At 41.1% G+C, this 253,526-nt stretch overlaps 12 protein-coding genes across 32 annotated transcripts; 7 read left to right on the top strand and 5 right to left on the bottom strand.

Moving 5' to 3' along the window:
• The first annotated feature begins 8,860 nt into the window (after positions 1–8,860).
• slc18a3a (solute carrier family 18 member 3a) lies at positions 8,861–11,692 on the top strand. Its single transcript, XM_026190348.2, has one exon. The coding sequence runs from the start codon at positions 9,373–9,375 to the stop codon at positions 10,921–10,923; it is 1,551 nt and encodes a 516-aa protein (XP_026046133.1). The 5' UTR covers positions 8,861–9,372; the 3' UTR covers positions 10,924–11,692.
• A 482-nt stretch (positions 11,693–12,174) lies between these two features.
• chata (choline O-acetyltransferase a) lies at positions 12,175–23,249 on the top strand. Of its 2 annotated transcripts, none has more exons than XM_026191096.2 (15): positions 12,175–12,352; positions 13,535–13,633; positions 13,966–14,157; positions 14,416–14,534; positions 15,055–15,108; positions 15,210–15,390; positions 17,069–17,246; positions 17,337–17,506; positions 20,036–20,136; positions 20,244–20,372; positions 20,463–20,585; positions 20,667–20,808; positions 21,066–21,128; positions 21,208–21,345; positions 21,864–23,249. In XM_026191096.2, exons 2-15 carry the CDS (start codon positions 13,586–13,588, stop codon positions 22,293–22,295), a joined length of 2,070 nt encoding a protein of 689 aa, XP_026046881.1. In that variant the 5' UTR covers positions 12,175–12,352; positions 13,535–13,585; the 3' UTR covers positions 22,296–23,249. The 2 variants fall into 2 exon arrangements, with proteins under 2 accessions (XP_026046881.1, XP_026046882.1); XM_026191097.2 differs by having other exon boundaries at positions 12,175–13,292.
• Positions 23,250–30,456: 7,207 nt separating this feature from the next.
• LOC113035254 (uncharacterized) lies at positions 30,457–37,426 on the top strand. Of its 2 annotated transcripts, XR_003274330.2 has the most exons (6): positions 30,457–30,629; positions 30,923–31,002; positions 32,794–33,566; positions 34,047–34,177; positions 35,994–36,115; positions 36,258–37,426. XR_003274330.2 is itself a non-coding variant. In XM_080288151.1 (3 exons), the coding sequence occupies exons 1-3, from the start codon at positions 30,542–30,544 to the stop codon at positions 32,956–32,958; spliced, it is 333 nt and encodes a 110-aa protein (XP_080144277.1). In that variant the 5' UTR covers positions 30,457–30,541; the 3' UTR covers positions 32,959–33,758. The 2 variants fall into 2 exon arrangements, 1 of the variants encoding a protein (XP_080144277.1); XM_080288151.1 differs by lacking the exons at positions 34,047–34,177; positions 35,994–36,115; positions 36,258–37,426 and having other exon boundaries at positions 32,794–33,758.
• A 32,407-nt stretch (positions 37,427–69,833) lies between these two features.
• ogdhl (oxoglutarate dehydrogenase L) lies at positions 69,834–93,125 on the bottom strand. Of its 4 annotated transcripts, none has more exons than XM_026190351.2 (27): positions 92,972–93,125; positions 92,158–92,370; positions 91,609–91,779; positions 90,636–90,738; positions 87,750–87,865; positions 87,501–87,655; positions 86,807–86,953; positions 86,631–86,721; positions 86,368–86,547; positions 85,910–86,038; positions 85,577–85,756; positions 85,341–85,493; positions 84,627–84,729; positions 84,364–84,492; positions 83,338–83,488; positions 79,739–79,866; positions 79,484–79,662; positions 79,316–79,387; positions 78,584–78,709; positions 77,696–77,768; positions 77,435–77,598; positions 77,191–77,345; positions 73,735–77,093; positions 72,624–72,708; positions 71,740–71,897; positions 71,256–71,313; positions 69,834–70,315 (listed from the first exon to the last, which is right to left on the bottom strand). In XM_026190351.2, exons 2-23 carry the CDS (start codon positions 92,368–92,370, stop codon positions 76,979–76,981), a joined length of 3,033 nt encoding a protein of 1,010 aa, XP_026046136.2. In that variant the 5' UTR covers positions 92,972–93,125; the 3' UTR covers positions 69,834–70,315; positions 71,256–71,313; positions 71,740–71,897; positions 72,624–72,708; positions 73,735–76,978. The 4 variants fall into 4 exon arrangements, with proteins under 4 accessions (XP_026046136.2, XP_080144273.1, XP_026046137.2 ...); XM_080288147.1 differs by having other exon boundaries at positions 71,256–71,310; XM_026190352.2 differs by lacking the exon at positions 92,972–93,125 and adding an exon at positions 92,743–92,870.
• Positions 74,246–75,135, top strand: c13h10orf53 (chromosome 13 C10orf53 homolog). Its single transcript, XM_026190354.2, has 4 exons — positions 74,246–74,383; positions 74,498–74,652; positions 74,767–74,886; positions 75,017–75,135. Exons 2-4 carry the CDS (start codon positions 74,559–74,561, stop codon positions 75,079–75,081), a joined length of 279 nt encoding a protein of 92 aa, XP_026046139.1. The 5' UTR covers positions 74,246–74,383; positions 74,498–74,558; the 3' UTR covers positions 75,082–75,135.
• A 1,802-nt stretch (positions 93,126–94,927) lies between the features above and the next one.
• On the bottom strand, positions 94,928–123,307 carry parga (poly (ADP-ribose) glycohydrolase a). 2 transcript variants are annotated; one of them, XM_026189990.2, is made up of 18 exons: positions 123,152–123,307; positions 121,915–121,977; positions 121,104–121,775; positions 120,845–120,977; positions 118,442–118,564; positions 118,237–118,317; positions 117,792–117,866; positions 113,414–113,506; positions 112,028–112,182; positions 106,597–106,676; positions 106,443–106,503; positions 105,907–105,982; positions 102,686–102,833; positions 98,859–98,937; positions 98,658–98,766; positions 98,010–98,115; positions 96,783–96,911; positions 94,928–96,185 (listed from the first exon to the last, which is right to left on the bottom strand). In XM_026189990.2, exons 2-18 carry the CDS (start codon positions 121,929–121,931, stop codon positions 96,004–96,006), a joined length of 2,319 nt encoding a protein of 772 aa, XP_026045775.1. In that variant the 5' UTR covers positions 121,932–121,977; positions 123,152–123,307; the 3' UTR covers positions 94,928–96,003. The 2 variants fall into 2 exon arrangements, with proteins under 2 accessions (XP_026045775.1, XP_026045776.1); XM_026189991.2 differs by having other exon boundaries at positions 121,104–121,772.
• Positions 123,308–124,447: 1,140 nt separating this feature from the next.
• myofl (myoferlin like) lies at positions 124,448–146,639 on the bottom strand. The gene is made up of 54 exons (XM_026189790.2): positions 146,404–146,639; positions 145,913–145,968; positions 145,707–145,798; positions 142,751–142,859; positions 142,533–142,629; positions 140,814–140,977; positions 140,368–140,496; positions 139,882–139,944; positions 139,692–139,742; positions 139,566–139,596; positions 139,353–139,468; positions 139,126–139,252; positions 138,933–139,036; positions 138,781–138,849; positions 138,650–138,693; positions 138,489–138,571; positions 138,353–138,388; positions 138,091–138,206; positions 137,885–137,998; positions 137,485–137,662; positions 137,120–137,244; positions 136,925–137,034; positions 136,575–136,767; positions 136,295–136,450; positions 136,072–136,203; positions 135,783–135,946; positions 134,021–134,135; positions 133,436–133,538; positions 132,450–132,589; positions 132,196–132,360; positions 131,926–132,013; positions 131,659–131,736; positions 131,355–131,536; positions 131,060–131,218; positions 130,870–130,971; positions 130,615–130,776; positions 130,351–130,516; positions 130,161–130,231; positions 130,055–130,069; positions 129,861–129,959; positions 129,478–129,606; positions 127,816–127,971; positions 127,601–127,692; positions 127,331–127,501; positions 127,047–127,195; positions 126,758–126,900; positions 126,583–126,671; positions 126,407–126,502; positions 126,163–126,304; positions 125,959–126,058; positions 125,673–125,848; positions 125,465–125,574; positions 125,225–125,372; positions 124,448–125,082 (listed from the first exon to the last, which is right to left on the bottom strand). Exons 1-54 carry the CDS (start codon positions 146,489–146,491, stop codon positions 125,044–125,046), a joined length of 6,132 nt encoding a protein of 2,043 aa, XP_026045575.2. The 5' UTR covers positions 146,492–146,639; the 3' UTR covers positions 124,448–125,043.
• LOC113034782 (centrosomal protein of 55 kDa-like) lies at positions 146,589–152,938 on the top strand. Of its 11 annotated transcripts, none has more exons than XM_026189792.2 (11): positions 146,589–146,727; positions 146,931–146,996; positions 147,712–147,873; positions 147,975–148,202; positions 149,567–149,638; positions 149,857–150,007; positions 150,243–150,369; positions 150,773–150,959; positions 151,040–151,114; positions 151,382–151,504; positions 152,224–152,938. In XM_026189792.2, exons 3-11 carry the CDS (start codon positions 147,721–147,723, stop codon positions 152,413–152,415), a joined length of 1,308 nt encoding a protein of 435 aa, XP_026045577.2. In that variant the 5' UTR covers positions 146,589–146,727; positions 146,931–146,996; positions 147,712–147,720; the 3' UTR covers positions 152,416–152,938. The 11 variants fall into 11 exon arrangements, with proteins under 11 accessions (XP_026045577.2, XP_080144275.1, XP_026045582.2 ...); XM_080288149.1 differs by having other exon boundaries at positions 146,931–147,057; XM_026189797.2 differs by lacking the exon at positions 146,931–146,996 and having other exon boundaries at positions 146,592–146,727.
• Positions 152,939–153,522: 584 nt separating this feature from the next.
• Positions 153,523–157,008, top strand: LOC113035389 (free fatty acid receptor 4). 2 transcript variants are annotated; one of them, XM_026190931.2, is made up of 3 exons: positions 153,523–154,062; positions 154,136–154,267; positions 154,899–157,008. In XM_026190931.2, the coding sequence occupies exons 1-3, from the start codon at positions 153,523–153,525 to the stop codon at positions 155,259–155,261; spliced, it is 1,035 nt and encodes a 344-aa protein (XP_026046716.1). In that variant the 3' UTR covers positions 155,262–157,008. The 2 variants fall into 2 exon arrangements, with proteins under 2 accessions (XP_026046716.1, XP_080144272.1); XM_080288146.1 differs by having other exon boundaries at positions 153,565–154,062; positions 154,136–154,243.
• A 1,246-nt stretch (positions 157,009–158,254) lies between these two features.
• On the top strand, positions 158,255–164,653 carry LOC113034674 (leucine-rich glioma-inactivated protein 1-like). The gene is made up of 8 exons (XM_026189490.2): positions 158,255–159,975; positions 160,187–160,258; positions 160,809–160,880; positions 161,010–161,081; positions 161,852–161,923; positions 162,359–162,528; positions 162,622–162,786; positions 162,918–164,653. The coding sequence occupies exons 1-8, from the start codon at positions 159,779–159,781 to the stop codon at positions 163,733–163,735; spliced, it is 1,638 nt and encodes a 545-aa protein (XP_026045275.1). The 5' UTR covers positions 158,255–159,778; the 3' UTR covers positions 163,736–164,653.
• Positions 164,654–165,456: 803 nt separating this feature from the next.
• Positions 165,457–201,655, bottom strand: mark1 (MAP/microtubule affinity-regulating kinase 1). 4 transcript variants are annotated; one of them, XM_026189485.2, is made up of 19 exons: positions 201,267–201,655; positions 198,546–198,746; positions 190,608–190,661; positions 180,397–180,445; positions 179,360–179,425; positions 179,025–179,095; positions 177,626–177,682; positions 177,283–177,519; positions 176,017–176,136; positions 173,930–174,029; positions 173,728–173,840; positions 173,435–173,642; positions 172,584–172,765; positions 172,346–172,437; positions 171,226–171,366; positions 169,535–169,786; positions 167,990–168,016; positions 167,300–167,344; positions 165,457–167,196 (listed from the first exon to the last, which is right to left on the bottom strand). In XM_026189485.2, exons 1-19 carry the CDS (start codon positions 201,315–201,317, stop codon positions 166,851–166,853), a joined length of 2,412 nt encoding a protein of 803 aa, XP_026045270.1. In that variant the 5' UTR covers positions 201,318–201,655; the 3' UTR covers positions 165,457–166,850. The 4 variants fall into 4 exon arrangements, with proteins under 4 accessions (XP_026045270.1, XP_026045272.1, XP_026045271.1 ...); XM_026189487.2 differs by having other exon boundaries at positions 173,489–173,642; positions 201,267–201,651; XM_026189486.2 differs by lacking the exon at positions 167,990–168,016 and having other exon boundaries at positions 201,267–201,651.
• A 9,928-nt stretch (positions 201,656–211,583) lies between these two features.
• efemp1 (EGF-like fibulin extracellular matrix protein 1) lies at positions 211,584–230,154 on the bottom strand. Its single transcript, XM_026190239.2, has 11 exons — positions 229,958–230,154; positions 229,251–229,354; positions 229,056–229,101; positions 228,597–228,845; positions 216,973–217,095; positions 216,766–216,885; positions 215,456–215,575; positions 215,197–215,316; positions 214,375–214,501; positions 214,093–214,285; positions 211,584–213,473 (listed from the first exon to the last, which is right to left on the bottom strand). Exons 2-11 carry the CDS (start codon positions 229,329–229,331, stop codon positions 213,312–213,314), a joined length of 1,341 nt encoding a protein of 446 aa, XP_026046024.1. The 5' UTR covers positions 229,332–229,354; positions 229,958–230,154; the 3' UTR covers positions 211,584–213,311.
• Between the last annotated feature and the right edge of the window lie 23,372 nt (positions 230,155–253,526).

Here is a 253,526-nt window from a genome sequence, read left to right as displayed (position 1 = left end):
TCAGTAGGGTTGAGGTCAGGGCTTTGGGAAGGCTGTTTCAGAAGTTTATTGTTAGCCTAATTTATTGATTCCAAAATCAGTTTTGATGTGTATTTGTGACTGTGCCAAAATAGCTCAATCTTTGTCTCGTCTGACCATACAATTAAACTTTTCTCCTGAAGTCATTTGACGTATTAATTGGGCAGATCCAAATTTTAGTCAAGATCGAAGGTGTTGAGTTTGGAGCAAGGGCTTTATTCTTGTTGGTACCCTCAGTTTGCTCTCATCTGAGGGTGACAGTTTGGATTTTTTACCAGTACTTGGCAAAGCGGTGACACATTCGAATAACTTATCGTTATGTACAACTAATTGAACTGATTACTGTGGACTGGCAGGTGTTTAGAAATGCCTCCAAGAGACTTTCCTGGGAAAATGCAATGAATGAAATAAATGAAGTCCGTTCAAATCTTAAATATTAGTTGGTGGAATTTGAAAGACAACAATTCTACTCTACAATGTATACAGTAGATTTTGTATAATGACCGGTCCCTATAAAATCCTATAAATACTGGAAAACATTGTTTTTGTGTGGCTGATGTAATGTTTATAATTTGCAGTCATCCTGATTAATCTAAAACAGTGACAACATGCACTCAATATCCATTCAATAATCAAATAATAAAGAATTGCAGATAGATAAACTCTCTTGTCTTTTCTTATCGTTTTATTCATGTTCAAAAAGATTATGATGCTTATCTAACAAATGTAAATTACCATTAATGACTGACAGTCCTTGTGAGGTTTAAATAGCAGCTATGTGTGCAGTGCTGGAAACCTCTTTCTCTTGAATCTTAACTTGAGAATTCAAATGAAAAGATGCACAGAGCAAGTTCAACACTTGGAATCAGCTAAACAAGGAAAAAGGATTTGCCTGGTCATGAAACTGCTTGTCCATGAATTATCCAATTACTTTTGACCCTCTGAAAATATGGAATGATGTGTAAAGGGGGTTGTAATTCCTAAAAAACACTAATTCCAAATTTTTCTGAAAAGCTTGAATTAATATTGAAACACTGCAGGTCAATCACATCTTGATTGTTTGCTTTAAAATCCACTGTAGTTGTGTACAGGAGGTAAACTATCAAATAAAATTCACCATTATCAAAAATAAGCATCAAGATCTAACTGTATAAAGATTTGATGTATACAGTATGTATTGTTGCGTGTATTTCTACTCTTCAGTATCGCTATTTGTACTTGAGTTTAGCTCTGGGTATTTCTTCCTCCACCGGATGTGTGTCAGGGTGATTACACTGTAGTATTCATTCAACCAGCATTGTGGACCTAACACTCAGTGGATGTAACATACAGTAGAAGCCCCCAGTTGGTGTTTTTAAGCAGATTAACTGATGACAGTCTGTCAGTTGAGTGTGTTGTTGCATAATTAAGAACTGCTGACACATGTGTCATCAGCAACTTTCTCATTTATTGCAGGTAAGTCAACCATTTTCCATTAGAAATTGGACATTTATGGTTCCTTGATCTGTACTTGAAAAAAAGGACTATTTCTGCTAGATGCAAGAGTCCTCTAGAGATTATTTTAGTAATTATCAACATAAAATAACCACCAGAGCCTTAATGACATGTACATTGAAGTGCCCGGACACTGGTGGGCATATGGAGCTGTCATCTGGTAGGAAGGGTTATTCTGACCCCACTTCCTGAACCGCTGCAGGCCGTTATTAACTGCCAACATGAAAGGATCTGTTGTTTCAAAGAGCATTATGCAATAAATAATTAGAAAGTCAGTTCACCACCAGAGTAAAATAGTAGTAACCCAGCGCTTATCATTTCAGCTCCTATCTGGTATCGCCATAATTTCTCCAGGAATCAAAATAGTGGAACATCTTCAACTCAGCAATTTTAAGTAAAATGAAAAGTACAGGAAGCTTATATTTTCTAGATAATAAAATATTAAACAAGAAAAAAAATAAGAAAATACTTGTTTCTGTGCAGTATGTTATCCCTGACTATGAAGAATTGCTGTGAAACACTTAAGGATAGAGATAAAATCTCGTTAAAGGGTTTATTAATAGCTAATCATGAAGTGTCGTCATATATTATGTCTGCAGATTAATTATTTAAGCCACACTGGCCAAAGATTTACTTCAAATAGCTGCTGGATTATGTTATACTCTGAATCCAAATGTCTGGCAGCAGAGCACGGGTAGCTTTTTTTTCCATCGGCTTTCCTTCTCTTACAATCAAAAATATTCAGGTACTTAGAGTTCACTGAGGATTATGTCTGGTCAACCAATGAAGTTTTCATATGGGTTTTTTGAGAGGATTACACAGGAAGATGACTACAAGTGCTGGAGAAAAGGTGGGGGGGGGGGGGGGGGGCGCAAGGAGAGTCTGGACTGTTCGAGAAAGAAAGAAGTCATGAATCAGTGTTATAGAAAAATAATGTGGAAGATTGGAAGGAATACGATTGCAAGTGTGTGTGTGTGTGTGTGTGTGTGTGTGTGTGTGTGTGTGTGTGTGTGTGTGTGTGTGTGTGTGTGTGTGTGTGTGTGTGCCTGAGGCCCCCAAAACAAGTCTAGGTAGCATGTGATTTGTATTAACTATATTGTTTGAATGGATCCTGTAGCCTCAAGCACAGACTGTTTTTTAAAAAAGAAGGTGGTTAATGTCTACAGTTTTTGATTAATTATTTTTTGTTGATATTATAAAAACCTCAGCATTTACAAATTAGTCAGTTAATTCCAGTATTTTATTTATATGTGACTTTGCCCTAATTACCAAGTATCCTTCTGTGTGATACACAATCATGCTCACTAGATTTGCAAGGTATATGAAAATACAGCACTCCACCTTCCCGTCTAAATATGTTTACTACTTTATCTCAAAAACCCAAATGCAAAATATCAGATTTCAAAATGGGACTTCACAAACCAAAAGGAGACCTAGCTCTATTTCATACACAGTCTTAGTCAGTCTTAAATCTTACATCAGTACGTCTTTATAAAGCTGGACCTACAAACTGACAAATTGCTAACAAAAAAAAGTAAATTAGCTTGATAATGGGTAATACTTTCTATTAATATAATATTAATATGTTTATGCTAGCCTTTTATCATTGGCTTCTACCTCCTACCTTAATAATAGACAGCTAATGTGGCTACCAGGAAATTGCTAATAGTCAAACAGCTGAGTTACATTGAACCTTAAAGCAGATTCGAGCACAGCTTCTTATTTTTTATAGACAATGCTTTGCTTAACAATGATTTCACAAAGATCAAAGCGCTGTAAAGAGAACTATACAGGAAACCGAGCGAGTGCAACAGAGGCAGAGGTGTGTTATTACATGGCTTTGGATGACGGTGATTACTGTAACATAGCATATTGGAAAAACAAAAATATCTAAAATCATTCATAACGATAATTTATAATGAATTTATAATCAATCTTTTTTAAAAACATACAGGTAGTAATTGCTGCATGTGTGACAATGTCCCACATTCAGATTGGTCTGCCCATTATTGAAAATGTGTATAAAAATAAAAACAAGTGTTTAATAATGTTTGTTATATAAATGAATAAATTATACATTTCAGCAGGTTTAATTCAAAATATTAATAAAGTAAAAACGTGCAACAGGCCCAGTTGGTCTTATTTTAAATCCTTTGGTGAGGAGGAATGAAAAGAGAGACCCAACCTGGGGTGCTAATTCCTCTGCCACCCTTTTTAATAGAACCAGAGAGGGATTTCGGCTCCTCATGACTGACCCCAGGCCAGCCGAGCACAAACACAAGATAAAACATCAGTCGGCTGCCTCAGGTCGACCAAACTCTCTTGACTGTCAGTGATCTTGACTGTCAGATGTGGAGCCGATTATATAACCCTGACAACATGAGACTGCACACGCACACACACAATACACAGCAGCACAAATGTTCTTGTTGAGCAGCCACAGGACAATCAATGGTAATGCTGAACACAGCTGCTCCTCCAATCAGTTCATTGAATTTTAGAAATCCCACTATTTGTACACAGTGTGATTTACAGAAAATGAATGGACATGTGAACACTATATTCACGTTCATCTTACCAATAACAATGTACACATAGCACATTACATATTAGCAAAAACATATTTGTTTTGAAGAAACCACATTTTTACAGGATTAGTGTTTCACTATAATCTGGATTAAAGAGGGGCTGTGCATCACTGCTCTTTAGAAATCACTATTTTAAATCATTAAACCACACACTTTGACCAGAATAGGATGTACCGGTCTGAGGCCACTTCATACTTCACATGATTTACATTTACACGACATATTAAATATTTAAGTTTATCAAACAGATTCAAATATTAGACAAAGAAAAAACAAGTAAAGACAAAAAGCAGCTTCTAAATGAAGGTACTTAAAATTGCTGCTAAGAGTGGCCCAACCAGTTATTAGGTTTAGTGAAATCACTTTTTCACACAAGGCCATGTAGGTTTGAATTTTTTTTTTTTCACCTTAATAACAGACTGCTTCTTTTTTGTATGCTGGAGTTTTAGCCTGTATTTTCGGATGGCACGGTGTTCACAGACAGTGTTTTCTGGAAGTGTTCTTGAACTCACACAGTGATTTCTGTAACAGAAACAGGGCAGTTTTTAATTCAGTGGGACCAGAGAGCCCAGATATCACACAGGCATCCAATTTTGAGTTTCGGCCTAGTCACTTGCACACAGAGATTTCTCCAGATTCTTTAAATCTTCTGATGTTGTGTGCGGTAGATGACAAAAACACATTTTTACATTGAAGAAAATAATTCTGAAAGTGTTACACAGTTTTTTGCAGATTGATGAACTTTCACCCATCTTTACTTCTAAGAAACTGTACCTCTCTAAGATGCTCTTTTTTAAAATCTTTTTGACACATGTTGCTGTAACCAAATTGAAAATCAGTTATTTACTATACATGAAATAATAAAACGTCTTAGTTTAAATATTTTATATGTTTTTTTATGTTCTATTGTGAAGTGTGGTTTATTAGATTTGCATTTTTTATATACATTTTGCACAGTGACCCAACTTATTTTGGAATCACTGTTGTATACTTAATTTCTTTTTTTAAAGTTCTCACTCTTCATTGGTGCACAGTGTCTTCTACAGCAGCCACATAGATGAATCACACTCTACTACATAGACCAACAGCTCTTACTATTAATTTGACCTCAGTTGTATTTTACACATAAACATTAATTTTGGCCTAAAGCAGCAGGCCAGTTTATGCACAACATCCAGTCATCAGTTTTTCTAACCACACAGGGCCTGGACGCCATCGCAGTTGACACTGGGCAAGAAGGTGGACACACTGCACAGGTTCCCAGTCTATCACAGAAACAATCCATTCACACACAGAATCACCAATTAGCCTAGCATGAATCTCTTTGGATATCTGCATGGACTGAAGGAGGTTTTAGCACCCCCAAAGAAAGGCTATTCTATATCACTGAAAGTAGTATACCCTGCTTTAAATACAAATGAAACTTTGCATTTAGCATTTGCTGATTTCAGTTTCAGTCTATTAAAAAGAAACTAATATTATAACCATCAGTGGCGGTCCTAGCCTGTTTTGATCGTGCCTATGCCATTCCCACTATGCGCTGGCATGACGTCGGGGCAGCACGAGTACGAGCATTTTTGTTTGTTTGTTTTTTGTCGATGCCCGTGATGCCGCCCCCCACCACGATGCCGCCCCGCCCATATCAAAAACCGCTATGGATAACCATTTAGCTCCACAGGGGTTATTTTTGACCTTTCATAATGTGTGCATTTGGCCTCAGTAGCTTTGGATTTTGTGTGGCTGCTAGAAATTAATGCTTTGATAACTGCTCGAGATTACATGGTGATCTTGAATCTCCTGAGCAAATCAGATCAGAGCAGAGTCACTGGGAAAACAGCAACAAAAAAAAGGAAAATGTTGATCCCCTAACACAGCCAATCCAGTTATGAGGTCTGTGCTGGCCCTGAGAGGACATTGCACTTAAAACAGATAAAGATGGGGGTGATTGACAAAATAAGTAAACACAGTTAACTAAGTTTGAAATCTGTATAAACGGTTTGTGTTTATTTATCTGCCACTTCTGTGTGTAACTGTGTCTTCATATGTTTCTGTTTATGCGTGAATGCTAACAGACGGAGTGAGCAAGAGGACGTCAAGGTCAAGAGCCCCTTGGGAAAACCAAAAGCCAACTCGCAGTTTGGCCTTCATGACTGTGCATAAGCTTTTCCGCTACAGTATGTTTACCGAGGGAAATAAATGTGATTATCGAGGCTGTTCTCTCATTAATGTGACATAACATGTGGTCTAAAAATAAAACTAATTTTGAGCTGCCTTTTTGTCAGATTTGTAACAATTATTAGTCGGATTTAACATGCCTACGTCAAATCGCTCGGGGAAAACAACGGGATTTAATTCAAAGAGGGATCAAGTAGAGTGTAAATTAAAGCTAAATTTATTCTAACTTCAGCTTAGAATACTTGATCATACTCATTGTTTCCTTTATGTCTGACGGTCTCACAAGTGTTTAGATTTTACACCGTTGCCCTACATTAGTCATAAAAAATTAGGTCTTTGAGGTCTTTTGGGTCTTTTTATAACAACAGAAAATTAGGGAACACGTATCAACTGGCAGCTAAACTTCATCAAGAACAAAAGATTTCTTTCTTCTTACAGATGTTAACATCAAGAATCTTTGAAGGGTTTTTTTACTATCACACACGACGATTCGTTTAATTCTTTCAAGGCTCATGAATCCACCACATTTAGTCAAGTCAAGTCAAGTCAAGTTTATTTATAGAGCACATTTAAAAACAACCAAGGCTGACCAAAGTGCTGTACAGTAAATACAGATAAAAATACAATAGAACACAATTTCGTAAAACACCTCGCTGATCAAATAAAAAATAAATAAACAAATAAATTAAACGTTTCTAAAAGCCAATGAAAAGAGGTGAGTTTTAAGAGCAGTTTTAAAAGTTTCTAGGCTTTTGGAGAATCTGACGTGAGGAGGTAAACTGTTCCACAGTCTGGGTGCAGCCACAGCAAACGCCCTCTCTCCCTTTGTCTTTAATTTATACCTGGGAACATCTAAAAGCATGCTTTCTATTTTGTTTCATTTCAAAGTTGTTTAAAGAGAGGACAAGAGTGTTGGTGGCTTCTACTTTTTTCTGACTTTTTAGGTTTACTGTGTTTTTCCTGTGCGTCTGGCGCTTAATGTCATAAAGACTTTTGAAAATGTAAAAACATAGTGCACATAGTGAAATATGAGTTTATGATGAAAATTATAAAGAGCAGGAATGAGAGAAAACATTGAAGTAATAATAGCAGCGCTGCGGGGATATGAGGACATCTACCGGCTGAACAAATGCACAAAGGGCAAAACACAGTAATCACAGTAAAGATACTAATAAGTAATAACTGATTGATAAACTTATCAAAACACAATCTAGCTAGACGATCCTCATTGATTATATAAATATAACTCACAATCAAACCATAATGTAGCATAATCATTAAAAAAACAAACACAAAAACTGATTTTGCTGTGCAGTTATAGGTTGGTCAAAATTCACATCTCAGGTTTTTGTTTTTCATCAATTCAATCTTCCTCCACTAGATGTCGGCACAACTCTGTCTCATTTCCCAGGTATGTAGCTTACTACAAAAGCTGACAAATCAAGTTGTATTTTACACGCGAACACATGAACACAGTATTTGCCTCTCATTGAGTGAAAAAAACAAAACAAAAACGGAAATGAGTTTGAATCTACTTCTACTTCTTTAAATCCCATTGTACCTGCTTTCAGTTTCTTAGAAAGTATAATAATAAAAGTATTAATAATAATGAAATTGTGTATCATGACAAAACAAAACGACATGTGACTCCGATAACTGATTCATGAAAATTCTCTGAAGGGTAGACATCTGTTGAAATGAATTGTTTTTCTCTCTTTATTAGAAAAAATTGCTGTCACTGAAAAGTCCTGCAGTTACTGTTTATTTCAGCCTCACCACTGGATGGCAGTATCTACTTTTAAAAAGTCAGTTCACTCATTTTATTCAGCTTTTCTGTCGTTTCATGACGTACTGGGGTTTTACTGATGTTTTTTAAAGTTTGCGACTCTCTCTCTCTCTCTCTCCCCACACACCCACACACACACACACACACACACACACACACACACACACATATATATATATATATATATATATATATATATATATATATATATATATATATATATATATATATATATATATATATATATATATATATATATATGCACAGTCATGAAGTTAGCTATATATATATAGTTAACTATATATATATAAACTACTGGGTTATAGCAGTGGTTAACAAAAGCGCATTGTTTAACTGTTAAAACGCATTGTTTTAGTGTCGTGTTCTGTGGAGCTGTCCACTTGATTGTGGTGCTGAATGGAGGGTGGGCGGGGGTCATTTTAAAAACTACAATTCTGCATGTTTCTTTCCTTGTATGGGTACTGCTGCTCGTGATCGCAAATGCATTCCTTGCGTTACTGAATTCAGAATCAACCAGAGAACTGAATATGTGCTCCTCTGTATGTCCGATTAGAAAAGTATTCTACTTTTAGCTTTGAATCAATTATAACCGCTGAAAATCTGGTAAAAACTGTTTAACATTGAGAAGGTTAAACTGAGCCTTTCAAGCAACTCAGTGGACAGCAGTGCGCACTCGGGATTTTATGTTTAATTAGCATAAAAGATCTGCTGGAGAGCAGCAGGACTGTGCGTCACAGCCATTGGCGAAGGTGGGAGGGGGATACCTATGGGAGCCAACAAAGTGCAGTGTGTACTCCTTCCTCCGCCGACAAAAAACATCTTGCCTGATGCGAAATGATGACTTAGCTCACAGCGTTACAGGTGACCGGAGACAGCTGGGAGTGTGTGGGTGCCGGAGGGGCGCAGCAAACGGACCTGAAACAGCCAGAGCACTGATGGAGCCGGCACTGTGAGGAGTGGGTGAATCCCCAATCTGGGAGTGCTGCCCGGGGCAAGCGCGTCACCTGAATGACGGGATATGAGACAATGAAGCAACTAAGGACGGCGGGGATAAAACGAGTGCAAGTCACACAAGTGGAAACGCGTGTGCGATGACGAACAGCGCAAGCGACAGAGAAGAGGTAAAGCAGAGAAAAGTTACTTAGTTAATTGGAGTGCCGGAAAAGAAAACACCATTTTTAAAAGAACATACACACATGTGCCAAGTGTGCGTAATTCTGTGAAAAGCAAACTGAGGAAGCAGCATTTCTTTTTCAAAAGTCAAGACTTGAGTCAGAAAAGGATAAAATCATGGAGCCGGAGGTGACCACAGAGGGCCGGGGCGCTAATATGGCACAGTCTGCCGCCTCCAAATTGTCCCAGATGGGTGAAAGAACTAAACAACTGGGCAATGTAATGCAAGACCCAGAACGACAGAAACGGATTATTCTAGTAATAGTCTGCATAGCACTTTTATTAGACAACATGCTGTACATGGTAATTGTGCCAATTATACCCGATTACCTTGAAGAGCTACAGAATGCAGCGGATCAAAGCCAAGCTGTTGCAACCAACTCCACTAATAGCACCCACAAAATCACCAAGGGGAACTTCGATCTGCAGATAGGCGTTCTTTTTGCCTCTAAGGCCATCCTGCAGCTCCTGGTCAACCCGCTAAGCGGCACGTTTATAGACAGGGTCGGGTATGATATCCCGCTCTTCATCGGACTAAATGTCATGTTTCTCTCCACTGTTATTTTTGCCTTTGCTGAAAACTACGCGACTCTCTTCCTGGCGCGCAGCATGCAAGGCCTAGGCTCTGCTTTCGCCGACACATCCGGGATCGCTCTGATCGCAGACAGGTACACAGAGGAGACAGAAAGGAGCAAAGCGCTGGGCATTGCCTTGGCTTTCATCTCTTTTGGGAGTCTTGTGGCGCCCCCGTTTGGAGGGGTCCTCTATGAATTCGCAGGGAAGTCGGTGCCCTTCGTGATTCTGGCCTGCATCTGTCTCATTGATGGCATATTATGTCTGACTGTGCTGAAGCCCTTCTCTAATCGTGAGAGAGAAAACATGCCAGTTGGTACCCCCATATACAAACTCATGATTGATCCTTACATAGCTGTTGTGGCCGGTGCTCTGATCGTTTGTAACATCCCCCTCGCTTTCCTCGAGCCCACTATAGCCAACTGGATGGAGGACACCATGCATTCCAGCCAGTGGGAGATCGGCATGACATGGTTCCCTGCATTCTTTCCTCATGTCCTAGGTGTGTATCTCACTGTGAAATTATCAGCCAAGTACCCCCATCTGCAGTGGTTTTACGGGGCTATAGGTATGGTATTTATAGGCGCAAGCTCGTGCACAGTGCCAGCCTGTAAAAACTTTGGACAGCTGATGATTCCGCTGTGTGGCATCTGCTTTGGAATCGCCTTCGTGGACACGGCACTTCTACCAACTTTGGGTTTCTTAGTGGATGTGCGCCACGTGTCAGTGTATGGCAGTGTGTACGCGATTGCAGACATCTCCTACTGCGTGGCGTATGCCCTGGGGCCCGTGGTGGCCGGACAGATAGTGCACGACCTGGGCTTCGTTCAGCTCAACTTGGGCATGGGGCTCGCCAACGTACTTTACGCACCGGCGCTGCTCCTGCTGAAGAACGTGACACAAATGAAGCCTTCTTTCTCCGAGCGAAACATGCTCCTAGAAGACGGTCCAACGGGACTGTATGATACGATTAAGATGGAGCAACGAGAGAAAAAGAGAAAGGGTTTGTGTACAACGATCGACGAGAATGGCATTGAGACCTTTGCTCGGCGCTCTTATTCAGAGGAGGAATCCTCTGGGGGAGAGTATGCGTAAAAGACCTTTAGCTGGGTGTTAAACTATCCAAGTGCCAATGTAGAGTTGTCTGTATCATGTCCGATTCAATCAATTCCATAACACTATTATGATTGTGTAACAATATCAATTATTTACCGCTTCTGGTGACAAGTTCTCTGGGTTTTGTCAAATCGAGTAGGTTAAAGCTTTAGCAGAAAGGTACTCGCTTGCGTTTCTTTATTTAAAGGTAAGATTCCTGTGAAAGATTTTGCTGAGATAAATGTATATTCATTAAGAGTGTTTATCATTGTATCGGAAACTGACTCATATCGTGTTCAGGGATTGTGCAAATGTGTTTGAACAAAAGAAGAAATGTAATGCGTCTTTATCTGTAATCTGTATTGTATGTCAAACGGCATTTGAGAAAGGTGGGGAAAAAGGTGAAATCTGCTTTTGCGTTTTATTAATTTTTTTCTGGAATGCATAGGAATGTATAGCCTCACTGTATGATGATCCGCGACTGTACATAAATGTATATTCATGTACATAATTAAATCATCATCATGCGAATGATATTGTTTACTGAAATGGTTTATTTAGGGCACAAATTGTAATTTTTATTCTGAAATGTTATTTTCCTCTATAAATGGAGATAATATATACTTAGAAAGTTATCGCAACTGAAGAATGATATTTAAATGTGTTGTTAAAACACGAAAGTGTCTCATTTAAAGATTCTGACATGTTTTGCCCGTGGAAACAAATTGGTTTGAAAAAGAAAATCTGAAATTAAAGTTTTTAAGGCCAACATATTTGTGGTGCTCTGATCCTTGACCGTGAATTTCAAATAAAGAGAAGCATTTGATTTTACAGTGAAAGTGTAACTGAAAATTTCTGGGAAAATGTCATTGGTTCAAAATATTAATAATTTCAGAGGGTTTTATGGTTTATATGAATAATAGGGTCTATTGAAGCATCTTGTTGGTCACACAAATATCTGCTCATAACGTTAAATGGCGTCATCTGAATCGGTCAGGTGCAGTCAGGTGAAAGGAGTCGTGCACCTAAACTGTTCTGCGTGTAGTGTTTGTAAATTTTGAAAGCCAAAGGGGGAAAAAATGCGTCCTAATTGTTTTCCTGCAAAGTGTTTCAGCATCTGAGGAGCTCAGATGGCGTCTAAATAAGGTGGGGTGAGCATGTGAAGTGCCAAATAAACTTCCCGGCGAATAGCAGGACTTCTGGGAGGAGCCTGGCTGTCAGGAGGCTGAGGTACCCTCTTTTAGCATCTCTCCTGAGCCAGCCAGGGAGTTGTGCTCATGCCATGTAGGGGATTGAAAGATGCTTAAAATGAAGGATCGAAGCAGTGACATTTTAAAGAAATTCTGTTATAAACGGATTCAAGTAAAGATGGACCAACTAAAACTACCTTCTTGAGCTCCAGGAAGAGAGGGTGTTTTTTCCCTCGCTGGTGAGTAAAAAATTCAGTTGCACTCTATTTTTTGTTGTTCTTGTTAGTTTCGCCTTAGTACTGGGAACATGTTTTCATCAAATGTGCAGTTTTGTAAGGCAATTTTCTCAATGTTATAATCTTGAAGAAAGTGCGCATTTGTATATTTCTGGCAGACAGAAACAGTCTGATCTTGTATTTTTCATCAACTTTCTGCGTGCATCATAATATTTTTCATCTGCAGATGAAAACTGATGGTTCTTAAATTGTTCTTCAGATGTCTTCATGGTTCTTTAAAGAGCCATCATACGTCAAAGAACCTTTTTATTTTGTGGATGGTTCTTCAGCTATTACAAATGGTTCTTTAAAGAAAAAAAGGTTCTTCATCCTTAGCTATCTAAGTTTGATGGTGTAAAATGGCATAAATATTTATTCACTATAATGAGGGTGTGAATTATACTGTGTGTTTTGTTTGTGTGCATGTGTGTGCGAAGGTGGAGGGCGGGTTACCTGGTGATTACCCTTTAAGAGCAGATGGTAGGAAACTGAATATTCAAATAAAGCTAGAAATACTTGCTTAAAAATATACTGGTGGCAGGGGTGGGGGCCAAAGCCTAATGAACACACTTATCAACACACTTACTTAGTTTTGGCAAAGCACACTGCTTGGGTAAATGATCTGAGTACTTGTTCATCACTGAGCAATTTATTAAAAATGTTTTTGAGCCGAATGACAGGGAGAGAGAGAGACGTTAGAACACGTTGTACTATGGCAACCTCCCGGGAGCGGATGGAGGGGGTCAGTCGTTGGGATGTGCATGCGCAGGCAGATCGCGCGAGCGGTGTGCCTTGAACTTTCTAAGGGAAAAACACTTTCTCACGACCGGTGACAGCGAAGCGGATAACAGTCTTGAGCACTTGCTGGTCTTTGAAGATCTGGATTCTGGGACTGTTGGAAAAGGTAAAACATTTCCACTTTCCACTGAAAGAAATGGTTCTTTAAAGAACCATTGTTTGAAAGGTTCTTTGTGGCACCAAAAAAGGTTCTTCTATGGCATCAGTCTAAAGAACCACTTTTGGTTCCAGTTGGCACCTTTATTTTTCTGAGTGTGAGTGTGTTGGTTTCCGATTGTCACTGTGACTGACATTTATATTAATAAGTGTCGACTTTAAATAATGACTGTAGATTTTGTTTGTGGACAGAGAGTTCCTCTTGTGACTCCACCTGCTTGATTGCCCGTCTACACCGCCAACATGCCAGTTTTCGACCGAGACGCCTCCGAAGATTCAGGGGGCCGAGATGTAATTACATCTTCCATCTGCCTTATAAGCACACCGTATATGTTTTTCTCAATTCTACAACAGATAAATTTACATTTTACGATTAAAGGTTGCAAAATCAAATAAGGTCTAACAACATTTCAGGACATAAAAGTGGCTTTCAAAGGATTACGCTGGAATTCATGGGCAATTTAATTGGAATTTAATTGGAATCTCATCGATTCCTTAAATATTTGCTTAATAGCATGCGCAATCCTTGCATGGGGAGACTTACGTCATGTTTAGTCAAGAATTTGGAAAAAGGAAAACTGGTGATGAGAAGTGAAAGCTTTTCATCCCGCCATGTTCTCCAGGCTCTGCCAAAGCTGCCGGTGCCCAACCTGAAAGACACACTGGACAGATACCTGAGGTGCATGAAGCACCTGCTCACAGAAGAACAGTTCAACAAGACGCAAAACATAGTGATGCAGTTTGGAGCCCCTGGAGGAGTGGGGGAGCTACTACAGAGCAAACTCACGGAGAGGAGCGAAAACGTGGCAAACTGGGTAAATAAAAAAGACGTTAATTAATAAATGAAATATATGTATTTAAGAAACAAAACTGTGTTTTGGATGCTTATACGTTTAAAAATGTTAAAGTTTTAAACCAAATCTTGAAGACATTACTGATGTCGATAAACCTTTTAGAAAGATTGTGAAGCATGATGCTGTTTTATCTGCTTTTAATGGTCCAGTCCCTTTTTTTTTTTTTTTTTTTTTACCTACAATCCTGTTTGGTTTTTGCTTTTTGTTTTTCCACCATAGGTTTATGACTACTGGCTGAATGATATGTACCTGAACAACAGACTTGCTCTACCTGTCAACTCAAGTCCTGCAATGGTCTTCCCACAGCAGAACTTCATGGCTCCTATTGACTCTTTAAGGTATGCACACCTGAGACGAGTGAACCACAAAAAAAATCTCATCATTTGATACAACGGGACAGACGAAGCCTCTGCAATCCACTAGTAGACAGAATCCTTTCTTCACTGGTGTAGAAACAGTCTCTGAAAGAAAAAAAATATCTAATTGCTCGTGTTACAAGTTGTAGGTGATTTTGGTTATTCCAGCACAAAGACTGACAAATAATAGTGAACTGTGAGAATTGCTTTTCTACCAGATTTCATTGATTATACAAATTTGAACACTTCCCTCTTGGCTAGACACTTTCAGAAAGGGTCATTACTCAGAATGCCTCGAGGTCGGAAAACTGTGGTTTGGTTAACATGGTATTGATCTGTTACCGGTTCCTTAACCACATGATTTACATGAAGCATTTATGTTGTTAGGTGTAATGAAGCTACACAATTAATCAAGAAAAAAAAGTGTGGTGGCAAAAGAGTGACCAAGTACAATGTGTGTGTTTTGTGAAGCATTAAAACTGAGCAAAGATATTCTTTCTAGATTTGCTGCACACTTAATATCTGGAGCTTTGGAGTACAAGACTCACCTTGATGAGTGAGTTAACATTTAATTCAAATTGTCATAAAAGAATATTCTTCACTTTCAGTTCTTGTGTAGAGAAAAAGCCTGAAAATGTTGTGTATGTCTGCGTGTAGCCGTGACCTGCCTGTGGACTATGCCCGGGGCCAGCTGGCAGGAACGCGTCTGTGTATGGAGCAGTATTATCGTCTCTTCACCTCCTACCGTCTGCCAGGACCTGAGAGGGACACTCTCGTAGCACAGGAGAGTAGCGTGATGCCAGAACCTGAACATATCATCGTGGCGTGCAAAAACCAGGTCAGACTTGGAGAAAACAGTCCCAGGGCAAGAGCCATTTCTTAGTTCTCCACCATATTACATGGTCTTCATCCAACGAGAGATTGGTTAGCATGTAACACAGCACATTCCAGATTTCTCATAGATATGCATTACAATTTGATTGATAGATTGAATCTTTATTTTGAACATGTTGAAAAAGTACAACAACATAGAATTAAAAGAGACAAATGAACAAAGCAAAACAAAAGGAAAACGAGCAACCACAACTACAAATAACTTTCATGTTCAAAAAGGAGCAGGAAGAAGCATAAGCTTATTTAATCCCACCCCTTTTCCACTATCTAGTAATCAATAGACTACAGAAATACCTCCTTGCAATTACATTATATGTCATGTGTATTTTTTTTATTATTATTCTTTATATATATATATGTTTCTATCTATCCATACATACGTATATACACATTTTCAATAACCCCAGTAACACCTCAAAGGATACACAACCTACAGATATATATATACACCCATACCAACATACCCGTGCACCCACACACACATGAAAATATTGGACAAGAACACCCTATCCAATCTTTACCTCTTCCCTGTACCCTGTAAAAACCATATCCTTAAACCGCTTTTTAAACTGTGCCATGCTCGGACATTGCTTCATATCTTTATTTAGTCTGTTCCACAGCTTCACTCCACACACAATTTTGTTCTTTATGTTGGAATGCTAATGAAAACAGAACAGATCACTTCACAATAGGGGTGACACAGTGGTGCAGTGGTTAGCATTGTCACCTCACAGTAAGACTGTTACTAGTTTGAACCTACTGTAGTAAGAAGAAATTCCTTTTGATGTAACTAGGTCGGGCTTTTCTGTGTGAAGTCTGCCTGTTCTCCTCATGTCTGTGCAGATTTCCTCCCACAGCCCACAAACAGATTTGTTAGGTTTGGTTGTTCTAAATTGGCTGTCTGTGATGGAAACTTGATGTTTACTTGAATTAAGATCATCACATCCAACTAGATTTAATAAAGAGTGTAAATAAACTAAGACTTTATTATCAGTTGAGCTAATTCAAACAGCAATTAGGAAAGAAAGAAAGAAAGAAAGAATGAAAGAAAAACGATTTTATAATAATAATGGATTGCATTTATATAGCGCTTTTCGGGGCCCTCAAAGCGCTTTACAATTCCACTATTCATTCACTGGTGGAGGCAAGATACAGTTGTAGCCACAGCTGCCCTGGGGCAGACTGACAGAAGCGAGGCTGCCATATCACGCCATCGACCCCTCTGGCCATCACCAGTAGGCGGTAGGTGAAGTGTCTTGCCCAAGGACACAACGACCGAGACTGTCGAACCGGCAACCTTCCGGTTACAAAACAAACACCCAACTCTTTGCGCCACATCGCCCTTATATCATGTGACCCACTATTTGTTACACTTGCACAGTTTTTCTGTGGCTTTAAACTGCTTCTGTGGGAGTCATACCATCTGTGCAGGTACTCCTTGTTCTTCTTGTTCTTTGTGGCTCTGGCTAAGTTTGGGGCTCAATGCTGCTAAAAGAATCACTTAGATGTTATTTCACAATGTCAGGAAATTCTGAAACAATGCATATGTCCACATGATTAGGAAAGTTAGTCAGTACCAAAGATTCCTAAAACTTTGTGGCTAATCTGAACCCTTTGTCCAGTTCTTTGTGCTGGATGTGATGATCAACTTCCGGCAACTGAATCAAAGAGATTTGCTGACTCAGCTGGAGAAGATTGTCAAGATGGCTGACAACGAAGAAGAGCAGCTCCCTCCTATAGGGCTTCTCACTTCAGATGGACGGACAGAGTGGGCTGAGTCTCGTAGTGTACTAATGAGAGGTACATTTCAAAAGGGATTTTATGTGGACTGCCAATAAAAACTCTCTTTTATATGAGGTGCCTCTCAGATGGACTTTTGTTTTCCTGTAGAGTCTACCAACAGGGACTCGCTGGACATGATTGAGCGTTGTCTGTGTCTCGTCTGTCTGGACGACGCAAGTGGACCTGAACTTAGTGACACCAAACGAGCCATGTTGATGCTGCATGGAGGTGGATTGACAAAGAATGGAGGCAACCGCTGGTATGATAAGCCAATGCAGGTAAGTGAACACATTTATCAACAAAAAAGGTTAAATTAATGTTTGTTTTATTAACTTTTTGTACATTCTGTGTGGAGACCAAAATTCTGAGTGATATTTGTTATTAAGGGAAAGAAAACTCTGAAGAAAACGTGGGAACTGTCTAAAATAACAAAACCCATGTAATGATACTGAAAGATAAGATACGATAAGATATCTGGGCCCTATTTCAGGAAGCCGGTTTAGTGCAAACTCTGAGTAAGTATACCCTGAGTTAACGAAAACTCTGGGTTTTCGGTTTCACAAAGCGAGTTTAGATTAATTCTGAGTGAGTTACTATGACGACACACTCCGTGAAGCTAACCTGCCCCCTAGCAGGTTTACTTCAACTAACCCTGACTTTCTCCGCCTCTTTGTCGGAAACCTGACTGTAGGAAGTGTCAGACATGGCGTGCTCCTTCCTTGAAGAGCCAGTAGATGTTGAAGCCCAAATTCTCCACAGAGCTCTCCGCCGGGAGAGAGTGATTAGAGCGCGTTTGGACATTTTATCATTTCCTGATGATTTTCTGTGTGGACGTTACCGTTTTTCAGCACAATCTATAATTTATTTGAATAACATCCTCAGGCCTAATATTGCTCATGTGACACATCGCGGACATCCTCTCAGTTCTGTACATATTATTTGTATTGCACTTCGGTTTTTTGCAAACGGGAGCTTTCTGTATAATATTGGTGACGCTGAGCACGTTTCCAAGGCTACCGTCTGTCGGGCAGTCAGGAATGTTACAGTTGCACTGAAACGTCTCGTGTACTCGTTTGTGGTGTTCCCCGGTCATAGACCCACAAGATTTATCAAAGAGGGATGCCACAAAATTGCAGGTATCAGGATGAATGAAACTTAATTCATGATGTGGTGATACTTGAACTACTACTTAAATTTTACATTTATTCTCACGGTTCCCAGGCATGATTGGCTGTATAGATGGCACTCACATTCCAATCATTGCTCCTTCAGTAAATGAAGGAGACTATGTGAACAGGAAGTCTTTCCACAGCATTAATGTACAGGTACATAGTTCCCTGTAGCATGTCAAACTAACAAATTATTTCATTATAGTAATGGATGCTAATTTGTGTTCTCTGCACTGTGAAGATCATATGTGATGCTGCCAACATTATCACAAATGTGGGAGCCAACTGCTCAGCCTCTGTGAGTGGTGGTGGTGGAGGACACCCACCTGTTTTTCGGGCCTCCGCTTTTTTTCTGTTGGCTATAACGGGTCGCATATGAGCATACAGAGTAAGCAAATATGTACTTGTAATGTGCTCAGATAATTTCAATAAGTGCTTACAGAAAGAAAATTAATGTAGCCTCTAACTGCAATCGATTTACATCGGACAAACAGACCAAGCACTATGGCTCATAATACAATTACACCTCACCTGTTTGGACTATATTTTTATATTTCATTTTTACTTGCTGCCAGGAACGTTTGGGGCCTGTTGGGTTGCACCTGCGCTCACATCACATCACAAAATCAAATGTATAAAATAAAAAATGAAATATAATAAAATAACGTGTTAAATGGGTGGAAATCTCTAGATCAATGTTTAAATTAACACTCACGCATTGACTCTGTCGGCTATGTTTTGCCATGCATGCTCCCTTTCTTTTGCAGCTGAGGCTGTGTTACTTTTTTTCCACAAAATTTGCATGTTATCGGCATATGCTGCCATCAGAATTTCGGCCTCAAGCGCTGTAAGATACATTGACCGCGCCTTCTTTCCCTCCGTCTCCATGGTGACTCGCTTAATCTGTGCTCCACTAATCAGGGCTTTATGTATCCTCGTGCGCGCGTTTAACTTGGGGTTAAAGCAACTCCGCGTTGACTGAACTAATTGTTATCAGCCTTTCTGAAACCGAATATTCCGAGTTGGACAGTTCGGGGTTACTCAACCCTGAGTATCATTTTTCACTCAAGAGTTTTCTAAACCGGCTTCCTGAAATAGGGCCCTGATGTCCAAAGTGAACAATATTTTTGGAGATAATTTATTTGAATTTCAGGAGCAGGACCACACCTCTACGCACGCCCCTTTCAGTTCTCTGTCAGCCCAGCAACCACCACCAGTCCCCACTGAGGCCCCAAACCACGGCCTCAACTCATGATCAAAGCCATCTGCCATTATCTAATAGAAACACTGTCAAATCTTAATGAGGAAGTTTTTTTGCCTTCTTAATGAGGAAAATTAAATGAACAAATTCATGTTGATTTCTCAACGCATTAAAGGATATAACTAACCAGTTCCATGGCCAATTAAGGAAATGCAAACTAAAAGTGGACGTTCCACTGGATTTAAAGCCGTCATCTCACAAAATGGCAAAATAATTTAGTTTACTCAGGATTTTTTCACTTTAGGGGGTAATGTATGGATGTAAGAACATGTATTTGGAGCAAACAGTGCAGAGGTGCAGCAATCAAAAATTTATATTATTAAACATTTCAGTCCAACTCAAGAAAACAACCCCTGAAAACAACCTTTCTGTAACAGTTTATTGTAGGAGCTGATGGCTGCTGTGGAGTCGTGTGTGAACACTCTGCATTTGAAGGAATTGTCCTTGTGCAGTGCACAGAGTATCTCCTCAAATGCATGTGAGAAATGACACACATCTGATTTTGGAAGTGTGCAGTATATATGAGTTACATGTTTTAAAATAAGACTATTATAAATAATTGCTCCATTTATTTCTACTCATAAGGATTGGGAGTCCATCAAAGCTGGTCAGAGCTGCAAGTGTGAGCGAGCTGCCCGCGCCACGCAGACTCCGCTGGAAATGCACTCCTGAAATTCACAAGCTCATCACATCTGCTGCTGATAAACTCCAGAGGTGTGGTTTTCTTTAGTTCCTTGTCATTTGAAGAGATTAATTAATATGAGAAGCACATGATTTCAATAAAATGTATTCTTATTTTGTCAGAATGGTAAAGAATCTGGATATAAATGTCCACAAGTTCCATGATTACGGGAAAGGGTTTATCAAGAAGCAGAAGATGAGTCCAGATGCCTACATCCAGCTTGCTCTTCAGTTAGGCTTCTACAGGTAAAAAAAAAAAAAAAAATAGTCATCTTACAGAACTGATTAAACTTACCTACATTTTGTTCTCCCTGTACATGACTGCAGGTGTCATGGCAGACCGGTGTCCACCTATGAGAGTGCTTCTCTACGTCGTTTTCAGCAAGGCAGAGTAGACAACATTCGCTCAGCAACACCTGAAGCCTTTGCCTTTGTCAAAGCAATGACTGAAAGGAAAAACAGCACAAGTGTAGGTTGTTTTTATGCAGAAACTAAAGTCATACTGTGACTCAAATAAAAGCTGCTACAGGTTTAAATTAATTTTGAGTGGCTTAATCAGTTTGAGGTTTTTTGTTGTTTTTTTTTGGGGGGGGGGGGGGGTGTTCAGTAATGCTATTCTGTTTTCTATTGGATTTTGTCTTGATGTATTCAAGCATGAAAATCTACTTACTGTAAATTAATGACCTTAAAGACTAAGCACTGACTGTCAGTTGTTTACTTCTCCAGGACACAGAAATGATGGAACTGTTGAAAGGAGCAATAACTGCACAGACCAGTTATACACGTCTGGTAACTATTCTCTTCTTCCAGATTTCTATGACAGAGACTCACATTAAATAAATGCAGTAACATACTTTCTATTTTTCAGGCTATTACAGGGATGGCAATAGACAATCACCTACTAGGGCTGCGTGAAATTGCACATGAAATGAAGATGGGGAAGCTCGAAATGTTCAAAGACGAAGCTTATCTTATCAGTAATCAGTTCATTCTCTCTACAAGTCAGGTATGTGCATGTAATTTTGGAATAAAATGATTCATATTTTAAAATTCAGTTCAATTCAATTATATTTATACGGTGCCAATTCACAACAACAGCCACCTCAAGGCACTTCATACTGTAATATAAAAAAATATATATATACCATGACATGATCCTCTGTGAGCATGCACTTGGTGACAGTGGGAAGGAAAAACTCCCTTTCAACAGGAAGAAACTAAAAGAAAGTGGGACAGCCATCTACCCTGACCTTTGATCTGTATTAATACATCGTAACACTGCAGTTACTATAATGGTTATGCCCTTCTTGTTTATTCTTTATAAAATTTCTATATTGTAACACAAAAATGGTAACTGGTTGTTTGAACGAAAACTACAGTTTAGGGTTTCCTTGTAATGAATGAGGAAAAACATAATAACACAAATCAGTCTCACTACCTACCTAAACCTTTCCTAGAGCAGTATTTCATCACACCAGTAAAGCTTCTAGTAGTTTAGGACTGAAGCATTTACTCTTCCCTCAGGTTCCCACTACTGTTGAAATGTTCTGCTGCTATGGACCCGTGGTTCCAAACGGATACGGCGCGTGCTACAACCCTCAGTCAGACCATATTATCTTCTCCGTGTCCAGTTTCCATGAGAGCGAACAGACATGTTCAGCAGAATTTGTAAAGTGCTTGGTGCAGGGACTTCGGGACGTAAGGGATCTGTGCAATAAATGCAACGCTGACTGCGCTGCCACAGAGGAAAGAAAGGGCCAGACACAGAAGGCACACACACAGACCGAAACAAAGTGGGAGGAAAAATCCCCCCAGAGACCATCTGATTTGACTAAAAACAAGCAAACAGTCCCACAGGTTCTGGTGAAGACAACAGACCAGAGTAGCGTGGAGGCCCAAACTCAGACGCTACCACACGGAGAGGCACAGCCGCTGAGCAAAATTAGTAAATCATAGAAAACTGTCAGTGCCTGTGGTAATAGTGGTGATGTGATATTAAATGTGTTTTTCTGTGCTGCAATAATGTATTAGTAAGTCAATTTTAAAATATACACTGTACAAACTGTGATACAAAATGTCATGTAGATATTTATTGTTGTAGAAGATGCTTTTTCCAGGAATTGAAATGTGGCTACTACAGGATACATGTAGCTGAGAGTTCGTGCCAGACGAATGGGTAAACCTGACATGAATCAGCCAAAGAAAGAAGTTTATTTATTGCTGACCAACAGGTCTTAGAGTAAGGTTAGTGGGAAATATTGAAAAAAAGGGAAACGAGAGATGCAAACACTGGAGGTTCATTCGTATTATCACATCTCTGCATCATCTTTGCCGTCAGTCAGTTTGACAAAGCAAAAGCAGGCTGTGAGTTATGCCAAACGGCTGATTGTCTCACAGTGTCAACCTGCAAATTGCATGCTGCTATCTAATGATTTTCGGAAGACCAGAAAACAGCAATCTTCTCCTTGTGTTGTCTTCATAAATTCTTGTGTCTGTTGTACCAGTACCATGTGCCAATACATCTGCTCAAAAAACAAAGTATCCATTTATAAAATCCTCTTCATACTGTTCTGTACTCCTTATACTGGGACTCACACTGTGCTTGTGTACATAATAAATCCAATGTAGCCGTCCAAGATTTTATAAGGATACTTTATAGTTAGCTTAAAGAATGTTAAGTTGAACCAAATGTGTAAAGTTTTGAGCAGAATATTTCAATTAAAAATTAAGTTATTTATTTTTGTATCATATACAAATATATCTATATATATATATAATGTTATAGAGAAGTAATCTGAAAAGTAAATATATAAAGGTTACTAACCAAAGGTGTTCACTGTATTGATGACTGTCAAAGTACTGTAATTAAAAGGCGCTGCTAATGAATAAAAGGAACAATTTAAAATGGTATCTTGCTATTAAGAGTTGAAGCATATTTCATGTTTAGTTATTTTTTTTAACCTCATATGTTTTATTATCACATGCACTACACTGCATGACAAGTTTCTCACATGAAAATGGCAATCATTTTGACCGTAAACAATGATCAACATACAGTCAGGTCCATAATTCACTGAACAAGATACATTTTTGCAGTTTTGCCTCAAACAATCAAGACGTGATTGAAGTGCAGAGTTTCAGCTTTAGTTCAAAGGGGTTTCATAAAGATTTGAAATAACTGTTTAGGAATTACACACATTTTCATACACAGTCACCCATTTCCAGAGACTTCAAATTAATTGGACAATGGTTTGTTTAGCTGATTCCAAGTGTTAAACGTGCATCGAGTAGCTTTACACTGGAATTCACAATTCAAGTTCCAACGGGGTGTCAATATAAGTGAAACAGTCCATCATCAGGCTGAAAAACAAGAAAAAACTATTGGAGATACTTGAAAAGCTTTAGGATTGACCAAATCAACAATCTGATATAGTCTTTAAAAAAAAGGAATGCACTGGCCAACAACACAAAAAGGCCTGAAATACCAGAAGCAATAACAGAATTGCATTTCATTGGTTAAAAAAAACCCCAACAACTTCACAACATCTAACAAAGTTAAGAACATTTTCAAGGAGGTAATCATTATCAAAGTCTGCAATAAAGAGATGCCTTCACAAACATAAATATAAAGGGTTTGCAGCTAGTGGCAAACCACTAATAGTTCAAATGATGACTTCAGATGATCTCCATCCAAGTGCTGAAACAGTCTTGATATTTTGTAATTTTGTCTAATCCCCTTTGAGACCTTGACAATGGGACTGTGCATAAAAGTATCTGTTATTCCAAAGTAGCTAATACAATATTTTTGTCTCTAATTTAAAAGCAAAAAGTCTGCAATTACATTACATATTGATTGTATTGATAGTGTGATGTAAATTTACTGTTGTGGTGTGCACAGGCAGAATTTGAAAAACTGTGTCTTTTTCCAATAAATATTGGACATAACTGTAACCATAAATGTCCGCTGTTAGACCCAAAACTCAATCCTCTGATTTCATCAATTCAATTCAATTCAATTCAATTCAATTTTATTTATATAGCGCCAAATCACAACATAAGTCGCCTCAAGGCGCTTCATAGATACAGAGAAAAACCCAACAATCATATGACCCCCTATGAGCAAGCACTTTGGCAACAGTGGGAAGGAAAAACTCCCTTTTAACAGGAAGAAACCTCCAGCAGAACCAGGCTCAGGGAGGGGCGGCCATCTGCTGCGACCGGTTGGGGTGAGAGAAGGAAGACAGGATAAAAGACATGCTGTGGAAGAGAGACAGAGATTAATAACAGATTTGATTCAATGCAGAGAGGTCTGTTAATACATAGTGAGCGAGAAAGGTGACTGGAAAGGAAAAACTCAATGCATCATGGGAATCCCCGGCAGCCTATGTCTATTGCAGCATAACTAAGGGAGGATTCAGGGTCACCTGGTCCAGCCCTAACTATATGCTTTAGCAAAAAGGAAAGTTTTAAGCCTAATCTTGAAAGTAGAGATAGTGTCTGTCTCCTGAATCCAAACTGGAAGCTGGTTCCACAGAAGAGGGGCCTGAAAACTGAAGGCTCTCCCTCCCATTCTACTTTTAAATACTCTAGGAACAACAAGTAGGCCTGCAGAGCGAGAGCGAAGTGCTCTAATAGGGTGATATGGTACTACAAGGTCATTAAGATAAGATGGGGCCTGATTATTTAAGACCTTGTATGTGACGAGCAGGATTTTGAATTCAATTCTGGATTTAACAGGAAGCCAATGAAGGGAAGCCAATACAGGAGAAATATGCTCTCTCTTTCTAGTCCCTGTCAGGACTCTTGCTGCAGCATTTTGGATTAGCTGAAGGCTTTTCAGTGAGTTTTTTGGACATCCTGATAATAATGAATTACAGTAGTCCAGCCTGGAAGTAATAAATGCATGAACTAGTTTTTCAGCGTCACTCTGAGACAGGATATTTCTAATTTTAGAGATGTTGCGCAAATGGAAGAACGCAGTCTTACATATTTGTTTAATATGTGCATTGAAGGACATGTCCTGGTCAAAAATGACTCCAAGGTTCCTCACAGCGTTACTGGAGGCCAAGGTAATGCCATCCAGAGTAAGAATCTGGTTAGATACCATATTTCTAGGCTTTTCAGGGCCGAGTACAATAACCTCAGTTTTATCTGAATTAAGAAGCAGAAAGTTAGCGGCCATCCAGGTCTTTATGTCTTTAAGACATTCCTGCAGTTTAACTAATTGGTGTGTGTTATCTGGCTTCATGGACAGATAGAGCTGGGTGTCATCTGCATAGCAGTGAAAATGTATGCTATGTCTTCTAATGATGCTGCCTAAGGGAAGCATGTATAATGTAAACAGAATTGGTCCTAGCACTGAACCCTGTGGAACTCCATAATTAACCTCAGTGTGTGAAGAGGACTCTCCATTTACATGAACAAATTGGAGTCTATTAGATAGATATTAGAGCTGGACGATATATCGAGTTTTTAAAAAATATCGATATATTTTTATACGAGATATAAGATGTGACAATATCCTTTATATCGATATAGTCTATGTTACGTTATAATTATACTTGTGGAGCCGCAAGTTTGCCTCTCTTTCGTCCACTTTCGTCTTTACGCAACGTTACTCGGCCTCCCCTCCTCCCCCATCGCTTCACCTGCAGGAAGCGACAAGATGGACACGGCAAATCTCCGTTAACGAGTTACTGCGCATCGCCCCGTGCGTGGGGCTGGACGGCGTCAACGTGTTAGCTAGCTAACCACGCTAACGAGCTAACCACGCTAACGCCATGCAGCCCAGAGGTGCTGCACGGACTAAAATCCTTTCATTTTCTCAAAAGTTGACAGCGCGCCTTATGTATGAATTCTGGTTGTGCTTGATGACTGCGAACCGATTTTATGTGGAACACGGCGCTCAGCAATCTGTCAAAAAATGTTTTAGTACGACTTTGGTAAGCTACGGAGCTGCACCGCTTGATGGATTGTCGGAGCATTACGGCTGAGCCTCGCGGAGTGATACGTACTGTGCTTCAACGTAATATTACCCTACTGTGTATAAGGACCATAAATGGCACCTGTTAAGAGACGTGGTTGCGAAGCGGATTTCAAACTCCAGGCTCTCAGTCACGCAGTACAAGTTGGGAACAGAGCAGCTGTGAAACTGTCTTTGTTATTGTGCTCAGCGTCTTTTAGTTTACATTTTGACTGCACAATTGTGAGCTTTTTGTTATGCACAAAAACAACATTGTTTTCTTTTATTTATGGAGCATTATTATTTAATAAATGCTCATAATTTATTTTTGAGTAAATTTTATGTACATCTGTTCTATGTTAATAAAAGTGCCTGTGTGACATCTGGGACACAGCTTTGACTAAGAACTCTCTTTTTGTTCTTACTTTATGGCTTTAAAAAAAATATATCGAGATATATATCTTATATCGCCATCCAGCTAAAAAATATCGAGATATGAATTTTGGGTCATATCGCCCAGCCCTAATAGATATGATACAAACCACTGCAGTGCAGTACCTGTAATACCTACAGCATGTTCTAATCGCTCTAATAGGATATTATGGTCAACAGTAGGGCTGCTCAATTAATCGAATTTTAATCACGATTACGATCTGGGCTTTCAACGATCATTAAAAATGACTGAGCCGATTATTAGCCCCTCCCTCATTTATCCGCGACACCTTAAAGGCCGGTCCGTGAAAATATTGTCGGGCATAAACCGGTCCGTGGCGCAAAAAAGGTTGGAGACCGCTGATTAAGAGGACCCGAGGGAAGCTCGGAAAGCTAAGCAGAAGTTATTTGGAGAGTGACTGCTGTTGGTTGAAAAGAGAGGTAAAAAAAAAAAAACTTCAGTGGTGTTGCACACTATTTTATATTATTTTTTAAAGTCATTGTTAACCCTTTAAATCCGGTCAGAGCAGCACGCTCCGTTTTGTGTAACTATTTTTAAATCCCTGTAGAATCTGAACCGCGTAAGCTAGCGCAATAATTTGTTTTGCATATGAAACCGGAGGAGTTGTACTTACATCTTATGCCATCAGCTTGTCCTCGGTCACGGTTTCCTTCCACATATAGCTTTGCAAAAATTGCATAAAAAGCGCTTGCAGGAACAAAAACATAATATTCCAGAAACACGCTTTGCCGATCCGATCAGCTGTTCATAACACTTCCCACAGTGAAACAGACGTCAGCGCGAACTGTCGCATGTCCGCCATTTCCTGGCCGAAACCGGAAGTGACGTCATTTTCGCGGAAATGTAGTTTTTTACTTGTAGACCTTAAAAACCTCTACTGGTCATGTTTGGCTTTTCTGAATAGTTTCTGGGATGCTTAGAACTCGAATTGCACTGCTGGAAATAGTTTATTTTGATGCACATGCTGTTTTCTTTGCAAATTTGCATCATAGGATTGGTTTTTTTTTTGTTTTTCCTGCAGTGTATATAAAAATTGGTGTATCTCCAAAATAAAACTATGGAGACACTCAAAATAAATTTCCTGTTGTTGTAAACTATTTTTTGCAACTTTTTTGTATTTAAAGTTTTGAGGGATAAACCTCTTAAATTTCTCCAAGTAGAAATATATGTAAAAAAACAAAACAAAAATGATTTTCAATTTTTTTGTAGTTTATTGCACTTTTTTGCAATTAATGTAGTTACTATGGACTTAATGCATACATATTATTAAAATATGGGCTATAACAGTTATTTAGCAACTTGAAATGCTCCCACAAATGGCACTACAACATGTAAAAAAATAATATAAGCTCTGGCGGACTTGGTTCTATAGTAGGTCTTAAAGGGTTAAATAAATATCGTCAAATAATCGTGATCTCAATTTCAGTGAAAATAATCGTGATTATCATTTTTGCCATAATCGAGCAGCCCTAGTCAACAGTATCGAATGCTGCGCTAAGGTCTAGCAGGACAAGCACAGAGATGAGTCCACTGTCAGAGGCCATAAGAAGATCATTTGTAACCTTCACTAAAGCTGTTTCTGTGCTGTGATGAGCTCTGAAACCTGACTGAAATTCTTCAAATAAACCATTCCTCTGCAGATGATCTGTTAGCTGTTTGACAACTATTCTTTCAAGGATTTTTGATATGAAAGGAAGGTTTGAGATTGGCCTATAATTAGCTAAGACTGCTAGGTCTAGAGATGGCTTTTTGAGTAAAGGTTTAACTACAGCTAGCTTGAAGGCCTGTGGTACATAGCCGATCATTAGAGATAGGTTGATCATATTTAAGATCGAAGAATTAATTAATGGCAGGATTTCTTTGAGCAGTTTTGTAGGAATGGGGTCTAAAAGACACGTTGATGGTTTGGAGGAAGTAATTATTGAAGTTAACTCAGAAAGATCAATTAGAGAAAAAGAGTCTAACATTGCCGGCAATAAGTCGGACTCGTTCCCGGTGGGTGATGGGCTCCGCCAGGGCTGCCCTTTGTCTCCGGTTCTGTTCATAATTTTTATGGACAGGATTTCTAGGCGCAGCCAAGTGGCGGAGGGCTTTCGCTTTGGTGGCCTCAGAATCTCATCTCTGATTTTTGCAGATGATGTGGTTCTGTTGGCTTCATCGGGTGAGGCCCTCCAGCTCGCACTGGAACGGTTCGCAGCCGAGTGTGAAGCAGCGGGAATGAGGATCAGCACCTCCAAATCTGAGGCCATGGTTCTCAGCCGGAAAAGGGTGGAGTGCCCACTCCGGGTCGGGGATGAGTTCCTGCCCCAAGTGGAGGAGTTCAAGTATCTCGGGGTCTTGTTCGCGAGTGATGGGAGAAGGGAGCCGGAGATCGACAGACGGATTGGGGCTGCAGCTGCAGTAATGCGGACGCTGCACCGGTCCGTCGTGGTGAAGAGGGAGCTGAGTGTAAAAGCGAAGCTCTCAATTTACCGGTCGATCTACGTCCCTACCCTCACCTATGGCCACGAGCTGTGGGTAGTGACCGAAAGAACGAGATCGCGGATACAAGCGGGAGAAATGAGCTTCCTCCGAAGGGTGGCTGGCCTCTCCCTTAGAGATAGGGTGAGAAGTTCGGCCATCCGGGAAGGGCTCAGAGTAGAGCAGCTGCTGCTCCACATCGAAAGGAGCCAGCTGAGGTGGTTCGGGCATCTGATAAGGATGCCCCCTGGGCGCCTCCTGGGTGAGGTTTTCCAGGCATGTCCCACCGGGAGGAGGCCCCGGGGCAGACCCAGGACACGCTGGAGAGATTATAGCTCTCGGCTGGCCTGGGAACGCCTTGGTATTCCCCCGGATAAGCTGGAGGAGGTGGCTGGGGAGAGGGAGGTCTGGGCCTCTTTGCTTAGGCTGCTGCCCCCGCGACCCGGCCCCGGATAAAGCGGATGAAGATGGATGGATGGAGTCTAACTTAACATCAATGGTACTAAGAGTAGCTGTAGATAATATTACATCTGTGGGATGATTACTGGTAATTTTTTCTCTAATGATAAAGATTTTATTTGTGAAGAAGTTCATGAAGTCATTACTAGTTAACGTTAAAGGGATTGTCACATTTGTATAGCAGATTTTTCTTTACAGCAAATTTTACAGCAATGTTCCTTTTGGAATCATAACCTCTTTTAGAAAGGTTCCACTTAGCTTCTTAACAAAATCATTTATTGAAATACATACTGACCTTAAGAGGCTCCTGCAGGCAACCAGTTGATTTGAGCCGAGTTTATGTAGTGATCAGTTGCTCCAGACCATTGTATGGTTGGGCCATCCTGGAGGAGCTACCTGTGCAACCTGATTGGGTTATAGGTAATATCTCTTGATATCAGCAGTGAGAAGGACAGCAGCAAAAAGCAAAACTAAAGAAAAATCAGCCCAGATCAATAACGGGATAATTTCTTTGAAAAGTATGTATGTCTTGGTGTGAACATTTGTAATAAACACTGATCAGCAGTGAGTCTGCGGTGGCGCAGAAACCGATGGTTATAGATTGCTTCTCTTTCTTTGATCTGCCCACATAGGCTAACCATGTCAGCAATTGATGCATATTGAATCAGTTACCCAGGTGACACACAACAAACAATGCCAGCAAATGCGCGGGTCACACTTTGCTACGGACCTTATAAATCCAGCGGAGTAATACAACACAGGACCTTCCGCCTCCAGGGTCTCCAGGGTCTGTCTCATATCCCAACACGTTCTCACTCCCAACTCGTCAAACGTGTGACGCATGGTCAGGCTCCCTCTGCTTCACTTATGGACGCGCAGGGTACCCTCCTCGCGTCGGGAATTGACGTGAAGGGTCCTCCGATTGAAGAGATTGCCGCGGAAGTGCCTGTTGTCGGTATATTTAGACATTTTCCAAATAACATTGTAGTGACGTATACAGAACACAATAAATTATATAATGTAAACAACTACCTGAAAAACAGGTAGAACGATACTTTTGTATCGTTTATTGCATTTATGGAGGGAGTGATGTATGCTGGGTAATGGCACAGCTAGCTACTGGGTGACTTTATTCACCCGCTTCGGCTGTTATCAGTCCATACAATGGGCGTTATTAGCACAAATCAGTCCCATAGATATGGGCCATCTCCTGCTGGATTTTTCAGAAGGTTGTTCTCATCCATCCAGATGGAGGATCACTAACAGGAGCGTGGGAAGACTCCAGAATCCACTCTGGCTGGAATCCGGTGGATATGCAGTGTGTACAGGTAAGACCATTTAAACGGACAGCATTTATAGAATGACTGTTAAAAGTCAGCGAGTGTCAGTAATGTTAACGTGGTTATCTTAGTAATACACAGAGTGCTAATATAACAGCTTTAAGATGCATTTGTAGATATTATTACGTGTTTTACCGTCTTTATGGTGCTAGCTTAAACGTTAGCTTATATTGGAGTAAAGCTGTTACTGTTTAAACGATGTTAGCACAGAAATATTAGCTTCTGTCATGACTGATGAAGTTACTAGTTAATAAAGTTTTCAGTAAAGTGTTTAATCGCAGCCACAGATTGACAGCAAATATCTCGATTAGCTTCAGTGCATCTATAATACATATGTGCAAGTTTCAGTGCTTCGTTTAAACTGTATGATACTTATACTGACCCAGGGTCAGTGTAAAATACAATCCTAGCTGTGTGAACAAAGCCACTGTAAATTTAATCCTGCATGACAAACCTCAGAATGCAGGTTATTATTACTCTTTCCTGCTGGCACACCTGAGAGTCAGCTAGAAACTTACAGTGACGTGGACATCATGCAAAGACTGCCAGACTCTGTAATACTGCAAATGATCAGTGACTCAGGTTATCACTAAACTTTAAACGGCACCTCTGTGTCTCTGTGTGCTGAACATTTAGGATTGAGTCAGGCTGCATCAGCTGAAGCTGTTATTTGTATATATCAGTATTTTTTATTCAGGTGTGGGGAAAATACGTAAGACTGCAGTGAAGCGATGCACCAGATTAATCCCTGGCCAAAGGTATCATACTTAAATCAGACTACTGATCCAGCCACATCAGCCTTTTGTGAGGTCTGTTTAAAGTTGACTAAAAGTGAACTGCAGGTTCCAGAGAGGTGGATTGTGAGCACAGAAACACATGTTCATACATACAGCTGCAGCAAACTTACATTAATTTTAAATAGATTTGTTACTCTGATGTCTGTCTCTGTGTTAGTCCTCTGACAGACTGGTGACCTGTCCAGGTGTGCTCTACCTATGACTACTGGGACAGGCTCTAGCCTTTTTAATAGAAATTTTCTGTTATTCTCATTTAAAATATTTAAGTGCTTATGCATATGCTTAGTTGTGTTATAGACTGTTCAGTGAAAGTTTCTAAAACTAGATGAACGTACTTCAGCGTCAGCAGTTTGAGAAAACAACTCCCTTTACAGGTGCTGATAAGGCCAAGGGCACAAAACAGCATAACCACTGATCCGTTGAAGTGTGGTAGGGTCAGTTTGTAACTTCCTCCCTCTTCCTTGGAATGCATAAAGGAGGAGGAGCACCACTTCTGTGGAAGCGCTGACATGACTGAACTGTGATGTTTGATGTGTGTTGGCGCAGTAATAAATAGCTTGATCACAGCTCTTTCTGTGTTGCAGACTTTATTTAAAAAATTCCACGACACCTCCCACCCTCCCACTGTGAACCTGAATTGAATATTCAGAAGACATTTGTTTAAATAGTTCTACAAATCTGAGCTGTTGGTGTGTCCTTGGATTGTGTGGTAATAATATTAGAGCCTGCAATCTTTCTTACTGAATCTCTACTATGAGTCATGTTACCTGAGATTAATTCTATGTTTACCTGTCAGCCTGGACAAATGTGCTGTGTGAAGGAAATTAAATTAAATCAGATCTGAACTGCGTACATTTAAGGAACCTGTTCATATTTAATTGAAATATGAACTAGTGATTTTTTTGATTGCTGATTCCAAGAGAGTCTTTGTGGAAATCCTGTTTGGCTTTTTGTTATTTTAATTCTCTTCTCTGTTTTCCAGAACAGTTCTCCACAGTCACTGTCCACATGGGTCAGTGGGACCAAGAAGCACTCTGCTAATGTGTGGACTCTGACCAGCAACATCCAGCAAGACCCAGACAGCGTTTTCTATCTCCCAGCAGGAGTTTTTTGTTTGTCTGTGACTGGAGAGTCAGATTTTTGTTGAGCTTCACACTTGCAGAGTTAAGTCAGTTTGCAGAGATCCCTCCCACCCTGGCTTTTATGTCCTAGATTTCTTATCTGAAAGAGTAATATTTCAGTGACTGCTGCTTATACCACAGGTTAATACACGCTACTGATCCCTGATAGGAGAATCATCAATTTTGGCAACAAAGAAGCCTGGTGGATGTTTGTTTACAGTCTGATGATGGGACATCATGCTCTGCATCTTCAAAGTTTGCCTCCTCATTATTATTCATACCCAGTAATGTGAAGTATGCTTATATCTACTATAACTGAACCAACCTGGTGCTCTTCATTTATGGAGGCTGTTGAGTCTGAATGTTGGATGTTGTGTATCTCGTGTTCTCTGGGCTTTGTTGTCCTCATTCTTTTCGCAGGATCAGAAAACAAAACCAGGAGGCGCGTAAATGTTTCTTCTCCATGATGTTTCTTCAAATGTTTCTTCTGGATGATGATAAGACTGTGACACGGGATGCCACCTTTGGTCTTGTGATGAAGCAAAGCTCAGGAAGAAGGGGGATTAAATGGTACCCACATGTGTGCTGCTGAGAAGGATGTACAGGGGCACCTGCAGCCAAATCCAAGCTTCAGGTTAGTTGTAGTTGCAGAACGCTATAGACTGAGACATCTAAGGCATCAAATGTTTGATTAAACGGATGAAAAAGAGAAGTTTCTTCCCTATAATTATCACTTCTTAAAATCTGTAGCAACTTCAAGTCTGTCAGCGTGCTGAGCATGCTCAGAATGTGACAATATATTTTTGTTCAATATTTAATTTCTTTCAGTTGCAATTGTTAAATGAAAAAAAAAAATTCTTATAATTTAGCAAACTAATTTATCAAAAATATATATACATATATCTGTATTAGTTTTAATAAATTAATTTGACACCTGTATTAAAAATACCATATTGTATTCATACAGAATCAGTATGGTATCATTGTTTGTCTGCTCACTGATTGCTGAAACTAAGAGCTACTTTGATCTGTTTAGATCTAAAGTATCCAAAGTTGAGCTCTGATGTTTCTTCACCCCTGTGTGTGTGATATGTGATTTCCTACATGCTGGCAGAGCAGAGCGGCAGTTTGTGCTCACAGATGGTGACAGTGTGGAGAGACGGTGGTGTTTCCTCAGAAGAACCAGCAGAGTCACTTGCTGACTGATGTTCATCTGCACTGCACAGAGGAAATCAACTGACCGAGGTTTGTCCAGTGACGTGTTATGAAATGTATATTTTTTTTATGCTTACAGATATGTTTTTCTTGACAGAGGCTCTGCAGAGGTTAGACAAAGCAGAGAAAACATGTGCTTTACATTTTACTGTGATTTATTGAGATATTTGTTGCCTGATGTTCAGCAGGAATGCAGAAATAGAATCAAAGGGAGATGTTTTTGATGTTTTTGTAATGATGTAAGTAAATCTTTAATATTATTTATTTGCTTATTATTACACTCAACAAAAATATAAACACAACACCTTTGTTACTGCTCCCATTCCCCATGGGATGGACGTAGAGACCTAAAATTCATTCCAGATACACAATATAACCATCCCTCCCAAACAGTGGTCACAAATCAGTCCAAATGTGTGGTAGTGGGCACATCTGCTATATTGAGATAATCCATCCCACCTCACAGGTGTGCCACATCAGGATGCTGATCTGACATCATGAGTAGTGCACAGGTGTACCTCAGACTGCCCACAACAAAAGGCCACCCTGGAATGTGCAGTTTTGTCTCACAGCAAAATGCCACAGATACCACAAGCAATGAGGGAGCGTGCAATTGGCATGCTGACAGCAGGAATGTCAACCAGATCTGTCGCCCGTGCATTGAATGTTCATTTCTCAACCATAAGCCGTCTCCACAGGCATTTCAGAGAATATGGCAGCACGTCCAACCGGCCTCACAACCGCAGACCTCGTGTAACCACACCAGCCCAGGACCTCCACATCCAGCAGGTTCACCTCCAAGATCGTCTGAGACCAGCCACCCAGACAGCTGCTGGAACAATTGGTTTGCACAACCAAACAATTTCTGCACAAACTGTCAGAAACCGTCTCAGGGACGCTCAACTGCATGCCCGTCGTCCTCATTGGGGTCTTGACCTGACTCCAGCTCGTCGCCGTAACAGACTTGTGTGGGCAAATGCTCACATTCGATGGCGTCTGGCACGTTGGAGAGGTGTGCGCTTCACGGAGGAATCATGGTTCACATTGTTCAGGGCAGATGGCAGCTGAGAATGTCCCAGTTCTTGCATGGCCAGCATACTCACCGGACATGTCACCCATTGAGCATGTTCGGGATGTGCTTGACCGGCGTATACGACAGCGTGTACCAGTTCCCACGAATATCCAACAACCTCGCACAGCCATTGAAGTGGAGTGGACCAACATTCCACAATTGACAATCTGATAGACTCCATGCGACGATGTGTTGCACTGCATGAGGCAAATGGTGGTCACACCAGATACTGACCGGTTCTGGGTCCCCAGACCCCCAATAGCGCAAAAAACTGCACATTCCAGGGTGGCCTTTTGTTGTGGGCAGTCTGAGGTACACCTGTGCACTACTCATGATGTCAGATCAGCATCCTGATGTGGCACACCTGTGAGGTGGGATGGATTATCTCAATATAGCAGATGTGCCCACTACCACACATTTGGACTGATTTGTGACCACTGTTTGGGAGGGATGGTTATATTGTGTATCTGGAATGAATTTTAGGTCTCTACGTCCATCCCATGGGGAATGGGAGCAGTAACAAAGGTGTTGCGTTTATATTTTTGTTGAGTGTATTTATTGAGTGTTTCTGAGTGAGGGGGAGAGGAGTCATCATCCAGGTAAAGTGACGTAGATCAGTGGATACACTTGTCTCCCCTTTAAAGGAGACAATCCAAGTCATCCTTAAATGTTAGTGCTTTCAAATACACAAACATTTTTAAAGGACAAAAATGAACATCCAACTTTGACTGTAATACAAAATAAATCTTTGCATGTGTGTTTTCAAACTCTCAGATGGGCAGCATATCTGTCTTGGACTGTCTAACCTGCCGGAGCAGCACTGAATGACCACCACACATGAGCAAGTTCCTGCAACATTCAGCATCTGATCCTTCATCTGTGTGCTGCTGCTTTTGGTAAGTAGAGTTACCCAACTCCAGTAACTCTAAACACATGCCATCCATTTCTAACGGCCTGGTTACTTCCTGTCAGTTACTTTAGAAACCATGTGGTCATCTGACCTAACACTGTTTCTTCTTCTTCCCCTTAATGTTCAAGTGTTACATGTCAAACAGCTGGAGAGGAAACTACACCAGTGTACTGAGATGTTTCACCAACACGTGCCAGATGCTGTTCCTTCATGGTGACATCACCAGAGACAGCCCCACCCACCTCAGGACCTCGCCATTGATCATGATGATTATAATGATGACAGCGAGCGGAACTAAGACTGTAAAAATCCACGACCAGAATTTTTCTTTCTAATTATTAATGAATACTGAGAGCCTCTTTCTGTGTTTTGTCTGTTTTGGGGTTGTTTTGTTTTTACCTCATTTGTTACTAACAATGTTGGAAAGGCTGTCAGCTGTGTGGGGGGGCTCCCTTGTGGCGAGAGAGCACAGTTGCACTATTGAGCACATGTTCCAGTGATCAGAGTTGGAGCTAACACATAGCAAGAGTCGCCTGGCAGACTGACTCTGCGGGGGATGTCTACACACGGTGTGAGTTGCGTGCGTCGCTAAAGAACTGTGAGTAGACGTGGAGCCATGCCTGAAAAGGACAGTTTTAGTCTTTTATGCCAATTAGACATTTAGTGGATGTAGAAGGAGACTGAAAAGATTCGGCATGAGCCCCCGCATCCTCAGGACCTTCTATCACTGTGCCATTGACAGCATCCTCACTGGATGCATCACCACCTGGTATGGCAACAGCACCGCCTACAACTGCAAAGCTCTCCAGCGAGTAGTGCGGTGCTCTGAACGGATAATTGGAGGTGAGCTTCCCTCCCTCCAAGACATCTACAGGAAGCGGTGCCTGAGGAAAGCGGGGAGGATCATCAAGGACTCCAGTCACCCCAGCCATAAACTGTTCAGACTGCTTCCATCAGGAAGGAGGTTCTGCAGCATCCGGTCCCGTACCAGCAGACTGAGAGACAGCTTTTTCCATCAGGCCATCAGACTGCTGAACACGTCATAGACACCTCAGCTGGAACTTCAACATTATGCACTCCACACTGTATATAAATGCCACTTGTTTTGCACATATTCAACTCTGTATATTTTATATATTTTATTATTATTATTATTTTTTTTTTTTTTTTTTTTTACTATTTAATTTGTAAAAATGTGTATACACACACACACACACACACACACACACGTAGGAAAATATTTAGTATACACATCCAGAAATGCATACACTATTATATATTGTACATATATTTATTAGTTTCTGTTAAGTCTAATTGTTGAATGTCGCCATTGTGTTTCTTAAATTTGTATAGTCTTAGTTTAAGCAGTAGGATCAAAGCCATTCCTTTGATCCTGACCACCTCTCCAGCCACTCTGTGCTGGGGGAGGTTTTATTGTAGATACATCCTAACTTGAAGATCTGTTTGATGTTTGGTAGAGCTTCCTACCCTTTGTATGGTTTCACTGTGTTATCTTTGGTAAACCATACATTGGGTGTGGGGGAAGACTACCCTCTTTATGACCAAGGATGTTGTTCCTGCTTTTAGGTTTTATGACCCTTTGACCAACACACACACACACACACATTCTCACATAACACACACATTCTCACACACACACACACACTCAGTGTATACATTTACATACAGTGCCTTGTCTTTGTAACCAAAGGGGGGTTGCAAGGGGAGGTGTTTTGTAAACTATTGTTTGAAGTTTGTCAATAAAAGGCAGCGAGAGGAGGCCACCAGTGTGGTCATTTCAACGTGCTGGTCACAGACGAGAGGCCTCCCTTGCGCAAGAAATCGATCGAACACTGTTGCCTTGCTTTTCTTTCATGGGAATAAGTCTTGGATACAGCGGGGTCTGAGTTTAGACCCAACATTTATTTGGTCCTTCGGAGCCGGAGCCTAACACATTGCATCCACCGAGGAGAGGGAGAGGACGCCACCGCAACGTCTGGGATGATTGACGTAAAGCCCTGGTGTTTTTGGCTTGCCACCAGGCCGGGAAGTTTGCGCCTGACCTCCCCTCGGGATGGATGACGATTGACGGGATCCAGAGACTCTTCCCATGAACGTAAACAAACAGTGAGTACAGAAGGCCTTAGAGAGCGTCTCTATAACCGCGTGAATGAATGTGGGATCCTATAAACGCGTCACCGTGATTCTGCGTGAAACGTTTGAGTCCCGGGGAGCGCTGGTCACGAGAGCGCACGTGGACCCAAAACAATAGAGAGCGGCTACGGGCTGTGCGTTAAACGTGAGTCCGGGAGCGCGCTAGCCGCGTGAGAGAGACGCAGGCTTCTCCGCCGTTTGGGGCGTAGAGAGTTCTCCGCCATTTGGGGCGTGGAGAGAACCTAGGTTCAGAGTCCGGAATCTCCGCCATTTGGGGCGTTGGAGAGTGTCCGAAGGTTGAATTCTCCGCCATATGGGGCGTTTGAGAGTTTTCAACAGAGAGCGCTAGCTGTGCGTGCAGACGCAAGCGATAGGCCTATGTTGTGTGTGTGTGCGGGCCAGACGTGGTCTGCGTGAGTGTGGCTGATTGTTGTCTTGTAATGGAGAATAAAATGTGTAAGTCTGCCTTAGAAGGAGATGTAAAATTTATGCAGAAAGTTTTACCAGGCAGCACGCAGTATGTAGGTTGTTGGTATAAGAAATGTGGATTTGAAGGGACATTAGTGGAAGTTAAGTGTAAAATGCTGGTAGAAAGAATAGCTGTAAGTGTAGCAGGTAAAACAGGTAAAGCGAAGCAGAGGAAGGAATTGCAGTTAGCAGTTGGTAAGTTGTGGCTGGAGCAGGCTCAGAAGAGGAGAGAAGCACAGAATGTTAAAAGAGCAATATTGCAAGAAGTAGTTGTGAAACCTGAGGATGAAACTACAGCTCAATCCACTGCAACTACTCTAGAACAACACCGTAGAAAAGCATTAGGAAGAGCAAGAATGTTAGCAGAAAGTAGAGTCAGAGAAGAGCGTGAGAGAGCAGAGGTAGAAGTGGAGGAGAGATTAGAGGCATATTAGGAGCAGCATTGAGTCCAAGACAGACTAGGCAAGAGAGGAGACAGAAAAGATGAAGAAAGTTTTTCTCCTGATCAATTCCGCGAGTGTGAGAGTGTCTGACGTCATGGTGTGTGTGAAAGGTATCCAGCTGGGGCAGACGTGATTCTGCATGTCACCTGCCCAGTGGACAAAAAGAAATAAAATAGTTGTGTGGATGAATGATGGCACGAAGAGTGTTTGGTGTTTCTCAGTCTGAAACAGCTGTAATGCTATTTTCTGTTTTGGAGAAAAGTACAGTTAAAGAAAAAAAACAGAGAGAGATGTGTGTTGTTTTAAGCAGTGATGAGAATAATGGAAGTGTGGTGAGAGATGAACACAAAAACATACTGAAAATGCATTAACTATACTAACCCTACATGCATTTACACATAAATGATACTCATGAAGACCAGACAGCATCTTAAGCATGAGATTCTGTTTGTCATCTTGTCCAAGTCACTAGTAAGATGAAAGTGATACATAGACTAGTGGACTGAATATTATAGGAGGACAGATGGTTGCATCATAGAGGAGGAAACAGAATGCTGATGAGAGGTCTTGAATGAGTGAGTTGAGTGAGCTGATTGTGAGTTTCTGGTGTGTGAAGAAGTTTTACCATGGCACACATTTAGTTACATGAGAACTAAAACTTATTATGTGCTAAGACAACAGGGTTATGCTGTATGTTGTGTGTATGGCTGATTGGATGAATGTTTGAGATTAAACTGGCTGTTTGATTTGTCTTTATTACTAAAGTTGAACCTGCCAATTGGGTTGTTACGATTTATCCCCCTGGCATGAAGAACACGTGTCATGACTTAAACAAGGCCTTTCTTTCCATTATTTTCTTTGATTTCTTTTATTTTCTTTCTTTTATTTTGTTACTTTCATGGTGCACTGAAAGTTTTGTTTGATGATCTCTGTTGAGCAGATCTGCACGATTAGAATCGAAGCGTCGTCGAGAAAACTGTTGCAAAGTGAGCTTCTCCAAAATTAAAATGGGCTCTTATTTGGGACAATCAGGAAACAAATTCCTGTCCAAAAGGATTCAACGAGGAAATCCAGTCTAAATTATTTTTCTTTTTGAAATGACGTTGTTTTGCTGAGCGTGGAAACGGATGCGACGATAATTTCCACAATTAGCTAAAGAAGGAATCACTGAGTGAATGAGTAAGAATTTTAAAATAAATGGGGAACTGACTGACTGACTTAACACCATTGTGTGAAGTCAACCCCCGCTTGACAAAGGTGTGGATGTATCTCTGTGTGTGTCTCTGTTACAGGAGCAGAAAGATGATAGCAACATCTGAGGTTGCGTGATGGTTTAACCTTTTAAATGCCATTTTTATGTTTGTGAATCTATCAGAGGTGTGTTATTCATGGGCTTGTGGTACTCACAGAAGTTACTGTGAGAAAGTGTGTACACACCTGCGCAGCGCTAACATTTGCATTTTTTCTTACAGCATTGCAGTTTTTCATGTGATTTGATGATGTGGTTTTTAGCAGAACAACTGGTGGATGTTTGTTTCTTTATTTCAGGTTTTGTTTTCTTTAAGAGTGCATGTAGCATTCAGCAGAAGTGGACAAGTGACATGAGTAAAACAAATAAGAGATTACGATATTTATGGAATAGTTTATTATGGGCTCATTTGCTGGCCACTTTTGGACCCATAATAATATATGAGTGGAGTGACTTTGCTTAAGGGAAGTCACCGATTACATTAATGTTAACTGAGCACATGGGATGATCCATGTTTGAGGCGAATTATGGTAACAATAGTGATTTAATGATTTGAGAAAACCTGCACATGACACTTGTCTTGCTGATGCTGAATGCTTGTTATCCTTGTGATATACTTGTTTATAAGTGTGAAGTTTGATTTTACTTCCAGATCTTGTTTTCCAGGCCATGATGGTGAGTATGCAGGCTCCTGGTGGAGCCAGTTTTTAAGGCAGGGATCCAGGTTTGGTGAGTTGACGCATGAGAGTGTCCATGCGTCAAGAGGTGGGGTCCAGAAGTAACATTAAACAATGTTTACTATTATTGTTGCAGTGATTTGTGTGATTAGCTGTTTATTTACAAGTATTAAACCTATGCAAGTGGTGCATCCATGTTCAGATGAGGCTTTGATGGCCTATAAGTGAAGTTCACTGATTACAATGTGGAATAACATTGAGATGTTAAATAATTTGGAATAAATTATGGGAAAACGTAGGAGTTTAATGAGTTTAGAATAAACCTGCAATGATACTTGTCTCTGTGATGCTGAATACTTTATTACTCTTATGATCTACAGTTGGTTGCGAATGTGAAGTTGTTTTAAATTTAAGACTTTGTCTTCTGTGATACAGGAGCTGGGAGCTAAACAAGCTGAACATTTAAGTGCTGATTAATGTTTTTACACAGGGTTACAGCTTGGAGTGAAGCTGCTCCAAGGGACAAACCCTGGAGATTGTTTTAGGGAGACTGTGCAACACTCTTGTACATGTCTCATTGGGGAGTTGACACATGGCGAAAGCCGTGTGGCGAGAGGAGTGTCATTTTTTCAATTTGTAGATGTCGTGAGATGCCATGATGAGAAGGAGTGACTGAGAGGATCGCCCACAAAATGGAACCTGAGGGAGCGTGCCAAGCTCCAGAAAGTGACAGCGCAGAGGAGGTCCAGCGATGGACTTGTGGTTCTGTGAACAGCACAAATGCCAGGTGACTGTAAAATAACTAACAGCACTTTTTCCACAAGTGAAGCCAGTAACTTACTATCCTAAAAGATTAGCTCTAGTTGCTCGTGCTTTACCTCCATGCGTGAGATCAGTATGTGCAGCAGCTTAAGCTGTACAATGTTTCAATAGTTTATTTCACCTTTTGCAATTGTTAGTTCCACACGAGGTAGATGTCTACTACTGCAGACTAAACTTACATTTCTGTCACCTACAAGACACTTGTCTTTAATGTTACTCTCACAACCACACATATTACCATAAAGTGGTGCAGAATTCTGAATCTGTCCAACCCTTTTTGCCAACGGAGGAGGGCACTTCTCATGAGTGTAGAGAGCGCGAGGAGAAGACGTGTAAGCTGAGGGATGACTTAATAGATGTGCCACTCGTTGAGGGAAAGGTTTGGTTTGTTGATGATTTGAGTTTTACAACAGCAGAGGGACAGACTAGAACACGTTTTACTGTAGCAGACAGTGAGAGAGAGTTATCTATGTAGGACAACTAGCATGTTTCATATTTGCTTGAGCAGCAGAGATGCTAGCTTTAACGGAAGCGTGTAAAGCTGTAGAGAGACAATATACACTGATAGGCAGTATACATTTGCTACTGTACATTTCTTTGTAGTGCAGTGAGTGAGACGAGGTATGACAACCTCAACAGGGAAACCTGCAGAACACACCAAACTCTTGCAAAATCTGCTGGAGGCAGCGTTATTAACCAGTGGAATTGCCGTTTGTAAATGTGCAGCACACATGTGAGGGAAAGATCCGGTTGCATTAGGGAAAGTTTTTACAGATAAGATCGCAAAAGAGGCAGCTTTAGTTAAACATGGTGTTAACCTTTTATCAGTACAGCATTAGCAGACATGCAGGCCCACTCACCTACTGCAGGACAATAGTTGTGACTTACAGAGGGAGCAAGCTTGCAGGATGATTTTTTTATCTGTGTGATAAACCAGTACTGCCTAATAATTTGTATAAGACTGCTGCTATTTTGAGCCATTGGCTATACCATGTCTCAAACAGGAGGGAGATGAGCAGTCGTTATACTCACTCTAGGATTATTAAATACTTTTAAAAAAAAACTTTTTTGCAGAGAGAACTAATGGAACAGTAAAGTTAGGATTTAGGAAGACAGGCAGGACACGGTTAGACTGTATAGAATAAGTACATGAGGATTACTCCAACAGAGAATGGTCTGACTCTTTGAGATTACACATGTTAGAGCATTTAGAGTTCCAGTCTTCTGTAGTGATGATAGAAAAGCAGAAGAGAGAGCATATTAGCAGATTAGATGCTTGAAAATGTTTAAAAGTAAAGTAGTCATGAGAACAAATGATCTGCCAGATGATTCTGTTTCTTCGCAGGAGCAGAGCCTGAAGTCTGGAGATTGGATGATGATAAGGCCATGGAGAGGAAGTGCTGGTCCAGTCCATGGTGGGAAGGTCCATATCGGATGCTGCTGACGACGACCACAGCAGTGAAGATTGCCGGAAGGAACACTTGGATATATCAAGCGCACTGCAAGAAGGTGACACACATCCAGGCCAGCTCGGAGTAAGTGGCAGGAAGACCGGGAACAAAGGGGGGGGAAAGCCTCCAGGGCCCCTCGTCTCAATCCGGTGAAGAAACCAACTGAGCCACAGGTACTCATCAGAATGGCTGGGAATGTGCTGTGCATCTTCTTGTGCCTGTGGACCCTGAGTGGGATGACAGGAGCGCATTGGGACAGAGCAAATCACACCCAGTACCCGCATGGGTTTTCAACCAACTACTGGTGGCAGTTAAAGAACACAACCGGATAGCATCACTTGGAGCGAGACAGTTTGTTTGGTTGCTTTAGCAACACATCCAGGAACACTGCCAACTTTTCAACTGCTCTGAACCTGAATGGAAGGTTGATTCACCAGTAGCTGGGAAGGTGAACTGCTCTGGTGAGACAGACCTGCTCGTCTGACTCAAAGAATATGACTTGTTGCAGGACATTATACAGTTAAACGAACTGGAAACAGGCCAATTGCCTATGTGTACGAAGGACAATGGATTAGCCCAAGTTGGAGATTAACCATGGAACATGGCAACATCACTTATTCTTTTGTCTTTTGCAAGAAGGATGTAAACAGAGAAGCCTTTTGTCTACATTTACATCATGAACACTTGAGGTTTTGAGCCAAGAAGATCAAAACAGCTTGATCCAATTTCCTTTACAAAGCTTTTTCTGTGGTGACAACAGGACAGGAGAAGAGTTGTAAATGCAGATAATTCACCAGTTGACTCTAACCCCCACAGGATGCCTACAGTGAAAAGATTTGGGGGGTTGATAGGAGTCATAAAGAAGGGTGTTGACCAGGCTGCAGCTTTGAAGTTAGCTGAGAGCCATATGGACAAACAATAAAGTCAACTGATGCGTTTAAATACCTATGTCTGTATACAGTTGGATTGTAGAGACATATGATTTTTGAGAATGATGATTCTTCTTGTTTGACCTTTGACATTCAGTTGTGTACTTGAAGAAATACATAATGACACGACAGGAGTAGATCCGCCACAAGGCTGGATAGCTTGGTTACCGTCTGGTCCTTGGTGGCATCTTCTTTTGAAAATATTAATTCCTGTTTTTGGACTGTTGATACTGATTTGCTTATGTATAGGATGTAGTTTACTGTGCATGAATGAAATCTACACTGACACTGTCAAACAAAGGGTGCATAAGTTGAAATTTAAGTATACAATGACAAAAAGGAGGGAAATGTTAAGTCTAATTGTTGAATGTCGCCATTGTGTTTCTTAAATTTGTATAGTCTTAGTTTAAGCAGTAGGATCAAAGCCATTCCTTTGATCCTGACCACCTCTCCAGCCACTCTGTGCTGGGGGAGGTTTTATTGTAGATACATCCTAACTTGAAGATCTGTTTGATGTTTGGTAGAGCTTCCTACCCTTTGTATGGTTTCACTGTGTTATCTTTGGTAAACCATACATTGGGTGTGGGGGAAGACTACCCTCTTTATGACCAAGGATGTTGTTCCTGCTTTTAGGTTTTATGACCCTTTGACCAACACACACACACACACACATTCTCACATAACACACACATTCTCACACACACACACACACTCAGTGTATACATTTACATACAGTGCCTTGTCTTTGTAACCAAAGGGGGGTTGCAAGGGGAGGTGTTTTGTAAACTATTGTTTGAAGTTTGTCAATAAAAGGCAGCGAGAGGAGGCCACCAGTGTGGTCATTTCAACGTGCTGGTCACAGACGAGAGGCCTCCCTTGCGCAAGAAATCGATCGAACACTGTTGCCTTGCTTTTCTTTCATGGGAATAAGTCTTGGATACAGCGGGGTCTGAGTTTAGACCCAACAGTTTCAGGTTGGCCATTCTTGTATTTTGCTCATTTGTGTTGTTGTGTTTGCACATCTCTGTTGCTTGTGGGGCTCGCACACAAGAATTTCACTCGCATGTGCTGTGCCAGTGTGCCTGCACATGTGATGTGACAATAAAAAGTGATTTGATTTGATTTGATTTGAAGTGCAATGTGTATCGATCTGTTCGCTATGTGGCTAGTTCATGCTACTAATGCTACCTGTTATGCTACATACCTGCTAGCTGTAAGCTAAACGATTTGGTGTTTGTGATATATCGTTGTTGGGTGTATTGGCAATCAATGTCATGTACTGTAAGGGTTTGGGAGTAGTGTATGAAACTCGTGCATGTAGATGTTTGTAACCCAGTGAGTTTACACGACTCAGTAATGCACTACAACATGTTATTGTTAATTGGGATTTATCATTACTCTGTTAATCACTGAGTTGATCAAAAATAAATCAATAATAAAAGATAAATACTATAAATATAAGAATAAAACCCAAAGAGTATATTTAACACCCCTACTGGTTAGGAAGGAACAAGCCCCGCCTTCCCCTGCTCTGTACCGTCACGTGCTCAGACACAGAGAGAGACGGAGGTGCACGAGACCATCACTGATTTTCACCGCCAAGCTTTTCGCTGGAAAATAACTATTAACTTGATAAATTGAGCAAATATCCATACCGGAGATCTGCATGGACCTTGGAGAAACGGACCTGATTTATTGTGAACATTTCGGACCTTGAAACCATCGCGATCTGCGCGGGAGCGGATGAAGTGGACAAGATCCTCTCTGAGAGTTGAACAAGATCCTCTCTGAGAGTTGAACATTAGAAGTGTGCTGGCTAGGTTTTTTTATGGGATCGTGAGACCTGGATCTCTTCCTGACGAGGAAGATGGCGAGCCTTTCCCTTTGAACCGAACCGAACCACAGCCATTCTGAGTTGGCCCAGAAGGGCAGGTTGCTCTTCTCTCACGAACAATTGCAACAGTGCGGTAGGACGAAATCGCACCAATCACAAACTTTTGACCTGTTGGATTTGACTTGACTGAACACTGACTATTAAGCCGGCAAGACTGACATATCTGAGCTCAGATAGGATTCTGACTGTTATTATTATTGCTGTCACTGTATTTTATTTTATGTTTTCATTCCTGTTCATAAAATGCTGTTAAATTGTTGCTAAATAGTTTAATACAATTCATAGCAACTTTACCTGTGGCTCCAGTCATTCTTCTCCACGCAACTCCCTTTATCCCTCCTGCGAATCTAGCTATTGGCCCATTCTCTCCATCTTACTTTAATTTCCCCTACCCTATCCTGTACTTGGCTACAGAAAGTGGCGAGCCAGCCAGGAGGGTTTGCAGAGTTGTTAGTCCCCCCAAAATTTAATAAAACGATTAAGAGTGCCTGGAGCTTCACAGTGACTTGTATTTTTTTCTACTGGTACTTTTACGTGTCCTAACCATGGAAGTTGTGAAAACAGAGAATGTTAAAGTTCAAAATGCTGTCTTGGTCAGTGGTTTAACTAACACAGACATTGATAAAGAAATAATTGAGTTCTTAGAAGCTTTCAGTCCTGTCAGTAGGCAGATTAAGCTACCAACTGGTGGTCAGATTATTGTGGAATTTCAACATGAGGCTACTGCTAAAGAACTAGAGAAAAGATATTTGCCTTATGACAGACCTTGCACTGTGAAACCTGAAGTTGTCTATCACGTTCGAGACCTAGCCAGTGCGTATAGCATTGAAACCAGCGCATCAGCTACTGTAACTTACCTGTCACAGCTTAAAGATGTGGCAGCACGAAGCAACCGATCGTTTAAAGACCTTTTGATGGATGAACTAGCTAAAATTGGGGAGTCATTGGGAGGGGATGTCCACACAGTTGAGCCTTCCACTGAACAAGAGCCAGTGCCCCACAGTGATGAGGCCCTACCTTCTTCTCCTTTAACACCCAATAGCAACCATGTAAGTGCCTTGAATACTCACCCACCGGCAGAGGCTGAGAAACAAACCCCTCAGATTCCCACCAACCTTTTAAGCACACCTGAAGTGCAGCGGGTTATTGTAGAGCACATTGTTAAAAGCAGTGAAGTCATTCCCCCACCAAACTCGCAATACAGACTGAAACCTTTTTCAGGGAGAGTTCCACGTCCTCCTTTCGAAACTGACTATGACACTTGGCGCAGCAGCGTAGAGTTTTGCTTGACTGATCCCTCGCTCACCGAAACTCAAGTTGTGCGAAAGATTGTTGAAAGTCTTTCATCCCCTGCAGCGGACCTGGTGAAAGCTCTTGGTCCAAAAGCAAACCCCAAAACTTACCTTGAACATCTTGATTCTGCCTATGCAACTGTAGAGGACGGTGACGAACTCTTTGCTCGCTTCTTAAACACCAATCAGAATGGAGGTGAAAAACCCTCACATTACCTGCAAAGATTGCACACAGTGCTAAACCTAGTCATAAAAAGAGACGGAATTGCTTCTAGTGACATCAATAAACAGCTCCTGAGACAGTTTTGTAGAGGGTGTTGGGACAGCTCATTGATTGCAAACCTTCAACTTGAACAAAAGAAAGACGACCCACCTCATTTTGCAGAGCTACTCCTCCACCTACGCACCGAGGAGGACAAACAGGCAAGTAAAGCAACCCGCATGAAACAACATTTGGGGATCCAAAAGACTCGTGTTTATTCTAACGTGCAAACCACACGCTCTCAAGGTAGGAACGATTATGAGCATGAAATGGACAGCAATTCGTCTGACCTCCAGAAGCAAATTGCTGACCTCAGGTCTCAAATCGCACAGCTCAGAGCTGATAAAACAGAGAAAAGATCGCAGAAACTTCAAAAGGAAGCAAAAAGGAACCCAAGTACCAAAACTCAGAACAAGCCGGGACAGATACCACAAATTGCTGCAGTGTCAGCCAAACCCAAACCTGGATACTGTTTCAAGTGTGGAGAAGATGGTCATATCGCTTCCAGCTGTAGTAATGATCCCAACCCAGCATTAGTAGCAGCTAAAAGGAATGCCCTCAGACAGAAGCAGCGAGAATGGGAAATATCCAGACCAGTTGATGAGTCATTTAATTTAAACTAGAAGGAGCCCCTGTCGCGGGACAGATGGGTGCTAAATCTGAACCAAGTCCCACTGAGAAAAAGATAACAAAAGCCCAATGTGAAACAGCTAATGTTCACTCAGTGCCTAAACTTCCCAAAAGACTTGTGGGTAGAAAATGCACAGCCAGAGTTGTTATCAATGGCGTTGAATGTAGTTGCTTGCTCGACTCAGGCTCTCAAGTAACCACTATTGCCAAATCCTTCTATCAAGAACACTTACCTGATCATCCTATAAAACCCATCAGTGATCTCCTAGAGGTCGAAGGTGCGAATGGTCAGACAGTCCCTTACTTGGGATACATTGAGACGAGTATCATGTTCCCCAAAGATCTCGATCAGTCAGAGCTTGAACTATCTACTCTTGCCTTAGTTGTCCCTGACATTCGCTCAAACTCAGACACACCTCTACTAATTGGCACAAATACACTTGACCCCTTATATGAGCATCTTTGTGAGAACGCCTTACCTGACTTTAAGGTACTCCCTTATGGATACCAACAAGTGCTAAAGACATTAGCATCCAGAAAAAGACAAAGTGACAGTGGCAAGATCGGCTTGGTAAAACTTCAAAGTAGAACCCAAGAAGTCCTTCCCGCAAATCAAAAGCTACTAGTGGAAGGTTTTATGCATGCTAGCCACGCTAAGCCTGAACAGTGTGCACTTATTGAACAGCCCACTACCGGCTCCCTACCTGGTGGTGTGTTTGTAGATTGTTGCCTTATATCTCTGCCAAAGCACGGACCTTATAAAGTTCCTGTGTTGCTGAGAAACGAGACTAACCATGACATTACATTGCCCACTAACTGTGTAATTGCTGAGCTAGTTGCCCCTGACTGTGTCATGCCATGTCCTGAGCCTGAGAAAGGCGACCAAAAGGTGTCTGCAACGTGTAACTCTCAGCAGCAGACTTCAACCTCAAGACCCCCTCTCAGTTTCGACTTTGGTGAATCACCACTATCTGAAGAGTGGAAAGAGAAGATAGCTGAAAAGCTAAACACCTTCTCTGATGTTTTCTCACACAATGATCTTGATTTTGGGCATGCCACACATGTAAAACATCACATCAACTTAAAAGATGAAACCCCCTTCAAACAGAGATCTCGCCCGATTCATCCCCATGATTACGAGGCAGTTAAAAAGCACTTACAAGCCCTCTTAGATGCAGGCATAATCAGAGAATCTGAATCTCCATTCTCATCACCGATAGTGGTGGTCCGCAAAAAGAATGGTGATGTGCGGTTATGCATTGATTTTAGGAAGCTTAACTTGCAGACCATCCGCGATGCCTATGCCTTGCCAAACTTAGAGGAGTCATTTTCTGCTCTTGCAGGATCTCAGTGGTTCTCTGTGATGGACCTTAAGTCAGGGTACTATCAAATCGAGATGTGTGAAGAAGATAAGCCAAAGACGGCCTTCGTGTGCCCCTTCGGCTTCTACGAATTTAATCGTATGCCCCAGGGAATAACAAATGCCCCAAGCACTTTCCAAAGGCTTATGGAAAAGTGTATGAAAGACATCAATCTGAGAGAAGTGTTAGTCTTTTTGGATGATTTGATAGTCTTTTCCAGTTCCCTTGAAGATCATGAGACCCGACTCATTCATGTTCTTGAGCGACTCAGAGAGTACGGGCTGAAACTCTCGCCCGACAAATGTCGTTTCTTCCAAACATCAGTCCGTTATCTAGGCCACATTGTATCTAGAGACGGCGTAAAGACTGATCCCGAAAAAACTGAAGCACTCAAGACTTGGCCGAGACCCCAAACCTTAAAAGAACTCCAATCGTTTCTTGGTTTTACCGGTTATTACCGGAGATTTGTCAAAGATTACTCAAAAATTGTCAAGCCCCTCACCTCCCTCACAGCTGGCTATCCTCCGAGACGAAAGCATAGTAAAAACCCACCCAGTGATCCAAAGTATCTGAACCCCAAAGAGCCCTTTGGTGATCGTTGGGGACCAGAGTGCCAGAAATCGTTTCAAACTATTATTGAAAAACTCACCACCTCACCAGTCCTTGGGTATGCTGATGCAAAGCTACCTTACCTGGTACACACAGATGCCAGTACAACCGGACTTGGGGCAGCTCTTTATCAAGTGCAGAATGGAACCACACAGGTTATAGCCTATGCAAGTCGTGGTCTATCCCGTAGTGAAGCTAGATACCCCGCCCACAAGTTAGAATTTCTAGCTTTAAAGTGGGCCATAACTGACAAGTTTCATGACTATTTATATGGAAACACATTCACAGTCATCACCGACAACAACCCATTGACTTACCTTCTGACCACAGCAAAGCTTGATGCCACGAGTTATCGTTGGTTGGCTGCATTGTCCACCTATAACTTTGACATTAAGTACAGAGCTGGGAGACAAAATCTTGATGCAGATGGACTATCTAGGAAACCACATGACAAACCTGAAGACGATCCAGTTTTTACCCAGGAATGTCAGCGCATTGATAAGTTCAGATCCCATCTCTTGTCCTCAGTCAAAGATGTCGAGCTCCAACTTCAATCCGATACCGTGATGGCAGCCTGTCAAAGATGTATGGCTATGGATCAGACTGAACCCTCTTGTGCTCTAGTCCAGTCACTTGCCATGTCTGCAGGTGCCATTCCAGACATGTTTCAAGAAGAAGGCAATGATAACAATCTCCTAGCCTTACCCAGATACACCCATACTGATCTTGTCAACCTGCAGAGAAAAGATCCAGCCATTAGTAAAGTCATCAAGCTGCTGGCAGCTGACTCACGTCCACCAGCCGATACTAAGTCTGAGTCTCACGATGTTCTCTTATTTTTAAGGGAGTGGAAACGTCTTGACCTCCAAAATGACTTACTGTACCGGAAACGCCAGTTGGGGCCAGAGACCTTGTTGCAGTTAGTCCTTCCTGATTCCTTACGCCCTACAGTTATGCTTAATCTTCATGACAACATGGGGCATTTAGGGGTCGAACGCACACTGGAACTCATTCGGTCACGTTTCTACTGGCCAAAAATGGCAGTTGATGTCGAAAAGAAAGTGAAAGCTTGCGAGAGATGTGTCCGTAGAAAAGCCCTGCCAGACAAGGCTGCTCCTCTGGTAAATATTAAAACTTCCAGGCCCATGGAGCTAGTCTGCATGGACTTCCTCTCAATAGAACCAGACAGTAAAAACACTAAAGATGTCCTAGTGATCACGGATCATTTTACAAAGTATGCTGTGTCCATTCCAACCAAAGACCAGAAAGCCACCACCGTTGCAAAGAACTTATGGGAGAACTTCTTAGTTCATTATGGCTTTCCAGAGCGACTTCATAGCGACCAAGGGAGAGACTTTGAATCGCGTACAATCAAAGAACTGTGCTCTCTGCTCGGTATCCGCAAAGTCCGAACAAGTCCTTATCATCCTCGTGGCAACCCTGTTGAGCGATACAATCGCACATTACTCAGTATGCTTGGTACCTTGAAAGACACCGAGAAACATCACTGGCGTGACTTCGTAAAACCACTTACTCACGCTTATAACTGTACAAAAAATGATGTAACAGGCTATTCTCCTTATGAGTTAATGTTTGGTAGACAGCCTCGCTTGCCCATTGATATTGCCTTTGGCCTGCCACAGCCAAACAAGCCACAGTTGACTCACTCTCAATACGTCAAGCAGTTGAAAAGCTACCTCGAACAGAGCTACGAAATAGCCATCAAAAACTCCCAGAAAGTAGCAGACAAAAACAAGAAACGGTTTGACAAAATCATCCGTGAATCCACACTACATGTGGGAGACAGAGTCTTGGTTCGAAATCTCCGCCTGAGAGAGAAGCACAAATTAGCGGACAAATGGGAGCAAACAGTGTATATTGTTACCAAACAAATGGAAAACTTACCAGTATACACTGTAAAACCAGAAAACGGAGATGGACCCAACAGAACGCTCCACAGAGATCTGTTACTTCCCTGTGGATTTCTCTCACCAACAGAGCATGAACCCGAGCGAGTCACAAAAACTAACAGACCACGCACAAGACAAAGTTCAGCTTTGGAAGTTGACTCCGACCAAACACTTGAGGAAGAGGAAGATGAGTTTTATTACCCTGAACCTCCACAAGTGAAAGACAGACATTTCTACCAAGTATGCGCCATGCCGCCAACACAAGGATTCAAACAAAACAAATATCCTGTAAATGATGACGAACAACCTAACACATTACCGGACATGACAGACTTACCTGAAAAGGAAACTGAGAACGAAACTGAAACATACTTACCTGAAGGCGAAATTGGAAGTTCAACTGACACCAACTTACCTCAAATGGACCGTGAAACAGACCTACCTCAGACAGAATGTGAAAGTGAAACAAACGTATCACCAAGTGAAAGTGACACAAGCCTACAAAATAACACACCAAGTGAGTCTGAAACAGACACTCGAAAAGACAAAAATGTTTTGTCGACCAGTTTGTCAGATTCACCGTTGTCAGAGAACTCAACTCATCAACTTTCACCTGAAAGACAAGTTGAAAACGATGATGAACCTGAAACCTTGCAAACAGAAACACAGATCAGAAGATCTGAAAGAATTCGCCAACCATCCCAAAGACTCACTTATCCTCAGCTAGGTAACCCACTAGTAACAGTGGTTAAATCACTCTTTCAAGGATTGAACAAAGCTTTCATCGACTCCCTTGCTCATGATGTTACCTATTCCACCAGAGCCATGCACGGGGACGTGCATGAGATTTAAGAGGGGAGGATGTAACCCAGTGAGTTTACACGACTCAGTAATGCACTACAACATGTTATTGTTAATTGGGATTTATCATTACTCTGTTAATCACTGAGTTGATCAAAAATAAATCAATAATAAAAGATAAATACTATAAATATAAGAATAAAACCCAAAGAGTATATTTAACACCCCTACTGGTTAGGAAGGAACAAGCCCCGCCTTCCCCTGCTCTGTACCGTCACGTGCTCAGACACAGAGAGAGACGGAGGTGCACGAGACCATCACTGATTTTCACCGCCAAGCTTTTCGCTGGAAAATAACTATTAACTTGATAAATTGAGCAAATATCCATACCGGAGATCTGCATGGACCTTGGAGAAACGGACCTGATTTATTGTGAACATTTCGGACCTTGAAACCATCGCGATCTGCGCGGGAGCGGATGAAGTGGACAAGATCCTCTCTGAGAGTTGAACAAGATCCTCTCTGAGAGTTGAACATTAGAAGTGTGCTGGCTAGGTTTTTTTATGGGATCGTGAGACCTGGATCTCTTCCTGACGAGGAAGATGGCGAGCCTTTCCCTTTGAACCGAACCGAACCACAGCCATTCTGAGTTGGCCCAGAAGGGCAGGTTGCTCTTCTCTCACGAACAATTGCAACAGTGCGGTAGGACGAAATCGCACCAATCACAAACTTTTGACCTGTTGGATTTGACTTGACTGAACACTGACTATTAAGCCGGCAAGACTGACATATCTGAGCTCAGATAGGATTCTGACTGTTATTATTATTGCTGTCACTGTATTTTATTTTATGTTTTCATTCCTGTTCATAAAATGCTGTTAAATTGTTGCTAAATAGTTTAATACAATTCATAGCAACTTTACCTGTGGCTCCAGTCATTCTTCTCCACGCAACTCCCTTTATCCCTCCTGCGAATCTAGCTATTGGCCCATTCTCTCCATCTTACTTTAATTTCCCCTACCCTATCCTGTACTTGGCTACATGTTCATATAGGAATTCCCATTTGTAGTTCTGGTTAGATTCGAAGAATGCTAATGCATCATAATTCATGACTTAGATGTTTATTACATTCAGTATTCTGTATATGTTCTGTTCACAGACCACACACACCCACACCCCTCACGACACCCTACCGTCACTCATACACAGCACAGTATGCACCCGGGCTAGAAGAGCGAAAGCAGTACGTGCCATCGGCAGTGTCTGTACAGACCTCCCGCTCGTCTAGCCCAACAAGTCAGCCTGGATGGGAACACACCGTGGATGAATGGACCGCTTCCCCGAACGATCTGCAGGATATGCGGCAGCATGTGCCCAGTAGGGATGGCCTGAACCATCAGCCTCCTTCTCCTTTCCATCGACCATGGGAAATGTCTGCAGTTTCGGGTTCGCAGTATGGTATGAATGGCAGACCTCAGCCTTACGCCCAAACACGTGAACCAGACAGAGGTGGTTACCTGTCGGAGCAACAGGACCAGAGATCACCCCCAACACATGTACCCCCTCTGTCTTCCTCCCAACGTATGCAGCCCATCAGTGTCCCCACAATTAGTTCCCATACACATAGAATAGATGCACGAACGAGTCCATGGCCGCAGTATGACAATAGGCAGGACATCCATGCTCAACAAGAATACCAAAGGCCATACTTTCGCCCACCATCAGCTCAGAGTAGTCCACCCAAGAATACTACAATGATTGATACATTGGATAGGATGATGGGTGAACTACAGCTGTTAAAGGAGCAGACACTGACAGCTAGTCGGCCAACCCCGCCATTCCCCAACAGTGCACCTTCCTTTCGGTTTGAACATCCACCTATCATTCCGCAACATTTGAAGCCTCCTTGGCAGGAGCAGTTTTCTGCTAGGGCTTATCCCAGTTTCCAGAGTCAAGCCCCCACCAACATCTGGAGCCAGCAGCCCGTCGCCGAGGTATCAAGACCTATCACAACATCATCGCAATATAAACCTCATCCATCCCCAGCCTACCAGCCACCACATGTAATGGCACAAGAGAAAACATACAGGGGTCCAACTCCAAGTATTCCTGATCTCATTAAGAAGGACCCAAGCGAGTTTGCCCGGTTAAAGATCGCACTTGACAATCTGCTGCCACCGGATGGGACAGAGCTTTTCAAGTTTCAGATACTGATGGATCATTTGAAACTAGATGAAGCCTGTCTCATAGCTGATGCATATCTCAATTCTCCATCCCCCTATACTGACACCATGGCAGCCCTATCGGAGAAGTTTGGTCAGCCCCACCAGTTAGCCCTCAGAAAGATTGCCGGTGTTATGGATGCACCGGACATTCGTCGCGGGGATGGGGAGGCTTTTGAAAGATTCGCACTGCAGATTCGGGCTCTCGTTGGTATGCTGAAGACCCTTGGTCCGGATGGCGAAGTGGAACTGAAATGTGGCTCTCACGTGGCACGGCTCCTCAGTAAGCTGCCAGCTGAAATGAGGTCTGAGTTCCGGAGACACATGTGTCGCCATCCAGGGGTAGTATACAACCTAACAGACTTTTCAGACTGGTTACAGCTGGAAACATGGTGCCAAGATAGCAGTACCCAGCTTGGGGCTACAGGGCAGAAGGAGAGGGTCATCCAGAAACCAGAGCGCCTGAGAGAGGCGAAGTCAGTAAAGCGCATGGCCACTATCCTGCATGGCTCAGAGAATCTGCCAACGAAGCAGCCTGTCGAGTCGGTGAGCAGCAAACCAGCTGTCCATAGCAAGAAGAAAGGCCCGCTGAAAGCTTACTGCCCCTACTGTGATACGGAGGACCATTATCTGAGTCAGTGCCCCATATTCCAGTCGTTTGATAAGGCTCAAATCATAGACTGGATTAAGACAAACCAGCGTTGTTGGCGATGTGGCAGATCACATCAAGCAGCACAGTGCAATCTGAAGAAAGCTTGCAGCCTATGTCAAGGCAAACACCTTCAGATCCTGCATGAGGTCAACGGCAAGAGTGTGAAGGAAGGTACTTGCCTGGTGAGCTCTGCAACTGAAATACTCCACCTAGATAAACCTTCAGATTCTACCCGTGTTCTGCTTAAAGTGATTAGAGTTCTACTGAGCAATGATGACAAAACTCTGGACACGTATGCCATCCTGGATGATGGCTCTGACCGCACCATGCTGCTCTCCTCTGCAGCTCAGCAACTGGGCCTAACAGGCACACCTGAAGACCTCGCCCTGAGAACTATCCGTCAGGATATCCAAACGTTACATGGGGCCTGCGTTTCATTCACACTGTCCCCTATCATGCAGCCCCAGAAATCCTTCCACATAGCTAATGCCTTCACTGCCCAGCGGCTTGGCTTAGCTGAGCATTCATATCCAGTTACCATGCTCAAGAGAAGGTACAGACATCTGAAGGACTTGCCCCTACAAACCTTCAGCAGAGTTTCGCCCCTGTTGCTAATTGGGGCTGATCACCCACATCTCATAAACCCTATAGAGCCTGTGCGCTTTGGATCACCAGGAGGGCCAGCTGCGATGCGAACCCGACTAGGATGGACTCTGCAAGGGCCTGCAAAGTCGCTTGAGTCACAGTTAGAGTCTCAACAGTGTCTGTATACCTCCTGCAGCCCCCTATCTGTTGAACTCCAGAGGAATGTGGAGAAGCTGTGGCAAGTGGATGTTCTACCATATAAGAGTGAAAAGGAGGTGACAAGGTCGAAGGAGGATCATGAAGCCCTTCAGATATTGGAGGCCAGAACAAGGCGCGTGGATGTTAAGGGAGTGCTCCGGTATGCCACACCCTTATTGAGGAGGAAGGATGCACCACTTTTTCAGGCCACCCAAGAAGCGACACTGCCCAGCCTGAGGAGTATGGAGAGACGTCTGAGCAAAGACCCGGTTAGGGCTGCTGCATATATGGACGAGATTGAAAGATTGGTGACCTCTGGGTTTGTAGCCAAACTGCAACCGGAGGTTGCCTCTCAGAGCCAAGAGAGTTGGTACATACCTCATCACATGGTCCAGCACAATGGCAAGAATAGAGTGGTCTTTAATTGCTCTTTTCGACACAAGGGACTTAACCTGAACGAGTCCCTATTGCCTGGCCCTGTCCTGAGCCCTTCTCTGGTTGGAGTGCTCCTGCGCTTCAGAGAACACAGCATTGCCATCAGTGGTGACATAAAAGGGATGTTTCACCAGGTGTGCCTACTCCCGGAAGACAAACCGCTCCTGAGGTTTCTTTGGCGCAATATGAATCGGGATGAGCCCCCTCACAGCTCTGAATGGCAAGTCCTTCCCTTTGGGAGAACATGTAGTCCCTGCTGTGCCTCCTTTGCGCTACAGCGGCATGTCCTCCTGCATAGTGAACCAGGAGAGGAGGTGAGGTTCTCCATCGAACGGTGCTTCTATGTGGACAACTGTCTACAGCAGGGGTGCTCACACTTTTTCCGCATGTGAGCTACTTATAAAATGACCAAGTCAAAATGATCTACCCACTACAAAAATCCAAAACATATACTTATTTATAAATATATTGAGGATTCTTTATATCTACAATGTATATACATGCATAACCGCAATATCCAATATTTCACAACACAATTAACAATGTAAAATTTTGTCATTACCTGAGTTTACTCTGATGACTTGCACTGAATTGAATCAGCCAGGGATGCATAGTCCGGACAGTAGCTGCTGACGGCCAGCCTCAAACACACTTCCAAATGTTCATCAGTCATGGTGGAACGGTACTTGGACTTAATGATCTTCATGTGGGAAAATGATGACTCACATAAATAACTGGAGCCGAATAATGCAGTCAAAGAGGCAGCACATTTCAAGTTCCAGAACTGTCCATGATCTCTGGACTTCAGCTCAATGTCGGCTTGTAGTGTCAAAATCTCATCTTCCACTCCAGAAGAGTTCAGGTGAAATAGTTTTGCAATTTTTGACGCGAGCGAATCGACCTCAGCATCTTCCCGAAAAGGATAGCACATGAAGGTAGCGACTGGCTCGAGCAAAGAAAAGTCTTGAAAGCGTTTGTCAAACTCTGACAGACAATTGTCAATCTGCTCTGTGTAGCGTGCACTGTCAAGTTGCAAACAGGCCATCCCTTGCATCTCCAGCTCTGACGCCAGGTTTTGAAAGTTTATCAAATCATGGCGCTGCAGCTTTAAAGAGAGATGTTGCATCTTTCGTTTGAAAGCATTAACTGAGCTGATCATGTTGATCACTGTTTTGTCTTTTCCTTGCAGCTGTAGATTAAGGTCATTCAACATGTTTGTCAGATCGGTTAAAAATGCCAAGTCTAACAGCCACTGACCGTCATTAAGTTGCATGTATTCTGCTTGTCCAGCTACACGGAAAAACTCCTTAATCTCCGGACAGAGCTCTCGAAATCTTTGCAGGAATTTCCCTCGACTAAGCCACCTCACGTCAGTGTGTAGCAACAACTCAGAGTGGTCGCAGTCAGCCTTCTCCAGATGTGCACGAAATAACCGTCTTTGAAGAGATATGGCGCGAATAGAACAGGCGATCTTCATTGCAACATTCATGATCTCCTTCATGTTGAGCATTTTAGCGCATAACGCTTGTTGGTGGATTATGCAATGGTAATTTAGGAAGTCCGGGAAAGCATCGTCCTGCCTGCACTTGGCAATAAATCCATTCAAGCGGCCAACCATTGCGGGTGCTCCATCTGTGGTAAATGGACTAGTTCTTATATAGCGCTTTTCCACTCTTCTGAGCACTCAAAGCGCTTTACACAACTTGTGCATTCACCCATTCACACCCATTCGCACAAGCACAACTGACATTCACACACATTCATACTCCGATGAATGCATCGGAGAGCAATTTCGGGTTAGTATCTTGCCCAAGGATATTTGGCATGCAGACTAGGGGGAAGCCGGGAATCGAACCACCAACCTTCCGATCAGTAGATGACCTGCTCTACCACCTGAGCTACAGCCACCCAACGTGGTGGTAATAGACACCAATTTGTACACTGGGAGCTGGGTTTTCTCGATAAAGTTTTTGAACGACTGAAATATGTCCTCTCCTCGCGTCTGTTCTTTCATGGGCAGGACTGTTAATAGCTCTTCTTTTGCAGTGATATCAGTAAACACCATACGAATGAAAATGCACACCTGGGCTGTGTCACTCACGTCCGTAGATTCGTCCAACTGCAGTGAGAAACACTGGCAATCTCCGATGTCCTTCCAAAGTTGCTGGGTTAAATCCTCCGCCATGGCTTCACAGCGCCGTGTAACTGTACTTCTTGACAGCTGGAGAGCTTTGATCGAAGATGTTATTTCTGCCTTATTTTTAAAGTCTCGGAACAATGAGTCAGCTGCTTCAACGAATGCCTCTTTTACCATCTCTCCATCTTGAAAAGACTTCTTGTTTTTAACGATGATGTGACTCACCCGGAACGATGCTTCGGTGGCGGCTTTCGCTTTTTTTGTTTTTGTTTTTGTTTTTTTTTTGCCTGTCCCGTTTGGCTCTTTTGCCATCAGAATTGTTGTCTAAAGGCAAAGAAAGATGCCCAACGGATTTACTTTACCAAATTGACCATCCTAGCCTTGCCGTAATGGTCCATTTGATTCACCTTTTATTGTTTATTTTATTTTTGCTTACTGAATACGGGACAGACTTGACTGGGGGAAAGAAGGGGAGAAAGAAAGAGGGAAAGAGAAACAGCTGAGAAGAGGGACGGGGGAGAAGGGCAAAAGACAAAAACCAACAGAATGAGCGGGAAAAAAAATGCATATATCAATCATCTGGATCACCTGCTGAGAAAGAAAAAAGAAAACAAGCAGAAGAGAACAAGAGTAATAGAATAAACAACATCACAATGATATATGGGAATATGACAGTAAATACTAAATATTAAACATTATTGTGCAGCACATAAGATCAACAGAACACAGTGTGCTTTGAGGTAGGAGCCAAAAAGGGTGTAGTTTGTGGGTGTGATCACCCGTGTGTACACCTGTGAGCATGGACGCGCTTGTTTTTTTTTTAAAAAAGGTTCCTTCATGTAATGATCTGCTAGAGGGTGAGGGGGGGCCACAGCCCCGTCCTCCAGGACATGAAGCAGGTATGGAGGAGATCAAAACTCCAGACATCCAGAGGCCCCCAGAACACAAGAGACCAAGGAAGACCAACAGAGGGGCAGCCGCGCCACTGTCCCAGAAAGAGCTGAGGAGAGTCTCAGATGAGGGCTCACTCAGCAGCTGCGGAGCAGAAGCCAGGGGGAGTTGCAGTGACGCGCCCGTGAGCTCCGCCGGCAGCCAGTTGTGCCTGAGTGACCGAGCCCCAGGCCAAGAGGCCGGGGGCACCCCACCTCCGAAGTGGCCCGAGCGAGCCCCAGGCTCCAGGCCCCGATAAGCGGCCGCCAAGGAGTGAGCCGGTGTGTACCCGGACGCCCATCCCCGGACACAAAGAACCACCAACGCACCAATGTCTGAGGGAGTCTGCCACTGGCAGGGGAAGTGGTGGTAGGGGGAGATAGGCCTCCAAACCTTGGAGGGCCTAAGATGTCCCCAGAGAGGTGGCGCCTGACACCCAACCTGACATATAGACACAGAAATACAGGCACACACATATACAAACATCCATTCCCACCCTCTCATATGCACTTATTCCACACTCAACCAACGTGGAGACAGACATAAAGAGACGCTGTACACACGATCACACTCCCCAAGCGTACTCTACAAACCGGGTCTAGGTACCCTTGCCCCTGGAGGGGGGAACTGCACCCAGACCCAGGTGGTGTTACCCTTTTCCCTGCGGTGGGGGGAGGCAGACCGCCCTGACTCCGCAGCAGCAGGGAGGCCCCACACTCCAGACCGCAGTCGGACGGCCAACTCCTCCTCCTAGCCCCCCCGCTCCAGCAGGTTGCAGAGAATGGGGGTGAGAGAAGACTCCAAACCTCCCTCCACCCGCTCATTGTAGTGTTGATGCATGTGTGTTCTAAGGTGCATTTAAAACCCAGGAGGGCATGGAGCTACCTGCCAGAGAGCAGCAGGTAAGCGCATGGTCCCTCCTGCTAGCCCTCAATGTCTACGTGTATTTAACATTGAGAGGTGGGCAACGACGCCAGGGGTGGGGTGTACACCCTGATGGTACTTTGGATTCCGTGTATCATGCCCACCCCCAAGATCCTATATGTATGTGTAATGAGAGTGTGAGTAATGTGAATGTCTAAGTTGTGGGATAAAATTGTGGCAGAGGCAGCCAGAAGGGGACGGGGGGGGGGGTAGCCTCCTCTGCACCCTGGTGACATACCCCTACTCCAAGGTCCTGCATGTGTGGGTGGTTGTGGTGGAGCGGGAAGAGGGAGGCAGCTGGAGATGGGGAGGGAGGGAAGGGAGGGGCAAGTGACCCCTCCCTGGGGCCAGCTCCCCCGCTGACCCCAGTAGGCACCCCCATACTCCGCGACCCGCCAGGGAAAGGGGGCCCAGGCCCATCCAGACCGGGGCCCAGCGCAGCAGCGCCTCCCGGCCCCATAGAGCCCGGGACAGTCCACCCAACCCCACCACAGAGAAAACTGCACCCACCCCACCATCCACTCATCTTCCAGACTACATAAGACAATAAACACCCAGGCTGAGATCTTCCTCCACCTCTCCTGTATCTCCCCCTCCTGCAGAGAGAGCCCCTGAGGAGAGGAAAGCTCCTGCAAGATGTGACAATCTTCCCCACCAGTTGAAGAGCCCCCCAGGTGGCTCGATGCACCGGCGGCTTTCGCTTTTGAAGTTTGTTGTGTGAAAAATGACTGCTGTCCGGACAACTGGGATTTTAGTTTATTCACCTTTTTCTTTCTTAGCTCGCTTTTCGGCGGGAATGTAGTCGTATTTTCCGTGAACAATTCGAAAATGCCGCTCCACATTTCCCTTCTTTGGCATTGCGATGGTAGCCTGGCAGATGAGGCAAACGCACTTCGAAAATGACATCGTGAAAAAAAAGTCCTCCTCCCATTCCGTATGAAAGTGATACGTTTTTGTCTTCTTACTTGGTCCAGCTCCCTCACTCATTTTTAACCCTTTCTTAGGTTTAAGAGAAAAAACCGAGAGCTAAAAATTGGAGTTAACTCGCTGACTAGCTTGTCAGTTTTACTACACTTCGCGCCGCTGTTTGCGCATGCGCAGCGACCTAAGCGTCAGAAAAAATCTGATGTCATCTGACTGGCTTCCCTGTATCAATCAAGTGACGGGATGGATGATAGGCTGGCATCTATTTTTTTTAATGCCATGCGAGCTACCAATACTACCTTTGCGATTGACTGGTCGATCGCGATTGACGTATTGAGCACCCCTGGTCTACAGAGTGTTTCATCGATTGAAGAAGCCCAGCAGTTGGTCAAGAAACTACGGCAGCTTCTGCAGTGGGCTAGTAATAGGCCAGAAGTGATTAGTCATCTGCCATCCGAGGCACGGTCAGACAAACTGGAAGTCTGGCTGTCACAGGACCGACAAGAAGCGCATGAATCAACCCTGGGACTGAACTGGAATTGTGAGACGGACACCCTCAGCCTCAAGCACTGACCCATTGACTATGGAGAGCCCACTATGAGGAACATATATCGAACCCTGGCTAGTCAGTACGACCCACTTGGGTTCATCATTCCCTTCACCACCAGGGCCAAGATTATTGTACAGCAACTCTGGGACAAGCATCGAGATTGGGATGACCCCCAGTTACCTCATGATTTGCTGCACCAGTGGAAGACATGGAAGGGGGAGTTGGTGCATTTATCAGAGTTAACATTGCCACGATGTTACACACTGCCGCACATGGATCTGTCTGACATTGCAAGAGAGGTACATATCTTTTGCGATGCATCAGAGCGAGCCTATGGCTCTGTGGCTTACCTGAGATCAGAAGATCATTGTGGTAATGCGAAGCTGTCATTCCTCATGGCCAGATCACGGGTTGCTCCAAGGAAGCAGATATCTATTCCCAGACTCGAACTCTGCGCTGCACTCACTGGAGCCCAGCTCGCAAAGCTACTTCAGACAGAGCTAACGTTCAAGGTGACCACATGTACGCTGTGGTCTAATTCAACCACTGTCCTCAAGTGGTTGCATTCCACATCCTGCCATTTCAAGGTGTTTGTTGGCACCAGGATTACAGAAATTCAAGAGCTTACTAACCCCAAAGACTGGCGATATGTGGATTCCAGAGGTGGGACCAAGTCATTGTTTTGCAAGTCTCAAGTAAGTCTCAAGACTTTATCCTCAAGTCTCAAGTCAAGTCTCAAGTAATGTCAGGCAAGTCAGAGTCGAGTCTCAAGTCACTGGTGTAAAAGTCCAAGTAAAGTCACAAGTCTGAAATTTTGAATTTCAAGTCCTTTCGAGTCTTTAAAAAAAAACGAAAAAAAGCATGTTGCAGTTATATGCTAAATGTAAATATTAGACCATGTAATTTTTAAATCTGTGTTTTTCTCAACACATAACAAAATAGTGAACTTAGAAAATATACACAAATTGTGAAATTGCACCTCTTTAAAATGCAGCTCAATTAAACCTAGCTCCAAGAATAATTTTCACCAACAGTTCTGAGATAAGCTGCATGTTATTCTTGGATGCGGTTGTAGGACTGGCTTTAAAATCGCATGACAAAAATATCATACATAAATAAATGATTTTTTTTTTAAAAATATCATTAAAAAAAAAAAACTGCATCACCAACGTAGCCTGGAAAACATTTGCTAGTTAGATGAAGTCAGCTATCTCATCGTAGCATATTTATATGCATATTTATAATCATACGGTTCTTGGAGTGAGTGCATACACTCATGAAGTTTAGTAACTTCCGGTCACAGCAACAAGCCCAGGTACAGTTTACTGACGGATGGGTGCAGGACCTTGAAATGCACCGTGTAGAAAGTAAAGACCATCGTACGTATCATAAGTTTACCAGTCTTACAAATCGTCGTCATAAATACACATTCGTTAACCGTTTATTAATAGGACCTTTGAGCTCAATGGTAATTAATTAGCAGTGGAAATAATTTCTGGTAGCATCACAGAAATGTAGCAGTGACAATAATACTGTATGCTGTAATCGTACTGGACAATTAGTGATACAAAACAACTGTTTTATCCTGTGAATAAAAGTATATGTTTTTGTCAATGTACCATAATAACAGAAGCGAAACGCAATATTGTGTCAGGACAATTCACTATTTATGCACAATAAACACAATAAATAAAGGAGCATAGCGCGACAATTTCTGTTCAGCGCCAGACTTGCTTGTAACCTATATCACCAATTATGTTAAGAAAAATGACGTATTAACTACAACAGCAGACTGACCTTTGTGGAAATGCTTGGAGCAGACTAACCTGTGAGCTGGAGTGTTCTGGGACGTTATAATTGGTCTTTGAATGGCTGCAATCCAGTCGCCTCTTTGTTACTTCGGAAACATGGCTCGAACAATTTCTCTTCAACGACGTAATCCGATAACAACCGATCTCTTTACTCGTCGGCTTCCCGTGGCTGTCATGCGACCGGCTATTGCAGTTAATAATACAACAGCTTCTTGACATTTTTGTGTTTCTTTTTATCGATGTATAACTGATTTTAATTGAAAGCCTGCGTGCGCTAGTACCGCTTGCCACGAGTTCCCAGAATCCTTTGCGGTTCTACCCGTGAATGACGTCACATTTTCAATCTCTATATAATATGCATGTTAAATTTTATATTTGGGGTAAAATATCAAGTCTTTTCAAGTAAACCGGTTCAAGTCCAATTCAAGTCCCAAGTCATTGGTGTAAAAGTCCAAGTCAAGTCACAAGTCTTAGAACATTTTTTCAAGTCAAGTCTAAAGTCATAAAATTAATGACTCGAGTCTGACTCGAGTCCAAGTCATGTGACTCGAGTCCACACCTCTGGTGGATTCTACAAGAAACCCAGCTGATGACATCACAAGGGGCAAAAATCTCACTGAACTGGCCAGCCCAAATAGGTGGACTCAAGGACCAGATTTCCTCCTCCTACCTCCTGACCAGTGGCCCTCCTGCCCATCGTTGGGTACATCAGACCCAGAGGATGGCATCGAGCTAAAACGCTCTGCCATATGTCATATGGCTAACACGACCCCGGGTAATCAAACCCCAGAGGCCCAGCGGTTCAACACATGGGCAGAATTAGTAGAAGCCACAGCTAAGGAGATTCAAAATGCAGCAATGCAGGGTGACCCAGCTGGGAGTAACTCACCTACTGCAGGGGCCTACACCGAGGCAGAGCAACAGATCTTGAGACAGATTCAGATGGACTGTTTCCCAGAGGACTACCACCTACTACAAGCAGGCAAACCTATACCGGCTAACAGTCGGCTGCTATGCCTAGCACCGCAGTATGATGCCAATCATAGACTGATCCGGGTTGGTGGCAGGCTGCGGCGAGCAGAGAGCCTTGATCTGTCTGTTGTACACCCTGTGGTCCTGGATCCCACCCATGTGTATACCAGACTACTTATTCAAGATGTGGATGCACGTCTCGGTCATCCTGGCCCAGAGAGAGTATTCGCTGAGCTTCGGCGGACTGTATGGATCCTGCGAGGTAGAGAGGCCGTTAAGCGGCACCAACATAGTTGCATGGATTGCTGTAGGTGGAGGGCAAACCCAGCTTCTCAGCAAATGGCTGACCTGCCGCCTGTCCGCCTCAGGCTGTTCAAACCTGCCTTCTATTCGACTGGCATGGACTGCTTTGGTCCTTTCTGGATCAAGATAGGCAGACGCAGGGTGAAGCGATGGGGCATTTTGTTTAAGTGCCTCACTACTCGGGCCGTCCATGTAGACCTCCTGACATCCATCGACACTGACTCCTTTCTGATGGCCTTCCGAAGGTTCATTGCGAGAAGAGGGAAACCGGCAGAAGTTTACTCGGATCAGGGGACAAACTTCAAAGGAGGGGAAAAGGAGCTCCAGCAGGCGTTCTCCATCATGAGTCCGGACCTCCAGCAGAAACTGGCTAAGCAGCAGGTTCGTTTCCGCTTCAATCCACCTGCAGCACCCCACTTTGGAGGCACTTGGGAAAGAGAAATCCGCTCTATCAAAAACACCTTATACACCTCTGTTGGCTCTCAAACAGTGAGTGAGGAAGTACTCAGGACCCTTCTTACAGAAATCGAGGGTATCCTGAATGCCAAACCCCTAGGTTATGTTTCTGCTGATGTGGCTGACATCGATCCAGTGACCCCTAACTACTTGCTCATCGGGCGGCCTGACAGCTCCCTACCTCAGGTAGTGTATCCCGAAGAAGAAGCGCTAGGGAGGCGAAGATGGAGACATTCGCAAATCCTGGTGGACAGATTCTGGTCATTTTTCATCAGACACTATTTGCCTAATCTCCAAACTCGCATGAAGTGGCAGAGACCCATGGAGGACATAACAGAGGGAGCGGTTGTTCTGCTGGTGGATCCACAGCTACCCAGAGCATCATGGCAGATTGGGAGAGTGACGAAGATTCTTACTGGTTCTGATGGCCACACCAGAACAGCAGAGGTGAAGATACGTGACAAAACATACACCCGGCCTATAGTACGTCTGATTGTGCTTCCGGCGATCAAGGATGAGGATGACCAGGTGGGGGAGCCCTCGTCTGTATAAACAGCCTTTCCATGGGGCCAATTTGCACCGCAAATTGGGGGGCGGCTATGTTGGAAAGGCTGTCAGCTGTGTGGGGGGGGCCCTTGTGGCGAGAGAGCACAGTTGGACTATTGAGCACATGTTCCAGTGATCAGAGTTGAAGCTAACACATAGCAAGAGCCGCCTGGCAGACTGACTCTGCAGGGGATGTCTACACACGGTGTGAGTTGTGTGCGTCGCTAAAGAACTGTGAGTAGACGTGGAGCCATGCCTGAAAAGGACAGTTTTAGTCTTTTATGCCAATTAGACATTTAGTGGATGTAGAAGTGCAATGTGTATCGACCTGTTCGCTATGTGGCTAGTTCATGCTACTAATGCTACCTGTTATGCTACATACCTGCTGGCTGTAAGCTAAACGATTTGGTGTTTGTGATATATTGTTGTTGGGTGTATTGGCAATCAATGTCATGTACTGTAAGGGTTTGGGAGTAGTGTGTGAAACTCGTGCATGTAGATGTTCATATAGGAATTCCCATTTGTAGTTCTGGTTAGATTCGAAGAACGCTAATGCATCATAATTCATGACTTAGATGTTTATTACATTCAGTATTCTGTATATGTTCTGTTCACAGACCACACACACCCACACCCCTCACCACTCTGTAAGCCTGCGGTTGCATTACTGTGTTGCTGTACTGTGCTGTTAAGCTGAGGAATCACAGTAAAGACGGTATAACCTTTATCTGTGCGTCCTGTGTGTTCTGACCGACACCCCAAGGTGAACACCACTGCTATTCAGCCAACGCCTATACAGCCCTGGGTTCAACCCAAATTAACAAACAAAGTTCACCAAACTCACACAGTTTACATTCTGTATGTTTCCATCTTTACCAGCCACACTCTAACTGCATTTAAGAAAATAATCCTTAGAAATCGTTGTTTTTCTCTTTTGTAATTGATGATAATTCAGTGAATATACTGCGCTGCTTCCTTTTATTGCGTCACACATTGCTTTAAGTTTTTCAGTGTCCAGTTATTTTTTACTGCTGTTTGAATTCTCTGTATGTTTGACCCTGTAGACTGTTTGATGGACTGCTTGTCTTCCTGTTTGTTACCGCCGCCTGTTTTTTAATAAAGATTTGGATTTCTGACTTTAACACAGCCTCTGCGTGTCCTCCCTTTGTGTCCTCTTCCTCTGTGAATGTGTTGCATGTGTCACAGATTCATTTTATTAACAGTTTTCCCACAGTGAGTTGCATCAGCATTCATTCACAGCACATTTCAGAAGGATTCAGATTAATACAGTGATCTTACAGTCAGAATGATCCTGACAGAGTGCCACTGTAAATGATCTTTCGTCAGGTAAATTTTAAAGTTCAGTATTTCAAAGCAGGAGTTATGAAGAATCATACTGGAAGACAATCAACTTTTAGTGTTTTCCGCATATTAATTATTCTGAAATAGAGACGGTGACCCTAACTGTACAGAAGCACTAAACAACTGACAATCTAACAGACATCATTGGCCCGAGCTGTCATGCACAGTGAGTCTGATCCTTTGCTGTGAGAGTATGAAAAGCATGTTTCTGGTCAGTTTGGAAGAAATAATATCACAATGTTGATCTTTCTTTCCAATATTCCTTGTCTTTTACAACATAAACTGTGATCAAAGGTACTTATGTTCACAGCATGTAATAATACTGACAGTCCAGGGCATTGTGGTCTGTTGAGCTAGGGTTAGGGTTAGGGTTAGCAATTCAGACATATGTAATCAATATTAAACATCTCTGACGTGGGCCACTGTTGGGAAATCCATACCAGGCTGGAACGAGTCAAGGTAGGTGAGCATCCACGAGAAGACACAGCAGATGCATCCTACTAATACTGACAGGACCAGGAGACTCCAGAAACCAAGCATCTTCTCTTCAGTGCCATCCTCTCCTGTCACCCTCTCTGCTCGCAGCTCTTTGAGTATGGGGTGGAGAAGGGCGCAGAGAAACCCTTATTACTAATTTGTATTATAATTCAATTTTCATGAAATATTCATATTCAGTATTGGTCCTTTTATATTAATAACCACGTATCCACCCAGGCTCATGGTGGGGCAGGGCTCTGTCCTGGGATGCTTGAGTACAAGGTAATGTACACCCTGACCAGGTATCCAGTCTGTCAGAATTGTTTTCAATATTTGGTTCAAAAACATGAGTGACAACAAAAATCCAACTAGGATTCTTGCATATGATGAATGAAGTCTGTCTTTGACTGTATTGTCCAGCTGATCCATCAAACCCCCAGCAGGTGAATCTTATTCATGACATAACACGGCAACAATGTAAAAAATGAAACAGCAACAGTCTAAATGTAAAGTGCATTCTAAACTCCTCTTCAATAAATCATATGCAAAGAGTCATTCAGGACTGTAAAACGTGAACTACAGAACCCAGAGTCTTCATCATTAAATCTCTGGTTGCTTCATTTTTCTATCCTATATCAGACACTATAAGGTTAGGTTAGGTAAACTTGCATTCTCATGGTGAGGCAAAGTGCTTTATGTGTGTGTGTGCGTGTCATGAACGGCTATAAAAGGCCTATAATTAAAGAACAAAGCGGGGTTTGAGTTCGAGTTGCGGCAGACTGTCACTACTAGTAAATGGAACGCAGCCTTCCTATGGCGGACAGCTAATAACAGGAATCGGACGCGGTCCAGCCAAGTCCACAGCAACCACCATAGCAACCACCTAGCATGACCTTAAAAACATATTCTGTCTTCATAACTATCAAAAACATGAAACGATTTGAAAAGTGTTTAAGTGTTACAGCTGCAGAGAGCTATGGCGGTATCTTTGGAAGCTGTTTACATAGCTAATAATATACGATGTAACCATGGAGACAGTCAGTCTGAGCTAGCGGTGCATGTTTACTACAGTGAATAAGGTGATTGCGTGCACAGCGTCCACATGCTGCAGAGGGTAAAGACATTACTTCAATATTGTTTTATATTGATATATATTTGCCTTCTGTTGACCATCACCTCAGGTTCACCATTACAGTTTCAGCAGACAGATGCACACTGTCTAAATATCAACACATTCAAAACTCATGTCTCAGAAATAAGCACAGCTGTTCATGTTTGTCATTAGAGTTTTATTTGTAAGAAAATTATGAACTTCATATTGTGCATCAAATAAAAGAACATTTCACAACTCTGAGTCAACAGAAACAGGTAACAGAAATGTCTCTAATGTAGACATGTACAGTGTAGTGTAAGCATTAAAAGATCATAAAGGAAACACTAACATTTATGTCAAACTAATTGTAATAAAAAAATGAACAGGTGCTTTATAGATTTAAAAGAAAGAATCTGAAAACAACGATTTTTTGGTCTAAGTGATCAAAGTAGAAAACAGAACTAATGTTCAAAAACAAACCGTAGCTGCACTAATATTACACATCTCCATTGTTGTGGTGAACAGACATGTTGCTTTTAAAACCACATGCAGTGTGTGACCGTGACTGTTCACTGAGACCATGAACGCCACTTCGCTGAAGCCTTCGCCTTCTTCTTCTAAATTGGAAGCAGAAGGAGCACGAGCTGCTTTGATCTACTGAAAGGAAAAAGCAGAACATCTGAGCTGAAACCAGTCAGCTGAAATCATTAAGACAGGAACAATCATTCAATGCAGTGTCTCAGGTGGCTTAGCCTGTTACAACTGTTGATACAAGCTAAATACGGTTAACACACAGTGTCAGGGAGCTCCAGTGTGGGAACTAGTGGCTTTACGTTTGTAGTCATTTAACTTTCATCCATTCATTCATTTAATTCAGGAGGAAGAAATGTCAGGTTGATGCAGGCTGGTTACATGCATTTGGTCCCATGCTGTCTTTAACTAAATGACTTGGTTCATTTTATGGCTGGGCTGTATGTGGGGTTATATCATGTTATTTGGGCAGGAGTACCTGTCCTCTGTTAGACTTAGAAAGTTTCTCCATAAGTAGAGTTTCTAACTCTTCTAGCACATCTGTGGCTGACAGCTTTTTGGTGGCTCTTTTTACCCCACACTGGTTGTGAGTGTGTAAATAGCCCCACTAGTTCTTTTGGGTTGCAGTTAACTTGGGAGGAAGAGGTAGGTCTGCCATGACTAGATGTATAACAATTATCAAATTTCATAATGCATGCATATATCTCTATAAACCTGGCCTGAGGGCTGCCATTTTTTACATTCAGTTATTTCTTTGTTGAATCTAAATAATGAATGTGTTACAGTTAAACTGATACTGGTCAGTGTAAATGGCTCATTGGGACACAGAAACCTTTAAATTAAACCCTATCACCTGATATCGAGTGTCAAACAATATCAAAGCTGTAAAAGCTGTTTACAGTCAGAATTTATAAAAACTATGATTGTAAATAAATTCAAACAAGTGAGCTTTTCTCTTTGGGCTGAATATCAACACTGTGATTTCTTAGACTGTAAGCTTTACTTTAGCACAACCAGTTGTAGAAGCTGCCACTCCAAATGTCTTTTGATAACAAGAAAAAAATACCTTTTCAGTACACGGCCTGAAGTTCTTCTCTGACATCTTCTGCAATCGGCTTTGTCTGCTGGTTTGAAGACAATAAACCACAAAAAAGATGATTTAGTCACTTTGTCTGCATCATGCAGCTTGAATGTGTCGTGTAACGATGTTGAATAGCCGTCGTTATCCCTCTGCTGCGTCAGTAGGATTGTACTGTACAGCATCTCATTGATATGTGAGGAATGCTAATGTAACACGATAACAGACTTACATCATTAAAACATAAAGGACAGGAGATATTTAGATATTTTTATATTTATATTACATTTTATAGCTGACGGATATTACTAAATAGATAGAATTTACTAAATAGCTGGATGAACATGAAAAATATGTCTATAATAACAAATGACCATGAGAGCCAGTAGAATTAATTCAACTGGACACTCGAAAGACGTCCTTAAATGCTCTTTAAGTGGCAGAACAAACGAACAAACAGTTAATCGCTTACTTGAGATTAAATCTGCTCAGCTACTTTGAAAACAGTTTATAAGTGGTTCCTCCTTTAACAGGATGACTGCTCAGGGGTAAGGCCATCATGCAGTCCAGCAACCTTTATGGTTCTGCTTTGATTCACCAGGAACTATTAGGGAAACCTTCCAGCGCCTCCTGTGAAAGACACAGGCATAAACACACAAACATTTATTAACATGTTCCACAGTCTTCCAGTTTGATTTTCTCATCCTGTGGACAACAACATACATGGATGCAGGTTTATTGTTAACTTTTGTAAGGTTTATTTAGTGAACATATCCAGCTGCAGCTCCACTGTGATCCTGAACTGGATAAGCACTTAAGAAAATGTGTCAATAAATGCACATACATCAACTTACTATATTTATCCAAACAGACGGGACCAATAATGCTTCACTGAGTTAGAGACTTTAACAGTCTCTTCTATGTAAGAATGTCTCGTGCTGATAGACCTGCAAACTTGACAACAAAGGTTTTTCAGACTACATGTAGCTGTCCTCTATGTCAGCTCACACATTTACATTTATGTCACACTTATTTCTGCTTTCCCATTTTATAATTATTACTTACATTTTGATTAGATACCTTGAGTTTGTAAATGATCAGATTAGATAATTGGAATACAATGTATCCAATTCAGGGTTGCGGGAGGATGAAGCCTATCCCAGCTGATACAGGACAAAGACAGGCTGCCAGTTTATTGCAGGGCTAACACAATATGTGTAACAGAAAATCCACTTAAATGTTTGATATTTCTTATAATAATCATAATTATGACTATTATTTAAAGGTTTCTTTATAAATACATTTTGATTTTTTATAACCTCTAAAATATAAACCTGAGCTGTTTCAGATTCTGACCTCACTGCAGCTCCCTCTTGGAAGTACGTCTGCTTCTTGTCTACCCCCAGTGTTGACCGCCTGCCCTTGATATCACGTACTGTACCTGAGGAACAAAAAAGGACAAACACTTGCCTTCATTTAAGAAGTACATTCATACAGAGGTAATCTATGGAAACACACTAGTTCACCCTTTGGGAGAAATCAGTTCCTGTGAAACATTTCTGTAAATGAACATCATGTGGAAAATGAATGAAATGAGTTCTTCAGGTGACTCAGCAGTCCCACACTGACAAATGAAATCTAGTTAAACTATTAAGCATATTTGCTCTTCTGAAATCTGTGTTAAACAACAACAAACATAAATTAGTAACAAAAATACAGCTGAGTAGAGGCTTTACAAACCACCAGAAGCCATAATGCTAAATTTTAATCTTCAAATGTTTCTGAGCCGTCTTCAACCTGCTTTTAACACATTAAAGTCCCACAGTCAATGCAGCCTGACCCAATCCTAGATGTTCAGCACACAGAGAGTCACTGATCCTTTGCAGTATTACAGAGTCTGGCAGTCTTTGCATGATGTCCACGTCACTGTAAGTTTCTAGCTGACTCTCAGGTGTGACAGGTGTGCCAGCAGGAAAGAGTAATAATAACCTGCATCCTGAGGTTTGTCATGCAGGATTAAATTTACAGTGGCTTTGTTCACACAGCTAGGATTGTATTTTACACTGACCCTGGGTCAGTATAAGTATCATACAGTTTAAACGAAGCACTGAAACTTGCACATATTTATTATAGATGCACTGAAGCTAATCGAGATATTTGCTGTCAATCTGTGGCTGCGATTAATCACTTTACTGAAAACTTTATTAACTAGTAACTTCATCAGTCATGACAGAAGCTAATATTTCTGTGCTAACATCGTTTAAACAGTAACAGCTTTACTCCAATATAAGCTAACGTTTAAGCTAGCACCATAAAGACGGTAAAACACGTAATAATATCTACAAATGCATCTTAAAGCTGTTATATTAGCACTCTGTGTATTACTAAGATAACCACGTTAACATTACTGACACTCGCTGACTTTTAACAGTCATTCTATAAATGCTGTCCATTTAAATGGTCTTACCTGTACACACTGCATATCCACCGGATTCCAGCCAGAGTGGATTCTGGAGTCTTCCCACGCTCCTGTTAGTGATCCTCCATCTGAATGGATGAGAACAACCTTCTGAAAAATCCAGCAGGAGATGGCCCATATCTATGGGACTGATTTGTGCTAATAACGCCCATTGTATGGACTGATAACAGCCGAAGCGGGTGAATAAAGTCACCCAGTAGCTAGCTGTGCCATTACCCAGCATACATCACTCCCTCCATAAATGCAATAAACGATACAAAAGTATCGTTCTACCTGTTTTTCAGGTAGTTGTTTACATTATATAATTTATTGTGTTCTGTATACGTCACTACACTGTGATTTGGAAAATGTCTAAATATGCCGACAACAGGCACTTCCGCGGCAATCTCTTCAATCGGAGGACCCTTCACTCAATTCTCGACGCGAGGGGGGTACCCTGCGCGTCCATAAGTGAAGCAGAGGGAGCCTGACCATGCGTCACACGTTTGAGGAGTTGGGAGTGAGAACGTGTTGACCTGTGCAACCTGATTGGGTTATAGGTAATATCTCTTGATATCAGCAGTGAGAAGGACAGCAGCAAAAAGCAAAACTAAAGAAAAATCAGCCCAGATCAATAACGGGATAATTTCTTTGAAAAGTATGTATGTCTTGGTGTGAACATTTGTAATAAACACTGATCAGCAGTGAGTCTGCGGTGGCGCAGAAACCGATGGTTATAGATTGCTTCTCTTTCTTTGATCTGCCCACATAGGCTAACCATGCCAGCAATCGATGCATATTGAATCAGTTACCCAGGTGACACACAACAAACAATGCCAGCAAATGCGCGGGTCACACTTTGCTACGGACCTTATAAATCCAGCGGAGTAATACAACACAGGACCTTCCGCCTCCAGGGTCTCCAGGGTCTGTCTCATATCCAGCTTTATTGAGATTCATGCATGTCATGCTTGTCATCTGCCTTCGTCCATGTTATAAAACTTTTGTTTTGTTTTAATGACCGATCCAATATGTCTGCAGCCGCTCTGAGAGCGCGCGGGCACCTGTGCGTTTTGGAAGAAACACGCGAGTGGAATATTGTGGAGCTCGTGGTCAGCGGGGAGGTCGTTTTCACCTGTAACATAAAGGATCTAGAGTTTGGTAAGTTTGGTTGACTGGGATACATGTAAGGTTTGTGGGATTAACGTGGAGCTACAAATCAACTTAAAGTGATAGGTCGTGATGACGTCACTCAGTCTGAAAACCTTTTGGTTTTTGTTTTTCCCCAAAGGCGGAGATGGAAAACTGGACCCTGTTTGCAGAGAGGCTGTTGCTGCAGTGGAGAGTGCTTACTGAAAATAAACCCATATTTAAAAAATGCAATTAAAAACTGTACATATTATGCAATTACACCACTGTATGGATTCATTTATAAACACCAGTCAATTTATTAGGTTCACATGTTTAACTTCTTGTTATGTGAGATTTTCCTGCACAACTATCTTTACATTTACAGAGAATTCTCTGGAAAAGACATAATATTCAGTGACTAATATTTATCTGGGTGAAAATATTTTGTCAATTCTAGAGGTCTGAGGAGAACGGCCAGCCTGCTTCGATTTGATAGGAAGATTACTCTAACTCGAATAACCAGCCATTACAACTGAGGTATGCAGAAAAGGGCCTCTGAATGCACAACATTTAAAGCATTAAAGCTGTAGATGGGCTACAGCTGCATAAGAACGTACCAGGTGCCACTTTTTTCAGCTAGGAACAGGAAAATGAGGCTACAGTTCAAACGGGCTCACCAACATTGATAAACAGAAGATTGGAAAAAGTTGCCTGGTCTTATGAGTCTCAATTTCTAATGGTAAGGTCAGAATATGAAAGCATGAGTCTGTGCATTTTGGGCTTATGGCCATAATCCATTAGAATTTTGTGGCTTCGATCGAAATTCCATTGTAATTTCTTTAATTACAGATTTGCATAAGAATTTCAATCACTAAGATAGGCAGAGTTTCAGTGAGATAAAGCCTACATTTTAATTAAAACCTCCATGCCACTGCTTGATATTGCGTTCATCTATATTTGGTTCACATGACAGGACAGCCCACATATTTTTAAAGACACATTTATGGAATTAATAGAAAATTAAGGACACACAAAATCTGAAAACAATTACAAAATAGCTCCAGGATCATTAAATCATTTGTGTCAGTGAGCAAAATCCTATTTCAACCTATCATAGATTAACAGATGACCTGTAACTTTACTCATCAGTTCAAACTGTTGTATGTATGCCAGGTCATTCATTTATTAAAACATATTTATTGCATATTCAAATTATTCCCTGTAGGTGCAGTTATATCATGTTGAGCACATATTTCAGCTCCCACATGAATATGTGGCTCTTTCCCTATTTACTAAACAGTCATGTATAAACCTCTTTTAAATCACTAAATATGCAAAACTATGTTTCTGCATTACTGGTTAAATCTCCCAGCTCTACGTTGGAAAGGTAAACTACAGCGCAGCTAGACAAGAAGTATAATTTTAAGGAGCTTTTCTAATATCATTTGTGTTTGATATCTGGGGATTTTAATGTGACAACCATGCATCAATATTGCTCTCTGAGCATCCAAGGCTGTTCTTTGTTTATGTGTGTGCGTGTCCCAGCGCTTCAGAAGAAAAAGCTGAGCCTTATGTCCTAAGTAGAAAACATGGCTGCAAGTCTCTGTGCCAGCTGGCTCATGTCTCCTGGTGAAGTGATGTGTGACAATAAATACACACTCCTTCACAAACAGCTAAGGTAGCCAAACAATAACAGGCTATAAAATCTACTGATGTGTTAAGTTTCAGCACAGTTTTCATACCTGTGACATGCGATTCATAGTTATTGTTAAAGTGTACCTCTGGGGTGTTTTGGGTGTGTTTCATAGCTACAATCAAAATAAATATCAAAATAGTTATTTAGCAGTATTCAGCATAACAGCAAAAGAATATTTGAAGTAGTGAAACCACTCCAATAATGATTGTCACAGTTCTGCGTGGCTGTGTGAACAATACTGGTGTACTACACTCTACCACACAACAGAAGATGCAGGATTGACCATTCTGTGGCTTAGTGCTTATGCTTAATGTTCATAAGGAACTTTTTATTCTTAAACAATTGTGTAGAGATAGGTTTTTAATGACCCTCAACCTAAGACTAAGCCACATCAAAACAATGAAATGACCTTCTCCTTTACAAGTTTCAGTCTTGGAAGGAGCTCATGTTGAAAGCAGTGTCTATAAACTTCCTCAGCTCATTGAGGTGAGTAGATTTGTTTCCTGTCGCCGGTGCAGCCGCAGGATCTCGTCCCACATACCTGAAACAAACACGTAAGGTTTATCACCTGCAACAAGAGCTCAAATGCTTTGGCTAGTTCTCTAACTAGAAGTGAGATGATAAATAAACATTCTTACCAAATGGGTTTCTTGTTGGCAACCACTGTGAGGAAGCGTGGTCGGACATAATCATAGTAACCCATGTTCTTGTGCTCCTCCTGACACCAGATGAGCTCAGCGTTGCCGTATTTCTCCACCTCTTCACTGACCAGGTCAAACGGGAAAGGAGAGATCTGAGAGTTGGAGACCAAAAAATGACCGATGAAGAAATGACCACACAGTGTCAGTCTCATTTTAAAATCAGAGAAGAAGAACTAAAAACCTGTTCAAGCCTGATTATGGCAACATCTCTGTCCAAATTTTGCTGCTTCCTCTCCTTAGCTAGTTCATAGTAGACTTTGCCTGCGCAGAAGATAACCCTCTTTACTTGGCCTGGGCTTTGACTTGCAGGGCCCTCATCAGGAATCAGTCTCTTAAATTTAGTGCCTGCAAACATAATGCATATTGAACATTAGTAATAAATGCAAATAAATACACACATAAAACATTAAAAGTTATGTCACGCTTAAAGGTAAAGCTCTACCTTTGGCAAGGTCATCAAAACCTGACCTTGCGTCCGGATGCCTGAGCAGAGATTTAGGAGTGAAAATGATCAGCTGTTTGAAGGGGAGAAGAAAAGGGAAAAAGTTTCCGTCACTGACAAACAACAGATTTATCCTGTCAGCCGTATCTTCATTGTGTGCGCTGAAAAAACTCCAGAGGAAAAAAGTTTTTATCTCTTTTTTCACGCTAATTTATTACCAACATATAGCACGCAACATCAGCACTGGGAAAACAAAACAATTCTTTAACAATCAAATAAATAAAACCCTTTGTGCTCGGTCGACCAAGTCCAGAACTTCGAAGTTTTTCCATAAAAAACCAACAATATTATCCCCTGTAGGCTTCCTCCCTAATTTGCTCTGGAACTAATTTTCTCACGCTTCGCAAAGCATCGCATTTATGTACAACAGGGGATCAGTTAAGACATTCACTGTGCCTGAAAACTGTGAGACAAAAAAGAGCATATAGAAAAAAGAAAAGACAAATGCTTTACACTTTGAAACTTTAGAGCTGAGCTAATTCTACTTTCTTTTTTTTAAGTGCAGGAACATATAGACCGAATTATGAATATCGTCAAACTGAGCCTCTTATAATAGAAACATCACATCTCACACTTTCCCAACTACGATTTTGATTTCAGTCGTGTAACAAAAATGACCCAAAGAAAACAAAATATTCTGCAGGAAATATCAGGTGTGCTCTCGATTTATCGTCAGAGAAAAAAGTGGTTTATACGTGATGTGTGATTTGAAAGCTCTGATCTGATCTTTTTTTTTTTTTTATTTAAAGTACTATATGACAAGCACAAAAGCAACCTAAGTGAGACATAAAGAAACCATACTGTAGTAATGGTGATGTCACACTTTACCGGTTTTCTGAATGGCAGCAAAATCTGTCGCCTGAGCACGTGACAGTAGTTAGCAGGAGTGGAGCAGTTGACCACAATCCAGTTACATTCATACAGCTGCTGGACATCAAAGTCTCCGGTGAATTCCTTCATGGAAGTTAAATAAATGATATTAACTCTAATAAATGTAATGACTTTGAAAAAAGAAATTGTAGTTCTATCTTCTGGCGACAATGCCACTTCTCATAAGTGGGCAGAAGATAGAGCACATAATTGTGTGAGTGCACTGTATCTCTCCCCTGCATACACACACACACACACACACACACACACACACACACACACGCACACACAAGTACAGTACACAGAGGACAGTGAATGTTAATCCTTACTAATAGTTCAATCAATAACCCCATCTGAAGATGAATCTGGTAAGCTTCTGCTGATACAGCCTCCGCTATGTTCCCTCTTTTATGTTCCCTCGCAGCAACTGGTCACTGGGGACCTGAACTGCTGCTGAATACCAACACTTAGAGGCCATGATGAAGAGACTTTTCAACTCTACAGAAATGGGCAATCATCACTTAAGCAATCACCTAAGTAGCTATGATGTCAGCACAGCCAGTAAAGCAGGAAGGTAAAGAATGCTAATCGCAGTGCAATGTTCAGAGAAATAAATGATAGACTAGAAATGATCTGAAATAAATCATGGCATTAAGAAGAGGAAACCACTCCTACTGCATGTGAACATACAGGGATGTGATCTGGATCATCTTTGGTCATTTGCAGGAAGCGTTCAGGCCGAGCTGATGAATGCTCTGGACCCTAAGGACAAATCAAGACAAACAATAAATACGCACAAAATACATGATGAATTGTGACAAATAACCCAGCAGTGTCCAAATTCTAACATGATCTCACCATTCCTTCCATTCCATGTGGCAGCAGTAGGACAATGCCATTATTGCGAACCCACTTGGCCTGTCCTGAGCTAATAAACTGGTCAATGATACACTGGGCTGTATTGTGAAAGTCTCCAAACTGGGCCTCCCAGAGGATCAAAGCATTTGGGTTAGCCATGGCAAAGCCAAGCTCAAAACCTGAAGTCATAGACATGATTATTCAGAACAACCAAATATCCTCAGCATGATATTCAGCTGCTTAGTCTAGTCTTACCTACAACTCCATACTCTGATAAGGAGCTGTTGCAGACAGTGTAAGATGCCTGGTTCTCCCACAGGTGGTTCATGGGAACACAGATACGTTTGTCAACCTCTTGGTCATGTAGAACATGATGACGGTGACTACAAAACAGAAGATGTGAAACTGAGCCAGGACGGTAAGGACTCAAACAGAAAACAAGATTAGAAGACACCCTCTGAAGCAGTCCATTCACCAGCTGTGCTTTCAGTTAAAGACTTAAATCAACATGCTAACAAGCTGGGCTAGTTTTTAGAATGATAGCATTACAGTGTTCACCTTGTTTCCCTTAGTTTAGCATGCTAACATTATTAATTATAAGGAAAAGTCACCCATTTAGCAGTTATGGGGATTTTTACTCAGGACCAAAGGGAATGAGAGACTAACAAAAAAGTAAATAAATACAGAAAACAGATCCATGCCGCCAGCTTGACTAAAAACACCACTGCTGTACCGAGTTAGGCACTTCTGTGTGAAACATAAAAACATTTACATTTAAATAATAAATTAATGAAACAATGTTTTTTCTAACTGAGTATCTCACACTGCTAAAATTAATGCATCAATTTAAGAGGCCCATATTTTTTTTTAAAAAAAGTAATAGTAACATATATTTTTAATTGGTGATTAATATTGCTTTTATCTGTAAAGCAAAATTATTAACTTGTTTAGTATCTACAAAAGGAAGAATGAAAATTAAATGACAATTTGCAAGAACATATAGAAATGTGATTTAAATGACCTTGAACAGGGTTTTCGGTGCCAGATAGGTTAATCTGAGTATTTCAAATCGACGCTGATCTGCTGGGATTTTCCCACAAATCACCCCTTGGTTTTACAGAAAATGATAGAAAAGAGAGAAAGTATCCAGTGAGAGGAAAAGACGTTCTAAGGGTGAAAACGTCTTGTTGATGCCAGAGGTCAGAGGAGGATGGCCAGGCTCCTTCAAGCTGATAGGGAGATAAGGGCAACTTATCAAATAACCACTTGGTACAATCTATGGTATGCAGAAGAGCATCTCTGAATTCAAAACACATACAGCAGCAAAAGAACACACCAAGTGGCACTCCCGCCAGCTAAGAACAGGAAACTGAGGTTCTCTCCTACACGGACTCACCAACACTGGACAATAGAAGACTGGAAAATGTTGCTGGGTCTGATGAGTTATAATTTCTACTGTAACATTTGGATGGCAGGGTCAGAAACTGGCATAAAGAAGCATGGTTCCACCCTGCCTTGTATCAACAGTTCAGGCTGTTGCTGATGGTGGTGTAATGGTGTGGGGGATATTTTTGGGGGGTACACTTTAAGGGTCCTTAGAACCAACTGAGAATTACTCCACGGTGACCAGATCTGCAGTAAATGTGTGACTCCATCATGTCAATATGGCTCAAAATCTGCAAGGAATATTTCCAGCACTCTGTTGAACCTATAACATGAAGAATTAAGGCTGTTCTGAAGACCAAAAGAGGTTCAAGGGAGCCCAACTGCTAATAGCAGGTAGTGCCAGTAAGTTTATGCTGTCTTTAGTGATTGTGGTGAAAACAGCACTCTTCCAAGGAAATGTTCAAAGGTCTTTAATCCAGGAGATGCACTGCAAGCATTGAAGCCTGTGTTCCTAGCTCATAAAGGCACTTTCCTCTCTAGCGATCTTCTGTCAGTATGAAGCTCAACAAGAGTGGATGTGAGCAAAGACCCAAATCTTAACAAGTTTTGCCAGTCCGCTCAGTCCCACTAAGGAATCATCCTTCAAATCCAGCACGCTCAGACAGTCACTTAGACCCCTTTAAGATCACTTTCATGACATCCCCACACACACACACACACACACACACACACACACACACACACACACACACACACACACACACAGAGAGTGATGGATGTTATGTAATATTAAGGCAGAATAACTGCAGGAAATAACCCAAATCATTGTGCCGAATGCAATATAGTTCCTCCATGAAGACTAGATTATCATGATAGTAATCTTTTACATAGTACTGTCCATAATTATGGGCTAATGAGGGCTCCAAATGTACTGCATAATTGTCTTGCTTGATCCTTAATCTACATTTGGAGAAGATACATTTTCTCTTCAAGAAATATGCTTATGAAATAACAACAGCATCTATTGTATTAATTAAGGTAGCACACATAATTTCACATTTCATTTTTCACAATTTGTTTGCACCCAATCCACAAAGGGAAAAAAAAACTTTTAAGAGAGCTCTCTCTTAATTGCCTCATAAACAGCATGCCTACATTTATTCACTTTATTTTCACACACACTCACAAAAACACACACAGTTCCTCTGCCAGGGGGCCCCATTAGTCAGGGAAAGGGGCGCACGCTGAAGCGCATGCAACCTATCCAAACACAACGACTGAATCTATTAGTCCACGCTGTTACGTACATCACAGAAACGCAAGCAGGCCCACTCAACTGTAACATGCCAATATGCTCAGCTCCTAAACACTATGAAAGGAACCAGACTAGTGGGGGATAAAAAAAAAACAAAAAACAGTGTAGGTAAGAGGAAGAAAAAAGCTGTGAGGTAAATTACAGGTAGGAGAGCAAATACAAAAAACTGATCGGGGATTAACAGGTGATACATAGCTAAGAGTGGATCCAACATTTGACTGGGGTAATTTTTTCCCAACTAGGTGAATTGCATTGCTGAAGGGGACATCGGGGTGGGAGACATAGATGTCATTGGTAAATGCGAAGCAAAAAGAAAAAGCCCTGTAGCCTCTGGTTAGTTAGCGTGATGTATGTCGCTGTAAACTGAGATGGGGAGTGTCAGTGAAGATGAGCTGGTAGAGAAATGATAGGGGACAGACGAGACAGGCACAGAGCAAGGGAGGCTGGTTTTGTTCATGTGTCACTCGTTCCCTCTATACCATGACAACACCATGTGGGCTTCAGCGTTCCCAGGAGACTGCACTGACGTCTTTTGTCTGGCAAACTCGCTATGCCACTCTTCCCACACCCCTGCTTACTTAATTTACTATCTGTCAGAGAGTGCCATTTACCCTTTAACACTACTTAGAAATGTTGACAATGAAATATGATGGATCTTTAAAGATATGTAGTACACTTTAACAATTCAAGAACTATATCTAAAAAATGAAGACGTTCAAAATAATGAACGGTGCTCCTTATTCTTCTTAATTAAGCATGCAAGCTAATTTAGTTAGAGGACAGTTGTGTTTATGAGGACTACCCATCTACAAAAATCTATATAGCAAAAGTTAATATACCTAAACGTCTTTTGCACAATTGCGCAGAGCTCTGTAACAGACCTTTGCAGCATGGTGAGCTCCTCCCAAGACAAATGTGACAATTTAAAAAATTCAGACAGTGACTTTTTACATCTTGATAATGCATGCTCAATCAACCAGGTAAGGAAATCCCAGAAAGTTCATTCTGTTCATCCTGATGTAGCATTTTCAGTCACTCCCTCAGCAGTGAGTTTTTCAAAGTACTTTTTCAGCACGTGTTTTTCCTCCCACTGAAAATGCTACATTCAGATAAATAGAATCAACTTTCTGGGAGTGACTCCTCACAGGCTCACCTAAAGGTTCCTCGTTCAACATCTTGCCCGCTCAGTCGTACATGTATGCCATCTTTCAGGAGGGAGCCAAAGGCTATGTACTCTCCTAGAGCCCAGTCCATCTGACGACTCTTCACTAGGTCAGCTCGACCACGCAGGATACGGGACACACCTGTAGAACCGAACACACAAACACACAGGCAAAAGACACATATGACTAAAAATATTGTGTTGTGTGGATGGAAGAGCGGTGTGATGGTTAACACTGTCACCTCGCAGCAGAAAGGTCCGGAATTTGAGGCTAACTGGGGCTTTTTTGTGTGGGGTTTACATGTTAATCGCACAATCCATTGGAGATTCTTAAGTTGGCCACAGGTGTAAATGTTTCTTTTTTGTGTTAGCCCTACAACAGACTGGCGACGTGTCTATAGCATATGTCGGCTCTCACCTTATGGCAGGTAAAAGAGGCTCCGGCCTGCCAGCCACTAACTTGGATAAAACAAATATGAATGGTATTAAATGGATGGACTGTGCTGTAAATAGAATTTTTTAAAAAATGTTACAGTCTCAATAATTCTTTAGCTTTTTTGTTACATGAGCTTTCCAGTTCTGAATTTTGGAAAGGATGTGTTATGTAGATTTGTGTAATTTAAAAACATTACACTCACAAGTGTTTATGACCACCTTTCCAAAATCTCCAATACTTTGTAAAATGTAAATAACAACAGGGTGTAAGGCTTTACAAATTATTTAAATCCCTTTATTAATTTAAATAAACAGTACAAAAACAAGCTGATTTTTTTTACCATTAAACTGTATCACTGGTTCTTTGTTTTGTCTATTAACAACAATTTGAAAAGCAATTGCTTTACTAGGTTTACCTCAACCATGCAGGACATGGCACAGTGGCTTACAGAGGTTTCAAAACTTGGCCCTGTCACTGTGCATATATATTCCACAGTATATCAATGTTACTGCTACCACCACTACTATGACTGATCCTCTGTCTCACTGCTTTGTTCTCTGGCATAAAGCAACCAGACTCACCAGGGTGGATGTTAAAACCTTCCAGAGGCACTGAGCTGGCTATCTGCCCAATGTGCTGCAGAACCTCCTCGTCCAGTCCTGTAGGGAGGCAGCTCATGCTCTTGGGCTCTCCCTGCGCTGTGAAAAAATCTGCAGAAAGCAACACAATCACTCCATCGGGGAAACAGAAATTACTCACAAAAACAGTAAATAAAACATTAACTTAAAAACTAACTATAATTTTCATGGTTAACTCACTTTTTGTTTCTAAGTGGATAATTTACCTGGCCAAGGGGAGTCGAGCCAGTGCCGAATGTGTAAGATCTTTTCATCTTTAGAGCTGGTGTATGCCTCCTCACATATTTTGTCATATTTTGAAACTTCTTCCTGCAAATACATTTTGTAATAATAAATGCTACAATTTCCCTAATGCTAACTAAAGTGTGCTTTAATCACAGACCTTCAGCTGACTAGCCTAAACAGTGTGCAGCAGTAATATAGAGAGATAGAGGGGAAAAGTCTCCAGAAGCATTCGTGCCTTTGCTATATATTATAAATGGAGTGTGAGTCCAAATAGCAGGCCTCACAACAGAAAGCAGTGTCCATCAAAAGCCAGAAGGAAGGAGCTGTAGTATTACTCTGCCATGTGATATAAAAAAAAAAAAATCAGAATGGATGTTATGGTCAAAGTTTCTGTTGTGGATGAAAAACCTCTGCAATTGCACTGAATGGCGACAGAACCGCATACTTTAACTTCACTGGGCAATATATACTCTATGTGAGGGATTGTGAGGCTAGATGACTGAAGTGAGGCAGTAAATTGAAACTCAAATACAGCTGTGCTAGCATAACATATTTAGTTGAAGGCTAGGGTAATATCTAAGTGTGATTTAATGCACATAGCCCAGCAGATGGTGATATACCAAATAAAACTGCATACAGTAGCAGCAGCAATATACAGTATATTTAACAAGAGAAAACACTACTAGATCACAAACCTCAAATTCCTGCAGTGTCACCACTCCCTCAGCAATGAGTTTTTCAGAGTACTTTTTCAGCACATGCTCCTGCCGATGGATCTGTTTGTACATCAGCGGCTGGGTGAACATGGGCTCATCCATTTCATTATGGCCAAAACGTCTGTAACAAACCTGCAAAAACAGACACTTTAAAAATAAAACTGCTACACATACGTAAGAAGCTGTTAATCTATTTAGACTCGGCTGCGGCTGACCAGGTCAATGACGACATCCTTGTTGAATGTGGCCCTCCACTCTGCAGCTACGCGGCACACATACATGACAGCCTCGGGATCGTCCGCATTCACATGGAAGATGGGCGCATTGACAACCCGAGCCACGTCAGTGGGGTAAGGAGATGAGCGGGCCACTCGAGGATCTGTAGTGAAGCCAATCTGACAACAACCACATGCCAAAATTGGTACACTAATTTTGCTTCATTTTATGTAATACAATTTAACACACAGACAACAGGAGACAGACAAATTATTTTCCAGATATTTTTTAATAAGTGGGATTGTACTTAAGTGATGCCAAAGTTCCAATACCTGGTTGTTGACCACCACATGGATTGTACCATTTGTGGTATAAGAGGGGAGTTCACTCAAATGGAACGTCTCATAAACAACTCCTTGTCCCGCAAAAGCAGCATCGCCGTGCATCAAAATAGACATCACCTTAAAAATCACATTATAGGCTTAAAGGAAGCATTTTGCTATCATTTTTTTAGACAGTAAAAGTATTGTGCAAAAGTCTTGAGCTACGCGTCATTTCTTTACACTAATAAACCTCTGTGCTATGTGGGGGTATTGAATGTTTAAATATACAAATATAATTGAGACTGTGGGATTTGTATAAAATATTTGTATATACTGTAGAGATGTCACTCACGGGCTCTATGTCTCAAATGAAGACCCACACATAGCACAGGGGTTTACTAGTATGAAGAAATAAAGGGTGGCTGAACACTGTCGCACAATGCTGTATCCGGTAGAATAAGGGTTACCTTCTTTCCTTGAGTGTCTCCTCTGTAGAACTGCTCTGCTTTGGTCTTTCCCTGAACCACTGGATCCACTGCCTCGAGGTGCGAGGGGTTTGCCACGAGTGACAGCGTGATGTTCTTGTCAGTCTCACGGTTAATCCTCTCGTGGTACATCCCCAGGTGGTATTTGACATCACCCGAACCCTACATGCATAAAAAATGGAGACTGAATAAAGCATCAGCTGTAAGTCCAGACTTATTTTCTCTGAGAGTTTTCCACATATCACCTCATCAGCAGCCTCTAATTTGGGGTCAAACTGACAAAAGATCTGATCCAGGTCCTTACGGATCACATTAGCCAAGACGTTCAGTCGACCCCTGAAAGTACAGTTTATAAATATATATAAACAGAAGGAAAAGACTTTAAAAAAGACTGATGTAAGAAATAGGAAATGCACATTACCGATGTGGCATCCCCATGATTACGCTGTCGATCCCTGCTGCGCTTGACTTGTCAATGATGGTTTTAAGAGCAGGAATGAGAACTTCGCAGCCTTCCAAACCAAAACGTTTCTCCGATGACCACTTTCTCGCCAGGAAGTCCTCAAACCTAGACACAATAACAGATCTTAACAGATCCCATATATGGACCACAGATGCTTGTGCTACTAACAGGTAGCTGTGAACAGCTGGTTATACAAAATATACTGGTTCTGACTGATGATAGCATATGCTCCATTACAGTAATTTATTTTTAGAATAATACCATGATGCCTTAAACACCTTGTACTCAAGCATTTAGAAAATGCATCTCACTACGTGTGTGTGTGTGTGTGTGTGTGTGTGTGTGTGTGTGTGTGTGTGTGTGTGTGTGTGTGTGTGTGTGTGTGTGTGTGTGTCATCAGAACAGGACAGTGACAACAGAATAAAACAAGCAAGGATACAATAAGACATATATTCACCCTAGCGAGATCATTTTAAGGACCCTGCAGTGACTTATGAGCTAATTTATTAAGGATAAAAATGAGCTCACATGAAGAATAGGGTGTGTTAACTTCCTATTTTGTTTATGTTATGTGAGTCAGTGTTGCGAGCTATAACTAAAGGTGAGGTATTGCGCTGTCACCACAGTGTGAATTTGTTTATTCACTGCTGACCGTGTGGATCTGATCAGGCGCGCTAGCAGGGTTCTCTTCTCAGCACTAGTGAACTGCATGATTCCCGGAGTCTCGAACTTCTGACGAATCCACTGACACTGGTTCACATTATTAATGAACATAAATTCAACCCCTATGTGACTGCAGTAGGATGCCTGAAAGCAAAAAGTTGCAAAGTAAAAGAAATGCACAGAAAGGAAACAGCACGACAGCTTCTCCTGTTCATCGGAGACACGTATGTACAAATACCTCTAGTCTGCGTATGATTTCTCTAAGTGGAAGGGTAGTCTCTTGTCCACCGATGAAGGTGGTGTGGGGCAGCTGGAAACTTCTATCCAAGTCAGACTCATCAAGACCATATAAACCTAAAACAAAACCACATGAAACAAATATCTAATTAAGACTCTTAAGAAAGGCACAAGATATAATTTACTGACTCACTTTGAGCGCATACTCCAAGCTTAAACAAAATACTTTCCACCCAAAATTAAGATTTAAGTTGGTTTCATTTAATCAAATGAATCTATTACAATTTGTGTCCCACGTCACTGCAGACAAAGGCCTATACCCTATAATGGTTTTCAACAGGGATTAAGAAAGGAATAATCAATGACCTGGCAATTGAGTATTGATCAATTTTCAGATCAATTTTCAGTTTATTGGAAGAATTAAAGTCCTCCCAATTTTTTAATATTATGTAAGAAGAAATCGTAGTAAAGCGACCCAAAAAAACTATACAAATACATATTTAAAGTGTCTGATTCCATAAATTTATCTTGTTGCTGTGGTGAGACTAGTTGAATTAAAAAAAAACAGTCTTTTTTTCTTTGTTTTTAAATGTGAAAAAAAATGACAATATTTAAGTTTTAATATTTACGAGGTACTCTTATACTAAAGTTAAAGATTGAATGTATATGTGTGTGTGAAGTTGCATGTACATATGTGAAAGCTGTAAATACATAAACAACTCAGAAGACAAAGAAAGAAACAGAAAAGATGATCTTGTGTGAGCAATGTGAGCTACTTTCAGCTATCACTTATTCACAAGGGGTTGCCACAGCAGGTAGCTCTGCATGTATTATTTGGCAGATTTTTATGCTGGATGTGCAACACCCAAAGGTTTTGTGTCTCACGGTGTGAGTAAGGTAAAGACCAAAAAACCATCCATCCATCTGTTTTCCGCCTATCCAATTCAGGGTGGGGGGGGCTTTGGGGGTACTGAAGCCTATTATCCCAATCGTTACATGGCAAAACTCTGGGTACACCCTGGACAGATTTATAATCTGTTGCAGGGCTAACACATAGAGACAGAAAAACATTCATGCAGGAGTGCCCAGAGAAAACCCACACATACATGGGGAGAAGATGCAAACTTCACACAGAAAGGCTTACCCTATTCCTGTGTATTTTTTTCACCTCCTTTTATAATCTCTGTCTTTTCAGGTGAATGTTTATCTTACATCTCAATGTATCACTACTCAGCTGGTGTAGTCATTAAAAGAAGCAAGACAGGCACTGGTTTCAGTTCAGGGCAGAAGTTTCAACGGGTTAAGGTGAAGGGGAACAGGATCTCCACCGTGATTGAAAAAAGTAATTGCAACAATGGTTGATACATTAAAGGAAGAAACTACTACTCCTCTAAAATATTGTAACTGTGATTGAAAAGAGGCAAACAAAGGATGTTAGATGGAACGACTGAGCAAGAAGGTATGTGGCGCATATCTCAGTTAGGTGTATATATTACAGCTTATGACGTAGTCATGGTAATGAATTATTCAACCATTAAAACAAACTGAAAAACTATACAATCATTTATTGTTAAATCCAATTATCAACCATTCAAGCACATTAATGCATTAGTAATGATTTTCTAATTGTATCTAAGTCATGCTAATGCTAATTAAATATGCTTGGGTTTAGGACTGCTAGTCAGTCAAAACAAGCAATCTAAAGACATCCTATCAGCCTATGGGGAATTGTAGTGCCCATTTTTCACATTTTATAAATGAAATGATTAATTGATCTATCAAAATATAATAAGCAAATGATTAATTACTAATGAAAATAATGATTAGCTGGTCTAAATGAGATTGCAGAGCCCCCTCCAGCATGGCTTGCTAAGAATTAACTGACAAACTTCAGAAGTTTCATCTGAGATGATTGGTTTGATGGCAAAGACTTCCAAAAAAATTGATTAGAAAATAAACAATAATACACTATTAATTTATAGATAGTAATGTAGAAGGGCCCATGGATGTAGTGCCCCCACATACAGGTACAATAAGGTTCTGTGGTAACAAAACCCACCTGAGAGGGCTGGTCAAGCTCAAGATTACTGGCAAACATAAGAGGAGACAGGTGCAAATCATATTAGGAACACAGCAAAGACAAAGGGGGCCAAGAATAGACTTGTGTACAATCAGCTGACCAAATAAGGGGCCATGGAGGCTGTCATTAGCTTTCATTAGGGAACTATAGCCCTGGTGATCATACATAATGCGATGCTATGTCATGACTCTCACTGATCACTGATAACACCAGCCAACAGAAACAACGTCTCTCTTTTCCTCCCTCTCACTCGCTCTCTCTCCTCCTTACTATCTATTCCTGTAGACTTCGATCGCTTTCTGTGGCCATCCCACATCCTCCGACCCTCAGTTCGCTAAATGAAATGGAGAATGACAAGAGCTCAGCCTGAGATTAATGACAGCATCAGGCTGACCAACCAGTATACAGACTTGATAGGTGCTTTGTACTGAAAAACCACATCCACTCATCAGTGTGATCAGTTATATAACCCTTGATCTTTAATGTAAGTGAAGCTGTACATGTATCTACTGTAAAAAATACAAAAATGTTGAAATACGGTCCAAGAAACAGACAAATACAATCTTGTCACCATAAGCAAGGCAAGATTAAGCTTTTGAGACTGAAATCCTAAAACATGGGAAGCATCTTTAGAGTTAAATACAAGGGAAGATTTCTATAGTAGGATACTCATCAGCATATATACAGCCTCAGGGTTAAATCCATATATATTCCATCAGACGGGGTCTAAAACAAGGAGTCCCATACAACTTCCTCTTCAAAGCCTAAATCAGACATGACTCAAATGACTAAAAGAAAGCATCTCACCTAATTTATCAATAGTGGTGATCAGGTCGGACGGAACGAAAGAGTCGAGGTCAGCATCCAGGATTCCTAAAGGGTCTAACTGAGCAACATGGTGACCACGGATCTAAACAGAGAGACAGATGGAAATGTGCAGTGGGGGTGAAGAAAAGATAGAGAATTAGATTTAAAAAAACTAAATGAGAGAATCTGACAGGCAGAAAAAAATAATAAGCAATTTGGTTTCCATCATCAAACTGAGTATGAACAGCTGGAGAATAAGCTAACACTCAGTTATAGGTCAACCTTTCAGAGAAAAGATACTCCTGGGAGAGCTTTTATGTCTGTGTACACACGCAGACATAAACATTTCCACCAGGACTGCAACAAGCTGGGAATAAAAATGACGCCTTTGCCAAAAGACTGAATTTAATAAATCCCTTGGATAGTTCCTTGAATTAATTAGAGGGCGAGTGGAAATGTTACCACCTGCTTTGTTTGAGTAGTCTCTTTGATTTTTCCATTTTCAAAAAGCAGTCAGGGTAAGTAGGTTGGAGTTAATCTTGCAATTTGCATAACCTCGTGCAGTGACAAACAAGTTGTATATTCCTTTTAATACAAGGACACGCACAAACAGCTTTCTTTGCCAATTGCATCTGCTTCTCCAAGTCCAAGCGGAGTCTGTTTGATGTATTTTTCACATACTCGTCAGAGATGCAAATAGTCAGTTGCAGCTCGAGATGGATGACATCTTAATTCCATACACAGACACTGCCTTAAGATTTAAATGGATAGCTATGAGATGTGACTTAATTATATCATAAATCAGCATCACATCAAAATTAAATGTCTGTATATCTATCTGTCTGTGTGTGTGTGTGTGTGTGTGTGTGTGTGTGTGTGTGTGTGTGTGTGTGTGTGTGTGTGTGTGTGTGTGTGTGTGTGTGTGTGTGTGTGTGTGTTATCCTCACAGCTGTGCCAGGTGAGTGTGGCCTACCTGGTAAGCTCTAATGAGGGTGTGCACAGCCAGGTGGTCCTCCACCACTTTCTCTGCCACGTCTAGTGAGTGGGACAACACTCGGCCCTGCAGCAGAGCAGAGGGCCGTCTCTCATCCGCCTCGCCAGATGGACCGGAGGCCTGGATGTTACGGAAGAAACTGTCCCAAGACTACAGCAGAGAGACAGACAGATCCATCAAAGGAACGCTGGTATATGTAACATGATTATTCAGTGACTAGTGAATGCTTGGACACGGGTGACAGAATAGGGAAAAGCTGGATTAGAATCCAGGACAACGCAACTACATCAGATGCCCCAGGCATCTGAACTAAGAATAACATAATTTAACAAGAAAAACCTTAGTAAGGTCAGGGATATTCAGCTGTATTTCAGGACCAGCACTGGCACCAGCTTGCAATTTGAGTAACTTCTGCAGAAATTCTCTAGGTGTCATAGTTTTCTCTTTAAATTTTCATTTATGGAAAGGTATATTCAACCGACCTTTTTCTGTGTAACTTAAGATGCAGTTTATGCTACACATTGTTACCTCGTGGACGTTTTTATGGTCATCCAGCCATGCCAAATACATCTCCTCCACATAGCTGGAGTTGCTGACCACTGCTGGAAGAGGATCAGTCCTAGAGGAGCAGCCTCTCTTTGGATGAGCCCAGCAGCGCCAGGTCAGCCCTCCTGCACGCCATCGAAGGAAGGGGCTCCCTCCACCTTTCAGCACACCAGCTAATACCCGAAACTGACTCATCTAAAAAAAAAAAAAAACCCAAAAAAAACAAACCCTAAGGTTAACACTAAAGGTTAAGACAGACATACCACGCAGGAATGTGAACAGAGATGATTTTTTTTTTTTTTTTACCGCAAACGGAATGGGACATTTTTGTAAAAATCCCAGCTAGAGTGATACTCATCTGTGTTTGGGAAAAGCGCAAATCACACCTAAAGGGACTGTGTTTGCAACACAGGGTGGCTTTAACAGTTTGCACTGAGTTTCACTAAGATCAGCCTGAAGGAACAGTCCGTTTCTGCGTAGAACGTGTGCAGCTGCAAAACGCGAACAGCCCGTATGACGCTCCACTAAGTGCGGCAGTATGTGACCGACTGCTACATTCTTCCTCACCTTTTTCCTGCATGATCTTTTTTGTTTCCTTCACTCAACATCGCAGGCATCAGTATCAAAACATTTTATATTTCATTCTGCGACTGTTCCACTTTCGGACCTCTAATCCCTCACCAAAATAAATCCTCATAATCTCCGCTCGTCCCTGATACTGCTCAAGCGCAACACGGAACAAAAATATACAGGGTTAAAATGTCACCTGCCTTTTATTTCTATAAAGTGCCTTTACCTTAGACTGCACTGTTCTTTGGCTTTACTGTCATCGCCGAGAGGTGCAAGTGGGACAGGTATCAATGAAGGTGACACAGATCCGAGGACAAGAGCAGCTGCTCGGCACGCCCCCTCGGTGTCAGGTGACGCTTCTCCGCACAGAGGCAACTTGCTGCACCCAAAGGTACCTAGGTAGCGACCTAAAATATCTGTTCATACAGAGGATTTAAAAAAGATCATTAAAAACAAATAGATGTAATCAAATAAACATATATAGCACATATATAGCAACCCTATTAGTTCTTGTGTTTGTGCTGTGAACTCAATTTTATAATCAGAGAACTTTCCTCAATCCTGTCACTTCAGGCACACGGTTAACATCCACCCAAGTAATTTTTCTTTCTAAGATGCATCACACATATGTCAGTGTTAATTACATAAACCAATTAAACTTTTATAAAGGCTGAACACGAGTCATTTGATCAAGGGCTTTCAGATTGATGGGCTTCTACCTTGAGTGGGTTAAACAATAAAATAATTGGCCCTCCCTCCACCCTCTTTCCTTCCCCATTTCTAACCCCGCTCTCGTCCTCATCTGGATTTTCATCTTTCATACTTGCTGCCACAGAAGGAACAGTATTATCAATCATGACAAACACACCACTGAAAGGGGGATAATGGAGTGAGCACTAGTCGCAAGAGGATCAAGCAGACAGAACAGGGTAGGTCTAAATATCAGAGCATCGCTAATCACAGCATCCCCGTTTTCTTGTTTTAAGCTCCTTTTAATGACACGAAAATGTCTGTTTCTTAACACACTTCATATAACAATGTATCAATAATTCTCAGCCAGCAATAAGGCTCAGTGTCTCCTGAGAGTTTTTTCCTTTTTTCTATTATTTGCATTTGCTTAACATTTGAGTTTGCTGCTGCTCTGCAGGTGACCCGGACTTTGCAGGGTCAGGCAATTATGAACTGAAATGCCATTTTGTTGCAGTGACTTTGCCGCCTGACGGAGATGGAGTGAAGACCAGTTGCTTTTTGGCACGTTATTATTAATGTTCATTGATGAAACGACCTGTGCCGCTGGGTAACATTACAAGCTCGATGTTAAATAACTTCCCGTTTAGAATGATTACATCACTACACTGGGCAAAACCGGAGCGGCTGTCTGTGTCTGCAGTGGTGAAAATCAGAAAGGAGTGAATATTCCATAAACACCCATTTCTAGTGATATATAAAGATGAATTAAAAAAGGGAAAAGAGAAGAAAACAAAACAGTCTTACTATATCATCATTTCTGTTGACTAAGGTTATTCATTTGCAGGATCAGCCTGCCAAATTCAGTCAATGTTTAGTGTTGTTTGATTAAATCCAGCAGGCACCAGCAACCTGAATAATGTTCGCATCCAGGTAACCCACGCTCACATCGACAGTTAGATCTGCTTAACCAAATTAACTTTATGCGTGAGTCCGCAGCTTGTTTGGTCAATGCAGGCCTCAGTACAAAGAGCAGAAGAAGCAGATAATGTGTAATCCACTTACCCCAGCCAAGCCTACACACCATTTATGGAAGTCCACGTCATGAGGTTATTTAGGAGCCCTAATTCATCTAATACAGCATGTTTGAAGGCGGAATTTAATTTTTCTGAAAGCCCTAGGTACACGTGCTATCACAAAAATCAATCAGATGATTAAATAATGTATGATTTCATGAAATTAAGTGACAGTGAAGTGCAGTGCCAAGACACTGTTCCAAACTGGACGAAGCCCCGAGATTGCAGCAAAATCTGTTATTTTTGATGGATAATTACATTACCCTGATGTATAGAAACTACATAATGTTACACTACAGAACGACCTCTTTAAAGAATTTTCGGTTCAATCATTGCGCCTAAATTTCACATTGTGGCGATCACTTTATTCAGTGAACCGTGTTTATTTGAGCAGGGAAACGCAACGCAGAGCAGAGAAATACATGTCATACTTTTATTAAGAAATTATAATAAAACGTACAACCTAAAAGCCTAAATTACAGTTCTATGCAATACTCACAGGCTTTAATGTAACCAAACCCATTAAATAGAATCCACACTGCCAATCAGAAAACACAGTAAATAATAGAAAACGTGATCCCCAAAATAAATGTTGTGTAAAAACATATAACAAAAATATTGTTCGTGCCATTTTAACTTTATTCAATCCCCCTGTATGTAGCAAATGAAGTTGTTCAGAGTAAAATGAAACGTCTAGACTGTGAGCTTAAATTTCCTGTATGTTTAATTTGAGATGATTTACATTACTAGTGATCATTTTGATTGTTGTGATCCATAGTAAAATATGCCTTAAGGACAATATGTATGTTACACTTCGGTATCAGACAGGATATAAAAGAGCAGCATATATTTGTAGAATATTTGATAAATAAATGTTACCCATGCATAGACTACAGAATGGCATCTCATTCAGGCACCTCACCATAGCCCGGGTACAGTAAGTAGAGAACACAACTCATCCAGAAAGTGTAGCAAACACAATACAAGACACGATAACCACGGAGGATTATCATGTCCTGGATTATCAATAGTGAAATTTGTTCACAACCATGCATATGATGAATATTTGGGCATATTTGTATTTAGTGTGTAAAATAAAAACAAAAAAACCAAACCCTCCACATTACATCTGGACTAAAGAAAGAACAGCAACCAGGATTTACTATTGCTATAAGTCTCTGAAAAAAGTCACCACATTTGGTGCCGTACTATGAGATTCCTATAATACCACCAGTGAGAAAGGCAGAAATGTGTTTTGATAGCTTGCATGTTTGGATCACAAACTTAAAGTGTGTGTGTGTGTGTGTGTGTGTGTGTGTGTGTGTGTGTGTGTGTGTGTGTGTGTGTGTGTGTGTGTGTGTGTGTGTGTGTGTGTGTGTGAGAGAGAGAGGGAGGGAAAACAAGTGACCGTAACCACAATACTAAGGGCACACTGCCTCTTTTACAAAGTGTGAAAGGAGAAGGGAGGTAAGATTAGGTTACAGTTGTTTTCCTGTTAATGAGAGTCTGAAGTCACAGGAGACATCCCAGAATCCTTAGCAGTGTTCAAGGTGTCGGAGGCTGCTGGGGAAGAGACTGTCTCATAGATGAATCTGTAGAGGCTGACGTCAGGTCGTGTCGTGTGACAATTCTTGCACACCTCGTTGAAGTACTGGTTTAAAAGGTCGTACAGCTGCCCTGTGAGGGTAAAAAAAGGGTGGTGGAGAGAGGGGAAGAGAGGTGGAGGAGAGACAAAAGGGACGCGGTCAAGAAACATGTAAGGAAGACGGGATTTAAGAGAATAGGACCAAAAGCACAAACGAATCGTGAACGAGAGAAACAGACACTCAAGCAGGTAAGAAAAAAAAAATGAAGGTGTACTCGGGCTCATTTATAAAGCAAGCGCACATACGCACTCGCATACTGCAACCCCCCCCCCCCTGTAGCTCCACTTTAGGAAATGGATGGCTAGAGGGGAATTTCTCTGAAAGGCTTCAATAAATGTCAACAGAAGAAAAATGAAGAGAGGGAGAGGGAAGAGGCCGGGGCCAGTTTAGGCAGTAATCCACTCTGCGGCTCAGGCTGAATGGATGGGCTGAGGAGCGGGGAGATGGCCCATATGGTAGAGTACCTTAACATACCCATGGAGTGTGTGCTGTTATTTATACACACAGTACTGTAATGACACCAAGAAGGAAAACCTCCCTTGAGGTACAAAAGCAAAAAGTTCCTGTTTCTAATAATTCTACTGAGTGACCACAGCTTAGCCACAAACGTCTTTTGTGTGAATCTTACCAACGGTGACCCGACTCTCGGTGAGGAAAGCGTGCATTTCATGAACATCTTTCATCAGCTGAGCATCTCCAAATGTGAAATACGCCACATCTCGCCCAGCCTCTGCTGCTGCCATGAATTGAATCAGCGCTGAAAAAGAGAGAAGGCGAATTTCAAGACGAAAATTCAGGCGACAACATTCCAGAATATAAAACTATAAAGGTGTAATTGAGCGCTGAAAAGCATGACAGACTAAATAATTGGTCAATAAGCCAGATAACGTACAGCCTGTGGCATAAAAGAACATGAGTGGCAATTTGTATTAGTGGAGTAAATAATCCAGTGTTGGTAGAATAGCCTCGTAAACAGCATTCAGTCTCTGAGCTCCTGCAAATTAGGTTTCATGATTTTTAAATATTTAACAGAATGGTTATACAGTTCAGATTAATGACATCATTTGCAAAAGCTCTGTAATCTTTACTTCAAAATACCCGACTAGTGTTATGTAAATACCACATCTCAAGTCAGCTCCTGGACTTTCATGTAAAATACAGTTATTAGCTTCCAAAAATACCAACTATGCTAACACTGGAGCTAATGGGCGGGGCCCCCCGGAAGCTAATATCATCCTCGGGGACTATGTGAAGTCCAGGGGATCTATTCATAGCATGCTGCAGAGGAAATTAGCAGCTTCAGTTTTAAATCCAACAGTCCAGAAGCACAGCCTTAAAGCACTGATGTGCACAGCAAAAACAGGGTACATGCGCCATGAATTTAGGCATACAGAAAACTCTGCACATCCAACACACAATTGGCCAAAAAACAACAGTAAGGGTCTCCCTGCTTATGAAGACTGATGTTGTGTAAGCAAACTGAGACCAGCATCAGCTGGATTTATGGTCGTCTTTCTCTGTAATCAATCGCCCATTTAATGGAAAACATAAATGTGTCAGATGATCTATAAAAGACTGAAAAGGGACAGGAGAGTGACACCCTGGGAGAGCTTCTAATTGACTAGAGAGGCTTGAGAGAAACAGCATCTTGGAAATTGTCGTACACCATTAGCTACATAAATGCTGAAAGTCCTTCAGCAGGGGCTCTACTGACTGGGAGATGCCGTGATCAAGTTTGAGCTACTGATATTCACTGCAGTCTTGGGAATCCAGCCTTAAATTTTTAACGTAAGAAATGTGACACAGATGCTAGCCTAGTTTATAGATTTTGTTGCCATAAATCATCCAATTATACCTTTGAGCCGTGTGTCTCCGCCAAAAGCTCCGCAGCCCCAGTTGCCTGTGGCCACTGCAGAGAGGTGCTTCCTGTTGGCATTATTTCGATGGAATCCGCAGTATGCCTGGAACGAAAACAAAAGAGGGAGAAGGATGTAAGAGTGGGGAAGACAAACAAACAGTACTGTCTTTTCTATGATCTCTCAGAGTCTATTAAAATTAATTAAAATCACATTAATGTATAATGTGGGGGCAAGTGTTAACCCTCAGGCTGAACCATAAGCAAATATAAAAATATGCAATAAAGCATTTACTCGACTGAGAAGAGAAAAAAGTCCGTTAAAAAAGTGCATAATATATATTTTTCTTAGTCATGTGAAGAAAAAAACTGCAGTAAATTGGGAGTAATACTATTGAGAGATATGTAGTATTTAGCAGTTAAGCGGTTTTACATATCACTTAGATTTTAGCAGCTGTACCAGACAAAATGTCAAAGCTCATGGTAGTGAACATTTTATCAAAAACAATATAACATCGGCCGTGTTCGGCACCATCGCACTGACACCTTTAAAAAGGTACTACAAATTAGAGCAGCACTTTATAGGTTTCTTGCCACCTTTCACAAACATGTTTGGAAAAAGAACCGCTGAACTAAATCTTCCCTCACCTTGTTGAGTTCTCTGGTCATCTTCTCGGGCAGAAACTGTTCCAGGAAGTGCCTGTATTTAAGAGCATCAATGGCCACAATCTCTGTACATCTTCTCTGCCAGTCATCCCTGGGAATGAAAGAAAGATTTTACATTTAAAATATCAGCACAAGTACCAACAAACACAAAAATAATCCTATGGAGGGGAGAGAAAAAATTACCTGGGTGTCTCGTCTTTGTGGATACCCACCCATTTGTAACTCTCAGCATAGCCAGAGTATTTACTGTATTGTTCAGCTCCTGCAGTATAAGACAAGGGAAATACAATATTACTCATTGCTCAGCAGTCAAAGCACACAGCAGGTTCTAAAATCAAATTTAGCGCTTTCTATGCTCCACATGAGCATACAGAGTATCAGCTTATATTGAATTGTCACGAATAAAGCCCACTGATTTAATAAGTAATCTGCTATGGGGTTTTAAATGAAAAGCTTTGAGCTACAACTGGGAGAAAATGTAAGAACAGAACAAGCAAAAATTAATTACTGACACACCCGTGTTTTTAAGAGATTGAGTCCTTTGTAACACCTAGGGTTATGTCCTAAGGGTTAGAATAATACACCTATGCTTCTTTCTGAAAAGGCTGCCCCTTAAAGGCTCCATACATTAGGAATGATGTGGTTATATTACACTTTGTTGAAGAGTAGAAGTTAAACATGTGAACTAAAGTTGTATGAGCAGAGTATGAGAAAGTGTTTCTTAAGTTAATGGGCAGAAGCCACTAGAACAAAAACCAGCAATTATGGATAATTTTGCAAATATTTAATAAAAAATTTTTAATGTACATTTTTTTCTGCATTACATATAAAACTTTTTTGGTTTCCACAGAAATTGCGTTTTCTAGTAAGGCACTGGCTGTGCAAACAAAAGGAGCAGTTGCTTTAAAGGATACTGTGCCACTGCAGGTCCAGCACTGCAATTAAAGTGCTTTCCACAACACCAGCGACTCCTAACGTCAAAGAACAGGCTGCCCATATCACTGTGTCCACCAAAATTCTTCCTCCTCTCTATTCACCTTGAGCCACTTCAGTCTGGCAACCGCCCATAATGGCATCCCGCTATGCTGACGTCCATCAGGAGATTGCATCGCAGACCTTGTCTTCCGGTGTAAAACGCCAGTGGGCATTCAAACTTAGACTTGAGTTTTGTTTTACAAGTACTCTGACATTAAAGTTCCAGATGCACTTGAAGACTTGTGCTAGGGCATCGCTAAAGATGAAGAAATATGATCAACTCGACAAAAGAGAAAAGAGTCTAGCAAGAGAAATGGGACTTTAAGAGGAAACACAGCATTCGTGCAAGGAATACTGAAGATTTTAATGAATCTATGGCATAACTGGCCCATTCCATTAGTGCAGCAATGACCTTAGTTGGGCTATAAATTCTTTCTGTCCAAATGTAATAAAGTTAAGTGGAGAGGAGGAGGATGGAAGAGGGAGGGAAGCACTATAAGGGGAGGGAAAGAGGGGGACAGTGACTAACCACCTGAAGGTCACTGGGGAGAGATAGGAATTTCAAGGAAGACAACATGGCGCCACATAAAAACAGACAACGATTGGCTTGCTGACAGAGTTCGTTTTTTTTTTCCATTGTGTGTGTTTCTTTGGTAAAGTGGTCCAGCAGCATGAACGTCATCCTATTTGTTTTTTCTACTTTTCAACCGACCAAAATAACAAGCATATAAAGTATGCCGAGGGACATCCGACAATGCAAATGTATTTTAATTTTTTTCAGATTTGTGTCACCTTACAAAAAAACAGAATCAATCAATAGCAGGCATTTTTGAGCGATTTAAGTCAAAAAGATATATTCTCATGCCAAAAAGATGAATTTATCAAACAGCATAATGTCTCAAAATGATCATTTTATGAAATAAAAGCATCAAAACAGTAAAACAAAGTAAGTGTTTATATTTTTTCCACACGTCTGCATATCTTAATCTGCACATACTTCTTTCTGTTGACACTGTCGAGATGTGAGGCATGGAAAAGAAAAAAGAAAAGGTAGGATGACCAGAATTGCAAGAGGGAGGCAAATGAGAGGAAAGAATAACCGAAACACTGAGTTGGAGGTTGAAAAATAGAGCAATTCTGCTTGGGAGAAATGAAAGATAACCAAGCAGTCCCATCTGAATCAATGCAATGGATTTACCTTCGGACTGGAAGGAAGTATGAGGGCAAAAATAAATGGAGCCCAATAAACACAAAGAGCTCAATGAACAGGAGAAAATAACTCAGTGATGGACGAAACACCGGTTTGAACCAAAATGTAATACTAGAAAGGCATGGGAGATACATAGATGTGTCTAGTTTCTATTGGAGAAAGAGGAAAGCCAACACAATACCAAGGAATAATTGCCAAATAATAGCCTATATACCCCATGGCATGAAGATAAATTAAATGTAGAGTATTTATAGTCTGGTTACACCATATATCAGTGTCTAGTGGTTCTATATGTTTTGTAATAGTGTTTACTTTCTACTTGAAACAATCCAGTACATGTACATTACATAAGGGGACAGCTTGCATTGATACTCAAGTATTATTACACAATCAATAAATCTATCTATCCATCTATCCATCCATTTTATGACAATATTTCTATGTTGCAGGATCAGTACTCTAGATTTTCCTCTCCCTAACCACCTCCTCAAGCTCTGAAAGGCGGTATAGAAGGGGGACACCAACAGCCAACCAACAGATGTAAGTTCTCAAGCACGTCCTGACTCCGCCACATCCTCTCCTGGTAGGCGATACCTGTAGAAGGTGCCTGTAAGTATCTTAGTCAGATGTCTAAACCACCTCGACCATGTCCTTTGATATGTAAAGGTACTATAGCAGCTCAATACTGAGCCCCTCCTAAATGACTCCTCATCCTATCTTTATAGGAGAGCCCTTTCGGAAGAAGCTCACTTCCCCCACTTATGTCCACAAAATTACTCTTTCAGTCACTAGCTAAAGCTACTGACTTATTAGAGTAGGGATGTAGATCAACCAGTAAATTGATAGCTTTGCCGTCTCTTCACCACCACCACAGATCACACTGTACCGAACGCTGCACAGCTCCTCTACTCGAGACAGCAAGTGGAGTGAGCACTGAGTGAGCCCTCCACCCATTTCCAGCCAACAACTACTATCTCAAAATTGACTTGCCAATTTCATTCCCACCATATCACATTCAGTTGCAAACCAGTCCAGTATGACCAGGAGGCCATTAGTCATTGAATTAAAAAAAACACCTCATTCACAAAAAGCAAAGAGGTGATTCTGAGGCCCTCAAGCTAGAGACAAGCCGCTATTTGGCTATGCCTCAAAATTCTACCCATGAAAGTTATGAAGACAACCAGTGACAAAGGGCAGACCTGGCAGAGCCCAAACCCCACCACAAACAAGCCCAACTAAGTGGCAGCAATGCATAGCATGCTTTCACTTAGCTATAGCCCAAAACAAGAGGCCAAATACACAATACTCCTGAAAAACATCCCACAGGACATCCCAGGGAAAACCGTTAGTCAAACTCCCTTGAGATGATCAAGACCTTTTCCAGTGTTTGACAACCAGGTTGAAACCACACTGTTCCTTCTGAATCAGAGGTTCTAACTAATAAATGGACTCTCCGGAGGATCATGCTCATCAGGCTCTCATTGTTGTTGCCCAGGTGAGCATGGAGATCCCCTGGAGGACAACAAAGTCCCCACATGGTGACTCTTACAGCGTCCTGCTCAGTGACTCCAAGAAAACTTTTCAGCACATACTGTAAGCACAAACAAAAGTCAGGACCCATTCCCCAGGCAGAAAGAGCAGGGAGACAACCTTCTTATCCATCTGAAAACAACCCCAAAACATGAAATCACTTTTTCTTTAACTAAAAAAAAAAAAAAAAAATAGATTGCAGTGATCAAGTTCCCAGTAAAAATGTCATACAAATCAAAGCCTCAAGACTTAAAAATACATATGTTTGTGTGAGAAAAAGAAAGAAACTACACACCTGTGATGATGAGGCATTCATTGTATTCAAGAGCTTCAGTAAAGAGGCGAGAGATAATGAGTTCAGGGTTGATAAGGAACCTGATTTCTTCTTGGACCAGTCCATGTCCTGTGACTCCACCACCTACAAACCTGTTGGCAAAGTCCACCTAGTGAAATACAAAAAAAAAAAAAAAGAAAAAGAAAAGAAAAAAAGAAGGACATTTGTTTGGCCTCAAACTTGAAATTAACATTTATTTAAAAAAATACAGATTTCTATTTGGTTTGTTGCATGACATGACATGTACGGTATGACATACTGCCCTTTGACCTATCAGTATAAATGAGAGAATTTGTGAAATTCTGTCACTGTCACTCCTGTTATTTAAACAAATACTTCAATTAGTGTCTCATTATCTATCCTTTTGTCCACTGTGGCCATTTATATCAGATAAATCTATAAAGATCATTGCAATGATCCTTCCTGCATGGAAATAATCCAATCAGGAAATTGTAACAGAACACAACCCATGAAGTCTAAAGATGTACTTCAAATCTACAGTGCATGAATGTGTGCAGATTTCCCACATGTCTGAGTTTTGCATTTTCTAAGAGGCCTCACTATTCATTATCTATTCAGTGTTTATTCAACAAAGAGAAAAAGGAACCGGCCAATAAAAGGTCATTGCTGTTCAGCAGTCTGCCAACTTTATCTGCGTTTTATCCAGTTGCATCTTTTATAACTTACTAAAAGTAAAGGACTTGTCCATCTGAAATTTTTAAGACTGAACAACATATTTGAGTTATGTCAAAAACTACAACCAAACCAATTTGACACCAACTCCTAGTGTCACAATCTAAAGTCACAAACCCTGAGAATCAATATACAGTCAGGTAAAGAAAAGAAAAGTGCTACAGCTCTGATTCTACAGGCCTCAGCTACCATGTTAAAAATGAAAGTTCATGACAATACAATTAGAAAAAGACAATAGTATGGAAGGGTTGCCAAGGGAAACCCTCTTCTCTCTCTCTGCAAAGAACATGGCAGCACAGTGTAGGTTTGCCAAGTTGGATCTGAACAAACACCAAGACTTGTTGAACAATGTCCTTTGGAGATGTTTGATGAAACCAACACAGCTTCTCAGCAGAAACACCTCAAACCATGTCAAGCACGGTGGTGGAGTGGTGATGAGTCAGGCTTCTTTTGCAGTCACATGACCATGTTTTTCAGTCTTAAAAAACTTCAACCCAATCCAGCTAAAAAAAATACATATATAATGATATGAAATGACCAAAATAACAGTCTGGACTAGGGATGGGTACCGGTTCTGACATAAACGGTAGTAACCAGACCGAAAAGCAGCGCACATTTCGGTGCTTTATTTCGGTGCTTTTTTTTTCCTGAGCTGTGATACACTTTAGATTCTAGCCAATCATTTTACGTTTCCGAGGATAGTAGGCGGGCCCAGGTACGTACGTTCTGTTAGAGCAGAGCTACAGATTAAAAATGTCCAAGGCGAAGCGGTCAAAAGTCTGGCTGTACTTCATAGCAAAATATGCAAACTCAGCAGCAACAAGTGCTTTAAGCTGATACTGTGATACTGTCAAAGGAGGTAACACCTGAAATCTGATGAAACACCTGGCGACGCATAGCGTTTTTTTTAAAAGCCCAGAAATGCGCCGTATTTGATAGCTTGCTGCGAGACCTCACACCGAGCACATCTACTGCGGGTGGGTTACCTGTTATGCAACATCCCCCAAAAACACGAAGAGGAGAGTCCTGGCCCCTAGCCCTGCCAGTGTAGCAGAAATGATGACGGATGATGGTGGCAGCAGCAGCCGTTCTTCTCTGCGTGAGTAGCTAATTTACATTGAGTAGGCTAACCACGTTATTACATTAATGCACGTAAGGTGAACTAGCAAACATCATCATAGCTACATGCGGCTGTCCTCTTGTTTGATGGCAGATACTCCCTTCACCCTGGCTAAAAAGGCTAAAATGACCAAAGAAAAAGTGGAAAACAGTTAAACATGAGAGGTTTAGGACAAAGTTTGTGTTTTTTCCATTCTTTAAGCACCGGTTTGAGCACCGTTTGAGCACCGGCACCGTTTCAAAAGTACCGATTTGGCACCGGTATCGGATAAAACCTAAACGATACCCATCCCTAGTCTGGACTGATATTAATGACATTTTCCACATTTCAAAATCCTCTCTGTTACCCACAAAGTTCAAGATCTACACTGAATAGAGTCCAAGAAATAAAATTTTAAAAAACAGCCCAGGGATTTGTTGAAATAAGATAAATCCATACCAATAACCGATATGTTTGTGCTTATTTCTAGGACTCATGCTTCTTTGGGGAAGTATTTTCAGTGTGGTGCTTGAGCTTCATGCCTTGAAAGACCAGATCTTGTTTTTGTGGCACGCATAAGAGAACATCCCATTCAAATCACAATGCGGATATTTAAACAGCTTGTCAGGGGTGAAGGTTCTGCTCAGTGGCCCACAGCTACGTCAATCTGTGTGACAGTGGGTTTGTGTATGTTTTCTAACCAGCCACTCAACTCCTCACCTTCACTGGTTTACCCCTAACCTCACCCCCCACCCTTCAATCTCACCTCCCGACAGGATGACAGCTCGCTCTGCCCTATCAAAACTCAACACACAACCAATATCCAGCCTGCTGAGGTAGCCATCAATCCACCTACAGGACTCCAAGCTCACTGGGTCACCCCAGTGAGATGGATCCCCGACGTCATCTTTGTCTCTGTGTGCCTCCTTCTCCCTCATCCCCCACTCCAGGGTCCTCTCCTCCACCCTTGCCACTCGGAGCTACTCATGTGTATACATCAGCTGTCAACTAGAGTAAAATAAATGCGGCCGCTACACAGAAACAACAAGGGGGGTAAGAAGATGGGGTGAGTCACTGCAGACAGAGATTCAATAACTTGCATTGATATGCACAAAAATCATACAACTGGTTTAAAGCTGAAGGTCATATTTTTACTTTTTAAACAAGAAAAATAGACTGATTGACAGAATCATACTCATTAGGTGTAACCACAGTAAAAAACTGCAGAATACTATTTGTATTTAAAATTAAAATTCTCACATTAAAAGAGAAAAGATGCTGTTAAGAAGTGCTTTGGATATTTTTAACAAGACATGGATGACATGAAAGTATTTAATTACTGAAGTCAGAGGTAAAACTGTGTGCTTAGTGTGTGGTAAAACATTCCTACCTGGAGCATTCCATATCCATGTTCCTCAATTGTCCCTTCACAAGTGATATGCAGGCGTGTCAGCTGAGTCTGAGAGCTGGACAAAAAAAAGGGGAGAAAAAAAAACCAACGATTACAAACACTTCAACATTCATGTGGACTTCTCATCCACATTGGGGCCCTTTACTCTTTCAAATCCACCCTTTAAAAACACTGTCCTACTACTACTTTCATTGTAGGAATTTATATAATGGCAATTATCTGTGCACATGAGCACCAAAGAAGCTATGAGGAGTTGATGGTCACTATCCCACTCAGACAAAATCAACACACTTCAGAGTTATTCAGGAAAGATTTAGTGAAACTTTGATAGAATTTCAGGGTTTTACTTCGTGTTAAAATAACAATTACTCCCCTACAACAATTATATGCCTTCACAGAATGCAGAATATACTATTTGTTTTGGACAGAGTATGCCATGAATCGCAAGATAATTTATTTTAAATGCACTTCATTAGTTTATTATGTTCATAAGGAACCAGAGAAGTAATTATTACCTTTCCCAGTCTGGTGGATTGTTTAGTGTTTGTCTTGTAAATGTAACAAGACCCTTGGGTGCTTAAAAATAAAGCAGACAAAAGGTTATTCAACTGAAAGACAGGGAAGCGCAACAACTTCTACAACATTATGTTAGTTATTTTCATTGCTTACTAGTCTGTGTAACTCTCCTGAAGTAACACAGCAGAGTTTTCAATTTCTCAATTTTTCTTGGTGAAGGACCTTCAAACAACCTGAAACCAAAAGAAAATGCATGTCTGAGTTAAAAAACACTTAATTTAAAACACTACATGAAAAGGTTTATACAACTTCTGAAAAAAAGAGTAAAATGTACAGTATCTCCCCTTCAAAGTAGTGTCTGTATGCCGTTCAGGCATATAAACAGTCAAACAAATTGAATGGTGACACTTGGCATTGTGCTATCCATCCAACTATCCAGTAGACCAACGGGAGGGGATGTAGAAGTGCAAGTCATCACAGCAACACTTCCACAGCAATGCTGAAAGCATAACCTTTCCAGAATATTTACGATGGAACATGAAGCCAAATCTAATTCAGGTCTAATTTTAGATTTTTATGGGGCAAGTTCCAAAACTTTATAATAGCACCTGTATTTTTGACATTAAATAATGTGTTACATTTTAGAAGATGAGAGGCATTAATGTTTCACTCATTTATTATCTAAAGCTCACTGCACAACAGGAACATGAGTGAAGTCACGCTTTCAAACTGGCATGATGTCTCTCCCATCTACCCTCATCCTTCATACAACGGCACTGCCTGAGGCCCCGTTTCAGTTTTTCAGTTACTATTAAACTAGGGTGGAGGGATGGAGAGAGCATTGGATGGAAAGCTTAAATCACCCCCATTCTAGTACACTCCCTCCATTAAAAGCGACCTAAGCTGATGACTAACCATAGTTCAGCATCTCTCCCTCCCACCACTTTCTGCTCAGACCGGTAAAGAAATAAAAACAGAGGGAACAAATTAAATGAAAAGGTAATTTGCTAAAAGCCTTACTGTGAGTAAAGAAAAAAAAGCTATTTATTTAAGATAATTTTTTCATGTCAGTTTTGGTTTTCTCTACACTATTTTCTTACACAGCACCTTACTCATCCTCTGTGAACCCCTTCACCCCATCAGTTCCTTTAGTCAGTGTTAATTTGGCATAATGTATCCTGGAGGACAACATTACTATGAGAAAGTGTAAGTGAAACAAGTAAATTACAGTGGGATTTACAGTATAGCCACAAATTATACCGCACTTGAGAAAGAAGGACTACTAATTATGAAGGATTTTGTTACAAAATATACTGCAGCAATTTTCATTTAAGGACAGTAATTAGTTGGTTCTTGTCGTCTATAACCGTACCTACTGCATAAAGTGCATATGGAGACAATATTTCTGACAGTTTTGCCATAACCTGTTCAGCTATTTTCTTGCAAACAAGGTAGACCATCTCACAATGACTTAAAAACAAAAACGGGTATTTATTTCTTACTAATGAGCCTTCATTGTTGACCAAACTGTTATTGGAATTCCCTATGTCATTTTCTTCTCAAACCCAGGAAAAGACAAGCCATAAAATGACAAGTCTTCTGCTTTCTATCCTCTTCCTTGAATCTATCCATCACTTAACAGAGGACAAATCTCGACAGTTCTGCCAAAACAGCAATCAGCAGATTGCTTGCTGCTCTGTTTGCCCAAGACAGAGCGTTAGTGTAACCGATAAGCTAAGTGACGGACACTCCCTCAATTACTGCGAGAAGGGGAGGGCGTGTAACGATCCAGGACCCATTTTAGACTGCAGCGGTTGTCTCGTCTCGTTTCCTCAGAAACACAAAGACTTTTTTCCCCCTCTCTTGGCCTTTCCTGTATTTTGCTCTAGGCAGAAATACTGACAGTGAAGGCAGACCCAAGTGGTCTGAAACAGCCAACGCTGCAACTAAAATCAATACTTACATCATTACAGACACAGATATCGTGCCCTCAAACAGATGACACACAGATGACACTGAAAGTGCAATTATGGTTTAGATAAAATAAGGCAGCTGAAGGTTATATGGACCAAATCAAAGATAATTAGTAGGATGACAGGATTTGTAAAATAATTCTATCGAACCTTAAAGACAGAGCAGATGCATAATACTCTGAACTAGAGGAGGGAGTTATTTGCTGTATAATACTATAACAACAAGAAATATTTAGGAATTCATGCAGATAGCAGGAGACTATGTAAAGCTACAGAGTGGGATCACCAAGTGCTGGGGCGCAAAGTGGTTCCCAACACTCTGCTGACTCAGTAACTACAGTGCAAACCTCCGCTGGCACTGACATTAGTACAAAAACTGTGCGGCAGAAGCTTCATGGCATAAGTTTCCACTGTCAAGCAGCTCCTGTAGATGTGATGTGTAGGTGACCAGTACTTTGTCTATATAGTCTAAGATGCATAAATCAAGTTATATTGATATGAATGAGATGTTATTGCCTGAATTCAAATCATATTGTGCTTTTATAAGGTGATAAAGGGAATAAATATATAGACAGTATAAAAGGTGGATTCAGCCCATGGTTGCTGAAGTCCTGTTTTGAAGATCTCTGGCTCTCTTCCACATTTTCTCTTCATTCACCCTCAACTGGTCGAACCAGATGGCTGTTTTTCTCCCCCCACTGTCGCCAAGTGCTTGCTCATAGGGAATGGTCTGACTGTTTGCAGTTTTCCCTGTATTATTATGGGGGTTTACCTGGCAATATAAAGCACCTTCAGGTGACTGTTGTGGTAATTTAGCCTTATATAAAAAAAACCAAATGGAATTCGACTGAAAGATGAAATTGAGTGTTTCTGCTATTGCCTTGCGTCTGACTGTGAAAACGCACACTCATTGGATAATGACTTGTGATTAACAGTCTATTAGCCAGTAAACATGTGTTTTCATAGCACAGATAAGCCTCCAGTTTTAAAACATAATATAATGAAGATTTACAAATTCAAATGAATTTTTATTCAATATGATCAAAAAATGAGTGACTGAGGCCATAAACTCAGATCAACAGTGTTTACAAAGGTCAGATCAGAAAGCCGCTCTTTCGTAGACTTCTACAGGACCAGAAGTCTTTTTTTTTCTCAACTACAGCTATCGCCATCTGGTGGCTTTCAGATAGAATGGAGGCTTTAAGGCACTTCTACATTGTTTCACAGTCTACACATAAATGTTACCAATGGGTCATTTTAACCTGTTAGCAGCTAGTTGCTAGGCAATGTCATGGCATCATGGTATCAGATACAGATAAGAACCATCAGGGGTCAAAGATGTACCTGTGTGCCCATTTTGATTGTTCAACTCCTGAACATGAAAGAGTTGTTTGTGGGCAGATTTTGTGTGTTATGCTAAGATTATTCCATTTTAATAATATCCATTTTCCACCTTTGAATTTCTTTTTCTCCACAGCAAGTTCATTTATTTTCCAATTTATTTTGACAAACACCACCATGACGAGCGATGAACTAGTCACTCTGGTGAGTCAAACTGGAGCGGGAATCCATTAAACGCCTAAAATGAATACAAATGTTGATATTTGGCAGCAGTATATCAATAAAGCAAGAGGCAGCGTATACAATAAACTGAAAAATTTATTTGTTCCATCTGAAAATGACCAGCAATTAGAGCCCATGTAGATAGCAGAGAATGTCAAAATTCATAGCACTAAATGTTCATGTTCTGCAAAGAATATGGGAACTCATTATAAGGTATTACCGAACCAACGCCTTCAGTGTGTCAGGCAACAACCCTAAGGTATTGCAAATGTCACTAATGAGGAGAAGGGCCTCATGGAAATAGGGGAAAATTGAGTTGAGGTATTGTCTGGACAGTGTTCAGGATATACAGAGGCACTTACTGTCCAAACATGAAGTTGCAAAGCATGTAATAAAATCTAATTATACCAGCCATTCTCACCTATAAACAATATGTCAACTTTCTAGCCACTATCAAATGGGGGAAAAATACTTGGAAAAAATGCCTATCCGATTCAATTAGCTACCTGTTCATAGTCATCATGTCATAACTTTTCACACTCAGACAAGTTTTGCTTTTTGTAATAGTTTCTTATGTTCTGTTATACACAAAACTTTGCTTTGTGTCATAATTCATATGTCATCCACAGTTCTTGTCCTGTTTCACATAAATTCTTCTTTCTTGTTACCAATACTCAAAACAAAACATTGGGCAGGAAAACACAACAGTAAAAATCATTTTCAATTCAGATAAACTTCTAAATACACTTCCGGAAAAACAACAGCCACTATAAACAGAAGACGTGACTTAGATAAATGTAACCACATCTGTAATAGGATAAACCAGATCAATGGCGTAGTAGCTCATCCAGGTAGAGATCCATCACAATTCACAGGTTACTGCTCATAAAATGAGAAACAAAATTTGGTTGAAAGCCTATTAGGCGATCATTGAGTGCAATAGGAAGGAATAGAGAATCATGTGAATTATGGATGAGGGATGCTTCACTGTGACATAAAATCATCGGTCATTAAGCCGAATTCGTTTTAAAAAATAGTTTTTATTCTTTTAAGGTGGAAAATTACGTTCTCTCCATTTAGGTAGATCTTAAAAAGAAAGTAAGTAAGAAAGTAAGATATTTAGACTGGCAGTTTACTTTAACCTGCTATATCTTTACAATGTCAGCTGTCACCTACACTTCACACCTGTTATGTTCGGAGCAAAAGCACAACAGCACATCATTGTTATACGTTTAGGCTATAAAGTTGCATGACTTCCTTTTTTTTTAGAACAAATAAAGTGACACTTCAAGTTATGAGAAGCCAGTGACACACAGACAAGTGTTCACTTTAAAACAGTCTATTATAACAATTTGTTTCCATTAGCTAACCCATGCTTTCTTAACACACCACTGGTTTTGAGTAGGTTGTAAGAAAGAACTCCAATTTAACACTCCTACTGGGATCTCCCTCCCACGCATGGGGTATAACATGGAGAAAGATCCTCAGCCCACAGCCCCATCCTCAAATCGATAACATGATATTTGCAGTTACACCACAAACTGCAATATAACAACTAAAAACAAATGACAAACCGTGGCTCCATTCATACAGAAATCAGTTCATTGTTTTTCCAACCACTGCAGCCAAGGTAAATTTCGACACTGAATGTGCAAGAAACAATATGAACAGAAAGTAAGTAAAAACAAAACAATTCATCTATTAAGGGTTTTCAAGGCAGTAGTGCCCCCTGATGGATGTTAGTTTAATTTGAATGGTAGGATCATTAAAAACAGAGTCGCTCAAAACAATCACACTGAGGCAGATAGCTGAAATTTATAAGAAAAAACCTATTACTGATATGTATTATAGATACTGAGGGACGGATTTGATCCTCAGTTATAGGGTAGAACAGCAACAGGGTTCAATCACCTTAGACGTCCTCTGTCCTGCTCTAAATAAAGGCTTACAAAGCAACATTGTGGGCACTAAAGGGGAAAACCTTTTTTTGTATAAAATACTAATAACAGCAGGCTGCTGGTGATTTCTTTTGTTTTGTGTGCTTTCACCTGTAGAAGTTGATCTCAGGATAATTGCCATACTCGGACTTGCGGGAGTTGCGTCGAGGGAATGTGCAGAAGAAGGCGTTGGCCAAAAGACAGGCTATTTGCTCCTGAGAAAGGGTCAGAGACTGATTCATCCTTGACTTAAGTAAAGGAATTGGCTGTAAATAGAGAAAAAAACAGAAAAATCAAAAAATCCAATCAGTGATTTGATGATACAATGCCAATGCTACAGTGACAAAGCAAAAAGTAAGAGAAGGGATTACAGTAACAAAGACAGATGCAGAAAAAAACAGACAAAGTAATATGGGTTTAGTGGTGTAGGCTAAAGAGCTAATGAGGATAGATAATTAGTTTAGCAATCTAGCAAACACTGAGAGTTCCATTAGCTAAATGGGTGGTAGCAATTAAGGTCCCAGTTCTCTTGCTCTCCCCCAGGTTTGTTCAGTCAGGCACACAGGGCCCATCCATCTTCACTGATTAAGGCTAAAGAGCCTCCCAAGGCTGCCCAGTTAGCAGATCAATACCAGCTCTAATAACGCACATATAAATATTAGGCTTGACGCTTAATACTGCCAAACACAGCTGAGAGAGTCAGAAAGCTTCATTATTCAATATCTGCAAATAATGCCCTTTAAAATGGAATTTGTAACAGAAACTCCATCCTCTAGTTAAAGTGGATAATACTTAAACCTCTGCCCCTGGCTCTCAACGTAAACAGGAACTAGAGGGATTCCCCTATCCCGCAGTGGGAGCTGAATTCTCTTTATTAAATTATACTGAAGACTGAAATAGATAACGTGATTACAAAAATACCAATCCTGTAATTCTCAGATAGCTAAAATTGATGACAGAAGAGGGAAACAAGGACAAATGGACATGACATTTAAAAGAACTCTGACATGGATCTCCATGTAATGTGAACTGCAAAAAGGCCTTCTGGGGTTCAAAGCGGCCGATTTCAAACCCACACTACCAATGTGTCTTGCTTGGAACAGGAATACTTGTGGAAATCTAAAGCGATAGACTGCATTTTAAAATTCAGAAGTCCCAACTTAGTTCACCGAATTCACAAAAAGTAAGTGGAGTTTCCTAAGTGCAAAAGCATAGCACATGAAATGGATGGCAGAACATGGACCTCTCCTCTCCCAGTCCTCTTTTCTAATGAAGCAGTTCCTGATATGGACCAAAGAGTTGGATTCATTAGCTGCGAGTTGTAACTCATAAGTTGATGCACCATCTAACCCGTCCTGCTAACTTACCACACTTTTATTCGTCTTCCTGCATACCTTAAACACTGCTACTTTCATTAGTAATGCCTGACCTTTACACATTTCCAAAGCCCTTAAAATAAATAATTTGGTATAAATACAGACAACAATCAAAACCTACCATTGTGCACAGCCGAGGAGCTTTAAGTGCAAGATCAACCATAGCAGGTAGTACGGTATCAAACAGTTGCTGTACCTCACAATGTTCAAGACACTGAAAAGACAAAAAAAAATACATGTAAGCTTAAGTATTGTTAAATGAGATATGTGTCGAGCTGACTGCCTACTTAGGCAGTCAGTTACTCGGAGCCAGCAGTCAGAGTGACTGATTATATGTAAGTTGACATATTGTTTTGTCACACCACAGATTTCTCTTAACAAATGGAGAAAAAAAACCTAACTTTTTGTTATTTATTTAAGAATCAAACCAGTGCTTGTTTTTGTGCTTTACATTTTCTGCTCATTGACTTGAGCATGATTTTGACTTGTTTTTGTCCAAACAAAAAACAAAATCTGTCTTTTTTATGTATAAGTACAAGCTAAGAAGCTACGTCTTCATTTGTTGCACTTTCAACAAATATACTGGAACAACTCATTCATGTAATAAATATGAGTTTTAACATCAATCCATCCATTTTCTTCCCCTTATCTAGTTCAGTGTCCAAGGGGCTGGAGCTTATCACAACTGCCCAAGTGTGAGACACAGGATACATCGTAGCCCGGTCGCCAGTCTGTCACAGAGCTAACAAGGACAGACAACCATACACATGCGAATTCATGCATAGGGCTAATTAAGGCTCAAATTAACCTAAACCCACATATGTCACACATTGTTGATGTGTGTTAAATTTTATAAATAAAATAAATTTTCCACGCATTGCTTTCCTCATTGAATATTAACAAAAGAAATGATGCACGGGTTTCATGCAATTAAAAAAGAGCCATAAATTATTCCTTGTTTTGTGCATTTGTTGTTCATTTTCCCTCAATTTTAAACGTGCCATTTTTTAAGGTTTAGTATTGTTTTCTTAAGCCCAGGACCCAGGATGTAACTGAAAATTTGAGGATGAGCCAACTGTTTGATTAACTTGACATGGTCTAAAAACAGCTTTACAGCAAGTCAGAGGTCATAAACGTACAACAGTAAGCAATATCTACGCAATTTTCTCTCATATCCAACAATAAAAACTCAAGTTTCAGTTTATTGTTGTTATAGGATGAACTCCCACTACTCAGATATCAATAATACTTAAACTTCAACAGTGAAAAAAAACCACAGAAACAGAAATGCTGCAGAGGCGTTCACTACACAGAACCCTTTTCCAAAGAAACTACCATCAATCTAGGAATGAGCTCGCCACAGCTGAGGCATCCATACTTCAGCTTGAAGCTTACCTCAGCATCCATCTGCAATTCCCCCTAAAATAAACACCCAGTTATTCCATCATACGCCCCAGATTTACAACGCAATCATTTATGAGTGTTTTGGCTTCGAATGTCACTGTCATCAATCACATGCCTTATTCTATCAAGGTAAGCAGGGGAGCTTGTGCTGATTAAATGGATCTTCTGGGAGCAAATGCAAATGACCAATTGTGGAGAGAGTGGCAGGGTGGCTTGATTTTCCACAGGAAGTCTTTGGTGGTTGATTTGGCCAGGGGCATTTATATGGCTGCAGAGCAGGTCTGACTAAATGCTGTCAGGAGTAATGAGCTGGCAGACATCATAAAGCGCTCCTGTGGGACTAATAGATGGTAGCTGGTGATGCGGCAGGATGAGGGCAGAAAGACAACCCCCCCCCCCCCCCCCCTTTTCCACAGCTAGAGCAGCTCACCACAAGGTTAGGGTGGACACACAAACTATACATTTCACATCCATAAATATGACAGACCAAGTTTCATCAGGGCAGTCAGGATTTAGTGCTTCATAGCATAGTGATCGATTAGACATTGATCTTCCATACATTCTAGTCTTTACAAGTCATTTTAATTTTCTGGCAGCTCAACCTTCACAACTCTTGATTTGACTATTTAATTTACAGTTCTTCTAAGGGTGTTTCCCCAATACATTTAGTGTCAAACCCTACATTTCAAGACATTGTTAACAGTGAGAGAGACGGAAGCAAACAAGCAAGCAACAGCGCACAAAAATGAGAGGAACAGCCTTGTTGTCTTGCTGCTATATATATGTTTGTGTACTGAAACATCAGCTGTACTGTACTCCCGGACTGGGTTTGTGCTTAGCCCTCAGACATTCGTCAGAAAATGACACAGTGACAGTTTCATTCGGCAGAGGAGAAACACTAAGACAATTTACAGACAAGCCCTAATTTGGAAACCTCTTTTTTTTTTTTTTTTTTTTTACCTAATGGCTATTACATGCTGAGCGGACTGTCAGTCACAGGCCCAGGGGCCACGTATCCCTTCACTATTTTACCTCAGTGATACAAGATGTTGCACCACATTTAATTAGGTTGTATTGGCTTAGAAGTTCAGTGGTTAGCATTCGTAATGACCACAAAAAACAAATATGACACTGAAAACTGTTATATCAATCAGCTGGTTTGGCCACTGTTATAGAATGGCTGACCGTTTGTTTCTTCACGACATTAGAGTGTGCATAACAAATAAATCGCTTTGCATGAAACAGGTCTGCCGTAGAAAGACAGCTGTTAATCATTTCTGCTTAAGTGTTGTCATGAAGGTCTGAATGCTTGATACCAGTCACAGCCAGCAGGTGTGCTGTGCCTACGTCTTTCTATTCAAGAATATTTAGTGGGTGGATTCATCACTTGGCTAACTGTTGCTTATGTCAGCGGTCCCCAACAACCAGGCCACGTACCCGAGTCGTTTGGTATCGGGCTGGAACCAGTCCGTGAGTCATTTGGTACCGGGCTACGAGAGTTGAGGCTCGGGTGTGAAATTTATGGTTTTCAGGGTTTTTATTATTCTTTAAACGTTTTTATCGTTAACTCTGTTTCCCTGGGTCTTTTCCCGTGTCTTATGAATAAATCCTCCTTGTTTTGGGTACCAGCACTGGTTTTATTTTGTTGTATTTATCCACGACACCTTAAAGGCCGGTCTGTGAAAATATTGTCAGAGATAAACCGGTCCGTGGCGCAAAAAGGGTTGGGGACCTCTGGCTTATGTAATCAAATTCTGGTTTCTACTGTGTCATTTAAACACTGGTTTGTCCTTCTCTAGTGAGCGCCGCTTGCCTTTATAAAATGTCTTTGGAACATAAAAATGACAAAAGTGGGGGAATTGCTGTGGTCACGACAGCGAGCAGGCAGTTGGAGTTGCTGATGAAATTGCTTCCGGGAAGACCAACTTACTGCCTGGCCTTACTTAGCATCCTTACAGACTTAATGGGGGCTTTTAATTAAATTGGATTAAGCTATAAAAAGGCTTAGACAGCTATTGATCTGCCAAGCTTTCTGACTTACTAAGAAAATATCTCAGAGAGAAGGAAAAAAACAATTCTGAATGGGCTAAATTTAGCTGAGTAATCCACGATGAGAGGGAACAAGCATTAGGTTTAAATAACAATTTGGCTGGACTGTGCCGGATATCACAAGCACTCACTTAATTCTGAACACTGCATTGTTATAACGATTCTGTTCCTAATTGATATACCCAGGAAGAATTTAGGAATAAAACAAATGCTTCTAAATGCTAAAAGTAGCTATAAAATTAGGCTTCAAATTGAATTTGCTTTGCCATCTATCTTTAGGCTCTTTTGGGTGCTGGTGTAGTTAAAATATAAAGTTTCAGCCTGTGCAGTAGACATAATAAGTAATAAAGATCATACTTTATCTACAATCTCTAAGGAGAGAAACTCTGTAAAAGGGCTGACACTTTAAAAAGTTATCTTGTAAAATTGAATGACAAGAAATCATTGTCCCATATCTAAAAATGTTATCCTCATAACACGAGTGCAATTATAGCCCCTAACTGTCTGGAAAGAGGATAAGAAGTGTTTAAAAGGATAAAGAGGAAGACAATAAAAAAGAAGACATTCCCCTGGTTCACCTGAAACAGCTGGTGCTGCTATGCTCTGTGCTCATCTGTCCTAAATGTGCTCCCAGGAGACTCACAGGTACCGTGAGGGGATGACACACACTAATGGGCTTACAGTCAAACAAAGACAAGCAGATTCCCTTTGCGATAACAACTTTACTTTACTATCAGCTTTAGATTCATTCTTCATTAGACTAACATTTAACCAGATAATCATGGTGACTTAAATTTTGCTGGGACTTACAAGTCAACAAGGCTCAATCAGATTCAAATAAATCTTTGAGTTTTTTTTCATGGTAAAGATCTTATAAAAGGATTCTTATTTCTGCTATATTCAGCAAACATGTCTGTACAGGACAAGTTGTTGGAATTAAAACATTTTCAGTAGTCCATTAGGAAGTTGTGCTAATATTATGCCTTTTCTTTTGTACAAGACAGGCCCATAAACATCAGGTAACAGTCGTATACTGAACATCGTACCTCTGTACAAAGAAGGTTCAGGGCAGTGAAGTCCCATTTCTTTGCATGGGCTGTGTTATACCTAAGGATTGCATCCTGAAGAGAAGAATGAGAAGTTAGAAGTCAGACTGAAAATGTAACATTTGCGCACAAAAGTACAAATCTGGTTTTATAAATGGTGTAAAATATAACTGATGCAAACTCTGCCACCATGTGGTTGCTTATGGAATACGATTTGTATCTTTGCCATTGCTTTCACAATATAATTGGAAACAAATATGCTCAGAAATTCTTCAATATTATGTAAAACACTTAAAAGCCTACTGTGGTCATTTGTTTGGCAACTCTGGCAACACAAATTTTTTCTGCTTTTTGAAACAGTTTACAGGAGTGTAAGTGTTTCAGGGTTTCAACTGCTTGGTTTCCATATTTTAGGTTTGACTAACCAGTGTCTCTGATCTCTTACCCTCACATCCAGACAACTTTTGAACCCCCTCTGCAAAGCAGTGCGGATCAGGTCCCATCGACTTTGGACGCCATTTCCATCCTACACAACATAAAAAATAAATAAATAAATACAAACTTTTCTTACATCAATGTTCTTGCAGTAACTAACTTTATTGTACTGAAATGGCATGTCTGGATGGAGGGATGCTATACAACTATTATACCTCGGTCTCCATAGGAAACAGATTCTTCTCAGAGCAGGGCATCTTCACTGACAAATCATCCCATGCATCCTTGAACTTGGTAGGGTATGGGACAGGGACTTCTCCCTCCCTGAGGAGATCTGTCTGTAACAGGGAAATAAAAATGCAAGAGGAAAACATGTTCTTTACAGGTTACTGTTGTTTTTAGAGAAATTATGATGAAATTAACCGTTTTCCCTTTGCTCATTAAAAGAATGCCTTTTGGTTTATTTTAAAAGCCCCTGAAAGTTAGAGCACGGCTTGGTAGATAGTGTAAAAAATTAAAGAATAAACTAAAATTTATATAAAAGCTTATCTTGTATAAGGCATTTTAATTGCCTCACACTAAAGGTAAACGCATAGAAAATAATAATACAAGCATTACATATTTTCAAGTCATACATTTCTTTGATGCGTAATGAACTAAAAGACAACCAGTTTTCAGTGTACACATTAGATCTAATTAAAAAATTAATTACAAATACATTTTCATTCTTGGAATTTAGTGATTGGCAGCATCTAGTTTTTGTGGCAGTGTTTGGTGATGGTAAGAGCAAGTTGTAGCAGTAAAGCAGCACTGACTATGTCCCTGTGGGACGAGCAGTGGAGGATAGTCTGATAGGACTGCTACTGACAAGTGCCCCTCAGGGGATCATGGAGGACGGCTTCACTCGGCCCAGCACTGTCTCTCTCATTCTCATTCACCCTGTCTGCATCTCAAGAGCCATTCTTTACATCATCTTTGCCAATCCTCCCAGTCTTCTTTTCTCTTATATAAACACATTTCATCAAGCAATGATACACACTCACCAGACACTTTATTAGGTACACCTTGCTAGTACTGAGTTGGACCTCCTTTTGCCTTCTGAGTTGCTTTAATTACTGTAGCATTGATTCAACAAGGTGCTGGAAATATTCCTCAAACATTGTGGTCCATGTTGATATAATAGCATCACACAGTTGCTGCGGATTTGTCGGCTGTACAGCCACGATCCAAATCTCCTGTTCCACCACGTCCCAAAGGTGCTCTGTTGAACTGAGATCTGGTGACTGTGGAGGTCATTTGAGTACAATGAACTCATTGTGATGTTCAAGAAATCAGTTTGAGATTATCTGAGCTTTATGACACATTGATGCATGATGCATTATCCTGCTGGAAACAGAAAGATGATAGCCTGTGCACTGGGATCATTCAGAGATAGATAAACTCAGTCAGCAACAACACTCAGGTAGGCTGTCATGTTGAAACAATCCTCAGTTGGTACCAAAGTGTGCCTAGAAAATATCCCATAGACTATTACAACCACCACCAGCCTGGACAGTTAATGCAAGGAAGGATGGAGCCAGGTTTTTATGCAGTTTAATTCAACTTCTGAATCTACCATCAGAATGTCACAGTACAAATCAACACTCATCAGACCAGGCAAAGTCTTTCCAATCTTCTATTGGATCATTTTAGTGAGCCCATGTTAACTGTAGCCTCAGTTTCTTGTTCTTAGCTGACAGGAGTTGCACTTAGTGTGGTCTGTTGCTGCCGTAACCCGTCTGCTTCATGGTTCAACATGTTGTGCATTCAGAGCTGCTCTTCTGCATACTTTGCCTGTAACAACCGGTTATGTGAGTTACTGTTGGCTTCCTATGAGACTGAAGATCTCTGGGCATTTAACTCTGACATGCCCTTATTAGCCAGAGAACCGCCATTCACTGAATATTTTCTCTTTTTCACATTATTCTCTGTAAAACCCAGAGATGCCTGTGTAGGAAAATCCCAATAGATAAGCATAAGTATTAAAAGACTGAAAGAGTGAGACAGTAACAAAGGAAGACATTCCCCTGGTTCACCTGAAACAGCTGGTGCTGCTATGCTCTGTGCACATCTGTCCTAAACCTGCTCTCGAGAGACTCCCAGGTATCGGTGAGGGGATGACACACACTAATAGGCTTACAGCCAAACAAAGAAATGCAGATTCCTTTTGCAATAACAACCTTAGTTTACTATCAGCTTCTGCATCATCCTTTATTAGAATAACATTTGAACAGATAATTATGGTGAGTTAAACAAAATCTGCCTCATAGGTTAACAAGGCTCGGTAGTCAGCAATGTGATTTAAATAAATTGCTTTATTTCTTTAGGAGTCTTTTTTTTCCAAAGTAATACTTTTGAATTACAAATATTCAAGCATGTTGGATGGAAAACATTTTTTTTTAATTCCCCATAGCCTGAAATACACAGAGCAGCCATCAACATTCATGACACGTTCAAATTCACTTAAATAACCTTTCTTCCCATTCTGATGCTTAGTTTGAACTTCAGCAGGTCATCATGAACATATCTGTATTAGCAAATACAAAGATCCACAAAAGAAGAAGTGGCTGTTGACTCACCCTGACTGTGACAGTGTGATGAGGTGCTGATTTCAGGTGGGACAGAGGAGGGGCACACTGGGGTAGTCTGTTCAGCTCATCTATGGGCGTCCCCTGCCATTTTGTCTCAATGTTATGTGATGGCCATGAAACACTATACAGAAAAAAGGCAGAACAGGTAAGCAGACAGCAGATTAACTAAAGGACATTATGAATATAATAGCATTAGGGCACAAAAAAAAAAAAAAAAAAAAGTTGTAGTGAAAATCTTTCCAAGGACCTTTGCAAAATTGCATCTGGCTGGCTTTCAATTAAGTCCTGGCTCATATTAGATGACCCACTGTGGTCTGCTATTTCAGCATCCTCGGATCCGATTGCAGGAAGATGTTCTCTTTCTTTGGTTGAACTTCCTGGATCAGAGTCTTTGATAGTCTGCTGAGATTCCATTACCTGAGCCTTTGCAAAGGCAGAGCGCTCTACACAAAAACCTCCATCACAATCCTGGTCTGCAGAGTTGTTGAACATGGTTTTACAGACTGGACTATCAGGACTGAGCATCTCCACATCAATGGGGGTACACACTGGGTTTTTGGAACTAAAACTAAGACAGGGATGGAGTTTTGTATTGGTAGTGTGTGCAGCAACACAGGTTGTCTTAGAGGGGTGAGGACCTGGTGAACTGGGCCTCTTAGATTTCTGCCCATTAGAACACTGTGTTGGAGCTGTGTTACTTTTGCTGCACGTGAGCACAGCTTCATCCGTGTCACCTGCAGACCTACAGTCCATCAAATTCTGGGAAGACACATCATCATGCGTGTTCTCTGTTTGTGCACTGTATCCTGTAGCGTCAGACGTTTGTGGTTCAAAACAGAGTTCATCACTTTCATCTGTGAGGTTAGTTTTTGGAGCATCATTCTTTACATCTTCTTGATTAACCTCAGCATTTAAACTGCTGCAAAAAAGAAAGAAAATAAAACATAAAATATACTTTTATCATAATCACACATTTTCCATCAATATCTTCTTTAATTAGCAGTACATTGGAAATTAATCATGCAAGACCAAGCAAACTGTTAACTTGGATACTTTACCTCGTTTGAGAATCCATAACTTCATCCACGTTTAACACGTCATACAAGACTAATCAGAACCAGCTGTATTAGAGAGAAAGAAAGTAAATATGCTGGCACAGTAAGAAAAGGCAGTTTATATACACTCATCATTGGCATGTCAGGGTAATTTGAGGCTTTTAATGGTTTCTTTGAAGTTTTCCAGGGTGGCATGATTGTGCAGCAAGATAATTACTTCAAACAACTGTACATAAGTACAAGTTATGCGGCTGTGTGTTTTCCAGCGTCTGGAAATATACCCAAAGTTTTAGAGAGGAATTGGTAAGGATGTTGTTCAGTGATAACCCTGGAACTACAAAGGCTAAGCCTCCCGTGAAGTGTCGACTACTCGAACGCCAGCATCAACGTCCACATTGACAACGTCCACATTGACAACGTCCACATTGACAACGTCCACATTGACAACGTCATGGACTGGAGGAGTATCTCCATATACTTCAACTTCATCTCAAATCAATAGCTAACCAAAAAATAATAAGGGTGTTTATATATTTGAGTTTGTATATATACTTTTGATCAGGTGTGGATTAGAAAAAAACCAAATTCACTTCATTTTTTGCACCCAATTCTTGTATTTTAAAGCGATTACAGATTTATGTTGTACAGTAGTTAAAAGAACTGTTCAAAGAAATCCTTACAAACCAGAAATAAACATGACATTCAGCCTTCGTAAGCAACAACATAGAAACAATAGAAATACACGGGTCTTGGTATGTATAACTGGACTTCTAATACAGTGAAATACAAACTTTGTTTATTCCTAGTGCCGTTTGGAAGCTACAGTAAGACCTAAATAGGTGTTTTGGTCCACTTATTACATTCTGAGACTTCAGCGAAGATGGTCGTAGGTAGATGTTCACAGTAAGTTACAGATTCAGTTCATTTTACCTGTATATATGTGCATTAATTACAGACAAAGACGGCACACCGCGAAAAAAAACGCACAGCTGACAGCTCCAACAAAGCTACGACGAGCTGGCCAAGCATATTTTCTTCATTTGACACGTCACTTTCACGCTAAAACGACAGATTTTTCTTTATCTTACTACCCTGAGCGCACTGCAAAAACACAGCATCTTTAGCTAACTTAGCTTTGATTGGCTATAAATGCTGAAGGTTAGCCTCGATTACTGTAGCTCGGATTAACCTATATAAGCTAACAGTGCGGTCGTCATTCAAATAAAGAAGCGTAACTTACAAGCTTGTTCCTTGTTCGAGGCTTTTAAATATAAACTATTTTTCTCCACATTATTCACTTTCACTTCGAGATGCTTCTTCTTCTTCTTGTGGCTTTTAAGGGCGGATAGCACACCAACTTACAAGTGCATTGCCGCCACCTGCTGGACCGGTGTAAATACACGTAATGCTAAGATGGTAAATGAAAGAAATATGTCAATGTGACAATGTGAGGATTTAACTATAAGAAATAAATGTGTAAAATTACATTGCACAGGCCTTCCTGTATTATAAAACAATTAAACGTACAATTAAACAATATAAAATAATATTTGTTAATTTGCAGATTTTTTTCATCTTTATTTCTATAGTAGATATAGCAGAAAAAAAAGATGTTGCATGAATGGCCACAGACGAAGTCTTTATCAGTTGGAAAAGCTGAAACATATACAAAAAATATAATAAAATATGTGCCAACTATGCTCAAATTTATGCCCTGCTTCACATTTTCCAAAGTCTAATGGGTCCAAATGGAGTCTTTACTGGGGTGATTCTTGACCCTGGACCCTAAGGGTTTTAAACCCTTACTTCAGATTAGTATTGAAGTAGTAGTAACTCTGTTTTGACCAAGAATAAAAAGTTGGCTGTTTATCCATTTGTCAGTTTGTGATTTCAAAGAACATGATTTGTGCTGTCATTGTGATATTTGAACCCAAACATGAGTAAAAAGTCAGAGAGCAATGCAGAAGCTGCAGACCTTTTCCTAACTGAAAAGAAGCATGCACAATGCTGTTTCTTCAAGCTAAAACTTAAAGTTTTGGAGCTGGAAGTTTGATGAAGTACATTTTTTCATCATTTTACCAGAGCAAATGTTATTAAGGCTGTCAAATGGTTCTCTGTCACACAAATTTTGTGTGCACAAGCTGGTTATAACTGCCACAGTGATGAGGAAATAAAAATTTGTGCAACGGCTGAAGACCAGGAAAACTGAGACTCTATCAGCAGGGAGGCCTAGCACGAACATCCAGTCTACAACTCCACCTGAGAGGAGAGACAGAAAAAAAGGAAAATTCCCCATTGCTTGGACCATTACACTCAGAGCCAGCCTCTCTGATCAGATTATTCGGACGGCTGGTGCCAACAGCTCTCTTGCTCAACCAACAGACCACAGCAAAGTACTCTCAGGGTGATTCCAGCTTTTTGTTTGTTTGTTTTTTATAGCTCCAACAACCAGCCTGTGGGGGCTCATGGGAAATTATAAAATCAAAAATATAAAAAACCTTGAAAACCTACATACTGTATTTATGAATTTTACTGCTGCAAACAAAATATTATTTTATTAATAGAAAAAAATTATATATTTATTTAGGCATCTCACTTAAAATTTAAACACTCAGGTGTTGTGTGAAAATTATGAACCAAAATTGAATTCATAATGACATTTTACTGACTGACGTTCAAACATGTTTACACAGAATACTTGATGTTATCATGATTTTCATACAAACTATGTATGAAGATATGGATATCTGGCTATGTATCTATCTATCTATCGATCTATCGATAGATAGATCGATAGATAGATAGATAGATAGATAGATAGATAGATAGATAGATAGATAGATAGATAGATAGATAGATAGATCCCTATGATTTATTGAAATGTCATTTCTGTTGCTTTTTTTCATTTAACAGTCAGTGAAACAAATTTGATTTAATATACATGAGGTACAAAATAATACTGAGAGTGAAAAAATACAAAATTAATAGCAGTCACTGTGACAGGGAAATGCTTAGTGTCAGATTTCTAAGGCATCAGCAGAGACAGTTATTGCTTATTTCCATGGGATGGTAACAGCAAGCAGGTCTGTAGGTTGTGCTGCAGGTAGGTACAGAGCTTCTCTACAGTGCTTCTTAAGAGAAAGGCTTGACAATCTTCATGGAGATATAATTCTGCAGAGAGAAAAAATGGTCTTTTTAAATGCTGAATTAAATTCAGTATCCAAATATCCAAAGTGTTTTAGACAAAATACTTTAAGGGTTCTGATGGACACAACAAACTTGACTTCATTATCAACAAAATGAGTGAACTTACGGGGAGGGAGTAGAAAAGGATCCCAAGGAACAAGAGTACAAGCAGGAGAAGAACTCCTAAAATGAAAATCCACTTGAATCTGCGCCACACTATGAACTTCATGGTCTTGCAAGGATTTGTAAACCAGAAGAACGAAGTGTCAGGGCGGCTGTTAGAGAATAGAGATACACAATTATTTTTAAATGAAGTATATTAATGTAAAACAGTTATTAATTTTTCTTTGGAGAGACATATTTTTACTTGGGTGGTTCCAGTCTGGGATTTATGTTGGGCTCTTCTCTGCCTTTCCCGGCTGGCCTTTCCTCCATCTCCTTCTCGTCCACTATTTCCAGTGTCATCTCAACTTTTCCCTGCAAATTTTTTAAAAACAAGGCCTTAAACAGGATCCCACAAAAAAACACACATTTAAAAAATATGACAAATAAGTGTGCTGGAGACATGAACATACACCAAGTACAGGTTTTCCACCCTGCTCAATTGCACATGGCCACCAGCCTCGCACAGACTTCTGGGAGAAGAGTGAGGTGGGCTGTGATGCCATCATTCCTTGCAGCATCTTCAGGCTGCACTTTTCTGGGGTCTTTGCAGGAGGGATGAGATTCAGTAAGTCCAGCTCAATTGACCCTGCAACATAAAATATGTACAAGTCTTTCTGTGACAAAGCTGCAGAGCATATGTTATAGCATTTGGCTCTTTTTAAGGCATTTCCTTCAAAATTTGGAATACTGTTTCACCTAAGTAGTCATCCAGGGAGAATTTGTCATTATCCCATATCTGGATGATCAATTTAGGAGGAATCCTAAATTCAGTTTTGTCCAAATTCCAAAAATGCTCCTGTATAAAGATAAAAAATTATTTCATTTATTCAAATTATAACTGGTTACATTATTAGCAAGAAATAAATTGGGGTTTTGTTGCTCATCCATGACTTTGCACACCTTTCTAGAGACAACACACAGCTGCTCTGCAGGTAGGTAGTCAAAGCCAAAGATGAACCTCCAGTTGAAATTTCCATCTCCATCCAGAGATCTGTAGTGGACATCAGTCTTCTGCTTGTTGTCCTCCATTCCTGGCATCCATCTAAAGAACAAACAAAAGCAATATGTCGCCTTCTTGTTGATCACAGTACAAGTGCAGAGTACAAATAAAGGATTAAAGTGAGAGACGGGACATTTAATATACCCTTTAACGTAGATGTCGCTCATGTTTTCTCCAGTGATGCTTCGTTCATCCAGAGTGACATCACTTGTGTTCCAAATGACAGCTCGCAAGAAGTACCTGTTTCAAGTATGCAATTATATTTCACCCCTTGGTGCATTACGTTAAGATATATGATTATTTTGTAAAGAGTTTCTTACTTCTTAGCTTTGCGTGGAGTGATTTCACACGGAGGCCCGGGCAAACCGAGCCTCTTGGGGAAAATGTCTACCCACATCTGAATTCGTCCCTAGATTTTTGAGAAAAGGGTTAAACAAAGCACAGCACATAACTAAGTTGCTCAAATCACAATGCATTGAGTGCATGAGTGTTAACCTGTGATAGATTTGGTTGGTGGGAGCTGAATAGGGTCCTGGTCTCTACATGCTCTTGTACCAATCCCTGGTCTCTGAGGACATGCAGCGCCAGCCTTTCTCTGGCCGGGCCCAAGTGCTGGTGTTGTTGTACAGTGTTGCCCTCTGCAAAGAATGCAGTCAGTGTTAATATCACTGAGAAAGCCTCCAAAGTAGCAAGGCAAAAAACAAACAGGACACAATTAAAACAACAATAGAGACAGCACACTCAATATGTGCTATGATAACAGGACTTTCAAGAATGGCTATACCAAATTCCTGCAGGTGGTATTCTCTTCCTGCGAAAGACAATGAGCTTCCATCACCCTCAAAGCGTGGATTAGGGACGCCCCGCACTTTAGCCAGATTTTGGAGTATCTGAGAAGGCTTCAGCTGATCTCTCCACTGATTGATCCCAGATCTGCAAGACATTCGAATCGATGTTGATGTGTAACATCTCTTTTGATCAAAATGACTAGATACAAACAAAGCAGAGCTACAAAATTGTAGACTTAAGAAAATAAACAACTGAAGTGCACTTAAAGTACATACTTACACACAGTAAGTCTGTGGCAGGCCACAGCTAGGCCTGAAACGAGAGAGAAGCCTGTTTTCCAAATCGATGACTGTCTCACCCACTTTTTCATCTCTGCTCAGGAGGTCATAGTCATACACAGAAATCTTCAGATCCTTGTCTTGAGGCAGGAAGCAGGATAGCTCAAACATCCTGGAGAAAAGTATTTGAAATGCTTGAGTTTTCACTGTAAAATAATTAAATATCAAAAAAAAAATTTTTTAAAAACAACACATCTCAACAGCATCTCACCTTCCAAACACAGGATTGAGGGTGTTAGGTTTGTAGTTATCTCTATCATCCACTGTTTTCCTCCCCAGCATAATCTTAATGTACGGGTCGCACTGAACGGAGAATGGATAAATAAATAATGTTGAAAGTATTCATCTTTTTCACAATTGTGATAAGCTGTGCACAGGATTAAAGCAACATGACTTATCAGCTGCAGCTTCATGTATGAGACGCACCATGCCGTTTGTATCCTTAGGCTGCAGGTCAGTACAGGACACCACATATATTCTGATCAGGCACTCCTGTGGTCCACTCTCAGGAAGCTCTCTGAACTGGCGAGGTGGCGCTGGCACGCCTGGGTCATCAGGCAGTGGGTAAATCTTGAATGAGCCCTGTACACCACCAAAGAGAAAAGCATTGTTAGTTAAATTAAAATTGCAGGTTTCTCCAATGGCATCACAAAGATATCAGGGTTGTTGAAGAAATGATTTAGGGAAGCTCAATTCACACATTTTTAGCAGATCAAAAGCATTTAAAAAAAAAAAAATTCTGTTTAATTTTTACTTTTCTACAGCTTTAAAGGATAAACCCTTCCAATTCTATCTTAGCTACCGAGGCACCACTGAAGAAGAATCAGGCTGGGACTTATGGACTTACTTATTTCCTCACTAGTATAGTTATAGCCTCTTTAGGCTTCTTTGGCCAGGGATCACTTATTGTTTCAGGCAAACCTGTTAATCTTAGTGGAGCCACCATCGGTTCCACCTTAAATTATTGTTTTAGTTTAACTGCAATTCCTAAATTGTCCACTAGATGTTACAAAAGGAGTATTGAAAATGGCTGTGTACTAGGGCTGGGTATCGTCACTGATTTCTAGAATCAGTTTGATTCTGATTCACAAGGTCCCATACTGATTCGATCCACGATTTGATTAGTTTTGAATCGGGGAAATTTTGCCTCAGACAGTCAGAAATATTATAATTCTGACCACTTATCAGTACATATCTATATTTTTATACCTATAAAAAGAAAGCTGACACTTGTGAGTCTTTTTAAAGGTGTAAGCATCACAGCAGATGCCTTTGTGTCAAAGTAACTCAGGATAAAACACAGAAAAACATGAAGATTTTCCTAGCCTGGGATTTTATAGCAGATGACCTTAAAAATATTGTGCAGTCAAAAACGAAGTGAAGCAGAGCAAAGTTACAGAGGTTTGATTAGAGACACAGCTAAGCATTTTGCAATTTTGAATAATTTTAAAAAGTTTCAATTTGTTCAGTATTGAACAGCAGAAATGAGAGAGAGAGAGAGAGAGAGAGAGAGAGAGAGAGAGAGAGAGAGAGCTGTACATGAAGTGTGATTTTATCGTGGTGGAAGCAAAACAGCAAAAGTCAGAGGAAATTCCTGACGATGTTTATGTGAAGCGAAATGTGAAGCGTAGTTTGGATCATCTTTGGCTGCTGGTTCAGTCAATATTGTTTGGAGAGAGATAAAACCTGCAGCTTCAGAATCTAGCACAAAGAGGACGTAAACACAAAGCGCCCGCCAACGCTTCAAAATCAGCGAGCTGTCGGCTTTAAGCCCCGACGGCGTGTCCACGAACGTGCAGTCGGGTGAGAAAGGCGACATTTCACTGATTCGGATGCGTTGGGTCCGCGTTTTGTGTTTACATCTTTGTGCAGAATCCGTGTACCTGCTCTCATTTACTGTTTTAGCTGTTTGGTGGTTGTAGAAATTCTGGCGTTTCGGGCAAAATAAATTTCTATTTAAAAATCAATTCAGGATTTTAATGAATCGATATCACGTTATCCAAGCCAGAATCGATTTTAATCGAGAAAGCGATAATCAAAACCCACCCCTACTGTGTACTAATTTTACAAAATTTCACACTTCTTTACCTTGAACTCTCCCACCACTGAGGGATCATCTTCTTCATCTTCACTCTTTCCTCTCTGAAGTTTGAAAGTGCTGCAGAAATCAGTCATCCTGTGGAACTCTTTAACCTCTTCTAATTCACAATTGTATACCTACAAAAACACAAAAAGCATTACAATTCACTGTTTGTTACAGCGAGTGGATTAAAAACTGGTCTATCACTTAGCTGTGGGGCTTCACAGAACACTCATGCTGGTTTTATTTAACAGAAAATGACTGCAAAATCTTAAGTGCTTTCAGATCACAAGCCTGTCTGTCACAGTAATTTAGATGCAGGTTGTAAACCCATCACAAATTAGATCAGATTAGATCTTTTCTTTTTTCCACCGAGTGTAAAACACATCACCTGCAATTTGTCATATCCCTTTTTCAGGTAAGGTCCACACTTTTCCTGCTCCCCAGTGGAGGCATAAAACTTACTCCACCAGTCTACTGCCTCCTCCTCCTACACAACGCAAAAACAAATATCAATACATTTGGCATTTTTAAAATAGATGATGATATCCATTGGTCGACAACGTGTGACAAGAGAATTCTGACCTTTTCTTCTTGAAGCTATAAAGATGGGAGCAAAGAATACTTTTCATTAAAAAAATATTATTTTTTAGATTTTTCTGTTGTTTTGTTTATGTGACATTTTATTTACCTCTGTTTTTATGATGGGTCTCCCCTCCACGTCTATGACAACATCTCCTTGGGCAGCAGCTATCATTGCCACTGCAAAGGTAATGCAAAATATGTATATATATATATATATATATATATATATATATATATAACAGACACTTATCTTATGAAGCTAAATATGCATGTGAGACTTCTGTGTCTGTGGATACCTCTAGCAGACATGCAGGTTTCATTGTTAAGACGATACGGGTCACAGCGGAACTCCTCCAGACAGTCAATTGTGCACTGTCCCACGACAGGCTTCCTACCAAAAGGTCTGTGGTCGATCACCTTGAGCACGATGGGAGGGGCGTACATCTCATCTTTGGGAAGAAGCTAAGTGAACAGTGAGAAGACAGGCCAAATAAGGAAATATCTAAAGTTTATATATCTGAAGGTGTGTTATTCCTTCAAGGAAGACTTGGGGTTATTACCACTTTGAGTAGCAGCACTGATCCAGGAAAGTTGGGGTTCTTTTTGAAGTTCTTAATCACAGCAGTTTGAACGGTCTCACCACCACATTCAACTATCAAACTTGGGGACGATACTGTGGCCAACTGATATGTCTTCATGTTCCTCAACCCCCAAGTCAAGACCTACAAGCAAAAACAAATATTCATATTGCAAAACCTAGCAGGGCAGATAAGGAGAGCATCACACAAGAGGGCTTGAACAATTTAAAGATATACCTCAATCGCAGTGAGCTGCACAACTGGCCTGATTCCCTGAGGAACCATGTAGAGATTCTCCCCCCGCCGAGGAGGCACCAATGGAAAATCTCCATCATTAACCTGGAAGACAAGAACAGAGGGACCTCATTTATAAAACTTCCTAATGTTAAATTACAATTGAATCACTTAATTTTGGTGCTTTCTGTACCTTGTCCTTCAATATGAGCTCAGCAGCTAGCAATGCCTCTCCAGCACTGCGACCTTTTTTGGTGACTGGGAACCACAGCAGTTTAGGACTGACAGCCCCACTGGGGTTCAGTTTAACCACAGGGGGGCATGTGCAGCGGCCCATGGCCTCATCTTTACCCTAATGAATATAGTACAGACTTAATAAACCCATATTATGTCGATTAGAGCCCAAAATGTGCTTTTCTAGGACACAGTTGTGTGTGTACGATTATGTAGTTTGATCAGAAGTTAAGCAGATTAAACACTGAACCTACCACTTGATCTTTGTCATACAGCTCCAAGACTACATCGGGAGGGTTGCAGGCGATGGTCTGTGGGTCTCCGTAGATTTCAATGTCATCAAAAATGAGAGTCTGATCCCATGTGGGATTCAGCGTGGTCTTTATGACTTCTGTGGTCTTGCTCACATGCAGAAATGACACATGAGCATAGGGATCTAGAGAATCCAGAATACTCTTATTACCATACTTTCCAAAATTGTACCTCAGGAGTTGATTTTATTTATTGCTCCTTAATGGATTTACACTTTGTGTGCCTATCACAAGATTTTGCTCTTACCCGAGAAGCTGTCTTTGTCCATGGCACAGAGATTTCTTGCCTGATAGACATAGACTCTCAGGTGGTAGATGTAAGATCCTGGGGGGGGGGAATTATTTTTATTAAAACTGGATAACTCCAGTTTATCCAGGCAGTTATATGTATTTGGATTTGGGATATCAGTGTAGTGTCACACTAAGAGCAGTCAGTCGGGATGTAGTTCAAAGAAAACCTCTGCCTTTAATCAGCAACAAACAGGAATTTATTTTATCTGATTCAGCTACTTACGGTTAAAGTGGCAGGAAACAGTGGGTGTGTTGGCACCAAAAACTTTGGCTGCACCCGTTTTACCGGCCTTCTCATCAACATCGACCCCCTGTTAACAAAACAAAGGAGCTTAACAGGAGACTTTTCTAAATATTGGAGCAAACTTTAAGAAAATTTAAAGCAACACAGCACAACAACCCAAATAAAATCGATTTTACATCTGACAGAAATGGGTATAGAATAGAGATTTATATTAAGCAGTTTTACTCAGGGTGCTTAAACTAGACCTACTAAAGCTCCTTCCAGTCTGAAGATGGCAGAGGCCCCAATGCAGTCTGATGGGACCATCTTTCTCCTCCAACGTCGGCGGCGGAACGTGTCAGAGGAGCGCTCTTTCCTGTGGAACTTCCAGCCAATCAGGGAAGAGTATTCCCAACCTTCCCCCGATCCTCGTCTCTAAAGAAGGAACAAAAGCCAAAAAATCCCGCAATGAGATTATACCTGTGTGCTGAATCTAGTCTTTTCCTAATCTGTGTCTTCCTCACCTCAGCAATAGCAGTTTTCTCAGATATCTTCCTTCTTTTTCTCATGAGTCTCTTCCTGCGGTGGACATGGTACATCTTCTCTGCTGGAGCCCAGGACTTTGGTTTATCATCAGGGGGAATGGTGACCCCATATTCCCAACCTAGTGTCAAAAAATACATATATAGTTAGACTCTTCCTTATTTGCAAGATGACAGTAGTAGGAAGAGAGGATGTACATTGTTAGGCCCATAACTTGTTAAACAAAGACAAATTATGACATTTTGCCCATATATACCACAGAAGAGTTTAGAAAAACAGTCAATATGTAATTAAAGTGCAGGCTTTAAGAGATTAAATAAAGTAGTATTAACGTTTTAGGAATTATAGACATTTTCAAACAGTCCCCCGTATTTACAGGCTGAAAGTGATTGCACAAACTAACATCATTTTAAATATAAGGATTGCTTCTGATTGATTGTCTGAAATCTAGAATCCATAAACATCACCAAATGACGTTTCCTCTTTGAGATGCTTTGTCAGGCCTTTACTGCAGCTACCAGCAGCTGCTGCTTGTTTGTGGGTCTCTCTCTGCCTTCAGTTTTGTGTTTAATACCTGAAAGGAGTGCTCTGCTGGGATGAGATCAGGTGATTGACTTGGTCATTGAAGAATATCACATTTCTTTGCCTTGCGAAACTCTTGGTACATCATCAATAAACACCAGGGACCCAGTTCCACCAGGCGGCCATACATACCCATGTCATAACATGGCTCCACCATGGTTAAAAGAAAAGGTGAAACGCTTAGGACTTAGAGATTATTGCTTTTCTTAACCATGGAAAGAGTTCCAACACTTCATTTGTCTTCGGTGGTCTGTGCTGGCCGGTGCGTTTCTGTCCACTCCTATTGTTTTTGATGTCTCTTCTATAGGTTTATTTTATTTATATACTTATTTATTTATTTTCTGTTTACTGATGGGTTGTGTTTCAGTTTTAATGTTCATGTTACCTCTCTCATCGACAGCTCTGTTGCTATCGAAGCTCCAGTCATCCTCCCAGGTCCATCCAGGTGGACACTCAAAGTCCCCTGGGCTCTGAACCTTTTCACCATTCTACACAAAATAAAAAGTTTTTATTAAATGATACAGAAACTTAAAAAGCCCAATTGATTTTATTAATGCTTCATATTCTATACCAGTCGGTCTCTAATTCTGTAAAGTTTTTAACAGCTATGTGTTCGGATACTCATGGGAACTACTCAAAAACTCAGACTTGGGTGATAGACATCTGCAGCAGCTTTGAGGTTTTTGGGCTCTTATGCAGCCCAAATACTCAATGTGGTGTCATTATCATTACTAGCAGGCCTACTAAAAACTACAAATGGTGCCAGAAAGACAGCAAAAATCACGCCAATGCAACCACAAAGAAATCAACCTGTCACAAGTACACAGTAGTAAAGTAGAAACTGATAACATTGGAAACAAGTATGCATAAACAGGCTTTGTCGTGCTATCTTCACCCACATATTTCAGATAGGGCTTTAAAAGCTAAACGTGTGTTTTATATGTCTGTGGGTAAGACCAGTATAGCATACCACGTCTGTGTAGGGCTCTGCAGCAGGTTTCCACTCACCACCAGGAAACCGTGTTTCATTCTCAAAAACCTCATCTGTGAACTCTGTGTGGCCTGCATCTGCTTCTGTCAACAGACTTTAGAAAACACCACCATAGCACTAAGGTTAATAAGAGGCTGTCTGACTCAGGCAAAAGTTATGTAGGTCCACAATAAACAGATCAGAAGAGATCAGGAAAGCAGGCTTCAGATAGCTAAGGCTATTTACTCAAACTTCAGTATGAGGCTGTAAGCACTTTAGAGTCAGAAGGCACAAAGGGAGGGAAGGAGAAGAAACCAAAATGTTGGCTGATGCCAAATTCCTGTTCATTTCCTGTAATTGTGATGATAATTTGGTTCCTAGCGTTGGCTGGTACCCTCAGTCATTTGAGCGCACACAAGGGATTGTACCTGACAATTTGACCCACCGACAACAACAATCAAAAGCAGGAATAAACAGCTTCTCAGAGGAAACTGTGCAAAAATAACATTAGCCATGCAAAAAACCTGGTAATCGGATTCTGAGGAAAAGCAGGAGAGAAGGCCAGATGGAAAACAAAGAATTATATATAAAAAAAATAGTTAATAAAGAAACAGAGAGAAAGAGAGAGTTTGTATATGTAAGTGAAAATGTGGTATTTAACCTATTAAAAAAAACACTGGGCAGAGATTGTTTCTAAAAATTTTTTTCTCATATCACTATTTTCTGCTGTGCAAAGACTGAGAGCAATTCTTGGAAATTCTTTCTCTGTTAATTAAGTAAGTAAGTAAAATTTTATTTATATAGCACCTCTTAAGATCGATATCACAAAGAGCTTCACAACAAAAAGTGCAAGAACATTAAAGTTTAATAGATGATGTTTTTTTTCTTCGTTTTAAAGAGACCACTGAGTCCACAGAGCTCAGGTACAAAAGCTCTGTAGCTTGTATGACAGACAGTCATCAGGCCCTGATCACATGACCTCAGGAACCTGCTGGGGACATTTGAATGCAGAGGTCTAAAAGCGGACCGAAACTACCAGCGGTATGACACGTGAGTACTTAGAAGACTTTGTTAGAAAGTGGTTTTGGGTTTTGGTTAAGACAACTGAACAGCAAGTTAAAAGTAGACAGACATATCTGTAGACAGAAAAACATAAATCTGAAGTTCACATCTGGGCGTGACTGCAAGTGTTGATTTATAACATCAAGTGGAGCGTGACATTTTGAGCACCATGCGACCCACTTTTAGCCACAACTGCCAAAATGAGTCCAGTCCAGGCCCCAAACTTATCTGCTTTCTGATTGAAACAGGAAATTAAGATCAAACAAACAAGTGATGTTTTCACTTTGATTACATGCAGTTTTAGCTCCATAGTGTACTGGCTCAACCATTCAACTATCAAGTGAAAGCTCCCTAGTTTTGATCCTAGGAGGTGAAACTAATCCCTTTTGGGGTTGCTTCAGAAACGGCAACTAGTGTAAAAAATAAGGGAGTAGCTGGAAATTCCTTTTTTTTTTACTTATATGCATTTTGTTTTTGTTATAGACAGGATAATAATGTGTGGTTCTTAGCCTCGATGACATTCTTACATCCCTTACAGAACACACACAAGAACACACAGCTTGCTGAGTTTTAACCTTTCCATAAAAGATACTGAAGTATAAACAGGATAGTAGGATAGTATGTCCAAGTGCACTGCAACAGGATGTACGCAGTTGATTGAAAGGGCTGCGAGTGTGCGTGTACTTGTATGATTACTCACCATCGCTCAGGATCAACAAACCAGTCTCCCTCCCATTCCCATCCACGTGGCGGCAGAAAGCGTTCCTGCTTGAGCTTCACCTTTCCAGTTACATCGGAGAACTTATGACGTCCAACCAAGCCAGTGGTACCCCATTTGCCAAACACCTGAGCCTGGTTCTCATACTACAGAGGGGGAAAAAAGCAACAGTGTATTCAAGCCATAGTTTATACAATGCCCTCTAAAGTAAGCAGTCACAAATGTTTGTATTTATTTCTTCAGAAACAAATGTTTTGCATAGATACTGTACCATTTCAGCGTACACACTGAAGTTTCCCTCTGAGAAAGTATTGAATTTTTTCTCTTGTGCAGAGAGACCGAGCCACATGTTGATCCTCAGCTGAACTGGGATCTTCAGACCTTTTTCTTTGTCCATGGGATACTGAATACAAGAATTAAATGGCATACAAAATATACTGTAAAACCTGAATTATTGCAAGTTGTTAAAGAAACATTTATGACTTTTGCATTACCTGCATGAAGATGGTCCGAGTCTTTCCACAATGTTTGCCACAGGCCTCGTCACTGAAGTTAGAGTACAGGATCTGGTTGGCTGGGACTCGGGCATAAGCCACACGCTTCTCTCCTCTCAACATCCATATGATCACATCTGGCATGCTGTTCTGAGGCTGAAGGAGACATGAAACATTTCAATTACACAAAGTTTCGATCCTGTTTTAGAGCTGCACTACATTGTACTTTTGATAACAATGACGCCCTGGACATTCTTTAGCAGAGGAAACATTTTCTCACCTCCTCTGCCAGCTGCTTGAGTCTGTCCAACCAGTTTTCAATTTCACCAACAGTCGCCTTGACGTCTGTGGCTTCTTCTCTCACCCGAGTGGCCATCTGCCTGATACTTTCCACAGCGGCATCACGCAGGCTTTTTATTTGGAGATCCAGTTCTGTAATGTTTTGCTGTTCCTCCAGAACTGGAAGCTGCAAACTGTCACACGCACATCAGATTATTTAGCTTTAACAGCCACCTACAAATGTATCTGTCCTAACAGAAAAAAACACAGCTGTCTAACAATAATCTACATCAAACCACTACTTCATGCAACTGAAAGGACTAGTGTAGGATCTGCCTGGTCTCGTCTTACTTGCTAAGGTCCTCAATCAGGCAGTTGATGAGTTTAAGCCAAATTTCAGCAAGGTGTGTCTCAGGAATTTTGGTTAAGATGGCTGTTTTAAAAGAAATAAGGTGAGACTCCTAAAACAAATCACAAAGCGTAAAGGGGAGAGATTAATGAGCAGCAGAAATATTATGAAATATTATGTCTGTGTGCTATTCTCACCAGCCTCTCAGCAATGAAGAGGAGAATATTAACAGAGTACAGGCGATAGCTGATGTCCTCCCAGTACGAAGTGAGAATCACAACAGGCTTAGTGTCAGCCCAGGGTAGGTAATAGTAGTGATTACCTGCACCATACACAGTAAATGTGCTGTTTTATTATTTATTTTACACACACATTAGGAGTTTATGACTCAGTATTCCAAACACTTACAGTGAGGTTGACAGTTTAAGTAATTTAGTCATATATATTTGACTTAAATAACAATTAAAAAAAAAAACACATGCCTACCTAAATTCCCTTAATGTCACGAAAATATCAAAACTACGTCATAGTCCATAAACAAGCTTAAAAAACAACTAAGTACCATCAAAAACAGCAAAGCTGTACTGGGTGGTGGACGCCAGCGGCTTGCAGGTGGAATCCAGCTTGTTCCCATAATTACCGATGCTGACCTCAAACTGGATTGGTTCACCAGGCTCTTGGAGCATGCATGCACTGTGGAAAACTGCGCACAGGGAATACTTCCTCCTCCGCTGGTATTTCTGCAACCAATTAAAAAGATGTGGGAGTGTTATAATTTAATTCCACACTGTTGGTTAGAGGTATTCTATCCCTGTTCAGGACCACATTTAGATTACGTAAATGAAAACAAACTGCTGGTTTTTGTTTCTGCTTAGGGATGTTCACACCATCAGTTTAAAGGCACCTTGCAGTTTACTGGAGTAAATACAGCATGACAGGGTTACGGTGAGCGGCGTGAGTACCTGTGCGACCAAGATGTCATCACTTGAGATGTCATCCACATTTTTATCAGTCTTTCCATCCAGCTGAGTGGACAGTTGAACAAGGACCCTCCCCCTGTATGCGACCCCTTCTCCCTGAAAGAGTTGAAAATGCAAAAACATGAATATGAAATAAAATGAATACCAATGAGAGTGAAATATCATGCAGAAGTTCTGGTTGGTGCTACCTTTCCATGGTTGAGTTCATCGTATGGGTCAGGCAGACCTGAGTACTCTCTCGGGCTGCCATACAGGTTGACGTAGCAAGGCCCAAAGGCTGGGAGAAAACCAACTTCTGATGCAGCTGTGCTCACGGTAACACACAGAAAAAACAAAAATCCACCAGGATTTACAGGTAAGGTTAGATACATAAAGAGAAGGAGTGAGTTAAGCTCTTAGAAACTTAGAGTCTTTTTTTACATAAAAGAAGATAAATCATTTAGTACATACATTCGGTGACTGTGTTGGAATTTTCAGCCTGTGTTTCTGTTTTGAATGAATAAAAAAAAAAGCGGTATTACATTTCATATCACAACATGGACATAAACCAGTGAGTGACAAAATATAAACAATACTGTATGATTACCTTCAATCTCTCCGCCAGAGGAAGATATCTTGCTTAGATTCAAAAATGCTGTTCCTATGGCATCATCCTTGGTTAGACGATCCCTGCAAAGAATATATATACATGTCAGATAGTGGTCGTGTTATTGTTACCCATGTCTGTGAATGAATGTCAGTGCTTACCAGTCATACATAGTCAACTTGATGCATTCGCACATGGAGGGAAACTACAGAGGCAGAGGTTATTTATGATGGAGATTAAAGTCTCATTCAATTTTGAATCAAAGCTTCTTTTTAATATGCATCTTTATTACCTTTACTTGAAGACTGATGAATTGGTTAAACTCTGGATTCGCATTTTTCTCAATTATTTTGGTAGAAGCCTAAAAAGACAAAATAATAATGTTAAATGAACTATAATTACATTGAGGGAAATTTTTAAAAACTTTAATCTAACATGAAATACCTTCTTCCCAGCAAAGCTGACTTCCAAATATGGATCCACCAAGTTTTTCCTGTCTCCATCCCCTCCAAATACCTGTTTTACTGTCTGAACAAAGGCATCATCCACTGCAACATAAAACAGAAGCTTCTTAAACGGATTTCAATGCATCAGCCCATGAGAGCTGCAGAAATTTAATACCCGGTACACCACTTACTCTGTGGCATATCCTCAGCACGATAGACTTTAAGGTTCAGCGTGGCTGATCGCATCGTGACTCCAGCTGGCACCAAAAGATTGTTCTCTATGTCATCTTGCTCCTCATTTGACTCTCTCTTCTCAGTCTGTACGCAAGAAGCAAGAGCAGAGCAGAAGAGATCTTTATGTTATTAACACTGCATTAAGAGAAAGGTGTTTTGATTTTGAGGAAGAAGCTACTCTTACCGATGGTTCATCTCCAGTAGCCACAACAATTATGCTGACTTTCAGGTAGCCTCTAGGCCCCAAGCTCGAATCATCAAGATCACTGAGGAGGAGCCATTTCCTCATTATGGCGTGACCTGGATATGGTGTCATATTCAACATGTTCAAACATCTACCTGCAGTGTATAGAAAGGGAACTTTCCCAAGACGTGCATACAATACCAAAATACTCACTAGGTTCGTCGTAGATGTAGCCAACATCAAGCTGGATAGGAAAGAAAAATGTCAGACTACTAATTCATCCTTGAACTGTGAAACGACGAATGCAAAGTTTAGTATTTAAAAGCATTCTTGACACACCTTGAACTCTCCAATTAGACTGTCAGATCTGAGGGAGAAGGAGTCATAGACCTATGGAGAAAAGATATGAGATGGAGAAATGATTTGATTGTAAAATCGCATAACAGATGGTACAATATACTAATTTTCTGTAAAAACAAAACAACAAACAAAAAACAGTATTACATTTTAATATAACTTATCTGCATACCCGAATGTTGATGCTCTCATCAAACAGTTCTGACGGTAGCATGTTAAGATTGTAGAAAAACATCTGGAGAAGAGAGAGAGACAACTGTGTGTGCACAGTATATTTCTATGCCAGAAGCACGCTAATATAACTTTTTGTGGCAAATCACACAACTTACATTTGCTTTTAGCTGAGATTCTAACTGTACATTCTGGCAAAAGCTGAGATGAGGTAAATGCAAATGCAAATGAGAGGGATTAGTTATACTGCAAGAGAAAGCTGAAAGGACTCCTTCAGTATCTACAGAAGGCGACTCTAAAGCTGCTGATAAAGAGAGAAATATCACAGGAGGTTATTAAAGCTCACAGAAGTGGCAAGGAAAGTAGACAAACGGAGGTTAAAAATAGACAAGCAAGGTCAAAAGCAAAAGTATGCAATCAGTAACAAACTTCTCAAGAGTCATTTCTGGACGAGTTGAGTATCTTTGCGTGGCCATAGATTCATTACCTCATCAAAGAACGGGCTGTTCCCTCTCCTAATTCTCGTCCTGTGGGTCTGTCCACATACACTCACTTTAACCACAGGCTTGATGTTGTTGCCAGGCAGCTGTCTACCCTCGACAACCCGAACACGGATCTGTTTGAAAAGGTAACATTTTTTTATTTATTTGGGCTACTTTACTTTTTCTGCCAACTTTTAAAGTACAATCCAGCTCAATTAAATATTGGAAAACTGTGGATCAACAATATTGTCCCAGAGAAACTGAAGCAGAACCAGAAAAGTTGTTGGCATGTCTGTTTCCTGTTTGTCTATTCCCTGGCACTGGCTTACGTGTTAAGCAGTACTGGTGAAACTTTCTGTCATTTATGTGATTAACAATAACATTTCCTTCTTAGAGTGATATTTGTCATTATCTAGGCGTAGATTAAAAATAATTGCAAGTCAAACAATACCTGGAAGTCCTGAGGCTTATTGGCCAGGGCTCTGTGCCTCTTACGCCTCAGACGGATAGATTGTCTGGATTTCCCAGGGTGGCCTGGTAAAGTGGGAGCTCCTGAGCCTCCACCCTGACCTCCCCCATCTGTGTCTGCTTCTCCCTCATCACCCTCATCACTCCCTTTTTGGTGCAAAATCAGAAAGAAAAACATGAAATTCATAGTCATTCATATTCATTATTATTCTACTCATGCTAAGCTTCAGTCCTGTGGTGACTAATATGTCTCGGCGTGCAACTGGTTATTTAACCCGATGCAGTGAACAGCTCCTTTTTTTCTTAAACAACCATGTTTTAAGACATATCCCATAACTGTGGAAAAGATGTTGCTCATTTTCAGATAGGTCATTTGACCTAATGGCATCAAGTAGATAAAAGAACTAAGGAGATTGCTGAAACAACTAAAACTGTGTTACACACTGTCCAACATGTCATTAAAACCTACAAGGATCATGGTGAATTATCATTTTTGAGGAAGAAATGTGGTCAGAAATAAATCTTGAATGATTGTGACCATAGATCACTTAAATGTTTAGTGATATCAGAGTGTGAAAAATCATCAGTAGAACGCACGGTTGTTTTTAACAGTGATTTCTGGAGCATTTTCACGCATTCAATGCAACGAGAACACAAGGGATTGGGACTAAACTTCTGTGCAGCTTTAAGAAAACCATGCATCAGTGAGGTCTAAGGAGCCTGAAAAGAAGGCGACTGGATTTTTAAAAAGTTTTTAAAGACGTTTCACCTCTTATCTGAGAAGTTTCTTCAGTTCTAAAACCACACGGTGGAGAGTTCAGGTTATTTAAACCCTAGTGGGAGTTGTCCCTTAAGAGGGTTGCTGACCCACTATTAATCATCTCATGAGCCAAGGTATGAAGAAAAATGTTGCGTCATTATCACCAGCGGTTTTGGGTGACGCCATTGCGTACCCTTGCCTCACCGTATTATGTGACCTACTGATGTCATCGAATGCAAGATGTCAGTGGGAGTTGAGGCACCAGGAAAGGGATCTCAAGACTACATTGTTGGTGGGTAATCTTCGGTGTCATAAGCCACCCTCTCTGTGTGTTAGTTGACCTGGTCAACCATGGCCTAAAACTTTTCAAGCTCCTTTGACTACCATAACCTTGATGACTGAGAACCTACACAGACATGCATCATCAAGGCTAGTCGGAGTGGGATGTTCTTCAGTTTCCTAGTGAACATGAACTTTGTTGCAATGATAAACAGTCATGTGGTATGATGAATCCAGATTTAGCATTTTCCAAAGTGATGGGTAGTGAAGGTGAAGCCATTCACGCACCATACCTAGGAAGCACGAGACATTATTTTCACACTTGGTTTTAGCTACCACAGAGTCCAGACCTTAGCCCCATTTAGAATCTCTGGGATTGTCTGGAGAAGACTCAAGGATCCAGCTTTCCCATCCTCAGTATAACATCTTGGTGTACAATGAATGCAACTATTCATGGAATGTAACTTTGCATATGATAGATAGATAGATAGATAGATAGATAGATAGATAGATAGATAGATAGATAGATAGATAGATAGATAGATAGATAGATAGATAGATAGATAGATAGATAGATAGATAGATAGATAGATAGATAGATAGATAGATAGATAGATAGATAGATAGATAGATAGATAGATAGATAGATTTTAGTCTTCTTACCAGCATCCAAATGAGATATGTCTCCATCAGTTTGATCATTTAGGTTTGAAGTGGCATTGATAGGTGACTCATACCCAATGAGCAAATTAATGACTGCCTAAAAAAAGAATACATTCTTAATTACCACCCATCACGATGTAAATCTGTCCAGCTGTATTGCATTTCACAAAAACAACTGCACAATAAGTAGGATCACGCTATTAATTAAAGGTATTCACCCCAAAAGACTGCTGCTTCTCATTGACAAGTGGTATGTTCTTGGATGGGAGGGATTTCGCATGACCACTGGCCAAGTCTTTCAGTGAGATTCTTGCAGAACCAATAAATCTGAAAAGCAATCACATTCATTTCCATTCACATTCACTCAAGTCATACGCCAATCAAGGAAACCATCAACCTCTTTCCAATCGATAAAACTAAGGATGCTAGGGATGCTTTGCTTCCACAATTTGTGCTGAAGAATTACCACAGGCAGGAACTGGACTCACTGTTTGTGACTGTAATTGCTTGTTGCTGTGGATACCTAAAAGTTTCCACTTCTCAGTTTCACTTCTTCATATAAATATAACAAATCAAGCAACAACACCGACATTGTTACTTTATTAAAAGGAAATTATGTAATATATGTAATAATGACAATAGCTTGCAACACACCGGGCATTTTTATAAATCATAGCATGGGCGCATGGGCGCAGCTGTGGCTCAGAAGGTTGAGCGGTTTGTCTACCAGTGGAAAGGTTTGTAGTTCAATCCCTGTAGTTTGCATGTCAAAGCAATCTTGGGCAAGACTGAGATGCCCTCAGCTGGTCCATTGGAGAGTGAGCATATCTGCGCTTGTGACATCAGGGTGTTGTGTTTATCTTGTCAACCCCATTAACCTGTTCTCTCACTTATCTGATCTATTCCTAATGCTGATTGGTTGTTGACGGCTTCCTGCACAAATATAAACCCAGAGAAGGTGGGATTAGGATTGAACTTTGTTATCATTACACGTGTATAAATACAGGGTAACAAAATACAGTACCATAAGTACAGCATGATGGTTGGCAACTGGTGTCTTTGACCTTTTCACTAGCTTTATCTTTCTATTGTTTTCTTAGCTTTGATTATTAAGTATAGTTAAAGTTGGGAGTTCTCAGTGTTTTTAGCTTTGGTTTATGTTAGTCTAGTTTTCCAGACCTAGTTTAGGGGAGAAGCCTGAATCCAATGCCCCGCTGTGTGGCTGATGTGGTTGGCTCATGGTCTTCTTCCTCTTTTGTTTGTTTCTAGTTGGGAATTCTGTGTCTTTTTGTTTCTGTTTGTCCTTTGGGAGTAACTATATTTCCGTTATTAGTAGCTTGTTGAATGGCAGCAGTGTTGTTGCATCTGATATGCTGGGTTCCTTTGAGCCATAAATTTAAGGACTATAACAGGGCGAATGTGGCTTTATAGTACAAAGAGCTGAATGCTAAGTTAGAGTAGAAACCACTATTTAGGTTCATTTACCAAATGACTGTAACTCAAGTTGAACTCAAAGATTAATTCCAGAGCAAGTTTTCCTCTGATGTCACTTTACTCATTTTGTTAAAAGGGAGATTTGCATACAGCAGTGGAACTAGTTTATGAGGAAAACCCATAAAGATGGAAACCATTAACATGTACCACAGGCATGTGCTCTATGCCCAGTTTAACAATGAACAAATGCAGAGCCAAAGAGGTGGGAGAACAGTCTTATAGTAAGTAAAGAACATGAGAATGGTCGCTTTCATGAGTTGCTTTCACAATTTTCTCTGTGGTTCTCAACAGATGTGGGATTAGTTGAGACTCCACAGAGCTTAGAAAACTTGTTCTTGGCAGAAAGTGTCATCTGTGGAAAGAATCTGGGATGGTAAATTACTGCCCCTGGCACACTGTGCAAGGAAAACACAGTATAAGGATAATGAGTATACATAACTTCTACTGCGAAAGAAAACTTTAAATTCTAGTGTCAAATATTTGTAGCTGCTCTACTAAAGAGAGGATTTTTACTTTAAAATGTCTAACCATTTTTTGGTATACACAGGTATTTTCCACTACTAATGTATGGCTTTTAAAGACAGCTGAGGAAATACCAAAATAAAATGTCCCAAAGGAAACTAGGTCTCAAAACTGCAAGTTGAGCAGCTGGATTTGCCTTCTTTTAACTGCAGTACAGATTAGACATCCCTCTTCGGTTCCCTGAATCACACTCCTTCTCTTTCCTATTATGGATTTTAGATGGGGGTAACGGTTGGTTAAAAAAAAAAACAAAAAAACAAGTTTCCTGATTTTTGGCTTTACTGTCTGTTAATAATGACAAACGTGCCGATGACAAGCCAGCACAAGCTTCCCCTCTCATGCAGCTTTGGAAAAGCATAAAGTGCTTGTGTAGCTAAGGCAGACAGTCTTCACCCACTACCCCCACCCACCCCCACACCCCTTTTGCCTGCCTCAGGGGAATTTATACTGTGTACAATCAGTCACTGCAGTGACTCAATGGAAATGTTATTACTTGGTCTCCTTTCTTGTCTCCACTTTTTAAAAACAAAAGAACCCAGACTCTCTGTGTTTTGTGCATATCGGTCAAACACATTAATGAGGATTATTAAAGTGACTAATAAGCAACAGTTTGAGTTTCAAGAAAGAATAGTGAAAAGGAACAATTTTTTTCCCTTTTAAGGTAATATTTTTTTAAATGCTGGATCACCATTGTTCACCATAGCAAGTCTTAACATGGACGAGTCAGTCCTGGAGTTAAACATACCAGTGAAGTTTCAACATGCTGCTTTGCTCCTCGGGAAAAGATCATAATAACTGTTTTCAGCCACACGCTGGGAGTTATAATGTTGGTCATCGGTGCACAGCTACCATGAAACTCTGCTACACTGATTATAATTACATGTCAAAAGGAAAAACCACTGAGTTGGGATGAGGTTTTCCCTTTAAGTTATTACCAGAGCCATAAAACACATGTATATCTGTAATGACTAGCTGCACTCAAATGAACTTGCTGACTCAGAGACTTTGTTATGATGGGTTAAGTACTGATTCAGTGCCACACACCAGTCTGGTTTAAGACAACTAAGGCTGCCATCACTTTAAAACAGACACACATTCATGACTAAATCAACATGCAAATGTGATCATTTTTCCACCCATTGCCCTCCGTGCACATACTTGTCTTTTCCGATTGTTTCGTAGTCTTTTACAACCACGTTGATGAATGAAGATGCATCCAGAGGGCTGCCTTTCAAATTAAATTCAAACACCTGTAATTACAAATAAGGGGCATTTGGAATCAACCACCAGCAGGGAGTCATGTTGACAACATACACATCAACATCACACCCAAACATTAAAGTTAACTTTCAGTTTACACTTACTTCATTCCAAACTGGATTGAGCTCATTATCAACTGCTTTGGTTTTCTTCTTTTCACCTGTAAGAAAAAATGACAAAGCAATGATTTATATTCCTTTTTTAAAATATCTTCCTCCCAAGCATTTTGAGGTTTAACAGTGAATAGGAGCGACACATAAAAGTCTCAAACCAACGCCAAACTTATTTTTCAACTAAAAATAATTGCTGCACAAACAATTTTACAATCCTGAGGGAGTTTTTATTACAATAACAATGCAAGCCTTCTCCTTTGGGAGCCGTGGGTTATTCTGACCTTATAAGGATGCATCTTTGTTTTTTTGAGTCACAGCCAAAATATTCAGCTGCAATAAACGTTTAAGTGATTACAACCAAAAGATGTTAACCTGACAGAAAGTGAAACACTGTATGGATGCTCAGTTTCTCCTAGAAAAGAAGTGGCAGAGCATACAGCAGGAAGAGTTAAGGTAATAGTTATCCTGAAGAATTTTCTCACCTCTAAAGATCACCGAAGCTATTGGATCTGGGTTGCCAAGTTTCTTTTTGGGTATCCCGCTGGCGGATTCAACTATGACCCGCAGCATGTTGATAGAAGTCCAAAAAAAAAAACACTCAAAGAAAAGCTTTATATTCCTCTGAGAGAGAAGGTGCCATCATAGGAGGAACTGAGACAAAGTTTAAAGCAGAGGAGGAGAGGGGCGGATACCAATCACCTTATGAGTCACAGCAGCCACCAGCAGCCTGAAGCGGCTTTACTGTACGGAGCACCAAAAAGAGACCCTCATCCTGTGCTGCAGCGCCACTCTGTGGTGATGCCTAAGTACTGCCATCTTCCCCTGCAGTCAATTTTTTTAAAAATACTTGCTTAAAGTAACGTTTCTTCTATTAAGTAAAGCCACACACTTTTATGTTAAATCTAAAAGTTAATAAGCTGCAAAAACATTCATATAGAAAGGCAATATTGTTATTATTTAACACCAGTTTTATCCGCTGAGCTCCTCCTCTTCTCCGTTTTCACGCTAGTGGGCGATGAAGAAAGGTTGCCATAATCATCCAACTTCACAATTTGACAGTCAACACCATCTTTAGGTAACAAAATATAAACCCAGTAGGTGTTGCAGCAGATTTGGTAAAACAATACCTTAAGAAAGTAAGATTTATTTTAAAATGAGCAGTCATATTTCAATACTGTTATAATAACGTTAGCTAAATGGTAACACTAGCTATTTAACGTTGGCTAGCTAGCTAAAGTAGCTTTAATTCTGTCTAGCAAAAACCTTATAGATTATGGCGGTTATAAGCGGTTTTTTACATCATTAATGTTATTTTATAGATATGAGAGACCAATATTCGGTATCCAGTTTAACTCTTAAGTATGAGCGATTTTGTTAGCATGTTAACTGTTAGCTTGTTAACTAGCGATAGACACAAAAATATATTTTAACGTGTGTGTGTGTGGGGGGGGTAGCACTTTGCTGATGCCAGATTTATTTAATTCAATTTGTCTTACATGTAGTGGGATGTAGGTGCGTTGCTAATAAATTTAGAGACACCTTTAAATAAAATAAAGAATAAGAAAAAAAATATATGTATATATATTTAAAAATACACTAGGTTTCAAAGTCAAAAGCAACTAGCTGCAATGCAATACATTACAAACTAATTATAAAATTACTGCTCAGAAATCAAACTTTGGTGAAGTTGTCTTTGCTCGTGAATATTAGGTAATGTAATCCTGCTTGTATTGTTGATGTTTCATATGTTATGTTCTAAGATGCATTGCTCCTGTGATACTTGTGAGCAGGTAACAGGGATGGCAGCATCTAAATACAAGCGCTCTCTCAAGAAAAAGCTCAACTCAGAGCTTGCCATGGTTGTCAGCAGCCTCAGGAAAGAGAATGCCTACCTGAAAAGGACCCTGGCTGAACTGACCCATCAGCAGTCGCAGCATAATAAGCTTGTAGAGGTAATCATGCTCACACTGCTAAGTCTAATTATTTTTACAATTTTTTTGTATCAATACATCCTGCCAATATTTAAAAGATGTTTTGTTGTATCTCCATGCAGAGATTCCTCTCTCTTGAAGCCATCAGGCTCGAGTGTACCCGGGAATTTAGGACGAAACATGAGAAAACTGCTTCACCCTCTGAGCAGCTGTGTGAAAAAGAAAAGAGACCAGTGGATGCAGTGAGTAGCATATCCCGTTACTCCAGAGAGATTGAGGAAATCGAGGAGAAGCTTGAGGTCATCTCAACAAGGTGTCAGTATGTCGAGAAAAAAGTTACAGGGAAGCAGGTATAGCAGATTTTCAAATTAGAGTTTATAATGTCGGAAGCAGTAAAAACAAACAGTTCTGTTTAACCCAGTACATCTTTCTCTTCAAATCTATAGACCATATAGCATTGTCTGGTTAAAGCACAGAAAAAGGTCTGGAGCATGTTAGGCATGCTTAATTGCTTGCCAGGTTTTTTGCCCTGCTACTACAGGGGACAGCCAGTGATGTCAATGCAAATAATTCCTTTCCCACAAGGGGTCACTGCTGGGTTTTCCAACACAGCTCCCCTTAAATGTCAGTCATGACTTTTGTATTCATTTGGAAAGGCAGGCATCAGTGTCTGTCTCTTTCTCTGAAGCTTTGTATTTGGGAAGTTGTATTAGCTGAGTAAGTTTTATCTCAGACCTTTAGTTTAGCAGTCTGGATGCTCAACAGCTTCTCCTACCTCTATGAATGCTTTACTACCATTAATAAATAAATCTTCAAATGTCCTCCTCCTTTATCCTGACAAAACTGAGTATCTTGTGTTTGGATGTCTGTCACTAAATTGTCCCTCTCGCCAACAACATCAAATCATCTTCTAAGCACCTTGGTATCATCCAGGGGGCCTAAAACAGTTTTGCCCAATTTTTGCCCAACTGGTCAACAGGATGAAGCTTAGTGGGTCATACTGGCCAGCTTCCTATAGAGAGTCCTTCGAGTAGGAATTCTGGCTCAGTGGAGTGTTGTTTATAGACCAGTGTGTCATTGAGATAGTTCCACTGCATGCCACTAGCTGGTGACTGTTGTGGACAGACGTGTCCACTGTAGGTGCAATGGGAGCAACATTTTTCTGCACTGGTTTACTGGTGGAAGAAAGCTGTCTGAAAATAGTGGAAGCAGAATGGTTAGTACCATCACCTTAGACTAAGAAGGTCCTGGATTTGAATCCAGTAGCTGGGCCTTGATTGGCGATTCTAGCATGAATGTTTGTCAGTCTCTCTGTTATAATCTAGCAAACAAGAAAAGGTCTCGATGTTGTGTGGAGCATTTTTAATTGCTTGTTAAATTTGCAGCTGTCCTGCTTCAGATGCAGTCATGTGAATGTGATTATTTCCTTCACACTGCTCACATTACTCTTAGACTTTCCAGCATCTGTTTAGCTAATTAAGCCCCTCTTGCCCCAGTTATACCACTAGATAGCAGCAGGTATTTTTCAGTCTCACTACCATTAGGATACTGAGAGCCATGATAGTCATCATAGAGATGTTATGGATCTTTTTTGAACTGTTCTGCCTGCCAGCTAGCTTTTGTTTTTTATCGTAGCAACTAAGAGACTGTTAATATGAATTGCTCATTTTCAAATGTGCAGTATTGTTTTGTGTCTTTCTGGTCTCTCTGGTAGGACTCCACAGCTGATGAACAGGTTTCCACGAGTAATGAAGCTGTGGCAGAGGTCCAAATTCATCTCAGAGATGTAAGTGTTTTCTTGGCACAGCTGGGAAATGCCCCCTGTGTTTTTCTATCCACTCCTATCCTTCCCCTTAATCTTCTTTTAGTCCGTTTTTACTTACAAGTCAGGCTACAGTATACATGTCGTACTAAGTGTTTGTGGTTTGGAGACATCTTTCTGGCAAAGATCTGTTTCTGTCTTTTCTTTTATGTGCTTCTCATTATTTCATTCAATGCCCTGAGGCCTTGGAAAAAAACAAGCAGTGGCTGGAGTATGACCAGCAGAGAGAGGCCTATGTGAGGGCGATTCTGGCCAGAATGTTATGGCTGGAGAAGCAGCTGAATGAAGCCAATCAGGCCCGTTCACAGCAGCACAATGAGGACCATTCAGACGGTGAGCCAAGAGGATAGTGGGCAGTGGACACTCACCACTGGGGCGACAAGGGGCAGCAGTCTGTCACAACAAGTTTTTAAAATATCAAGATTGTCCAATAGTAGCCCACTGTAACAGAATGTGTCCTCATGTGCTTCATTTATCTTTTTTTAATGCCACATGGCGCACATCTGAGTAGACATGCTTTTGTTTCCCACTTCTGCTTTTAATTTTTGATTTCTTTTTCTTATTGTAGAGAAAGAGAAAATAAGCCAGATGCAGGAGCATTATGAAAGACTCCTCCAGAAAGCCAAGGATGAACTGGAGGTACTGAGGGAACGAGTTGAAGTGACCCACCAAAATCTGATGATCACCCAAAATTGGTATGTTTGAAAAATCAAGGCATAAAAAATAGATCAGTAATAGACAAAGTGTGGACTGCAGCCCTCTGGTGGACTGTACCTGTATTGCAGGTGGGCTACCAGGAGTTACTTTTTACATTGAAATATATTTGAAAATATATTTTATAATTGCCAGTAGTTTTGCTTATTTTATAATTCCAATTAAATAATCCATTAAAAATGGATTAACTTTAAGAACTACGTGATTTAAAACGGAATTCTTAATTTTCTTTTCTGCCTTTTTTTGATACCAAAAACAAAAGCAGACAGGTTATCTTTATACTTTAAAATGGTTAGCAGTCTGAAGTTTGAGAATGGCTGTAATGATTATATGTTTCCATTTAAGTTGGTGGTTAGCTATTTGACAGGCAAAAATGATCTGTAGGTGCAAGGAAAGAGAAAGGGAAGTGGAGGAGCTCAAACAGCAGCTGCAAGCTGAAAGGTTGAGCAGAAGCACACAGGAAGTGCAGAATTGCCCTGAGGATGAAGAGCAACAACAGAGAGATGTGAGAGAAGTCCTCCAGGGCGTGCTGGATGATGAGAGAAGAAGGTCGGGAAACTCTGAGCTGCAGGTAAAAAGTAAAAATCTTAATGTGCTCACATGAGGGAAGAAAGAGCCAATGAAATCACAGAAAAATTACGCTCCAATCAGGCGAATCTCTTTCAGAGGTTTATGTTAAATCGTCACCATGCAGACCAGGAAAAGATTGCAGACCTAGAGCGACAGGTATGACAGGCACATTTACTTTCTGTTAGTTTTCGCAGTTTCGTGTTGCTGATTTACCCATTGTTAATGATGGCGCAGATTAATGACAATGCACAGAGGATGGCCAGTTTGTGTTTTTTAATAAGTCTTTTGGAGATAAAAAGGTTGCAGTATGCAAACACAGTGTGCTCTGTTTTGTCTGTGCCTGCCTTCTACAGCCACACATTATCTCTTTTATTATAGTGTTATTCATTCAGTTCATCGCAGTGACAATTTTTTACATTTTAGATCCAGATTTCTTCACAAGACCTTGAGGATGAGAGGCAGAATTGCTCTTATTTAAAGAAGCAAATGGTCAAAGTTCTGAAGGCATTGCAAAAAGGAAAAGGCCATGTGGCAAAGCAGTTAAAGGTTGGCGTCAGTATCTAATCAGAGGATGATAAGATTGATCTGTGATCAAACTTAAAGCTGCATTAATAGAGTTTTTACCCCTCAGCCTTTAAAGGATAAAGAGTGCCCACCCCATCATGGTGTGGACGTCAACGTTTCTGAACATGATAACTCATGAACAAGGCAACACAGGATTTTGTAATCTCGACCTCAAGATCAGAGGTCAAGTTTTCTTAAAATCTTGTAATAACTTAAGAAGGAAATGACCTAGGAGTTTCAAATTGATACCATAGGTTTGTCTACTAGGAGGCTGAGGGGTAGCTCTAGCAGCTGCCAGTATTTTGTTTTCCTTTTTTAACAAATTCAGTGTTGCAGGCAACATTAATTTTCATTTGGAGCTGTGTTTTTATTTGCCTGGTCACTGAATATTCAGTACTTACTGCCTTTTGTTCACCTGAGCACACCAGATGTTTCCTCACTTTGCGTGTCTGCTGCTGTAATTTCTTCCATTGATAATTTTCTGCACGAACCACAGTTAAAGCAAACATTCAAAACGAATTCAAGTTGTAAAATCAAGTAAAAAGCAGCACCTTTCATACTCAGCCTACTCTGTTATTGTAAAAAATAGTGTAGCTTTAAGATTTACTTTGGAATAAATTTAGCAGTTTTCTTTTTTTTTTGTTAGTTTTTTTTAATCCCAGGACTAAAGTGTAACTGATGGATGTTGTTGTTTATGTTAGAGAGAGAAGCCGGATCAGAGCTCAGGGGAAACGAACCCTCCCCTGTCCCAGTTCTCCAGACCCAGCCTGACGTCCTCGCCTCACAGCAACTTGATGAATGAAAGCTTCCTGGAGTGTCCCGTCTGCCAGGCCGAGTATCCAGTCAGTCACCACCGAGAACTGATGAACCATCTAGAAATCTGTCTAAACTGAGCTGAGCCTGGAAGCTCTTTAATGATGGATCTTCTTTAAGATGGATTGGTTGTTAAATTAAAGTTATTTTGATAAATTAATGTGACAAGTTGCTTAAGCTGTGTTTGAAACGAATCCTCAAAGCTTTGATTAAACATAACAGCAAAGATTTCCCCAGAAATGTAACTGAGTTTGGAGCAATCTCTGCTTCATCCAGCACAGCCAGGCAGCTGCAGCTGCTTACAGCTCTTGGCAGCATACTGTTGCAGCTGCTTGAAATCTGTAATTAGCAATAAATGCACTATGTAAAGGGCTACATCTTGTCTTCATTCTATAGTATTTACAGATTGTCTCTCTAAACTGGCCTTGTATTATCTGGACTGGACTAGCACACCAGCTGTGCTGGATGCGGAGGGATTGCAGAGGAATAACACCTTGCATGTTTGTGTACAAAATAAACACTATTAGTTGGAAAATTGTTTGAAGTTTGGTTTAAATACTCTGTCGAGACTGTGCTCCATGTAATAAATCTACTGATATTGATCTTTTTTTGATGCACTCAAATTATTTTTGGTTTCAACTGATATATACAAATATACAAGCAACTATTTGATGTTTTGAGTGTTGTTGCTTTTTAGCAGGAAGTGTTTTAGCAAACGGCAGTGGTAGGTTTATTTCTATAGCACATTTTATTACATGTAAACTATGTGCTTAAAACAGAAGGCAGTGAAAAGAGCAAAATAAAATCAATTTAGAAATATTTCCAAAGTGCAGCACTTAACAAATTTCTCAGACTACTTGTCATTAAAAACAAGAAAACACATATTTTAGAAATTTATCAAAAAATAGTTTAAAGCTAAAAACGATATGTTATTTATTAGGTAAACAACAAACCAAATTCATGTTTTTATGTCCAAATGTGAGTAAGCACATCATCACGTCATCACTTAAAGTGAAAATGCAAAGACTTCCTTTTAAGCATTGCAGAGCAAACAGCATCAGAAAGTCTAGTCTCCACCCTTTCTCCTCCCTTTTACTTCTTATCAGCATCTGTCAACATTCATTTTTCTGTTTGTCTGCAGGAGTGAGCAGTGTGTGCATTTCACATTTAGTACCTTTTCAGCCTGCATGGATACAGACCTTCACATTCATTCCCTTCACTTGAGAAACTTGACTTTTTTTTCTTTCTTCTCTGAGCTGCACCACTCAAATCAGGTTGCTACCACTATAATGGAAACCGCAGCTATCAGTGCAGTCTTTCTGGTCTCGGTAGCTGCAAATGCAGGAGCTGCAGTCCTGGTAACCTGTGGACGCAGGCTGCTTGCCAATAAGACCATCCTGACGCTCAACTTGTTCGTGGCTGATCTGCTGTTCGTCAGCATGATCCCGCTGATTGTGACAGTGCGTTGGACCGTGTCCTGGGAGCTGGGGTATGCAGCCTGCCACACATTGCTCTATGTCATCTGTATGAGTGGCTGTGTCACCATCACAACCTTGGCCACGATCAGTGTGGAGAGAGTCCAGGCTATTCTCTGGCTGCAGACTGTGCCAAGTCTGGCTCCCAGGATGGTGACTGTGACCCTCGTCTTCATCTGGGCTTTCTCTGCACTCACCTCCCTCCCCCTCAGTCTGTTCTTCACTGTGATGGAAGTGGATTTCCCAAAGCTGGTATGGATGAATTTAAAAAAGAGGAAATATTTCTACAATAGAGCTATGCCTATGTTTGTTATTATCTCCGCAGGAACACGGTCACATCTGTACTCTCAAGTGGCCTGACCCAGCAGGGGAGATTGTGTGGAACGTAGTCTTCACTGCCCTGAGCTTCCTTCTCCCAGGACTCATCATTCTGGTTAGTTACAGCAAAATATTGCAGGTGGGTTAATGCTGTCTTTGCTAAAGATGGCAGGCAGCGAGGAGAAGGACAGATCAGCTGTTGTCTGTTTTTATGCTTCTAACACAAATTGTAAAAATCCAGCTCTGAATTTACCGTTTTCTCAATTTACAAGTTTCTTACATGAAGACAGAAATATACATGAGTTAACTTAATTTTTAAACGAAAAATGTTTTTGGCCACTTCAGTTTCTTTTTCCAGCTGTCATTATACTTATATTATTAATTAAATAAGCATTCTTCCTTGAATTAATGCATGGATATCCTGATTTCTTAGACATTTCTCTGTCCCCGTGGGGGGGGGAAATGTGCGCTTACTAATTATTACCTTTGTGTGTACGTTCAGTGCTCTCCGCTATCAACTGTTAACACTAAACTGGGCAACCAGTTATGCCAATGTATCCATGAGTGTGACACAGAGAACAGAAGAACATGGTGACCAGCTGCAAATTGATTTTAGCGCTCAGTAGACTTTATGGATGAGACAAATAAAACTGTTTCCATGCTTCATGTGTAAATCCATATACAGCTCAATCAGGGTGTGTAAATGGTTTCATCATGTCTCTGTAACCACAGGTGTTTGCATTGTATCAAATATTGTATTTCTGTTCCAGATTGCTAAAAATTGCAGGTTAAGGCTCCGACCCAGAGACCGTCAGCAACCCAATGGAGACTCTCCTCACTACTACATCTCCTGCCAGGATATGAAGCTGTTCCGTACTATGCTGGTCTTGATGCTTTCCTTCTTAGTCATGTGGAGCCCTATTTTCATTATCTTCTTCGTCATATTGGCCCACAACATACAGGGTCACATATATGTCTCTTCCACCATGTTCTTCTGGGTGGTGACGTTCACTCTGGCAAATTCAGCGCTCAATCCCATCCTCTACTCGGTCTGCCAGTTCAAGAACAGCTGGCGCAAACGCTGCTGTGGCTCAGTTGTGTTTCCAGTGAGAAAAAGACCCACCAGTGGGTGAACACTGGGAATACATCCATAATCATGTCAAATAGAGCAGGGATGTCAAACTCATGTTACATTGCGGGGCCACATACAGCCCACTTTCACCTTTAGTGGGCCACACCAGTGAAACTCTTCTTTCTCTCTGTGTAAAGAAGTCTAAATACACATTTGAGATATCTTAATATAAGAAAAAGAAGTGCAATTTCAACCATATGTCTTATTTTCCTACATGACTAAGAAATGCTGCTGTATTAAATGAATCTGTCAGCATGACATGGTAAGAAATTAGAAGAAATAAATGTACAAAATTACAGAAAACGTTCTAGTAGCTTGTTGTTCAGATTGTCTAGTAAATATAAAACAGAACATGTTTTTTTCTATAGTAGTGAAAAAACAGGGATTTTGTCAGTTCCTTAATTGTTCATATATTTGTTCATTACTTTACTGTAGTATGAATGGCTGTGGTGGAGGTCTTTTTCATTAGGCTATAAAGCTTGATTATTTTTACAAAATTTTACAACATTTTTAAAGCCTTCCAGTGGGCCAGATTAGAGTCTTTGCCAGGCCAAATTTGGACACCGGACATTAAGTTTGACATTCCTGAAATAGTGCAAAGCATGTATGTCTGGTGGCTTTTGATGTACAACATACCGTACACGTCACATATAAGACAAAGAGTGTGAATGCAACACCTACAGGATTCTGCATTAGTGTCAAAAGCAGTGTTTCCAAAAGGTTATTGAGGGCTATCTATCTATCTATCTATCTATCTATCTATCTATCTATCTATCTATCTATCTATCTATCTATCTATCTATCTATCTATCTATCTATCTATCTATCTATCTATCTATCTATCTATCTATCTATCTATCTATCTATCTATCTATCTATCTATCTATCTATCTATCTATCTATCTATCTGTCTGTCTGTTGTGCTTTTGGCTCAAATACTGCCAAAAGGTTTTGCATATTGTTTGACCAACTTATTTCTTATCCTCCTGAGTTGTCCACCTGGTGTTTCACTGCATTTCTGACTTTTTTATGCTGTTGTCTCAAAGGTTGTAACAGCATCATAACCCTTTAGCTGTTTCCCAAATGACTGATTCACTTGTTCTATATGAAAGACTGGAACCTTTCTTTGAACTGCACAGTATGAAATCAATTCTTGTAAACTCTAATGACCATCTTTTACACCACATGCCCATCCTGATGCAACCACAAAAGAATTTGTGCCTCCTTCCCAGGATTAAACTGAGGAATCTTTCTTTTAAACCATTACACACATATTTCAAGTAGTGGAATTTTTATTAACTGCACAAATTTATAATTAAAAAAATACATAATTAATATACTGTATTTGTCATTTTACACAATATCTTATGGAGAAACTTAATGGATGGAAGAGATTGTTTTTGTCTTTCTCTCTTACAACAGGCTCTGACACCATTCTTTATCTATTCACTCTAAATAGTAAAAAAACCCAAACTGAATAGTATAGGGTGGAGGAAAGATGTTTGTTAAGGAAATGCTCATGTGCCAGACAGAGTCCAAATCAAATGACATGCAAACTGTTCTGGTAAGCTGATGCACCACATAGATGATGTTGTTAAAGCCAGACTGAAACAGATCAGGATGTCAAGCTTCATGTCAGCTGTGATTTGTCCACAAAACATTTGTTTGGTTTCTGCATCCAAGGCTGAGCAAACTGCTGCAGACAGCTATGGTCTGACTGTTCTGTCTAAAAGAAATAAACAGTTATATTTATCTAGCTTTTTTCTAGGGAATCAAATGTTATTTATTCCTCTGCTTTTGTTTACTGAATATAAATATTTTTGCAGATCTCGTAAATCGTGATTTTAATTGTCTTTTCGCGCTCTTATGGTGGCAGCGTAAGTTTAACAGCAGGGAGGCCTTGGATGGGCAGTTCTTGAGCAGCAGCTGCTTGTAAAAGCTTTACGGGGTGTTTTTGGCACAGTGTACACTTTCATAATCATATCATCAATAATTAGCATCTTCTACTTCTTCATCATTTAATCACTGATGGACAGGAAAGGATCCTAAGATGTAATTTCATCGTTCATCAAAACATAATTTTGAGCTTTATTTGTTTACATTTTTCATATAATTGAGGTTTTATGCTATATTTTCATATAGTAGGTATGCCTACTCTGTGGGCTGACAAGATGGCAGACCTGCAAAACAAGTGCATTCACTCAGTTTGCTCAAGATCAGAGCGGGAGAGCCTCTAGCAATTTAAAATCTTGATAGTCATGTAGAAAAGCTCCCTGTGGATGATGCTCTCTTCCCCTTAAGGTGTAAATCTTAGAGAAAGAATTTTATGAAGCTAGTGAGTCCACCTGACAACTAAACATATCTACCTTGCTCAGCATTTCCCTCTGGTGGGGAGTTCAGCTCATTTGTGTAGACTGCCAGACAGAATGGCTCTATTTTACCCACAGCCATTGGGTGAAGATTGAACATATCCACAAATAATATAATTTTATTCATGCATCTTTAGGTAAAGGGGCAGATAAGTCAGGTCACAAGCTAATACAGGCCCAAACAATGATCAATAACAATATTTTAAAAAGCACTGAAAGGTGAAGTTAGTAACACTGAATAATTTGTTACACGGGCATTATTCTGCTTGAGTCCTTGGATTCATCATGCTACAGTGACACTTACCACCCATGTAAACATTGTTCCAGCCCTTCATACCAGTGCACAAAAAAACAGCATCTCCCATCAGGATGATGTCACACTGCTATAACTGTTATGGCATGGCTCAAATAACACAACAAAAGCCACCCCAGCTTCCAAACTCCTCAGATCTCAATGCAAGAGCATCTGGGGGATGTGCCAGAACAGGGCTGATCCACTGAGACTCCACCCCTAAACCACACAACACCCACAGAGGTCCTGTGTCAACGCCCTGACTTAGGAGAGGGGCTATTTGGGTGAAAAAGGGGAAATCTACAAAATATTACACAGTAGTCTAATGTAGTCAGTGATCAGTGTTTATTACAGGAAACTCCAAATACATATTAAAAAGTGAGAAACACTTGACTGACTGTGGTCATATTGTTACTGGAAAGTCTGTGTCCTACTCTGGTGATGAATGGTGACATTTATGAAGCACAGACACTACACAACATCTTGCAGCACACACAATAATATCCACTGTTCTCTCCCTGGTCCAGCAGCTGCTGATACTTCTTAGAAGCAGCCTAATAGCTTCATTCTTCCCAGCTTCATTTTTCAAACCTCCCAGAGGAGGATCACGCTCCTCTAATTCTCTTGCATTAGTAATATCACTGTAAACATGCGCAGGATATCAAGTATTGTAATCATGTGAGTATTTGTGCACTTTTCAAAAGGCCTGTGCATATTTGTACCAAGATGGGTCAGAAGCATGCAGGCCTGACAGCCACAGTGAGTAAACATATTAATCAGAAGTAAGAAATGAGATGATGACAGCCTTATAGGGCTCCAAGAGCACCCTCCTGAACAAGCAAGTGTCTGGCATAGAAGATTAAGAAAAAACTGCAATAAAACTGTGAAGGTGGTGGCTTGCAGCAGTATTAAAGCATGAAAAGAGACGAGTGTATTTTAGAGACCGTTTAACCTGCCCTTTGTTTAAGAGGATGAGGGGGATGGTACTGAGGCAGAACAGATGTCAGAGTGACAGGAGGGTTTCCCCACACCCCTCCACCACAGGTCAGAAATACTTTGCATCCTCCAGTCGTCATGGAAACCGAGTGCAAACCAGGAAATATACCCACAACATTTTACAAATATGGGAATATTTAAGAAAGCACAAAGTTTCGGTGACTTTATCGGCACCAAAGAACCCGTGATTTGTAACGGCAGCGTTTTGACAGTCAACATCTGGTTTTGAGCCAAATGTTGCAGCTACATTTCCATAATCACAATTAATTGTCAGCGGGTTTCCCATCCGCTTCCCGCATAGAACGCTCGTGTGCGTCTGCGCCACAGACGACAGTCCGCTGGCTCATGTCAGAGCTTCTTCTTCTCCCGCTGATTCACGAAAAAAATTGCACAATTCCGTTGCCCATTGGGCGGAATCCTCCAAGACCCTGACACGAAGAGAGTGGCGTTTGCTGAAATCATAGGCGTGGTTTTGGATGAAGATGCTCCGTCTGCTCCCGTTGGGATCCCCACCTGCCCTCACACCGCGTTTGTCACCGAGCCAGCTGGAATATTCCTGAGCTTCAAGACTCCACAGCAAGCGTCACATTATATATTTATTATTATTGCTTTTGTCTCGGAGGGTTTAGATTTCTTTTCGTCTGGAGGTTCGGTGTAATTACGGCGCTGTGGGCGCACGGGTCGCCCGGTTTTATCACCTCCAGAGCGGCGGTGGCGCACGGAGATAAACAAGAGCGGACATTCGCGTGGCCTCCAGGCAGAAGCGGCTGCAGCAGCGGTGGGAGAGGAACCACAGCGGAGACCCTGGTTCATGTGTAGGGCTGTTCGACGCGCAAGTTGTGCCCGCTGCGGATCTCAAGGATGGAACATACACACAAGATACCCAGCAGATCGCTCTGGCTCGGCTTACTTGTGGTGGCGTCAGTTATACTTCTAGTGGACAGCAGGAGACCCAAGCCGCCTCGCTGTCCCTTAGTGTGTACATGTTCCAAAGATAACGCGCTGTGCGAAAGCGCAGGACTCATCCCTCGCAGCTTTCCCCGAGAAATCACATCTTTGTAAGTTCTATTTAATATCGTTTTGAAATAAAAACCCACTGCAGCGATGAACGCAACATGCTTAGCTCTACCTGCTGGTTAAGACGTGGATTTTTCCGCCAATGCTGCATAATAATTGCATATCCAAGGAACAGACTGCAATAAGTGATCGTCAGTCTGTGCTGTAAGCCTAAACAGTATGCGTGTGTGTGTCGTGTTTTCCCCCCCACAGATCATTTGTCAAGTCTGAATTCACTGAAATTCCGAAAGAGAGCTTCATCCTCACGCCCGCTCTGCATCTCCTGTGAGAAATCTCTTAGGAGTTTTTACTTTTTTCTTGCTTTTCTTGCACTCTGTGAGCTGATCAACGCCATGTTTAATGTTCAAGACATTTCCCCCTTCAATGATGCTACACATTATGATAGAACGGGTGTTGCTGTGGCTATTGATTAGGTTGGAGAAGCCTTAAACCCAAAAAATCATTTGCTGAAAACGTGGTTTTCCTGCATCCCTTTTCATGGCATGGTGATTTTAAATCTCTCTGCTAGGCTTTCTTCCAAGCCTTGCATTAAAATGTCTCTGTGTATAATAATGTGAATCCAGTAATTTACGGGTAATTCCTTCTTTTGATGAGGGAATTCATTTCCTCATTGGGTGGAGTACTGACAGAGACACTGTGTGTCTAAAAACAGACATGCAGGCCTGCAGGAATCCTCAGAGAGCACAGATCCGTGTCTTAAAAGTATGTGGTTTACAGTTAGCAACAATGGTTTTCTATTAGGCAAGATGTATTTTTATTATCCACTCGCTGACCCTGAATAGTAAAAATATTAACTTGAGATTTCTCCATGCAGCCTCTTCACAGCCAACAACCTGGAATCTATAAATGAGGATGCATTCATTGGTCTTCCTCACCTAGAATATCTGTGAGTAGTTGGTACAAAATTATCCTTCAAGTTGGTTTTTTGTTTTTTTGTTTTTGATTTTGTGATTGTTTTGTTGCATTTGCCTGACATTATCTCCCGTCTCCTGCATTTTATCCAACAACTTTTCAGATTCATTGAAAACAACCAAATCAATTCGATATCAGCGCATGCTTTTCGTGGACTGAAAACCTTAGTACACCTGTAAGTACTTTTTCTTTTTTTTACTAGAGGTATTAAAGAAGCAAACACTACAGTTGCACGGGGATTTAATTTTGTGACCTATTTAATTTAAAAATCTAATCACTGGTGACCTGCTTTAAGAGGGAGAACAAGAGAAGCTTTCTCTCATTTGCATCAGACATTGTAATCTATGTGCAGGTGCAGACAAGCACTGTTCCAGTAAAACGCTGACAGTTTTTATTGCGCAACTTGTATTGCCACATAGACACTTCTCCCAACATTGTGCAGCTGTTATATGATTACGAAGCAAATCCCGCCACCGTCAATGTCCACTGTAAATGAAAGTATAATATTCTTTCATTACAGATTTGTGAAAGTACATTATAAGTTAAAAACGCTCTGAGATTTTCTTTTATTGATGCAATAATATTTAAGATAAGGCTCTAAAGAAACTTATAAAATACTACCCAAGTCTTCTCAACAGGAAAAAGCCTTTTTTCCACCGTCTTCATTGTAGCAGAGAAAGCCATAAAATGGCTGAGGAGGCAGTGCTAAAAATAGCTTAATGTTTCCTCAAACCCACAATAAGCAATGTTCCTGCTGTACTCTCCAGGGTGGCAATATGTGCCCCAAGCTTCTTAACAGATATCTGTGTACATACAGAAATACTGCATAAACAGATTATTATTTAATAGTTTGAGATGGTGTGGCTATGGGGGGGGGGAATGCATGCACATATAATCAATGTGGAAACCAGAAACTAAGCACAATTTTTTTTAATCTATTTTCAGGAGTCTGGCCTACAATAATCTTGAGACGCTGCCCAAAGATTTGTTCAAGGGTCTCGAGGCCTTGACAAAAGTGTAAGTATGAATTTTACCTTTGCCTAACAAAGAGATTCATTGCGTTTCAATTTACATGCGTGCCACTGAGATAAATGAGTTTTCTGTGCAGCCTTCTATATATAGAACACTGTATCATTATTCCACTTCAGCCGAGGCTCGAAAAATGTGTGGGCAGCTGGTGCTTTTAACACTATTAAAATTGCATGCAGCAGTGAGGAAAGAGATAAGTTTGCAATCTATCACCCACTGAAGATGTCCGGTTCTCCTTTATAGTCCCCCTTGATGATAATGAGGGCAAAGATTGAAGCTGTGAGGGCCACAGAGCAAAGCTAACAGTAGTCACACTTCAGTAACTCCAGCTTTTGGGAATTAAATGCATTCATAAAGCAGAGGCCTTTCTGAATGCATTTAATACAGCATGCGGAGTTTAGTTTGGTGGTGTTTTCCCTTTAGAGACTTGAGGGGGAACCAGTTCACCTGTGACTGCAAGCTCAAATGGCTGGTGGAGTGGATATACAGCACCAATGCCACCGTGGATCAGATTTACTGTAAAGGCCCGGCCTCGCAGCTCGACAAAAAGATCAACGACCTCCTGCCACAGTCATTCGACTGCATCACCACAGGTGGAGTACAATAAATACAGTTGTTTTCTCTCAAAGTTTCACTGGATTAAAAAAAAAGTTATTTCAAGTGGGTGTTTTTTGTTTCACTTGCAGAGTTTGAATCCTACCAGTCCATGGATTTTAACTCCATATCAGTGGAAGCATTTTCTTTTGGGAATGACCAGTACGTTGTGTTCGCTCAGCCCTTCAGTGGGAAGTGCAGCTTTCTAGAGTGGGATCACGTGGAGATGGTCTTCAGAAACTTTGATTTTATTGAGAGTAAGTGAAAGACGCATTTTTTTGGGAAAGGGCTGTGCAAGTTTGAAAGGAGGGGTGATTCAAACCTCTCAATGGCGATAATTATTGGAGGTGAAGATATTTACTTTTTATCCTGTCTTCTGCTTCACCAGGTACATCCACGGTGGTCTGCAAACCCCTGGTCATTGACAACCAGCTTTTTATCATTGTGGCTCAGCTGTTTGGTGGCTCGCACATCTACAAGCGTGACACGTCCGCTAACAAATTCATCAAGCTCCAAGGCATCGACATCCTGCGAATCCGCAAACCAAACGACGTTGAGACGTTCCGCATCGATGGCGAATTCTTCTTCGTCATAGCGGACAGCTCCAAGGCCGGGTCCACCACCATTTACAAGTGGAACGGCAATGGCTTCTACTGGCATCAGTCCCTCCACCAGTGGTATCGGGACACCGATGTGGAGTACATGGAGATCTCCTCCAAGCCTCACCTGATCCTGTCCAGCAGCTCCCAGAGGCCCGTCATCTACCAGTGGAACAAAGGCACCAAGATGTTTGACAGGCGCACCGACATCCCAGAGATGGAGGATGTTTACGCTGTGAAACATTTCCAGGTCAAAAACGACCTGTATATCTGCCTGACGCGCTTCATTGGTGACTCCAAAGTGATGCGCTGGGACGGGGCCCTCTTTAGGGAATTGCAGACCATGCCTTCTCGTGGCTCCATGGTATTCCAGCCCTTCGCTGTGGGAAACTGGCAATACGCCATCCTTGGCAGCGATTACTCTTTCACCCAGGTTTACCGCTGGGATGCCAAGAAGGGCGAATTTGTTCGATTTCAGGAGCTGAACATACAGGCACCGAGGGCCTTCTCTCCAGTTTCCATAGACAACCGTCAATTCCTGCTGGCCTCCAGTTTCAAAGGGAAAACTCAGATCTATGAGCACCGGATCATCGATCTGAGCAACTGAGCTAATTTTTCTTCTGTTGCAGATTGGTTGGTGGGTGAATTTTGTGATTTTTTTTTGTCTAGACAGCAGGCTGTTGCAGCAGATGCAGTGCTGAACAACTCAGAAAGCGTTGATCCTAACTTGAGAACAGCAGCCATTACTCCTACTGATTTTCAAACTCTTCTAGTTAAATTAGTGCACAGTAGATTAAAGGATAAATGTATGCATCTCAACCAAGCATATGACCGAGATGCATTTTGAGTCCAGTGCATGCACCTCAAGTTAGGATTAGATCGCATATGTTGTCAAGTCATTAATGCATGACCAGGGCCTTACACGGGCCGTCCCATCCCAATAAATGCAGATCTATGTTCACTAATACATCTAACACTGGCCAGTAACTTTTTAATTTTTAATGTGTGTTCAGCCTTTTGTGTCACTCAATGTTTATACATTTCTAATGTCATATATTTATCTACAGAAACAAATGAAATTGTACTTTTTAACCTATTAACATGTTTAACTGAAGAAATCTGCCAAAATGAAATGTTTACATTTTTCCTGTCTTTCCATTTGTAAATGAAGCTTTTAAGAGTTTTTAAGAGTTTACCAACGACCGCGACAGATTATTATTAGATAATTGTTGGAGAATGATTTGAAATGATGCCTTTGATTTGGAAAATATCAAAGGTTAGAGTCTACTTGTATATCCTTGCAGCTTATGCTTTTATTGTAATAGTTTGCATAATGTTTAAAGTATTGAAAATACAGCTGTTCACAACTGGGAACTATTGAAGGTATTTTCAACCATTTTTGGGCACTGAAATGAAGGAGGACATTTGTCATAATGCTTTACCTTTGACTAATGTGACTGACTGTGTCATAATTAGGATTGATATCATGCAATTTAGAGTCAATAAAGCTTAACATTTCATCGGAGTTCCCTGCTAGTGCTGTGTAGCATGATATGTCTTCAGTGTGACATACTTAAAGCCAAAAACACAACAGCATATCTAAAGTACTGTGCAAAAGTCTTGAGCCAATCCTCATTTCTTTATATTTTGATAGGAAAGGGCAATTTATTCAAACATACATGGAACTGATTATACATCAAAAGTGGTTCAGATTTTCAGTCCAGTTCTTCTGTAATTTGGCACACTTCACCCTTCCCTAAGAATGGCTTTCTCACAGCCATTCTGAGACCTCTGATCAAGCTTCAGTTAAGAGCAAATGGATCAACTGAAGGGCCATTTGAATCTCTTTGGTCCTGTGTCGGGTCTTTGCTGGATTTCTTTTTCTGTTGCTTAATGACATCACACTCAGATACTGTTAATTGGTTAAAAAAATGTATGCCTTCCATTTCTTTTGTCCTCCACATGTCTTAGAATTTTTCAAGGCCTTTTGAAAGTCATTTTTCAAGCAATAACTGTTTGGGAAACATCTTATTTGTACACAAATACTATTTTATGCCTGTCAAACTGTGATCTTTGACATCGTTCATAGGCTCTGTGGTTTCAGTGTCCAAATAAGGATGGCGAGGGACCTTCAGAAAGCCAGGAGAACTACTGCTCAAGACTACTTAAAAAAATTTGAAGAACATCTGGCTCCTTGGATGTAAAGAAATCAGTGGTGACTCGAGACTGTTGCACAGCACTGTACTTCCTTAAGCTAAATGAGGCAAACTGTCCTGAACCCTGGGTGTGTAATTATGTCAGATATGAAAAAAATAGGAGTAAAATAAATACAAACAAATAAAATCCTTTTTATTTTCTCCAACAAAGTGCACGCCTCAAATCTACAAAGCAGCACATTACAATGTAATGGAATAAATACAATAAAATCCGCTGAAATTAAAAAAAAAAAAAAAAAAAAATGAAAGAAAGAAAATTAACACACAAGCAAGGAGATACACAAGTACCTGCACAATCACACTGGTGGCAGGACTAAATCAGGCTCTTTAGAAAGGCTCCATCAAAGAAAAAATAAAATGCCTCGTCGTGGCGATCAACACGTCATGTATCATCCTGTCAGGCGCTTTCTAAAGTAAACCAATTTAAACCCTGCTGGGTTTTTTTCTTCGCAATTGAGGACTACCAAACTAACATCAAAGAAATACAGGTGCATACTCTCATGTTCATACACATCACCCTGGAAAAGTTGTGCAATTGCAGCAGGACCCCCAAATCACCAACCTACTGCCGAGAGAAAATAAAGTGAACACAATTTCAGTTTTAACTGAACTTACTACTCAAGTCTATGTGGTGCAACTTAGTGTTTTTTTCCATAGGCAAAAAAATATAACATAAAAGGCAAGGGAACAAATCCCTCAATTTTCCACAAAATAATTTAGTGCTTTTTAAATAAAATTGAAAACACTATTTCCATATGGTGGCTCTTAAAAAAAAAGAAAAAAAAGAAGAGAAAAAAAAACAGAGTGAAAGATTAATGCTCCAAGAGACATCAATTATATTAGGAAAGAACTCAAATCCCATGAAAAAAAAAAGACAGTATTAACAATAAAAGTCTGTACAGAACGCTAAATTAATATACAGTACAATACAGTACCTGCAGATGTTATGCATACAGTACAATTCTCTTTTTACATATGGGCTCCAGCCTGATCTATATACTGACTTAACACAGGTGGAAAAGCGGCTAGTTTAGCATACGGTAGGTTTAATGGTTATTCAGCGAGGAGAGTAGATCTTGTAGTAGGCGTTTAGAAAAAGAAGACTGAAAACATTATTGCAGGATGGTCATCTTCAGTTGCATACTGCATGTGTTACATAAATGCGTCTTCTGACATGGAGCAGCGGGCCGATGAGAGCGAGAAAGAGAGAGACAGAGGGCCGGACGGAAGGAGAAAAAAAAAAAGCTGGGTTAGCTGTTTTTTTTTTTTAATGTTTTCTTTTTTGCTATCTCTCCGTCACAGACGTTAAACTTTGCAATATCTCTCTGATCCACTACCCTGTACAGTACATTCGTGGCCAGTATTGCACGTTTACCAGCCGAGTCCACCCTGATACTGCATGGCGAGGACCTTTCAGTGCTGAATTTTGTCCTGCGAGTCGACACTAATCCAGTGATGAGATGAGACTGCGACCAGAGAAAAGACTGACTGGGGCTCCATCTGCTGTCACAGTTTGAGCTCGTTGGCAATTTTGCAGGCGATGTTCTTAAAGGCGATGGACGTGCCCGATATCCTCTTGAAGCGCACGCCGTTGAGCGAAAGGCGGGGCAGCTTGCACACCTCCATCTCCCACTGGACCAGATTGTCCTGGCGAGCGTCGCCGTGGACACAGAAAAGCAGGAAGCGCTCGCGCTGCTCGTAGTCGCAGCTGTTGGCGTCCAGGACTTTTCTGATCTCCCTCATCATCTCCGAGGGCTCCATGGAGGAGGTGGTCTTCATGCTCCAGGTGAAACGCAGGGAGCGAGGCTTTGAATCCCGACTGCCGTCCTCCTTAGTGTCACCAGACGCACTCCTGAGCAAGAAACCATCAGGGAGAGAGTGAGAGCGGGGACAGGGGAAGTAGGCAGAGGTGGGTTTCACGTTCTCTGTGAACTTGACATCTCACAAATTCTTACCTTGGTGTTTCTGTCCTGGCACTGGCCTCTCCCTCACTAGGTACCCTGAAATAAACCAGGAACAGACTCGTTATTCCCTTGGGATCATATCAACACATGCAGCCCCGCCCCGACTCACTACTAAACACCACCCCCATCATGACTGGACACAGAGGGGGTGTCAGGCATCATGCCAGGAAAGAATCCACACTCCTGGGTATCAGGGTTCAGCACACAATGAGGTGACTGTGACGGTCTTTGTTTTGAGGGTCATTCTATTATAGCTCACATTAACCAAATGCATCATCCCATCTACAATACGCTACCTTTCCTTAATCCCCACTGATCTGCAAAGAGCGGAAAAGCGTTTCTAGACAGTCCATTCGGCCTCTGGATTTTTGCCTGGTCTTTTCTGTTAAGCTCAGCCAAAGGATGGGGGAGAATAAGGAGAGGAAAGCTAGCAACTTGAGAAGCAGATATCTGGTGGCTTAGTACAGAAGAAGCTGGTGAGCCGTGAGGTTTGTTTAAGAGGCAGTGGACACAAGGGAGGGAAATACTGCATAACAAAGGGTGTCAGTAGGCAAGGACGTGGTGTAGTGGGCAAGTACGCAAGGGGTTAAGGAAACACGGGCCAAGGTCATAGTGGGCACAAAGAGGTTTGGTTTATTTCGGACGGGGGTGACAAGTGCAGCAAGCGTTATGTTCTCCTACCTCTGGGTCGACCTGAAAGACAGAGCTCTAGGCGGGGAGAAAAGGAGAGAAAGCTGTGAGCCTCCACCAGATGGACCAGCGTGAAGGTGCTAACTGCTGTATGGATGACGAGGGGTGGCAGTGTGGATGTGTGATATTCACAGAGGACTGGGGAAACTATGCAGCATTTATAGTAAACAGGCAGAGAGCGTGACGCTTCCTTCATTTTTATACCTGGAAAGTTCGCATAAAGGAATCCGAACAAACGTCGCAACTCCTTTAATCACTTCAGTAACTTTTACACAGAGACACACAGTATGTCCAGGGATGATTTTTGTTGTGTATCGAGATTTGAATGCATCTAATAATTTGTCCAATGACTGATACCTGCAACATAATTCACCTCACCTCAGCTGTACTTTTTATTTTGTTAAACTTACACAGTGACCATGATAAAGCTAACACCTGGTATTGTTAATGTGAGCCTGTTAGCATGTTTTTACCAAGTATAGCCTTACAGAGCTGCTAGCATGGAAGGAAACTCAAGTCCTTTTCTGAACTGCCTTGTAATCTATTTAAAAAATAACTGTATATTAATTTGGTGTCAGACTAGAAAGAAAAGTGACTTTCTGATTTAGATAATTAATGTACAGTACTGTGCAAAAATCTTGAGTTACTGCTCATTTCTTTAGAATTTGTTTTCAAGGAGCGTTTTGGTATAAATTGCCATCAATAAGTATAAAGGATGGCAGGAGAGAGTGTCTACAGTCTTCTGTAAAACATGCTGGAGTCTCCTGTTGTGGTTTAGGGCTGCATTTCAGCCAGTGGGGTTTGGGATCCTGTCAAAAATAGAATAATTTGCATGCAACAGCATCTGAAAAATGTCTGGTTGGCAGGGACTTCATTTTTCAGTGGTACAATGATCCCAAACACACAGCTAAAGAATACTACTTGAATAGAAAACAAAACACAGATTCAGTCGTGGATTTGCCACCTCAGAGCATCAAACCAAACATTATTTCTACATGGCAGGAAAAAAAAAGCAGCTAACACCCAAAGAAGAGCTCTGAATGTCCTTTAGGAAGCCTGGAGAAATATTCCTCAAGACTACTTAAAGAAATTACAAGACAGAGGTTGTGTTGAAAAAATAAAAGTGGTCAAACCAGATGTTATTTCCATGTATGTTTGCACATTTAAGTAAATCACTGCACTTGTCTTCCATTATCCAAGCAAAATAAGAAGAAACGAGCGGTGGCTCATGACTTTTGCACAGTACTGTAAGTTTGAACAAAACAAAGCAGGAAGAACGACTTCCTGATCTGGAAATGGGACTACACCAGGAGCACATGAATGTTTCTCCCTGTAGAACCTGCATTTCCCTTCAATAATAAAAGCACCTTAGCACAAAGGAAGTATAAATTAGTAAAGTATGGCTTTACATCCTGCAGTTTTGAAAGCGTTGAGCTGTTCTCAGTCAAATATTTGTTTAACATGTAGCTCTGAGTTTGAGACCACGGTGGTACAATAACTGCTGGGTGCAACGACTCTAAGGTACAAAGCACTGACCTGCGGACAAACTTGGAGGTGATCTTGCTAATGATCCCTGTAGAGGTGCCCCTGCGTTGTTGAGCGAGAGCCCCCGTATCATGAGACAATGTGGGTGAAGCTGGAGGTCCGTTGTAGGTGGCGCTGCGGCGGTCTCTGAGCTGGGCTCCGTGAAAAGTGCTGCGACTGGTGGTACCACGGGGGAAACGGTTCTTCTCTGGGGTGCTAATACTGTGTGCAGACGGAGAGGTGGAGGGGCCGCGTGGAGACGAGCTGCAGAATAAGAAAAACGCGTTGGAGGAGATGAACATCTGGCACATTTCTGTTTGTATTTTAGAATGAAGTTATGGTATTTCTCGATGAAAAGTACATTTTTAACGCCACTGCTGAATCTGAATGACTGTGTGAGCGTGCAGGGTAAAACAGCAGTTTGTGACCATCAGACTGCTTTTAAAGACACAGACCGTACATTTAATTGTTCCATTTGCTGAGTGAAATCAAAGCAATGAATATAAAAAAAAAATTAACTAAGGTGCAATCACATGATCTGTTCCAACAGATGTTTGTAATTTGTTTCTGAAGTGATGACCCAAGGACATTTGCTCAACATTGTGATTCTCATTGTTAAATGTTGAGGAGCACCTGCATGATGATCTGTGAAAATAAACATAATGATTATTTTTGTTTCATGATTATTTTTGAGCCACAGCTATCAAGGCATATACCAATTCTTACCATTGTTTGGACATACGTACAGCTATTGATTATTATTTCAGTAATCAAGTACTCTATCAGTTATTCCATTGATTAGAAATTGCAACGTTTTGCATGTGTTTAAGAAAAAATAATCATTTATGTGCCATATTAAATACAATTTTTAAAAGAACATTATGTCAAATGAGAGTCAAAAAAAGAAAAGGGGGGGGGGGGGGGGGTGATAGTACCAAATCTCTTGAATGAGGTAGATCTGGTGTGTGTTCACGATGTCCATGTGTATCTGTGAGTGTTTTATTCTATATTAAGTAACCCAGAAAATTATGTTCCTAAAGCCTTAAACTAAATATGGTCTTTGCCCCCTTCAGAGTCACAGGTATCACTCCAATGAAAAGTAGGACAACTGCCGTCATCCTACAGCAAGCTGGCTAAGTTAAACATCGCGCCAGACTTTAAAAGTTCATCTGTTCATCTCACTTTCTACACACGTGCTTTTATTTTAACCTCTGTAGAATTCATGCTGTGTAAAAGAAACGGTGGTGGATGGGAGCAAAGTTCTCTTTTCTTCACAATGGCGCTTGATGAACACATAGTTTGGTTAACGAGTGCTATCAGCTTCTTCCCAGTAAAGGTTTTAAAGTTGATTATAAGAACGAGCGGGTTTTGGATGCTAGAAAAACGTTTTATTTCACTCCACCTGAGCTCACCATAACACGATAACAGCTGTGTGTGCAGACTGATTCCGGCCCCACGTTAAACTGGTTAGATGGTGACGACTGAGCGCCATACAGTCATGGATTAAACAAAGCACTGAAAGTTTCTTTTAAAATTGAGTTATTTAAGTTACTTGAATCTTTGCAGCCCTACTATGGAGATTTATTTTCTTCCTTTTTAATTGTAAAGTTTGAAAATAAATCTGAGATTTTAAATCATCATGTTGACATTTAACTTAAAAAAAATACACCATTGTAATCTCCATCACCTACTCGGCTGCTCACCTGGCTTTAAGCTCTGTGTTGTCATCGATGGGGGGCAGTGTGCTCTTTGAAGGATGCCCTGATGATGACATAGACTTGGTGTGACGAGGTCGTGTGGAGCTCATTGCAGTCGACGGGGTACTCCCTGACACCTCGGTTAAACTGGAGACCGAAGCAGAGTACAGATAAAGATAAAATGTTCAATTCATATTATTTAAACAGCATATTCACAAATGTGAAACCACAAGTTTCTCATTTGTGGCTTTCATAAAAAAAAAATAAAATAAAATAAAATAAAAACAGGAATAGTGATGCTCATAAGCATGGAAAAACATGCATGCACGGTGTTTTCACACCTGCCCCGCTTGAAATCAAACTCTGGTTTGTTTTGCTCCTTGTCGAGGGAGGGCGGCTGGTGGCCGAGCCTTAGCCCTAGCCCATGGAGCCCAGTCAGGTGACACCCAAAGAGAAGACATTGGCGTGCCTTCTTGTAGACCAGGGGTGGGCAATTCCATGCCTCGAGGGCTGGTGTCCTGCAGGTTTTAGATCTCACCTTGGGTCAACACACCTGATAACTAGTTGGTTACCAGGCCTCTGGAGAACTTCAGGACATGTTCAGAAGCTAATTTAGCCATTTAAATCAGCTGTGTTGGTTCAAGGACACATCTAAAACCTGCAGGGACACCGGCCCTCGAGGCCTGGAGTTGCCCACCCCTGTTGTAGACCCACAGGAGGTGCTGTTCAGTGTGTGTCAGATGGATGGATAAAGAGAGAAAGAAAACCTTTAAGCTGAGCTAGCTACCAGGTGTGCACTGCAACTTTGGGCTACATGCCTTCCTGTAGCCAGGTAAGCCTTGCATTCTGGGAAGCAGCAGAGTGCACAAAATGTAGCAACTAAGCATAAAATGAACCCACTGCTTGCCAGCCCAGATCACAACTCTTCCATCCTGTTATTAGTTTTGTTGCTGTGCCCCAGGCACTTCCAACCAATAAGCAAACTCAGCGTTCTCATGTGGTTTCTAGTGATGCATTTTAGTTCACTTGTATCTTTAAGTGTATGTGAAGAAACCAACACAAAACAGAGCAAAGTACTACAGGTGTGAAAACTGATCTGTAGATTGATCTAAATGTTAGCACGTACCTGCTGTCTTTGCCATTGGGAATAGCTGAATAGCGGTCAGTGGAGGATCGCTCACACACGTATGTGTTCCTGCGAGTCATAGACCCGTTGGTCTGCTTGTGCAGAGAGACAACAAAAATTTACTTAAAATTACTGTGAATCATATAAAAAGGACAAAACGTTTTCTTGAGTATTAAACACGGCTCTGTCAAAAGTTGTTTATTCAGGAGTACGCAGTGTACAGTGCCCACTTCCTCACCCCCACAGCACTTGTGGTTTTCTTCCTCTCCTGCACCCCCAGGGGTGAGGCAGGAACGTCTCCTTTTGAAGTGCTGAGCTCTAGCCGGCGCGCTCCGTCCCACTCCTCCCTGTGGTCACTTTCCACGCTCAAAGCCTGGCCACGCTTTGTATACGATACCGCCGGCGGCACAGACGGACCCACTAGGAGAGACGCACACACAAACAAACGGGATTGGACTTACTTATGTTTAACCAAGCGCGTCGTTATTTCTACACCTCCAACATTTAAGCTTTCAGGAGAAAAAGAACAGACGAGGACAGTATCAAGCAAAGCCAATCCAAGCCAGGATTTATACATCATCGAATCTTTCAGAGGCAGCATCGAGTTATACAGATACAGAAGCCAAGGTGAGCACATATCAAGCAGAGCTGTTCCCTCCACATGCTTTGAGGTGCTGCTCCTGAGGGAGCTGCAGGAAAGCAGCAAGCCAGAAGATGGCGCCAAACACAATGGCCCCACAAGACTTAGGAGGAAGCTGCTACACAACCAGTGCAGTGTGCAGGCTGAGTCACTGATTTTGAAATTTAAGCGTTGGTTCACTGTTTAGGAAAATTAGACCACATTAAGCAAACAAGTTAGTCTGTCGAGGTTTTAAAGACTTTTTTCCCCCACCATAAATAAATCTGAGAGCACAAGGAATGGAAAGTTCCTAAATTAGTGTCAACGGTGGGAAAATGTTTCTGTTGTAAAGCTTATTGAGGTCTATTCAGCAGTGTACACTCATTCGGCCAATCATCAGTGACTGAGAGTAACTTCCCTCTACACAACACGCAGCACTCTCTGAGCCGGGAAGGATGAGGTTACTTTACTTGGCTTCTCTACGACACCACCACCACCACCACCACCATCATCATCATCCCCACCATGATCACTGTAGCGGCGCTGCTTCTGATTGGTCGAGATGCTGCGCGTGACCTTGGGATGGGCGGGAGAAATGCTGGAGCTGTTGTTGATGTCACTGGTCGGCCGCTGTCGCTGACCCAGGATGCTGTTAGCCAGAGGCTCGCTCCCTTCGAACTGCAACGTGAAGGCGGATGTGGTCACATGACTCACTGCAGAGGTGATGTAGGCGATCAATGAGTCGCAAGTCAAACAAACTCACCTCCGGGGCTTTTCTTCCCAGGAGCAGGTAAGTGGCCATGACTTCGTCATATTTTTGATTCTGCAGGGAATCGGTGATCTCATCTTTAGGGAAGCCCATCGTCACCATGAGCTCTGAGTGATGGAGTCAGTTAACATTAGCGGCGAGAATCCCAGAATTTTAAATGACAAAGAATGAGATCAACACAAACACAAACACACACCTATTCTAGATGAATCACTGAAGTCCGCCTCAGGCTCGATGTAAGGTTTAAGCTCCTCCTCCTCGTGACCTACATTCATCCAGTGGTCTTTCATGATTTGCTGACAAAGAAAGAAGGCAATTAAAAATCATGCATATCTTCTTTAACGGCTCGTAATTAATCAGTTATGCAACACGGAACAGGAATTTGACGAAAGTCTGACAACATGGCGATCAATTGTTATTATTACTGGAGAAATCTTTACTATTGAGCCTGGGTCTGAATGCAGGGATGATATTGACCTGTAAACAATGAGTGTCCAAACACTATTTGCAAAGGAGAAAAACTCATAATCAGTGATGGGAATAACGCCGTTACAAGTAATGGCATTACTTTTTTCAGTAAGGAGTAATCTAACTAATTACTTTCCTATCGTTACAACGCCGTTACAGTCACTAACAAGGAAATGTGGTCCGTTACTATTTTCCAACAAACAGAAGGTTGAAGCTGTGTTCAGCTTACCGCATCTTATATCAGTTGCACGGAAGTAGCTGTTTACGTAAGTAATCTGGGCGCTACAGCTTTAAGCAGCTGCGCGCGCTCCCGCGGATGATAATCACAATCACTGTCTAGGACAACACCTGGAGCTCAGGGGGCAAAACAATTGCATGAGAGCTGCTGTTTGACTGAGGAAGAATAAAGTAGTCGTGGTAAGCCAATCACATGACCACTTAAAGACAAAGAAACAAGGTGAAATATACCAGTTTATAAATTGTGTTGATAGGCTACGTAAAACCAGAGTCATGATAAAAATGACTCTGGTTTTTTCCTCAATAGCTTAGTCGCGTTTACTGCCTAAGGACAGCGCAGCAAGCACTCTCTGCTTATGAGCAAAAAAACCCCCAAAAAAACAGGGGAAGTTAGGAGTGACGGCGAGAGAGAGAGAGAGAGAGAGAGAGAGAGAGAGAGAGAGCAGAAAAAGAGAGAGCGAGTTTTGATATGTGAGAGATTTGTGACGTTTAGCGTGTTTGGAGTGTGTAGTTAATGTGTTGTCTTGTGTAGTTAGTGTGTAGTGTTGTGGATAGTTTTGTGTTGTGTGTCAGAACAATGAGGCGACTGCTGTCTCCAGGTAGAAACAGGAGTGATACACCTGCTGCTGTCAGGCCTGCAGGTATCAGGCTGTGATGTTTTCCTTTATAGTGGACAGAAATTATTGTTTTGGAGTGGCACAAATAATTTGTGGCATCTTATTGAATGCAGAACAGCTGATTGTTATGTAAATAGTTTGAAATGGTTATTTAAAAAAATCAAGGTAAAAGGTAAATGGATGCAAATAACTTTGTTTGCAAAACTTGTGCATAGGATTTTAAAATTGACAATTTATATTTGCATTTAAAGTTATGAAATATGATTCATTAAACATGTTTGTGGTTGTTAAAGTAAAAATAACTTTTTCTACTCAGATTTTATGTTTTTTGTCTGATTTTAAATCAATTGTGTTAATACAGTATGTCAAAATGAAATTCAGACAGGTGAGGTTGTGCTGAAAAGAATGATACCAAACAAGACAAAGTAAATAGTTTTTAAAGGTAAAATGTGGAGGGAAAATCAAAAGTAGTTAAAAATGGCCAATTATACCCTGGACCCCAGAGGGTTAAACGCTTTTTTAAAGTAACGCAATAGTTACTTTTCAATTAATTAATTACTTTTAGAATATTGTAACTCAGTTACTTTTTTGAAGTAGTAATTAGTAACTATAATTAATTACTTTTTCAAAGTAACTTGCCCAACACACGCTCATAATAATGAATGCACATCGTATAAGGATTTTGCACACAAAATTAAGGATTATTTCCATTCCATTTAGTTTTTCTGTTGATGAAGGCTGTAGTGAAATCAAATTTTAAGTCCACTCTTTGAAGAATATCATTCCTCTGACAGGCTATAAAATTAAAACCATTCTTTTGTTTTCCACCAACCAACAGTGGCAATTACCTGCTTCCATGACATTAAAACAATATCACTCCACATGGTTACGACTGTCTTTTTGACTACTTGCTGGAGAGGAAATAACTGTTAAGCTGCATCAATGCAAACACAGGTATTACCTCCAAACTGCCTCGTTTCACGGGATTGAGCACGAGCAGTTTCTTTAGCAGGTTTTCACAGTCTGTGGACATGTAGAAGGGAATACGGTACTTTCCTCGCAGGACTCTCTCTCTCAGCTCCTGCACACCAAAGTTGCAGACAGACAGGAGGAGAATTTAGCAACAAAGTTTAACAATAAAAGGAACAGCATCATTTTTCCCATGTAAGCCATTTGAAAGGAGCAGACCCCAGCGTAAACAACACAATCGCTCTATAATGTTGCTTATTTACTCATCAAGTGTGCACTCAGTAGCTATTTAGAGTCAAGTGGTGAATGCCAGTCAAATATTTATTCTCCTATGGCTCCGTTTTGGCTGGCTGTGTTCACATGCTGTACTTGTGGCTGTAAAGATATTGATCAATGCGCCTATAACACTGCAGGTCATTCAGCCCTGCTGTGAACATTAGTGAATCTGACTAAATTTAGTCCAAACTGTTGCTTTATTAAAGGAACATGAATTCATGCGCATGTCTCATTACACACAATACACAGTAAATTCCACCTTTAATTTTTTATGGTTGAAGTAACCACCTCGTGTGAACATCATAAGTCTGTCAGAATGGCTCAGATTTTTTTTTTGGCCCAACTTCATTTACGGTAATCAGGCTTTTGGAGTTCAAGCTATTTCATACTCAAACAGAAGTATTCAAACTGATGAATAAAAGATCTAATTACTAACACTGTTACGGTTCAGCTATAATTATTTGGACAATAAATATTTTTTAATAAAATGCGCTGAAGTTCAGAGGAAAAGATTTGCATTTGTAGTTTTACTGTTGGTTTCTGTTTTTTCTTCTTTCTATACGACTTGTCTCTCAAAAAGCTTTTCCTCACTCTCAACTGTGATGTGGACAATTAATAAAGGAATTTGTAACTCAACTCAAGAGCAACACCACAGTTGTACTAACCATGATGAAACCTGGTAGAAAAATAACTCCTCCCTTTATGTACACTGTATCAGTGTTTTCTATTGTCTGAATGCACACAACTGAGAATATCTGCAAGACCCAAGTGCAATATGATCTTAAGATCAGATGATTACATAAGCATTTTATCTGAAACACACAGAGCACTTTATCGACATGTGGACAGCCAGAGGTGGAAAGTGCTCACAGAGAAAAAACTTTTCCAAGCTTATCACCAGTTGCAACATTAAAATTTCCAAGTAGTTCCTGAGTCAATATGAACTACTTAGAACAAACAAACAAACAAAACAGCTGCCCACCTTTAGGTTCTGTCCATCAAAGGGCAGTGAGCCGCTGACCAGTGTGTAGAGGATAACCCCTAGACTCCAGACATCCACCTCTGGACCATCGTACTTCTTCCCCTGGAAGAGTTCGGGAGCAGCGTATGGCGGAGAGCCACAGAAAGTATCCAGTTTGCTGCCCACAGTGAACTCATTGCTGAAGCCGAAATCAGCTATCTTGATGTTCATATCTGCATCTAACAACAGGTTCTCTGCCTGCAGTGAAGAGAAAAAGAGGCAAAGCACACCGTGGACTGTCAACACCGACAGGAAGTGACTGATGTGGATAATCGTGAGGAGAAATTGTCTCACAAACTTTCACCTTTAGATCTCTGTGTACTATCCTCCTCTGGTGACAATACTGCACTGCAGACACAATCTGAAATATTAAAAAAAACAAAAAACAAAACAGGCATCATGACAGTTAAATACATGTACAATATCATGTACATTACATAGAAATGCACACAAACTGCAGCCTTTTCTTTATTGATTAATCAAACCGGTGTTTGTTCACAAACTGTTTTCGTAGGACTAGCTGGTGATTCTAAGGGCGCTTTCACACCGATAGCTTGTTTACTCTGAATCAGTTGATGAGTTTGTAAACTAGCAGCTTCATCCCAGGGTTTGGTTTGGTTTCACACAGACAAAAATCCAAGTGAAATCCAAGTGAACCAAAACGCATCACAACAAACCACGTGAGAACATTCAGCGCACTCATTGGCTGGGGCGGGAGCAACAAAGGTATATACAGGAAGAAGGTGTTGGGTGAGAAAACTGAATTTACATTCATTTCAGTTAGTTGCTAGCCCATGCAGACCTTTGCACATCTATAGTATCTTCCTGCAGTTAGAATAAAAAACAAAACAAAAATACGTTTCTACAGGATTTTTGTTTTTTAACTTAAACTTGTAACATACACCAGGGTAGTTGGTTCAGATCGGGGTTGGATTACGTTCACACCATAAATGAACCGTTCCAGACCACCTCCCCCCAGTTGTCACGGTGCGGTTGTTTTGTCTGATCACACCTGCACAAACTAACTGCACGAAAGGGGAAAATTAACCAGAATCAGAGTTCGATTTCCACAGGTGTGGAAACCCCTTAAATTAGCCACAGATGTGAATATAACTGCAAAAGACTAGCTACCTGATCAGGTGCACCTCGCCTCTCATGCTATGCCAGCTGGAAAAGGCTTCAGACCCTCCAGTGAAATTAATATTTGAATTAGCAGTTAAGAAAAATAGAAGGCTGGATATTGTATAAGATTCTTGCAGTGACATTGTTTATCTCAAAACGTGAGACAAACAAACAAAGAGAGCTTTCATGCAAGCAAAACATTTTATTAGTATTTGCACATGATCTTTAATCAAGCTATTATTTAAAAGAGGCCACAAACCTGCATGCACTCAGACATAAATGAACACATCTGGATTTTGACCCTGTCGACGTTACACCGAAGGAAAAAGAATAAAAATAAAATTGAATTCTGTTCACTTTCAGGCCAAGCATGAAAGGAAACTAGTAAATTCACAAACTACTGTAGATGCCTTATTGCTCCTGCAGCACCACTAGATGTCAGAGCAGCATCTAAAAGGAAGTTGTTCCCTCTTTCCTCTGCAGTCAGTGATAAAGCTTGATCTTGGTGCATGCAGTCTTCTCTCAAAAAACAGTAAGGGAATGACGACAGAGGCGTGAGCGCTGCGATACTGATGACTCACCTGTCTGAACTTGGCTCTGGCCTCCTTCTCCTTCATTCTGCCGTGAGCCACTAGATAGTCAAACACTTCACCTGTAGAAAGAAGAAATATATAATTATCAATAAGTATATTGATAAAAATCACATCAATAACCATGTACTAATGCTTGCTTTGAGGTAACCCAACAAATAACATGTTTAATATTTAATTTGAAATGGTGACTAGCTGGAGTGACAGATTTGTAAATAAGCATTTTTGCAATGAATTTTAGAGTTAAACTAACACAACAGAGTGACACTCAGAAAAATTAACAAAATGTCACCTGTTTGGTGGACATGAATTAATGCTTCACTTACCACCACTGGCATACTCCATCACCAAATAAAGAGTCTTCTCTGTTTCAATCACCTCAAACAATTTCACTGCAGGAGAAAGTGGGGAAAGGAGGCAGAGATGAAGTAAATCAAAAGCTAATTGAAGGTTGTGATTTGGTGTAAGCTGAGCTTGCTGGTCTGGTCTATCCTAATGCAATAAAACTCTTAACAGAGTCTGAATGGTGCCAGCATGGTACAAAGTGGCATTAAACCATTTGCTAACTATGCTTGTACTTTTGTACAGTCAGATCAAGATGTGATCATTTCTTTATATTTTTCTAGGAAAATGGGAAGCAGGTTCTGCGATTTATTTAAACAAGTTCAAACACACAGTAGATAAGACAAAACAGAGTTTCTGCAACTCTAAGGAGCCTAAAAGTCAATATTTGGTATGACTACCTTCATTCTTTAACACAGCCTGAACTGTAGTTTAAGTAGTTGTCAGGAATAGTTCTCAAGACATCTTGATGGACATTTAAAGCTCTTCTTTGGATGTTGGCGGCCTCTTATTCTGTTTACTCTCAAGTTGATCCCACTCTGCTTTTTCACCCAGACTCTGGGGAGGCCAACATGACTGATAGTGTTCCTTTGTGTGTTTTTCTATTCCAGGTATGCTTTTACTGTATTTGGCAGTGTTTTGGGGATCACTGTCACGCTGACGAATGAAAACCTTTGCTTCAATCAGACACTTTCCAGGTGATATTGCATGGCATGGAGGAGATTTCCCTGCAGCCAATGTTCCAAGAAAAACTTTAAAAGACCTTAAGAAAGCCTAGAGAACTATTGCTCAAGACGAGCTAAGAAGAAAAGAAAAAAATGAGGTGTGGATCATGAGTTTTGGACAGTATTCTAAGTAAAAGAATAATTTGCAGAAGGAAAGTACAATCTTATCAAAGTGTGAGATGTTTTCATGGATAAGGCAGTAACTTAATGGGGATCGCTTGTTACACAGTGTGCTTTCACAGGGAAATACTAATCCAAACTCACTGAGGGTCTTGTAGGTTGCTGTTTGGGCTTACCTATATTTGGATGATTCAAAATCTTCATTATTCTGACTTCCCTGAAGAGCTGTAGAGACAGACAGGAACATTTAATGCACCCACAAACATGTCAAATGAAATTACAATCAATGAGCACTTAGTGTCAGCTCGGGCTCTGCTGGGAAAGCACTTATTAAGCACTGATTAGAGGAGTTAAGTGAAGGGAACTCAGCCACAATAAATTACACGGATCTTCGAAACCATAAGAGAACCTGAGGATGACAGGACAACTGGACTGTGTGAAGCAACATGGCGCAGCGACAACATTGTGCTAAACCCTGCCCTACACAGACAGGGTAGAGAATTACATCTCCACCGACACGCTGCAGTCCAGCAAGCCGGCCAATCGGTTGTCCAAACAGCCAGTCAGCAGCATCGCACGCACAGCCAGCCACTGCAGAGAGGCAGTACACAGGCTCAGAGCCAGTCAGACATCTGCTGCCTAATGTAATCATCTTAGCATGCAAAAAAGATGCAGAAATGATGCTGATGCCTTAGTCACATAACTGTAGAAAACAAAATGTAGAAGAAGGTTCCTCTACTGCAGAGGGAGAAAGTTTCTACCCAGCCACAGGAGGCTAAAGGAAAATCTAATTTCTCTGAGCCTCCCTGTGCAACATCTGAGTGATGAGTCAGAAAGCAGAATCATTTAAAACTCAGTCTTGGCACGGCTGTTTATGTCAGACGAGCTTCTGCAGCCACTTAGAGGTGCTGTTGAATCGTCTACATTCTGCTGATTCTCAGCAGAGCTCTGCTGAGGTTGTGTTTGAGTGTTAAATTTCAACGCCAACACGACTGGGATTTCACACCTGAGGCAGAACACAGATTTTTGCCATTTGCTGGCTTCGACTCAGTGAAAACTGAGCGACGCTTTGATCCACGGTCTTTTCTAAAAACGAGGAAAAATATGTCATTATCGAATGTGTCAAATTAAACGAAGAGAATGGATACTGTATTGTGGTGTGTGTGTCTATATGAGCGTGTTTGTTCGACTTCTTTCAGTGGCCTTTTAGGTCTTACATAAGTGCCGGGATAGTCTATGTTTCTAGGTCATCAAACACAGCTATTACACCAGTGTGAGCAGGCCTGACTCTGTGGGACCTCTGAGCCACAGTCTGGTTCAACAACATGCAGGTACTCACTCTCACTCTAATTCTTTCTTTGGGTCCCTGTCTCTACTTGCTCACCTGCCTCACTTTTTCTTTTCTTCCTCTCATAACATCCAAAAAACACACCCACGCCCACACACGAATAATGCAAGAAAAAGTCTCAAGTTTTCTTAAACCTAAACAACACTTTTCCCCCCAAACAAGTGTGGTTTGAAGACTAGCATAGATTGTTTCCCAGTGCCACAGAGCTCCGTTGTTGTCCGGAAAATATTAAAACCACATCAGTAAGGCACACTCGGTGGCATTTTCCCTCTTTACAATGTAGATGGGCACTGTAGTTTATTCAGAGGCAAGCCCACACTCCTCCCACTGCTCTAAATGTTCTCAACAGTACAAAATAAGCAGTCCAAGACATTTTTTTTGTAAATAAATCTTCATCATAAAGTTTCAAAAATGTCCTTTTCATCGTCATGTTAATGACATTTATTGACAATAGCAAAAAAATGTAATTATATTTCATCCCTATTAAGTAAGCGAGCTTCTTTGGCGTTTCATGACAGATCACAGTAATACAGACATATCTGAATTTCATTTTATAGCTTTTCACCATTTTAATTATCAGGCCCAAAAGAGATGCACTGGCCAGCTGAGCAGCACCAAAAGGCCCGAAAGACCACAGAAGACAACTAAACCGGATGCTAAAAGAATGATTTCCATTATTAAGAAGAACAACTTCTCAGCAATTAACCAAATCAAGAACACTCCTGAGAAGGCAGATGTATAACTGTCAAAGTCTACAATGAAGAGACGCCTTCATGAATGCAAATGTAGAGGATCTACAAGGTGCAAACCACTGGCTACACTCAAGAACAAGAAGGTCAGGTTAGACTTAGGCAGGTCATACCACATGACCTGTCTAACATGGTGGAGGCTAGGGGTGGGGGGAAAAAATTGATACTGTGTAGTATCGTGATATTTTGTTTGCTAATAATGTATCGATACAGGGACAGCAGAAATCGATATTTTGTTACAAAAAAGGTTTTTGTGCTCTGACTTCAGAGCATGTTGATCCTTTTTCTGAGCAAGAATCCTGACATTCCTTCACTGTCCAAATGTGTTTAACTTTTTCTTTGGCAGCAATAAACATGACAGTTTACTTATTTTAATTTAAGACATGTTTTATTTTAATTAAGTTTAAAACTTTTTTCCATCCATCCATTCGCTTCCGCTTATCCTTTTTTTTTTTTTTCAGGGTCGCGGGGGGCGCTGGAGCCTATCCCAGCTGTCATAGGGCGAGAGGCGGGGTACACCCTGGACAGGTCGCCAGTCTGTCGCAGGGCCAACATACAGGGACAGACAACCATTCGCACTCACTTTCATTCGCACATTCACACCTAGTGACAATTTGGGTTATCCAATTAACCTATCCCCACTAGTGGGGATAGGTTTAAAACTTTTTTATTTAATGTAAAATGATATTTTGTTTTAATTTACTTTCAAATTCTTCAGTTGCTGAATGGGCTGCATAGTTTTCATAAATTTCATAGTTCAAAATAGCTATAATTGTACCAGATGGTTGCATTCAGTTAAGCTGGGCTAGACTGTAATACAAACCGTTCAGTTTGTCAACAATAAAACTGACTGAAATGAGAGAAAGACTGAGTGCGAGACTTTGATATTAGATAAAATGAATATTGATAAAGTTTACCTTTATGTACAGAATCTGAATATCGCAAAATATTTAAAAAAAACTTGCAATAATATCGTATCGTGCGTTAAGTATTGTGATAATATCGTATCGTGGGATGTATGGTTCCCACCTCTAGTGGAGGCGGTGTTATGCCGTGAACATGTATTGCTGCTAGTGGAAGGAGGTCACTGTTGGGTCGCCGGTGTTTACTGATGATGTGACAGCTGATAGAAGTAGCAGGATGAATTCTGAACAAGTGCACAAGGCGATACTCTGTGTGCTCATTTCTGCTCATTTCGCCAAATGCTGCAAAACTGAATTAACAGCACACAACCTAAGAGTTTCTCAAGGCAAAGAAATTGGATATTCTTCAATGCCCAAGTCAGTCGCGTGATCTCAACTCAACAGAGCATGGTTTTCAGGTACTGAAGGCGAAACTGAATGCAGATCAACCCACAAACAAGCAGCATCTGAATGTGGCTGCAGTGACGGGCCCTCACAGAGGATCTCATGGGAGGAAACAGCGTTTGGTGATCTTTAGTGACTGACTGCAAAGGATTTTCATCAAACTATCAAAAACAGTCCTTATATTTAAAATTATGTTAGTTTGTCCAAATACTTGTGAGCAACTATGTATGAAAATTAAATGGTTAATAGGAAATTTTTGTTAAACATCTTTGCATTAAAGCTGAAAGTCTGCACTTCCATCACATGTTGACTGATTTCAAATTCACTGTGCAAAAACTTTTAGCATCCCTCTCATGGCTTTGTACCTAATCTGTGTGATCTATTTCTGTACTAATATGAAAACAGTTTACAGCATATTAACAGGCACAAATATAGAGTTCCTACAGACTGAGTGTATGGTGTTCACTTGTACGATGTACATGTACGATATATACACTCACGTTTATACATTAATGCAACTATTTTGAGATTGACATTTTAAAGGAATGTGTGCATGCAGATTTTATAGCCTGAATTTGTTATGGGACAAAAATCTTCCTGATCCAAGTGCCTCAGAATAGCAGGCTTCTGCATGGCAAACCTTGCTCCATACTCATCAACTGCCATGTTGGCCTGAGAGGTTCCCCCGTGGTAACAAAGTCAATTAGAGTGGAAACACACTGACACAATAACCAGAAGATCTACCGCACTACACAAGAATAAAAAACAACCCCCCCCCCAAAAAAAGTTAGAACCTCCGATACACATCCATCCATGCACGTGCTTTAATATCTGATGCATTGGTCAAGACAGAAAATCTGTAATATTCTGGATGAGTGATGAATTATAGAGGCAGTGCTTTATCTCAGTCTCTTATCTCTTCCCGTCTCTGCCTTGTTCCGCCTCTCTTTCTCTCTCTCTCGTTTGCGTCATTGCCCTAAAGCCCCTCACATGGGAAGCACGCGTGCAGCCACTTGGAAACAAAAATTAGAACAAATCTGAGAAGGGCAGTGGAAAACGACAACAACAAACACTGTGTCTGTCGATATAAGCTCAATAAGGATGTAGCCACCATGCAGGCTGACAGGAGATAATGAGTTAGCGGTCTTTGATCCAATCTACTATTAATATCAATAATATCTACAGATGCAGGAAGGGGGGGGGGGGGGGGGTCACAGCCTGGCATAAAGCAGATTTTCAGGTAGACAAGGATTACAGAAAGAGCTACAAAAACAACAAATTTGCATCGCACACATCATTTGCAATGCGGTTGAATCTCAGTAGTCTGTGCCAGTGACCTACTTCCAGCCACCCAGAGGCACCCAGTCTCCCAAACTAGCCTTAATTACAGCAGTCCCCATACAGAAGGAGCAGATATCAGACTGGGAACACTTACAAGAACTGGCTGGACTATTTCAGTCACAGCAGCACAGCTGCTCATTCAACATGGAGATTATTGATAGGATGAGTAGTCTGGAAGCCCTCATCCCTCTAATGGGTACGTGCGTGCATGTTTAAAGTGCTCAAATATTACATAAAAAACCACATATCAGTAAATAACCATAGCTTTCTGTTTTTCCAAGAAAGACAGTGAGAGACAAAGACAAACAGACAGGCATCACTGATATTCAGGAAACAATCCCATCCTCGACTCCCAAGGTGCTAAAACCCAACAAGAAAAGGCACACATCTTTTTCAATCACTCTGCAACTATGAGCCACTCGTTATTCATAATCCACAAAACCAAAACACACTTTACTTACACCAAAACTCATTTTAACGCTTGTATAATATGTCTTATGGAACAGAAAATATTCACAAACATGTAAATCTGTGCATATCTTAGCCAGCGTTTCAGTTGTGTTATGATTCACCTCAAACACAAGTGCTGCCCGTCCAATCACCTTCCGCTCATCTGAACAAGACCAAAGCTTCGCTAGCCCATAGGCTCAACAGCGTTTCATTGGCTAATGCAGAATGGCAGGCACAAGACAGACATCAACAACACCCATTTACAAGAGCTTGACCCCATAGTGAGCTTTTTGTAGAATACACAAACAGAGTCGCCGTGTATTGTTCGGAGCAGTTTCTCACACAGTCACACTCGGATATAAGAGTGAGGGTAAAGGTTGGTACTGCAGCTTTGAGCCATGTTAAAAATAATAACTAGAGAAGCTGCCAGTGTTTCTGGGGTTTAATTTACCCTCTTCATGCTCTTCAGTCTTTTACATGTCATGTGTAACAGAAGAGAACCACATGCCAATCATGCAACCTTCCATATTTCACTGGCGTCTTTTAAGCGATGAAAAAGAAAACAACTCTTATTTACAGATTACAAAGAGAAAGCGCTGGGATGATGGGATGAGCGCAGCGTTTGCTCGGAGGGGATTAGCGGAGAGGCCTATTTTAGGGCTAAAATGCCTAAAACCATGACAACGTCAACAACCCTGACCACAGATGACATGTGATGCATTTCCTGTGGCGAATCTCAGGAGGTGCTTTGGATGCTAAGCTGACCTCATTTCCTGTTGGGGCTGAAACCACCTCAAAGTCACATCAGGGCCAATGGGCCATAAAGAAAAAGAGGGGAGGTTCGCTGTAACCTCATGACTCATTTTGGCCTCTGCTAACCCCTCTTTAAAATCAAGTGATCGGGACACTGTGGGCTCACACAGATATGCTTAAGAAAATAAGTGTTAAAGTGCTGTTTGATGTGAAATAAAGCTAATTCTAATCAGAGAGGATGCTAGCTACACTAATGCATAAATGTGTGCATAATGTTGCCAAAAATGACAAAAAAAATCCCCAGAGATTCTGCCAGCTAGAGCCTTCTGCATAAACCAAATATCTTCTGCTTATGTCTCTGTGTGTCATACAGGTTTGTGTGTATGTGCATGCGTGTGGTAGTAAAAGATCTGACAGGGCGATGGTTGTGCCTACAGTGCCAGATGGTGAGCCCACAGCCTGGCTCCTCTGAGACCATAAAAAGAAATATTAGTGGCATTTTGACAGGCTAACATGAAAGAGTGGCAGGGAGTGTAGGAATAATGTGCCCCAATCAGGCATCTCAAACCCACACTGAAACAGAGTCAGCATGAATGGCTCAAATGTTCTCCATGTTTGCCCTGCGTACAAAAGGTCTAATCAAGTCCAGATTACTTTTTTTTTTTAAATGCACTGGACAATCCTTCTCGATCCACGTATTTAGTGTTGCCTCCAGATATAGTTTACTTAGCTATGCAGACCAGCATTTTAACCATGAAAATCTACATCACACGATAATCAATTTGCTGTCCAGACAGCTGTGTAGTAAAAATACAAAAACTACTAAGATACCGATGTCGAAAGGGGGGAATTTGTGTATAGCTGCTTAAATTTTGCATCTACTCATTGGTGAAGGGTCATAGAGCAGCCCAAACAGCCTCAAGCATTACAGTGAAATTAGGTCTAGACTTGTAATTTGAAGAGTGCCTTCAACAAAATCGCTTATTTTAATATACTCACTTTATTAGGTAGACACAAATTCCATTGCTCGCTAATGCAAATATGACATCATTAAATCAACTGGCAGCAACTCTGAGCATTTAGGACATTCAAACCCAGTATAAGAATGAAGAAGAAAGGTGATTTAAATGACTTTAAATGGCCAGAAGACAGGCGAAAAGCGACATTCTGTCTTGAGCTGAATGTAACAGTAATTCAAATAATCACTCGTTACAACCAAGTTGTGCAGAAGAGCATCTCTGAACGCACATGTCAGACCTTGAAGGAACTGGCTACAGCAGAAGACCACAGCAGGTTCCACTCCTGTCAGCTAAGAGCAGGAACCTGAGGGTACAATTTATACAGGCTCACCAATTAGAAGATTGGAAAAATGTTTCCTGGTCTGATGAATCTCGATATCTGCTGCAGTGTTCAGAACCTAGAGTTCAAATTTAGCATGAACAAATGCCACATATCAGTGGTGGTGTAATGGTGTGGGGGATATTTCGTTGGCACACTTTGGGGTCTTTAATACCAAATGAGCATCATTTAAACACCACAGCATAGCTGAGTATTGTTGCTGACAATGTCAATCCCTTTATGACCACAGTGTAGCCATGGTCTGATAGTCGTTTCCAGTGGGATAACGCACCATGTCACAAAGCTCAGATTTCTTGAACATGACCGTGAGTTCACTGTACTCAAAAGGTCTCCACAGTCACCAGATCTCAATCCAATAGAGCACCTTTGGGATGTGGTGGAACAGGAGATTCATGGATCCTGGATGTGTGCTATCATGTCAATACAGACTAAAATCTCTGAGGAATGTTTCCAGCAGCAGAATTAATGGTTCTGAAGACAAAAGAGGGTCCAGCCAAGCGCTAGTAACGTGTACCCAACAAAGTGACCAGGATGAATATTTTGTACACCCAGGAAACATTTAAGAGTGAATGAAAAATCTAAATATCATGACTGACTTTGGTAAGATCATGGTTTGTTTTGTTTTATTTTAATCTTAAATATTGTAAAGGTTTTCTTTTTTGGTTCTTTTTTAAAAAAAAAACCTTAACTGTGTTTTCTTGAATTTTAATTATAACTGGACTGAAAAATAAATAAACAAACAAATGTGAACCTAACTGAAAATGCGTCAGCCTGCCAGGGTGTGACTTGGGGGATTTTAATGGAGAATAGAACAGAAACATAAAGGGAAATGCTAGATTTATTAGACGACACAATACAAACGCATCATAGAAAAAAAGAATCTCCATAATCTTGTTTTCATCATCGTTAAAAGCAAAAACCATGGCTGAAAATAAAATTAGATCTATGAAAAGCTCTGATAAAATGCGAGATTAAATTATCCACACTACATATTATAGCACAGTGGTGATTTCTCATTTTTGCACTCTCGATGCCCACTTGTTATTATTTTTCCAGCCTTTCAATTGATAATCAGCAGCAATACAAACCTCCAAAAAAACAGGAAACAGAGCAAATGACTGCAATGTTGCTTCTCTTTGGTTTTTCCAAGGCATTATTTGATCAGTCCAAGGTCGAAAGAGTGCCCAAGCAGAAAACTGTATATAAAAAGCACATGTTCCCTTTAATGTATTCGTGATGGAGCTTTTACAAGGGTAGCATAGGACACTCTGGGTCAATGAGACGATCGATTCAGTCCAGGAGACGGCTGCTGCATTACAAGACGAGCTTCTGCATTGCAGATGGCATATCTGTATACTATTACGGGAATCTACAGTATGGAGCAGAGGGCGTGAAAATATATAACTGTGTATATGCTCCAAATAAGGATACATAACAAGACTCTACAGTTGATACAAATACAGAACATTTGACATCATCTGCTAATGTGAATGCAAACGCCAATGTACTGTATGATGTAATATTAAAAACACTTTATCCCCTATATATTAAAAAAAGCTGTATAAGTGCTGCAGCTCACATATGAAAGCCCACTGAATAATTGATCAACTGGGCTGCACGGTCACGTGATACATCTGTCCTGCTACATTCAACACTACACAGCGGACAACCCAACCCATCCGGTATGAAACTCCTCATGACCCAATCTGGCAGTGTCCCAGTCAGTTTCTATGCAGAATATTAATCCACCACATACGCACAAAACAAAATGTTCATTACCCTCACTTTGTGCACAGATTAGAAACCACACAATAGGCTGCGACACAAAAGAGCTCAAACAACGAGAATTATCTCGGTCAGATTAGATGAGCGTGGAACTGAGAGCTTGAAACTCTCACAGCAACTACACACTGATTGGCTAAAGAATTGCCGTCGGATCCCATTAAGATCCAAGACAATTGCAGGAATATAATCGTGTTAGAAATGCCCTGATAGGCGAAAAACCACCGTGTTTTACAGATGCCAAAGAAGGACTTCGGCAGTGAACCAGATTTGGTCTCACAATAGCCCTTTATGATTACACTCTGCTTGATTAGGCCAGCCTTCACTCACTCACCGAGTTCACTCATCTCATCTCCATTCAGACCAACATAAGGTGGAAGCACTATTTAGAAGCTAATCGCAATTATTTTGTCATTAAGAAGCTTGTAGGGGGCAACATTTTCCCACCCTGGTGGCCTACAAAGACACCATCAAGTGTCATTTATGTAGGTGTGGTTGTTATTATTGTCCATTATCAAAATGAGTCAATCAGTTGCTAGGTAATTTTTTCATCTTTTACAAAAACCGGAAAGTAAAAGAGCAGCAGCGCTGGTGAGCCGCGCTACGATAATGTCATGATCATGAAAAGAATTCCAGTCAGTCAGCTGCACACCTGATTTATTTTTAGACTCGCAGTAGGTGATGTTGGCAGCTCTTGCTTTCCTTCCACATGTTCTAATCTGCGATGATGACTGTATGTGTACCGGTCTGTGCATTTACTTGGATAGCTTTCTTTGTGAGGACTGGCTTAAGTTTAAAACCACTGGAGTGACGAAATTTAGGGAAAGTGAGGAGCTTTTGAGCACTCCTTCCCTTTTCACATATATTCAAAGACCTATTTGAAGATGAACCTGGATTAGCCTGGTTTGAGAGCTAATAATGCAATATATGGACAAAGAGCACAAAGATAACCACGTGTGTTTAATGGGAGTCAGTAATCAGGAAACAGTCCCACAGCCTTTTTTCTAATTGGTTATGACTGCTAGACAAGGGAAGTGACAAACCGGACAGCAAGTGTATTTTTAGCTGCCCGTAACCACAAACAACAGAGTCAGGAGTGAAGGAGGTTGTGGCTGGAGATTAAACAAGCCCTGTGGTCTCTCCTGAGTACATCTGATTACATTATGTAAAATAGCACATCCTGAGTTCAAAGAGCAAAGAACAGAGTGGGGAGAACTCGGGAAAGACTATCGGAAAAGCCCACGAACACTGTAACCAAGACATCAATGTTACCATGTGGTCATAAAACATAAACTCACCTTCTGTAGGCTGGTTGGATTCAGCTGGGTTTTGTCTATTATCTTCACCGCCACCTAGAGAGAGAAAAGACAGGAAGACAGGGGAAGTAAAAGAAAGGGAGGGAAGGGGGGAGAGAGAGCGGGATGCAGACAGGAAAAAAATAAAAGATAACCAAGATGTCAAAGCTAATTCCAGTTTTGTATTTGTGCAGTTAAAACTTTCATTGAAATGAATTCTTATTATTTCACTATTGTGCGGTGAGGTGACTTTGTCAAAACATGTCACAGCTGAATCATCCATTCAGCCTGAACACACCTAAAAGCTTCTCTATTCAGTAATTCATTAAGACGTGAAGCATTGATTTGCAGAGATCAAAGCAGAAATACAAATTCCCTCTTGACTATGACTATACTGTGAATCAAGAGCCTTTACACACTGAGAAAGGCAACTTAAAGCAGGGAGCAAGAAAAGTTTGGGTAAATATTCTCAATTGGCAACCATGTCAGCAGTCATTTGCATCCATCTCAATAATCACCCCAAAGTGCTTGAGGAAACTGACATAGTCTCCTCACTTTGAGAGCTCAGCAGCTTTCACTGACTATCTGTGCCATACTGCAGAGTCAAAAGCAAGCCACTATATTATCTTGAGAAGTTTTAGTTTTTCATACACTGATATGTTGCCCCCCACCCCTTAGCTCCCTTGTAGCACACATAAAGTCATCCTGTACTACTAAATTCTCAGGTTAAACACCATTTAATGTCTGAGCTGATTGCTCACACACAAGTCTAGAAAAGTTCACAGCTGCATGTGTGAAAAAAGTGCTATGCTAAGCTTTTTTTATATGCGTAAATAAATTAGAATGACAGTTTTTATAGCCTAACCACAGGTAATTACCATAAAATCTTTTCTTAGCCTGACTACAGAGAGCAAAGGGGTCTAAGGATCAAACTAGTAGCTGTTTGCTGACTTGATATTTGAAATCCTTCACGCGTTTTACAGCCTCCATATGTCTCTTGAGACTCTTCAACCAACTGACAGTATCAAAGCTCTTAAAGATGCGTTTGTTCCTTCTTTTTGCACTGTACTTTGTACTGAATGGATGCTGTTGTCTCAATTCAGAACTGGAAAGGAGAAGCTGCTGTTGGCTTTGGTGCTAAGATAATATATTCATAAAATGCATTAATAAAGCAAACAGAAAAATATCGAATTAACATCTGTGCAGTTAAAAATTAACTTAGTCTGTCAAAGTTCCACTTTCCTGATCGAATAAACCAGTAGGTTACAGAACGCTGTGTTGTTTGCCCAACTTTATTGCACCAAATGGCGCATGTAAATGTACGTACTTTTTATTACATTGCACAAAGTTAGCATATCACACGTATGGGGACAGAGCATGAGTCCAGCTATAACTGTGAATGCTGTCCATGGCTGCAGTTTGGACTTAACCAAAAGAATCTGTATCTTGGATTTACACTAAGTAACAATACAGGAGAATTTAAAGATGCATAAACGTATTTGCTCGTCTGCCATTCTTATAGGGTTTAATGTGATTTCAGCCCACCCTTAGCAGCAATAAAAACTTCAACTCTTCTGGGAAGATTTTCCACAAGGTTTAGGAGTGTTTCTGGGAATATTTGATCATTCTTCCAGAAGTGCATTTGTGAGATCAAACACTGATGTTGGACGAGAAACAACCCCACATCATAATTCCATCTCCACCAAAACTTAACACTTGGCACAACGCAGTCAGAACAGTACCATTCTCCTGGGAACCCCCAAACACAAACTCATCCATTTGATTGTCATATGAACAAGCATGATTTGTCACTCTAGAGAAAAGGTTTCCAATGCTCTAGAGTCCAGTGATGGCATGCTTTACACCACACCAAAACTTTGCATTCTGATGGAAAGCTTGGCTGCAGCTGCTGGGCCATTGAAACTCTTCATACAAAAATCTCCATGTGCAGTTCTTAAACTACTTTATCTTTAATAGCAAGGTCATCTCATGGCTGGACTTCTTCCACAGGTGGCATCGTATCACGGTACCATGCTGGAATTTACTGAGCTCCTGAGAGCAATTCATTCTTTCACAAATGTTTGCAGAAGCAGCCTGCAAACATGAGACAGGCGATTTTATTCACCTGTGGCTATGGAAGTGAATAACTTCTGGAAATATAGTGAATGTATCACACAGTGACAAAGCCCTAGGTTTTAACATTTTGTTGGGTATAGGAGTTGCACGACTCATCTCAAATCAAGTGATTTATACAACATTATTGTAGGATGTGTCCCCCCCCCCACACTCTACCCCCAGGGAGCTGTGCCTTAACCATGATCTCCAATCATAACCATGTCTAACATTAGAAGTATCATAGGAGCGGATCTTGAAGAGATTTTGTCATCATCTATGTTCATCTGCTGAATTACATTCTAGCACAAAGATTGTAACCTCTGTAGAAGACACACTGATAACATTAAAGATGAATAATATCACAAAAACATACATTTTTTCTAAAGCATTACTGTGCCTCTGGCCTTATAAGAGCTTAATAAGCATGCTTCAGTGGATGCAGGCTGTTGGTAAGCCTGGTAAGGGGGGAAACCAGCAAGCAGATGCTGAGTCATGGTGATGAGAATACAGGTTATTCATCTAAAACCACTTTCCCTAAGAACTATGGCACAAATTGTTTTGTAATTTAATTTGATACAACCCCAGAAGCCAAACTTGATAATAACACCAAGAAACAGTCTAACAGGGAGAGGATGGAGCAAAGTGAAAGACTGCAGAAAGGCCTACTATGTGTAGAAAAACACAGTATGCAGGTGGTGTCTATTTGTAGCCCTTCTTAGGTGGGCAGGTGCACAGACAGACTCCCTTCCTCTCTGCTTCCTCCTGTCACGGACGAAGCTCAGGTTTAGGCACGTATTTGCGTGTCTGTTGATGTACAGTACGCCTACAGGTGTTGGAACGGTCCTCATGTGTCACTCTGCTGCATCAACTTCCACTATTCCCTTTGCATGAGTCAGTGAGATTCATTTAATTTCCTCGACACGATGCCGGGCAAATATTTTCATTTTTGTTAGCAGACAGAGATTTGATGAATGAGTGGACGGCACAAAAATCATACACAAGGCCTCTGTGTGCATGTGGGTGCGTGTGTGTTCACGCTAATGGATTTGAGGGTAAATAATTCAGTTTCACAGTGACAGAAGGGCACTGTGCATCAGTGTTAATTATTCAGCCCAGTCGTAACACAGGGGCCATATGCTCTTCACAGTATGCAGGACTTGTGATCGTGTGTGAATATTTAGACAGCGAGGACACAAAGGGGAAACTTTGCATCGCTCGTGTGCTCGAGTGCTTTGCGCGTTTCCTCTACACTCTGATTTCCCTTTAGGCTCTGTTATCAAAACCACAGAATCATGATATCTGTGTGCTAAAGGGAAGTATTTTAGCATTGTATAAGGTCATATGCGATGAAAAGAAAGGCATGACTGTAATACAGGGAGCAGGGCTGATGTATGAAATGTACGACAACAAAAGTTATTTTCACGTCACATCTATGCAAATAAGTGCTCTGAATGTTGTATGCATATTTGCTTCTACACACTTCTATGCACTCTAAAACAAGAAGCACAGTTTATACCATACTTGCCATATAAGTGCTAATGAGTATGTCCATATTTTCAGTGCTTTGTTTTCCTCGTTTCTATATTTAGCTCTCCAAGTAAATTTGCTCTCTGCGGAGACTAAGAGGATATTGAGAGCTTCTAAGAACAAGGGTCAAATTCCTTCCATGTGTCAGCAAGAAAGCTGCAACATAGACTGAAAAAGATAAACAGATCAACAGATAATTTGATTGATTTGTTATTTACGTTAAAACTATTTGTAAACATAATTCAGAATTAATGGAAAGTGACCATTTACTCTAAACCTAATGCCTTAAAAGCATTAAATTACCATGACATTCATGCTCATATGTAAACTTGATGGATGTAGCCTCCAGGTCTGTGAAGCAGTCCTAATGGCCAGATGGTGACTCTTCGTGGTAGAAAAAGTCATCTATGGTATACAAGAGTCTGAGAAAACAATTCTGCTTCTCACTTAAGTTTTTGCCTCAGGCAAGCAGTTTATAGCCTCAACAGATAGTTTCAAATCTTCTTCATTGCAGAAAAATTTGGTCATTTTGTAACTTACTGTCCTGTTTACTGTGAAATAGGCATGTCTACCTTGTGAGTGTGCAATACAATTATCAGAATGAGTTAACCAAGCTAGCTAATGCTAACATTCGCTAACGAGTTCTGCTCTCTCATCCAGTTTTCAAAGACTGCAACAGAGAAAGCGACAAACCCAAGGCTTCAAACTTGGACAATAAAAGACAGGGTTCAACACTGGCTGCAAGTATATTTTATGTACAATCTATATCTGATTGGTTTCCCCCAATATTGCCACTATATGTATGATAAAACCACACTAATAATAAATTATATCAATCCCAGGTCACCAATAGGTGGACTGTGGATTTTGATGGACAGTTTCTATTTTACTCTCTCGTATTTACAGTAAAGGTATTTTTCATCTGTGCTGCCTTTTCCTTTGTGATGGTCAATTTATGCACACAGGAAACACACAGAAAGAAACGGAGGGTTAAAGCTGAGATGGGTTTACACGTAAAATGTGGTTAAAGAAAACGAAGCAAAGAAGAAAGTCAAACTACACTTTTTAACATTTTAAATTGAGCACTTTATTTAAAGACATTTGAATTCAAAAGTTATTTTACTTGAAACGAGAAAATGACATTCTGTCATTATTATATTATTAGACTGCACGCCAGTTCATTAAAAAAAAAAAAAAGAATAATAAACATTGTTGAAATAATGTTGAACGTTTTTAAGCTACTTAAAAATAAAACGTACTGGACTGTAATGTTTGTTTGAGGGAGTTTTAACTGGACCTCCTTAAATTTTAATTAAATACCCCTGATATAGAAAAGTCATGACATTATAGGACTACGTCTTAATTTCAGTTAAGTTTACAAATAATGTTGTCCGCTGAGTAAGTTCATAGGGGCGTATGGTAGAGGCAAATGTTACCATTAGTATAGCTCAGCATGCGTGTGAATTGACGTGCGTGTTCGTTTGGGCAGACAGAGGACACTCTGTCACGTGGAAGTGAGTCTGTGCAACCTCCTTTTTGGTTCACAGGACCTTTTGTTGTTTTTCTACACAGTTAAACCTCTGTTTATCACATCTGGAAAATCTATGTCAGTAAGTGTCTTTCTAGGTTCCTGCTACGATAACATTCGTTTTAGTGGGTCATGTTCTTTCCACCTGTTTTCTCCCTTACTCTGATCCATGTCTTTGCATTCTGATGAGCCAGCAAAGGCTCTCAGGCACACAAAGTGGCGCCTGACCTTCTCGGCAAACAGTGGGTAGCACACTCAATGTGTCTGTTTTACACTTGCATTAAAGGACACAGAACAGATCAAACTGTTACCGGTTAGACCTGAGAGAATATTTATTCCCTGGGCACTCAATACCGATATGACCTGATGCTTTTTAAAACTCAGAGGATTAAAAGATGCAAGTGGCTAAGACAGACATGAGAAGGACCTCCGAGGTGGATCGGGGCTGTCAGTGAGCCCTGCGGGTCCTACTGAGTGAAAGACAGTGAGCAGATCGCAGGTCATCGTTTTCTCCTTAGAGAAACAGGAGCTTTAATTACAACACATCAAAGCAGGGCATCTATCACTCTGACAAGGCAGCAGTGTATGACTGTGAGTGGGTGAAAGGGAGCGAGAGGTTGTCCTCACTGGGAAAGCTAACATGGTCAAGTACAACATTGTCATGACAGGAGATAATTCGTTCATCTGACAGCCAGAACACGGCCGAAAACTGGGTCTGACTGCAAGTAGATCAATGCCTTATCAACTAATTCATGTATAATCATTTTGAGTTGATAAATAAATAGCGATACCATCATTCTGTCACGTTGTGGTTTCTATGCGGCGAGGCATAACTTGAAAAAGATGCAAATAATTCAGCCGTGAAGCTGAAATATTTTTCTTTTAAGTGAGCCTTCTTGCATTGTTACCAGAACTGAAACTATAAATGAAAAGGTCACTCAGAGTATTTAGTACAGTATGGCTTTGTTGGTTTCCTGTGAGGGTGAATTAAATATATTCATGTTTTAAATAGGTCGAATAAAACAAGAACACTCCTAAATAGGGATCTGAACTTAAATCAACCAACAATGAAAGAAAACTGCAGTCTTAATTGTTAACATGGAGCAATGAAAGAGTCGGCCACAGAGGGCCACAGAGTTTCTTAATCTTTGAATTCAGGTGTTTTCCCATCGCCGCAGGTGCCTTTACAAGCATTTATGAAAGAATGGGTTGTTCCAAAGAGCTCACTGAATTTGATCGTAATATTGTAATAGGATACCACTGTTGGAACAAGTCAGTTCATGAACCTTCTTACCTCCAAGATATTCAACATTTAACTCAGAGTGGTACTATTGCAAGGGGTTGAGGAACCGCTCATTTAAAGTTACAGAGCGTGGTTGCCGAGTGCTGATGCACATGGTGTGTAAAAGTTACCAAAGATTTGCTGACTCGGTGACTGCAGAGCTTCAAACCCCCTGTGACATTAATATCAGCACAAACAGTTTGTGCCAGGAGCTAACGCTGACTCCTTAATCCTAACTTTTGATTTTGTTCAACATTTTTTATGCACAAACTTTAAAAGTGTTAGAGGGGGTCGAGTTTGGTGGCTTCTAGATCATGTTTCTGCATTTTGCAGATAGGTTGGGTTCGTCATACAACGACCTCCAGCTTGCCCTGGGTTCCAAGTTATAGTTCAAGTGTAAGACCATGAGTCACAGTCAGAAAAGGGTGCCCACTCTAGATTGGGAATGAGTTGCTGGCCAAAAGTGGAGGATTTTAAGTATCTTGGGGGGGTCTTGTTCAATAATAAGGGTGAGCAGAGCGGGAGATTAACAGGTGTTGGTACTGTGCCCACTTGGATGTGCACGCTATACTGGTGTGTCATGTTGAAGAGAGAGCTGAATGTGAAAGTGGAGCCGTTGATCTACGTTCCTGCCTTCACCTGTGGGAACAAGCTCTGGGTGGTGATGGAACAAATGAGACTGTGAATAGAAGTGAAATGGGCCTCCTCCATGAAGGGTGGCTGGGCTCACCTTAGAGACAGGGTGAGGAGCTCGGTCATTTGGAAGGAACTCAAAGTACAGTTGCTCTGAGAAAAAAGCAGCGGGTTGAAGCTTCAGGCTTCTGACCAGGATGGGCATATCCTACTGGGAGGATTCCCTGGTGCAGTTTCAGGACGTGCTGGAGAGATTACACATTTTGGCTGACTTGGGAACACCTTGGTGTCCCCCCAGAACAGCTGGAGGAGGTGGCCTGAGAGAGGGAAGTCTGAGTGTCCCTGATTAGACTGCAGCTCAAATGACCCAGCAGTAGCAATTTGTGTTAAATAACTAATAATATTATTACTCATTTTATTCCAGCTTAGCATCTGTTTATTGTTGTGGTAGTTTGTCCTTTTTCCGTTCTCACCTTTACCGTTCATGCACCGCAACAAAACAGAAAAAAGGCAGGTGGAGGTCATGATAACAAAAATCTGAGTCGATGACAACTCATGAACTACAAACCTACTGCACAGAGTCTTGCAGAGAAAGAATCACCGACTGAGCTTTTCAGTCAACTTAGTGAGCACAGCTTAGTCACAAACTACTTAAAACAGAGAAGTTGTTGGTGTAGCAGATTTAAAATACCTTAAACTGCTGATCCTTTGCTGTTAGCTGTCCTTTTAGCAAATAATGCACTGCTGCTGATCAATATTCCATATAAATATTGGATCAGTGCATCACTATATTATATAACACAAATAAAACGCACAGTATAAACGTTATAAAGCAAAGATTAAAAATTTGTCGCACCTCTCGTCCAGTCAGGACATGTCGTGCCAGCTTCACTTTGGCAAAATTCCCCTTCCCAATGGTTTTGAGGAGGCGGTAATTGCCAATGTGAGGGTGCTCCTCTGTGGAGGTGAAAGAGTTGCGGCATCGTGGCAGGCTGTGACGACTCGCGGACTTTGTTGGGGGGGCTTGGGGTTCAACAAAGCCGTCCACCGAAGAGTGCTGCAGGGAAAAAAAGTGGAGATCAGCAACATCCTTTGATTTACACAGACACCAATATTATTTAAGTAGTTTTGTGGCACATTTCCAAACTGATCATTTTGCTATACAGGCAAAACATACAGAAGCAATGCAGTACTGTTAAAGCTGAACTTTGAAAGAGTAGCTTTGCCCCAATTCCAGAGTTGGTTTCACAATGAGGATCTATACAGAAGTATTTGGGGGAGAATCAAAATCTCGGTGCTTTAACGCCTTAAACCTAATGACCCTATCATTCACAGTGTAAGAGTCAATATCAGAAGAAACTGAACTTCAGACTGTGTGTCTTTGACAAAACCAGCAAAAAACGTGTAACACACAGGCACATTTTGTGATAACAATGTTGCTGGTTCCACAGTCAAAACCAATAACAAGCGTCTCTGTGATACAGCATGTGAAGGTGAATTAGGAACAGCTTGCTATAAGTACTATGCTGGCACAGGCTATATGCAGTCTCCTCTGGTCCTCTCCTCTACAACAGCTGCTAATGTCAGTCCAGGTCAGAGATCCCATGATCCTCTGCTCCTGAGCACCACACCCAGCCAGAGAATAAAGCCTTGGTCTGGTTACCCGGGCTCCCCTGCTCCCATTTCACTGGGGAAACGCTACACCCTGCTGTGTGCGCAACACCTCAGCTAGCCTCACTGAGGGAGTGCTATGATGCATGTGTACATTTCACAGCATAAATTTATATTAAATCCCGACAAAGTCAGATGGTTTTGTTTGTAATGCCTCTTTTAGATCAGAGAAATGTGCATGTGTTGTTTTTGCAGCGGGTAAATGCCACACTAGTGCCTTTCAAGTCAATTTTAGATCGCACCTGTAATGAGGCCAGTTTGACCTTCAGCCACACAACTGTGTACACACACACACACACACACACACACACACTTGGCTTAGGTTCTCTAAATCAGCAGTGGAATATTTGGACAGGCAAATGACTCTGGGCTCTTGTGATTGATTAATGCACAAAATTTGTTTCACTTGTCCATCCATTGATCCCAGACACTGAGATGATGTCTTCAGGGGGGCAAACATGAGGCATAACACACCTGTGCACATACACACACACATTAATAAAAAAAGATGAAGAAGAAAGCCAGAAGAGAGCTACTTCTGTTTTGCTGCACTTAAAGCCACTTGTCTTTCTGAGTAATAAGCTGTTATGCAATGCAGTTCAGCTGCAAGTGGGCCCTGGGGCTGCGTGCTGGAGTCGAACAGAGGGAGCCTGGGCTGGCTGGCTACTGCCAGTGATGCTGAGGCAGTGCTTTAATAGCCACCCAGAAGTCTGTGTCTGTGTCTGAGAGTGCAGCATTAGACAGACAGTTACATTAGCACTCCTATGAGCTGATGCATTACTGAACACTGGCAGATCATTGTTCAGTAATGTATCGGACAATGAGAGCAAGAGAGGACCGATGTCTTCATGTAAAAGTTAACAATAGGGTTTGTTAAGTTATGCAACTTTGCTGAAGAGGAAATGCCTTTTTTCACTTGAATTTTAACCACCTCAACATGACAACCCGGGCAAACACGTGCTCAGAAATATAGAGGCAAAATAAAAGCCCTCTCTGTAAGTCTATGAATAGGTCAACCATTAAAAAAAACAAAAAAGACTGCCTGCAGCCTTAAAGGAGGCTTCTGTTTCCAGGAAAGAAAGAAAAAAAATCAGACGAACCCAGATATGTCACAGCCTGTCAGCACACTCACACACAGACACACACACAGAGGAGCAGCCCTCATCTGTTCTGATCTCTGAAGAGCTACATTATTGTGGATGTGCGCGCCATAATTGGGAGTGGGTGGTCGTTCATAAACATTCCTCCACACGGCGCATGAGAAATCTCCTGTGATTAATTCAAGTCGTTCTTCGCCCTGTTGTCTGCGTGTTGGTTCGCTGAACAACAACACGCTGCCTCCTCCTCAGCAGCACCGAGCGTGCTCCTACAGCAGGGCCCGATAGGTTATGGATGTTACATTGCGATGCTACCGAGCCTTGCAATTGAAAAGTAGGGCAACATCCCCCCCTCTCACACACACCCTATATATTGACGTCGTGGACTAGAAAATACCCCCCCCAGCTGCACGAGTGGAGCAACACCATTTTCTCACAGGCCACACAGACACCTCATTCTCAGTGTTAACATTCAAGCCTCGCTTGTGCCATTAAAAGCGGCATAATACTGACGCAGTGCGTTGTTCAGGGTAGCCTTGTTGTGTAGAGAGAGCGAGGCAGTCACAGCCGGGCCGCACTTTTATTCTAAGCTATTTCTACGCTCCATGCTTTCATTCCCATCAGAAGGGAGGGGGGGTGAAAAAAAGCTGCTGTGCTCATTGGTCGAGTCACTCTGCAACACTGTAGCCTCACGAAGAGCTGCCATTAACCTGCACCGGCCAGTGCGCAAAATAACCACATCCCCGGGTCGTTACCACTCCGTCCCCACGCCCGGTATCGCTCAGGTGTCTCCGGACAGCTGCACTTACGTTCTCGGTGTCACGCTCGTTCACTGTGGGCAATGGCGTTCTGGTCGACATCTTGTGTGCTTCATAGGCCGCTCAGCGATGCGGCGGGCTGGGTAGAGCAAAAGCAGACACGGCGCGGTCCGTGAGGGAGAGCGGCGCCTCTGTTCTTCTCTACATCCCCTGTGAACACCGCAAATAGCGGCCCTTTTACCGCAGCATAGCGCACACAGGGCCCCGCCGGCACGCCAGATTTTCTTATCGGCTTTGTACACTTCCCTTCAGGTAGGCTAGTGGCAGACAGAAAAGGAGGAAAGAGAGAGACTGGGAGAGGGAGCGAGCGGGAGGGAGAGAGAGAGAGGGGGGCAGGCCAGGAAGATGCGTCGGTAGCGGACGGGTCTGCGCAGCTCATCTCAAACCTCCCACCAGGAAGGATGATGGGATCTCTCGCCCTCTCTCTCTCTCTCTCTCTCGTGCACATACACTCTCTTTGTCTGCTCCAGAGCTCATCATTCAAGTCACCAGAAAGCAGTTAAGGGCACAGTTGGAACAGTCACCGGCAGATTTAGACCAAATCCAGCTACAGGGAGTGTGCTGCCTGCCAAACAGGTCTACACTGCTACTGAACAATGCCCTAAAACCTGACAGTGGCTGTACAGACGTATTTTATCACGCAGTATCGTAGAGATGTTGAGGTAGACTCACTAAATAAGTGGCTCAAATGTGGCTGGAACAATATAAATTAAATGGCTTATTTCTGTTATTTTATGCTATGGGTTTTAATTTAGTGCTTACTCCATGATGGGTTTGAAGAAGACAATGAGTTGGAGAGGCCTAGTTTAGGGATAACGCCCGTGTCACGGTATGAACTGGGCAGACTTTGCCATCTGTCGGAGAGTTACAGCACTGCACCCGTCATTGTTCTACTTAATCCTAAAATTGCAACAGCTATTTTTTATTTTAATTTTTTTTTTTTGAGTGATCAGAGAGCAAATATATGAACAACCTTTAGATTCCTAGAGACATATTTTGAATTTTTCATGCTTTTACCTTTTTTTGTTTGTTTTTTAGGGGTGTGGTTGTGACAGTGCGCACGCAGATGTGCGTGCGGAGTTCTTCCACTAGGGGTCATTATACGCCTGCAGTATCCTTCATATTTCCTTCGTGCAACCCCAAACAAACGCCATGCCGTTGCTCGTTGATTTGCTTTCATCCTCCGAGTACATTAACATGTCATAATGTGATTGGGGAATAAGCAGGGCGGCAGGCGTTAAAGTCCATTAATGAGTCTCTTGTATGAGATGTCGTGGCTTCTTTGTCTCTGCAGTAATATTGTGGAATTCAGGCAGACAATCGCATCTCACTGGATGTTACACGATTGATGATTTGTCTCACACAGTGTGTCACAATAACTGATGGATACAGAACATGAAAGCCGTCGAGAACATTAAGCCTGTTTTGGAGGTTTTGAGGAATCTGTAGGTTGTTAGTTTTAGTGTTTGCCACTTCCATAACAGTTCAAAACGCCTTCCTCTGTAGTCACATTAGAATGTTCAGATAAATGTCACTGAAACATGCTTTGCCTTTAATATATTTATGTATGTGTTTTGTTAGCAGTATCCAAATAATATGCAAAGAGATAAGACGGTTCAGTGTAACCAAATGGGTCTAACACAGAATCTTGGCATGTAGATGGGCATTTTTGGAATTCTGCATCTTATCCCAGCATGGATCCAATCCCAGCATAGCAGATCTTATCCCCTCTGAGCCTTAACAACTTGGACCAGCTCAATTATTTCAGCCGAACACATCCTCTTACTACTGATAGTGAGATTTTTGGCAGGGTTATTCTGGGATCTATTTTAGATACAATTATTGAATTTTATTTGTGTTGAATTCAATTTGTATTTATGTTCATCAGAATGACTGAACAGTTCCCCTGGAGAGTTTAAACAGGAAAACACCCAAACCGATAATAATTCATGGTTTTCTTTTTGATCTGAGCTCCAAAGTGTTTTTCTTCTCTGCGCTGAAACATCCTGGGAGCACGCTCCGTTCCTGCCTGGGATTTGCATTCTACCTGAGTTGCACTCCTGAGGAATGTAATGGGCACTGACACCGGTTTAATGAGTGCATGTACACCCAAGGCCAAATGCAATTACATGCTCTCACAGGCAACTATCAAAAAAGAGGCAGCTGTTAACAGCCATTCATCGCGGATGGTCATGCAGCTAACTGTATTTGCAGGACAGGGGGTGAGAGGAAAGAGTAGGAAGACAGAGAAAGAGGGGGAGAGAGGCTAAACTCATTATAAGAGCGATAGTGGAATAGCATCTGTCATCACTGGCAGTTTACCATATCTCCTTTTCCCTGACTCAGTCTCACCAGTGAGAGTCAAGCCATGCAGCCTCTCCAGTCAGTAAAAATGTTTGCCACACATCCTGCAGAAGTGTGGGAAATAACAGGAACTGCTTTTCAAAAAAGAAGATGTTTTATAAAGTTTTGCATGCGCCCCAGTATGTGCCTCTCATGCACTGCTATTATGTGATGTAAAAAAAAAATCAACAGCATTTTTTTTTAAATCCTTAAAGGCCTTCCAAATATCTAGGTTATTGAAACTGGTAGACTTGACACGGTTCAACCTGTGTCAGGTCTTGTCCTGTGTCAACAACAAGAGGTTTTAAACTTTTTTTCCTTCAGTATATGCAGTTCTATTCCCCAAGATTTTCATGTGTAACACAGTTATATATTACTGCTTCTATAGGAATTAAGAGAATAAGTAGGAGTCATATCCTGCTCACCAAATGCACTTGATTAATTGATCATCAGCAAGTGTGACTGTGTCCACAAAAGCAAAAGTTTTGGCAGTTTGCTGGTCCAGAGCATTCAAGTGTGTGTAAACACAATGCCACATTCTTACCAGGAATGGACATCCCAGGAAATTCTCCTCAAGGTCAGAGTGTGCAACAATTCAAGCAACTGCAAAAAACCCAAGAGCTACATTTTAGACTCTACAGACCTCGGCTAGCATGTTAAATGTTAACAAGTCGACAAATACTGAACAAGTATGGGTTGTTTGGAAAAGCTGTCAAGAGAAAGCCTCTTCTTTCTAAAAGGAAAATAGCAGCATAGCTTATATTTGCAAATTTGCATCTGAACAAACTATAAGATGTCTTTGGACAGACGAGACCAAAGTGGAGATGTTTGACCATAATGCACAACGCCACTGCTGGTGAAAACCGAAAATGGCATATGAGTTATAAAGCACCTGCCCACCTTGCAGTCACTGAGTCGACTGTGAACTTCTCTGTATTGTAAGTGTGAGGCCATCTGTCTAACAGCTTGGCCAAAACTGGCTGAGGCAACAGGACAATGATCTCAAGCATAAGAACAAATCTACAAGATAATGTTTAGAATCAATGTGCTGCGGTGACCCGAAGTCCTCAGTTCAACTGAAATGCTTAAAAGAGCCGTGCATAACAAATGCCTGCAAACCTCAATGAACTGAAGCAATGTTGTAAAGAAGAGTGAGCCAAAATTCCTCCACATTGTGGAGGAATTTTGGCTCACTCTTTATCTATTTGAAAGCCATACAGAAAACAGTTTACTTCAAGTTACTCTTGCTAAAGGTGGTTCTACAAGCTACTGAATCATGCGGTGTAAGTTTTTCACAGGAATGCATAGAGTCCTGTAAAAACTTTACATAATAACTTTATCTTCTAAATTGCTTTTCTCCCAGTGTGTGCTCTACAGTAGCTCTAATCACTGCGTTTACCTAAAACACGCAAACGTATTACAAATGAAAAAAAGTGATCTGCAGACATTCCTTCTTTAAAACCTGTTAACTGCACACCTTACAAGGCAGAGCTTGCACTCCTGCTGTCTGCTCTGACAAGTCAATAAAACCCACTGGTATGCTGAACATTTTTGGAAGGCAACAAAGATATGGGGCTGCAGTGGAATTTGATCAGGCAGGGATCCATCCTTCTGTTCATTACAGAGATTTCCAGCAGTAACACACCCTCCAGGTGAGTACACCTCGACCTGAGGAAAAGTATTACTGACTGGCACACCAAGAGCTCATGCCCACCCTTGGCCTACCCTCACCTGCCTGTCTTTGTGGCTGTCACACAAGCATGTGTTCACGCCCTGGGAAGGCTGGCAGGGAAGTAGAAATTATGAAAACAGTTGAAAATCCAGGGCAGATGTCAAGCAACACAGTAGGATGGATGAAATTGGGTGTAAGTGAGTGCAAGCTCAAGACAAATATGCAAAGTTGTGAATTTTCACAATCATGGTGAGCAGTTTTCTATAAATTTTCCTGCAGGTCTGTTTTACAGGCTCATTCGTACAGTTATACTTTAGATAATTACACTGCTCAGGTTAGTGTAAATAATAATATGTGGTCACCAGTCTACATCACTAGCCACTTTATTAAGTATACCTGTTCAACTGCTCCACGTTGAACAGGTGTACCTAATATTCAGCCAATCACATGGCAGCAGCTCCATGCATTTCACCACGTAGACATGGACAGATAACCTGGTTAAGTTCAAACTGAGCATCAAAAGGGGGAAGAAAGGTGATTTAAGTCACTTTGGTTGTTGCTGGTCTGACTGTTTCAGAAAAAGAGAATTTTTCTGGGTGCCTTGTTGATTCCAGTGGTCAGAGGAAAATGGCCAGACTGTTTTGAGCTGATAGGAAAGCTGAAAGTGATGCAGAAAAGCAACATGTTGAACCGTAAGCAGATGAGCCACAGCAGCAGAAGACCAAACTGGGTGCCACTCCTGGTTGCTAAGAACAAGAAATCGAGGCATAAACAACATGAAAGCATGGATCCATCGTGCTTTTTGTCTAAAGTTCAGACTGTTGGTGTTGTTGTAATTGTGTGATATATATTTTCTAGGAACACTTTGGGCTCCTTAGTACCAATAGAGTATCATTTAAACACCACAGCCTTCCTGAGTATTTTTGCTGATCATGCCCATCCATTTATGATCACATCTTCTGATGGTTGCTTCGAGAATGATAATGTGCTATGTCACAAAGCTCAAATCATCTCAAACTGGTTTCTTGAGCATGGCAGTGTGTTTGCTGTACTTAAATGACTTCGGTAGTCATCAGATGTTAGTGCAGTAGAGCACCTTTGGGATGTGGTGGAACAGGGTATTTAAATGTGGATGTGCAGCCTACAAATCTGCAGCAACTGTGTGATGCTATCATGTCAGTATGGACCAAAATCTCTGAGGAATGTTTCCAGCATTTTGTTGAATCAGCACCACAAAGAATTAAGGCAGTTCTGAAGACAAAAAGTGGGACCAACCCAGTACTAGCAAGGCATACCTAATGAAGTGGGTGTTAATGTGCTGTTTATTGTGATAGAGATAGGTGTAAAATGATGTGCTGTCCTAAAGATTGCAACAGCACTTACTGGAAAATGAAAGACGTGCCAATCAAGGATAGTCTGCACATGCCCACACAGTCTGCAGAAGTCTGTTAAGGCAGTGGAAGTGAAAACACCGGTGTAGATGGAGAACAGGGAGTTTATTTGAGCATTTATACTATACAGAACAAACATCAGGGGAGCTACTCCTTCTCCACAGTGTGGTAAGGGCTGCGGAATGACAAAGTGTACATCTTCCTCCAGAAAACGTCTTCAGTTTCTCCGCACATTCTCAGAAAACATAACAAGTCATATATTTTATTGCAGCATGTCATTTTTCAAATGTTTGTCTCTTTCTATTTCCGTGCATGACCTGGTAGCTTTTTTAGCTTTTTCTCTCCTGCCAGCAATTTAAATATGTGTGCTTGGCCAGTGTGCGTGTATACTCAGAGCATTAGCAACATATCAAAACTCCTCCGGATAAAGAAACATTTTCATGAAATTATCTGTGGCCACAAATGATGCATTCCAGGTCCAAGATATTTCCTCTTTTGGCCCAGCAGCTAATGTTAAACACTGTGCCGAGGAGAAATCTAAACTTTTCCCCTGTTATGAACTCGTATTCTAAAAGGTAGTGCCATTTACTGTTACTGTACTTGGGGATAATTATCATCCTTGCATATCATGTTTTCCCTTGTAATTATGTCATAATTCAAAGGCTTCCCTGGCGAGCTAAAAACGGTCAGGTGCGTCATCATATAACAAACTCTTCTCTGAGGACTGGGCCTATTAATTGTCAGGATATAATTACATTCACAACACCCCGAGGGCCCGTTTCATTCAGTCATCTCGGAGTTACTGCTCCAAACTATAATTAGAGAATGTAATCACACAGGTATGGACCTCCAGGATTTATTTTTCAGCCCGACTGAAGGCTTATTGAAACGACATCTGTGGTTGGGTACCAGGCAAGGAGTGTTTATGGCCTGGCACGTTTTCAACAGCCACATGCAGTGGCACTAAGCAGCATACCACACCAGCACAATTTACATAAACAGATATGCACACATTGGATGGGCGGTTCTGCTAATTAGTTTGAGTGTGTACATTCTTGTTGGATGAGTGGTTTCTTGAGTGGCATGCGTCTATATTATATGAATGCCCTTGTGTGGTTGTGCCACTCTCCCGTGGCACCTTTTGCCAGTGTTAACAACTGACCTCATCCTATTATGCGTTTCCAATCTCAAAGCCATCCAATAAACTACTCATTTCTCACCTCTTCATGCACTCGCTTTCACCATCAAAACACCTCTTACCTCTCTCCCTGACACCCAAAACAGGCCGGGGAGAACATAAAGTGACAGCACCATATGGAGTGACTTTGCGTGATTTCCCAGTAATATGCGATAAATTATTGAGGTTCAACTGCATTTTTTCCCGTTGTGAAGCTAGGGAATACCAAAATTTGTGTAGTGCTGCTTCACACACACCATTTGTGCAGTTAGGGGTTTAGTTGTATTTGGTTCTTTATGGCCTCACTAGTGCCATGGCTTCAGTGACTTGGACTGAAATATTTGTTAACGACAGAATACCTGCAAAACAAGAGACGATACAGTCAGCCTAAGCTGTACTTTCTTTTCTTTTTCTTTTAAGGGACATAGAAAAAGTGGCATTCACACAAAGTAAAGTCCTTTTCTAAAGCACTGATTTTAGCAGTTTGTCCATTGATGTCTTTGCTTTTTGGAATTATATTTTAATGAGAAAGTGGATGTATGAATGCAACACTGAGAAATAGATGCATAATTATTAGTGCCTACTAACATGAACATCAGTTCATTAAAATGTTAAAAAAAAAAAAAATGCGCACAGCGCTGTAATTATTTTTTGGATGAAATTTGGTATTGTAACCATAGAGTATGTATAAAAGAAATCTCCATATTTTGAAGCCCCAGTTTTGGCATTTTAAAAAATATTTGTTTATTTATTCCTTTTGGAGCCAAAAGTGAGTTTATTTAGGTACTAAATTACCAAAGCAAGCATGGTCAGAAACATAAACTGTACCGATGCAACACATGTCTGCTAATTTATGCTCAGTAACACCAGTAGGTGGCTAGAATCAGTAAAGGTGAATTCTAGCAGACTGACAGAAACTGACTTCAGCAGCCAGTGTCAGCCCACCTGTCATTCAAAACAGCCACATCCCTAGCTTTATGCCACACATATCTATATTAGTTACTATACAACATCACCCACAAAACACTGCTGAGGGGTCCAGTTTAGTCTGATTTAAAAACATCAAGATGGCAGTGACCATGTGGCTGTATCCATCTTTTATATAAAGTCTATATGACTTTTTATATAAAGTCTATAGTCTTCCAGACCATCTCCGAGGCAAGCTTTCCCAGATGAATGTGCCTGATCCCATCTGCCGGTGGATCACTGACTTCCTGACGGACAGGAAGCAGCATGTGAGGCTGGGAAAGAATGTCTCGGACTCCCGGACCATCAGCACCGGCTCCCCTCAGGGCTGTGTTCTTTCTCCCCTGCTCTTCTCCCTGTATACTAACTGCTGCACCTCCACCCACCAGTCTGTCAAGCTAATCAAGTTTGCAGATGACACCACCATTATTGGACTCATCTCGGACGGGGACGAGTCTGCCTACAGGAGGGAGGTTGAACGTTTGGTGTCCTGGTGCAGCCACAACAACCTGGTGCTGAATGCCCAGAAGACAGTGGAGATTATTGTGGACTTCAGGAAGCACACAGCTCCACTCCCCCCCATCATCCTGACTGACACCCCCATCACCTCTGTGGACTCATTCCGCTTCCTGGGTACCACCATCACCCAGGACCTGAAGTGGGAGCCCACCATCACCTCCGTCATTAAGAAAGCCCAGCAGAGGATGTACTTCCTGAGGCAGCTGAAGAAATTCAACCTGCCAACACGGACGATGATGCAATTCTACACTGCAATCATCGAGTCCATCCTCACCTCCTCCATCACCGTGTGGTACGCTGGAGCCACTATCAGGGACAAACAGAGACTGCAGCGTGTTGTGCGCTCTGCTGAGAAGGTGATTGGCTGCAGACTCCCATCTCTGCAGGACCTGTACACCTCCAGGACACTGGGGCGTGCAGCTCGGATCTCAGCTGACCCTTCTCACCCTGGACACAGTCTGTTTGACCTGCTCCCCTCAGGCAGGAGGCTCCGGTCCATCCGCACCAGAACCTCTCGCCATAAGAACAGTTCCTTCCCCTCTGGTGTTGAACACATGAACAATAACCGTATGACTGTTCCCACCACTAACACATGACCCTACGCTGTGTTCACTGCATCATTCCATGTTTGGCACTGATCACCACCTGCACTCATGTATATATCATGTATATATCTATCTATCCACTTAGCACTTTTAATTCTTATTCTAATTTTTATTTTCATGTCTATTTAAGCTTAATTTATAACAGTATTTATAACAGTATGTTTGCACTGAAGCACTGCAGCAATTTCCTAATGTTGTAAACCCGCTCAACATTTGGCAATAAAACCCTTTCTGATTCTGATTCTGATAACATTGGGTTTTTATTTTTGTTCATGAGTGGCTTTTAAAGGCTGGAAGTTTCTGCTTGTTGTGCCATCGATGAAAAAACAAACAAACAAAAAAACATGTATTATGAACATAGCGGACTTACTGCTGCTAACACATTATTGTTGCTACATGTTTGGAAGCCAATGTAAACTCTCTTGCTGTTAAAACACCTTCAGTTCATTGTGTTACAGATGTCACAAAATCACATGATATGGAACCAACCGTATAAATTTATTATATATTCTAAAATAAAATTTCTACATTTTTGTCAGCTGTCCATTTGTGCTCAGAGGCTTTCTGGTGGATTTAGAGGCTGGGAAGACAACTGAACTCACTGAGTGCTTCTGCTTTACATTATCATGCTGGACGTAAGACATTAAGGGATAGTAAATCAAGGCCATGGAGTGATGCATAAGGTTAGCAACAATTCTCAAATAAAACTATTCAAACCCTGACTTATTGGTATTAAGGAGACCAAAGTGTGGCAAACAAGTTATGAAAAAAACAGCAAGAAAGAGGGGGCAGCTATTGCATCACTGGAATATTGTATGGAGGAGATGACAGAGGATAACAAACTTGGTGAACTTTCATGACTTTTTCCTTTTGTGTGATCTTCAGCCAGTGGCTTTGGCTTTGATCAGTTCAATAAATCTAACAATGATTAATGAAATGTCTAGCTATATGCAAGGAGATTAAGTTAATTAGCCTGTTACCCTGAGTGGAATATTAATCAAGAACAAGAACCTGAATATGTTGCTCTTCTGATGAGGTTCAGCTCCGGTTTAGTCACAGAAAAAGTGGGTGAGCAATGTTTTCTCATGGGGGTTGAATCATGCATGTACAGCAAAAACACAACTCCAATGAGTGGGGAGCTAAAGATGGGGTTTGGGGAACAATGACACATCATGTATCATCTTACATGTCCCATTGCTGCTCTGACTAAAGCTCTAGACAGCAGCGTGATTGAGTAACAACTTACCATAAAACCCCTCCCAACCAATTTTACATCTAAATATGATGTGTGTGTGTTTGTGTGTGCAGGCTTCGTAGTCGTCCCTGAGCACACGTTTACTCAACACAGCATATTACCGTATCCCCTCTGGATCTCCTTAAATAAGATAGATATGATGGCTATGGCATCATGTTCACTGCATTTATCATTGTTAAATTCAGATGAAATCATCCTCACGTTTTCCCTAAAGCACGAGGGGAGCAGCAGAGCATTTCATCCAGCCGCTGCTTTTTCCATTACAATATATGTGAAGTCAGAAAATGTTTACTTTGGTGCGTGACTCTTGCGATTAGTTTTCACACATCTTAAAGCTGTTCCTCTGTGCTGTTGGGCAAAAAAAGAGAGAACAACCTGGCCCAATTTATACATCATATTTTATTCAACAATATAACTTTTAAACTCCAGAGTACAATCAATATAAGGTACATATGACAAAATATATATTTAAATAGAAAAGAAAAAAAACATTAAGGCATCTCATGGAAGAAAGTTAACATTTTTCTTGTTTTTTCTTTTGACAGCATAAATGATAAGATTACTGTTACATTTTCATGTTTATACCTCTAAGGCACTACGGTATGATCACTGCTGAAACCACATTAAAGGGTTTTAGGAAAAGCTGGATAACTTTCTATACCTACAGAGTGGTGACAACATGGTGATTGTCCATGCGGTTTTCAGTGCTGTATATCTACAGTTTATAGTGTTTCAGCAATAAGCCAGAGTGGACACGTGGAATCATAAAAGGCAAAGCAGGTAGTGAAAGATTTCTCATTCTGCCAAAAGTCTGGTGGCATTGTATTAACACTTTAATAATCCCCCTGTGTCGCACATGAACCAGCTACAGGGCAAAACACTGTAATTATCTTTATCACGCAAGCCAGCCTGGTGCCAGCCTGGCTTCTTTGACTGGGACTGACATTAGAAAGTCCAGCTGTTCCTCTGGAGGATCACTGTGGCACCAACGAGTGGTCAATTCGCCAAGTTGTATTATGAAAACTGTCATTTCCTGTACGTGTTCTCGAGTTCAAAAACCTCTGTTATTGCCTCTGTGACCGAAAGCTGTTAGGATGGTATCACAGAAACGCATAAACAGCTCGACCACATCCACCAAACCCGGGGGCAGAGAACAAGCTCTTTCTCACTCTTTCCCTTTCTATCCCCTCTGCGTTTCACACTTACATTTGCTTGCATGCATAAACAAAGGCAATCGCACACACAAACATACACACACACACTCACACCTTCTCACACGTCAGCACACTGATTTGTTACCTAGGTATGTACATGACTTAACTCCTGGGAGTAAATTGTATGAGTAGGCCTGCTGTAACATAAAGTTAAGTATTCTCTCAACTTACAGGCTAATTCCCTCCCTTTACACTTTTGAACTGTTCCTGGACTCCTCTGGAAATTATTACTCATGAGGCAAACTATACAGAAACTTGCACAAATAGCGGGGCGCAGCAGTACTAACCCCTAACAATTAACAGAACGGAGGATGTGATTTACAAGGTCAAAAGCTGCTCATACTGGATACGTGTACATGTACATTTCTATAGATTTTTCTTTCTTACTTACAAATGAGGCACACACTAGTTATTGTATGCAATTCTAGTTTGAACAAAGGGATATATGAAGGTGCAGCTCCATCAAAAACCCATCAGGTTTAGGTTGTGTGTCCTATAGGCCTCGTTTCCTTAGTGCCACTGCTCTGTTCCTGATTTTTCAGGAAGGTGAGACAATCACGATATGGGGAAGACACTGCATTTATTCTTCAAGCACTCCAAAACTATGTCAAAATGATTAATCTTTCAAAATACTAAAGAAAAAGTACTACGTTTTAAGATTGGTGCTTTCTTAATCAACACCTTGATAGAAAAAGATGCCCAGTGGTCATGTTATAGCAGAAGGTGGTCTGACTTGAGCAACTGGAACTGCTGTGCTGCTGTTTGAGACTGAGACAGCCTATATTATATACTGAATGTATATGAAAATGTAAAGTATGTTATGCTGATACAGGCATCTGCTGTGTTACATTGCCATGTTTACAGACTTGTGTGCGCTGTTGGGAACTGAGCCGCTCAGAAAGCGTAGGGCCCTACGATGATGGTGAGCCGCAGCAGTGAGCTGGAGCGGTAGTTCATGGTCAAATGGTGAGTGATCATCTCCAGGTCCACGACGTACTCTCTGGGGCCCGTCAATGGCTTGGTAAGCACCAGCATGGCACTCACATTGGTGGAACGCTGCAGAAAGTACAATCAATCCGTGTGTTAGCATGTGAGTGCAAATTGTATCTTTTTTGACACAGTTTTACATTAGTAATATAGACTCACCAGTCACTTTATTATGTACACCTGTTTAACTGGTTGTTTAATCTAATCAGCCAATCACATGGCAGAAACACAATGCATGTAGGCACATAGCCTAGCCGGACCATTTCTGGCTGAGAGGAAGGCAACAGTGACTCAAATAACCACTTATAGCAGAAGAGTATCTCTGAGTGCACAACATGTCGAACCTCGAAGAAAGTTGGCTTTTTAACTTTTTTAAGATCACACTGAGTCCCTCTCCTATCAGCTGAGAACAGGAAATGGAAGCTACAGTTTTCACAGACTCACTAAAAGTAGAAAAAAGAAGACAGTCATATTGCCTTGTATAACGGGTCCTGATTTCTACTGCAATTGAAAAATGTAGTTAATTTCTACCAGCTTTAGTTACTATGATAACTGATGGTGAGAATCAATGTGGATACTGCTAAGCATCAGGGAGGCTGTGGGTTCTCCAGTTTGTCCCCTTTGCCAACAGGCATCGTAACAATTATTTTACCCAGTTTTTGTTTTGTTTTTTTCCCCATCAACATACCCGAAGGAAAAACTCCCCTCCATCATTCCCAGATTTAATCCTGAAAGTGTTGTGTGTGTTGGCATATATGCTTGTGGCTTGAATTTGGAATATTTCCGCTGGCACAGTCCGCTCTGCCTGGATGCTCATGTATTTGTAGACAATTGATGGTGGGAGACCCTGGCAATCAGTCTGAGCCCGGCAGATGCAGCGACTGCAAGCAGACACAAAAATTAAGACAGACTTTTTGAAACTTCTTGTGCAAATGAGAGAGAATCAAAAGAGCCTGTGATGTTTACTGACTTTTCAGATGTTTGGGTGTAAGGTGGCTCGCAGGGGTTTCTGGGGTAGCAGCGGAAGCCTCCATAATAGTTCCAGCACATTTCATCATCTTGGCAGTTATGGGTTCCCGTCTCGCACTCATTTATGTCTGGTGATGATTGGAAGAGAGACAGAGAGAAAAGTAAGTGAAAAGTCAAATAGTTGGATAACAATTCAAAGCATTTTCAAAGAGAACTGTGTAAGCACAGTCAAAGTTCAGGTTATGTACAAGAGGTTTGGTTTTTTGTTTTTTGCTGCAGCAGCATTTGTTTTGGCAGTGGAGACACAGAAGAAGGAACCCGCAGATCCATAAGGGAGGGAAGCCCCTTGTGCAACCCCACAGAGCTCTAACTAAAGCTCTTTCCGTTCAGTACCATGAAAATAGAGCCATCAAGTGTGCCCCAAACCGCAGGGCTATTTCTGGCACAGCAACCTGGATTCATCACCAAAACGTCCCTCTGACACAACAGGCTAGATTCATGGCTCCATCTATAAAGCTTGCACCTGACTGAGGGGGAAAGGAAAAAATAACAGCTCTCCCTTTGAGAACATGCCGGACCTTCAAATAAATCCACTTCAAGAAACCAACATCATGCATATAAATTCACAGAGGTGGCTTAGCAAGGCAACACGAAGTTTGTGCGTTTGCCTTGCCTAACCTCGGCATTCTTTCCATGACAGTACTGGTGGCTTTAAGGTCTGCTTTAGAGGTTAAACAGATGATGACAGGAAGAATAACCACCAGTTATCCTCAAAGAGTTTATGTAGAGGAAGTTTGTTGTGTTGGAAAACCTTGACACATACCTTGACACAACCGGTTTGCCTGGAGCTGATATCCTTGTGGACACTCACAAGAGTAACTTCCTGGATTGTTAACACACTGGTACTGACACATGTAGCTGGACAAACCGCACTCATCGATATCTGCGCAGAAAACATGCACACACAAAAGTAGACAATGAGTAGAACAAGTCAGGCTCTGAAGTCAGTGTGCGTTAACAACCGGGAACGTGTTTGCATGTGGATGGTTACATTTATGCACGTAGTGTGCATGTGTGTGCACCTTGGCAGGAGACCGTGTCTTGAGCCAGCTCGTAGCCTTGGTCACACTGGCAAAGGAAGGAGCCAATCAGGTTGTAGCAGTGGTGATGACAGGGGCTTTCTGCATCACATTCATTCACATCTAAAACAAAAGAAGGGGTTTTACAAAGAGTACAGTGTATGGACACAATCTTATCTTCACCTTCTAGTTGTTACCCTCCAGCGTCCAGGCTCCTGGTTTTCCTTTGTTTGTAAATAGTGCTTTCTTCCCACCCGACCTTGTCTTGGTCTGTTAACTATCCTTCTGTGTTGACTGCATTTGGGTCCACAATCCTACACTTCATGACACTTTTTACCAAATCAAGTAATTTTCATAACCTGTCAAATAATCTGACCATTTTTTTCTTTGCAGAGTTGGAAATTTCCCAGAAGATAGCAGATCTGAACTGTCATAAACTTGTAATCGCTAAATCAGTTCAGTTCAAAAGAGGCAGAAAGACTGATACAGTCTGCAACAGAAACAGACTTACACATGTTTCAGCTTGCGTATGTGTGTTTGTTAAATCACATACACATGTTTCTGCATAGATAGGAGCTGGCAGCCAGTCACAGGTTTTCTAAATATGCTTCAGAGATAAACATCTCTGTGACACACTCAACAGCTTCCTTTGACTTCAGGAGATTTACAGTGTGGATTCAGGTTGCTTGCACCTTTTGTTTGGTTGAGGTGACTTCCTCCAAGGGTCTGCATGTCAAAAAACTGAGGAGTGAGACAAACCCAGTCAGTGTGAACACTGGACTTTGGTAGCTAACTCATTCTTCTACTCACATCTACTTAGTTACCTAACTTTATTTAGGTCATTATTAGCCGTATATTTATATTAAACATCTATTAAATTGATCAGTCTAGAAGAACCACTCATCCAGTTCAAGGTCAAGGGGGCAGCAATGCAATCTAAGCAGAGTTGGCTAGATTTCCCTCTCCCTAGCCACCTCCTGTAGCTCTTCTGGGACACACACACACACACACACACACACACCAAGGTGTTCCCAAGCCAGCTGTGAGATGTAAAGATGTCTTTTCAGTCGTCTTTCTAGGACGACATCCCCAAAAACCATCACCCAGGAGACAGCCAGGAGATGGTCAGATGCCCGAGCCACCTCTACTGATTATTGATTGTCTGGAGGAGTAGCTATAGTTTTAAGTGCTATTAAAGGTCAGCTTGATAGCTTTTATTATATACATTACAAAAGTACAAAGTCTTGATATTGATGCCTCTGCAAATGAGAAAACGATGCACACACACACAGCATGGATTTTCAGTGGCTTACCAACACAGCTGTGGTTGTTGCTGACCAGCTTGTAACCTGTCTTGCACTCACAGTAGTATGAGCCCGGGGTGTTCACACACCTGTGCATGCAGTAGTGGGTCGTGGCACACTCATCTCTGTCTGGGGGTACACAAGAGTCATGCAGAACAAGTTTAAATCGGTTAATAAAAATCACATAAAAAAGCATTTTATATAATAAAGACTTACCGACACAGAGGTCTCCATTCCTTTGGTAACCTTGAGCACACTGGCACATATAGGAGCCTCTGGTGTTGTAGCACACCTGTTCAGGACCACAACTGTGACTGCCTGTCACACATTCATCTATGTCTGCAAAAAACACACACACATGCACACACAAACTGAGACAAAGCTGCATGCAGTCAATTATACAAGAACATATGGAAGACAAAGCAAAGGGACGTGCCTGGACCGCATGAGCTCTGTGATGTGTAAACTGTTTTCCACAGGCAGCAAAATGTGTGACCACTGACACCATCACATTAAACACATGGGCATAAACACACATGTTCACACAGAGAGCAGGCGATTACATAAAGACGGCTTTTATCGAGCAGCTCTGGGTGAGGGGAAAAACACAGATCATATCTTTAACTAACAAGACAGTTATTTGAAGAGGGAAGTATGCGTGTGTGTGTGTGTGTGTGTGTGTGTGTGTGTGTGTGTGTGTGTGTGTGTGTGTGTGTGTGTGTGTGTGTGTGAGTATGAAAGAGGGAGAAACACCTCTACTGATAAGTCATGTGCTGTCTACCATAACGCTTTGCTCTCTCAACAGACATCCATCAACTTAAAACAGACCCAAACACATTCACTTTCTGTTTCTCAACCCATAATTCACATGTAGTGAGATGATAAAAGTACGGCGAGCTTTAAAGGGGGTGAGAATGAATTCCAGGAGCGCAAACCCAAAAATGACAAACCCACATTTACCTCCAAGATGTCTTAAATAAATGTTGTCATACGTACAATCTGCATGAGCTGTAATCTGAGCTTCTCTGTTTAATGTCTTGGTAGCAGCTCTGGCCGCACGTGCATGTTAATACATGTGAGTGCCTCCCTTGAAACTGTAGGCCTTCCTGGTGTTTATAAGGAGGATGAGAACGTGACCTCCCACACTGTGTGGTAAAAGGAAGATGGCAAAGTGCAGGCTGCGGTGTTCAGCTTCCAGAGGCGACTTTCCAGAGTTTACTCTACGGAAGAAACAAAAGCTAAAAGCGCCTTTCTGGCATAGATAAGGAACAGAGGTATCACTGTCTAGATTTTGAGGCATAAAGAGCTACAAAAAGAGCTCCAAGTCAGTTTTGGTTCTTTTGTTTTAAGGCTGATGCTCTAGTGTGACATCCACTGGTTCTGAACATCATGTATAACACTTTAAAGAACTGATTAAACCTCCAAAATATGAGACGCCAGTGAGACGATTCTACGTTTAATGCTGATTCTACGAACACATTTCCAACTTTGGATAGTTCAGAGCCAGATCTGCTTAAAAAAGGCTTTTCTCATGGTTACCTCCCAACATACACACACACACACGCACACAAACTATTAATATGCCAATGGTGTATACTCTCATCTCTGAGGCCCACCAGCAGGCCTCTTGGGTGGTCTGATGCAACCCATCATATGCAGACAGCCACTGGGAATTGGTTTAACAGCATGACAGACAGTTATCCTCAATACCACACACAAGGGAAAAGAAGAGGGTACTATTACTGCATTGCTGTTTGGCACGTGTGTAACTTAACAGTAGTCACAAGAGCCTGGAAGGTGTAAAGCTATACGAAAAACCTATAGTTGCACTGTGTCCTCTAGAAAACATGACATTAATAACCTCCCTGCAGTCTTTAGATAAAAATCAAATACAACTGAAAAACAGAATAAATGATCAGTCGACACATTCAAATCAGTGCAGGACAGTTAAAAGTTCTGTTGAACAAATAATTCAACTCATATTTCCCTGGAAATGTTTCATGCGATAGACCTGAAGAGGATCATGCCCTTCCCTGAGTGCCTCAAATGCCTTATATTCCAGCCCCACAGCTTCCTCAATGAATGGGACTGATGCCGGTGAGAAATTGGCTTGATTTGCTGCGCAAGAGCCCGTGAAAGAAAAGCCAGACAGAAGGTAAGTTGTCTTCACTCCCTAAAGGAAAGAAAGGGAAGAGGGCTGAAAGGTTCTCAGCTCTATGGGGGCGCAGTGATAGGATGAAGTACATTAGGGACAAAAGCAGGGCTTATCTAAAGGTCCACCTTAGAGACAACAGGTGCAAACTGCATAAAGTGTGGAATGCACACATAAGGATTGTTGCTCATTGACCCACTTAGTAGAGGACAAAGATGAAAGCAGTGCTGCTCTGGAAAATCTGTGTTCTGATGTGGCTTGAAAGACATCTAGGAAAAGACATTCGAAAACAGCACCAAATGTCAGCAAGAAACAAAGTGCCGGGATTGCTCAGTATCACACTTTGGGATACTGTCCCAGTATCCCAACTCAAAGGCTCAATGACACTATTGTCATTATATTCCAATGCCTCTGTCACTGCTAGTGCAGCATCCAGGTTTAACCTGTAAAAGAAATCTAACTCAACCGATTATGAACAGAAGATTTCACACATGCAATGTATGTAAACATTTGATCTTTGTGGTAATACCAGTACCAATGGTATTACCACAAAGATCCAAAGGTGATGGGTATAAATACTGGGAACAATATATAGCCTAAACCTGGCAGCCAGCTGGGGTTTGCATGAGTTCTCTCTGGGTACTCCGGCTTCCTCCTGAAGTCTAAAACCATGAAGCTGAATGGTTATCTGGTGACCTGCCTAAGGTGTACACTGCCTTTTGCTCAGTGGCAGTTGGGATAGGCTCCAAGAAAATGGATGGATGGAGTGAAAAACAATCACCTTGCTATACTGTTGAAACCTGTGCTAAGTAGCGGGTTGATGGCAAACTACGAGCCTTGACAGGTAAATATGCAAAGTAGCAACACTGTGCAAGAAAAATTAGGTTGAAGTGGGTGTCAGAGAAATAATGGAAATGTAATCTTGCATATGTACAGCACGAAGAAAACGTCTGAACAAATGTCAACAATTACTTAGACAGAAGACAGCAGTCAGAAGCCAGGATCAAGTCCCTGTGACTCATAACCACACCTACTTACTGGAGGTATTTGGTGATTCATTTAGACTGGAAATGCCTTGCCTTCTGGCTATATAATAGATTCAGACAATACAAGTCTGAAAAAGCAGTCTTGTGTGTTCACGCTACCCTACCGCCAGACATCAACAAATCCGTGATATCAGTGAAATGCTCTGCGTGTAAATACGGCAACTTGCCACGTCACCACACAGATTCACTCAAGTTGCAAAAGCATAGCTGTGTTTGCTTAGAACTAAACACAAACTGGCAATGCCATTATTTTTACAATCATTTGAACATTAATAAATAATAATAGCAAATCAGTTCACAGTTTAACCTCCTTCTGATTGGTCCACACTGCATCCCCAGACCCAAAGGTTTAATATTCAGGCCTGAAACATGCAGTTCCTCAATTGACCACTTGAAGCTGGCTCAAAAAGTGAGTTAATCACCTACCTACAGACTGCCGTATTAAAATACTCTACTTTGAGTAGAGGAACCTGCAAACTTGAACTGAAACTTCTCCAAGGGGATGCCTACTGGATATTACAGTATATCATTTGCAAACAGTGAATCCACAATGATTAAATAAGGAAATGTTGTTCTGTATTTTATAACTATTATGTGGTGTGCACAAACATGTCTGTAGTTCCTTACTGGGGGCCCTAGGACGTGCATATAATTTCTGTACACACATAGTTCCATGCAATGTTTAACCTGTTTATGGGTTTTCAAATGTATACTTTGGTCATCTTTGAATGTGGATGAAGCACATTATCTCTTTTGTTAATGTTGTTGTATTGATGATTGTTGTATACATATACTGTATGTATCAGAAATGCCACGGACAGAAAACCACAGACTAAAACGCCCCCATTTTTTCTTATTGCCACGGCACATTAAATGTATTGCATATGTATTTTGGAGTGCTTAGATTCTTATTAATAGTTCCTTAAAGATCCTTGTTTGAGAGTGTATTAGAGTTTAACATTATAAGAAATTAAGGGAACAGCCACTGTGACTAACAAAGCAGTCGCTGTTCAGTATTTAATGGGAAATATATTTTATGGAAAGCCTGTTAATATCGGCATTGTATTTAACATCAAAGTGACTTAGGACCATACAAAGCTAACCACTGCAGCTAGCCAGTATTAGAACTACTTTCATGTTCAAATAATGTGACATTAGCGCCAAAATGTTAAACTAGAATCATAACAGCAGTTCACAAACTAACTTCAGGGGATAAGCCAGTGCTCATGGGCAGAATGAGCACCTCTGACTGAACTTAATGTTGACTTTCTTCTGACTTAATTCAGGACAAATCTGAGCCTGAGCTGCTCCACATGTGCCAGCAGCTTCAAGGCGAGATGGCCACTCCTGATAGCAGCATTTGCTCATGTTCTGCTGCCAACCGGAATTACATCAGTGCATTTGGACTCATTTTAGTGCGACTTAGCTGGCATGAGTCCAGCAACATCTATGCCACTGTTGGTCAGAGTGGCTCTGGCTACCTAAATCAATGAACAAGGTGTCAGGGGTGTACAGAACATATGTTTGATCTGTGTCCCAGCATTTTCCTCAGCAAGGTGTAGAGACCATGAACTCTTCTAGTAAATGGATATGACTAAGTAGTTTGAATGTGAACAGTGTAGCTCCTATGAAAATTCTGTGTGCGGAAAAGTCAGAGTCATCTTCCCTCTCCTGGAAGAAAGCTTGGAGAGGTCTAAATAAAAGCATATGTGCTGAACACAATCCAAAGGTTCATTCACAGGAATATCTTGTGGTAACTGCTACTTTGTCACTAAACCTTTAAGGAGCTGCCAATACAAAGTTCCCCAAAACTTTGTGTAAGCATGTGCGTGTGGGTGTGTTTGGAGGGGGGGGTGGGGGTGGAGGGGGAGTTTATCCCACATTGGCTGGCTCCTAGGTCCCATAAAGTCTCCACAGTTTGCCATGCTGCACACTCGACAGGAAAACTGCAACAAGCCATCAAATGTGATGATGTGTTGCGTGTGGGGAGAAGTGACTGTTCCCCGAGGTCAGATTTTTGTCAACGTTTATTCAACATAGCTTGCAAGTTTCTTCCAAGAGCGAGCCTGCTGTAACATCACAGGGAAAGATAAGGCTGTCCAGCAAGAGAGTGGAAGATGTGGAAGGAAAGAATGAAGAAAAAGGGTGGAGGCTTTTTTTTTTTTAAACAAAAACTGGCTTTTTTTAAGATTTGAAGTTAGATTTATGGCCGTGTGTGCATATGTGATGTCAGAGTTAAAACCTCCTTGCTTTTCAAGGAGATTAATTCTAAATGCCTTGTGGGAGCTGGGGGAGTAACGGGAATGGCGGCAGCTCAAAGAATGTGAGTGTGTGTATGTGTGTGTTTATGGATGAGTGGGTGTGCGTGCATCGGAGGTCCTGTTTGAGGTGCTCATTAAATGGCCTTTTTTAGAGCTGCTCATGTTTTATGGAATGGAGTGATGCACTCTAAAAAGGTGTATATATGAGTTTTAGTGGGGGGGAAATTAATATATATCCAAAATGGGGGCCTAAAATTTATTTGGCTTGAATTCAGAACAATGTGTGGCGTGCTCCAGATTTATACTGACATGATAGGGCTTGTTGTAATTATCACTTGAGAGCGTTTAATCTTGTTTTCACTGAACCACTGCAATGGAAAGCAGGAGCTGATCCAAAAAACAAAACAGTTGGAGCCATCCTGCTGTTGGACAGCATCTCTGTTTCCCTCTGATTATTGGATAATTCAATCTTTGGGCAAGCAGGGGGCAAGATGTGTGATGTTAATAGCCCATAAAATTTTACAATGTCAGATTTATCAGCATGTCATACACCATCTATTGTAATATCATCCCTCGCTGCACGGCACATTGTTTCATTTGTGTATAGTTCTCTCTGCAATGCAGTGTGAAATGCAGCTATCGCTGGCTTGAATGCAACCCCAGGACGAATGGGAGTGGTGGTGTTCCCCTTTCAAAGCAAGTCCAAACACAAAGCAGATAAGAAATCAAAGAATTCAAGACACTAAAATCATATATTCCGTGTATTTTCATCCGTATTAGGGCATGAAATATTTCTATGCTCTTGCTGATAGCACCACTCCCAAGATTCCCCTCTCATCGCTCTCATTGTTCAGGAGAAACGGGAGTTTTAGTCATGCTGACACTCACTAACTGATTTGTGAGTTTGTTCCACACGTTTGTAAAGGTCGGGCACGCTCTTGACGTTCTTGAAAATCCGTCCAGTGTGCCAGCCGCATTCCCTACTGATAATAATCCTTCCTGTTACTCTGAAAATGTCTAGAAAAACAACCAAAAAAAAGAAGTGCTGAGCAATTCTGCTGCTTTTCAGCGCGAAGAAGATCAGTCGCTCTGCTCGCCTGACATGCCAGGAGCTGGGCTGCAGTCATTTACAGCCCTTAAAGGTAATTTCCGACACCGAAGGAGTAAAGCTGCAAAAACGAAAAAAAAAACATGTTCAAAATAACAGCGGGATCATTCGAAGAAAAGCAGAAAAAGTGCGTTAAACATGGCTCGCGATTGCATGTGTGTGTCAACCAGCTGAGAGCGAAGAAGTGATTTATAGCAGCCCTGTGTCCCTTTCCATCATGAGGTAAACGGAAAGATCAACACATGTAAGCACATCAGAGGAGGAAGCATCTGGCCACTGGACAGGCACCGACCTCAGGGAGAATAATAACAACAACATTAAGCGCCTGCACCGAGGAGGCACGGCAAAGCTGCTTCCCCCTTTTCTCCTCTCTGCCATTGTTGATGTGATGGCAGCAAGGAGCCAGTAGCAAACCATAAGCAATAACAACATACTGTACAGCAACACGGCTGAGGCCAAAAACAGGGCTGCCTGCATGATGGTTTGATTATATTCACAGAGGCTGAAAGACACTCTCTGGCAGCGTAAGGAAGCTGATGAAATACTGTCACCATGGTATACCCATTAAAAGATAGAAAGGCTGGAAATCATTCTGCAAAGTGTATTTTTAGATTCCATGTGTTTATTTTTCATGGAGAAAGGGGGGGGGGGGGGACAAAACTAAGGCTGTAGCTGTTTAAATCGTTTCTATGATCGAGAAATAGAAACAGTGTTAAAGGAGCTTTGTGTCATTTATCCGAGGCTGAGAAGTTGCAACATCAGCAGGCCTCCTGGCACCGTTTTCTAATGGAAAGTGAGCTTTAACTGTCAGAAATCGAGCATCTCTGAATCACTTCTGCTGACTCTGAAACATAACTTGTGAAAGTTTTGTGCAGATCACATAAATTACCTGGCTTACACATATTGTGGCCATGGAAGATCTCTCTGGTGGACACAGTATTTCATGGTTTCAAAACTGCCTTTGCCATTTCAATTCTGACATTACTTCTTACTTAATAGCCAGGTGCTGATTCGCTGAGCTTATATCCAGGATATTGCCCAATGTAGAGCAGTAACATGAGCTGGAGGACTGATCTCATCTCTAGGGAACAAATTGACTTCAGTTGTCACTCAACTTCCAGAAGAAGTCATATTTTCCCTCTATACAGCACTATGCAAGCAGATAAAGAATATACACCTATTTCCTTTTTTTCTAGGAAAATACTAAGAAATGAGGGTTGGCTCAAGACCTTTGCAGAGTAATATACAAATAATCATAAAGCTAATATGAAGTGAATAAAGTATTCAATGGCTCAACACTAAATAATCCATTTAGAGCCTGACTCTGTAATTCTGTAAGGCTGTACATCCAGGAAACACTTGCAACTGTAACAGAAATGCCAAAGTTATTACAGCTCATCCTGACAGGAAGTTGGAGCAAAATGTCTGTACCAAATTTCATGGTAATTCACCCATCTAATCTATCGCAACAACAAACTATTTTTGACCCAGAAAGCATGTGCAGTTCAAGAGCCCGAAGGTGCAGCTGCAGTGTAACAGGTGCAAAAGAGCCGGGCAGTAAAATCACAGGGCGCTAGAATAGCAGCATCGTGCAGACGAGCGCAAATCACGAGTTTGGGAACAGGTGGAAGGTATGAGCTTTGCTGGTAATAGATAGGTTCAACGGGGACAAAGGTGTGCTTCAGGTGTCTTACTGCCTGAGTAAACAAAAGCGGGTATGTTTTCATTAAACAAATCTTTTGTGTTTGATCCAGCGTCCTCCTGCTAAGCAACAAAATTGCTGCATAATGTTTTAATCTAACATCTGGCGTATACTGTATCCGTTTAATTTTAGAGTTGAAGGCTTCATTCTCTGTGAAAAAAATACAAAAACAAAAACAAAACGTTTTCCAAATTTCTGTCGCTTATTTTTGGAGAGGAAACAAACACTAACAAGATAACATCTAAAGGAATTTCCTGAGAAGGAAAAAAAGAAGAAAAGCATTACAGCAATCTGTTTAACTTCACATCTTTTTACATTGTCCATGGCATGGCAAAGGCTCATGGTTGGGGCTTGTATCATCAACTGCACATGCGAGGATGAGCCAACAATAAGTGGAACTGTAGGAATTAACTGTAAAGGTCAAATAGTGAAGCCTGTTGGCAGCGTTACGCTGTGCTTTGCAACCGCTGGGCTCTCTTTCTTCGCTCCGCTCCCTGCATTCCTGCTCCTCGCAGATCGATCCGATGCTTATCTGTCAAGGTGGTGAGTAATTCCTACCATCACAAAAGATGGGAGCAAACGGAAAAAACAACCACGGCTAACATTCCAGAGATATTCCTCCCAAGTGCATTGCATCTGTGTGGAAAAATGTTATTGCATGCGCTTGGCCTTGTTCGGAAAAATACACAAGTTCTCCGTCATGCGGGGCTTAACGGCCTTAATAGAACATATTTAGGAAAAATTTCCGGCCACTGCAGGTGAAGAGCGTACAGGCAAAGCTGAAATTAGTCAGGCATGCAGGTGGTAATGTGGCCTACATGACCTCAAGAAACCAGACAGGTAAACAGGAGTGGCATGTTGCTTCATACTGCAGCTCATGAGTATCTAATTTAGAGATGAAAAATAAATAGGCACCAGCCAAAGTATGTAAACTTAAGACCTGCGAGGAGAATAACACAACCCGCAAAGACATAAGGTATAATTATCTGTCAAAGATTATACTGAAGATGCAGTTAAGCTGGGATTTCTAAACTGTGAGGGTGTATTGTCATACAGTATGCTTTAACGAATCTAGAAACAAGAGCTTCACACTATTCTCCTGATTTATGACCGATTCAGCTGTCATTTGTCCGAGGAAGTGATCTCACTTGGAGGCATCACCTGGCGGGGTACACAAGTGAATGTATGTTGTATGTTTTTGGAGGGTGGGTGGAGGTCGTGGAAACGTGAGGAATCATTAAGCTGTCATACATATAGTCAAGGTTCACAGCTTCTCTGCTTGGCTGGAGAAAGGTGCCAAGTTCCCCTACACTGTGTCACTACAACAACAACAACACACGCTTAAGCCTCTGTTCTCACTCGGGACCAAAGGGCTTTATAGCCCCCTTTTGCAAACAGTTTTCCGCACAGGGATGACTGCTCAAGCTGCAAATCAAACAAAAACACGAGGTTGAAGAGTGTTATATATTCTGTGGTCTGTTTTGCTTTTAATCAGCATAAAGAATAACGCACTTAAGAGAAGCTTTTCCTTTTTTTTCAGTTTCATTTGCGCTGTGGAAAATTGGCTTCATTTTTTTGCAGCGCTGGTAGCTGACCTCTCTGCTATTCGCCACACACTCAGCAGTAAGTCACTGAAACAGCAAGCAGCTGCACAACCCATGACGCTGGTGCAACCTGGCTTGGTCAGTGCTCCGGTACTTCTGTGGTTATTTAGTCAGTGTCCGCCTTTCATCGTCCCCTTTGCCCTACCTGACTCTGCACTCCAGGTTTCCTCCACAGAGTGGTGAGTTTGCAGGGAAGGAGCCTGATGTAAGCGCTATTTGATACACTGAGGTTTTCCCCCATTGAAAGCTAATGGGAATTCCTTTGGTAGCAAGATATGTACGTAGCTGTTCGGAAAGGCTGCTGCGGTGCAAAAACGAAAAGATAATTCTGTGTCCAAGAACAATTGGCTCATTGTAGCTCTGTTAACTGTAATGACAGAGAAACTGGAGACTGATGTAAACATGGATTATATCATTCGAGCAGTGAAAATATACGCCCACATAACAGCATGAGACGCCTTCCAGTTAAAACTGCAGTCATTTCAAAGCAATAACACTGACAGCAACAGCCTATCATTGTTTAGCCCATGCACTGAAACAGCTCACCAGTGAATAGGTATTATACCCATGCCAGCTCGCTTATGTGGTTACTTTAACTGATATGCTGCCATGTTTTACACTCTAATAAACCCTAATTGGGTTCCAATTCAGAGAAACACATAAAGCACCTCACACATATCTTTGTCCCAGGTGTAAAATCAAATTTGTTACTTTCACTGGAGCGCTACGACCGCAAACCTCACCACACAGCCACACACCACATGGTGAGAGGAGTTTTTAATCACTGAACACATGTACTGTACTTTACTGCACTTTGTTTTTGCATTAGATTTATAAAGGGGCATCTTTTCCACTTAACTCTCACACATTAAGACAGATGGTAACTAGATGTACTGTATAGGGTTACAAATGATTTCAAATATTCTCTCTCTTCTGTGTGGCACAAAGTAACAATTAAGGGCACTAGTGTGTGTGTGTGTGTGTGTGTGTGTGTGTGTGTGTGTGTGTGTGTGTGTGTGTGTGTTAGTGAGACAAAGAATGAATCTCCCACCACTCCCTATTTGAGAAGATCAAAGAGTTTTTCTCAAACACAAGATCACACCCACGCAGTCTTTGCGCAGCTACCAAAACCACAACCTAGTAAAGGCGCAGGGGATATCTACTGTAGCTGTAAGGGGTACATGTGAGCACATAGCTCACCAGAATTTTACAAAAGCGGCTTGATTTCCCCCCCGAAGCGCAGGACTTCAACACCCAAAACAAGAAGAATTTAAGGAAGAAGCTGAACTCTGGCCAAAAACATCACGCTGCGAGCAACCAAAGGGTTTTGAAAACATGACATCAGAGTGGAAAAAAAACAACAAAAAAATGAGAAGCTTGCAACACATCTGGCAGCTATGCATAGTTAAGCTGTTGATGACTGTCAGACAGATGGATGAACAGTTCACCTTTTGAGCTCTCAGCTTACTGGGGCTCTAAAGTCGTTAGCAAGTAATTATCAAATACCTGCGTAGCCCTGCCAAGTGTAAAAAGAGCATACTGCTCTTTTTAAGGAGATAAAAACACTTTGAAAAACAATTCTGCCACTACACTGCAGAACACAGCAGCTAGAAAAAGGGGGGTGGCTGAAAGTGTATCTATATTTTTAGGATGTAATCTGTCTCACAAAGGACAAAGACCTATAATATTCTGGAAGATTTAAAAACTCTTGAAAATAATGTGGCAACCATCCTTTTTAAACCTCTGGACTTTATTTCATGGTTACACCTCTAGTGCTGCTGACAGAAGCCAATTTCTCTCTTGAGGAGTATGTCAGCACCACTTCCTGAGATAACCGTGTGTTTACACCATGTGTTGCTGTAAAGCACTTTAAAACAAAAAAGGAAGCCAATTTTTCATGGTACCTCCCACAATCATATATCTGTACAGGGAGAGAGGGGGAAAAGTTTCTGGGCTGCTGATATTACCTTTGCAGAAGTTCTGCTCATCTGCAGCATGTCCTGGTGGGCACCGAATGCTTTGAGAAGGACCCCTCGGGGGCTGAGGCTGGTCTGGTGGGACAGCAGGGACAGGATTGTCTGGCAACGGCACCTGCTCACCGTCCTTACTAATATAGATGACGGCGCTCTTTGGAAGGCAGAGGTATCCACCAAAGTGGTTGATACACTGCATCCCTCCTTTGCATGCGTCGTCATACAAGGCACATTCATCAATGTCTGAAAGAAAGAAAGAAAGAAAGAAAGAAAGAAAGAAAGAAAGAAAGAAAGAAAGAAAGAAAGAAAGAAAGAAAGAAAGAAAGATTGCAGATATGCTATTTATGCTATTATTGTATTTGGATAAAGTACAACTTGCATTAAGCTTACATGGAAAAACGTTTTTTTTTTAAACAGGAGTATAAAAAGCTACATAAATGTGTAATTTCTCACCTTTACATTGCTCTCTGACTCTGTCGTACTCATAACCCTCTGTGCACTGTGAAGGACATACAACAACGCATTGTTCAGTATCCTTTCAGGAACTCTCGAGCTGTACATCAGTAAATGAAAAAAACTGAGCAGCATGCATATGTCAGGCTGTATTAAACACAGACTGACAGGTAGAAAAAAGGTACGCTTACTCACTGTAATAGAGACCGGCTCTTCAGCCTCCTGAGAGAGAACATGTGCAAAAACCGCACAAAGACACACACAGATCCCCAGCATGTCGACCAAACGTCGGAGAAGTACTGTAACGGGATGCGGAGACGTCAAGTGGATTGAGTGTGCAGGACCATTTTTGCCTGACATGCCTACGATTTTTAGTATCAATTATAACATTACTGATGGCATTACTCAACGAGTCCCAACATTTCCCCCTGCTGACGTGTTGTTTATGTTGGCACCGCTCCAGGTAAATCTCCGACTTCAACCGAGTGTTTTTTCTGTCGTTTCTTTCCTAAAGGATTAGTGCGTAACACGCGTAAAGATCGTGCGTAAACATGCCCCCTCTGTGCCAATCGGGGTTATGAAAATGAAGGCACGCAGACCTCGGGTTGATTAATATTTTGTACCTGCCAAATACACGTCTTTCCTCACACAAGCTGCCTAATCACACGGTAACGTGCGTGTCTATTCTTGATTTTGCTTTGTTCATCACAGTTCAAGATCCTGACACTTGTTACTGGACAACTCCCTGAAACAAGCGAACTGCAAGAGAAACAAGTGCCACCGGAGTTTTACTCACTTGTTTCAACAGCTTAACATTTTTCACATTCGATGAATTGATTTCATTGTTGGTAAGAACGATGTGTGCAAGTGCTTCGTCATCCCGTGATGTCTTAGCTACATACCTGCAGTTACCTGCGGATATCCAAACTCTCCCGGCAAGCCGAACTAAACGTCCCCGGCGTCTTTGTTGTTGCAAGTCCGACTGTGCGCGAAGCAGGGTGGCCTTTATCGTGCAAACGGTGCAGTGGATGTCAGATGCTTGGCGGAGTGCAAGCAGCGCTTAAATGATGAACATGCGGTTAGTACAGTATGACACACTGGGGGGCGGTGTACCGGGCAGGTTGACTCCGGGCTTTTCTCTCACCGGGGTGCAGTAAACCATCAGCAAGTTTCAGTGGCTCCCTCTATAGACTGATGTACAGTGAGGGAAGTGGATATTCTCAGAAAAACAGATAATACGGTATTATTATCATCAGCCAGTAATCTATTAAAACTCTTTTGATTGTAAATTCATTAAGAAATGCCTTTCACATTTTAGGTTATATGCAAAAGTTTGTGTTCATGTAATAACATATTATACACATAAGGACATAGCAGTATCACCTTCATTTCTTAGTTTGTTTGTTTTTCTGAGCCAATGTGGAGCTATAAGTCATTACATTTGTAGAGGCCTGAATTATTTCTATATTTTACTCTACAGTTGAGCCTCAGTTACTTTGTTGGCTGTCACATGCAAACCCCTCTCATCCTGTGAGACCTCAGTGCCAGTGTTATGTACAGAATGTGTGAGCAGCAGGTGGTAAATCAAATCTTGTGTTGAAGAACTCTGTCAGCAAGCACTACATTAGCCTCTAATACATTTCATGGTGTTTACAAGATGCCTGCACTTTAGGAACATCTGCTGGATTGGCATGGCTGCTGGGATTTCCCATGGGGGAAGAGACAGCAAGCGATTGTGTTTGTGTGCATGTATGCATGCATGTGTGCCAGGAGCTTGCTGATATAAGCAGGGCTAAAATGGACTTGGCACCAGCCCCTTTAATGCTGACCCCCAGACCCTTTCCTTAGAGGGTGTTCATAAAAGAATAGAAGATATATTCTGCATGGCACAACATCCTCATCCTTCCTTTCTTTGGAAAAAAAAAAAAGTAGATTCTCCTCAACCTCAAGAAACTAATTATAGGAGTCGTGTAATCACATTAAGATGTTCATATAAGAGCTGTATTATTTCCAGTAGGTCTTTTAACAAAACTACTGATTTGTTCACAGATAATAATGCATTTGGGTAAACATTAGGATATGCATGCACACACCTTTACAAACAAGGACAATCACAAAAAAGAAACAACTGTACAAAATGTTTTACTCTTCACTAGAATTTTATTGTACTTGGTAGGCTATTCAACACATGCACAAAAACAGTGAGATAAGACATTTCATTAGTAAGAAGCATTTTGAAACCGTTTATAGAGATTAATAGAAGATTTTATCCAAGACTGATGAAAGAGAGGATGAGAGAACATTCCCTTTGGTCCTGTTCCCCACTGGAACAAAATTAGACAGTCATGCTTGTAAATCACAGAGGCGAGGCTGAGCTGGTTAGATCTCTAGGTGTGACCAAGTCTCCCTGTGAATGTTACTGAAGTCAATAAGCCCGCCCCTACACCCCCACAACCCCCCCCCCCCCCCCCCCACACACACACACACACACACAACAAAAGTATTATTCTAAGTAGTACAGTGCACAAATGCATTAAAAGAGAACATGCTAAAAACAAGTATGACCTACATTGATGCAGGTATCCCGTTTGGACTCCAGCGAACAAGAGGGGAACATTATATGAACATAAACATACATTTAAATGCCAGAGTGATAGATTGGCCCTCAGCTTAACATAAGTACTGCTCTGAGTTTCACAACATCTCTGTGATCATTATTACCTAATCCCCAGCCCTCAGTGGTGACTAATATACATGAACCCACACACAAACATACACACATTCATTCTTGGGAACTGTGTGAAAACTACTAAGAATCTGTTTATTTTCCACATTTAAGAAGTGCAAAAAAAAGTAAGAAAAAAAAAATCAAATTTAAAACCATATTTTGAGTTCATAAACCAGAAGAATATTATTCCAGGGGAAAATAGAGAAGCCAGCACTTTGTGACGTTTCTTTCAATGCTGAAGGCAATGCATCAGGTACTGTTGGCAATTGAGCATTAGCCAATCAGTTCCTGATGCAGTATCATCCACATCAGAAAGCTCTTCCTTCACTCCGACATTAGTGTAGGGGTAGCTGAAGCTGAATAATTTACAACACATTTTGATCGCACGCCAATACGTCCTAGTGGTGAGAGGAGCAATGCAAAATAACCCAAACTCATAACAACAAGCCAATTATTATTCTTTTCATCCTATGATAATACAATAGCCAATACTGTACAGTACACATCATCGTAAGTCAAGATGGCAGCAGAAGCATCTGGAAAGTGAATTCATGCAAATTCCAAATGGGCATGCATTATGAAAGAGCTGCAAGAGATGAGGCTGCACTTCAAAAGACTGTCGAAAAGAAATTTTTAAAAAGTGGGGAAGGGGGATGTGAGAGAAGGAAGAGCAGACAGAGAGGGTGTCTGTGAAATGCGCTTGTGTAATTGCAGTGACATCTTCATTGAGAGTCCTCCATCTCTTTCCTGTGTGCTCCAAAGGGCGTCGTTGACGCCGGTCGATGTGCAGAGCAGCCGAGGCGCTGTGTTTAGCATAATCCCAGAGGCCATTGTGAGAGCAGCTAGTGAACGACTCACAGTTGCCAGCTGAGATTTCACCAAAACACAGCAGAACACAAGGAGAAGGGGATGAGACAAGAAAATCAGAGGTGGAGGAGGGGTACAGAGAGGGGACAGGAGGGAAGGTAGGAGTAATGAAGAAAAGAATGCATGTGCCAAATATTACATTACCCTAAATCCAAAGGGTGTTATTGTGTGCATTAGTGTTGAGGCTAAGGGTGGTGGTTTTCTGTACTGAGCATTCAGCTTTCGCAGCATCAAAGAGGAAAAGTGTGAAACTTGCTTTCCTCCAGGTGGACTGCACCTGTTGGCCCTTATTCAGCACTGCAATTCAGTTTTTGCCCCCTTTTTTTCTTCTTTTAAGCAAAACCTGCTTTGATCACAGGTTCAGGTAGGTGGACATTTTTGGGGCCAACCTTTGTGTAAACAATGTGGTGATTTGTGAAATGTTCAAACAATATAGAATTTTTCTTAGTTTGCATTGTTATTCATATAAGGAGAAAGATGGAACAATGACTGTTTTAGGGCTGCTTTTTAAAGGGATATTAGACAAACTGCAGAATCTCTCCAGGTGATTGTGAGAAAATAAAGCACCATCACAGTTGCCTGCAGAGATTACTCAGTCAGCCTCAGATTTTTCTCTCTTGAACACGCATGCACACTCTTCTGTGGCGGGTATGTGTTATAGCTATAAGAGTCAATTGGCAGCAGATGGTTAACACTGATCAGGATAAAGGATGAGGTTTGACCCCCCTACCGTTTCCTCAAAGGTCTTGCGTTACCATAGTGACTAGTCCAGGGCACGTGCCTCCCATTGTTGAGCCGTATTCTCCGGGGTCAGCCACACACCCAGTTAGAGGTCAGATGTCACACAGGCCTCTCGCTCTGGTCACCACTCTGCAGCTTTCAGCCTCTGACCCCAACAAACACTGAAACAAATTAAGAGATGGGGAGAGGGGAGAAGACGATGACAAAATTAACCACATTTACTCAACAAATCTGCACAATCACATTCGGGTTCAGGTTATCCTGACAAAATCTGTTCTGAGTGCAGTGCAGTTTTCCGGGGAAGATGTACAGTGTAGTGGAGACTTCCTCTGCATCTTACAGTTTGTCTCCCTCTTGTGGTGAAGTATGATAGTTTTATGTGGACTTGGTCTACATGATGAAACAAAAATGCACAGTATGGGGACATTCTCATGGCTGAGGGGTTAATGCCTCACATGTCTCTCTTTCAGTGTTTTCCCTCTATACCAACACTGCACACACAAACAATAATAGTGATGGTGAGCTCTGAAGAAGTGTTGCATGAAAAGATGCATACGATACTTTTTGACAGTTACTTGACACTTGGTTCTCGCCATTTTACATGTAACATGACCACATCTCATTCATGCAGCCACAAGGCTGACAAGACTTTCTACCAAACCTTATGTTTAATTATCAAATAGCTATCAAGCTAATGCACATTTACTGACCAGACTGGACACATTTTTGTAAGTTTTTTGCCAGAGGTACCATTTTTTTCTGTGTTGGGATATTCAGGTCATCGAGTTGCAAAGTGTTGCTCGGGCATTGACAAAAGAAAAATCTTAAGTTTATTAAACGGAACAGGCTGACAGTCCACACTTTGTTAGGCAGTGAATGAACAGAGTGGTTTTGACAGGCCTAACCTCTTAAGCTTCGGGTCCCACTGAGCTCGGCGCAGCTAGAGCTAAATGCCATCTGTCCCAACATCATGAGGCCCCCCAACCTGTCCCCCAACAGTTTAGCATAAAATCATGCATTGCTGCTATTAAGAAAGGACGCAAGATCATTTTAATCATCTGACATCAAAGTCCACAAATTAAAGAATTTGCCCCATTGCCAGCAAAAGTTTAGAAAAAAGTTATAAGGCTCGTCAGGTTAAAAGCTTTGCATACAGCAGTGCTTGTAATCCACTTGATTTGGTTTTCAAAAGAAAACACATAAGGAATATGCACTGGATTACAAGCAAAACAACTGTCTTTGAAGAATTAAAAAAAAAAAATCTTTCAAGAGGTCTACACTCTTTTGTAAGTTAAATAATGTTGCTGTTGCATTTCCCTCCCTGCCTTCATCTGCAGCCTGGCTTTTGGGTGCCTGCTACCGCTGCTGTGGGTTTACACCTAAAAATAAAGAGCAGAGAAGTCAGAGATGTGGAATTAGAAGGAAAACCCAATGAAATAGTAGCTCTGAACAGATACCAGTGACCCCTGAATACAGTCTGTCCTGTTTTACGACTGCTGCACAAAAGTCTTCACAAATAAATATTGTATTAAAAACTTCTTTTTTTTTATGGACATTTTAAAAAGTAAGGAAATAAAATGCAGTTCAATTGTGTCAACTGCAAATGACTCTTTGCTTCAGTTAATCTCTGACTGTTTAACAGTTTTTCAAAAATAATTTTATGCTTTGCTGACTTTCACATACAGCACTGAACAATAAAATAATATCACGAGATGAACTTTGGTCCTCGTCCTTTCACAGTGTTGTCTGCTCCATTAGCTGTCATCTGATGTTAAGAGCAGAAACCAACCTTTGTGCCCTGCAGCTAGTGTGTGTGCGCTTTAGTACTTCATTAAGGTCTTGGACCTTAACTGTACAAGCAATTGTCCTCCTCCAACAAAAAGACTGACGCATTGCATCAGTTGGAGGTAAATTTATCAAAGGAGGCACATACAATAGACACAGCAGCACAAATTATGAAACAGGTCTGTAAGGGGCCTCCTGGTGAGCCATATTGTACTGATTGTTGATGGTCCAGTTTGGACTGAATGACATGTAGTGACATTCAGATGGAAAATGACAGAAATAGTGCTATACATGTACAGCATGAGTCAGTAAATGTGCAGTACGGTGAGCGGTGTGAAACGATGTGCATTCGTGTACACGAAGCCATGCTGAGTGACACAGACAACCCATAGACCTCTTATAGTTACACATTGGCTAAAAACAATTGGGATCTCCATGAACTGAAGTGACATGAGTATTTGTTCCAGCCTTTCCATTAGGAGCCCTTCTGTAGAGGTGAAAGAAAAAAGAACAAAAAAAAACCAGCACTGAGTGAGGGAGGGTAAGAGGGATAGTAGGATAAGGCGTGCGTACAACAATGTCTGGCAGAGTAAAAGGGATCAAACTGCAATAGCACGAGCTGCACTGAATTTGAGGGTGGGTTTATCTACTTACACAGCCATTTTACTCAAGCCACATAGCAATGTTAAATATCACAAAACAGGCAGAACATGAATCATGGCACAAAAATGTAAATGCACAATTGATCAGTCCTGAGATATGTTTTTCCAGTGCTAGCTGTGAAATAATTATGTGCTTTTATAAAACAGGATTACCAATTTTAGAGCCGCAACAATCGGTCAATCCCTTCGCAAGTCCATTAGCTGAAAATTCAGCAATTATTCTGATGAATCTTTTTAGTAAAAATCACCAACAGTTCTCTCCATTAGGAAGATTTGCTGCTTTTCCCTATTCCATGACATTATTTTTATACACTGTTTTAGACCAGACAAAAATAAATAAATAAAAGCAGTTAAAAAATAAAACACAGATAACAAAACAATCTACTGTGAGGCACGTTTACTAGACTAGTTACTTAATTTCAGATAAAAAATAAAAATAAAAATAAAGCTCCTGTACAGTACTGTGGAGACCAGTTTTAATTTGCCTGTCGTTCACTTGAATATGAGCCTGGCTGCCATTTAGCCCCTGCACTGCAGTCTCACATGAAATGGACCGATGGCACATCAGACTGTCCTCACCATATTTACATCCCATCTCCGTTATTGGATGCATAATTCCTCCACACATCTCTTCAATCTTGTATCACAGACACACACACACACACAACTGACGACAATTATAATTTCATATGCCCCAGTGTATCGCCCACCCAAGCAATTTTCTGCCATTTAAATGTGAATTTATGTCTCATGTAAATGCGCAGGGATTCGATTTAGGCCCATTGGAGGACTGGCCTTTTCCCCAAAGAGCTTACTGTTATAGACTTCTGGTCATTTCAAGGTCTCTGTTCATCACCTCGATTTCACAGATTGCATCGGCACTGAATGACATCACACCACCTTATCAACTTCTCTCCTTACCCATAATACGGTTTCACCAAAAATCTGAATATTAAGTCAAACCATCTCTTACCTTGATCAATGCATCACCCTTCTGTTTTCAACCACCTGCTCTGCGGGTTTCCTATTAATGAAATGTAATTAGCTCTTATTTGTGACTGATTTTGAATAATTAAATACATTTTCATTGTCTAATATCAATCCCAGACATGTTTATGATAAAACTTTCCTGTCAACTTCAGCACTGCACTCCCTGACTGTGTGTAAATAAAAATGTTGAGTCATGTTTTAGAACGAGCCAGAAAAAAGGAGGATTCTCTAATGAAGAATAACATCTTCTCCCTCAGTGGGGATATATACTTTCAAGTCTGCACAATAAAACTAAAGCAAAAAGAAGAACAGTCGTTCCAAATCATCAGTTTATTTAATAAACTTCAAAATTATGGGCTTCTGGTCAGGTAATTTCCCAAACCTATAGTTTCACCATTTTCAAATGAGGCTAGAAGAATGTTGCTATTTCTTTAAATGCCTGTTTTCCATGCTGACGATAAAATCGGTGGAAAAACATTTCAATTAAGTTCACGTTTCACAGGCGGTAATTGGCTGTTTTATTGGCCACATCACAACATAGCAAGCAGTAATACATGACCTTTGTAAAGAGCATTTCTTGACAACGTGTTACTGTTTTACTTCAAATAAGTTTCTTCTTCATTCATTTAGAAAAACAAAGACTCAAACTTCTAACTATACACTGGGCACTTTCAATTCCTTAATAAAATGTCTTCTCTACTAACACAATACAATGAGCACATTTAAGGAGGCAGGTAATTTTTTACTTCATTTACGTATGTGTGTGTGGTTATTTTTTTCTGTGAGAGTAAGTCAGCTACTGTTCTAGTTCAGGAGATAAATATGACGTGAACCTTTCAGCTGCTCAAACTATGAATCCAAGATAAGACCTTGACCACATGATCAATTTCCTGCTCTTATCACAATAATAACTAGTCCACCTGCTGCTGATCACATGCACCCTCCAAAACCCTCACAAATACTGCAAAATGCATAGCACCATCAGTCTACATTCCCTCATCTTATCCGAAACCCAAGGTCTTTACACTCAGTTATCAAATACAGCTGGCTGTTGCGCAAACCATCAAGTGACACTTCTTTTGATGGCACCTTTAGTTTCACTGTGAAGAAGAACGTTAATATTGATAATACTGGTCAAACCTAAGAGCAAAAATAATTGGTAGCTCATATTTGAGCCACTTTTTAGGCTGATGCCATGTTCAAGCAGACAAAAAAGCAGCACTGCATGGAGGCCAATAAAGGCCTACAGCAATAGTTAACGCCCCAGAAGCTGTACTCAGAAAGCTTACAGTACCTACAAGGAGGTGATGTTACAAAGCAGACACAAGAGGTCTCCTCCATCTTTTACTTTCTTTTCAGAGCTACTGAAAGACCCTTTGGACGCCACTCTAAACTGTTGTCTTCACTTTCATATTCAATACATATTCACATGTTGCTTGTCATGTGTTTCTTTGGTGTATTAAGAGTTGTTTTTTTTCATGTGCTATGTGCAGAGGTGTTTTTTTCTGTTCTCAAACTGATCTCCCTGTTGGAGCTCAGTCTGAGGGGAGTTATTTTTTTCTCCTTATCTTTCCTCGTGTGGTGCATTTTCCATTGTTATACCTCTCTGACCTGTCTTCCCCATGTGATGTTTTGTGTAATGTATGTATGATCGGAGGGTAAGATGGCGCCGCCATGGCGTGCAATAGGTCGGCAGCCTTATGAAATTTCCCCTTGTGGGACTAATAAAGGTATATCAAATAAAATAAAATCAAATTATAAACAAGAAACTGGCTACCAACTTGGGCTGCTTTAAAACTTACACCATATAATTGTTTAGTATAATACAGTGGACTTCAAACGTTTTCTGGCGAGTACCAGTTCAGAAGGAAAAAAAGAAAAAGAAAACTGAGCTCTACACCAATTTTTTATCAATACAATACAAAAAGAATTCAAGATGAATTTTCCCTAAATAAAGGTCACACAGCAGCATCAAAAAACTCTTGTTTGTTTCCCCATGAATTATTCAACTTAGTTTCACTTCATATTTTCACCTGGTTGTCTGCATCCCACCTGAAGTAGCTTTGTGCCCCACAGTTTTTAGAGCCACTGGTTTAATAAGACATGGCACTGCACAAATGTGTTGCATGAGTTATGGTGCAGGGTTCAGACAATGTCCAGAAAAATGCAGTGTTGCAGGTAAAGTGCTGTGTAATTCCAACCCAGAGAGAGAGGACTTGAGGGACCAGCAAAAAAAAGCAATGCAGCTCACTGTGCATTTGTGATTGATGGTCTCTGTCTGTGCAATAGCTGACTGAGCAACATGTACATCTCTCTTATTCAAACACTTAATGCCATGCACACTTACAATAGTGTGCTCAGACGGGCATCTCAGTGTATCTGAGTGTATCTCAGCCCAGTCATATGCGTCAGGCTTGCTATAGTGGCTAATTTAGAAGAGGGACCTACTACATAACTACCATGTCTTAGGTTGGCGTCCGACTTGGGGTCTTTGTCGCACGTTCTCTGTCATCCACTGCACCCTGATTCATCGTGGTACACCACTGAAAGAAAAAGAAAAAAAAAACATGGAGAAGAATATCTTTAATCTTATGAAACTCTTAAGAAATGTGTCCAGCATATATACTGTCATATTTGTTGATCTATGGGTCAACAACACTGCATACTGTAAGAGCATATTTCTGCAAATTCTTGATCCTGTCACGTCTCTGTTGTCTGGTGCCAAGACATGTTCGGTCTGGCTTTTGGCCAGGCTGGGCTGGTCGCCACCACGGCCCCAGCAGCCTAGCAGGCAGGCCTAGCTTAATGCTGACACATCGCTAACATCAGCCAGGGAGAAGAGACCTCTGGGAGATGCTGAAACATCAGCACAGCACCATTTCAGATATACAAGGAGGGATATGCGTGCTCATCTACAGCAAAATTTAAGAAGCTGCCACAGTAACACGTAGGGACATTATTTTGACACACAACATCCTCTTGTGGGGAGTGAGGCTGTTCACACTGCGTATTACGCACACTGACAGAGAAACTGTGGAAACGCACAGAAAAAGCCACACCCCTACAAATAAACCTATGATCATTCACATGAAAGCGTCCGATCATACTTTCGTTCCCCAACAAGAAAAACAGATGAAAATATTCAAAGGGACATAACCAGTCACATTTTGCTTAAACTGGTGTATTAGTGGTTTAAATTTGTGAATATTAAGAAAAGCATAATCTATTGCAATATTGTGACTTTAGGGACAAATAAACCTTAAAGATATTAACAACAACAACAACATATCACAGCACCTGATCCCAGAAAAGAAAATATATTTTCTTCTTTATGGGCATGTTTGGGGTAAACTAATCAAGCAGTGCTATTATTTCTAAAGGTAAAGGGCAATTCTAAACAATCACTATATTCTGTTTAAAAAAAACAAAACAAACAAACCTCGGAGCTTAATGAGGACAATATTGTGTAAACTAGAACAGAACTAAAAAAAACGGACAAGACCCAAACTCTTCACAATAGTGGTGTTTTTTTCATTCACACTAATCCTATCATAACGGCTGCCCTTTGTGCTTAGCAAGCCATGCAGATGAGATTGGCAGCAACGAGCATGTCATCGATATGCACAGATATAACCAGGAGTGCCGCTGATTGATGATGCAAACCTTCTCCCTATAGCCTTGTTTGTGACCTCTGACTTCTTACCCCTTGAGGGGTTAAACTTATTACCCTTTGACTCATGTGACCTCTTCTTTGAAAAGGGCTAGATTGAACGATGACCACAGCTTGGGTCCTATTGGCCACTCTGTCTCCAAACTGCGGCCAGAGGGCTGACCATCCAAACCCTACAGGGATGTGACCCTGGACCTGCCACACGCTCTGTGGATAATACTATTAACAGGTCAATACAAACCTTAAAAGAAGGGGGGAAGCAAATGCTGCTTTAACCTAAAGATGAGCAGAAGAAAGGGATGAGGGGGAGATATGTGGAAGGAACACATTTGCAAGACGTATATGGAGGTTATTTGTCAAGTCTGTTTGAACAAATGGTCGCCAATTTGATATGCAAACCGAGATAATGACCTCACCTGGACAAATTTTGGAAACCACTGAAAGTACATATCAGTATGGCTGCTCTGTTAAAAAAAACTGTATGGTCATTCACTGAAGGTGCGGCCAAAACTGTGTGCAGAAAAGCAACAGAAGTGAGCAAAATGTGTTCAGTTCATTAATTCTCAACTTAAATAAACCTCAGTGAAAGAACATGAGTACTTTTATCGTATCTAATTTAATCGAAAACTCGATTTTGATTATGTGTAAATTTAGGATTCAAGATTCTGTTAAAAACAAAGAAATTGTCCATGTGAACATTTAATTAGTGTATAATATGAATGCAATAATTAAATGTAGCTTGATCTCCAGCCTGAACCGAGGAGGGGCGTATTGGATGTTTGCCAGTAAACCACGCTACATGCAAGACATGTGCTCTCCCTCTCATACACACCCTCTACACAAGGATTGTTAGCTGTTTAATACCCATTACTGTTATTTCTCTCTAAGAAAAAGCATCTAAATGAGCTTTTGTAGAGTGAAGCAGTTAACTTATTGGTAAAAGATTTATTGGGATTTTAACCAATATGTCTTTATACTACACTTAAACTTTTTATGATGAATCAAACCAATATGCAGCATCGCCTATCTGAAACTGTTGTCCTTAATTAGGATACTTCAAAATGAATGCTGTGCAATCTCAAAACCATTAGCTAACTAAAGAAAATCCTCCAAATTCACCGTGTTTATCTCCAACTCTTTGGCAGTCTCTGCGATCAATATCACAACCCCCCCCAAAAAATGGGAAAAAATGAAAAAAAATTAAGAAAAAATTTTTTAAAAAAAATCCCATCGCTTTAAAGACAAGTATATCTACTAGACTTGATTTGACTGAAAGCCTGTACTTAAACATAATGAATACGCATATAGAGGGTGTACACAGGGCATACATAATGCGCTTTGTCTACCTCCACCCTTAAGAGTTGAGTGCCAATAAAAATAATAAAATGCAAAAATAAATAATGCAACAAGCAGCCAAAGCCATGACCCCTATAAAATTTGTTTTGAAGAACGCATTACAGGATAATAAAATAAAATTGAGCTCAAACACATGGAGAGAATTCACTCTGCTAAACTTGTCAGACCTGCGGCTACAGTGGCGCTTGTAAACAACCCTACCTACAAGCACACATTCAGCCTCATGCAAACGCACATGCAATCTCACACAAACAGCAGAGGCTCACGGATTACTCTGAAACATGAAGAGGGGGAAATCTTCAAATGGAGAGGGAGAAAGAGGAAACCCAAAGAAAATTTAAAAAGAATTTGCTCACAAGGCAGAAAGGGAAAAGAAAAATAATCAAACAGTACCTCCTATAGCATCCATGTCAGGAGAGAAGGGTGGGACACCTGCAGAACCTCGCATGTCTATCCAGAGCTCTTCAGCGACTGCTCCCTCACGGAGCAGAGTGTGTGTATGAGCCAGAGAGAGAGTATGTGTGTGTTGGTGACTGAGGGAGGGGATCCTACCATCCTACCCCTCCTCCTTCGGACTGTGCCTCCTTAACAGGATGGAGGGGTAGGTGGGGCCACCGCAATAAAGCAAACACAAACACACACATTTCTCTATGGTTGTTATGTCCTCGCATCTCTCACTCTTTCCCGCCTCCACACTTCCATCTTTCCATCTCTTTCCAAGACTTGCTCTCTCCCTCCTTCCCTCGCACACTTGTTCTCGCGCTTCTCACCTCGTGTTTCCCTCTGAGTCTTGGTCTGTCTGCCAGGCTCCTATACTCTCCCACTACCTTTCATCTCCCACCCCTCTCTACTCCTTGCCCCTATCCCCTCCTTTCTCACTGTATCGTAATACTAACATGCATGCTCTTGTTAATCTGGAGGGGAGAGGGACATATGCTGTTTCTGGCTGGTGGTCTACAACCTGCTAAACTCCTGGTGTGTATGGCATGTGTGTGTGCGTATCCTGTTGGTTTTTAGTCTCATAATACTACGCTGCTAGGATTAGGCGGGACAGTCAGAGAGCACTGCATGGTGGAGAGGTGAAAAGAGAGAAGAGGGACAGCAAAAAAAGAGGAGCGGCGCCACGATCAAGAGCAGCAAAACACACTTCTTTTTTTTTTAACCTTTTATAGTTCTTTTTCTGGGTCGCTGTGCCAGCACCCCTCCTTTCCTTCATTCATCCGGCCACACAAGTCCCATCTGATTCAGGGAGTACCCATCCCTACATAAATCATTCTCTTATTCCATTGGCCACACATTACATTCAAAATATTGATTCCCCCCCCCCTCCCTGCTGCAGCACTGATTGCAAGGAAACCCTGCACACTGGTCACAAACAGGAAGTGGAAAAACAAACCACGGGTGTGTTTCGATTGACCACAATGGCGGACTCAGAGCTTTGGTCACAACACTGACAAGGGGAATCTATGCCTTTCTGCACAAATAATGGAAATCCAACAACCAAGTAAAACAGAGAAAAAGGCAGTTAAAAGGAGTTCGGAATGATTTACAGCCACATTATCCTCAAAACAACCCAGAAAGCACCACTAGGAACAATGACGTACATCTGCTTTTCAACATTTCAGTCTACAGAGTTAATGTCTTAAGATTATTTCTTGTTACATAAACCATGCACTTTTGAAAACAAAACTCAGTTTTAAACAAACCATTGTCCTTGAATTCAAACTGACCATCAGAAGGGCAAATGCTGCTGTTTCCATGACAGCACAGCTGACGATACTTTGAACTCTGACCTTATACTCCTGCCTTTTGCTCAGAAGCAGTGACCAACCCAAAGGGTCAATCAAAACGAGGTCAGGAGAGGTCGAATGGTAACGACTTCTCTCTGGTTACGCAATCACACCATATCAACCTCCACCAAACTGCATCTAAGCATCATTCATCCTAATCAGAGCAGTGCACCTTCCAGGAGCAAAGAAGGGGGGATGCTGCATTCAGTATTACGAGACAGGTGAAAACCCCTGGGATCACACAGGGAAGAGCAAATATGAAAATCTGAAATAAGAAAAGAGGATAAAACCACGACAGAAAGTAATCACTTATACTTGTGGACTCCCATTCATTCATGCAGCGGGCCTGTATTGATGTATTAATCTGTCTGTCACAGACCACTTTATGTAGTCATTTAGAAGTAATTTTGATGTAATTATCTTATATTATTTTGCAATTATGCGCAAGAAATTGGATTAAAATAAGGGAATGAGGTCAGTGAGCATGATTCAGCTGCATTTTTAAGAGAAATATGTACAATGTAATAATGGCAGGAAGGCTCTTAACTCATGGCATGCAATGAAAAGCATGATTATTCACATTACTCCAGATGAGAAATATAAGAAGTTATAATAAGAACTATATAATAAATTATCCTGTAAGGTTCATACACAGGTATACCAGAGGCCTAAGATGAGTCAGCAGTTTTGTGTGATTTTTTGTTTTTGTTTTTTTAAAGTGTAGCGACAGATCCCAACAACAAAAAGGTCTCATTCATCAGAGAGGATGGCGGGCAAGTGCACCAACTGTATTTTATAGAGAATGTGGTCTCATCTTGAAAGACAGAGGGGTAAATCTTTAAGAAAGGATGATACCGTCTTCTGGTAGAGAAACTGGGTTGGAAGATATGGGGGAAAGACAGATGAAGGGGTGGAGGGACTGATCAGAGGGGTGCCAGACACAAAGAGGCCAGGCCATGGCCAGTGGCACGCGATGGGCAGATTAACCAGCGTTTCCTCCCCTAACTGAAGCATTAGGACACCTGACTGAGTCCCGCCAATGGCAGCCAGCCAAGGATTTGTTGGGGGGGGAGACAAGCTGAGGCTCGCCTTTCAGCACTCAGGCTCTGCAACTGCACAAAGACGGGCGGGGTGGTTTTCGCTTGGGGGGGGGGGGGGGGGGGGCGCGGAATAAGGGGTGATGGGCTGGTGGCTTGGAGTTGGGAGGGGGGCCTACAAGCCTAACCCCTCACCATCTGCTGAACAGGCTAAGTGAGGACAGGGGTAGGGCCAGAGTGCGGGTGGAGTATGTGAGCGCGTGCATGGAAACTACGCGTGTATCTGCATGCACGCACCTGTTAGTGTGTCAGTGGGCGGGTGAGTGGGATGGCAGATGGACAGGGCATACTCCTGGCACTACAGCTTCAGTGTTAGTCATCCCAAATTAAGGAGTATCCCCCCTTCCCCCACATTCCTAACCCCTGCTACCTAATACACAGTGCCAGCCAATTCTTTATGTTTTGCTCAGTTTGATTAAGACATCCATGATTAGAGACATTATGAGCTGGGTGAGAGGGTGTGTGAACAGCTTAGCCATGCGGCTCTTTACTGTAATCAAAGCCAAACAGATGCAGTCTCATTGGTCCCCACGCCACTCAGCAATATCTCATATTCTGACATTGCAGACACATTTTATCCAAATTTCATCTTGAGCAAAATGCAGCAGAAATATGGATATATTTATACACACACACACACACACACACACCACTGCTGCCCCAGACAACACATCTTCATACCATAATTTGATAATCCCCCTACCAACCCCCTTGTTGTTTGCCTGAATTTACTCTCACACATTGTGATCTGTTTATCCCCCCCCCCCCCCCCAATTTAGGGGAAAAAAAAAAAAAAAAAAAAAAAAAAAAAGGGGGTCAGAGTGGCAGACAGTTCAGTCTTGCTGAGCAGTAATCTGAAAAAAAAAATGCCTGTAATCCTCCATACAGAGCCCTTCTGGAGACCGTGGTTATATGTGGAGGTGTAGCCTCGTCTCAGTTTAGCAGCCATGTGTCTGACCAAGCCTGACACGCAACTAGGTCCTTACAGCTGCCAGGACACACACTGAGAGATGAGGCACAGTAAAGCTGCCCCCGGTCACTCACTGGAATAATTATGCTTTTTTTTTTTTTTCCCCCATACAATGCCGAGGTGGCGCAGGTCACTGAACTTAATCATCTCTGTGTTGGTACAAGTGACATAAATGAGAGCCAATGAAATCATGGTTTATGATCATGCTATTATAAATTTAGAGTGGGCACAGTACACCAACTGGCACTCTTTCTGAAAGTTGAGATGATCAGACTAAAACAACGCTCACTGATAACTCTTTACTTGGAAACACCAAAAGTGACAGTATGAGTGTATTAGCTTTTATTTTGGTGGCACTCATTTTTAGAGAGAACACGTGATTTCTCCCAGGAGACTTCTACAACGACGAAGTGGCACTGGTACTCCTGAAAGAAATGGCAAATTAGTACATTTAACTACTATGCAATTTGAAAATATTTTTTTTTTAAAAAGGGGGGGGGAGGGGTTAGTGGGGTTATGATGCATTTACCCCCTCGGTGTGTTATGCACCACCCAGTTCTTGAACTTGCCTTGCGTCTAGACTGGAAAGCACATGGCTCACTGTCCGCAGCAGCGTGGTTTCTGCTGCACACAGTCTGCCCCAGCAGCATGTCCAGAATGTACTTTATTCCCGCAACTACCTGCAGAAAACATCACCACCTATTCGTATATTTTAACTGAAAATTGGGTTGTGACTTCTGATGAAGTTTTACCTGAATTTTAGCCGATGTTATCGCCACAGTTTTATAAGCGAACAGCTCTCCTGCGTTGACTTTGTTGAATTCAGCCACAGCAAAGTGAGCTGCCGTCAAAACCCTGGTGTCGTTAACCGGAACACGTCGGGGCTCCCCGGTCATGGTTTGTTCGGCGGCCGAAGCACAAACAAAAACAAAAACAAAAACCCAGGCAAACATCCTGAATCAAAACATGTGGGTTCAAAGTTTATAAAAGAACGTCTAGGCTCTGAGTGCCTGACTTCGCATTATATGCCGGGTTAAAACTTGCTCGGTAAACGCACACCTGCGTCCAATCTGCTGATTAACTGAACGTAAAAGAGACACGCGCCACTCAGAACAGTAGATTCGGTGTTGCGCGGCAACCACGTTGCTGAGCTACCGAGAAACACAAGCTACTACAGACTAAAAAAAAAATATATACAATGAATTTAAGAACTAATGGCATGTTTATTATTTAAAACAACAATGTCACTGCTATAAAGACAAAGTATCAGTGATTATTTGAATATATGAAGGGTGACAAGGGGGGAAAAAAATAACAGAAACGCCAATAAAAGGGATAAAACCCCATTCTTCTTAAAGTTATTCACTCATTTTGTGTTTTGATCATGTGGGTAAGCCTAAAATCTTTCACAGGTGTTTCTCCTCAGATCTCTCCCCTTGAATCTGCAGGTCTGGATCAACTTGATCCTTATTTTCACAAGCTGACAAGAGATTTTATATTAGAACTACTGACTTCTATTTTTAACATTCTCCTTTCAAACAATGAGATCTCTGTCATATGGAAATCTGCCTATGTTTTCCTTTTATTAGAAGGAAATTACCAATCAGTTACAGGCCAATTTTAGCAACGGTGTTTTAGCAAAGGTTTTCCAAAGACTTATCAATGAACAACTAACTGTTTTCCAACATTAGTCAAGTTTTAGAAAGCAGCACAGCAAAATAACAGCTGTTGTTAATGTGGTGAATGTATAATGGTGCAATGGACTGCACAAAACATTGTGCTGTTCTTTTTCGTGATCTGTTTTGACACAATTGATCATGACACCTAAATGGACAACCCAACATTGGCTTGTCTGCAAATACTTAAGTTGGCTTTTACATTACTTGTCAGCTAGAACATAGTACGGCCCCTTTACTGCGTTTTCTTCTTCTTTTCTCCCAGTATCCAGTGAAGTTCCCGAGGGCTCTATATTAGCACCACTCCTCTCTTTCTCTATGCAACTAACATTAGTGAAAAATGTTGCATTTTCTTTTATGCTTATATGACTCCTTGAGTCATATAAGCCCTCAAATTTCTGATGCTTGTTAAATGAAGGCAAATCCAATGTGGTGATGTTCTCAAATAGCAAAGAGTTAACAAATTTGCCTAAAATCAAAACCACTCAAGGGGGTAAAATTGAAACGGTCACAATTTAGGCAAGTATTTAGGCATCATTACAGATCAAAAAATGTCTTTTAAACCCAAGCTGAAAAGCTTGTGACCAAGTTGAAATATAATCAAGTTTCTTTTAGGAATAAATCTTATTTCTTGCTCCTCGTGTGGAAACACCTGATTTCTGCAACTTTTTTTGTGATGGTGAGGTGTTCTTTATGACCAGTACCATTGTTCTTTATGTTTTATTATTAGCTTGGAAATCATGGACATCACTGCTTGGGCTAGTTATACACCCAGTGCACCTATGTCACTTTATCCTGGAATAATCTACAAAAGGAGCTGAAACAATCAGAACTGAGGGAGTTAAAATCAATTTTAAAGGACCAAGTTGCTCTTGTAATGATCTGTTATTGTGTATGTTTAAAGATATTAGTGTTTGCCATTTTTATCTTTGTTATATTGTTATATATTTCTCTTGCCCTCTTTGCCAGGTCTCTCTAATAACATTTACCTAGGTAGATCAAGGATATATACATAACCAAGCTGAATGATAGTCTCTTGTGCAACATTTTACTGGTGTGGTAAGCAATTTTAGTTTAAAGACTGCAGGGTCAGTTACTGGTTTCAAAAACTACTAAACACAAATTGTCAAACTCCTCTTAGGCCACATACAGCCCAGTGTGATTGCAAGTGAGACCAACCAGTAAAATATTGCATTAAAAAAACAGTATTCCAATGTTTTTTCCTATTTGTTTGAACAAGTAAATACTAAAAATGTAAAAATAAATTAATAAATTAATACATTTAAAAAAATAAAGTTTTAAAAAGAAAAGAAAAATCAATAAAACCAACCCCCAAATGTAAGACACCCTTTATCCCACTCCTCTCAGTTTATGTTATTGCATAAGCCACAAAATATTGACATTTGGAGCTTTTATACCTAAACAAGAACATTATTTTATGTCTTTACTAATACTTTCCATATAGGTAAACTTCTATGTAGTAAAACTGGCAATATAAAATGAATAAAAGTGTTTTTTATTGAAAAATTGAAGTAGGTAATGACTGCACGAAGTTTTTACAATTTACAAAGCTATGCAGTGGGCCAAACTTAACCAGTTTCTAGCCTCTGGGTCGCATATCTGACGTGACTGTACTAAATCATTTACACAACAAGGTTATTAAAACGCAGCCTCACCCAGGCACAGAAAATTCCTTGAAATGGGGATATCAAAGAGCATTGCTGTAAATCCATCCTCAAAACTTTGAAGTCTGTGTGAGAAAGGGTACAAGCAACTTTAAAGGGGTTGCAGGGTTACCATGTTAAATACAATATCGGATGGAAACACTGCAAAATAACGCAAAGCACACCTTGCCCAACCCGAAGCCTGGCAGCAGCATGTTCATGCTATGGAAACGCTTCTATGCCGCAGACCCTGTAAGGGTTTGTGAAGGTAGATGGATCCAAAGGATCAAAATATGGGTAGTAAAATATGCTTTTTTTGGTAACAGGACAATTTTAAACATAATTTTGTATCCTTTTGCAAAGGTGTGTTTTAAAACCGAATCTATTTCTACACAATTCAGCCTGAATCTACTGCCAACTGTGACAAAAACACACAATAAATTATTTTCCTTAGTTTCCCAGCCTTATCACACACACACACATACAGACACACACACGCAATGTAAACATGAACTCTCACATAATTAGGCTTGCAGTAAGTCACCAAATTAAGATGAGAACAATATCAGCTAAATTGTAAGATGTGTTTATTTGTAATATGAATGGACATTCTAGGGGTTTTATAAATCTTATCATGTAATGTGACATAGTTTTTGAGTTAACTGCAGACAAATATTGAGAAATGTCGACTCATAGTTGCAGAGTCACATTCATGAGAGGATCTTTGCCCAGAGAGTAGTGTGGTGCTGTAGAAGACATTGGGAGGGGGGCATAAATGGACATAAACTACAGCGTTTGTGAGTTGCATTTAAAGATATTACCAAATTAATACCAAAATGTAAAAAAAATATTCCTTTGTTTCACTGTGAACTTCCCACAAGGCTGCGGTAATCCAAAATGTTGAGACAGTGTGTAGTGTGGGTGGGAAAACAGCATACTGAAGGTGGGTGCTGAGTTTATTTCACAGAAGCAAATGATCTTTTCAAGGCCAATATGAAAAGGATAAATAACTGAATTAGTACTGCAACTAACCAGTGTTCCTATTTCCAGTTTATCTGCCGATTATCTCCCTGTTAATCAATAAAGGTTTTTTCTTGATAAAATATCCGAAGATGGTAAAATAGTAAAGGGAACAGAACGTGGAAAATCCCAACAACCAAAAACATGAAACCAGATAAAGAAAACCAGAAAAGTGGCATCTTTTCTTGTTAAATAAATGATTTAAATGACGAATTGCTTAACAAAATGACTGCAGAGTGATTTTCCTCTTGAACAACCAACCTCTTATTCCTGTCAGCTCTACATATATTGTATTAAGGTTCACTCAAAACCCAATCTATCATTTAATGAATCTCTTCTCCTCCTTTTGAAGGAGAAAATGTTTTGCAGCTGAACTTTAAAAAGCTTTTAAAACTTGAAAATACTTCAGCAATTAGTCTCCAGAAAGAAATCATCCTGAATCAAAAGCAAACATATAAAGTTAGGATGTTGTGTAAAATGTAAATGAAGCAGTTATTTTCAGAGCATTTAAATACTCTAATTGTAAATAGCATAAAAGATAACATTTGAAGGTGAGAGCAAAAAAAAGGGAATAAAAAAAATGTATTTGATGCCGGCAACATATTTGTTTAGATAGAACAAGGTTGTGTAATGTTTAAAAATAACCACTGGCTGGAACATATCACAGCTAATCAGGTTAAACAGTAACACGACTGGGTGAAAAATTAACATGCCAGAGAGGCTGACGATTTTCAGAAGTAAACATGTGGAGGGGTTTACCGTCCCATGAAAGAGTACTCAGAAATTTTTAAAAATTAAATTTATAACTCAATTTAAACTTGCAAAGAATTCCCACATCTATGGTTCTCAGATAGCATCTCACAGGCAAGTAAATAGTGCACTTACTCACATTTTATTTATTCGTACACGCACTGTTCACTTTGTTAGGTTCAATTGCTTGTTAAGGCAAATATCTATCTAACAACTCAGTGCATTTAGACATGTAAACGCCATGATCAAGATGACCTGTTGAAATTAAACAGACTATCAGAAAAGTGATTTGAGTGATTCTTTACTTAAGATGGTTGTTGGTGCCAGATGGGTCTGAGTGTTTCAGAAACTGCTGATCTGCTGGGATTTTCCCACACAATCACTCCTAGGGTTTATAGCAAATAGTCTAAAAAAGAAAAAAAAAGAAAATATTCAGGGAGCAGCAGCTCTCTGTGTGAAAATACCTTGTTGATGCCAGAGGTCAGGAGAATGGCCCGACTGCTTCAAGCTTATAATTAGGACACAGTAACTCAAATAACCACTCGTTATAACCAAGGTACGCATACCATGGTTATAACGAGCATCTCTGAACACACAACAGTCTGAAATCTGAAAGAGATGCGAACCATGTCCGTCCCATGACCACAGCGTTACCCATCTTCTGATAGCTACTTGCAGCATTTCACAATGCTTAAATAATCTCAAACTATTTTCTTTTTTGAACATGGGAATGAGTTCACTGTACTCAAATCATGTCCACAGTCACCAGAGCTCAATCCACATCATGGATTTACAGACAGCACATCTGCAGCGACTGAGTGATGCTATCGTGCCAATATGGATGAAAACCTCAGAGCAAATTTTCCAGCACCTCGTTGAATCTATGCAAAGAATTAAGACAGCTCTTAAGGCAATGCAGTACTAGTGTGCTGTACTTAATAAAATCACCAATTAATGCATACTATGACATAGCAGCATGACATGAGTGACAGTTATAAACATAAATGGCAATCATCTGAAGAGGCACATTAGCATTTTAAAAGTGTGGCTTTTTTTCATGTTTCCTTGCTTCGTTATTTGGCATGTGATTAAGGAAACACATGAAAAAGACAAGATGAATAAATGTGTACATTCCCCTGATACACGCCATGTTAAACCATTAAAAAAATTAAATAACTCACAGACTGTAGAGAGAACTCTATGTATAAGGACAAGGCCTAAAACCAGTATCACATAGCTGTGATCTCGGGGTACTCAGAAGGTCCTGCATCAGAAAACAGATATAATTCTGTAGTGGAAATCGCTGCATGGGTGCAAGAACACTTTTGAAAAACTGCATTTACCTTCTCATTGATTGCACTTTGTCCCTACAACAAATGCAAGTTAAAAGCTTCATCATCATCTGATGACAGAAAACATAATACAAACATAATATAAACATGAAATAGAGCTCATTTAAGATGGACAGACACAAAGAGGAACTCTTTCATGTGGTTTATCCAAAGTTTTTTGTTTTTAAAAATCATGGACAAAACATCCTTGAGACTAAAGGAGAGGGACCATCTGGCTTGTCAACAGCCTTGGGTATGGAGAGGCTTTAGTGAACATGGGACATTTAACTTGCACATCTGTGAAGGCACCATTATTGCTAACGATGTACAGAGCTTTTACAGCAACATATGCCGCCATCTACATTATGTGTTTTTCAAGGATGGAGGCTGATTCCCAGTGACCCATTGAATTAGCCAAAAAGAATCAAACTTTAAGCAGTTAAAAGAGCAGAAGGGGTGATACAGCACTGGTGGTTATCACAGTGTTGACATTTAAATGTGTTGCTGGTATTAAATAAAAAAATGTGCATATGTTATATGCACAAATAAAATACATGCCTTCAATGTTAAACAATTCAAAACTCTCTCAATAAATGCATTCTGTTTAAGCTGCCAATAACAGTCGAGCATGATTGGATTTAACCTGGCCAGCACCACCACAGTGAATGCATAATCCTGACAACAAAGCACAGAGGTGGCAGTGTGATGATCCTGGGTTGCATGAATGCAAAAGGTGTTGGGGAAATGCCGTTTAGATGGTGCCATGAATCGATAAACCTCACACGCTTCTGTTGGTCTACAGAAAACAAGCAGATGACGCATATTCAAGCACCCTAACGGTCCAAAGCGGACGGTTAAATTCATGAGAAGAAAAGTGAGAACTTTGACCTGGCAAGTGTGCGCTCTGCATGAATCCAGCAGAATGCTTATGGAGAGGAAAACAGAGCAACACAACCTCTTAAGCAAAGAGCAACTGAACAAGAAGAAATCTGTCATCAAGAATAAAGATGGACATAAAAAGTACTAAAGAAAAACGGAACTGTTGCCAAATGTGTGCTGACCTTAAAATAAGTTTCTGCTGTGGAGTTTTACAAGGAAACTTTTTTTTAATAGAGCAGATATCCTACCTCTCATTGTCAAATTTTGCCATAAGACTTTAAAAGTAGTTAAAAATAGTCACGCAGCAGCGGAAGCAGCTCTTTTAAGAGTACATGATCATATTTTAGCACCACCAGCTTACATGTCAGCGCGTCACTAATGGTGACGGGTTAGCTAGCTGGTTTAGTTAGAGGTAACTCTGACTAAACCGTTTTATGTAGACATTTTATTGTATGCAAAATGCTATTCTGTAAAGCTGTGAAAGAAAAGGAAGTG

This window comes from Astatotilapia calliptera, chromosome 13 (genome assembly GCF_964374335.1).
Source record: "Astatotilapia calliptera chromosome 13, fAstCal68.1, whole genome shotgun sequence".
In the NCBI taxonomy this organism is placed as follows: Eukaryota; Metazoa; Chordata; class Actinopteri; order Cichliformes; family Cichlidae; genus Astatotilapia; species Astatotilapia calliptera.
The sequence above is the reverse complement of the archived record's forward strand: the minus strand, read 5'-3'. Positions and strand labels throughout refer to the sequence as shown.

Bases quoted from the DNA above. Each gene is read 5' to 3' on its own strand.
- LOC113035254 (XM_080288151.1), top strand. From the start codon at position 30,542: ATGGACGCGCAGGGTACCCTCCTCGCGTCGGGAATTGACGTGAAGGGT. The intron at 30,630-30,922 runs GTATATTTAGAC...TCATCCATCCAG, and splicing joins CGCGGAAGTGCCTGTTGTCG to ATGGAGGATCACTAACAGGA. The intron at 31,003-32,793 runs GTAAGACCATTT...TCTGTTTTCCAG, and splicing joins TGGATATGCAGTGTGTACAG to AACAGTTCTCCACAGTCACT.
- LOC113034674 (XM_026189490.2), top strand. From the start codon at position 159,779: ATGGAACATACACACAAGATACCCAGCAGATCGCTCTGGCTCGGCTTA. The intron at 160,259-160,808 runs GTGAGAAATCTC...TTCTCCATGCAG, and splicing joins ACGCCCGCTCTGCATCTCCT to CCTCTTCACAGCCAACAACC. The intron at 161,082-161,851 runs GTAAGTACTTTT...ATCTATTTTCAG, and splicing joins CTGAAAACCTTAGTACACCT to GAGTCTGGCCTACAATAATC.
- chata (XM_026191096.2), top strand. From the start codon at position 13,586: ATGCCAGTTTTCGACCGAGACGCCTCCGAAGATTCAGGGGGCCGAGAT. The intron at 17,507-20,035 runs GTAAGTGAACAC...TTTCTGTAACAG, and splicing joins GGTATGATAAGCCAATGCAG to TTTATTGTAGGAGCTGATGG. The intron at 20,373-20,462 runs GTGTGGTTTTCT...TTATTTTGTCAG, and splicing joins GCTGCTGATAAACTCCAGAG to AATGGTAAAGAATCTGGATA.
- c13h10orf53 (XM_026190354.2), top strand. From the start codon at position 74,559: ATGCCAGCAAATGCGCGGGTCACACTTTGCTACGGACCTTATAAATCC. The intron at 74,653-74,766 runs GTCTGTCTCATA...ATATGTCTGCAG, and splicing joins CCGCCTCCAGGGTCTCCAGG to CCGCTCTGAGAGCGCGCGGG. The intron at 74,887-75,016 runs GTAAGTTTGGTT...TTTTCCCCAAAG, and splicing joins CATAAAGGATCTAGAGTTTG to GCGGAGATGGAAAACTGGAC.
- efemp1 (XM_026190239.2), bottom strand. From the start codon at position 229,331: ATGCTGGGGATCTGTGTGTGTCTTTGTGCGGTTTTTGCACATGTTCTC. The intron at 229,102-229,250 runs GTGAGTAAGCGT...TGTCCTTCACAG, and splicing joins AAGAGCCGGTCTCTATTACA to TGCACAGAGGGTTATGAGTA. The intron at 216,886-216,972 runs GTAAGTCTTTAT...GTGTACCCCCAG, and splicing joins GAATGGAGACCTCTGTGTCG to ACAGAGATGAGTGTGCCACG.
- ogdhl (XM_026190351.2), bottom strand. From the start codon at position 92,370: ATGAGTCAGTTTCGGGTATTAGCTGGTGTGCTGAAAGGTGGAGGGAGC. The intron at 91,780-92,157 runs GTAACAATGTGT...TCTCTGCTGTAG, and splicing joins ACCATAAAAACGTCCACGAG to TCTTGGGACAGTTTCTTCCG. The intron at 77,769-78,583 runs GTAAAGTGTGAC...CCCTTCAAACAG, and splicing joins TGCTGCCATTCAGAAAACCG to CTGATCATTTTCACTCCTAA.
- LOC113034782 (XM_026189792.2), top strand. From the start codon at position 147,721: ATGGCAGCATCTAAATACAAGCGCTCTCTCAAGAAAAAGCTCAACTCA. The intron at 150,370-150,772 runs GTATGTTTGAAA...AATGATCTGTAG, and splicing joins CTGATGATCACCCAAAATTG to GTGCAAGGAAAGAGAAAGGG. The intron at 151,505-152,223 runs GTTGGCGTCAGT...TGTTTATGTTAG, and splicing joins ATGTGGCAAAGCAGTTAAAG to AGAGAGAAGCCGGATCAGAG.
- parga (XM_026189990.2), bottom strand. The intron at 106,677-112,027 runs GTGAAAGCACAC...TTTTGGTTTCAG, and splicing joins CCTGAGATCAACTTCTACAG to GTTGTTTGAAGGTCCTTCAC. The intron at 98,767-98,858 runs GTAATTTTTTCT...TTTCATTCCCAG, and splicing joins CACAAAGACGAGACACCCAG to GGATGACTGGCAGAGAAGAT.
- LOC113035389 (XM_026190931.2), top strand. From the start codon at position 153,523: ATGGATACAGACCTTCACATTCATTCCCTTCACTTGAGAAACTTGACT. The intron at 154,063-154,135 runs GTATGGATGAAT...TTATCTCCGCAG, and splicing joins AAGTGGATTTCCCAAAGCTG to GAACACGGTCACATCTGTAC. The intron at 154,268-154,898 runs GTGGGTTAATGC...TTTCTGTTCCAG, and splicing joins GTTACAGCAAAATATTGCAG to ATTGCTAAAAATTGCAGGTT.
- mark1 (XM_026189485.2), bottom strand. From the start codon at position 201,317: ATGTCGACCAGAACGCCATTGCCCACAGTGAACGAGCGTGACACCGAG. The intron at 190,662-198,545 runs GTGCGACAAATT...TTCTCTCTCTAG, and splicing joins ATGTCCTGACTGGACGAGAG to GTGGCGGTGAAGATAATAGA. The intron at 179,096-179,359 runs GTAAGTGAAGCA...TTCTTTCTACAG, and splicing joins GATGGAGTATGCCAGTGGTG to GTGAAGTGTTTGACTATCTA.
- slc18a3a (XM_026190348.2), top strand. From the start codon at position 9,373: ATGGAGCCGGAGGTGACCACAGAGGGCCGGGGCGCTAATATGGCACAG.
- myofl (XM_026189790.2), bottom strand. From the start codon at position 146,491: ATGCTGCGGGTCATAGTTGAATCCGCCAGCGGGATACCCAAAAAGAAA. The intron at 136,204-136,294 runs GTAATGCAAAAG...TCTTGTATTCAG, and splicing joins CTCGGACCATCTTCATGCAG to TATCCCATGGACAAAGAAAA. The intron at 130,232-130,350 runs GTATCCACAGAC...TTACCTTTGCAG, and splicing joins AACCTGCATGTCTGCTAGAG to TGGCAATGATAGCTGCTGCC.